The 229,649-nt window shown below is 38.8% G+C and overlaps 3 protein-coding genes across 8 annotated transcripts in view; 1 reads left to right on the top strand and 2 right to left on the bottom strand.

Annotated features, from left to right (window-relative positions):
• Positions 1–7,002, bottom strand: part of mbf1 (multiprotein bridging factor 1) — a 25,981-nt gene extending 18,979 nt beyond the window's left edge. Inside the window, exons 1-3 of one of the 2 annotated variants that reach the window (XM_083144461.1) lie at positions 6,773–7,002; positions 1,498–1,549; positions 104–264 (exon numbers count right to left, since the gene is read on the bottom strand). In XM_083144461.1, coding sequence (XP_083000587.1) covers positions 104–264; positions 1,498–1,549; positions 6,773–6,850 — 291 coding nt within the window. In that variant the 5' untranslated portion in view covers positions 6,851–7,002. The remainder of the gene's footprint in view (positions 1–103; positions 265–1,497; positions 1,550–6,772) is intronic. The other variant, XM_083144463.1, reaches the window with a different exon arrangement.
• A 27,903-nt stretch (positions 7,003–34,905) lies between these two features.
• Positions 34,906–189,396, bottom strand: Ctl2 (Choline transporter-like 2). Of its 4 annotated transcripts, none has more exons than XM_083110122.1 (12): positions 189,247–189,396; positions 96,287–96,409; positions 92,027–92,190; positions 83,454–83,634; positions 68,746–68,870; positions 63,274–63,439; positions 60,024–60,255; positions 48,248–48,437; positions 44,168–44,445; positions 42,746–43,037; positions 39,822–40,047; positions 34,906–37,087 (listed from the first exon to the last, which is right to left on the bottom strand). In XM_083110122.1, exons 1-12 carry the CDS (start codon positions 189,329–189,331, stop codon positions 36,990–36,992), a joined length of 2,160 nt encoding a protein of 719 aa, XP_082966248.1. In that variant the 5' UTR covers positions 189,332–189,396; the 3' UTR covers positions 34,906–36,989. The 4 variants fall into 4 exon arrangements, with proteins under 4 accessions (XP_082966248.1, XP_082966249.1, XP_082966251.1 ...); XM_083110123.1 differs by lacking the exon at positions 68,746–68,870 and adding an exon at positions 77,148–77,239; XM_083110125.1 differs by lacking the exon at positions 189,247–189,396 and adding an exon at positions 169,903–170,274.
• A 25,422-nt stretch (positions 189,397–214,818) lies between these two features.
• LOC146005331 (uncharacterized) lies at positions 214,819–228,078 on the top strand. 2 transcript variants are annotated; one of them, XM_083144501.1, is made up of 5 exons: positions 214,819–214,935; positions 218,200–218,355; positions 224,296–224,383; positions 225,350–225,433; positions 227,507–228,078. In XM_083144501.1, the coding sequence occupies exons 2-5, from the start codon at positions 218,202–218,204 to the stop codon at positions 227,751–227,753; spliced, it is 573 nt and encodes a 190-aa protein (XP_083000627.1). In that variant the 5' UTR covers positions 214,819–214,935; positions 218,200–218,201; the 3' UTR covers positions 227,754–228,078. The 2 variants fall into 2 exon arrangements, with proteins under 2 accessions (XP_083000627.1, XP_083000626.1); XM_083144500.1 differs by lacking the exon at positions 214,819–214,935 and having other exon boundaries at positions 218,145–218,355.
• The last annotated feature ends 1,571 nt before the right edge of the window (positions 228,079–229,649 follow it).

Raw genomic sequence — 229,649 nt, forward strand, 5'->3', positions numbered from 1 at the left:
TCATATCGGTCCGTCCCTTTCAAAGTAACTTTTTTAATAAGAACAAAAGAAACTAACAGAAGAATCAAAGCCATGTCCGAGTGTAATCAAAGCATACACATACTGTGGCCAGATCCTTCTGACTCCATCCCTTCGACTGCCGTCCCTGCTGAATGAGCTTCCCTACGTCAAGGGGAACCTTGTCGTGCCTCAGCTCCTCCGTCTCACGATCCAACTTAGCCGTGTTCTTTGTGGTCTGATGTTGTTTGTTTTGCCCTGCACCCCCTGCAAAAGACAAAAGACCTCCAGGTCAACAGGAGAAAAACACTGTGTTACTTGCTATTTAACCATACAAATCTAAGTTGAAACACATAAAATTATTTTACTATTATTACCATTATGTTAACATGCATTTCATTTACAATTAGTCTTCTTTTTATAATGTGTCACAACCGACACATACAATAATATGAAATATTGCCTTCCTGAAGTTTTAACCTTTAGATGGTCCAGGCTTCTCGGCGGGAATTTTAAATTCGAACACTCTTTGGAGGAACATTGTTATAACTTAGGCACTATGGGAACAATCTACTTCGAATAACTTTTGTTTTGCAGCTAAAAGATCAGCGCATGCTACCGTGTACAATTCAGAATGCTGGACCGAGGAAGGGGGTGGAGGGGCACAATCCCCGAATTTCAATTGAAAAAAAAAAAACCTGGAGTTTGCCACTCTTCTCCCGCTATTTTGGGGAGAGGGTGCAAACTTAGTATTCTTTTCAAAGAATGGACATCTCCAAAGAGAATGAAACATGTTTCATGTTCCTGTGTGCCATACAAGTTGAATAATGAGCCAAAATGTGAAACTCTGTTCGGAAATGTGACATGGATATGTTGCGGAGAGAAAGGGGGATCATCAATGTGAATTTCCCAGGCTTGCTCCAGACATGTGTCAAGAGTTTCAACCCAAACATAAGAGTATGAAGGTCCAAAAAGCACATCCATTTCATAATCAGCACCATGATACCATATGGTATCATCAGGCCAGTACAACCTTACTTTTGATGATACCATATGGTATCATCGGGCCACTAAAGGTTAAAGACTTCACACAGGATAGTACATTTCTTAAAAAATAATTCATTACCTTACTTTCAAATGAAAACTGCAGCAAATATGTTAAAAATTAGTACTGAGAGAAGCATTTGTTCGTCCTATTTTGCAATTCAATAAGGATGTCATAAAACTTTACTTATTAACACTTCTCACACACATCCATATTGTGTTCATGCAATTCATCATCTCGGTCAGAAGGACAAAATACTTACGAAATAAGAAACTAAACATGCAAACAGATGCATATACATAAATACAACTGTTATAATTTCATATATGTACCTTCTATCCCTCATTTACATGCATTTACTGCTTTTTTACACACACCCTAAATGGACTTTTTAATGACTGCTATCTGCAAACCTCCTTCCAAAAAAAAAAAAAGTATCATCGAAACACACTTACACTTTTGCTGTGTTTCTACAGCAATTCCTTGGCGACGAGCTGCATTAACTGCCTGCAAGTAAAACAAATAATGGCCTTATTAAAATGAATATACAAAAAGAAAGAAAATAGCACTGCTGAATACATTAAGTATTGGTCTTACAACATTACATTCGACAGTAAAGAAAGCACTACGGTATCTGTAGAGCCTTCAGATATACACTCTGAAAGCTCGAGACAAAATGTCTAAGTAGTAACAGGGTTAAATTTGTCACAGAGAATAATGCAACCTTCCAGACTTCTAAAATAGGAGTTAACAAAAAAATTTAATTACTAGGGATGGAACAGAGTAATCAATATCATATTGGTATTTGTATTTTTACCATTGGTGATTCTATTCTGACACTTTTGGCTTACAATAATGAGGCTGAGATGAAATTTATAAGAGCACACTCACAAAGAACATAAATGCCCAATTTGGCATTGATGCAGGCAGTGGAGATGAAATATTTAAGGAGAATATTGGGGAAGACTAGAAGGGATAGAATAAGGAATGAGGAGATCCGACAGACAGTGGGTGTGGTGAAGCTTCAGGACAGGATAGACGAGGCACAGATGAGGTGGTTCGGACACATGAAGGGGATGGATGCAGAAAGACTACCAGTAAGAGCTTACCATGCACAAGGAGTGGGAATAAGGCCAAGGGGGAGACCAACATGTCAGTGGAAACAGCAGATAGTGGAGTGTTAGAAGAGGACAAGATTGGAACACGGTGGAAAGAGAGGAGTGGTGGAAGAACATGAAAAAATGGAGAGGCTTGACTTCTATGCTGACCCAGCCGGAGGCAGGAAACGGCGAAGGATGATGATGATAACGTATGACCTAATGAAAGAGCTTACTACATGAAGAAAAATCTAGAAAATAACGGCTCAAGTGAGTGATTTTTTAAAGTTTAGGTTAGTATGCCAATTCAAAGTTTTGTGGCTGATTCCATAGTAATATGTAGTTTGCGGCAAACAAGAGATGTGTGGCACTTATTGAATTTAAGAATGAAAATTTTGGGGGAAAAACATAATATCAGTTAGCAACACTGATAGATTAGAATTTTGTATGCTGTTGCAGGCAACATGTGCCAATGTACTGACTATACAATTGCAAAAAAAATAAAGACTGATGTAAACCTATATGCACAAATGCAAGTTCATTAATTTCTGAAAGGTGGGGGGAAATCCATATTTTCTGACCACCTTCAATTCTTAGTTTGTTGCCATAGCATTTCTGCCCAAAAATGCCTCAGACAATGGTGCATTAAGAGTGATAATTCTGGAACCTACAGTTTATGACGTAATTTATAATAAATTATCCTTCTGCTTCCTTAAAAATGTGTTCACACATTTGTACACAACTCAGTTTTGTAAACATACTATTTCTAAGTACCCTAAAATGCTTAGATTATTTTCCTCCACAATCTGTTAAAATCATTAAACAAATGGGAGTTAAATGGGGGGAAAATATTCTTGCAAGTGAAAAACAAAATAAACAAACAAACAATACAAATATATACAATTCACTTGGCTAATATATTAGTTACCTTATATTTTTATAGGAAAAGCAAAATGATGGTTTCATCAGTTTGTCCATTCCAATTAAGCTGTTTAAAGGTGTGATGAGTCACTACTAGGAGTTGCAGCATAGCTTGTCTATTGTCAAATAGGATAGTTTTAATCTCGATAACAGTTTATGCTACCAAACATATTAAAAGTCTCCAAAAAAAATTACAATTCTACTTTGACGACAGCAAATTCTACATTTGGCACAATTTCTGACAAACTACGTAATTTTACAAGAATGTGAGTTCTCTTCCAAAGCAGTCCACCCATAAACAATTAGGAAAATGATTTTTGAGCTGTATTTATTCATCAACCCTTCCCAAATGTTCCAACTCATGTTAATTGCTATTTTAAAGTAAATGCTAAAATAGTGTACAGGGTGCCCATATATTAACAGGGTACCTATTCGATCTCCACTGAACACCTCTCACTTGTTTATTTAGTCATTTCTAACATTCATACTTACCTATTCTGCATTGCGAAAGATTCTTTAAGGTGGCATTTTGGTTTTTTCATGAAAATAATTTCAATTTCTCACATTAACAGTAATTATTGTTCTTCCTTTTTTCGCTTCGGTAACACGCCATACGGCAGGCACAGCTTGAGTTGCGTCGTGGATCATCAGAGGGTATGCAGTGTTTCCAACCTTCTTAACCGAAAAATGCCCCACAAACCATACACGCATAGCCCCACAAACCATTCACGCATAGCCCCACAAACCATTCAAGGTAAGGTTAGGTTAGGCAAAGATAGTTAAAATTTGTGGTCGTAGTAATATCTGGAATGTATATTTCGTTATTTCATCTTCTTGCAAAAAAATTGTGTGGTTGGAATCACTGACAGGTGGTTACGTCATCAAACATACGCAACATCCGGTTCACTTAGAGAAAGCAAATAAAAGCAACGGAAATTGTGCGTCGGAGATATATTTTTCTTCAAGAATACATCAATTCCCGGTAAAATATATTCCACGATGGAAGAAAATACCTCCACAAACTTTGAAAATGATACAGACACTCATTTCCGTAAGTAGTTTCTTCTGTCAAAATGAAGAAATCCGTTTGGCGGAGATCGAATTGTTACCATTAACAGTACGTAAGAATTATTTATTACTAAACTGTCTTTGGTGCAAGATTATGATGCACAGAGTGCTCATGAATATGCGTTAAAATTGAATATGGTAGTCCAAATTGACGCCTTAACAAATTTGTTGTTATTATTTCTTATAGTTGAAAAAATACACCTGAGAAAATTTACTAGTGTTGTGAATTACAGACCTACAAAATTTAATCATCTGTGATCAAAGGTTCTGCAACACTATCATTGGTTTCCAGCGGCGTGCCCAAGGGGGGTTATAACCCCCCCCCCCTTTTGGATCAGCATTTCTAACAAAAAGAATGTCAAAGGCAGGAAAATATGACTGACTACATAAAAAAACTACACATGTGCTGAAAGGTTATAAACCAATTTATGGACTGGAAAAACAGTAACGGTTCCAATTTTTTTTTATCATTTTCAAATTCTCCTAGCAGGAAGACTAATAATCATAGAACTTTAGAAATCATTGTCACACGAAATTTGAACCTTCTTTAAAGTAATGAGCATGGTTTGGATTTTGAAAAAAGTATACGTTGATTTGGTGTTTTAAGTCCACTTTATGCACAGTAAGGCTAATCGAAACTGGACCTACAGTATAAAGTGGGATCCGAACGACTATGTGCCTCCACCAGGTATTGAACCCAGGACCCTTACAATGCAAGGATGCTACCAAAGCCATCGGTAAAGGTAAAGTCTTCCCCTGTGCATAGCACCACGCCATGAAGGTGTATAGGGGGTGTGGGGGACGCCCCACACTTTCTTGATCCGGTCGTGAGTGGGGGTGATGTGATCAGCATCACGCCCCTGACCACCTTTACCCCCCAGGGTTTCCCCCAGGTACCCATGTTATTCGACGCTGGGTGGGCGCCGGGGAGGCCTGATTTATATTGAAAAAACAACTTAAAAATTACTTTACGCAAGCATGCGCATTTCCCATGGACAATGTGTTTTCCATTAACAAGTGACTGTATCATAGACTAGTGGGAATTAATGTAGAAGAAAATCGGAACCTTAGTAGAATGCATTTAGGGACTTTATTTAAATGATAAGAGAACCAAACCTGGTCTGCTTAACCTAACTATGAACTCATATATTGAACACGTCCAGGCCAGGCCAAGATTGGAATCCGGTAGCCCTGGCATCATTGAAACAGAAAACAGCACCAACCCTACCTTAGTGTAAGACTACATCGGTAAATTTCTCGTATCGGACAAACGGATTTCTTCATATTTACAGGAGAAATTACTTACCGAATGCAGTTTCTTTAGACTTGTGGAAGTTCGGGGAAGTGTTTTCTCGCATCGTTCATTGAATTTTGCCGGTAAATCATCTATTTTTCGATATAAATGTGTGACCGATGTACGAAAGCTCTTGCATCCATTTACTTCCAGGTGGATGTAGCCTGTGTCTGATGACGTAATCCCGGTCAGTGTTTCCAAACACGTGTTTTTGTAAATGAAGAAGGTACATTTCCGCAAATGGTTTGTGGGGCTATGTGTCAATGGTTCGTGGGGCTATGCGAGAATGGTGTGTGGGGCTATGCATATTTTTTTCGAAACCAATTTTTAACTATTGTAAACTATAGTGACCCTACCTAACCTAACCTTACCGGAAATGGTTCGTGGGGCTATGTATGAATGGTTTATGGGGCTATGCATCAATGGTTTGTGGGGCTACGTAGGTATTTTTGGGTGCAGTGGGGTGGAAACACTGCATGCTGAGTACGGTAGTGGAACTGTGACCGCCATTTTGCATGTTACCGAAGGCAAAAAGAATCGAAGAAAACTTACTCGATATGTCGCAAATAGAGCTTATTTCCGTGAAATAAGCGAAATGCCACTTTCAGCAATGTTTCTCAATGCAGAATACGTAAGTACGAATATTCAAATTAAATGAACTAGCAAATTTCAGCCGTTTGTCCGATACGAGAAATTTACTGACTACATCTACTGGATTACAACAGCACCAATGAATGAATAGGGTTACATTATACCATGACTATAGCCACGGCGTTAAAGGTAAGTTATATGATACGTTCTTCAGTTCGATGTTACAAAAAATTGCAATATACAATAATGCAAAATTTCCTTTAACGAAACTTTCAGGACTTTCGAACTAATTATACAACGGTTGCAATTCTTTTATATACGAAAAAATTAAGAACATACATTCCCTATATTTACCAATGGCATGTTTGTAAACAAAGAAAATGACAGTTTCATTTAGTATTCTGCTTCTTTACTTCTAGTTATATTTCCTCAAGAAAATCATTTACACATCCATTTAAGACAGTGATAATTGTACATTAGTGAATTTTAAAATATATTAGTCCAACTCTAGGAAACAAATGACGACGTATAGTTCAACTTCAATGAAATGATGATGGAATAATGCAAAGTGTAACTTACATCATCCTTTGTATGTTTCCATCAAAATTACATATAGTAGCATCGGATACTTACACAACATACCCGCTTTAAGCCTTTTCATGAAATATACGTACCTCTTCGTCTCAACAATTTATACGACATACAATCATGGCAGAAACGCAGTAAGTTCTCGTCCTTACCTTAGCTAAAAATTCTCACCTGCTCAGTCTTCATCGCAGAAGCCTTTGGTGGCTTTTTGCGCAGAATTGTAACAGTTTCCCAGTCTGTTTGAGACATAATTTCGTACGTATGTATGAAATGTGACACAAAATTTCCTTCCGTCTAAGCAAAACAATTTTTTTTTACGCGATTTCGGGAATGGACATGTATTTACAGCTGATCAACTACGATCGTACACAAGCACCAATAAGGCTCCACCAATAACCAGGCATAACTAATCGATGTTTCGACATGTGCGATGGTGGTGGTGGCGCTGATGCTGCATAAACAGTTTTGTTTACTTGGTTAAAAATAAAATTAAAACATAAACTTTTATAATTCACATTGAGATTTTTGTCAACAAATATTTATAGTTGGGTCGGGATAAGAAGATTTGCCGATCAACGTAAAACAATGGCATCACCAGGCAATGGACATTTTTCTACTACGACATAAAAAACGTTTTAAATTCATACATGGGGTGTGCGATTGCGAGACAGAAATTTTTGGGACGGGATCGGGACGGGAAAAATTCTCAATTTCCCGAAGCTCTTGAATCTCGAATTCTACACGTCATTTTCACCTTATGTGATTATTTTTGCGTTTCTGGTACAAAAACTAACAATTTACGATAAGTCCCAGACATTTACAATGCAGAAAACGTCGAAAATTAAAGACCTTTTAAAATGACCGTTCGGTATTTCCCTACTGCTCGGGATCCCGAAAAGTCTGGAAGTTATTTCCCGAAGTCGGGATCGGGACGGGAAATTTTTTTCCCGATCCCGGTCCCCGACTTTTCGGGATCCCGCACACCCCTACATTTTACGGATTATGACCAGTGATGTGCAGTAGACTATAAGTTTACGTCTACATGCGTTGTCTACACGTAATCTACACGTCGATTACATTGGGTTGTAGTTTACATAGACTACGTAGACAATCTAAAGTGCATTAAAATTAATTTTCAAGGGTTTCATGAAGGGAAAGTGACATTTTCAACTATATTGGTTCCTAACGAAATAAAGAGAATCCTATTTACAATAAAATTTCTCTTCTCTTCTATTATCAACTATGGAAGAAGATAAATAGTATGCAAAAAACAACAACAAATGGCAGTCGTGAGGGAAGAGTGGTCTTTTCCCCATAAAACACTAGCATATTTCCTATATTAGGTTTCTTCCTAAATGAGAAATTGTTCGAATTTGGAGGAAAGAGTATGAAAAGTTCTCTTCACACATCAGCAACTGATACGCAGTATAATTTTCTTTTAATTCCACGGCGCCCTTCGCTAAGTTATCACCTTTCGCCATGTTGTTTACATAGATTACGTAATTTACGTGTATAAAATAGTCTACGTGTAGGATGTAGACTATCGTTGTTTACGCGTAGACGCACATCACTGATTATGACACAAAAATGAGATGTGCAAAATATCTCAGCGATATTTGTTTTGATTTCTTGAGAAACACACTCTCAAATATTGTTGAAATTCACGTCTTACGTCATATTGAATAAAGTGAAAACGTCCTCTGTCTGACGTCATGTATGTGGAAGGCTTGCGGTCTCTGATAGCGACATAAACTTGGCGTGTGTCATAAAAGAAACTGCATTCGTGCCATTTCCCGATAATGGCGCTGGTATGAAATATATTAAAATTTTGCTTTTAACATGGGGGTATCCAATCTTTTCCTATAGAACGTAAATAATCTATAGACGGTCTTAAAGGCGGAGCTACTGCGGAGCATGCGCACTAGTCTGGTCCCCCTCGAACATCCGGTTACGCTTACGATGCTATGGACGTTAATATGAGAGGGCAAAGTGGAGATTCTTTTACAAAGAAGTAGGGTGTCCGCTGTGTAGCATATGGTTGCACAGTTCGATCGGGAACAAATTTATTAAGTCAAGTATCACTCCGTAGGTTTCCGAAGGACGTAGAGAGACGAAACCTGTTGATACAAGCAGAATGAGAAAGGATTGGTGCCCGGAAAGGACTTTTACGATTTGCATTTTGTTACAAGCATGTTGATCGTTTATCTGTGTATTGTGTTGTGGTGAAAAGCACGCCTCTTAGTGAGGTTTCAAACCGAAGCGACACGCGACAGCAGTGGTTCGTACCGAAGTGACAAGCGACATAGGCCCTTTTAGTCTATAAATAAGCATTTACCGCTCATGGGAAATCAAGTCTCGGGCGGCACAATACACGCCACTGGGAATCTGAGTGACACGTGCAGCTTGTCGTGTCGCTCCGGTTCGAAATATTTCATCGATCACTGAGGATTCACTTTATTTTAAGTGGCACAGAGATTACACACCGAAGCGACAAGCAACAGCCCCTTTACTCTAAAGGAAACAATTCATCTTGCATACGAGTACAACAGACCGAGGCGACACGATGCATGGTACTGAGAAAACGGGCTTCTGCTCGTCCCGTAAACTAGCATGGGCCGTGCAAGCGACAATCATTTCTTACTGCGTAAAACAAGTATCTTGTTATAACTTCCAGTGCAAAAATAATGTGTGCTCCATTTGTTGGATATGAATTATACCCTAACAGTATAGCAGTATTTACTAGGTATAATTCAGCCACTCGGTAGAGGGTTTTCATTAGGCTGACAAAGCAATACTGGTAAGGTAACAATCAATGACTGAACACGTGAACAGCCTTGTTCATTGTCAATACATAGGTTCTGACTGGCAAGAAATTATTGTTACAAAAATGTCTTTTCTGGAATTACATTTATTTTCGTCATATTTTCTTCCCATTTTTTAAAATAACAATACGTTTAGACAGGATGCGAAATCACTGCGGATTGGTGGGGGGAAGCAGCAGACAGAACCACACACTATATATATATATATCTAGGTATATATATACATATACACACACTATATATTTAGGTATATATATATATATATACACACACGTATATATAATGTCATTAAAGAAGTGTCAATTATTAAATAATTAAATTAAATTATACAATACATTATATCGACAGTCCTTCATTCAAAATGTAATTGCAACAGAGGCGTGGCGTGCATGTAGCCGCTGTTACCGCAGGTAACACCAAAATATAAAGAATTGAAGAACCCGTCTTAAAATATTATTACGTACATAAACTGGTAATATTGTCGTAAAGTAAACATTGCAGACTGACATTTTTTCTGACACCGGCAAAAGCGAAGAGGAGGACTGATCCGGTACCCTCCACAGGCAACATGAGGAAAAGGCCCTGAGCCACCTCAAGGAAGACTTTCCGTCGCGGCAAAGACTTTTACGGCGGGAGGAGGAGGCGGGTTATTGCCTGCCTGTTTAGCCGGCGCAGTTGCCGGTGAGCCTTACAGGAAACATACCAGTGTTGCCATATTCAATTGACAGAAAAGAGCTAAGTCGCCTAATCGGGTCTATCTTACTCTGAAGGTGTCCAGTCACACTGGGGAACGATGGCGCAGTGTTAGTAGCGTCGCCGCCTTATAATCAAGGGATTCCGGGTTCGATACCCGGTGGAGGCACAAGTGGTTCGGATCCAACTTTAAACTGTCCCGATTAGCATTACTGTTCATGAAGTGGACTTAAATCGCCAAATCAAAATTTTAAAAAATCAAATCACACTGGGGCAAAAGCAAACTACCAAGTGATATTTTGTATTTACACTAAATATCAGCGATTATGAAAGTCCTCTTTGTCCTTCTTCGACATCATGGGCGAGAAGGAGAGGAGAGGGATGGGTATGGTCAAGGGGTCCGCTGTCCTTCTAAAAATGTCAACCTAAAATTCTATATTTCACACATATAATATTATTTCGGTTACAGGAATTTGTGATAATTGTTGATAATACTGATTGAGATTGACATACGTTGTCGCAGGAATGCAATAATTTCGGATTGAAGCAATGTTTTTGAGGTGGTAGAACTGTTTTTGGGTGAAAACAATACTTACAAGCATAATTTCCCGATTGTTATCTTAGCACGCTCTGAAGTGTCAGGTGTCGCAGGTTCGAATCCTCAGCAAGAAATGGTTATTTCAATGTTCGCTTTTATTATTTTACTTACATAATTATAAAAATTAATTACATGCACAAAGAAATAATAATTTTATTTCAATAATTCACCACGCATCGTCATCGTCACGATTATCCTATAAATCGAAAGCCTTAAAGGTAGCAAAGGACGTAAAATATACGAAATAGTAGTGGTGTCAGAAATGAGATATCAGTGGATTTAGCAAAACATGGGAGTGGGAGTAGTTAGGAAACAGATGAAGACTACATCTACTCTACATACGTCTTATTTGAAACGAAAATGTTTCGCGATTTGGGCAAATCTGGTTTCAAAAGAACTAAGATGGCAACATTAGTAGAACTGGACTTCTTGCAGGTACCGAAGGAAATATTGGGTAAGGGCCGATGCTGAGAGGGGAGGGGGCAAGGAGGGTGCTTCACGTGTTACAAAAGTAAACAACGGTTTGTAGGAGGGACTGTGCAGTGGGAGTTTTGTGACTGGTGTCTTTCGTCTTTATGTTGTTTTCGGGCATTGTCAATTAATTTATGAAGCTTGCTCCGAGTTCCGAGGTAGCGGGTTCATCCTATCTGGACAGTGTGTGTAATCGTGCGATAGAAAATATTTTGAAGCAATCTTTCGGTTCGTTATTTTGCAGAAAAAATCGAAATTGTGGCGAAACGGAGGCCAAAGCCTATTGTGAACGATTTAAAAACCAAGTCGTCTGCTGGATATGACCGACATTTCAATGTTTCGTGGTATAACGATTATCCGTGGTTATGTGGATGTGTGCAGTTGTCTAAACTCTTTTGTTGGCCATGTACTCTATTTTCGGGTGAAAAAAAAAAAACGTGTCGAATTCAGATGTGGATAACATGGACCATGACCATGACGCACCCAAAAATTCAAATTCAAATGAAAAACTTCTCTTTATGACAGCATCATACAAGTTTTTTGATTTGATTTGATTGATTTTGCTTTGCTTGTGCCACTTTTGGCTAATTTGCGAAGATGGGGATGAGTGATGATATGATTAAATTGATGAATAGACATCACAAACGCCCATGCCCAAGCTAGGTTTCGAACCCTAGATCCCAGCATCATATAACTATTTTCAAAGTCTGATTGATCTGCTCTATAAGTAGCCTTCGATGTTTCTGTAAGTATCAAATTACGTATTATTGTGTCAACAACCAATGTTTGCGATTTCACTTTAGTCCTTATGTCAACATTTTTTTTTCTGATTAATAACTTTACCAAAATCTAGTATTGAATTGCATACGTACCAGATTAATATTATATGAACTACTTGGAAGACATTGGGTGGGGGGGCATGAGGTGGGGAGGCGCCCAAGTCTCCCTTAAATGTCCTACTGATAACCGGTAACACTTTTAAAAATCCACGCCACGCCACTGAATTGCAAATTGAAGATTTTAATGTAGCTACTACTGATGCTATGAACAATGATTTGCCTAAGGAGGGATGGACAAAAATTAACAGACATTAAGAGAAGATAATAGTTTCCTGTATAAAATCCACATATAAATGCTAATACGTGTTTTATTAATATACGCGTATTTATATACTTCACGGTTGCTTATGAAAGCCAATGAGAAATGGAGAAGAAATAACAAGTCGGTCTTATTTCTGTGTTCTGGGGATAGCTGTGTTCAGTGTCCTTAGAGATGAGGCTCTTTGACGTCCGTTCCTTTTGTACGTTTTCGATATTATTCCAGTCAAATATATTCGAATCCCAAATTAATTGTTTATGTTTCTTGTTAAAACAAAAACTCTCCTCTTCGGAAGAGATTGCTGGGGGGAAATTTCAGGACAAGATCATTGGTTGGGGGAAATCCTCCCCCGGATTTCGCACCCTGCGTTTAGAACAATCGGGTTTACACGCCAATTTCTTCAATATAAGAGGTGATATGGTAAAAAAAAAAAAAATTAGGTACACGCAGTTTTTAAATTTACTGCAGTAAACGACAGTTTTCTTCAGTTATTTATGTATTTATGTATTTATCCTATTTTTACTTCGCTTTTCCGTCATATTGTTTAATGGTTAGTATGTATCTTCTCTAATGTCACATTTATTTATTTATTTATTTACTCACAGTTTCAGATACAGTCTTTTTGGCCATTTTACACTGAAACAACATAAAGTAGAAATAAAAAATAACATAAGATAAAAACAATAACAAGATGGGATAGACTTACAAGTTCTTCGTCAGTAATATACAAATATTACCTTCTGGAAGGAAAATATCTACATTCAGGGGAAGTTTGTTGTAGATTTCTGGGAGCCTGTAAAACAAGGAGCGTTGTAGAAGTTTTTTTTGATTGATTGATTGATATGTTGTTTTAACTCCACTTTATGCACAGTAAGGCTAATCGGGACTGGACCTACAGTTTAAAGTGGGATCCGAACCACTTGTGCCTCCACCGGGTATCGAACCCGGGACCTCTTGATTACAAGGTGACGACGCTACCACTGCGCCATCGCGTTGTAGAAGGGATAGCCTAGTGTTTGGGTTGTGGAAGAGTTGCAGGTTGCGCGTTAGCTTTTGGGGTGCCCTAAGTGTGAATTCACTGATTAGGAGATCTGTTCTGATTTTGCCATTTATTATCTTGTATAAAAATTTCATGTCAGCTAGATCACGACGAAAGGATGGAGTGTGAGTATTCAGAGCAGCCATGGTGTCTGATTTGGATACATGTCGAAAGGAAGGTATTCTATGGCGAACAATTGCAAGAAAGAAACTGACAACAGAATCTAATTTGGTGAGATTGGTTTTTGAGGCCATTGCCCAAATTGGGGAATAGTATTCAATGATGGTCGAGATGAAAGATTTAAATAATAAAGCAAGAGACGATGGGTTTTGAATTTCGCTAAATCTGTATAGAAGACCGAGAAGGCGCATGGCTTTTTTAGTGGTAGCTATAATATGATAATTAAAAGTGAGTTTTTCATCCATGATAATACCTAGGTCCTTTTGGGTGGAAACGTTTTGGATTGGATTGTTTTCAATAGTATAAGTAGACACCACTTTGTTCTTTTTTAGGGAATAAGTAAGGAAAGAGCATTTCTGAGGGTTTAGTTCTAAATTCCACTGACGACACCACTTAACAAGTTCTGTGAGAGCATTTTGAAGAATCATCATGTCATGATGCGATGAGATCTCCTTAAAGAGTTTACAGTCATCCGCAAACAAAAGTATATTGATAGGGTGGGAGGACAGTTTTTCAGGGAAGTCATCCATGTACAGAAGGAATAGGAGCGGCACTAAGACACTCCCCTGGGGAACTCCAGACAAAACGGGAAGAAAGTTAGAAGAGGTACCTGAAAGAACAACACGTTGTTCACGCTCATGGAGGTAGTCCTGGAGTAAAGAAAGAAATTTGCCATGGATGTTAAATCTGGATGATAATTTATGAAGAAGAAATTAATGATTAATTTTGTCAAAGGCTTTCGAAATGTCCAAATATATAGTGTCAAGTTGGGAGTTATTATCAATAGCTCTGGCAGTATGCGAAAGTAAGACGGAAAGATTTGTTAGGCAAGAGCTGCCTGGAAGAAAACCATGTTGTGCTGTGTTGATATATGGTGACGCAAACTGAAGTACCCTGTTTTTGATGATTTTTTCACAAATAATTGATAGTGGCGATAGAAGTAAGATTGGTCTATAGGATTTTACACATTTTTATCTCCAGTTTTGTGAATGGGCACAATGTTGGCCCGTTTGAAGTTTTTCGGAAACACACCCTTAGAGAAACATTTGTTGAGTAAGGCAGACAGAGGAAGAGCCAAGGAGTCAGCAGTTTTACGAAGGAATATTGTGGGGATTTCATCTGGACCTAGGGACCGTTGGAGGGGCAATGAAGCGAGAAGGTATTTTACTTCCTCGGGGGTTGTTTTGATTGAAGATAGTGTGTGAGGACAGGCAGCATTTTAGTGGGGGAGAGGGTCGGTAACTGAGGGAGGTGAGAAGTTCTGATGAAAAAAACATTGAAAAGTTCGGCTCTTTCTTCTCCACTAGCAATATCAGTATTATGAACAATTTCTTTAGGTATACGTGGGCTTTGTTTTCTTGAATTTAGTAATGTGAAGAATCTCTTAGGGTTTGTAGTACATTCGTTGTTATGTTATTTATATGTTCACTATATTTTTTCTGAGTAGGTATTTTGAATGACGTCTGATGTCACAATAGGTACCGTGAGTGTGAATATTAGGGTGCTGCTTCCATAGGTACCAAGCCTGTTTTTTTTTATTTTTTAACACAAAAAGAACTTCTCTGTCGAACCAGACGGGGTATTTCGTAGATCTCGGTCTCGCAGTTGGCACGAAGTCCTTTATCGTGGCATGCAGTATTTGGACAAAGTTCTCAACGGCTTCATTCACTTCCTCTTCCATCAACAAAAACCAAGGGTAGACATTGAGCGCCCGCTGGATGATATTCCATGGAGCTTTTCGCCATAGGTGGTGGTGGTGGGGGGGGGGGGTTCTGCTTGACGGATTCCTTGTCTTTCTTCGTGGTAGGCAGGTGCATTGTGACGTCGAGTGAGTCATGGTCGGAGGTTAGAAGATTTTTTCCTGTAGTTACCTGCATATTAGGCAGGGTTGCCAGTACATAGTCAAGGTTGCTGTCACCACGTGTTTTATGCAAGTTGAACTGGTTTAACCCTATTCCGTGAATGAACGTATCAATAAACCACTGATCATTTTGGCAGTTTATAGTTCCCGTATTTGGGCTTTCCCAATTGATGGGCAGGTTGAAATCACCAAATAACATAATATCACCACTTGTCATTGCTGCTAATACCGAATCCCTGCAGGCTTCGAGGATGGAAATAGGAGAGTTCTTATGTGGGCGATAATACGATCCAATTAGAAGCTTTTTGTTTTTTTTAAAATTTGAGTTCTTTCCAAATAATTTCACAGTCCTTGATTAGGTCTCTTCGTATTTTACAATTCCATTTAACATTAACGCAGATCATCACTCCTCCACCACGACGACTTGCACGGTCATTTCTAAATACATTGAAATGCTTTAAAAATGGAAATTCACTATCCATCACCGTGTCGTTTAGCCAAGTTTCAGTTAAAACTAAGCAGTCATATTGCAGTAGCTCGTTTAAGTGAATGTCGCAGTCAGAAAGTTTGTTTTTTATACTTTGCAAGTTCTGGTAATACACGGAAAAAAAAAGTATAATTTCCTTGGGAGGGTCCTGGGTTGACATGGATGTCACCGCACAAGAGCACGAGGCACAAGAGCTGAAAGTAACCGAGAGTGGATCGCTTACCTCACGGTCGTTGGTCCTCGGATGTCTGTTGTCCCATCATGGCTACGGTCAGGCCAGAAGAAGTTCCAGCGGCCGGAAAAAGAAAGTTCCTATTTCCTATTTTCCAATCCTCCAATAATGATCCACTGTTGACCATAGTTACTTCAGAGTTCTGACTCACACGTACGTGGTATTGAAAAACACAAATGCAGCACAACACCAAGAAAATAAAACCACAATTTGCAGAGCGAAGAAACATGCTCCCAGTACTATCCACAATGACTACGAGCAGTATTCGAAGTCGGTGTGCAGGAGAAACTCCCCCACCCCCACTACCACCAACACCAACCAGCACAATCTAAGTATCACCCAACCTGTCCACAAGACGAGACGAAACTTTGGTCTGTCCCGTCTCATTTCGAAACATTATCTTTTCCCGTTTCCTTTTATGAGATGAGACGGGAAATGTCTCGTCTCGTGAGCAACAGTAACGTTAACAATAGAAGTATCCCCTTAGGCCTACTGTCCCCAAAGGCTCGAGCAACCCCCCCTCCTCCACCAAACAACTTCCACTTCAATGAAAGGACATTCAGAAAGGAACAGTCATGCCCAGCTCGAGAGTCAAATCTGGAACATGTGAGATCCTCAGTTAAATTATGAATATTGTATAATTGTATAATAATTACAACGCCAGTTCATTCGTGGTAATTCTGAATCGGCAGTTTGGTTTGCATATACACGTATAAGCAGGATAATATCCAGTTTTAGAAGGCTCGTAGCGTTGAAACGAGGAGTCAAACAAACAAAAAAAAAATATAATGTTGGGCTGTTCATGCTCACAATGAAAATCCCTGCCGAGGAACTCTCAAAGTGTGTGACAAGGAACTTCTTGAGAGTTAAGCCTTCCTTGGCAGGGGTTTTCATTGTGAGCAAGAACAGCCCAACATCATACAATACTGACGTTACACATTCATTGCCATAAAAAGCCTTCATTCTCTGATGAATGTCAATTGGAGACACATTTTCTGCAGTTAGAAACTTGGTCACCACACGCAGTTTCAGGTGCACAGACATAGTATGGTTACATGCTGCCATTTTCCTCGCTCTAGTTCAGCAACCCCTGGTGATAGAAGTTTGAAACTTGGAATGCAGAAGGGGGAAAGTCTGAAGAGTACAATGCATGGTTGCTCAAAATCCAAAATGTCTTTAAACCGTCACAAAAAATAGGAGGCATTACTTTTCAGCCCTCCCTCGTACCTTGGTAAATATGCATTTCCGGACATATGTTGAAATGAACTTTTTTATTCCTTTACTTATCAGGAATCACCTCCTGAAGTTTGTCACTATAGTTTCTTTTCACCCTGTATAGTTGCAAACTTTAGCGAGGATTCGCTAAACCTGAAGGATTTTAAGCTATTGAAAGCGCGTGTCTAGTGTGTATTCCTGAGTCACTTATTCGGGCGGATCAGCAAGTGTGGGCAATATGTGTAGGAAAATAGATTGTAGATTGTAAAAATTGGTTGGTGGATTTAAGAACTTGCCTCCCACTCCGAAATAAGTTCCGACGTCCCTGTCCTACTTTCAGGATCCAAAAGTAGTTTTTGCTTATTCTCAGGTGTGCCCATCCCCCCCCCCCAAGTCCCATGACGCGCTCCCCCACAAAAAGGTAGAACATTTGCCCTCCCCCCCGTTTATGCTGAATTAATTACTCAAATTATTTTTGTTAGACAGACAAAATTTGCGGAAAAATATAATACCAGAAGTGCAACCACGAATTTTTGTCTGGGTGGGGGGCAAGTACCAGGATAAACGTACCAATAATAATAATTACATTATTACTACTAGTGGTAGTAGTATTAGTAGTAGTATTATCCTCATGAATTACACAAAAAGGGGGTAGAAGTCTGTGCTAAAGCATTTGTTTGGAACAAATGATTTGAAGAATTTTTTCAACACCGTCAATTTCACATTAGATATAATGGAAATCAAGCACACAAACTGTATTATTGAATGACAGAAAATGAATGATAAATGCATTCTGCCAGGATTATTCATCTAGGGGTGCTGTGGGTGCGGAAATAAATTTAGGGGGTGTGATGCTGAAAATAAGGAAAACATGAAACACGCATGCAACCTTTCAAAACTGGGGGAGGAAGGTGCCAAAACTGGGGGGGGGGGCAAGAACAGTTTACTTTCCCTCGGTATATAAGGTTTAGCATAGTGCGGGGCAAAAATAGCAAAAAGTGGAGGGAGGCAACTGCAACCCTAATCGCCGCCACAATTTAACATAAATTACTGACTGAAATTAAAATATATCTGTGAATTATATAACTTTAGATTGACATTCCTTTTCCAGGGATGCTGCCCCCTGCCCTCCCCTTGACGTCCATGATGACATGTATTAAGTCTTCCACTCCAAGAAAGTGGTCATACAGTGTAAACATGCACTCTTATTGAACTATGGAGTGAAATACAAATTAAAATCACCCTGCCCTTAAAAACACAATTTTAAACATTTTCAATGTAACCATTGGAGGTACATAATACATAGTACATTATACCTTCCATCTGCCACAAGACAAAACGCGAAAAGCACACCAACTGTGTCATCATTAAAATCCCTTCTGCCGCACTATCCCCAACAACGAACTGTAAAATTTATTCGTGATCATTGGGCCACTTCATAACAGTTTTTGAAAAAGCTTGAAATAGCAGTGGCGTCTCGTCCCTTGGGGCTTCCGGAGCTTAGCCCCTAAAGAAAAACGGACGTATTGACGTAATTTTCAATCACCGTAATACATAACTATTACACAATCTTTTAAAAGGCGATTTTTATCCACGTAAGTTCATCGTCTGCTGCAATGGATACGACAGCGCTCCTAGCGGCATTGATGTCAGTTATCGGTCTCGGGGTTCGTCGCAGAGGAAGGCGTGGTCTACGCTACACACTACACTGAAGGTCACGTGCTAGGAGAGAGAGCGAAGGGGGGAGTGCAATGGGTTTGGTGGGTTTGGATGTTGATTCGGGGCTAGTTCCGTCGCGTCGCGGTCGTTCGATCCCGCGTGTTGTAGTGTAGCGTTGTGGTGGCTTTTATTCGCTATAAACAAATTGGATTTCTTGTTGGCAACACCATTTTAGACATTGAGTGACCAAGAAAAACTTGTTGTTAAACAATTAGGTCCTGACCATTCGAGTGTTACATTAATACAAAAACACAAATCGCAATCACACTCTTTCAATCCAGACTTGTACAACAGAAAACCGTGGTTGACAGCTAGCGAGATCAAGAAAACTCTCTTTTGTTTTAATTGCCTTTTGTTTGGTTGTGATGCTTCATGGACAGTTCATGGTATAAGTGATCTCAAACATCTTTCTGAAAGAATTAAGTCACATGAAACTAGTTCTTCGCACATTGGAAACTCGTTAAAATTGAGTTTGTTTTTGGAAAGGTTGATGTTCGAACACAAATCGATTAAGGATATAGACTGTCAGCTGAATCTGAACTATGTTTCAGCACATTGAAGCGTATTAAAACCTGCTTAAGAAATGCAATGGGACAAGACAGACTCAATGCCTTGGCAGTGCTTACAATAGAGAAAGAATACATTGCAAACATAGAGGGCTTCAATGAAAAAATAATTACAAAATTAGCTGAGCAGAAGAACAGGAGAGCACAGTTCTTGTTTAAATGAGAACCAACGTTCGTAGAAAGGTACGTTTCACAGCAATACCTGTTTCTTTTGTAATTCATGTGAATGGTCATTATATCTTAAATTCTTTAAAAAAATAAGTCCAATTTTGTAGTTTAGAGGAAGATAAATACCTGTTTTTTTGTAATTCATATGAATTGTTATTATCTTTTAAATACTTTCTTTTAAAAAAAATAAGTCCAGTTTTGTAGTCTAGAAGAAGAAAAATACCTATTTTTTGTAATTCATGTGAATTGTCATTATATTTTAAATTCTTTAAAAAATAAGCCCCGGCCAAATTTGAGGCCACGAGACGCCACTGTGAAATAGTACGTTTATTAGACATGTTACGTGAAACAAATACATCGAACGTATTAAGAAGAAAACTACCCTTCATTTTACAAACTCGCATTAAATAATTTCCCGAGCACGACCTGGTGATACCTTAAAAACAGCTGAAATTTTTGATCCAGTGTAAGGATGAGCAAGTAGGCGGAAAATAAACCGTTTATCAACAATGCAAAAAAGAAAAATCATAACTCACATTAAGCTATAGGCAATTATCAAAAACCACGAACAGACCACTTGAAGAAAGAAAAGAAGAAAAAATTAATAACAACAATGCTGACGAAAGAAAAAAAACGGCCGCTGATCTTTACAGAGGCTGCCGCCAGTACAGAAAAGTATCGGCAACTCTTTCAGTGTTGCCTGTTGCATACAATAATAACGGTCTTACTTCAGTACCTAAATATTCGTTGCTCAATATGACGACATGACATAATATTACATATTAATGTTAGTGTTTTGAGTTGAACGTAGGATGTGCTGAAGGGGGTGCGAAAGAAAATTAAAGGGCGCGCAAGCACCCTCTCGCGCCCCCCTGGCGCAGCCCCTGTTCCGAAGATACATGTGTAACTTTCATGTACAACATATGTTTTACACATATGCAACATGGAGTGACAAAACATAAAAAATACATATGCAACAAGCTAACACTAAATTGTGCACGTATTCAAAGCTTATTCAATACAAATATACAACACATATTATTAAAATACATTACATTACAGAAGGAAGGAGAATGCTAGCGAAGCGAGCGAGAAAATTTTTAGATCCAATTTTTGCAATTTAAAACAATATTGATTTAATAGAGTGCAAGTAATTTCACTGGACGCCATGGCACTCTCTCTTTTACAACTTTTTTTTTTTTTTTTTTTTTAGATCCATGGTCGACTCCCACCGACTCTAGCTACAGTTCTGAACTTGACGAAAACGGAAAAGCAGATAGTGCGAGCGTAGCAAGCAAGAAAATTTTACAAAATATATTATTTGCGTAAAATTTAAAATCGAAGGGGGTAATTGCTCCTCTGGGTCCCCCTGCTGGTGCCCTTGGAGGTAAATCTTTATCCCCCTTGCCCCATTTCAAAGGTGGGGGGAAATGACCCCTGCCACCATCTGGTTGCGTTACTGTATGAAACAGATATATTTAAGCAATATACGTATGTTTACTTTAGATACTTTAGGCTCACTGCCATTGTTAGTCAACCACATTATGCACAGTTTGTCTGCTCGACTAACCTTGTATTAATGCGAATACCACGCCCCCTCCAACCAAACAGATTCTAAAGGCATAAGAGGTGGTGTTTCATTTTAACCCTATCGCCGCCATCACCCACAGGTACGTAGAAAAACTATATATAATAACCAAAATTAAAAATCAATGAAAACTCAATGAAACGATTCGATCCGCACCATTTTTGTGTGAAGAGATATAGAATTGGTATAAAATTTTGTCACCCCAAAAAATTCCCATGACGCAGGCGCGTTATAAACCACCCTCCACCTGTGGGCACCCCTACATGTTCTTGCCCCTTTTCATAAAAAGTCGTAAAATGTAATTGGATACGTGAGATCTTCATTCTTCGTATGTTGGGTTGGGATGGACATATGGGCAATTTGAATGTAAGCAGAGGGCCAAGGAAGAGGGATTTCAAGACAGACATTTTCTTCACATCCCTTGTGTAGCTTCAGATACACTATGAATGTAAGAAAATAGGAAAAGTTGCTATTTGACAAAATCTTTGACCTACAACGACAAGATCTTGCTGGCCGATCAGGCGTCAATTTAAAAAAGGAAACTACAGCTCTCACAGAAAAGTGTTATATGTGCTTACTTAACCCAGACCTACACTACACATTAATTGGCATGTGTGTGACAGGACTCCCAAAAATATGACGGTATAATAGATTTTAGCAGGAACGAAAATCTGGACTCATTCCGGATTAACCTCTGTAGGTTACGTTACACTTCGCGGAACTGCATGGAAATCAAAGCATGGCAAGTGAGTTGGAAGGTAAATAAACAGCTGATGAAGAAAAATAATTCAGACAAGCCGAGATGAAGATGGAATGGACATTTCCACTCAGTTTTTTTACAAAAATTTTAAAAACTACACCCTGAAAAAATGACCCCTGCAAGTTCTCGCGTTTCTCTGTGTCCAGTTTAAGACAGAAACGAGACTTCCAAAGTTGCGAGGCTAGCGTAGCGTTGCGCTGAAAACACGCCGCCGCCATGTTAATACGTCACGCCTTAGAGAGAGCTCGTTTGTCGTCTGCTTCGAGCGTCCAGTTTACTGCGGGTAGCCCACGGTGAGCGAGCATGTGCAGCAGTTTTACAAATCAGTACAGATTTAAATAATGGAAGAAGGAGCGATAGTGGAAAGGAAAACTATGCTTTGTAATGATCATTCTTCCATGAAATATCCCTGCTGCTCATGTGCAATATAAATGAAAGGGTTCTGTGCGTGCGTGTTCTCAGGTCATGCGAAAAATATTGCTTGTAAAATTGGTTGCTGACCAAACTTTCAAAAATATATATTTATATATATATATATATATATATATATATATATTAAACTTATATTTATCGAAATTTACCGTAATCTATGTAGTGCAAAATAAGAATTTTCACATTCTTCACTTTATTTATAAAGCCTATTTTACTTTATTTTTCATAAAGCAATTCCAGTTTGTGTTTAATTTCTGTTGCGCAAGTTATGATCAAATGTTTTTGGGCAATTAAGAGAAAATACACTGAGAAGATTACATCAGTTGCACAGTACATATTAATACTTAGTTTATGTATAATTATTACAAGGAAATAATGTGTATAACCAAGGGCGTATTTAAGAGGGGGTTCAACGGGTCCACTCCCTTTTTGGTTCAGTAAAATTACCAGAGTTACCTGTTCATCCGCTTGTTCATAAAAATTTCTTCGGACTTATTTTATTCTCTTAAATTAGAGACGTAATACGGGATACGGATGGGAAGGAAATTACGTAATTCCACACACCAGATGGGGAACTGCAGACCAAATGTCTGCAATTTCCTGATAGTTTCGGAATTTCTGCGATAAGAAACTGCATTGAGACTGTGAAATCAGTTATTTTTTCCCCCTCGGGTCATCTTAAAGATATTTTGTTTTTAAAAACGCAGCGACACAAGATGGACAGAAAAGTATCAATACTAGCGTGACTTCGCGACTACATACACACAACTTTGTCTGGTTCAGCACCCCCTGCTCCCCAACAAGTTTCCGGCCAGCAGTGTCCTGGATTTTCACTTACGAAATAAAGCAACCCTAATCATACCAAAAGTTGATCCATCCCCCCCCCCCACGTGAACTATATATACGCCCATGTGCATAACAATATCCCATACTGAAATGGTACGATATATTTTGAATTTTGTACTGCGAAAAAAGCCGTCTCATCTCGTTACCCCGAACGCATTAATTGGTTGGTTCACAACTTCACCACTAAGGATCCTATCGAGACGAGACATGGCAGCCTTGGTCTAGTTCTCGTTGAGAGTTGTAAATGTCTGTCTCGTGTTTATTTGTAAATGTCTCATTGACAGTCTCGTCTCGATTTATAAACATACGTCTCGGTTTGGGAGGGCAATTCTCGTTCTCGTCTCAAGTTTCGAAAAATATAGAATTAACAACGTATGCAAAGGCTTATCATTAGGGTTCGTAAGTTGTAGACCTATAAATTGCCAAAAAAGGACCTATAATACTGGAGCTGCGTTCGGACATGGACAGCTTTCACAACAGAATGCTGTCTCAGGAGGAAGCAATAGACACCGCTGAGCAGTACAGTAGAAGAAACTGCCTCCTCCTCCACGGCATCTCGGAAACGCCAGCCGAAGATACGATGAAGGTTGTGATGGACACTTTGTCCACGAAACTTGGCATCAGTCTCGGTGCCTCCGATGTGGATCGCCTGCACAGGTTGGGCCCCAAACGTACTCGTACGTCGGCCGAAGTTGTACAGCAGGGGCACCGTCCGATCATCGTGAAGTTCCTGAGATACCAAACTCGGGAGCACGTGTGGAGAGCCAAGAGGAAACTCAAAGGAAGCGGCCTCCTGATAACAGAATCCCTGACGGCAACGAGGCAGCAACTTCTCCGCCGTGCCAAGGAGACGTTCGGGGTGAGGAGCTGATGGACGTCCGATGGCCGGATCATCATCCAGGGCAGCAACGGCAGGACGAGCATCAACACAGCTCGCGAGTTCGAATCTCTCCTACAGCGCTAAGGTGAAGCAGCGAACCGCAACGACGGAAGCGAAACGAAAGAGAACGAAGGACATCTCATAAATCGCCACCAAATGTACTGGATCACTGAGTTTATGTACTGTGTTTGCATCCGTGACCGTGTGTTCTTCTGTGTTTTCGTACTTAAGTGTGTGTGTGTGTATTTTTATCATATTTCAAGTGTTTATGTCGAGTGTGTGTGCGTTCATGTCAAATCTGTGCAAGTGTTAAAAGTAACATGCGGGTGTTCTCCAGTTTATTTTGGTCATGCACTTCAATACATGCAGGAAGAGAATCCTGGTTTCAGTACTGGTAAGTCCAATAACATATCTTATTTTCACTCCCGGACCAGCCTAGTTGTTTTTGTAACTATTTTAAAGAAATGGCAACACTAAGCCCAACCACGGTCTATTTTAAGAAGCTATGCCAAATGGAAGTCGAGTCCAGCGCCCAACCCTCTGCCGACCCTCCCTCGCTTTCTCTTCCCCTTCCCACCCTGCTGTAACGGTACTGAAGGAGGAGCTAGCCAAACACCCAAGGGCATTCCAACTGTCAACTGTCAGAGTCTTTTGTCCCATTACGACGAATTCCTAACTATTTTTGCCCCTCTTTCTTGTGATCTGATGCAATTCTAGTGTCCGAGAGCTAGCTTGTTTCATCGATCCCAGATCACCTGGTCAGCATGCAGGGATACAGGCATTATCGTTGCGACAGGATAAACAAAAGAGGCGGAGGCTGTGCAATATATGTAAAAGAAAACATTCCCGTTAAAATCCTCTCTCGTTGGCAAGGAGAATACTCGAGTAGTTCGGAATATTTGATCCTTGAGCTAAATGTAAACAACCAAAAAATCCTCCTCAGCGGAGTGTATCGATCCCCGAAAACTGATTTTGAAAATTTCGAAAAAGAAATATCTAATTTTTTACCGATATACGAACATTGTATTATCCTTGGTGACGTAAATTTCGACCTCTTGACCTCCAAACCGGAAGTACAAAATTACAAAGACAGCATATCGTCTCTCAACCTATCAGCCTGTTCGTTAAAAGCCACACATCGTTCTCATCAAAGCGAAACGCTTATTGACCATATATTAACAACCAACCCACTAAAAATTCTAAATTTCGGACAATTTCCAGTCCCAGGCATATCGAAGCACGATCTTATTTTTCTGTCCTATTCTCTGAAACCATATAAATATAAACCAAAAGTAATCTCCTTCAGAGATTTTAAACGGCTTGATATTCGAGCCCTGAATATTGAAGCAGGAAACATGCCATGGCACCTCGTGTCCTCTTTTCAAACAGTTGACGAGAAAGTGAATCTCTTAAACTCCCTCATCCTTCATATTTACAACAAGCACGCGCCCGTGAAAAGAAAGAGAGTTTCGAGACCTCCCAGCCCGTGGATCACCCCCGAGATTCTGCAGCTGATGTCCCGTAGGGATGCAGCTTACAGGCGGTATAAGTCCACACTCAAAGCAAAGCTGCAATCAGTACACGATTATTTCGAAGAATACCGCATTCTTCGGAATCGGTGCACGCAGGAAATACGAAAGAGAAAGTTTTGCTTTGCGGGACAACTATTAAACTACAGATCGCAGCCGAAATCGCTGTGGAATAAACTTAAAATGTTCGGCGTTGGGAAAAAATATGATAGTAATGAAATTGTTGGCATCTCCACAGAAGAACTAAATGGCCACTTCCAAAACGTATCAGGTATAAATCCTGAAATTAAGAAACGTACAATCGACTCCATAAGTGTTCATAAAAGCAACAACAACAATAGTTTCGATTTCTCTTTTATAACTCATGAAAAGGTCCAAACTACAATTAATAAAATCAAATCCAATGCAAACGGAGCAGACGAAATTTCTATTAACATGTTAAAGTATATCGCTACCCACATCTCACCCGCAATTGCAGATATTTTCAACACATCCCTGTACGCTGGCACATTCCCAAGCATTTGGAAACTCGCTCACATACGCCCCCTGGCTAAAATCACCAACCCAGTAAGCGCTGAAGATTTTCAACCGATCAGTATTCTCCTAACTTTGTCAAAAGTATTTGAAAACATCGTTCACGAGCAAATTTTTAACTATGTTCAATCGAAAAAATTGTTAAACTCCTTCCAGTCCGGTTTCCGCTCACATCACAGCACCAGCACAGCGCTCATTAAAGTGGTGCATGATGTAAGGTCGGCGATGGATAAGAGATATTTGACAATGCTAGTTCTCCTCGATTACAGCAAAGCCTTCCAAACCGTAGACCACGATATCCTACTGGCGAAATTGTCATCTTATTTCAACTTTTCCCAACCCGCTGTTGACTGGGCTCGCTCATATTTAGCAGCCAGACAGCAACGCACATTCCTTTCTGACAATAAGTCGTCGTGGCTGCCGACGAATTGCGGTGTACCCCAAGGTAGCGTCCTGTCTCCGCTGCTGTTCTCCATGTACGTAAATGATATATCTGGAAACTTTCAATCGACAAATTACCATCTGTACGCTGATGACGTCCAATGTTATTTGTCGTTCCCTAAAACAAGCATCAATATGGCCATCAAAGCCCTAAACGATGACATTATGAACGTCTGCAAGTGGTCTCAGGCAAACGGTCTGCGAGTAAATGCTGAGAAAACGAAATGTATTTTAATTGGCTCACGTCAGCTCATTTCCACAACAGAGAAGTCCTCCATCCCTGACATTCTTGTCGAAGAAAACTCCATTTCTTTGTCGCTTTCGGTCAAAGACCTGGGAGTCGTTGTGGACGAAAACCTCACCTGGAGTGACCATGTGAAGGCCATATGCAAAAAATCCTACGCAGCATTACACTCGCTGTACCGCCTTAAAAATATTTTACCACAGGAAGTAAAAAAAAAAAAAAAAACACTCGTGGAGTCGTTAGTTCTGTCTCAAATAGACTACTGTGACTTGACATATATTGACCTCAACGGTGAACTAGCAAGACGTCTACAGCGAATACAAAATGCATGTGTGCGCTACATTTATAATATCAAATATTTTGACCACCTGACCCCGGCTTTCAAGGACCTAGACTGGTTCGACCTTTCCACTCGCCGCCGCTTCCACGCTCTTACAGCGCTCTACAAAATAGTAAACTCACGAGAGCCCTCCTACCTACTTTCTCGATTTCAACCCCTAAGTACAGCACACATCTTTGCCACCCGTTCGAGAGACAACTCTCTGCTGGCCATCCCCTCCCACAAGACAACGTTTTATGGAAATTCCTTAACGGTCACTGCTACCAGAGCGTGGAACGACCTCCCCAACGACATAAGAAACTCTTCTTCTCTTCTCCAATTCAAATCAAAATTAGCAAATCATCTTCTGGAGTCAACTTACCAGAACTGAAAACAGGGAAATAAAATTAAACCTTCGTGTAAACTTGTAGGACCATGGGCGTCTGGAAGGGGGGGCCGTGGCCCCCCCCCTGGAAAATGAAAGTCAACCAAAAATTATGTCACACATATAATTTCATTTTAGCCACAATACTATGTATTAATTATTGCATTAACACCATAAATTCAAATTTAAGAAATGTTTTTTTAGGGAACTACACTCTTTTGGGGGAAATGTAACTTGTTTGCCCCCCTGGAAAAAATCCTGCGGACGTCCATGTGTAGGACCAACACCCACCGACTTTTTCTGTAATTTGACTATGTTTGTTGCGTGTGTGTTTATGTTTTACGTGTATTCTTTACTTAGTGTGTATGTATTTTTGTATTTATTTTTTATGTTTTTTGCGTCTTTCTTTTTTGGTATCTTAATGTTCTTAGTTTTTATAGATTTCATTTCTTGGTATCTTAATGTTTTTAGTTTTTATATATTTAACATACAGTTAGCTATAAAAATCAATTTATAAAATGTAAAGTAGAGATGGTTAAGTGGAAGAAAAGGCTTGTGCCTTAACTTCGCCATCCAAAACAAGGAATAAATAAATAAATAAATAAAAATACCAAAAGGACTTAAAAACGGAGAAATTACATATAAATGTGATCCAAATTAATTAATAACTTCAGTTTTAATTACATATTTAATGAATAAAAAATTCAAAATTCTGGTGGTATGGAACACACAGTGCGAAAAAACTATATGAATGAAATGCATCTTCTTCCAGACATTTCATATTTTTTAGATTAACATAATTTGAAAAATCATGTTTGAAGAATCATATTTGGCCTAACCACACTAGGGTTACAGAAATAGGACTTCGGATCCTATTTCAGTCGTTAAAAAATGTTTTTCTCTCGTTTCAGGAAGAGGTGATGAACTAATGATGATTCGAATTGAGAATGGGCAGTAAAAACGTATTCGAAAGAAGGTGAAGTTGCAAAAAAAAAAGGCCGTTAAGGCCTAAAAAGAAGCTAAAAAAGTACCAATAAGCCAAAAAACGCCGAAAAAGGCAAAAAAAGGACAAATAAAGCCCACCCTTTTTCAGGCCTACAATCATAGTTGATTCCAGCGCCATCATCAGGAAATGGCTGAACTACAGATTATTTACGTGCCATAGAATTAGATGAGATAGTTTTATGTTTAAAATATAATTTTAATATAGTTGATGCCAGCGCCATCATCGGGAAATGGCTGAACTACAGATTATTTACGTGCCATAGAATAAGTGTTATCTATGATGGTATTCCTTTTATGTTTAAAGGGTAATTTTAATGTAGTTGATTTCAGCGCCGTCATCAGGAAGTAGCAGAACTACAAAGGGAGATAGATAAATGTGTAGTTCAATAATTTCCCGATGATGGCGCAGGAATCACATATATTACAATTACGCTTTTAAAAATCCATTCTTCCTATCTAATTCTATGGAACGTAAACAAGCTGTAGTTCTGCCATTTCCTGATGATGGAGCTGGAATCAACTATTTCAAAATTACCCTCTATACAAGAAAAGACCGATACGTATTCTATGGCACGAAAATAATCTGTAGTTCAGCCATTTCTCGATGATGGCGCTGGAATCAACTATATTAAAATTATCTTTTAAACATAAAACTATCTCATCTAATTCTATGACACGTAAATAATCTGTAGTTCAGCCATTTCCTGATGATGGCACTGGAATCAACTATATTAAAAATACGCTTTGAACATGTAGGCAGGCATCGAATCTTATTCTATGGGACGTAATAATCTGTAGTTCAGCCATTTCCTGGATGATGGTGCTGGAATCAACTATATTAAAATCAACCTTTAAATATGTGAGCTTCCAATCTTATTCTATGGGACATAAATAATCTGTAGTTCAGCCATTTCCCCCGATGATGGTGCTGGAATCAAATATATTAAAATTACCCTTTAAACATGAAATGAACCATACTTGTTCTATGTCACGTAAATAGGAGCGTATTGACAATATAGAGAAAGTCTCCAATTTTGTTAATTTTCGGTATACTAACTAATTTTGGCCTCCTAACACAAATCTGTTGTAAAAAACCGGGGGTCCCGTCTGGAAATTTTAAAAAAAGCAGATTGAATTTTTTTTTATAAGAAGATAAGATAAGATTTATTTCCATCCACTTGATCATATGAGTACAAATAGCACTATGATATGAGATAGGTCAATTATATGTATAATTTTGAGTACAAAGGAATTAACACATACTTAAGCATATTAAAAGTATAAAGAGTATATAGGTGCATATGTATAGTTTTACGAACGAAAATGTAATCTCCTGTCATTGTTTCCAACCATGCCGTTGTTTTACAAGAAAATTATTTATGATGTTCAATTCTACTACGAACCCTATTTTTTCGATGAATTTAGGGGTGAAATGGGTGCTAATGGAACATAACCTTGTGTGAATGGTTCGTGGGGCTACCCGTGGATGGTTTTTGGGGCTAACGTCAATGGTTTGTGGGGCTACCCATGGATGGTTTTGGGGGCTAACAAACAATGTTTCATCAAAATGTACAATTTCCAGACGTGACCCCCGATTTTTTACAACAGATTCGTGATTAGGAGGCCAAAATTAGATGGTATACCGAAAATTAACAAAATTGGAGACTCTCTATATTGTCAATTCTTACCCGTAAATAATCTGTAGTTAAGCCATTTCCCGATGATTGCGCTGAAATCACATATATTAAAGTCACGGTTTTAACATGGAGGTCTCCCAATGTTTTACCAAGGGAGGTTAAGTTAGTAATGTGTAATTCAACAATTTTCTGATGTTGTCGCCGGAATCAACGATATTAAAATCACTGCTCTAACCGCGCTTTCCAGATTTCACCATCGTGCAACAGACTGGTGCACCAAAAATGATGTAAATTTCGGTGAAATACTGAAAGCTTCATGCTGCAGCAAGGGAAAGCTAGGCTCTGTCCGAAAGGTACAAAGTACAGACTTGCAGTATGGTCTTGGCGGAAGTGACTGTCACTTAGTACAGTTCAAAAGTGCCAAGGACAGACGTACGCAAGTACACAGCTCACAGTACAGATGGTTGGTGACTAGGTCACGAGGTTTCCACACTCGTTGTTCATTTGTTTAAAATCACGGAGGTAGAAAGCAAGCACCACAGGTAGATATACGTCATGGGCCAGCAAGTTGTTGGTTATAGTTCTTCTAATGCGTGGAAATGTATGTGCACGAGCATTTGAAAATGTTATGTAGTTTCTATGGTGAAAAACAAGTGTTTAAATTGCGAGGAAAATAACGAGTAATCAGTTTTATCTACTGATCGTATTTGGCACTGCAATTCGAAAGACTTTCACTTCTAGACCACGACTTGAAGACCACACTCCAAGACCATACTCTGAGGACGCTCGCTTCAAGTACGGTCTTGCACCTTTCGGACACGGCCCTAGATTCGGAATACACGCGCATATTCACGTTTATTAGGGGAAAAAATCACTGATTGTGACTAAATCACAGAAGATATTTCATAAGTATTATATATTTTCACTTAAAGGCATCTTATTTTGCATGTGCAGTACAAATTTAAGTGGTATTATTTTGTAATGATACCGAATTTTGCAAATGGATTCTTTCCTGCATGTTGCAACAGAAGATGGATGCATGTTTTGATGAATCTGCATACTTTATTTCACTTTGCGTGGAAGTGAAGGAGTAGTAGTATTTAAAATGTCGACAGTTTATGTCTGTATCCAGTTTATTCGCTCTCCGTGCAACAAAATCGGCGTGATATTCCGTACTATTGCCTACAGAACGCATATCAGAAGCAGCTTCAGTGCAGACGACGCCATTTTGATTCACCAACCGCACCAGCTCTTGAGGCTGGTGTTCCAATAGTGTGACGTCACAGCAGATGACGTGCTGGGACCGAGTCTTTGGAACGAGAGAACTTGTTTTCTTCTTATCCACTTCAATGCTATTTTCCTTCGGAAGGGTTAGCTTTAATTATTGTGACAGCAGTTAAGAAACAAAATTGTGATGTGCATCATATATCAATGTAAAGATGAGATTTCGGAGAATATGCCTATATATAACATATACCTTACAGATGAGAATGTAAAGAATAAATGGAGTAGGAAATCAAGTAAAGTGAATGGCAGACTTAATATCGGGTGAGCTTCGGCTCGACTTCGGCTGTGCTCTGAACTGGAATGTTTTGAAAATGCATGATTTTCTTACTCCAGTTATTCTTTACCTTATCCTCTGTTAGATATTTGTGATATATAGTCGTATTCTCCGAAATCTCATCTTTTCATTGATGTACGATATGCACCACAATTTTGTTTCATAACTGCTGTCGCAATAATTAAACTACCTCTTCCGAAGGAAAATATCATTGACATGGATAGGAAGAAAAGTTCTCTCGTTGCGAAGACTCGGTCCCAGTTCGTAGTCTGCTGTGACATCACCACTAATGGACTCCATTGATGACGTCATGGTTTAACCTGGAAAGCGCGGTAATAGGGAGGTAAATTATCTGTAGTACAATTTTCCGATGATGGTGCTGCAATGAAATATATTAAAATCAAGGTTCTAACATGGAGGTACCCAATATTTTCCAAAGGGAGGTAAATTCTTTGTAGTTCAACAATTCCCCGATGATGGCACTGGAAAAAATATATTAAAATTACGCTTTTAAAATGGAGTATCTAAAAATTTTCCCATGGCAAGTAAATCTATAGTTCAGATCGCTGCACCTCCCGATGACCGGATGCCTCGCCTCTGACTAGGGGTGTGCGGAGTCCCGAAAAGTCTAGACCGGGATCGGGAAGAAAATTTCCCGTCCCAATCCCTACCAGTCGCGAAATACCAAATAGTAATTTTAAAAAGCAGTTAATTCTCGAGGTTTTCTGCATTGAGTGTCTGGATCTTATCGGAAATTGTTAGTTTTTATTCCAGAAATGCAAAAACAAACACTTACGGTGAAAACGTGTAGAATTCAAGATTTCCAGAGCTTCAAGAAATTTTGAACATTTCCCATCCCGACCCAAAACATTCTGTTCTGCACACCCCTACCTCTGACAGTGAACTACCTGATGAATTGAATTGCATGTTTTTTAGCCAATATGGAACAATACACACAATGATAGGTGAGAAGCAGTGCCGGATCTACAAGCCGCAAAACCCCGCAGTGCAGGGGAGGGGGGGCCTGGAGACAAGTAAACTGTTAGGGGTCCTCAGCTATTGGCATAGTAGAGGGTTCACGTATGTAAATAGTAAACGTAGTTAATCAGGGGTACAGAAACTAATACAATATACACAGGTAAATGTAAAGTTAAAGTTGTGTGTGCATACAGCCATGAAAGCACATTTCGAGTATGTGGGGGATGGCCCCACATATTTTCGATGCGGGGAAAAGACCTGAAAAAAATCAGACAGACCACCCACCCCGGGTCCCCCGTTGGCAGTCGACTAGAATCAAATCAGGCTACAATTTCACGAGAAATGCAGTGGTGAAGGTTTATTCAACCTATCTTTAATCAGGAAAAAGTTATGACTGCATGATTGGAACAAATGTATCATTTTCCAGGTGTGAGAAAACAGTGTCATATATATATATCACATCACCCCCCTTCCCATTTAAATTTCTTGATTGAGTTTGTTTTTTAAGTCCACTTTGTGCACATTAAAGCTAATGGGGACTGGACCTACAGCTTAAATTGGGAACCACTATGTGCCTCCACCAGGCATGGAACTCGGGACCCCTTGATTACAAGTCGGCGATGCTACCACTAAGCCATCGGGGAGACCCTTAAACTAAATTTTTTGAATGGAGTTCAATATGGTGGCCACCAATATGGTGGACGTCTGCTTGGAACACATCAATGTGGTTCCCCTAGCCTAACCTGTTTCTATCATGACCAATTTTACCCAGCCTAATTCCTCAGGGTTTACAGCCTGAGAAGCACATTATACCTTTCATGCTACGGAAGTGGTGATGGCACTGGGAGACAACCTCAAACATCATCCTTGTTGGCATATTTAACATTGTGTTACAACAACAAGATCAATACCGAGGCTTCAACTCTTCAGGCTTCATGTCCAAGGCCTCAAGACTGAACTGTGAGATCATTCTCAAGGACATTCACTTCAAGTACAATCTTGCACCTTTTGGACATGGCCTAAAGTAAAATTCAGTTGTTTTCTTCCTCCTCTTCTAAGTACATTTGGTGTGAGGGAGGATGGAAATATTTCACTTCACATCCCACCTCCTGAAACAAAAGCAACTTCAACTCTCTATGGTACGTAGTTTCCCTTCTAAGATTCATTTTGTTTACTGCCGATTTGATTTTTCGTTTTCAAGTTTCGTACTTATATCCCTTCACCAGACAAGTGAGATATCTTTCACATTTCATACTAAAAAAAGGTGATCGATTTTGGCTGCATAGGTAAAATTTCTTGTATATTTTAAACATATTATTTATGTTTATATAATATTGAATATTTTGATTGTAAATTTCCAAAATAAGAATGACTGCCCCTTTGCATACATGGGCGTCCGGAAGGGGGGGCCACCCCCCCCCCCCCCTGGGAAATGAATTTGTACTTAAACCTTATATATTTCACAGATAATTTCATTTCAATCACAGTAATTTATGTTAATTATTATAAATTTGTTAAAGAAACATGATAATTTCAGACTGAAATAGTGTTTTTTGAGGGGGCATCACTATTTTGGAGGAAAATATATGTCCTTTGCCCCCCCTGGAAAAAATACCTTTCTTGCCCCTCCCTGGATAAAATCCTGCAGACGTCCATGTTTGTATATATTTTTTGGATGGATAAAATTAGGAAAATTATTTGATTCAGGCTTTTCGGTCACTTTTGGCTAATATTGAAGATGAGGATGAGTGATGAAATTGAAGGGACATTCAAAAAGAACACTCATGCCCATTCTAGAATTGAACTCAGGAACCCTGGAGTCACAGCACACTGTCCTAAAATTAGGAAAATTTATTGGTTTTAATATGGTAAATACAAAGGGCAAAGGTTTCTGGAAATCTTGAGGGATTACAAAGGATCAAGGCAGTTACAGAAATTTGATAGATGATCCGATTTTAAAAAAGAAAACTGAAATAGTTATTTTCTTAAAAAATCATGAGAATTTTGTATTTGTATAGCACCTTTCACAGAAAAAAAAATATGGTTACAATGAAAGATTGTTCATTTCTATAGATTTTAATTCTTGTTCAATTGTTCACTCCACAAATTGAATTTTACAATTTGGAAGCTGCTTTTTCTAATATTATATTTCAATTGCTTTATTCATACATTTATATTCTGAATCAACTGTTTTAATTACAGGGTGGCCACAAGAAAAGTAACCTGAAGTATTAAGTAGTCAATATATTGGTTACTTTTTTGAGCCACAATTTATTATCTACATAACTGAATGTTTCATATACATAAATTCACACTCAGAACAATAATTGAAGGACAGGACATGCATTATATCCACAACACAGAAAATATGATCTTAAAATTTTGCATATAAACATACATATATAATAAGTGACAATCATTCTGCACAGCAAGTAAAAAATATACTTCTTACAGACAGGTTTTCGAAAATTGTTGTAAGCATGAAAAATAGTTTTACTAAATATTTATAGTAGTTAAAATACCTAAAAGTAATAACGCAATGTATACAAATATTCCATATATATAGTAACATGAATATTTACACATACAATTGTATAATCACAACCACAACAAGTATCCAAAATACAATGTAATAAAAACATTGCAAATACTGTAGAAATCTAGGCCCAACAGTCTTTGGCACAGAATACATAGTAATCAACACTAGCAAATGATTGTACATGAAAAAGTATTATCAACAGTAAAATAAGTCTCAAATACATTTTTTTGAATATGTATAAGGGTTGCCCAAATGAAAGTGAGACTCTTGGTTCTTTTTTGTAATGTTTTATTGGTTGGAATACATGAACATACAGGAAGTAAAAGTTATCCATGGGTGACATATTCTCTACACATAGTCACCTTGTCTGTTCAAGCAAGTGTCCCAGCACATCACAAGGGTATGGATACCCTGAGCGAAGAACGTCCATGGTTGACTGCGGAACCCATCTTCAATGGCATCACGGACCTCAGCATCTTTGGCGAACCGATGGCCCTTAAGATGTTTTTTTTTTAGTGACCCGAAGATGTGGTAGCCGCAGGGCAAGAGATCGGGACTGTAGGGAAACGCTGCAGCAGATCACGGCACACCTGTGCAACATGAGTGCGTGCATTGTCGTGCATCAGAAGAACCCCATTTGACAACATGCCAGGTCGCTAACTCTTGAGAGCCGATTTCAGTTTGTTTAGGGTAGTGCAGTATCTAGTTGAGTTGAAAGTCTCACCTGTGTCCAGCCAAGCCAAAAGCACAGTGTTCAGATGGCGTGGTGAATTTCAGCTCCACTAACACCTTCTGCCTTCAAAAATTGAATAACTACTCGCTGGGCCTGTTTTGGATGAATCCATGTTGTGAACGTTCTTCTGCACATGTAAACAACACACTGCACCGTCAGACCATACCAGGTATGCATTAGATGTATGCTTTATACAATGCCACCTACCAGAGCAAAAACAAAGCTCTGCATAGTTAAGCTACGACAAAAGTCTTAGTTTCATTTGGGCAACCCACATGCATCAAGGAAACATAGTTACTTATAAATTAAAATCAGTTACTAGTATATAAAAGTGCACATCAAAATGCTTATGCAAAACTTTTTTTTTTTTGCCTTGGCATTGATCAACAGTCGAAATGAACAGAGAAGAACTCTCAATAAGAAATATACAGTTATAAACATTTATATTCAAAAATGTGTAAGAAATAAGTAACTAATCCATATATAAATATATGTTTGACCATTTTAAAAATATTTTGGAAGCAATAATTTACAACATATATACATATATATTTTTACAAGTTCTTATAGCATGTTTCATCAATTTTGTGAACCTCTTGTGATGCAAATCATCTGATAAATGAACAGACTGAACATGGAATGTTATGCTTTACATAGAGATATCAAAGTTCTCTTTCTTTCGACATGTTTGCAAGCTTAAGGGCCATGGACAAGTTAAAGTTCCCTTGCTTGACTAGTTTAACATTACATTTTCTATTCTTTAATATAAAAGCATAGAAAATGCTCCTTGTGCTTCATCATTAAGAGAATGAAAACAGTGGCCATGTTTCACTGAAATTTGTTCTTCTTCCCAAGGATCTTCATAAGTCTCTTCGGCATGTAGTATGGTTTGTCAGCAGAGCCGTCATTTCTTTCGCAATCTTCCACTGAATTGGAAAAAAAAGAAATGTACAAATTATGTCAATAATAACATTAACATTTATTAATACACTAAATGGATGTTCTCACTTATTCGCAAACCTGTAGGCACAAACTGAAAGAAACCCATAGCATTGTGCACTTCCCACATCGCAGCAGACATTCATACCATATCTCGATCCCTCTACTTGAACAGTTTTATTTATTCATTTTTGCTTCAAAGGCAACATTGTAATAATTAATTTAAAAATCATTGTAAAACCAGTGTGGACGAGATATTAAAATGCACTTCTCCTTTAAACTTGCTTTATCTAACTTATCCATTTATAACTACAATTTTACAAGAATTAAAATCACATTTTGGTTCTATCATGGAGGGTTCCCACAGACTTCAAAAACCTGAAAAACTCAAAGAAATTGACCTATGGATTAAAAAGTCAGGAAATTAATCAGATTATTTTAAACAGCTGGAAACGTAAGGCAATATAAAATATGGTGGTTGTCCTTGCTGTAGATATGCTCATTTCGAATATTTGTCAACTCATTTTGATGCAGGAAGTGATCCTAAGTAAAAGGAAGTACTTAAAATTATGTTTCCCACAATCACTGCTTACATTTTTGCATTGGAAATAAATAAGAACATAGTACTGTAAACAGAGTTCAAGTAAGTTAGAACATTAAAGAAAGGTCTGGAAATTTACTTGAAAATACCTGGCATTTTTTACCTCCAGCAAAAAGAGTGAAAATCCTGATTTCAGGAGAACATGTGGTTTTTTTTTTCTCAGACTGTTTCAAAAGTTTCCTCAGAAGTTTCAAAATCTGAAAGACAGACACTGTTGCAGAGTGGTTAAGCATGAAACCAAATGTCCTAGGTTCAAATCATGAGTAGGGCATGGGCATGTTTCATAGTTTGATGCAAGATACTGTATTACCTAATGTGCAGGAAAATATTTTTATTCATTATTTAATATTATTAACAGTACATTTTTCACAACTTCTTGTTTACATCATCAAACCAAATGTGGTTGAAAAAAAGAAATTTAGTGTAATGGATTTTATATGCTGTTGAAGAACCTAATGCAATCCATAGCAGGAAAGCTTCAATCCCTACTAATGAATATGCTGCTTATATAATATTAAATAGTGAATAAAAATATTCTTCACAGTATTTGTTCTCTCGTCCATTTTGTCAATTTATTCTCACTGTCATGATTGTTCAGGCACTCAAGTGTCAACCTCTCTTCCACGAAGTACACCCTGGGCTGAGTTTCCGCAGGCTCACAAGGCTCTGGCACCTGAGGCCACAGCCTAATCCTCGGTGGCGCTTGTGATTGTCCATTCATCCATTTCATCTCATCTCCATTGTCGCAATTAGCCAAAAGGGGTAGAAAAGTGATGCAAAATAAATAAATCATTGTCGTGATTAAGCTGGAGAGCCAGGAAGTGAAGTCAAGAATGTGTTATACTACCTGCAGACTCATTGAGGAGTTTTAATAAATCAAATTTAAAGGGGGTGCATATATATCACACTTCGTATAGGCTTGTTAAGGTGATTTTATATTTTCCCTCATCCATTTCATGCAAATACTTTGAAAACATTTCCTATTCTTCTGTAACTCATTTTTTTCACTTTGTGAAATGTGTACTCTATTACTAGAACCATATATTTATGGTAAATAAGATATCAAGATTTTGGTACAAAAAGTGGGCACATTTTGGGACCAAAAGCAATACATAAAATGACATTTCGGTGTTAAAATGGTGAAACTAACCTTGAATTTGACTAAAAAACTTTACTTATTACACAAAATAAACATTCTCCTTCTACAATAGCATATTTATGTAGTTGTCACGATATTAATTTTGTTCCAGTATAAAGTAGTCCATTTTTGCTTCTCAAATATTCACAGCAAAATTAATCAATTTTCTGTGATTTGCATAACTCGCAGAATAATTCGTACTTTGGAAAGTGTTGCATTGGTAAATAAACTAAATTTCGCGTTTAAGAGTACATTTTGCATTTTGAAGTTCTTTTCACATGATTTTTGTGATAAAACATTAAAAATGAACATCACAGTCTATTATTTCATACTCTGTGTTCCCGTTAAAATTAAATATGCATGGCTCTATTTCACTGGGAAAATTATGATTTTTGCTTTTGGGGGGGGGGGGGTATTTGAATCTCAGTGGAGTATTGGTGATTTCATTTTGAGAAGTTTTTTTTGTATGCAAATTTGTAAATATCTTACCAGTCAATAAACTAAGCTATTGCCTTATGGTTCTAACTATCTTAGAACATTGGTTCTAACCTAAGTCATTAAATCATATTATAACATTTACATGTAATTTAGAAACAGTAGGCCTATATATACATTCTAAGAAAACCCAAAGTCGTACACAAAAAGAGCTATCGAACTAGTAACACCAAAAACTTGAATAAATTTCTATTGGCAGGTTCAAACTTAATTTCAATTCAACCTACCAGCTCCGTCACGCCTGAGAACCACTCCTCCATAAGCACACGACACCAGCCAATAGGAAGATAGCGTCCAAGCTCCATTCCATCATAGTCGTGTATATAACCCTACACTGGTCTCCATTTTTCACATTCCCTGACGATGAGAGCAATGGATGCGCTCGAAACGTTGACTTAACCTGGCTGGTAACCCAAGAACACTTGTTCAAATGGAACACCGTACGTAACTTATATATGGCAACCATATTCTATATACATGTACTTACAAAAGCATAGGAAGAGAGTATCCACAGCCATGCTGTACACTCCGAAGAATATTGTGGCAATGAAGTAGGTCCCAATTCCAATGATGATGATAGGAACAAAGTAGTAATGCAAGTCAGGAACGTGACCTTCCAAGAAGTCAATTTTTCCACTGAACACATAAAAGGAAGCTGCACACATTGCGGCCACAATCATTATCTTCCCAAGGAAAAACAAGAAGTCAGTCACCTGGAAAAAAAAAATGGATTAAAAAGGGAAGATGTGTACTAAATTACAGACTAGACTATTTCTTTGACATTAAGAACTCAAATTACTGATTTTTAGAGCTGTAGCATAAACGGAAATTAAAGTTTTTAGAAAACCAGTTTCCAAATTCAAATACTTAGGAGTAATATTAACAAGTGAAAATGATATTAAAGAGGAAATAAAAAGTAGGCTTAATTCAGGAAATGCATGTTACTTCTCTCTACATAATTTGCATTCATGTCCAGATATTATTAGAATAATTAAATCAAGAAGACTTAGGTGGGCAGGCCATGTGGCACGAATGGGAGAGGAAAGAGGAATATACAGAATTCTTGTTGGGAAACCTGATGGTAAGAGACCTGTAGGAAGGCCAAGACGAAGATGGAGGGACAACGTTGAGATGGACCTAAAGGAAATTGGTAGAGATGGAAAAGAGTATATAGATCTTGCTCAATATAGGGACAGATGGAAGACCTGTGTTGCTGCAGCCAAGAACCTTCGGGTTTAAGAAGGCTAGAGAGTTAGAGTTCCAGCATAGATAAATGGTTAGCATCTTGTATTTGATGCAAGCATTCCCCAGCTCAATTCCTGGTGGCAATCCCAAACTTCTGGTGTTGACTGCATCAGGAGTACAATAGGGGAACTACGTAAAAAGTGGAAGTAGCAGACTCCTGTCTAAAAAGGTACGCATATAAGGGTCAGTCAGTGGAAAACAGGCCACCTCGTATATCTCAACGTGTCCATGCCCCAACTCCACGAAAGTTCTGCTGGTGGAAGAGGGTTCCGTTGTTGCCTGGTAGATGGCAGTCACGTCACAGGTTTGTGAGAGCCGTGTGAAGTGCAAATGTGCAGGGACTTGCCGTCCGGCATATCATGGACGCCAGTAAGGAAGAGCAGCAAGCAGTTGTGCGCTCCACTGTACACCGTCGATCCTGTTCGATGATGTCATTCACAGGTTGGATTTGGATGAGGTCATCATTTGCGATAGCGACAGATGGTCCAGGTCATGGATCATCCTGTAGTTAAGTTCTTCCTTCACGAAACTTCCAACTCCACTCATACACTGCCATCATTTGATGGCGAATGTCTCCCTACTAGCACCTTCCGCCACCAGGAAACTCACCACTGCACGCTGCTTATACAAGCCTGCGACGTGACTGCCATCTACTGGCCGACAACAGAACCCCCTTCCTGTGGTAGGAGTTTCGTGGAGCCAGAGCATCTACACGTTGAGATATACGAGGTCGCCTGTTTTCTACTGATTGACCCTAATGATGGGACCGTATGTGCTGACCATCTAGAGATGAGCAGTTTGGCGGGCCTTGACCCTCAAGGTTTGTTACACTAAGCTTAGTTTTACATGTGTACCTTTACAATTTTCTCTCTCTCTATGCTGCAACACCCCTTTCAGACCTAAGGCTTGCTAAGTGAATTATTTCACTGGCCGAAGCATGGTCATTGCATCATGTCCAATCCAGTCTGGAGATGCTGGGTTAAAAGTGAAAAATTGAGGCTCTCGTTGGGAATCGAACCTGGGCTAACAGGCAAAAGCACTCATCATTTGGCTATGTGGAAGCTCTAACCTGCATTACACCTGTACAATATTTTTAATACCCTAATTACTCAAGAACACTGTGCACTATTTTGACCAACAATGTGGTAGAAAATGATGGTGTACGACTTACATTGATAAAGAGTCAATTGAAGGCACTATGTGAAATTTGTGGAAGAGACATTCTTATCTTCGATTGCAAATCAGAGATACAGATTGAAATCACTTCATTTTGAAATGACATAGAACACTAGTTAAAAGAGGGAAAGGAATGTTATGTACAAATTGAATTGATGCTTTTGAAAGGCAATGATAAAACTACTGATTCAAAAGTGCAAAATTAGTAGAGAGACCAATTTTCTTTTTTAAAAATTGCCTATTTTCTTTCTTCCAAATCTAGAACAGCAATGGGGTACTCAATATTGTTCAATTATCAAAGGTAAAACACATAAATGTAAGGTACATCCAAAAAGTTAGTTGCATTTGCCTAGAACCTTTTGTCTAAAAAGAGATATTTCAATGAAAGTTCTTGGCAACAATGGTTATGCTTCCCTTTCAGTATAGCAGTAACAATTTCAGCATGACAGGAACAGTCATCTATTACCAGTCATGCTGTTTCAGGTAGTATCAAAATTGAAAGTATGCACAGCGTTTCTTTTTTTCTTGGGGGGGAATTGTGACACCACCAAAATTCATCACAAATTGTGTAAACTGTATGGTAACAAGGCAATATCGCAGCATGCAATCAAAAGGGTGCACATTGTTTGAGAATGGGCACACATATTAGCACATCATGAAGACACTCTTGGAAACTTTCAAATGGGAGATATGGGAACACCCTTCCTTCAGTCCTGACTTTCAACCTATGATTTCCATGCATTCACTACCATTACTATTACCATTCACTATCATCAAAGGTGGCCCTTGGGAAACGTCCATTTTATTCTGATGAGAAGTCAGAATTATGACACGAGAATGGTTTGCACACACACTACAGGAAAACTTGTGCCATGCTACAATAAGCTGTTGCTTTGTACTTTCAAATAAATACAATTGTTCCATGCTGCTGCAAGTAACTTTATGTCTATGCCTCAACAACTGATAATACATATGATAATATCCAAATACCTTATCCAAAACCACCACTCGAATAACATTCCGCATCAACAGAAAGAAAGCTCCCCTGGCAGATGCACAAAAATTCTTCCCATGAACAGCGCACATGATGTAGGCATTTCTGTTGATGAATTTCAGGAACTTTTCAAGGCACCAGAAGCAGCATTTCAAGCAGCACAGTATGCACTTCACCAGCTTGTTGTCATATTTCTTCAGTTTGTGGTCAATGTACTCCAGCATGACCCTGATCATGCGGCAAATGGCTATTATGAGTGATCCGAATGCAAGTGTACCCAAATGGTATCTGGAAAGAAAAGATCGTTTCATGAACATCTTGAAACTTATGAGTAAACATAAGCTTGTATGTTCTTTTGTGCATTTACAAAAGAAAAGAAAATGAAAATGTAAGGCTAAATTGGTATAAGCTAATACCAGTGGTATTGTTATCGGTTCAACTTTGTTTACTAATACCATCAAATAGCAGGGTGTCTGGGCTAGAGGTGTACAAAAATACACATATATATATTTTATCATCTGTAAAGTTTATTAACTTGCTTGTCCCAGTTTTGTACAAAGTAACTGAGAAAGTTTTTATGTACGCTTGTACAGCTCAATGTGCACCATTTGTAGCTCTCCGGATATACAAACGATACAGAAGCTCGTGCCAAGTGTTGACCAGCATTTGAGGCGTTAATAGCGCTGTCTCACATCACCCAAATCGTGAACTTTCCTCTTGCACTCAACAGCACAAGTGGACTACTGAAATCTGGGATCGATGGTCTATCGACTGAGCTTCACTATGAGACAATATAAGGAGTAGTTTTCGCATTATAAGTAGTTATTTTTGTATACCTCTATCCCGGACACCCTGTACTTTTCTGACATTATAAGTAGTTATTTTTGTATACCTCTATCCCGGACACCCTGTACTTTTCTGAAGTACAGCTAACTCTCAACATATATATGACATTTATAAATATAAGAATGCTTAAGAGGATTGTTTCCAATATCTGGACATCATGCTCTGTAGTACTGCAGTTGATGTCATAGATATCACTATGCCTAGAATATTTCATATTGGCAACATTACACAAAAAAATTAATAAAGAGTACAGAAATATTATAAATATTTTTTATTTTTTTAAACAATTGCTAACACATGACCAATGCATGTATGCAAGAGATGTTCCAATGTAGGTTAATGACAGCGGCACTTCTTTAGTTGTACTGTGATAAATGCTTCAAATGCTCTTTATTTCTTGCACAACTGACAATGATGAAATTAAATTACTCAGAAAATCATTTTTTCTAGGGAGAATGGGGAGCAAGCAAGCCCCCTGCCCCCTCGCCACCCCAAAAAACACTGTTTCAATTTGAAGTTACAGAGTTTCTGCAATGATCTGTATAAAATCGTAAAGGAAGAAATAGGCTCACCTGACAGTTCTGCATAAACTCCGTACCAGAGTAAAAGACGGAACATCAGATTTCTTGTACGTCCAGTACCAGGTCGCAAACGTTCCTGCCAGCACCATTTCACCAAATGCAGACACAAAGAATATCCCCCAGAAAAATGCAAATATGTTGTAAAAATGTAACCATCCAATGTAATCAGCAGTTTGGTACTTGTAGAAACTGCACACAAGGTCCATACAGTCATTTCCTGCAGCTTTACATTCCTTCTTAAAGGTACCGGGGTCACACTCACCTCCTACCTGAAAGAGAAAGTAATAGGTTACTGATTGGGTCTTAAATTCCAACCAATGGCAGCTTCTGCCTATTCACAAAGTCAGTGGCACCAACTTATATGGGCCTGTGGGGCTTCAGCCCACCCAATAATTTGCCTGTTATTATATTCTATTTTACAAAGAAAGTCCCCATGCTTAGTAAAGCACCTGCTTGGCTGGGGAAGTTACTGGGTAGCCTTGTTTAGGCCTGGGAGTGTGGTTGCATTGATGGCTTCCATCTTTTTAGTATCAAGGTGTTTGTGGTTTGGAGTAAGAGGTAGCGATCATCCACCAATCCCTCTCCCCGCCACATAACACACCCTACCACTCACACTTTTCGACGAGCCTGGTGAGAGAACCAATACTTCTTTGATCTAGACTTGGCAAAGAGCCGACCTCTGTGGTGGAGTGGTTAGCACAGCATGCTACAACACCAGAGGTCCAAGGTTCAAATCCTGGCCTAGACATGAATGTTCCTTGTAAATGTCCCTTCATCACTTTCATAACATCACTCATCCTCATCTTCGCAATTAGCCAAAAGTGGCAGAAAAGCAAAGTAAAATAAACCCAATCAATCAATCGACCTGGCAAAAATTTTGAACCTTTCCAGTGTCTGGAGAATTTTTCCATTTTCTCTGTTTTGCTTGTAATGAAATAATATATTTTATACATATTTATTATCTTGTTAAACACAGGGGCATGTCCAGCAATTTCGAAAGGGGGAGGTTACGTATACTTTTTTTTAGTAATCGTCCCTCATTTTGCTCTATTTTCCTGCCTTTGACGTTATTTTCTTTTAAGATGCTGGACCAATGGGAAAGACTTTGACCTTCACCAACCATCTCCATGGGCACGCCACTGTTGTTACATATAAAAAGTAAACAACTTGTTACTTTTATACATATAAGATATTCAAAAAGTAGCAAACTAATCCTTTGCCAACTGGTTAAAAATGTCAAATTACAAAAATAATATGAATGTTTCTCATTATGTATAAGTTTTTCTTTAGTTTCTGCTTTCTATTAATATAAATTAATTATATTTCACACTTATATTTGTCTAGCATCGCACGCACGCACACCCACGCACCCACACCCATGCACCCGCACACACCCATGCACCCGCACGCACCCCCGCACCCACACCCACGCACGCACCCACGCACCCCCAAAGCAGACATTATCCTTTTATCTCATCTTTAGTTATTTGAAGTCAAACAAATTGCACACACCTATCCACCCAACGTGTTCTTACATTTGGCCAACCACTTTTAGTACAGTTTTCCTAACATTGTCAACCAATTTTGGTTAATTTGGCCAATTGGGGAAAAAACCTTTTAGAATGGCTCTTTTGGTCAAAATCGTTGTTACATCACAAAGTTTAGTTTAGACTCATTTTCTAGTAGCATCTTCAGAAGAAGTTACTTCAGCAACATATCTTGGTATGACCAGTTTGAACGTATGACAATGAATTAATACTAATTAATGCTAAACTGGAATAAAAAGAACAATGCAAAGTGAAATGTCTACATTAGGCATACCTTCTTGTATTGCTATATTACACAACATTCACATCACATTTTCAGGATAACACAGTATTTACTCATGTACAAAGGCTGTCGCAGAGAAGGCGAGACAGATTTTTTCCTGGCTTGGCAACACTGCCTATGGTTTCGGCACTAGTCGCGTCATGTAGGATGACTCATTCTGTTTCCGTAGCAAGTTGTCACATGTTACGAAACCACATTAGTGAGCAGCTGTGTTGATTTACATGGAACGTGTTTCGTTTACCCCTCCAGGTTTTTGTGTATAACATTGCTTTTCACGATGAATAGTCAAGATCAACAGCGACATGCCATAAAATTTTGTTGGCATTTAGGGAAAAGTGCTGCGGAAAGATATGCACACGTGCCGCACAAGACAGACTGAGTAGAGCCACTGTATTACCAAGGAGTCATTAGACTCTGTGCCAGAACGTAGCAAAAAAGAGGCTGCATTCAAAGAACTCCTTCATATTGCACCACGATAATGCACGCCCACATACCTGGCGGGCTTTTCAGGATTACGCAACGAAGAGAAAAATAGAAATATTCCTGCATCCAACACACAGCCCGGACCTTGCACCCTGCGACTTTTGGCTATTTTCACTTAAAGGCTGCTTTACGTGGTCGTCATTTCATGACGAACAAAGAAGTGATCACCTCAGCGCAAGTTTTCTTCAGTTCGCTACCTGACGACGAATTTTCAGACATTCACAATGTGGCAGGAGTGTATGGAAGCTTGCTTAGCTCTCAATGGTACCTATTTTGAAAAAGATGTACGTCTACTTGATATGGCTGATTCCGAATAAAAAAGTTGTGGTTTGTAATTTTTTTGTTTCATGATTCTTGGAGGGGTCCATGTACATGCTTGTCTTTTAACTTGCTACGCAGTCACAACTTTTTGACCTATTGCGCTCATTTTGGTCTCAATCGGCAGATAATGAACCAAATTTGCACCCTAGTACATTTGCTAGCCAATGGAGGTCGCTGTTTTTTTATACAGGAATTAGTCTCACCTTCTCTGCGACAGCCTTTGTATAATGCACATTTTTTCCCCAAAAGCTGCGGTTCATATTATGCAAGGAAAAATTCGGACAGGCAACTTTTAAACTACACATCTTTTCACTACATCTCTGAATATAACACGTAATTTTATCAGCAGGTGCACAAATTACCAGATTGGATTTCTTTATTAGTAGTAGTAGTAAAAAAAGAAAGCAGCAGCACCGTGCTGTTCTTACAGAACTTGAGCATGCACCTCCCGTCACACGGGACAAAAAAGTGAAAAAGCAAAAGTGTTCCCCTGTGCATCGCACCACGCCATGAAGGCGTATAGGGGGTGTGGGGGTAACGCCCCACACTTTCTTGATCCGGTCGTGAGTGGGGGTGATGTGATCAGCATCACGCCCCTGACCGCCTTTACCCCCCAGGGTTTCCCCCCCAGGTACCCATGTTATTCGACGCTGGGTGGGCGCGACACGGGACATATATCAGTGATATTTGTAAGGCAAGAAATAATAGGAAATTACTTCCTGGGCGCAGCATATCCATAACATAATTTTGATCTCACTTTCTTCTACTAAATAATAAACAAGGTTGTTACTGAAGTGAAAGTATTTAGAACCCTCATCAATTTAGCCTCTGCTCTCTCGTACCCAAGAGATGTCACAGAACTGCTTCAGAGACCTCAGGAGATTTCAGATGAATAGTTCAGCCAAATATTTCAAACTGCTTCTGAAAATTGTCAACACACATCCAATTCTGAAATTACGATTCCAAGAATAATAATAAACGGGAGATAATTATCCTTGTACTATTATAGAAGAGGGATGCACCATTCGCCTTGGGACATGGGCACCCCTGGCTGGACCCCCCTTCCCCAAATTTACTTTCTGTATATGTCCCTGGTAACAGCTGAATTGTTCTGCACATTATATATGAGTTATAATTGTTTGTTGCTTTTCTCCATCAAAAACGAGGGTTCGCATTATACCACAAGCACACGCATTATGCATGCATAAATACGGTAAGTGCATTTGGAAGGGTTAAAACAAGTGGAAGTATGACAGATGTTGGATCAGTCTGATTGTGTGTGTGTGTGTGTGTGTGTGTGTGTGTGTGTGTGTGTGTGTGTGTGTGTGTGTGTGTGTGTGTGTGTGTATGTGTAAAGAAAATACATACACCAACTGAAAGAGTGTTTCCTATAATGAATCATATTTACAGTCAACAAGTCTGAGTAAAAATACTTACTGTATAATTTCCTATACACAAACAGTTCTCAGTTTCAGTTGAAGTCCCATTTAGTTTCATAACGCTGTATATTTTTTCTCCAGAAGAGGCCAAATAAAGTCCAATTGTTACTGCAAAGAGCAAAACTGCGCACTCCAAGATCCAAGGAAAAATAGGAAAGAAAAGCGAACTTATTGAATTCCCAACAGCCCTGAAAAAATATTTTTTTAAAAATTATTAATTTTATGAACACACTTGCGATTTTTTAAAATGAAATGCTTTTGCTTGTTGAATTTCACTTGCTTTAAATTAAACTATCAATTTGAGACAATAAAGATATGCATCAGATTTTGGTATAAGTCAGGATTTCAGGAGACAGATTTTTTTCATTTCAAATGAAGAGTTTAGTTATAAATCAATGTTCGTTTTTGGAGTACATGCTTACGAGTACCTACCTATTATTATTATTATGACTCTATGAATATACTTGATCTTATGTTCTTAATAAAGACAGTGTGTTTCAAAACTTCTTCGACCGTCATTTTGACAGCATGCAACATGAAAACTGGGATATATTTACACCAGGCTACTACATTTCTCCTCAATTGACATATTTTAAACTATTTTCATCACCAGTTGAATACAAGGAGGTATTTCTAGTAATGAATGTGTGAGTCAAGCCAGCAAGGAAGAAAAAAGGATAATAAACTTTTGCATGGTTTTAATTTGCCATGAGGCCGAAACACGCCTGCTTAAATAAAGACCATTCTATTCTATTCTATTCTATGCTAATCTGACTTCCGACCAGTGAAGTACCATAGACTATAAGAATATATTTACATTCATTGTTTGCACATTACACAATAGTTTACATTGGTCTGTGTGTTACACAGTTTATGTAGACAATGTAATTTACACTAAAAGTGATTGACAACACTGCTTTGAAGAAATAGTGCTATCTTTTAATCTTGTTGGTTTCCTTAAAGATAAACATTCTTGGTTATAAAAAAAACAAAACAATCTATTCGTTTTCAAATAGCAACTGCTGGGAAAAGGGAAAAAAAGTAGACAAGCATGTGGCAATTGTAAAATGCAAATTAGCATATTATATATATATATATATATATATATATATATATATATATATATATATAGGATAATAGGATAAAAGGAAGGAGGGCCACAAGGGCTAAATAAAAAGTGAAAGAGGAGAGAGGAAACACTCACTGGACAAAAAAAATTCAAATTTTTCGTGATGGTATATCACATCTTCAGGAGTAGAGAGACATTGTATAACTAAGTGACTTAGTTATACAACGTCTCTCTACTCCTGAAGATGTGATATACCATCACGAAAATTTGAATTTTTTCTTTGTCCAGTGAGTGTTTCCTCTCTCCTCTTTCACTTTTTAGATATATATATATTGTATCAACCATGAGAATATACTGTTTTTTCTTCTTATCAGAAAATGGTTTTAGTAGTAAAGGAAAGTCTAAGGTACTCGTCACTCTTTTTAAATGGCTGAATCACAGAGGATATTTCTGGTTCATTGCTACAATACAAGGGAAGAGGCTGGAACAGCAGTTTAAAGAGTGTGTTTCAGGAAGAAGACCATTTATCAGTGATCAGCAGGCCCGTAGCTAGAGGGGGGGGCAGGGGGGGCAACTGCCCCCCTTTTAAATATACAGAACACCTGATATTCTCACTAATCTTTACAATTATATCCTGTATTACTCTAGCAACAGTATGGTATTTCAAACAACATACTAAAAGTCCCCGACAATCCGAGTTGTGCTCTGTCCGCCATATTGGAAAATGGCGGATGAACGGTGATGTTTGATCATAATTGCTTTATTAACTAAAAATGGTGAAGGCTGAGCCGAAAATGTGTTCAGACCAGGCGCGGAGCGTCCATGTAAGCCGTGTAAGCCGGGCTTACACTTTATTAGTTCTAGTAAAATGTATGTAATTATATGGCAAAATTCGTAAAAACTTCAAAGTTCATCTCGGCCCGATACCAGTCTTCGAGATCCTGTTTGTTAGATTGCAACACTTCAGCACAAGGGGCACATGGGAACTCCCGCCTTTTGCTTGCGGAAAGTTGTAAGCCGTCTGAATGTTGCCTTACAAATTTCTGACCGCGAAGGAAGCAGTGCCTACCGTATCTGGATGGAGAAGAGCAAGGAATATAGGGAGAAGAGCGGGCCAAACCCTAGGTTTGTAAACCTACGGCCACAGGCTTACAGCAACGTTGCAAACCTTATGTTTAGAAAAAGTGTTGTTCATGGACGTCCGCAGTATTTCTTTCCACCAGGGAGGATTAAGCAAAGTATTTTTTTTTTCAGGGGTTGGGGTAAACTAGGTATATTTCCCTTCTCAAAATATCTGCAACGCCCTTACAATAATTAACAATTTGATGTGACTGAAATGAAATTGTATGTGTGAAAATGGTTGACATTCATTTTTCAGGAAGTGTATTCTTGCCTTGCTCCTTCTGGACATCAATGGTGTCGTTTAAACTCCGAAATTATGCTACATACTACTAAATTGTTCTGTGATTTTCATATTATTAATATTAATTTATAACAAAAAAACATAAATATAAATTCGAATGGTTCAACCAACGGCATGGGTTCGACGTTATACGTGATAAGTTTGAGAAAATTTAACCACAACGAAAAGTGGCCCTCTTGTTTTATTTATATCCTCAACTTACAAACAATTAGAGTCGCTAGCAGTTTAATATACCACTATATGACTTGCTATATTTTTATTAAGAATATGACACGTCCTTTCCCATTGCACTATTTATTGTTATTAATTACCCTTTCTCTTGTACAAATGTTTATTGTGTTTGTGTTTATCTTGTGTAGTAGTTATGCTGTCTAATGTGTTTCTGTTTGTCTTGTGTAGTATCGGTGGTATGTAACGATGTATCTTGTGTTGTAGTTGTGGTGTCTAGTATGTTTGTGTAGTAGTTTGCTGTCTAGTATGTTTATTTTGTCTTGCGTAGTAGTTGTGCTGTCTAAATGTGTTTGTCTTGGGTAGTAGTTGTGGTGTGTAGCTTGTTTATGTTTATATTGTGTAGTAGTTGTGGTGTGTTTGTGGTTATATTGTGTTATAGTTGTGATGTGTTTGTGTGTGTCTTGTGTAGTAGTTGTGCTGTCTAATGTGTTTGTGTAGTAATTGTGCTGTCTAATGTGTTTATGTTTGTCTTGTGTAGTAGTTCCTCCATTCATATTGGGGGTTAGGCGTAGAGCTGACAACTCTGCACTGTAAAAAGAAATGTCAAGAAACAGCAATATAAGGCCATGGATGTTCCCAAGGTAAAATATTCCGGAGGTAAAATAGTCCCCCGTTCGGATCTCCGGGTGGGGACTACTTTGGGAGGTCCCTGGACTAAGGATAAGATCTACGTTAGGAATAAGGATATTAAATTAGGCACCTGGAATGTTCTGAGCCTTTACCGGCCTGGTGCATTTCAGTGTACAGTTAATGAGATAGTTAAGTATAAATTAGATGTAGTAGCTGTCCAGGAAGTTAGGTGGCCAGGAGAAGGGAATTGTAAATCTAAAAATTATACTTTTTTCTATGGTGGTACTCAAAATCATAATTTTGGAACAGGCTTTTTCATAAATAATAGAATTATCTCGGCTCTTAAAACAGTAGAATTTATTAATGATAGGATATCATATGCAGTTTTACAGGGTAGGTGGTGTAAAATTATTTTAATAAACATACATGCACCAACGGAAGATAAAGATGATAATACTAAAGATGATTTTTATACAGAGTTAGAACAGGTGTTTGATAACTTTTCTCAGTATGATATGAAAATTCTGTTAGGTGACTGTAATGCACAGATTGGCAAAGAAGATACATTTAAACCCACGATTGGTAAAGAAAGTCTTCATGAATTAAGTAATGATAATGGTATAAGATTGATTACTTTTGCAACCTCAAAGAATTTAATTGTGAAAAGTACCACTTTAAACATAAAGATATTCATAAATATACATGGTCTTCTCCAGATGGTAAAACTCATAATCAGATAGATCATATTCTCATTGATAAGAGAAGGCATACTAGTATAATTGACGTTCGTACACATAGAGGTGCTGACTGTGCCAGTGACCATTATTTAGTAATTGCTAAATTAAGAGAAAGACTCTCAGTGATAAATCATAAGCAACAAAATCTAAAAGTTCTAAAATTTGATACAGGAAAGTTTACTGATGAAAGAATTAAGAAAGATTACCAAATTAAACTGTCAAATAGATTTGATGTTTTGCAGGATTTAAATGATGATGAAAATATAAATGAAACAGACGTAAATAAGAATTGGGAGCACATACGTAATGCAATAGAATCAGCAGCTAAAGAAAGTATAGGATACCATAAACCGAGAAAAAGTAAGCCATGGTTTGATAATGAATGTCATAATCTAATAGAAATAAGAAATCAGGCTAGACTTAGGTGGTTAAATAACTCTGATGATACAAATCTAAACAATTATAATAGAATAAAGCGAGAAGTTAACCGCATGTTTAGAAGTAAAAAAAGAGATTACTTGAAAAACAAAATTAACGAAATTGAAACAAACAGCAAAAATAAAAATATCAGAGATTTATATAAAGGTGTAAATGAGTTTAGAAAGGGGTGGCAACCTAAAGTAAACTTGATAAAAGATAAAGACGGTGAATTTCTAGCTGACCCAAGTGATATTCTAAATAGATGGAAGAACTACTTTAATGACCTTTTAAATGTCCATGTAGGAGATAAATCAGAAGTAAATGAAGTTCACACAGCAGAACCTTTAGTTCCAGAACCTAACTTGACTGAAGTTAAAGATGCTATTAAAAGGCTAAAAAATAACAAAGCACCTGGCATTGATTTAATACCAGCTGAGTTAATTAAATATGGTGGAAATTCATTAATATGTCAAATTCATAAATTAATTTGTTTAATATGGAATAAAGAAGAAATCCCTCAACAGAATCCATAATTGTTCCTGTGTTTAAAAAAGGTGATAAGATGAACTGCAATAATTACCGTGGAATTTCTCTACTCTCAACAACATATAAAATATTATCTAACATTCTTTTAACAAGACTAACCCCATATGCTAATGAAATTATAGGTGATTATCAATGTGGATTTAAACGTAACAGATCAACTACAGATCAAATTTTTCACATCAGACAGACACTTGAAAAAAAGTGGGAATATAATCAAAATGTCCATCAACTATTCATTGATTTCAAAAAAGTATATGATTCGGTCAAAAGAGATAAAAAAAAAAAAAAAAGGTAAAGTGTTCCCCTGTGCATAGCACCACGCCATGAAGGCGTATAGGGGGTGTGGGGGTAACGCCCCACATTTTCTTGATCCGGTCGTGAGTGGGGGTGATGTGATCAGCATCACGCCCCTGACCGCCTTTACCCCCCAGGGGAGATAAATTATATAATATATTAGTAGAGTTTGGAATACCTAAGAAGCTTGTTAGTATGATAAAAATATGCACCAGTGAAACAGAAAGTAAAATTCGTGTGGGTATTAATATATCTGACAAATTTGGAATTCATGATGGATTAAAACAAGGAGATGCATTATCTCCATTGCTCTTTAATTTTGCCTTAGAATATGCTGTTAGGAAGGTAAAAGAATCTAAAGAAGGACTAAAATTAAATGGTGTGACTCAGTTGTTAGCATATGCAGATGATGTAGACTTACTGGGGGATGATGTGAATACAATTAAGAATAATGCTAAAATATTTTTCAAAACTGCTAAAGAGATAGGTTTGGAAGTTAAAAAAGAGAAAACTAAATATATGATTACAGGCCGAAACCAAGTGTTAGGTAATAATCAAAATCTAATTATTGATAACAACTCGTTTGAACCAGTTTCCAAATTCAAATACTTAGGAGTAATATTAACAAATGAAAATTATATTAAAGAGGAAATAAAAAGTAGGCTTAATTCAGGAAATGCATGTTACTTCTCTCTTCATAAACTTTTGTCTTCTCGTTTAATATCTAAGGAACTAAAAGTTAAAATATACAAAACAGTAATTTTGCCTGTAGTATTATATGGATGTGAAACTTGGTCCCTTACATTGAAAGAGGAACATAAATTGAGAGTATTTGAAAATAAGATCCTTAGGAAAATATTTGGACCTAAAAGGGATGAGGAGACAGTTGAGTGGAGAAGGTTACATAATTTAGAACTACATAATTTGTACTCATGTCCAGATATTGTTAGAATGATTAAATCAAGAAGACTTAGGTGGGCAGGCCATGTGGCACGAATGGGAGAGGAAAGAGGAGTTTACAGGATTCTTGTTGGGAAACCTGATGGTAAGAGACCTGTAGGAAGGCCAAGAAGATGGAGGGACAACGTTGAGATGGACCTAAGGGAAATCGGTAGGGATGGAAAAGAGTATATAGAACTTGCTCAAGATAGGGAAAGATGGAAGGCCTGTGTTGCTGCAGCCATGAACCTTCGGATTTAAGAAGGCTAGAGAGTTAGTTAGTTAGTTAGTATTACTCTAGCAACATAACAAAGACATTTATTGATCTTGTGTTTTAATGAGGTGGGTGGGATTCCAAATAATGTCGTACTAGGATTCAGACTTTGGGAAATTACTTCGTAATTTTCAGTATCTAGAACGTTATGACATTTTGAGAAGTCTTGTATTAAAGGTGCCTAATGTGTTTGGATGTTTTTCTTGGATGTGTTGCTATGAAGTTTGAACTACTTAATTTTTTGTTTACCAAGTCTACCATTTGGTAATAGTGATTCATGCAGTAGAGAGGGGGAATGGATATTTAATTTTTGTTACTTAGCTTTGCTTTTCTGCCACTTCTAGCTAATCGCGAACATGAGGAATGAAGTGAAATTGATGAAGAGGAACTCACAAACAGTGCCGCAACCACACGGGAGCAGGGAGCATTGTCCTCTCAACCTTGAACGGAAGTCCATTCTAGGGGGGCAAACACTTAAGTAAAAAACAAGACTAGCAGAATCTAAGAATAGTAGGACAAATGGATACTCAAGATAGAATTAGCTTTTTCTTCCAGACGGCCAAGGGAACTTGCAGGGGGGTGGACACAGGAAATTGCCCCCATTGGTTTCAAATTTTCCTAAAATTTTCTTGCTCGCTTCGCTCACAATGTCTGCTTTTATTATAGTCCAAGTCGAGAGCCATAGCTATGGGGCAGAACGGTCTAAATGAAATAAAAAATGTGTTAAAGAAAATTCTTATTAAGTTTTCAGTTTAAAAAATTTGGATCTAAAAATGTTCTTGCTTGCATCGATCCCAATATGATTGTTTTCTGTAATCCATTCTAAATTACCCGAGAGAGAAGTAAGACCAAATATGTAGCTACTTCAGACTGTTGCTGCTAAAAAGGTTTCTCTCAAATGCACGAATAATTCTTTTGAGGAAAAGGAGACAAAATTTGTATTATTTTTACTGTTGATTTTTTATGAGGCGGATGAATTGATTATGTAATGTATTTAATGTATTCTCATTAATATATATATATATATATATATATATATATATATATATATATATATATATATATATTAAAGAAGCTTTGAATGCATACACAATTTAGTGTTAACATGTTGCAAACTTATGTATTTTCTTATTTTACGTTGTTCCATGTTGCATAAATAAAATATATGTTGTACATGAAAGTAATACATGTCATATGTACAAATAGAATTATGTTCATCATGCATTTTGTGTCTTTCAAAAATACAGTTGTGTGCTTGTTTTCCAGTATTAGCTAATAGCTAATGTGAAATTGAACGTGTTGGAAAAATATTTTCAACTCATTTGTTCCATCACAAATGTTTTAGCACAGACTTCTAACCCCTTCTTGCGTGATTTTTAATAACGTCTTTGATGCTACTATTATTACTACCACCACTATATTACAATTATTATTATTTGCACGTTTGTCCTGGTACTGGCCCCCCTCCAGACACAAATTCGTGGTTCCGCCCACTGGCGAACGCAGGATCTTTTGTTCTGGAGGGGCTGTAATTGTATAGGTGGATGCTTTCAGTGGCGCAAGCTTATAGGGATCCGTGGGAATATAGAGCACCTAATAATTTGTCGTGTTATATATATTTTCGTATTAAAATCAATAAATAATATTTTTAAAATAGCGAGTATGTTGCATATTAATATCATAATACATGGAAGGCAGAATTTGAGATTTTCGAAACTTATAAGAACACAATGTTTTTTTCACAATTTGGCATCCCTGACTGGTTTCTAGTGGGCTGCATACACAATAAGATATATCGTATATTTACAACTTTCCACTCTCAAAAATGTCAACTGGGGATAATTTTGTAGGGCTTGAATTTACCACTCTGGTTTTTCCAGAGTTTATGGTGCTTTTACTTGAAAATGTCGATTTTTCAAAATTTCGGAGGGAGCTGTAGCGTACGCCAGTGGTTTCGCCTCTGCTCACAAAGAACACTCATGACCTTGGACCCTTGGCTTTGTAGTGTGTTGTGTAACCATCCCACCATAGAGGTCGGCTGGTGAAAGATGTAGGACAGCTTAGTTGGTCAAATAATTATCAAACATGATGAAAATGTGATAGTGTTTTACATTTATTATTATGGTTAAAAAACGACAAAATATGTAGTTGGATTCTCATTAGATTCCTTTGTGCGTAAAATTCTTGCATACTGGAAACTAGAGGGAAACATTATGAAGCACGATTTATAAAGGGCTCCCTTGATCAGCTCTGCAGAGAGGCTCAAAGCTGTTGATACATGTTAATAGTCTATTAACATTATTGACCTGTAAATATCAAGTAGCTACAGTCCCGACTAGATTTTATATTTGTATTCTTTGGCAGCCCGGAAAGGTCATTATCGAAATACTATTATTTGACGTTGCTCGAACTTCATTTGTTCGTCGGAGTTTCAAGATATCATCCCTTTCCTGTTACTTATAGATTTTGTTATATCTGCCAATGCGACACAATATATTAAAAAATTTGCCCCCTCTGGGATTGACTTTGCCCCCCCTACTAAGAATTCCTGGCTACGGGCCTGGTGATCAGAACGCTACATTTTATAAGTAGCTTCGCTACAACTACAGCTACTCTTCCAAAATGTAGCTTCGCTACAGCTACAACTACATTTACCAAAAAGTAGCTCGCTACGCTACTCCTGTTCGCTACTCGCTACTTCGCTACTTTTGCGCTACTTCTGTATTAAAAACTTGATACAATCATATGGCTATTCAAAAGAAGCCCTAGTATGATAGTTGTACGTACTGAAAAATAGATTCTGTTATTTATTACCATGATTCCCTTCATTCTATAATTTTTATAGCAGTGTTACTTCAGTTATATATTTTGAATAAAGTGTTTGAGAATAAAGTACCTTTGTAAGTGGCATATCAATTCAAAAAACTAGGTCTTACATGTATCCGTGATGTTCTTATTGTCATTTGAAAATTATGTGACACACTTTTTTTAAAAATTAATTGGAAGAATATCACATGTATCGAAATTAACTAGAACGTGTTGCACAAAATGGGGATAAGATAAAAATGTGATATTTAACAATTTAATCTTCTTAACTTAAACAGAATGTTATTTGGGGGATGGCGGATATTTGCTCGATCCTTGAGGATAGCTGGGTGATGCTTCTAGTGGTATAAATGAGAAACAGATGGAGCAATGCTTTACGTAAGTTTTTCTGTTGGAAATGCTTCCCCGAAGACACAGTAATTGTCACCTTGTATTCAAAGCGCCCCAGGTTCGATACCCGGTGGAGGACACATGGTGGTTCGTTTTAGTCTCGATCAGCTGATTTGTGCATAAAGTGGACTCAAAACAAACACTAGGAATGACTCCTAGTTGGAAAGATGGGATCCTCCTGCTCCTCCATTCCCCACACTGCTCATCATTCATCATTCTTTCTCATTCTCACAATTAACCAAAAGTGGCAGAAAACGGCCTTAGATAAGAAAATAACTAAATAAACAATGCATCATCATTGCCATGATTAGAAAAAGTTAGAGAAAAGGGACGCAAAAGTAGGAAAAATACATAAATTTGAAAACTGTGTAATTTAACAAAAAAATGTCATTTCTGCAGGAAAGTCAATAACTTGTACGTTCTTTTTACAATATGATAAAATATATTGAGGAAACTGATGTGTAAACCCGAGTGTTCTAAACATATTGTAATTTTAAAATTTGCGAACGAACATTATGACCAAAATAATTGTAATTCCAGAAACACTATCGTTCTTGTAACAATAATTTCTTGCCGGTGTGATCCTATACACTTGCAATGATCAATGCTGTTAACGTACTGAACCATTGATTGCTGGCACTATTGCTTTGTCAGATTAGTAGAAAATGGATCGCCCGTTTTTGCACTGTATGTTGTGTTTTACACAGTAATTATCGATATTTTGCTGTCTTTACACCATCGATATCCATAGGATTTGTTCCAGGGGTGGCACAAACGGGCCATTTTTTCCTGGCGGTGTAGCAAATGCGGCATGATTCTCCCCAAAATAGCGATGCAGCTAAAATAAATGGCTATTAGCCGGAATATATTCATATATGCCAGTTAGTTATCTGGATATTAGAATTATTCAGATGCTAATGAAATAAATTACGCAGATATTTATAATCTGCGATATAAAGATATTTATAATCTAGATTATCTGTATTTGCATGTAATGGACTTTGTCTTTTTGAGTCTCTTGCAAAAGTAAGCAATATTGTCATTTATTTTTGACACCGTTGCCACATTCAAAAATTACCTCAAAATGCTGAGAAAAATGTAGCTGTAGCGAAATTTTCGCTACAACTACAGGAATTTTGTAGCTTCGCTACCACTACAACTACAATTTAAAAATGTAGTGCCGCTACAGCTACCGCTACAAATTTTGTAGCTAGCTACAGTAGCGACGCTACAAATAGCGCGCTACTTCCGACCACTGCCATTTATGTATGTGGTGGAACTTCAAAGGTCCTCTACACTGGGAACTTGTGCTACATGGTCAAACCATTAGTGTGAACCTGTATGCAGGCCAGCTGCAGTGAGTATATAATGTTCTGCTCCAACGTCACACAGCAAATCGAAAGAAGCTCCTCATGAAAAGTCACAATGTCCATCACAAATTTCAGGACATGGATGACCTGGAAATCCTACTGAACTCAGTCTATAGCCCAGACCTTGCACAATCTGATTGCCACCTGCTTTCTTCCTTGATCGACACACAGTTCAATTCCTTGAAACATGTGATGAACGGTATTGCCACATGTTTTGCATCAAAGACTGGAAATTGGAAAAAGATAATTGATTCCAAGAGTAAAGTAAAGTGCTCCCCTTTGCTTTGCACTACACCATGAAAGCATATAGGGGGTGTGGAGTTAGGGCCCCACACTTTCTTGATCACGGCCAAAGAAGGGGGTGATGTGAACAACACCGTGCCCCTGGCCACCTTTAACCCCCCTCTCCCCAAGAGTTTCCTCCAGGTACCCACTTTATACGACACTGGGTGGGTGCCTGAGACACTTGAATAGGTGGAAAAAATCCTCTGGTGGGGATTGCACCTGAGCCTCTTGCATGGTAGTCAGATGCCCTAATGACTGAGCTAACCCTGCTTCATTCATTCCAATGGCAATGGATTTTGTTTTGCAGAAGAGGTGACTGTTTTTCACATGTGCAGGAATGAATATGCTACATAGAAATACTACAAATTTATACACCCACCATGGTGAGTTATAAACGTACCTGCTCGCCTCCTTGATGAGTGCTATAGCTATAATAATACGTGATCGAAGGAATATAACCATGAGCAATATAATAACCAAAACGATTGCAGAAGCTATCAGGAAAGTTAGCCATGTTCCCTTCATTTCCAAAATTGGGCTAAAATTAAGCCGGAAGATATTTTCTGTCACTTGAGCTGGATTATCCTCCTGGTCTTTGAGGGAAGCATATTTTTCGTATGAAGCGTAAACACCTGCAAACAGACAACATATTTATATGTACATAATGAACAACGAAACAGAAGCCAGAAGGCTAACATGAAGCATGAGAAGGATATCAATCATGCACATGCATTTGTTGTGTGTATATGCAATTACTGTGTTTGGGGAGGAGGAAACAACCCAAGATGAATAATTATATCACATGTTACAGTTCTGTTCACTACGTATATTGTTTTTACAGATATTAAAACTAATACACCTATAATTTTGTGATGTGACCATGAATGATTAACTAACTCTCTAGCCTTCTTAAACCCGAAGGTTTATGGCTGCAGCAACACAAGCCTTCCATCTGTCCCTATCCTGGGCAAGATCAATCCAATCTTTTCCATCCTTACCGATTCCCTTTAGGTCCATCTCAACGCTATTCCCCCATGTTCATCTTGGCCTTCCTACAGGTCTCTTACAATCAGGTCTCCCAACAAGAATCCTACAAACTCCTCTTTCCTCTCCCATTCATGCCACATGGCCTACCCACCTAAGTCTTCTTGATTTAATCATTCTAATAATATCTGGACATTAATACAAATTATGTAGTTCTAAATTATGTAACCTTCTCCACTCACCTGTCTCCTCATCCCTTTTAGGTCCTCGTATTTTCCTAAGGATTTTATTTTCAAATACTCTAAATTTATGTTCCTCTTTTAATGTAAGGGACCAAGTTTCACATATATACAATACTACAAGCAAATTACCATTTTGTATATTTTGACTTGAAGAGAGAGTAAAAAATGAGGGAGTGTATCCAAGACACTTCCTGTTTCATTCACAAGTTGCATCCTTTCTTTCATGTATTTGTAACAATAGAAACTTGATTTAAAAAGTGTTACAAATGCGAAATGTCTATATTTATTGCATTCACAAAATACATATTTAATTAAATTTCCCTGCCAGATGCACATCTTTAAATTTCTTTAACAAAATAACATATTGTGATGTGCGTATTACTCACAGCTAAATAATGAAGAACTTTAAAAAGATCTAAGATCAATTACTTACTTGTGTGAGTACGAAATGTCGATCAAAACAACATTTCAGAGGTGAAGACTGCCTCCTTCTTCAGGTTAATGCGTATTCTTAGGCACCAAACATGGTGTCACGTTAAGAAAGTGTTAGTTGAGGATACAGGTTAACCTCTTAACTGGGTATGACGTAATACTCCGTTCTGGCTCTACTGATTTATAATGGGCATGACGGGATACTACGTTCTCATGTTCTTACTGCTGATATCTGTTGTGTATGACGAGATACTTCGTCAAATTACTTTCTTCTTTGTTTCACCAGATGTCTCTGACTTCCAGACTGTTGTAACCGTTAGAGTTAGCGGGAAGCAACGAACACAGCCCGACGTTCAGTTCTATCGCGTATGCAATAATGGCTCAGGCAAATCGGAAGCGACGGCGTGTTTTTCCTGCCGAGGAAATCCGAGATATATTGTAGTTGTAAATCTCGCATATTGTAAAAAGTACAACAAGGACCAATAAAAGAATAAACAATACCTAAATGGTATGCCATGGAGCACAGAAATATTAACTAAAATTTTGGTTTACGAAATTCATCACTTTATCAACAAAAATTCCCAGGGCAGATTGGGCTTTCGACGAGGAAATTTCCCAGTTAAGAGGTTAAAGGTTATGGTATCGCTTCTCCCAAGCACTGGCTGGGTGGTTCCTAACAGCTTCTTCGGACGTTTCTTTTATGAGGTTTTAGGTTTGTGTGTGGACAGACTGACGGTTTTTATAGCTAATATGCAGGTTCTTCAGTAAGTGTTTTTTACCTTAACCTGTATCCTCATTAACACTTTCTTAACGTGACACCATGTTTGGTGCCTAAGAATATGCATTAACCTGAAGGAGGGAGTCTTCACCTCTGAAACATTGTTTTGATCGACAAATCGTATTCACACACGTAAGTAATTGATCTTAGATCTTTTTAAAGTTCTTCATTCTTTAACAAAAATCAATAGGTTGATATTTAGGAGGCAACTTTAATCAAATTTCTTCTTATCTTGTCCATGTTTCTCACGATCAAAAGAGGACGTTTTTGACATTCAACAAGTTCTTAGATTCTTTCCAAATATTTTTTACTGTGGTTGATGTTTGTTAAAGGAGAATTACGATTAGAATTCTATCTGAAAATACACAAATATACACAAAATGAAAGAAGATAAATGCAAAAACAGACAGAAAAAAAGGATGAACTCTGATAGTACATTAAGCTTGCTTCAAAGTTTGAATGCAACGAACTAGTTACCATGTGTCCAGTTTGGCGGCAAGCTTGTCAAGTGAGGCTTGCCTGTGAAAGCTAAAATCTCATTTTGTGAAGAATAAGATGCAAGAAGAGACTTGCACAAAGCATGCCAGATTAAACCAACTTTGACAACCTAACACAAGCTTGTGTGTTATCTGGGAAAAGTCTGTGCTACTCTGATTTCCATAAAACTTAAAACTGATTGGCTATTAAAAGCATTTTTCTATTTATTTTTATCAATATCCAAAAATATTTCTCTTTCGAAATTTGATTCTTTTACCTCTCCCATATTATTATTATTAATCTGGAATTTTGACTTTAACATAAACTTTATTTGACTTGCAAAAAATCCTTGGGATTTCAATACTGCCAAAAAACTAAACTTAGTGTTTGTGCACATTCATAATTCAGTTGTACAGTCACGGACACTTTGGGCTTGTAACAATCCTATTGACTCTCAATGGGATCATTACAACCAAGAAATGTCCATAACAGTACAGCCACATGGTCTCAACAACTCCATTGACTTTCAGTGGAAATATTACACCCAGAAATGTTTGAGAGTTTACAACTTGACAAGTTAGATCCAACAAAATATTTATATGTGTAGATTTTGTCGACTGCTCCTCATTTCAAGAACTTCATTAAAAAATATCCTCGTGCTAAAACAAGTGAACTCATATTAATGAAGTGAACTATTTAAAAAGAAAATTATCATATTTTCACCAACCAATACTTACAAAAGGCTAACAGCACAATAACTGCAATAAGTGAGAACCACACCATTATTCCAGCTAACCATCTCATAATTATGATGTAAATCAGACACACAACCATGGCCAAAACAAGTGCTCCAACTATCATTGGCCATGAAAGAACCACATCTTGAAATATCATTTCACCGACCTGAAAAATAATAATTATATATATTTAGATAATTATCATACAATGTTATATTGTACAGTGTAAATACAAGTGCCTTCACCAGTTTCCATGAGAGTGGTTATCAGTGCATGCTAAAAAGCCATCTTAGGTTTGAATCCTGATAAGCTGTAAATGTTTCACTATGTTTGATTTCATTTCATCAAATCATGATCATATCCTCATCAGAACGAATAACCTAAACAAGTTAAAAAGCAATGTTAAGTATGTAAAATACAAGCAAATACAAGTACTCTACTCTTAATTACAAGTATTATTTAATTTACAGATTAACCTATTTTTTATAAATCGTTTATAAATTATAGAATGTACTTTAAAAATAATAAAATACTAGACTGCGTTTATGATCAACACAAGCAAAGTTATCAAAAGTGGTTGGCCCAACCGTACTGAAAATGCAGTTGGGCCAACGGTTGTGATTCCTTGAGAAATAACATAAAATAACATTTGCAGATACGAATAAATAAAAAATAACATTATTGAAATGTAATATAATGGTATAAAAATTCAGAAAAATAGATTTAATTTGTCTATTTTTTAATAACATTTATTGCCTGTGCACATTTTTCACTGATCTGTTATTTTAATAATTTAGGTGTATTTATGATTGATTCATTGATCACCATATGATGAAACTGATGAAGCGACACTCATAAATAACACCATGCCCAAAATCCTTTGCACTGTAGCATGCTGCGCTAACCACTCTAACATGGAGGTTGGCTGATCCTAAGTAGTGTAAATATTTCTATCACTAGGTTAATAGTAATCATGAAAAGGGATTAGTCTACTATTATGCGGCAGCTACAAGCACAAGATCCCAAGGCAGCCACTTAAGTTGAACAGCAGGTTATAATAAAAGCACTATTCTGAAAATGCTATATTTTGAAAATTGAGCCTTTGTCCCTGGACCCTAACTGACACAGCTGCTAAAGGTTAGGTAAAAAAAAACCAACAACTGGTTATTACATGTAAAAGTGAAATACATAAGAAAAAAGCAGTGGTTGAGGAGTTAGTCAATTTTTTAAGATCTATCCCATAATGCTCAGAGGGAACAAAGGACATTTTCAACCTCCGCTTGATAATAATAGTAACAATGGATGTATTGTTTTGTAATTCAAGTATGACATCCTTCTTATTTATACTAATGAACAAAATGAGACAGAACTGAAATACCATGTGCAGTTTTCAAGAAATGGCATGTTAATTCCTGCCACATGGAGGTGGCAGCATATGCTACCAGTTAGCCATACTATGGAGTCTAAATTTCACCAATGCACGTTTTGATTGTGGAAGATGATCTGTGATTTGACTATTACATTTCTGATCATCTTATCTGGGAATTTAGATTTTCACCAATACTATTCTTGCATTTTCTTTTAATTTTTCATCAGAATAAACATGGAAATATAAAACAAAACAATTATTAATTAATTTGGAGCAATAAAATTTTGTATGCTTAAATATTATTACATTACGCTATTTCTTAGTCCCATAATTTTTTACAATTTGAAAAATTCAATCCTCCCTAACATATAGTGGGCAGTGATACATTCACTGTTTGTGCAGAGATATTTTGTGGAATTAACACTTTTGTTACAAGGAGAATTACATTCACTAAACTCTGCGAATATAATGAGGAGGTATCTACGAGACACAACACAAACATACAACAGCATCCATCATGGGGGATCGTTCTGAAAAAAATATGTTCAAAATTTTGAAACTTTTGATTTTTGACCCTGGTATCACATGTCTGAGTCCAACAAGAGAGTTTGTGAGATATGTACCTCATGACATATAATTTACTGCCAATGATTGTACCCTATTTTGACTTAAAGCTTTATACCAGTAGGTCCTACATTTTGCTTATGATGATGTGGTAACTATATTCTTAGCCAACTTTGTGGGTGTGTACATTGAGTGATTGACTCATGATCTCGTCACCGTGAGTTCCAGCCTGAGCATGGGTGTTGTTCCTTTGTGAGTGTCCCTTTATTAACTCTCCTAATTATTGGCTATTGTCACCCTTGCAATTAGCCAAGAGAGATAGGAAAACCCATAAGAAAAAATACAAATATATACAAGGGTTCGATAAAAAGTAATGGCAACACTGCTGTCCCGTGAAAGGGGTGAGTCACAGCACTACAAGCGTTTCGTGGCTGATAAAGGAATGTCAGACGAGGAAGTATAGTGAGTGGGAGCGATTGTATGTTATTCAGTCAAAAACAGCAGAGCTCTGAAGCAGAGGACGAGAGTGCAAGCACCCTAACAATATGTTTAGGCAAGAAGAACAACGTCTCTAAGGCAGACGGTCAACGCAGCCTACTTCTGCACCTTCTTGCAACACCACCTTCGTCTCGCATTAAGAAGGAAGCGACGGCACGGTGTCCCATCATCCTGCTTGACAATGCAAGGTGTCACACTGCGAACAATGTGACGGCGCTCCTGCATAAATGGTAGTGGGAGGTACTGGAACATCCGCCGTATTCACCGGTATAAGACTGTGTGATAACGACCGTTTTGTCAAAATGAAGGAACCACTGGGCGGGAAGCACTACGACACGTGCGAAGCCATCATACGTGCTATAGGGTGGTCACTGCGGGACATCGGCAGAGATGGACGCGCTGACGGTGTACGACGCCTTCCATACGTGTGACAGAAGGTCGTAGAGATGAGGGGCGATTACTTTGAAGGAATGTAACACATGCTCCTCTGCCAATACAGTCAAGTACCAATTATACCAGTGTTGCCATTACTTTTTATCCAACCCTTGTACATGACGTTTAATGTTTCAGAAAACCCCAGATTCTTTGTTACAGTCTTGGTTCAAAGTCCACTTTTATGTACATAAAGGTTAATTGGGACTGGATCTACAGTCTAAAGTTGGATCCAAACCATTATGTGCCTCCACCAGGTATCAAAGCCAGGACCGCCTGATTACAAGGCAACGACGCTACCACTATGCCATTTGGAGGCATCCAAACAAAGTCTTTTAGTGCCTACCAGCTCATAAATAGTTTCAGTAGTATTACAAGTGTTTCTCTGAATGTAATTGATATGGTTCTCCACATTTCTTAGGGCATCATTTCTCAATCACAAAGAAACAGTAAGACTTCTGAGGATATTGGAAGAATATCTGCATATCAATATAAGTCCGAAATATTAAGTGTTTTCTGCAAGAAGTAGCAAGACAAGAAAATTCATAACATTTATTTAATTGATTTCTCAATGTTGATAATTACAGAAAATTTCCATTGGTGTAAAAATTTATCTTTGTCACCATAAACTTCATTAATAGCCTGAATTATCAAAGTCCCCCACCTTTTAAACCATTAATAATAAAAGACTACATTGAGCAAAGTTAAGAAGGGAAGTGAAAGAACTATAATTTCAGCAATGAAAAGTTCACCTTATTTAAGATTATTAATTAAACAGTTAAGAATGAAAGTAAAATGAAATCAAATTTCTCAACAATTTTTCAATTTTGTACTGGCCACCTAAATTTAACATTTACAAAGTTGAGCAAAATATTATGAATACTAGAAACAAACAAACAAAAAAAGCAAAATAATATAGATTAGCACCATCTGATTTCCAAAGTAGTTATAATTTAACATTAAAATACAAATTTCAATGATGACCTCATATTTTGAATCTTTCTGCACTTTCTTAAATCTTTTTATCAATACTATCTCATGCAACAGCAAACACTGCAAATAATTTTAACATTTGTAAAGTTATTGGCCTCACTTTTGTTTTACTAAACCCTGGCCTTCTGAAGAAGACATCTTAATTGTAAAAAATATGTTATTGAAGTTGTTATATTGTTGATATCTGGTGAGACAACAAAAGGATGTGCTTTAAATAAACAATATTCAGTGGCATAAATATGCATACAAGAAACTTTTACAAAATAGAATTAATGTATCATAAGTAATTCAGTGAGGAATGACACAATATGATGATCATCTATTTGCTGATATGGAGTGTGTTGTTGATTTTTTATAAAATTTGCAAAGGCTCACTGCCCTTTTGAAGTTTGCTCAAGAAGACAAACTCCCTTAATAGCGTTTTCAAGCAAACTTGTTAGCCTTAAAAGCTTTCTTGGAACATTGGAAAATTTTTGCAGTTGAATTGTTCGTCCCAAGCACACTTTTTCGGAGCTTTCCCAAGCCGACCTGACACTCTCAAGAGCTTTTTCAAGATGATTTAATAGTGTTTTGGAAATCTGCATAGACCTGCTATTGAGTAATTTGTCTTCAAGTGGCACATAGCACATGCTACTTCTCCCTTTGGTTTGAAACCACTCTTACAAACGTTTTGAAGGAGAAACTTTTCTAGCAACGTTACAACTTAAGATTTTTTTTTTCAATCAAAATTAAAGATTTTTGTTGGGCATTTCAAGTATCTAAACGGAAGTGGAAATAAATAAAAAAAAAACAAGAATAGGAAACCTAAATAACTTCTGGTGTCACATGTTTACATCCTAAGGCTCCCAAACTACCATCAGCAGATTACCTTCAATGGCAATCGTACCAAACCACCACAATAAGAATCATTTTTACCTAATTTTGCTATGTAATGAAGCCTCTAAAAGCAATGAAACATTGAAAATATCAAGAGAACCATTACCAATCAGGTGCGATAAATGCAGTGCTCATCACTACAAGCCATTCTACAGTTGGGAAAAATTAAGATTGTTATCATTCTTATCATTTACACCCCATTTTGGCAGACGAGCCAGATTATAGTAAAAATCAAGAGGAAATGCATGAAGTAAGGTTGTTTCTCACAATAAGGGTGAAACTTGCAGGAATTTTGCAATGACAGTTTTACTCCCGAGTGTACATATTTGTCACATACCTTCTCCCTTCCCCAACACAGCACATAATTTAGAGCCTCAAACATGCAGAGTTAATAGGGATATATACCTGGATATATTCAAAATCTCTCCATTTCATTTACATTCTAATAACCAAACTAAGATAAAACAGAAGTGTAAGCCATGTTGATACTAAAGGTCTAAAAAAAAAACTGATTTAATACACTGATATAGGGTTACTTGTAATCTCAATTGACAATAATTCATAAATTTTGAAGTAACAAGAATTTGAAACAAAAAAAAAAAAAGACAACTAAATTGAAATCAATGATTGTAGAAGTTATGCCATCCTCAAACTTTAAGATCTGTAAAATAAATATTTCACATGGCTATTTTTGAATTTTTAAGTTACATGGAAGAAAAGGGAATGGAAACATTTATTACCTCCTTAGCTTTGGAAAATTCAGCAAGTCCTTTTAACCCTTCCTCAAGATTATCAGCAATATTTTCAATATTTTCAGCAATTTCAGGAGGCAATTTCAAATCAGAAGGTATACAGCGACCAGCCACTACAAAAGCAGACCAAGAGAAAAATGATTAAAGAGAGGAAGCTGTTGCACTTGCAAATGAGCTAAATACAATATATTTTTTTTTACCAAGATCAAATGGTTAGCCGTACAATCACTAGCACCACAACTCTCAAAACTGAAATTTACATAGTGTGTTATTGTCAATACTGGAAACTCTGTATCCTCTGTCCCAGAGAATGAAAGAAAAGAAAGCACTCATTACAAAATCAGGAGGGTGGAAAGAAGGTTGATGAGAGCAAAGGCTTGTTCTAAATTATGTTCCCAACTTTAAACATATTCTATGTGATCAAAAGTATCCGGACACACTGCGAAACGTGTGTTTATCATAGAGGGTGACACAGTACTGCCATCTACCATGTGGAACACATGGTCAGCGATCTCAGTAGTCTGCAGACAGCACGAGACAGCAGAATGGGATGTTCTGAGGAACTCACGAACTTTCAACATGGTCAGGTGGTTGGGTGCCACTTGTGTAAGAAGTCTGTGCATGAGATTTCCACCCTCTTAAACATCCCTACGTCCACTGTTTCCGATGTTATAGTGAAGTGGAAATGTGAAGGGACATGTACAACCCAAAAGCATGCAGGCTGACCTTCCATGTTGACCTCCAGAGACCATCGAGTGTTGAAGAGGGTCGTACAGCATAATCGTCAATCATCCATCGCCAACATCACACAGGAATTCCGAACTGCATCAGGATCTACTCCAAGCACCATGACTGTTCGGCGATAGGTGCGGCAACTTAGTTGCCATGGCCGAGCAGCTGACCATAAGCCAAACATCAGACAGGCAAATGCCAAACGCTGCCTCGCATGGTGCAAGGAGCATCGAAACTGGACCATAGAACAGTGGAAAACCATTGTGTGGAGTGATGAATCATCACGGTACACAATGTGACAATCCGATGGTAGGGTGTGGGTGTGGCAAATGCCTGGTGAACGACATCTACCAGCCTGTATAGTGGCCGACAATGAAATTCGAGGTTACATTTGATCATGTTTCTCCTGGAAGGGGCTTGGCCCCCTTGTTGCTCTATGTGGCAATGTCACGGCACAAACTTACGTTGACATTTTAACCGCTTTCATGCTACCTACCATCCAAGACCAGTTTGGGGATGACCATTGTGTCTTTCAACACGACCGAGCACCCGTCCATACTGAAAGGCTTGTGGGGGAGTGGTTTGATAACAACGTCCCACTAATGGACTGGCCTGCGCAGAGTCCTGATTTGAATCCCATAGAACATCTCTGGGATGCTTTGTAACACAGACTTCGTGCTAGACCACACAGACCCAAATCAATACTTCTTCTCATTTTGGTGCTCCACGAGGAATGGGCTGCCATTCCCCAGGAAACCTTCCGCCACCTGATTGAAAGTATGCCTACGAGTGTGAAAGCTGTCATCAAGGCTAAGGGTGGGCCATCACTGTATTGACTGCCAGTGTTCCTGACAGAGAGCAGCCCAAACTTGTACTTCATTTTCAGGTGGGTGTCTGGATGCTTCTGATCACATAGCGTATATTACTCACTTTTAGTGGATTCCTGATTCACCAAATTGGTACAGATGGAAGGAACTCAAAAAGTTTACAATTGTCTACCTCACCATAGTTACACAGCATGGACTATTTGCTGGTAGGCGAGACAGAGAAAATTGCTGTCATCAAAGATGGGTGTGTGGGGTCCTAACAATACAGGTACATCCAGCTTGTATGGGGTCTCCCTGATGGCATAATGGTAATGTCATCACCTTGTGATCAGGGGCTTTTAGGTTAGATTTTTATTTGACTTTTGTTATTTAGTGCCACTTTTCTGCAACTTTTGGCTAGACATAGCGATGAGGATGAGTGATGATATGATGAAATTGATGAAGGGACACTCACCAAGAACACCCATGCTGAGATTCAAACCAGGGATCCTGGTGCAATAATCATTCGAGGTACATCGTGGTTTAGATACAACTTTAAACTGTAGGTCCAGTCCAGATTAGCCTTTATGTACATAAAGTGGATTTAAAAACTAAATCAGATTGACAACATTTAGTCTTTAGTTGAATTACTGCAAAACATTGAATTTTGCAGCATATTGCTACGTGTATTGCTGTGGTGGTTGCTATGATACACATTCACAGATCATGATTGATCTGTGGTAATTTTCTAAACTGGTGGGTGGTATCTACTGGTGGGCAGCCTGGTGACTCCTTCTTGCAGATGCAGTTCCTTTCCTCTAACTTGTGAGCCTGGAAGAAACTTTCCTGTCTTCGATGGCATTCTCACTTATCTCACACCTGGTGGTTAAGCAGTACATACTAATGGATTGATTAATTGATTTGCTTTATTTTACTTTGCTTTTTGTGCCACTTTTGGCAAATTTGCAAAGATGGGGATAAGTAATGATATGACGAAATTGATTAATGGACACTCGCAAATATCCATGCCCAGGCCAGGATTCGAACCTGGGACCCCTGGCGTTGTAGTGCGATGTGATAACCACTCTGCCACGGAGGCCGGCACATACTACGGAGACTGCCTAGTAGACCAAAATGAACTTTTTGAGTGTACCTTTCCATCTGTATCAAATTTGTGTACATTAAGTTCAATAACAGAATAGTATAACATCACCCAGCTGACAAAGTGCAGTATTTCAGTTTTTCCAACTTTTCAGAAGAAGCAAAAGAAGTTTTTAAACATACTTTGATGAAGTGCTCGAAATGGTTTTAATCTTATAATGCCTATGCTACATCATTTTGCCAGGGGATAGAAAATACTTTTAGAAAACCTGCATAACCAGTAACTGAAAAAAAATGTTACATCAACTGACTGACGATATGTTTCAAATCTGAAACATTATTTAGACTACCCCTGTAGTTATCAAATGTTTATGTGCCAACTACGTAGATGCACCTTATGTTCATCAACATCCTTTAACACAAAATGAACATTTCATCTCGTATTGTGTATCAAACAATGGGCAAACATACTTGCTGCGGTTAAATGATAAAAGACATCAAAATTTCAAAACCCCTTCCTCACCCTTGTTGAAATATCAACATCTATCATTTTACTACAGCAGTATTATAATCATTTCTTTTACAGTGGAATGTCGATTATACATTCTTCTATTTCACATTTTCCTGGATTACATAGGATTACTTTTCCAATCCCAAAGAAGCAAAATGTTATATATTTTTCTAAATTCTACAGATAAGTTGCACATTATAAGTACTTGGACCACAGTCACCTGAAAAACATATAATCAAGGCTCCACTGTTTTCTTTTTGTTCCAATGGGACAGTTAAGGCTGCGTGGAACCTTTTCTTCCACTTAACCATGAATTATGCATAAATATTTCATGCAATTATTGTTTTTATTGCTGTGAAGAAATTGTTAAGAGTTTTTGCATTTATTTCCCAATACGAGGCTCACTATTTATATTTTGAGCCTTGGCAACACTGATTGAAGTTAGGCGCGATTTGACGTTTGCACGGAATCGTCTGGCATTATTGACCATAACGTACTTCAAATGTTTTGTCAATAGCTTCATTTGTGTTGTTTATGTTGCCTTGGAGATTGCGCGACAACAATAAAATGGAATTAACTCGTGAACATTTTCGTGCGATGATTTTTTACGATTTTCGACGTGGATTATCAAGACAAGAGTGCATTGATCAAGTTACTTCCACATTTGGCGATGAAGCCCCATTCTTTGCCACTGTGAAACGCTGGTATAACGAATTTAATCGTGGCCGCCATTCGCTCACCGACGAGATTCGCAAAGGTCGTCCAAAATCAGTTGTTGTTCAAGAAAACATTGATGCTGTGCAAAACCTAATACTGCAAGATCGTCATCTGACATACTGTGAGATTGAGGCAACCATAGGCATTAGTTCCACCAGCATATATAAAATATTACATGATCATTTAGCTGTGAGAAAGGTATGTTCTCGTTGGATCCCACACAATTTGACAAAAACTCAAAAAGACGCTCGCGTCAATTGGTGCAAACAAATGCTCAATAAATACAATCGTGGTGCTTCAAAAGACGCATATAAGATTGTAACAGGTGACGAATCATGGATATATGCATATGAGCCGGAACGTAAACAGCAGTCGACTGTATGGGTGTTTCAAGATGAACCCAATCCAACAAACGTTGTTCGCGCTCGAAGCACATCGAAACAAATGGTCGCCTGTTTTTTCGGGAAAACTGGTCATGTGGCAACTGTGCCTTTAGAGGAACGTAGAACGATCAACTCTGAATGGTACACAACAATTTGTTTGCCAGCGGTCTTCGGTCAAATACGGAAAACAAACAAACGCCGTCGGATCATTCTTCTTCAAGACGATGCCAGCTGTCACACATCTCGTCTAACAACCGACTTTATGAACAGTCAAAAAATCGAATTGATGGGTCATCCACCATACAGTCCTGATTTGGCACCCAATGACTTCTTCTTGTTCCCGAATGTCAAGAATAAATTGCATGGACAACGATTTTCGTCGGCGGAAGATGCCGTTGATGCGTTCAAAAACCATATTATGGAGGTGTCTCAAGAAGATTGGAAGAACTGCTTTGACAAATGGTTCGAACGAATGCAAAAGTGTATTGAACATAAAGGAGAATACTTCGAAAAACAATAAAGCAGTTTTCAATGCCAAATTCCTGTTTTTTCATTGTTAGGCTCAAAATATAAATAGTGACCCTCGTATTTACAGTATAATTTTTCATGGTAATCATGCACATCTATTTACATACACTTGCAGTACAAGCACTAATTAAACCTCTTTCAGCTATGTAATACCTTTGCAGCCTTTTGCATTAATAGTATGGAAATTATATACACCTTTCTTCATAGAAAGCCTTCATACAATCGCAATCTCTGTGGTGGACATGGGTGTCAGGAGGAGGGGGGTTGAATGGGTCCATCGACCCTTGTTGGAAATTGACATGGTACATTTCAAGTTACAATAAGCAGAAAGTGTGTTATTTTTATTGATAATAACAGAAATAGAGTCAAATTAGTTAGTATTTGAACAGAATAATCAAAATAAAGAATGTTGTTGTTTGGACTCGACATTGATGTAAGAAATCCACGTTTCATGACCAGTCACAATGTGGGGAAAAAATCCATCATCCTATCTCTCTCGTAGCAATTCAAAAATTTACACACTGAAGTTCTTTGTTTCTTCTTGTGAGCATCTGTCAACATTTTCAGGACCCATCTTGCATATTTGTGTCGGTAACAATTCTGAATAATCGTGACGGTAAAACCTCTGGAAATTCAATGCTGAGAGTGCTAATTGTCAATCGACGATTTTCATTCTCTTTTGCATTCACATGCTGCACAAAATCGTCAGTCTGAACACTAGATCTCCCACTCCTCTCATCATCATGAAGATTTATATGGCCTTCCGTGAATGTACAACACAATCGCCTTAAGTTTCCTTCAATCATTGCCCTCCGAGCATACACTTCAAACAATTTTCGATGAATTTCAGCAGCATTATGACGTTTGGCGTTAAGAAATTGAATCACAGGTCGCACTTCGCAACTTGCACAGCCATTTTAACAACTCAGATGGTAACCAACAGCTGACTAGCAAAAATATCATTGCTGGGTTGCCAATGAACCAGTTGACATTAAAAGCACAATCCGACCACAATTACCAGTCACTTTTTACAAATTATCGGCCCTTTTTTGTGAATGGTACAGTAAGTCACTGAAATTGATAGGCGAGGAAAGTATTATTATTTTTTTCAAAAGATACACAGAAGTGTTGCGTGGCTTTCTTGCTGATAACAAGTATACTGGGGAGGCCAGTCTCAGTATAAAATTTTCTTTGCTAGCACAAACAAAAGAGAAGAAATGGTAGTACTTCAGGGCATTTATGAATGTTTACTTAAAGCAATTCTGTCTTACATCTTATCAACATTTCAGAAATTTTCGTGAATTTGCCCTGAATTTGTGTGGTCAGAAAACTGTGTTAATGCCTAGATTTCAGGATTCATTACCGAGAAGTAAAAAGGATGAAAGGTGGGTAAAATTAGATTTGTGTTGATGTGCAATGCAGACCTTTCCACTAACTTTTAATTCTCTTTTTAACAGTGAGGAGTGAGGAACATGGAACAATATGTTTATTAACTCTATATTCCTTTTATGGTTATTTTGTTTGTGCTATTAGATGAGAAATGTTGTGATCAGCATTTGGAGCAAAATTGTTTCAATACATATTGATCTTTACGCAAATAACTTATAACACCATGTTGATTGATTGATTTAAAATTGTTGGGGGGCAGCACACATGGCCCTTTTGCATCCTTCAATGTATACAAGAAAATATCCCCTTACTTAAAATTCTTAATGAAAAATGTAGAACAAGGAGTGTAAAAAGCTCCTTGGGAAAATTTAGAGTGCAAGGTTTAAAGGGACCTGCACAAGACAAACACAACACATTAAAAAGTCAGTCACAGACGGTGGAAGAGACCAGTTCTTTGTCAAAAGCTAAAAACATTTGTTAAAACACTGTCGTCATCTCCCGACAAAGATGATAAACAGTTGGGAAGATAAAAAGTCTGCCCGAGGAAAGCAAAATTGGCACATTCAAGAAGAATGTGCTGAATGCTTAAAACATCACAGACATGACACATTGGCAGCTCCAGCCCTTGCAGCAAGTGACCATTAGTGAGACGATTGTGTCCAATACTCAGCCAAGTTAGAACTACTTCTCGATGGGAGGGATAGGACGAGGTGGAATTAATATCATGAAGCTTATTCCCTGTTACAGCATCCCACGCTTCCTGCCAAGTGTCAAGAAGGGGACAGGTAAAAACATTCTGCAGGTCCCTAGCAGGATGAACATCCAGGAGAATGTCGCTGTCTACACCATGTGCTGAGTAAAACATGCTTGCTGTCAGAGAATGAACAAAAAAAAAAATGCAACACACAAAAGTGTGATGTTTCTCCTTTTGTGTTCCTGTTCTGACAGGTAATATGAGCATAGTGAGCTTTGTCTTCAAAAGTTTAATAACTTCAAGAATAGTACAAGAATTTAATACTGACATTGGAAACAGAATCATTTATATCATCTCAGCCTGTGTACCTCTGTTTTCGCCTTCTCACTCTACTAGCTTCCCAGTGATATAAAATTAATGTATTACATATTTTACATATTATTATTATTATAAACACTATGTGGCCCACCTCCACCTCAAATTCAAAGGTTACCAATACATGCATATGCAATCATAAATAATATATTGTAGTTATTCTTTCTGAAATTTATTTCATTAGTACTGCTTCTTTTCAGGATCTAGCCGGCTCAGTAGCCAAGCATGCTAAGTGATCAACTTTCAATATTGTCATCCGAGTTTTCAGGTTCAAGTCCTAGCCAGTGTGTGTGTTCTTTGTGAGTGTCCCTTCATCAATTTCATTTAATCATCACTGACCCTCATTGATGCTCTTGGCCAAAACAATGCTACATAAAAATATAAATACTTTCAATGATTTTTTCTTTTCTTTAGGATCAATTGTTAATAAAAAATACATTTAATTAATACAGTTTTAGGTATTTAATGAGTCACACACTCGCATAGTGGTGTGCTCAAATATTTTACTTACGTGAAATTTAGAAGATTTCGTACTTCCGCGTTGCACAATTTAATGGTTCAATCCTATTAATTACGAAGATCCACTGTCTTCATTCACAAAGGGTACGGCGTTTGAAGCGGAGATGGTACCGCGTCACTACATTGTTTGTTCCCGGGCGGCGGTGGTTGCGATTTTTCCCGTTCGGCAGCACTGGCGCGCGCATCTTGGTTTGTGTCGTCTGCTTCCTGTTGTCCGGTGGCGTTGTCAGTTGGGGGTTGGGGGGCTGGGCAGTGTTGCTTGGTAATGTGCCGTTCCTGTTTCCCGCGTGGCTGGAGGGGGGTCGAGTATGCGCATAGCATCTTTTCTTTTTCAGGTCGGGGATCTTTCTGAGGACAGGGTGCCAAGTTGGGTGTGCTTGCCCATTGTCCAGGTCTTCTAAATTTCACGTAAGTAATTTTAAACCGCGTTTACCGCAATCACCATGAATTCAAATATTTTAGTTGAAAGTTTGAATTTAATTAAATTGAAGGTTTTACCATTTGTAATTGAAGGATTAAAAAGCTTGTTTAAGATACATCACCAGATCAAGATTACAAAGCATAGAAAAACCCTTGCTACACTACGGCTCCAAGTCACCAAGTGGCAATAAAAATGTTTTCAGAAACTGTAATACCTCATGATGCGCTTCATCACGAGTGAAGATGTTCAGACCATAATGGTATAGAGAAGATGCTCCATCACGTAGTGAGATACATCTACCTAGCACTGAAAAATTATGTAGTGGATTACTAATTTGCTGAAACATTAAAGCAAGTTTTTAAACAAACTTGTAATTATGTCTACTTTCAACTACTTAGCATATAACTTATACTTAAAAATCTCAATTACACAACTTATATGGTCTGGTTTTCTTTACGGGAATAATTTTTTAAGAGAGTTCATATCGAGCAAAAAGTAACCACCTCCAGTGCTTTATTTTGGTAGTTCTTTCTTTAATGATCATTGAGCACTAATGAAAAATTTCTACGTCAATTTGTTCTTAATATACATGTGGTGCATTAGTGTGTTTTATAGCTAAGAATCTGTCATTCCAAGTTTTCAAAACCATAACTTTCACTTCAATAACTTATTATAAATCCAGGGGAGGAGGAAAGAAGATTTTACACCTGGACAAATTCTCATTTGACCTCCTCCTTTCTTCAACCATTGAAATTTGAAATTTTCAAAAACTTTAAAAATTCATTATTAACTTCTATCCTTTGGAGGGAAGGGGAGGTGTTATCCAAAAGTAACATATTAATTTTGAGGGGATGACATGCTTTGTATACCAATGTACTCAGGATACAAATTGGGTGCGTTTAGTTTTATAAGGACACCTTTTAAAAGTATCTTGTAGAAAATAAGAAATTGCAGCTCTGGGTATAGGTATACTGAACACATTTATAAATCTGGTTGTGCTGTTCTTATTTAAAATCATGTAAACAAAAGATAAATACCAAATCACAAAGAAACAGCATTCTTAAAAGGGAACACAAATTCAGATTAGAGATCTAAAAATTACTGTATGCTCAGGGAAACTAGCAGTATTTTATCATAGCATATCAGTCAGTGTACATGATATTGTTGATAATAGCGAATGTAATATGTTAGATGTCCAATTATAGGCCTCTGCTAATTACAATATATGTAAATACAATAACATTACAGACATATATAAATATATTTCAGTGTACAAGTGAGGTTCATGGTAATGTATACGAAACATGGAAAACAAGGCAATGCAAATTTTGAGAACAAATAAGAAGGAAAAGTTTTTGGGCATTATACAGTGCTTGAAGTGGAAATGCCTAGCTGCGAGGATGCTTGTCAAGTTTGGGGATAGGTGGGGGATGCCTGTGCAAATTATCTTAGCTGGGAGATGCTTTATGAAAATTTTCTTATATTGGGATAATAGCAACCCCCTGTGTTCCCCCACTTCGAGCACTACTTATATAAATTTAACACTTTTTTCAGCCATGATTTCTTGGAATCAATATTCTCCGATAAAAAAAAGACAGATATTGAAAATTTTCAATGCAGAACAATATTTTCTGATTTGGTAGTCTGTGAGATTATATTTCAGGGCACATATGCAATTATGATTTTCACTTTCTAGAAATTATCAAACTAAAAGTACTATGAAGTTATCTACATGTCAAAACGGTTGCTCATCATTTTTGCATTGCTACACGTGTTTTGAATTTAGGGAGTTTGTGTCTGAATTTGTCTGTCTGCTCATGTAATAAATTTATTTATCCTGTGATATGATTTACTGGCATGCAATAACCTCTACTGTTGAAACTGGATGAAGTACTGAGTAGCAGCTTCTAGGATTATAATTGAGTAGTTGCAAGCAGAAATTGCAGAAAAATTCTGGTGAGAATATTTTACCATTTATACATTCGCTTAGGAACAATGAATCAGCCTGTTTTCTTCTATGTCGTAAACTGTTCAAGAACTATTTTGACAGGTCATATGATAAACATCCAAAGGCAGTTGTTCCATAATAGGTCCAATTTCTTTCCCTATTTAAATTGATATCTCTGCTTGTAACATGATGTTTCTATGAAGGCAAAGTGTAAATATTAATAATAACAATAATGAGGCACCGAAGGCATTCAACAGAACTTCAAGTGTCTCAAACATGCTTTACCATGCTGAGTATGCATGCATAATGTATTCTACACATTGATACTGACACTCATAAAAACAAACAAAACACTAGTAATGTGAGATTTGCTTCCAGATTTGAATGCAGTATAACAACATACGTATATAAAGATACCTTCCATCATCAAATCTATCTCATGCTTTTAGTATATACAATACTAAAACTGAAAATTAAAACTACAAAAAATAATAATAATTAAAAAATATCAGGCATTTGAGCTGGGCACCAGTTGAAAACCCCAAAAATAAATATAAATGCAAGTTTATATACTGTACATACACTTTGAACTTAAACTCAATCTTCAACAATCCATTAACCACATTTTATTGAAGTCACACACATTCAGTCCACAGAGTTGAAGTTCCATTGATCTCAAATAATGATGCACACTACGTACAATGCTCAGCCATGAGTACTACGAATGACCCCCACCTACATAGAACTTTTCAGAAACAAATTTTAATATTATATGCAAACGACCATGCTATTTCTCCAAATCCATTTCATTCAATGCATATTCTTTTTGTGGACACATGACAGGGCTATAGGAAGAGATTTCTACAGATGGGACAAGAGTAGAATTTTCCTTTATTTTAGTGTCTACAAGAATCGAAAGTAGGTTTGTATGCCATGAGAAGGTCACCAAGTAACCATTCTATCACGTTTCCTTGAATGTGTGCGTTTATTCACCTGTTTTAACGTGATTATACACAGCCCAACCAACCTCTCAACTTGCCCATATTTCTGACTTTAACGCACGGCCATGAACTTATATGGGTGGCAGAAGTTTGCACTGTCTCCAAGACTGAGCACAGCCTCCTGTGTTCGGAGGTTTAAGAGAAAGAAAGATCTTGTTGTAGAGTTGGTCTTTGCAATCCATGTGATACAAACTGACAGTATTTGCTAGAGAGGTCAGGGATGGCACAACAGTGCCCCGGAGAGAGGTCGGTCTCATGCTCGAAATAGGCAATGCAGCCTGGTTGACATTGCCACACTGTGCGCGAGAACCAGCTACTTTTGTCCTGCTCTCGCTTTGCTTCTCCCACATGTGACACCAACGCAATTTTGCCGAACTGTTTATTTTCATGGCCACGCGTTTAGTGAACTGCTGTAAAGAAAAAGATAATGTACCTGAAGAATTTTCACAAATACAGTTCAAGTGCTTGAGAAAATGGTTTAGGGATGTCAATGCAAGAAAAATGAAAAAAAAAAAAAAAAAAAAAAATGAAAGTTCACCAAGCCAAAGGTAAGTATTACAGTTGTAATAATGATAATGAAAGGGACTCAAGGGAGTATGATGTGCAACATATGACCTTTTCAAGGAAGGTCAACTAGCCTCTCTGCTCCAACTCTACTCTCACGTACACACCGTGAGCTCTGCTAAGTCGAGAAACCCATTCAGAGGTTGTGGTAACCAATCCCTTCGGAGGAATCGGTCGAGAAACAGACGAGAGAAGGGGGTCTTGGCAGAGCTACTCGAGGGTAACTTGAGGTTAGGTCTGTCGAGATGATAGAAGCTGGCAGCAGGACTTTCACCAAGGAATAGTGACAGACGTACACATCACTTGCGCTCAACGGCAGCATCTACGCACGTAGTTACACCGCACACTGCGAAACTCTTTAGCCGAGGTGAAGGCAATTCTTCAACGGGCAGGACACCTGACAGAAAAAGACCCCGTCCTTTGGTCAGAGGTTCTGCTATGACCCAGAAGTGTCTGTGACTGTACAATAACTTCGTATAGGACCAAAACAAAATCCAAATAGAGCTCACATTTTTAAGAAATTAACCCTTTTTGCAATATAAATATCACTAACACATAAAGTTACATGAATTTCATGCAGAGCAACACTCGTAGCAAACTAATCATTTACACAAAATGTACTTACTTAACACACAAAAGTGAAACAAAACTGGATAACGTACAACCCATGCAGTAATAAAACAACTTATTTCAGTAAACCTTACTTACACGGGTTTCTTACTGCTCGACGCTTACTGCTAAATTGTATAGTAGATGCTATGTAAGAGGGGGGAAAATTTCAAGAATTGTAGCATTTACAGTATAATTGATCATTTGTTTAAAACATTTTCTACTCAAATTTTTATTACCCAGACAGAGAGAAAAAGTCACGTTTCAAGAAGTGACTAAAGAGTCCAATAGTAGAATATGTTATGAAAATATAAAAATGTACATTTCTAAAAGACTTAATGCTACTAATAGATAGAGAAAAACATTATTCTTTTAAACTCAAACTTCCACATAAAAAATAGAGTAGTTCCCACGCCACTATTATGTAATGTTAATAAAGTAATCTTGATTTTTAAATAAAACTACTTGACTTAGAGATACAGGGTGTCTATAAAGGTTCCTTACAACCTCACAATTTAATAACATGACTGCTAATAGGCATATAGGAACCTACTGTGGTTCAAGTGATATTCCACTTCAAAAAGTTAATGATAATGAAAGGGACTCAAGGGAGTATGATGTGCAACATATGACCTTTTCAAGCAAGGTCAACTAGCCTCTCTGCTCCAAATCTACTCTCACGTACACACCGTGGGCCCTGTTAAATCGAGAAACCCATTCTGAGGTTGTGGTAACCAATCCCTTCAGAGGAATCGGTCGACAAACAGATGAGAGAAGGGGGTCTTGGCAGAGCTACTCGAGGGTAACTTGAGGTTAGGTCTGTCAAGGTGATAGAAGCTGGCAGCAGGACTTTCACAAAGGAATAGTGACAGAGGTGCACATCACTTGTGCTCAATGGCAGCATCTATGTACATAGTTACACCACACAATGCAAAACCTACTGTAGTTCAAGTGATATTCCACTTCAAAATGGCTGGTCTTGGCAGCTAACATCAAAGCCCCAAAATTATGTGTGGAGATGCTTTACGATTGTTCACATTATCAGGCCTTATATTTTGCTGAAGGAACAGTAAATGCTATAAATTACGTTGATGTGGCTCCTGTTGGCAGAGATGACCAAGTGCCTGGCCTAAGTTCACTGACATTACGCCTTTGGGACACATCGAAGACCAAGTTTACCAAATGGGTGTGAATGATATTAATGATTTAAAGACCAGAATGACAAATGTCACTGCTACTGTTGACGGGGACATGCAACATTGATTCATTGCTGTACGTGCTACCAAAGGTGCACATGTCAAAGTGGCCTGAGCCCCACCCACACATGTACAAAAAGAAGTGTGCATGAGTTTGTGTGTCATATGAACCACGGTGTATGTTTGCGAACGAATTGGAAGCCATATTGTTTTCTTATTTTGCATTGCTTTTCTAAAAGCCATTTTTATTAAATTGTGAAGTTGTAAACATGTCTAATAGGAACACATAGGTTTTGTACTGAAAGTACAAAAGTAAAATTGAAAATTGTTTTTGTACTGAAAGCATTGAATTCCCAATTAACTTCATTGTGTATTGCTTACCCTGCATGGGCATGAATTCTCTTTGAGAATATCACCTCCTCTATTTCATCTAATCGTATTCATCCTTATAGCCACAATTAGCCAAAAGTGGCTGAAAAGCTATGTAAAATGGCAAAAAGAGAAATACAAGAAAAATCCTTACACTATAATTTTCTATTGACAATTAAGATTTATTTTCTATTAACCATTTTCTGTACGAAACTTACAGCAAATTGGTTATTTTGAGATAGCTTGCAATGAAATAATACAACTTATCTTGGTACGGTCTTTACTTCCATTAATACCAAGAGTAGAATTAAGCAGAAATTTGAGTTATCATGTCAAACCTAACAAGACAATAGATGGTGTAACTTCAAGGATGTTTTACTGTATTAAAACTATGACAAAGTATCATCTAAAATAGTTCGTTTTTGTTCTTCACTTCTTAAAGAGATTTCTTTTACCAGATATTGTTATTTGAAATGGAGGAAAGTAAGTTAAATTTGTATCATTATCCATTCCCATCCACAAGATTGCCACCTGCTCTCTTAACTATTTCAGTATGTCATGTTTTTTGACTAGACTACCACCTTTCATATATATTTGATTCATTGATTGAATTAAAATTTTGGGGTGCATTAGGTCATTTTACACCCTTCAATGTATACGGGGAAATATCCTCTTACATAAAAAATTTCTTAAAAATTTATAACAAGGGATGTTAAAAGATCCTTGGAAAAAATTAAAAGTGCAAGTTTGTAATTTTTGTTTACTGTATTGAAAACAAGTAGAAATAAAGTATTTATTTGACTAAAAAATTGTTGTAATTCAATAATACTTACGTGATGTACTATTCACATACCACGCGGCACATTCATTCCTCTCAACAAGCGTCGGAAGTGTTTCACTTGTAATAGTTTTGATGTCTACATCATACAGACATATAGGTTGTGGAGCAGAGGTATCGCCAGGAATCCAGTCTGTATAGTAAAAAATTCTATCTGGACAAGATTTCACACAAACCTATTAAAGGAAGATATTGAAATTAATACATATTTCCATTCACCAAACATGTGCACTATTTATTAAACTATTAAATTAGCAAAAACAAAGTTTACTTTAAGTCAACTTTCTGGTCAGATTTGGACTGAGCCTACAGTTTAAAGTGGAATCTAGACCATGGTGATAGAACCGGGGAATCCAGTGCAAACAATTTTAACTCTTTTTCTGCATGAAAAATGAAATTAGGTGTTCTTTACTAACTCCTATGTGCGGATTTCAGAAATAGCCTCCGAAATTGCATACCACGTCACAGTTTTTAGATAATAATAATAATAATAATAATAATAATAATAATAATCTTTATTCATCCGTTGACCCATTTATTCATGGGTATGGATTTCGTCCAGATACAGTACATCAAAATATAAGATAAAGTACATGAAAATATAAGATACAGTACATGAAAATATAAGGTATGGTATACAGGAATTACAGTATAAGAACAAAAGATTTTTACATGCTGCACATATGTGATAAAAAATTAAATAATAAATTGTACATTACATTCAAAATATTAAAAACAATGATAAGCATATATACCTGTATAATATATACAGGGTGGCTCAATAAGTCACTTAACACCCCCAGTACAAGGCCACTGCGGCATGGAACGTGAAAATGGCGATGACCAATCGTTGCCTGGCCAAGGGGGAACCACATTGACGTCACCCGCATGGTCGGCAGCCATCTTGATGTCCGCCATCTTGAATTCAACTTCAGAAATTCAGCTTTCCCTTCTTCCCTCCGAGCTCGGGCCATAAGGAAGCATGGTCCACTGTCCCCCTCCCCTACTCGTGGGGGTACAGTGCACAGGAGTCACGGGTCTGCGCAGGTTGTTTTGCTCGTGGTTCCACTATAGTAACACATAATCTATCAAAACTTCTACAGATAATGTAAACCCAACCTCAGAGTAACACACAATCCATCACAGGTTGCACTTAGCCTTATTCCATATGACCACTCTGCACGTCCACACAAAACTCCCAGCGACGCACCGCTGAACGAAACCCCCTTTTCTAACATTGTATAATGTTATATTTTTCGTGATTCTTCAGGATGTCAACAATATGTCTGCTCAGCTAAGTATCAGAAATATCTCGTCTTGACTTGTGGAGGAGGATACCTTGGAACACTCAAATCCATGACGCAAAACAATTAATAAGAATTAACAAATAAAAGAGTAAGAAAACGAGAACTACAAGCAGTGATGAGTTCCAAGGGTGGCCCTGGAAAATTTCAGTCACCTGGCAGATAATTCAGATAATAGCTAAGAAATTTGTCAACCATGTTCACATTGACTTTCTTTCATTCACTTTAATTTAACGTTGAACGTACTTTTTCTGTTTTTTCAAAGTAATAAGCACTGATTCAGTCCTCTTTATAATAAAAATTCAAAATAATGAGCCAATTTAAATTATCGTCCATTTTGATAATTGCTAAATTAAGAAATAGCATGGATACGCTTCAAGCAAAGGTGTCAAGTGAAGGGGATGAAGATCCCACAGAAAGTTTCATTAATGACTTCATCCACAGATATGTTGAAGAAAGCATAGGCACCTAGTTTGCTGTAACTGTCAGTGGCGCAGGAACAGGGGGGTACAGGGGTATATTGTACCCCCTCAAATTTTTGAAGGTGGGTACTGTACCCCCCTAAATCCGAAAATCCCGTTGTACCCCCTGTACCCCCTTAGATAATTTGACAGATGCAAGATGCAACTGTTAAAGGAACATATTTTCAATTCGCTCAATAAAAAAGGTTTAGGTATATTGTTTATAACTTACAAGCATTATCTAATTTATCTTACTTAGCTACCACAGAAATTCAAACCATTGTAAACTTATTCTACTACATTGTGCTTGCTACTATGTAGTGAGTTCATTGACCTTTGTTCTTGGAAACCTCTCTAAGGAGATGAAAATTGTGTAAAATTTCTGTGAAACGATGGAATCAGATAAAGTTTACTCTCAGAAAATCACGCTCCAGATGAATGCTCCTTTGAGTAAAAGGGGGGGGGGGGGTACACTTTTCTAAAGAAGTTGTCGTGTCGATTCAAAGATAATATATAAATCTTCATCAGTAGAGTATATGACTGACCTTTTATTTTGAATTTTTCAAATGGAATTTTCCGAAACGAAATACTTACACAAATGAGACGAGACATTGGGGGGTACAATGTACTCCTGTACTTCATAACTTTGTAAGAGGGAAAATTATACTTAAACCTATATATTAAGAGATTTTTGAACATAGAGATGATACTGAGACAAGCAAAGTCTGTGTTTTGTCTCAAATTTCGAAACGAGACTGAAGTAAATCTCTGCAAAATCAAAGCGAGGCATTAGTACTTGATGTCAGACATGATCTCGTTCGAAACTTTGGTATCAAATTTGAAGAAATTGGTAAAAATAAATTTAAATTACTGTGTGTCTTATCAGACATACCAAGCGTTTAAATTTATTGACTTCTTTTTTTCAAAATGTCGTGTATTTTGTTTACTGTAATTGCAAAGTTAATGCATTAGTAACAATTGCGAGCCTGTGCTGCCCGGTTTAATCTATTTATAATATAATTCCGTATTTCGACGGTTCACAGCATCGAAACAAGATATAGAGCAGAAAAACGTTATTAACACATTGGGGTCTCACGACAGGCATAGCCCGCAGTGCACTTAAAGTCAATGTGGACGAACGACGGGCATAGCCCGTCCTGCGGTATGCAATCGCTTTGCCGATTGAACGACGGGCTATGCTCGTACTTCGTCTCAGGCGCGTGTTCATTCAAGCCCCTCTGTTGAAATTCCGACCGCTAGGTGACTCATGTGCTATTTTTATCTGGCACCTGTGACTGTTTGTTGTCGGGTTGATCTAATGTGCATTGTTTAGAATGGCGTCGTTAGATCCAGACTGCATAGAGCATTCTGCCTCAGAGTTTGAAGTTAGCGACGATTTTGATGATGCAGATGAATTTGAAGATTTGGAAGGTAGGTTATATTCGTAATAATTATTATCGACAATATAAACAGTGTTGCAAACTCTAGTATTTTATGAATGAAGTGAGAAGAAGTAATTTTTTTGGGTCTATTCATCTTGCCTCTTGCTTGTTTCTCCTACATGCACTGATGTATTTTTAGTTTTTCCATTAATTATTTTGTATAGTGTATGTAAAATGAAAATTTATTTTATTTATTTAGTTTATTTATTTATTTGTTTAATTTTTACAGATGACGCAGAACCAACTGATGCATCGTCTGGTCCTGTCCTGCAGCCACTTTTTCATACAAAAGATAATTACTTGTAATTTGTAATTACAGTAGAGCGTCGATTATCCGAAGTAATTGGGGGACATGGGTGTTCGGAAAACTGGTTTGTTCGGATAATCGAACTGTACATGTTTATTTGCCAAAAAGAAGTACTGTATAGTAAATTTATTCATAAAAACAGGCATCTCTTTAAGTATTACAAAGTAACGTACAAAGGCAACTTTAGTAGGAATATATAGTATGTGGTACAGTTTATTAAACAAAAATATGTACATATTACATACGCATTTTGCATGAACAATACACACAGTACACAAAATTAACGTTTAAAATAATCCTTTATTTTGGTCAGCAGCGCCTTATGAAGGCCCCATTAGAAGCAATGTTCTGCCAGCGGTGGCTCAGTGCGGCGACTACTGTGGGAAACTTGGTTTGGGAGTGAGGGGGATGATGGATGGTAGGGTGGGGTGGGAGAGTAACAGGTGCGAGCGAGTACACAGTTCGGTTAAGCGGTCGTTCGGTTGACCGACGTTCGGATAATCGACGCTCTACTGTATTTTTTGTTATGTGCACATAAGAAGTATTCTTATGCGAGATTCAAAAGATGTATTGATAGTTTATGTAGTTAATTATTGAAATTTCCAGATTACGAACATAAAATATCTCTATATTCACATTTGTTACAATGTTGTACTTTTTCCTTCTTCACAAAACATTGCTGAAAAAAATATTAAAAAACGTCTGAAAATGAAAATAAAATTTAACAAAATTTTTGTTCATTGAAAAGAGGAAGTTTTGTAGATTTAAGAAAAACGTTATAAATAAAAACAAATTAAAAATATTTTTTCTATGATTTTTTGAAAAACAACGAAAAACTGCAGACCAGAGGTAACAATGCTGTATTATGAGGCCAGACCCGAATGTGTTAAGAAAAGTTTTGCTTTAATGACATATACGTTGTGAAACTTTGAGTGGTGACACAATGTACGTGTTGCTTGTACTAAACATTTCGTGGGTCAGGACGAGATATCTCGCCTTGTAATTGAAGGGTCCAACATGCACTGAGCTTTGGATTCCACTTTAAACTGCAGATTCAGTCCCGATTAGCCCATGAAGTGGATATAAAATAATTACATAGAATAAGTTTTAACAACTCCTGAGTGGACACTGAAACAAAAGAAAAGCACAAACAAGAACGAGAAGAACCTCAGCACACTGGAGGACCTCTCCGATGGCGCAGTGGTAGCGTCGTCGCCTTGTAATCAAGGGGTCCCGGGTTTGATACCCGGTGGAGGCACATGGCACAGTGGTTCGGATCCCGATTAGCCTAACTGTGCATAAAGTGGACTTAATAAACCAACTCAAACAAACTCAAACTCACCACACAGGAGACTAGATGAGGCTGTGGCAATTCTCGACTCGTCTCATCTCGATGTCATTCCTAGGTCAAATGTAGTGTTGTCCATGGGACGAGACGGGACAGGCTTTTAAAAATTCGAGATGAGACGAGATTGACCATGTGTCATGAAACAAACGAATATTTTCGAGACGAGACAGCATTTCCACGAGACGAGACAGGCCAAAGTCTCGTCTCGTGGGCAACACTAGTCAAATGAAAGGTTCCCTTTTCATAGACATTAGAACAGGGTGCAATTTGTGATTTTATCAGAGGACGAGAGCTTACTTTTACCTAAGTATTAGATATAGTACTTAGAATTGGACATTAATCTCTTAAAATCTAATTTTGATATTTAATGCAACACAAACACAACGCCATTTGAAGTTAAACCCTAAAGTCAAACTGGAAGAAAATTACATTAGTCAAACGAATGCAGGAGATAAATGAGACTCACTGCAGGTCCTATGGTTTGCCAGTTGGCTTTTCAAGGCCACTGACTGTGTTATCTAGACTAGACTTCATTCAATTTCTTGCAAATTTTTCTGCATGAAAGCAATGCACTGGGGGTATAAGGAAAGTAAAAGTATGTTTAAAACTTCTAAATTATTTTTCTAATCAGTTAAGGTTAGATTTATGACATTTCACATTCGGTTGGTAGATATTGGTAGATTTTTTATTGAAATCACAAGGTCTTTGAGCGAGATGGGAATGTTTGATTGAGTGATTTGGTTTGTTTTACTTCAAATTCAGCCACTTCTGGCTAATCGCGAAGATGAGGATGAGTGATGGTATGATGAAATTGATGAAGGGACACTCACAAATAACGCCCATGCCCAGGCCGGGATTCGAACCGGGGACCTCTGGCTTCGTAGAACGCTATGTTAATCACTCCGCCACGGGAGCTGGCGAGGTGGAAATGCATTTTGGATTTTCTTTGTTGATGCGAAAATATTTAACTGTGACGCGCACATGCTTTTGCTTACATTAAAGTTCACCTTTTCACGTAAACAAGGAATTGACAAGTCACCTTAAAACATGCATGTATATGCATTTAATACTACTAAATACGAAAAGAAACCTTGGCCGGCTCTTCATATTATCCACCGAAGATTAGAGAAATAAAACAACTTTTGAGTGTTTGGCTTTTCCTTGCTTGCTCTGAGATCTGAAGGATTTCGGTTTTGTATATATAATAATAGTATTTTCAGTGCTTGAAGAACGTCGTTAGGTACAAATAATTATGTTACAAATAAATTCTTTGTCAAATGTTTTACAAACATTCCAAACTTAGACGTCTTATGAGTTGATCGGGAACCATCTCAACTCAATATTTTTTTAAAAAAATACAACACCCTATAGATGTCTGAGGAAATACCGAATACATGGCTTCTAAAAGGCATTGGATGTGGTACACATCTGCCATAATTTGTTTAAAGATATTTTTATGCTTAGCTATGGGACTTTAAAATCAAATGAACTGAACTGATGTGGACTCTATAAGTATGATATATTCAATAATATGGTTTCTATATCCAGTTGGTGAGAGACAATTATTCCTGGTTGGGACAGCTGAAGATAGAGGAGAAGGGGCAATCCTCCTCACCCCCTTTAATCTCACCCTGGATTAAAAATAATAGCTGTATCTTTGTTCGCAATTTTCACATTTCGAACTCCTGATATTCCGTTTCGTTAAATTCAAAATGAGCCCATGAACAAGGTCCAGAGCTTTATATTTTTCGGAATTGTTATCTGGTTAAAATCTGTTTTCAAAATGACCATAAATACTAAGGAAAACAAACAAATAAAAATTATTTATGCCAATTTTTAATTAAAAAAACAGGAAATTCGTGTGCTGTTCTAAAATAGAATATTTCCGATGCCTTCACATTATACCTATAGGTACTACCTTTGAAGTAGTATATGCGTAGTATACATATGCACGCGCACGCGTGTATGTATGTATATATATACTAGGTGATTTTTTTAACCTGAATCATTTGAATATCTTGAAAAAAAATCATCCTACAAAAAAATGTTCCAAATAAAAAGTTGATAATTTGGAGGGGGAAGTTTAGTGGTGCAACAGAAGAACACCCCCTCCCCCTCTTGTAGGTGGGGCGGGGGGCAACTTTGAAATTTCAAATAGAAACCCTTATTTTTTATTACAGATTCGGATTTTACGGGAAAAAATACATAAGTTTTGTCTGAAACATTTTTTTCGATTTGTGATAGATGGCGCTAGAATCGACAAATTTTCATTTCTTGAATGTTTACACTTTAAAACCAATGTATTTCATTTCGCAATTCATTTAAATTCAAAAAATAAAACATTTTTGTTTCTGGACTTGAAATTATTGTAAAACAAATTCCTTTGTTTAGGTTTAACACTTCCTTCAGTAGTAAATTGATTGACTGTACGTTGAAATGAAGCGAAAGAACGCACCCTGCCTGGAAAACGCTCAGCATAAACAATGATAGCTTGATGGAGATTCCTGCCAGATGCTCCATACACGAGAACCATTTCAATTTTCTATTCTACAGTTAATACATCCATTGATATTAAAAAGTATCAACAGCTTAGTCAAATTAATCGCTCGGAGCATTCTTGTGATCTAAAAAACAATGAAAAACAAACAATGATTTAACAAGAAAAGTCTAAAAAGGAACTGTTTCTTGAAATTGTTTTATTTTTTTTATTTTATTTTTCTGTTGTAGCTTTGTTAAGCATCTTTGACACAACAATAAAAAAAATTAAACAAATATTGAATCTAACTTTTAAATGTTGTAAATAGGCGAATTACCAGCTTAATGAAATCTCAAAAGATTTGTCAAGAATTAGTACAAAGTTCATGCACGAGAATGTTTTATTTTTTGAATTTAAATAAATTGCGAAATGAAATACATTGGTTTTAAAGTGTAAACATTCAAGAAATGAAAATTTGTCGATTATAGCGCCATCTATCACAAATCGAAAAAAATGTTTCAGACAAAACTTATGTATTTTTTTCCGTAAAATCCGAATCTGTAATAAAAAATAAGGGTTTATATTTGAAATTTCGAAGTTGCCCCCCGCCCCACCTACAAGAGGGGGAGGGGGTGTTCTTCTGTTGCACCACTAAACTTCCCCCTCCAAACTATCAACTTTTTATTTGGAACATTTTTTTGTAGGATGATTTTTTTTCAAGATATTCAAATGATTCAGGTTAAAAAAATCACCCAGTATATATATATATATATATATATATATATATATGGGAGGCTGAATTTTGTACCCCCCCAAATGAAAAACGTTCCTGCACCACTGGTAACTGTAAATTATTGCATGCTATAATAGTATTTTATGGCACTGGTTTGGAACTTACTTTAAACTGTAGGCTCAATCCCGATTACCCTATCTGAGCATCATGTGAACTTTTAAAAAATAGCTGCATGATAATTATCTTATTACCATTTGTACACGTTGAATAAGACTGCATTAATTTCTGCATTTAATCTATACTTTTTCGATATTTTTTTCCAGTCCAGTTTTCCATGTTTCCTACTGCTCACAAGTTCAATTTTTTAGGGTGCATGTGACATTATGACCAAATCATATGTCAAAACAAGTACGTAACATGTACAATACTGAAATTTTAGGAAATCTGCACAATACATTGAAATAATAATAAAAACTGAAAGAATATAATAAAGTTACCTGAGGTGTCTGGCAGCCTTTTAAAATATTTGTTTTGACAGCACATTTTGTGATGTCAAAAAAGAAAAGATATTTCTTATCTTCCACACCAGGATCAACTCCACATTTCAAGCCTTTGGAATCAGTCGGTACAATCAACTTCTCTGGGTCACCGGTTCTAAATGCTGGGGAGAAAAGAAAGCAACATAAACGCATTTCAGATAAATGAATTTAAACTTAGCATTGGGGAATTAGAAAATCATAAGAGATAGGGTGCAATATACTGGGGTGGATTTTTCCCCAATCAACAATGAAGTCCTAAAAAATTCTCCCCACCAAAAATTACAGGGGAGAGTCTTTTTGTTACAATACAAAGACAAGCAATTAGTTTTCTCTTGAAATTACTAACAATAATATTGAAAAAAACAAACAAAAGAACAAAGGCTAATGTCTGCTTCTGTGCATGTGCGAGTGAGTGTTGCATGATTTCTCTATCTCTCCTCTACCACTCGATCTCTTTCAGCAGTGGCGTATTCTGAAAATTTGAGACCTGGTTTACTTCAACAATTCTTATTTATTGCATATATTTATTATACAGGGCGAGTCAAAAGTCAGGAACAAAAGTGTTTTTCACTTCAGATTATATTGTCTATATCAGTGGTTCCCCGAGTGTGCGCTGTGGCATCCTGGTGTGCTGTGGCAGGCTTACAGGGGCACCACGAAATGTTCTAACATTTTCACTAAAATGATTGTTCCAAATATGTGCTTATTTAGTACTTGTTACACATAAAATATTTCTGAATTTGAAATATGTGTATTTTTAACTTAATGCAAGCAACCTAACCACACTAACTGAGCATTAGTAGTGTTAGATAGGCCTACATTCTGACTTGGGCACCATGGAAAAATCTTGGAAACACTAAGGGTGCCGTGAAACGAAAAAGGTTTGGGAACCCCAGGTCTATATGATATGCTCAATATGTTGACCCTCTTCAGCAAGGCACATTTTCAGACGATGCTCCCTGTTCTTCAGGACACTGAGGATTGTGGCAGGCCGTATTTGCATGGCACATTCAGTTATCATCCCTTGCAGATGGTGTAGGTCGCGAATCTGGGTGGAATAAAAATTGCCATCAGGTGACCCCATAGGTAGTAATCCATTGGTGTGAGGTCAGGGGACCTTGCGGGACACTCAACGGAGCCTTCCCAACCTATCCAACTCCGCGGAAACTGGTAATCCAGCCACTGACGTACATTAGTCTTATGATTCCTGACCTTTGACTCAACCTGTATATTAATTAGATATAATATAAATAAAACACCAATGCAGGCATGCAAGTAAAACAAAAACAGAAGTCTGATAACTTCAAATTTTGCAGCAATTTCTATGAGAAAAGTTGGTATACCCGTGTAACACCAGACACCACTGTTATCAAGAGAGCATTAACAGATCTACACCAATAATAATATATGCACAATAAAGTGGGTGATCTGTAGTACTTTGAAGTTTTCAAGAGCTAATCTCATCTGGGTCATTCTATATAATATATTATATATATATATATATATATATATATATATATACATACAGGGTGTCATTTTAATGGCGCCCACGGACCACAGATTCGTATAGAGGACATCAAAAGAAACAACTTTTCTCAGTAACATTTTTCTCGTTGGTGCATCATTTCGGTGCTACAGTCGTTTAAAAAAGCCCGTTTTGCCGCCTGAATGCTGGCAACCACACACATCATTTGATTGCATTTGTGACGTCATATCCCGTAGTGAAGCGATGCGTTCCAGGGTTGCCAGGCACACACATATTCTGTGAAAAATGACATAGCTACAATCAGCCACATTATGTACCATAAAACAAAACGAGCAAACACATTCTGTAAACAGTACGTAAACAAACGATACGAAAAATGGTAGAAATAAAATAGAATTCAAGTGGAAGTGGTCATATCGAATTTAGTCTCAGCTTACATGTCAAATATTTGCAAATCTAGTTACCAAGTTGGCATCTACAATTTAGTCTATCCACTTCGTCCTTCTGATCTACTAGTTGTCTGTGACACACTGAACAGATGACAAAATAGAAATGAAAGAACTCAAAATTCCAAAGGTAAGCAACACATAATATAATGTATATTCAGGGCATTATGAGGCAGTGACAAAAATGGTTGAAAATACAGGGATATAAGTAGCAGTAAAACAAGCTCTCCGACGACTGTGTTTATCTACGCACCAGATACACATGTAATAGTTTGCAACTGTGAACAGGGCAGTGTATTCGATACTGATTCATAATTACATTGTTACTGTGGTTGTACGTGTTTTAGCCGTAATGTAACAACGTGAAATTCGGATACTTTCGTTATAAGCACAAAAATACCAAAATGCATATGGGCACAAACCTGTAGATATCAACCTTGCAACGAGATTTGTAAATATAATTGACATGTAGCTGGGCGTAAACAGCCACATGTAAGCTGTTGGTCCAATAACATTTATTGTTGATGCTTTCTGACATGTACGCGGAGACAAAATCCGATATTGACACTTCATTTTGAATACGTTTTTTACCATTTCCCATATCGTTGGTTCACTTCCCCCTTTCCTTAGATGACTGCTGATCTTCTGGCTGGTAGGCTATGATGTTCAGTCTACTGGACACGTTTCTCACTTCGTTTTAAAACTAATAATGTGGTTGGTAGTTTGTAATTTTTCACAAAATTTATGTGTTCGTAGCAACACTGCCGTGCACTGTTTCGCCGCAGGATATGACGTCACAGATACGATCAAATGTTGTGTTGGGTTGCCAGCATCCAGGCGGCAAAACGGCCTTTTTTTGAACGGCTGTAGCGTCGAATCGACACACCAACGAGAAAAATGTTACTGAGAAAAGTTGTTTGTTTTGATGTCCTCTATACGGTTCCGTGGTCCGTGGGCGCCATTAAAATGACACCCTGTGTATATATATATACAAAAAGGTGGGAAGCTTGTTCAGCAGTCATAAAATATGTTTTAAGAATATTTATGATTTTTTTTTCCACGTGGGAGTTAATTTAGTTACAAGATTCATCAGCTTTATTTCTTCCAGAAATAATTTTTCCTCTCTTGGGAATTTTACACAGAATATGTCGATTTTCCCCTCCATGGACTCCTCATATCCTTTGTGCAAGTTAAATTTTCATGTATTGTGAATAATTTCATAATCACCTTAGAACCCCCTAAGAACATCAAAAAATAATTTTAAAAAGATCTTAGGTTAGTAAAATGCAAAAATATAATGTCCCAGCAATAATTTTCCAATACGTGGACACTGGTAAAAAGTTCCTTTAAAAATCCAGAGATTGCAACACTGTTCACTCCACATCCGAAAATTGGAGGGAATAGATGCGATGCCATTGTGAGTTCAAGAGACAGTTGGAGGTGCATGTATTCCCTTTTGTGCGAGATTTTTGGGATTAAAGTTCAAACTTTCCAACTTTGTTGAGATCACATTTCCACTCTGTGAACAAGTCCTTCAAGCCGAGGAATTTTGCAAACCATTGATTAATACGATTTGAAATATAAACATTATGTACAGAGCTCATCTGAACATTTCTGTATGCCTAACTTCCATGAAGTAATACAACAAAATAAAAGATTTTGTCCCCTCTGTGGACATCTCTGCCCACGGAGAGGAAAATTTCATGTTTTTATCATTTGTTGAATCCAAATTAATAAAACTATTTGTAATTTTAGACTCAGCTGTCCTTTTAAAGTGAGTTTTTGTAGATTCGGATTTTTTTTTGTTTCCTTGTATCTCTTGTTTACCAAATGAATAATAGTCTATAACTAATTGATAAATAAACTTATTATGGTTATTTCCATTAAAAAAAGTGGCCCCTAATAACTATACTGCAATTTTATGGATTACGTGTAAACAATTTCTGAAAATCATGTTTGATGTAATTTATTTCTGCTCCTCTACTCCGTGGACAAGCCAATTCAACAAATTTTAATTTTGTGACTAACTAGGGGCAAATGATCTTGGCCAAGATTAGTATTTGATTAGGTTCCTTAAGAATAGAATATTTCATTAGTTTCACAAATTTTAAATAATTTAAACAAATTATGAAATCATCTTGTATATACCCCCCTTTTTTTTTGCAATGACCTATTTACAGTGCCTGAGGTAAGGAACTGTATTAACACAAACTGAATCAAGACAATTGCAATGTACTGTGCTTTACATAGAGTTTATAAAACAGTTAATTATAAGCTTACACATACCATATACTGCCACAATTGCCCAGCAGAAAAGGAAAACAATGAAGAGCAGAAGGCAAAGAAGATCTGTGCATGATCTGTTCTTGAGAGGGCCAGCGAAGTCTGGATCATGTTGCAGTCGGTCTCCTGTTGAAAGAGAACAGAAACATAAAATGTGGTATCCTGAAACTTCACATGCGTGCACATACACACAGTTGTATATTTTTTTAGTATCAGCACATTCCAGACATTACTACAAGGAAAGTTAAACTTTGAATTTGAATGAACCACTCAACTCTTTCAGTCAAGCAACCCAGACATACACAAACTTGCACTTTTACGATTACTGATATAAAATTTATATAGTACTAGCAAGGACGTATTTAGGAGGGGTCCAGGGGGGTCCGTACCACCCCCCTTGAAAGACTTGCCAAGTACTGAAATTAAATAATGAAAATATACTTGTTTAGCGTTTATTGTCTAATATATGGTTATATGTAATTTCCTCAGAACTTATTGGAATTTGGTTGATTGATTGAGTTGGTGCTTTAAGTCCACTTTATGCACAGTATGGCTAATCGGGACTGGACCTACAGTTTAAGGTGGGATCCGAACCACTATGTGCCTCCTCCAGGAATTGAACCCAGGACCTTTGATTGCAAGGCGACGACGTTACCACTATGCCATCGGGTAGGCCTTACTATCAAAGATTTATGCTTTCACACTACTATTTATGATAATATGCATAAAATATTAATCAGGATCTTTACTTTCTGCCAACTGGATCTAACTTCCTTTCTTATTCAATCAATTCTTCATTTACTTGACATTAATTTCTTTGCCAGTGCACTTTTTTTATACAAATTATGCCGGTAAGCTAGATAATGAATATGTGTTGTCTTATATCTATTCCTATTCGGTCACTTTACCTATTCATGTAATAATAATATAATATTAATTAATTTATATACTTTATATAATAATAATAACTCGAGGCTCGACAGCCCTGTAAGGGCCTTGGCCTATCTCCCGACTGCCAGTCTCCCCCCCACAATCCTACCAAGAGGTGTGGAGATCTTCAGTCGGTAATTAGGTGACGTGGGGTTAGAACGTCGAACCCTCAGCTGTTGTAGGAGAGTTCCGAGACTGGGTTACGCTACTCACTCGGAGCTCCCCAATTTCCTCACGATGGTGGGCTGCCACCGGCCCTATAAACCCCGAGACTGAACCCATACCATCCCGCAGTCTGATAATTTATATACTTTAATTAGTGTTAATTGAATTTGATATAATTATCAAATATCTATTTAATTTAAACATTATTATTATTATTGAGACATTTAGTTCGGACCTCCCAAAATACCGGGTGGCCAGAATAAAAGTTGCCCAACTCAGAGCCCTCTGTAGCCTGTTTGAGGCATCGTAGAACTCTGAAATTTGGTGAATCCAGTATGCAGACCATGGGGAAGAGGACGGCGATAAAAAAAAAAGTTCCGCCACCAGGTTGAAATGTGACGCTGTAATAATGAATATATTGAAAAACATAAGTCAGGTGTATAATAACCTCGCAGTGCAGCTGCACTATTACTACCGTTCTGATAAAACAACTTCACCAGCAATGTATGTTCTTTCTTATTTAATGGCATGGTGATCACTTCTGAACTTTTGTTCAGCAGTCACGATGTAGCTGAGTTACAGTATGTAACATTCTTATTCGTACACACGGATTTTCAAAGAAAATGCTTTAATATCTGAAAGGAAATACACTCTTTTGAAATTGTTTCTTTACAATTCAATAACTAATATCATTAGGAACATAAAATCTTATCCAAATTCCATATATAACCAATGACAATAATAAATTAAATGAAACAGAGAGAAACATGCCATTTTTTGTACAACTTTTCTATTCGTACACTTAATAATATAAAGGAAAAAAGTATATTCAGAGCAAATTGACTGACAGTTCTAATACTTTGATGCGTATCCTCTGGCTTTAATTACTGCTTCACACCTGTTCTTCATAGAATTAACCAGTTTCCGACATGTTTCAGAGCTTATTTTATTCCACTCGGCTTGCACAACAGTTTTCAACTCTTGTTTGGACTTGACGCCTGCTTTATGGACTCGCTTCTTCAAAATTGATCATAAATGCTCAATGGGATTTAAGTCTGGACTTGGAGCTGGTGTTTGTAGTAGTTTGGACACATTCCATATTAGCCAATTCATGTTAACTCGCGCCTTATGCTTACTGTCATTGTCTTGTTGGAATCTGTAGATAGGCGGCATGTCCATTTTTTGGGCACTCTGCTTTACATTGTTCTTCAATATGTCCAAATAGACATATGCATCCATGATACCATCAATGAACTGGATGGTACCAACACCTTTGGACGACATACAGCCCCAAATAAGTAATGACCCACCACCGTGTTTAACTGTTGGAACTGTGTTAATGTGATCATTGTCTTTATTTGATTTTCTCCAGACCCTATTTATCCCATCTGACCTGTATATATTAATCTTGGACTCGTCTGACCATATGACACTATCCCAAAATTCCTGGCCTTGTGGATGTGCTCTTTCCCGAATGAAAGTCTATTCCTGTGATTCACCTTATTTACATACGGCCTCTTTCGTGATATTCTGCCATGATATCCATGCTTCCACAAGGCACGTCGGACAGTTTGATCGGACATCATCTTGCCTGCAACATTTTCTACTAACAGTCGTAACTGAGGAACACTTAGTCACACTTAGTCGCGGGTTTTCTCGCACTCTTTTTAAAATAAAGCGTTCATCACGTTTATTCAACCGTCTCTCTTTTGGTTTTCTGGGCACATTCTGTGTTGAACCTTCCTTTGTTTACTATGTATGGAACTGTAAAAAGGTAAAGTGCTCCCCTGTGCATAGCACCACGCCATGAAGACGTATAGGGGGTGTGGGGGTAATGCCCCACACTTTCTTGATCCGGTCGTCAGTGGGGGTGATGTGATCAGCACCACGCCCCTGACCGCCTTTACCCCCCAGGGTTTCCCCCAGGTACCCATGTTATTCGACGCTGGGTGGGCGCCGGGGCCGCTTCCATCGTTAGAAAAGTTCCCGGATTTGAACCGGCCGGGGATCGAACCCGGGACCTTTAGCATGGTAGTCAGACGCGTTACCGACTGAGCCACCGCGGTCACTGTATGGAACTGTTGAGTGTGATTTATTGACTGTTTGTCCATTTTCTCTTAACGAATAAACTCTAAGGGTCAAATTTATAATATCATCCTTCAGATCGGAACTCAGTTCCTTCACCTTGCCCCTTTTCAGTGTTGCCAACAGCACGAGAGAAAAACGGGCTAAATCGCACCCAAAATGGAGCTAAAATTCACATCCAAGGGGCTAGATTTACAAAGGTGCGGCTGCGTACTGAAAAAAAATCTGGTTCTTAATTCTTGGGTGTTTTTTGGTGCAAAATTTCTGAAACCGAAGCACGCACGAACTAGTCTCTGGTCGAGCCTCACTGTTACGAACGATTCGTCGATTCCGCACCGCATTTCTGTGAACTTTCAACGACCAGATGCAATGCAACTGAACAAAGATTGGCATTTCCTGGAATCGACGCTATCCGTAATTCGCCTCGGGCTGCACAGCATGCCAAAACAAGGGGATGTGAGAATGTGCACTTGCTACCTGCTCCCCAGGAGGGGTCGCAGGACGAGCTTGCAGGTGCAGAGGAGGGTCGGTTATGTGAATTCTTCCTTGCGTGTTGCAATGGTTCTTATTAAGCTGAAAATATGAGTTTACTTTACTGAAAATACCAAAAAACATTTCATTACTGAAAGGGCTAGATTTGTAGCAAGATTTTTCTCTGTAGGGCTAAAAAGCCCCTTGGGGCTTTTGCTGAATTTTGGGGCTGAGTACATACTCAAAAGGGCCAGTTCTGGCCCCAAAAGAGCCAAGTTGGCAACACTGCCCCTTTTGAACACGCTGATAGATAGACGATAGGCCTACAACAATACCTACGCCAGCATTCCGCTTGACGGGGAGCGCGCCTGCATGTCCAAACTTGTTACGAAGTTGCAAACTGCATGAAATCGCCCGAATAGCGGTGGAGCTGTATGAGAGGAAGATTGAAACTCTTGCCTGTACGAATAACAATGTTGCATGAAACAGCGTGTTTTTCTCTTTTCACACAAATTATATGCTCTGTTTATACACTTTGAACATACATTTTTATTGACATTTGTTGGTGAAACCTTCATTAACATTAATTTCCAGGTACATATGAAAATGATTATATTTACTAGTAGATATGACATTTTTTCCTCGGAAATTCTATGTGTACGAATATCAATGTTACATACTGTATTAATTAGAAAGACATTTGTCAGTGGCTGGAAGTTGTGAGAAAATAATCTGTCGTTTATTGCAAGATTGCAAGGTAAAGGCAAATCCATAACCAATTGGAGCAGTTTACGTCATTATTACAACCCATCATGGAAGTACAGCGCCACATTTCAACCTGGTGGCGGAAAATTGAACTTTTTTATTTTTTATCGCCATCCTCTTCCCCATGGTCTGCATAGTGGATTCACCAAATTTCAGAGTTCTACGATGCCTCAAACAGGTTACAGGGGGCTCCGAGTTGGGTAACTTTAATTCTGGCCACCCGGTACATTTCTAGATACGTGCGTAGTAGCATTAGTAACAATAATAGTACCAGTAGTTACAAACTAACAAACTTATTACAATTGTTATTTCTAGCATAAAAAGTAAAAAAGGCTAAGCTACTTCCTATGGGGAAAAGAAAAAAATCTCAAAATACGTATGTGCTGGGTGTGGCTTGCACAGTCAACGGGATGCGCACACGGAACTGTAAACAAGCCTCTAGAGATATACAAAGAATTTATTACGTTTTTAATGCAACAAGAGAGGCATTCGCTGTGACGTCATATGTAAACACGCAATAAACGAACATTGGTAAACAAAAGCCCATGAGAGAACGCAGTCTGCTGTTTTTACACGGAAAACTTGAATATGAATGTTGTGTTTCCTTCTCAATACAGTCCACCTCCGGGGTGTAACAATGTCTGAAGCTAGATAGGGTTGAACATGGTAGCGTTACTTCAATCAAGGACGTATTTAGGGGGGGGGGTCCAAATCCCCCCCCCGAAAGACTTACCACGCACTAAAATTAAATAATCAAAATATAATTGTTTAGCAATTGTTATTGTTATGTAATCGGTGGTTATTTCTTATTTATTTCCGCTGAACTTCTTGGAAGGCAAGGAATTTGACTCATACGGCTTTGAAAGACAGTTCCAAAGATTTATGCACACTGTTACTTTTGTAATAGGCAATTAAAAGTGATCACCTTACAATTATTGTTGTCTATTACAATTGGATCTAACTCCTTTTTTTGTTATTTAATAAATATTCAATTCTTTATCTATTTGACGTTAATTTCCTTGCCAGGGCAGTTCTTTTTTTAAAAAATGGTCATCTTAACTACACGAAGCTAGATAATGAATACATGCTATTATATATCTATTATTTTACAATCTTACAATACAATATTAATTAATTTACATATTTAATTAATATTTTAAAATTTAATTTAATTTATTCTATTATTATTATTATTATTATTATTAAGACACTTAGTCGAACCCCCTCCCCGAAATGTATTTCTAGATACGTGCCTGACTTCAATGTATTTCTAAATTAATTTGGTAGAGGAGAAAACTGATGATCAGTAGCGTGATTGACAGTCCCTGTGGCGTCTCAGGGGACTCCCAATAGCTATCAGAAAAATAAAATACACTGCTGTTTGTGAAAATTGCAACACCAAGAAGGATACATGTGATTGAAATGAATTTTATACCACAGATTAGGTACATGCCAATACACAAATGATTAGGATTACAGAACTGTACATGATCTCTGACCTTGAGAATTCAGTATGGTGTGAAGCCCCCACGTGCTGCAAACAGAGCCTCTACACGAAGTGGCATGGAATCAAAGAGGGCCTGGATATGTTCCTGGGGAATCTCCCTCCACGCGGATTGTATGCGAGTCCACAAACCATCAACAGTGGTTGCTGGAGGATTGTGACGAACAAGTTGCCGACTAACCATATCCCAGACATGTTCGATGGGCAACATGTCAGGCGAACGTGCAGGCCAGGGAAGCAGTGGTACCCGTCGTTCTTCGGAGAGAGCTTGCACATTCCTCGCCACATGTGGCCGGGCATTGTCCTGCTGAAATATGGCATGTGGAGTTGCCTGAAGGGGAGGCAGTACCTCGGGCTCTAAAACCTCCCTGATGTAGCGGTTGCTGTTCAGATTGCCTTCAATACGTAAGAGGCGAGATCGCATGTTGTATCCAATTGTGCCCCAAACCATCACACTTGGCGTTTGTCCGCTATGCCGCTCAACAATGCAGGCTGCCAGATTGCGTTCACCGCGGTAGCGTCTAACACGTATGCGGCCATCACTGTAGGACAAGTTGAAGTGGGACTCGTCCGAAAACACCACATTTTGTCACTCACCACGCCAGCGACGGAGTTCACATGTCCATTGCAGTCTGAGGCGTTTGGGGTTTCTGGACAATGTAAGCCGACGCAATGCCATGCGTGCCACCAGTCCAACCCGCAGCAGATGGCGTCGAACCATCGACGCAGACAGGTCCACAGCCGTTTCAGTGCTCCAGCATCGAGCCAGCACTGTGGACGAAGATGTACGGTCCATTACAGCCATGCGGACAAGATGGCGGCCATCCCGTCCTGTGGTCACATTGCGTGTTCCAGCACCTGCCCGTCACTGCGTACAACCCTCTTCTATCCACTGGTTCCACACACGCATCACTGTCGTAGCAGCATGCGCTGTACGTACGAGCCGAAATGTCACGGTATGACAAACACGCTTCCCGGAGACCAATCATTCTGCCCTGTTCGAACTCACTCACATTCTGATAATGCGCCCTTTGATGTCGACGAGGCATACCGGTACTTGCTTTCACGTTTCCACTTCATTTGACTGCTCTTCACTGACTGGGCTTGGCGTAACACTGACCTTTCCGGTCACAAAAGAGAGGGTGCTGCTGGGCCTACGTGAACGCCATCTCTCTGCAACCCTAATCACTTATTGCTGGTACACTGTTCTACACATCCTCCGAGTTTGGATTCATTCGGGTCATTCTATCTTGGTGTTGCAATTTACACAAACAGCAGTGTAGATGAAAGTAAGATTTCATTCATCGAAATTTTCGAGCATATTTTATTTCCTTGACACGAATTTTGAGTAGCTCCTTTTATCTGCTTGAGTTACGTTTATGAAACTGTATTTTGTAAAAAGTAGTCTTGCACATAAATATTAGAGAAATCTTTGAAGTCATGTTTTAAGTGGCAAAATTTTGATCAAATGTAAGAAGCTGCATTGGACACCACAAACGAAACCCTCCAATTATGTTTGAAAAAAAGAAAAATTAAGATTTTAGGACTGTTGTTAACTGTAAAATAAGTAAATATGCAGCTATAGCGAAACGGAGTTGAGCATCAACATTGTGAGTTGTCTTCTAAGTTTATCTTGCACAGGCGCATTTCTAAAAGAATCCTGAACCAGTGGCGGCGGTTGGGTTCCAAAAATTGGGGGCAAGGACAGTTTACTTTTCCTTGGTAGATAAGGTTTAGCATAGTGTGCGAGCAAAAGTGGCAAAAAGTGGGGGGGGGGGGCAACTGCCCACCTCGCCTCCACTGTCAGGAACTGACGAAATGAAGGACAAATTGATCAAAATTTAATGGAAATTTGAGGCTCCGCTGGGCATTTGGCGGACGTCAGCCAAGCAGTTTTCGAAAATTCCTCTCTTTTCGAAAAACAACTATTGTTGTAGCTCTTGTCGTCTTACGGCGGACGTCCTACATGCTGGCAAGGGAAGTGGGGATCGGGGAAGCGACCAATCCAGCGCAATAAGAAACAGAACAGCTTGTAGAACGAGGTGCGCGCAGCACATCTTCCCGCGACGTCGTAACTCGGCGCCACCGCTGTTAGTCTTGTTGGTCTGCGGCGTATTCCACGCTCCACACTTCCCTTGCCAGCTTGTAGGGAACCTGCCGTAAGACTAGACAAGATGTCTACATATCTGCGACGGAAAGCAACAAAACTATTGAGACTATCTAGGCAACAGCGAAAGCAACACGGACAGTGGCGCAACCACAGGGGGGCATACCCCAACCTTGGAAATCGATTCTAAAAAAAATCAAGTGTGGCAAACATTGACGGCCAAGGGCACAGAGGAGCAATTGCCCCCTCTTGATTTCAAATTTTATGCAAATAAAAATGCATTTCGTAAAACTTTCTTGCTCGCTTCGCTCGCAATCCCTGCTATCCTTAGTCTAATCAAGTTCAGAGCCGTAGCTAGGGGGCGGAAGGAGTCTGCCCTGGGCGCCAAATGATCTAAATGAAAAAAGTCGTAAAAGAGAGAATGCCATGGCGCAAAAAAAAAATTGACCTAAAATTTTCATTTTTCAGGAAGGTTTTTAAAATCATCATGTGGAAGGCTGTGGTACTGGACATTTCTTGAAGTACGAACAATCATTAATCGACCCTCAACCGGAAGTGCGCGTGCACCGAGCAAGGAGGTTTCCTTTTCTTTGTCGTCCTCCTCTCTGCTCAGAACGCATGGCCATTACGTTTAATTTATTTCAATGCTGTGCCATTTGGCTTCTCCGAGCTAGTAAGATGTGAACGACCTTAGGCAATGTATGTGTCAGTACGATAGCCGCAATCGGAGAAAAAAGAAATGTGTGTGTGATTCAGTCTTCCGCTGACGGCCGTAAAACAGTTGGTTGCTCTTGTGCAAAAGGCTTCAGTAAAGTCCGTCTGCAAAATGACATTCTGCGTACCTAGATGAGACTTGATATACAGGAAGATTCATAATTCCCTCCCAAGAACTATAAAAATGTGCATATCAGTACATAAAGAATCTCTACAAGTTTGGTACGTACCTTACAGGTGCTCGATATGTGCACCCCTGGTGAAAGCCATGAATCCAACTATGATAAGCTATGAAATATGACCTTAAAACATTTAATTTATTAATTAATGCAATATTGGATTAAAAGTAATTAACTCTTGCGCCGGAGTGGCCTTCCTAAAGAAGGCTCGACCGGTAACATCATGAATAACTATGCAATACATTGCAATATATGGTCGACTCTACCACATAGCTGCAGATCTTATTATTCCAATTTAATGATGTGCGTGATAGAGAAAACACACAAGCATTAAGAAGTACATACTGTACTCGTTATTAAAGAAAAGGTAATGGATATTTCCGTAAGTGAACTAGAAATATTAAAAATATATATCTATTTTTTTTTAGAACTGAATTTAAAAATTCAGGTGCGAGGTGCGAATTTTCAGGCTCCATGGTGCCTTGTATTTTTCTACCTCTGCCCCACCCTCTCCTCTGGGCAACCCTGGTTTTAGTTAGAAAGAATAATAGCTTGCAGTTCATAGAGCAACAGTTCTAAACAACTGTAGAAGTAACAGTAACTGTAACCGAGTTACTGTTTGAGCAACCAGGGTTGTTAAAGGTTCATGAACCCATAAATTCTAATGGGTTCTATTAGGTTCCGCTGCAGTACCGGAACCTCTTTCTCGCGCAATTTAAATTCGGTACAAGTTGCATATTGTCTTATTGATGAAAGGTTACTGGACCGTATTTAAATTGATCTTGAAAATGGTTCCTGGACCGTAATTAAATTAAGCCAAAAAAGGTTCCTGGACCGTAATTAAATAGACGGAAAAAGGTACCTGGACCGAATTTAATTTGAGGCGAAAAAAGGTCCCCGGACCATGTTTAAATTGAGCCAAAAAGATCCATGGAACGTATTTAAATTGAGGCGGAAAAGGGTTCCTGGACCGTGTTTAAATTGAGGCGGAAAAAGGTCCCTGGACCGTGTTTAAATTGAGGCGGAAAAAGGTCCCTGGACAGTGTTTAAATTGAGCCGGAAAAAGGTCCCTGGACAGTGTTTAAATTGAGCCGGAAAAAGGTCCCTGGACAGTGTTTAAATTGAGCCGGAAAAAGGTCCCTGGACAGTGTTTAAATTGAGCCGGAAAAAGGTCCCTGGACAGTGTTTAAATTGAGCCGGAAAAAATGTTAGTGGACCGTATTTAAATTGATACGGAAAAATGGTTCCTGGACAGTGGACCGAATTGAAAGACTTTACAGATAAAATGGTTCTTTACGGTCCAGAACCCATTTACGCTTGCTTATTTTCTCTCCTGGACCGGAATTGAATTTATTTAAAATTTCTGTACCTTTAACAACCCTGACTGCAACTCTGCTACTTTTAAAAGGTAACTTTTCGAGGACAATAATTTTAATTCTACAAAAAAAATGTGCGCATTTTCCTCATGACATTCGTAGAGCGCGTGTTGTAGCCGTGAATCACTGAGGTATGACGATCGCGTCAAAAGATAAATAAATTCCGACTACAACACACTAAGACACAAAACAATGAAACGGAATTTATATTACGATCAAATTAAGAGATACCTTTTGCCATATATTCATGACTCATATTCATATTTTTATTTCTTGGTACAACAGATCGAGAAGAGATTTCACGAAATCATTATTTCAGCGAATTATATCCACAGATATCAAACACATAAACAGAAGGTGTTACAATAAATGATAAGTCCACTATCTATAAGATTAGCCTTTGTTATCTCTCACTGATGTCACAGCTATCGCGTCAGATAGCGAAAGGATGAACAGCTGGCTTCCTCCAAGCTTTTAAAACATTACAGTTAACATAAATGCAACTTTACCATTAAAGTTACATTCTTGTTTTTAAGATAAGGTTCCCGTGCATATCAGTGTTGCCAACTTGGCTCTTTTGGGGCCAGAACTGGCCCTTTTGAGTATGTACTCAGCCCCAAAATTCAGCAAAAGCCCCAAGGGGCTTTTTAGCCCTACAGAGAAAAATCTTGCTACAAATCTAGCCCTTTCAGTAATGAAATGTTTTTTGGTATTTTCAGTAAAGTAAACTCATATTTTCAGCTTAATAAGAACCATTGCAACACGCAAGGAAGAATTCACATAACCGACCCTCCTCTGCACCTGCAAGCTCGTCCTGCGACCCCTCCTGGGGAGCAGGTAGCAAGTGCACATTCTCACATCCCCTTGTTTTGGCATGCTGTGCAGCCCGAGGCGAATTACGGATAGCGTCGATTCCAGGAAATGCCAATCTTTGTTCAGTTGCATTGCATCTGGTCGTTGAAAGTTCACAGAAATGCGGTGCGGAATCGACGAATCGTTCGTAACAGTGAGGCTCGACCAGAGACTAGTTCGTGCGTGCTTCGGTTTCAGAAATTTTGCACCAAAAAACACCCAAGAATTAAGAACCAGATTTTTTTTCAGTACGCAGCCGCACCTTTGTAAATCTAGCCCCTTGGATGTGAATTTTAGCTCCATTTTGGGTGCGATTTAGCCCGTTTTTCTCTCGTGCTGTTGGCAACACTGGTGCATATAGCAACCGTGCCATGCAGGCACAAGTCTCGATCTTGGACATTTTGGAGGTGACGTGATCAGCATCACTCTCCGGCCGCCTTTACCTCCCAGGGTTGCCCCCAGTTACCTACTGATTTGAGGTTAGGTGAGCACCAGAGCCGCGGGGACAAGGCCGTAAACATTCCGATCTCAGATCACCCACTCCGGGAATCAAACCCGGGTCTGCTGCGTGGCAGTCAGACGCCCTACCGACTAGCCCAGCGCGGCTCTACTTCATAATTAGTAATCGAAAACCCAGATACTATCGAAATATGACATTCCAACGAGAGATTGGCCTCTTTAAAATCTAGGGGAGACTAGACAAGAATCTCTGTTCTGTTGGAGATTTTGGAAAACGAGAATACGTACGATATTTGACATTTTGACTCAAATTAAAATTAATTTACTGTGCCACACAGTACCTAAAATGTACGGTCTCCAGCAACACATTAAAGCGCATTTTGCTCATTGACTTCCTCCCCAGAGGTGAAACGGTGAACGCTGACCATTACTGTGAAACACTAAGGAAATTGCGACGTGCCATTCAAAACAAGAGGCGTGGCATGCTTACTGCAGGTGTTGTGCTCCTCCATGACAATGCTCGTCCACATACGGCTCGGCGCACAGCAGCTGTTTTGACGGAATTTGGCTGGGAGTTGTTTGATCATCCACCTTACAGTCCTGATCTGGCTCCCAGCGATTTTCACGTTTTCTTGCACCTCAGGAAATTCCTGTCCTCCGGTGAGCGTTTTGGCAACGACGAAGAGCTGAAGACGTCTGTCGCACGCTGGTTCCATTCACAGGCGGCAGAGTTCTACGACAGTGGGATCCAAAAGTTGATACCACGATACGACAAGTGTCTCAATTCTGGTGGTTGCTATGTTGAAGAATAGCTGAACCTTTGCTGTACCTGTTGCCAATAAATGGTTTCCTGAAACTGTGTTGTTCTTTTTTTTAAAAAAATAGGGAAACTTACTTTCTGGATGCGCCTCGTACTTCGAACTCTTGTGCACACTCATTCCAATATACAAGGCAGATGTCTAAGCCCCGGGACAGGTTAAGTTTGCAGCAACTTTTCGCATATATAAACCCAAACGTGCGCGCAGAATATAGTTCCGCTGAAATGCTGCCGATTTTCTCACTGTCTGTGATATGAACAGTTCGGCGGTTGAGGCATGACACAGGGAACATGATGAGCGCCTTCTCGCGTGGATTAATACATAAAACCTGATGCAAACTTAACCTGTCATATGTGGTTGCATAATTCGGATAATTCTTATATCCGATTATCAGAATATCCGATATCTGGATAAAATTTTATCCGTATTTGGCCATCCCTACTCTATACGCTGTGAAAGTTTATTCGACGACACGTTGTGTACATACTGATTACACCATACACCAAGACGAGATCGAAACGAGACAAGAACGAGAGACAAACTACTCATACACGAGACGAGACGCCTTTGTGCAAGGGTGCCCGCAAGGGGGGGGGGACACTTGCCCCCCAGAGATTTCTGGAAAGGGTTAATGTAATTCGAATGGTTAAATTGTAGAGATACTTGATAACAAAAAATATTGTTTAGTGCGACTTACAATTTACAGCAATTATTATCATTATTGTTGTTATTATTTTACAGTACCCTTCGGCACGTAAAAACGTGGATCAGAGGTACCATGAAGGACAGTAGATGAAGTGGTCTCTGACTCTGATTGATATCTCTGCATTGTGAAAAAGTACAAAAAGGCAAAGAACTGTTCATCAACATGATGAATGGTAGCGTCATGATGGCTGTGTAAAGTTGCACCATTCATTTTGAATTACCCTGTATATCAAATCAGTCATGTTTATAAGTATGTTCTAGATTGAAATGTCATATTTCTCACTTGATTTAATATTGTTTATGTAGTACTTTCTTGTTTGCATAATGCTGTTAACGCTGTAATTCGGCATGTGCCTTTGTGTTTGAAATAAATAAAGTGATAGGCTAGATGTTTATTGAAAGGAAGAAAGGCGAATCCTGTTTCTATCTAAATCAGTGGCGTATGCTGGTTCTAACGAGTGGGTAATCTCCGACCATTGATTCTCAAACTCCAAAAGTTTCCGTGCAATTTATGCCAGGATCCATATTGGATTTAGGAATATTGTGTCGGGATTTTTGTCTTATTGCTACGACCACAATCAATTAATTCTCGTTATTGCAGTTTAATATACGTGTAGAATTTCAAATAATAAAACAAGACAGTATTATAAAGCTATAAAAAACAACCTGTGAAATATAAAATGCAAGACGTGCACTAGTGAAATAAAAACCCGCAATATTAATTTAAGTAAAAAATTCAACTTAATCCAGGACCCGATTAATGTGCCGTACCACATCCAAAGCACGCTGTTTGTCCAGTTGCACAATACGTGTCTGTGCGAAAGATTGCAGATTAACAAAGGAAGTTATGTGACTTTCGGATTTTTCATGTTTGTCACAAGCGTTGCAAAGATAGTTTAGATTACAGTATCCGCCACGCATCCATACATTCTTTTCAGCCCCGAAAAGTAAGCCAACAAAAAAGCAAAGCTTATTAACACTTATACTTCCTGTCAACCATGGTGTTTTGTCATAATTGGCTTGCGAAAATGCCTCACATATTCCCGATGTTTGTCTTTGTGTGTAGAAATAAGTTCAAGCGATAGCACTGGCCTACCTGTATTAACAATTTGCAACTTCTCCTGAAAAGATCTTTTTCCAAAAGGTTTCACCAGCAAATCTTGTATCACATCCATTACCCTTTAACACAGCACTATCACGACAAACACTAACACCTAAATAAATAATAAACATGAAGCACAGCATGAAGCCAACGACTACACGCATTCAGTTTCATGCGCCAAACTTCTGTTGTGTTGTTCCTGGCTCAGAATGAAATTCCCTATGAATGATAAAAAAATCCCTTTCCGAGCTCGAAATGACAGGTTTTAAAAGTTCGAATTATTGCAGGCCAGAGCCAGAATTATATTTCGGGATGGGGATCATCCCTTATTAGCAGCCGACGCATAAAGTTGAAACAGTGGGGTTAGAAGTCCTGAAGATGAATCTCAGATTATTACAACGTATTATGCAAGGTGTTTAATCGTGCTAATGAAGTAAAATTAATTTCCACTATACACATTTTAAATTAGATATTTGTAGGATTTCAGGGAGGGGGGTTTCAGCCCCCCAAGTCCTCCACCTGCCTGATGTGTTTTTTCGTTTTATGTTTAATTCGTTCATCTTTATCACTATTAATCTATAGAGGCGGAATATAGCAACTTAAATGAACTAATAGTATATATATAATTAATTTTTGATCTTTCCCTTTAAAAATATTCAGTTCCGTGAAAGAAGTATTCTCGCTGCTTTTGAAGATTAGAGAGGAGAAACAATCACTATTTTTGTAATACAAGGAGGGGGGAGTCAGCATGTAGGTGCTTTAATTGCTTAAGCTTTGAAATTTAATTTAGTTTGCTTCATCTTCAATATTTAAGCTTTTTCCTTTTGATAAATGTATGTTCAAGTAACAGAAGTCAGCAAGACAGAAGCTAATGTAAAGGGAAAATTAGCGTAGAATTGGTTTGCCCATGTTATTCAATTTTCCTGTTCTTCGCACTCTACCGGGTATGTTTTCCCTAGTTCAGCGGAGGGAACGGTAAAGGCTCTGAAGGTTGAGAGTGCGACCGGTGGACTCTCACAAGAAGGAGCTTACCCTGGCCACGGAATCACTGCGCCTGAGAAGCAGTGTTTCCTCTCCCTCTTTCCTCTCTCCTCCTTCCTCGCCAAGGGTTGTAAGGGAAGCGGGTGGAATGACGTCAGGGTGAGATTGTCTGACGTCATTCCACCGGCTGGAGGAAGGTTCCCGGACATTCAGCGGCAAACGGTTGGAAGCATTCGCGCGCTGGAAGCAAAGAAATGTATGCATCGAAATTGGTTTGGAAGAATATTGCGAAGAAATGTATATATATATATTTTTAAAAAATAAATAAATACAGCCGGGTCATCTGCGATTACCTAGATGACCCAGAGTATACGCCGCTGATCTAAATAGTAGGCTCGAGTCTGAACTTGTGTACAATGCCAAAGTAATTTGAATTCAATTTCAATTTTACGATTTGTAAAGTATGGAACAGTTCTTTTCCACCACTGTTCATATCTATACTTCCATTCTAATTATTTTCTAATATCATTCAAGAATTCTATCATTTCTTCATATTCCTACGTTTTCATGCATTTCTCTGATTTCGCAGCAACTTCTTGCCAGTATTGCTGTAAGATTCTCTCTCGCAGACCCTAAATCGCCACACATGGCCCATGACGGATTCGCCCCGAGTCTAGCCTCGCATCACAGCCATCTTTACTTCTTAAATCCCTATGTCTTTACACTAAACGTTCTTGCGAATATCTTAAATCTGGCAACTATCGGCTAACCCTATCTCTCTCTTCTATTCATCTTTCTACTAATGGCCCAGAGGCAGCCACTGCTATTGTCAACTGTGTGTCTCTCTCCAGTCATTCTGGCGACACAAGTCATAAAACTCATTGTCTCACAATAACCCCTTTTATACGTCCCGATCATCTGGTCTGCATCCTCCTGTACTGGTTGCAAACTCCAAAGATGTGTCACTAGAATTATAGTAATATAATAATATGGTTGGATACTTTGCTTTGGTGTAGCGGGGATATATTGCCTGAAGGCATAGGAGGTTTGACATCACTGCAAACTGTCCTTTGCTGCTTGTAACTTTTCCCTCCAAATTTCCACCAATAGAATTCAAAAAGTCAACTCAATTTCGGCATAACCATAACATTCTAAATTTTGTGGAAACAGTTTTGGCTCGAGTACGGTGAAGGACGGAGGTGTCGAATACCATCGAGATCCGTCGGTGACCACTAAGCAGTAGCGATTGTAAGAGATATTATTGTGGACAGTGTTAAGATACCTAGGTGTGTGAGGTGACAAAAACAAGTTGACGTCCAAGTTGCTATGCTTATTTTCAGTACAAGTTTATTGTGCGGACAGTGTTATAAAATACATAAGTGTGAGCAAGGAACTAAATGCACCAATGGATCGGTTTGACCAATGCAGAACCGGTGTTTTGATAAAGGACCACAGGACGCAAGAATAGGAGCTTCACCACGGTAGTGTCGTCCAGGAACCCATGAAAGGGGTAAGAAAACGAAATTAAACAACAGTGCGCCAGCCCAGGTGATTCAGTAATCATCCCCTCTCAAAAATGTCAATCACAAACAACTAGAACTTGTGTATCTAAAAACTTTCTTCTTTACTTATCTTAATCAGCATTAAACTCAAGTAAAATTGTTTCCAATCTTTTTTTTTTGTTTTAAGTAATTATCTTTATTTGCAATGAAAACCTTCAGTGGTGTCCCACCCCTACCGACTAGCTAGCTGGAGGCGGACTGTGGTGATTGTTCCATTGGTATTTGGTTGTATCTACCGAAGGATTAGTTCTTAATCCTGACGGTAGCGGCACCCTAATATCCGTGCCTCTTTGGCAGTGGCCACTGTCCGCCGATGCAATGGAAGAGACCATTGCATCCAAGGATGTTGAATTGTACCATCGCAAGTAGTAGTAGTAATAAAATAATTATTGTTATAAGAATAGCGATAATAATAATAAACGTTTCTGACTACACCCGTGAGAAAAATTCCTGCGGGTGTCCTTGCCTTTGTGCCTTACCAAACAACATTTCCATGCAACGCCAATGACTGCTCTTTACTCAGTTCGACCTCAAATGAGTAATCTCAAGTATGAAGCAACGTGGAGTTTCCCCGACTACTTATTCATGCACGTCAGAACAGCGACAACAAGTTGTGCTGTTCATTTCAACTCTCATACCGTTCATTGCATCATCAGTATGCATTCAGTCCTCATGCACTGGAGGTCGAAACATTGAATGACTCATTTGTGTTTTGAATTCGTGTGTGTTTTGTTTTCCAATGATTGTGGAAAACCCCGGCGTAGTCCTTTTCAGACATTTTGTCAAATTATCTAGAGATATTGATCCAATTCATGTAGATATAGATATATTTATTTCCATCCACTTGATCATAAGTACAAATAGCACTATGATATGGGATAGGTCAATTACATGTATAATTTTGAGTACAAAGGAATTAACAGGTACTTATGCATATTAAAAAGTATAAAAGAGTATAAAATAACATAAAAAATAGAAGAAAAATCAAAGGTTATGTCTATTAATGAAAAATATGATCTAAGTACTCATCTGTGCTATAAAACACATACTTCATTAGCAAGCTCTTTACTGTCATTTTAAATTTAGTTGGATTATGATTCTTGAATTCTTCTGGCAGTCTGTTATAAAGTTTTACACCTTGAAATCCAAGACCATTATGTGTTTTGGATGTGCGGACAGTAGAAAGGTGGAGGGAGTTATGCATACGAGTGCTGTATTTGTGTATGTCCAGACTTTTTGAGAAGATTTCAGAATTTGTATGAAATGTTTCTAATATGTACAAACATGGAAGAGGCAATATTTGAAATCCAATGAAAATTTGTTTCGTTGCGCTTGAGAGGAACACATTTTTCATAATTTTCAATATCCGTTTTTACAAAATAAAAATTTTCTTCATTTTGGGTGTACTTCCCCGGAAATAGATACCATATGTAAGTAAGTACAGGTTGAATCTGTCCAAATTATACTAACCTTAAATCATTTAAAGATAAAACATTTCTCAGAATTCTCATAATGTAGCAGAGCCTGCTTAACTTTTGAGTTAAAATAGTAATTTTCATGTCTCAAGAAAGGTTTGTGTCTATCCATACTCCTAAGGATTTTATTGCATTGCTTTCTTTGACGACTTCATTGTTAAAAATAATATTTAAGTTTTTTGTTTGTTTTACTGATTAAAATTTATTGGAACTGTTTAATTAACATTCAGGGTTTGATAAAATACACACAGATCAAATAATGTCAACTGACACCAATGTGTTAACTCCAGTAGCACATTAGAATTAGAATTAGAAATTCTTTATTTATGGGCGAAGTTCAGTTTGTGGCTGCTCTACCACTTCACCCGCAAAATCTAGTACAAAAAAACAAACAAAAATACAATACTACTAACATAAAAATTCCATTACATTTGTTTCTTCTAAATATTTCACTAATTAACACTATAAAAAAGATAAAGGACAGTTTTACTCATTCACACACATCAAAATGTTCGTCTCGGGTTCAAATATGCTCATTTATTTGGTTTTGAGTTCAACGTAAGCATTCTGAATCTAGTCATATGTACTGAGGCTCTGTCTCTGCTTATCTAGAAGTACTTTTGTTACTGCTAGTGGCGTGGCGTGGATTTTTAAAAGTGTTACCGGTTATCAGTAGGACACTTAAGGGAGACTTGGGCGCCTCCCCACCTCATGCCCCACCCCCATGTCTTCCAAGTAGTTCATATAATATTAATCTGGTACGTATGCAATTCAATACTAGATTTTGGTGAAGTTATTAATCAGGAAAAAAAATGTTGACATAAGGACTAAAGTGAAATCGCAAACATTGGTTGTTGACACAATAATACGTAATTTGATACTTACAGAAACATCGAAGGATACTTATAGAGCAGATCAATCAGACTTTCAAAATAGTTATATGATGCTGGGATCCCGGGTTCGAAACCTAGCTTGGGCATGGGCGTTTGTGATGTCTATTCATCAATTTAATCATATCATCACTCATCCCCATCTTCACAAATTAGCCAAAAGTGGCACAAGCGAAGCAAAATCAATCAAATCAAATCAAAAAACTTCTATGATGCTGTCATAAAGAGAAGTTTTTCATTTGAATTTGAATTTTTGGGTGCGTCATGGTCATGGTCCACGTTATCCACATCTGAATTCGACACTTTTTTTTTCACCCGAAAATAGAGTACATGGCCAACAAAAGAGTTTCGACAACTGCGCACATCCACATAACCACGGAGAGGCGTTATACCACGAAACATTGAAATGTCGGTCATATCCAGCAGACGACATGGTTCTTAAATCGTTCAAAATAGGCTTTGGCCTCCCTTTCGCCACAATTTCGATTTTTTCTGCAAAATAACGAACCGAAAGATTGCTTCAAAATATCTTCTATCGCACGATTACACACACTGTCCAGATAGGATGAACCCGCCACCTCGGAACTCGGAGCAAGCTTCATTAATTAATTGACAATGCCCGAAAACAACATAAAGACGAAAGACACCACTCACAAAACTCCCACTGCACAGTCCCTCCCACAAACCGTTGTTTACTTTTGTAACACGTGAAGCACCCTCCTTGCCCCCTCCCCTCTCAGCATCGGCCCTTCCCCAATATTTCCTTCGGAACCTGCAAGAAGTCCAGTTCTACTAATGTTGCCATCTTAGTTCTTTTGAAACTAGATTTGCCCAAATCGCGAAACTTTTCGTTTCAAATAAGACGTAGCTATGTAGAGTAGATGTAGTCTTCATCTGTTTCCTAACTACTCCCACTTCCATGTTTCGCTAAATCCACTGAAATCTCATTTCTGATACCACTACTATTTCGTATATTTTACGTCCTTTGCTACCTTTAAGGCTCTCGCTTTATAGGATAATCGTGACGATGAGGATGCATGGTGAATTATTGAAATAAAATTATTTCTTCTTTGTGTATGTAATTATTAATTTTTATAATTATGTAAGTAAAATAATAACAACGAAAATTGAAATAACCATTTCTTGCTGAGGATTCGAACCTGCGACACCTGACACTTCAGAGCGTGCTAAGATAACAATCGGGAAATTATGCTTGTAAGTATTGTTTTTACCCAAAAACAGTTCTACCACCTCAAAAACATTGCTTCAATCCGAAATTATTGCATTCCTGCGACAACGTATGTCAATCTCAATCAGTATTATCAATAATTATCACAAATTCTTGTAACCGAAATAATATTATATGTGTGAAATATATTAGGTTGACATTTTTAGAAGGACAGCGGACACCTTGACCATACCCATCCCTCTCCTCTCCTTCTCGCCCATGATGTCGAAGAAGGACAAAGAGGACTTTCATAATCGCTGATATTTAGTGTAAATACAAAATATCACTTGGTAGTTTGCTTTTGCCCCAGTGTGATTTGATTTTTTAAATTTTGATTTGGCGATTTAAGTCCACTTCATGAACAGTACTGCTAATCGGGACAGTTTAAAGTTGGATCCGAACCACTTGTGCCTCCACCGGGTATCGAACCCGGAATCCCTTGATTATAAGGCGGCGACGCTACCACTGCGCCATCGTTCCCCAGTGTGACTGGACACCTTCAGAGTAAGATAGACCTGATTAGGCGACTTAGCTCTTTTCTGTCAATTGAATATGGCAACACTGGTATGTTTCCGGTAAGGATCGCCGGCTAAACAGGCATGCCAAAAACCCGCCTCCTCCTCCCGCGGTCAGTCTTTGCCGCAACTCGAAGTATTCCTTGCGTGGGCTCAGGGCCCTTTCCTCATGTTGCCTGTGGAGGGTACCGGATCAGTCCTCCTCTTCGCTTTTGCCGGTGTCAGAAAAAATGTCAGTCTGCAATGTTTACTTTACGACAATATTACCAGTTTATGTACGTAATAATATTTTAAGACGGGTTCTTCAATTCTTTATATTTTGGTGTTACCTGCGGTAACAGCGGCTACATGCACGCCACGCCTCTGGTTACTGCCCTTTTAAAGCTGTTGTGTCACACACGAGGTAGCATCTGGTGACAGCGCATTCCAACGATATGCAGAAGCAGCTTTGAAGGATGACAGGAATATGGATTTTGAGAATCTGTCCAGATGAAGTTTCATAGACTGTCGAGTCGTGTAGTTGTGTATGTCGTGTCTAAATTGGAGTCTGTCGTATAAGTATGTCGGTGTTTTTGTTTCCAGAATTTTGAATATTGTGCAGGCCAGATGTGGTTTCTGCTTCGTGTCATATTCAGCCAATTAACGTCACTTAAGTAAGGCAGTATGTTATCCCTATGTTTCAAGCTAAATGCAAAACGTAGGCAGGAATTCTGTACTTTTGTAAAATTTTAGCATTATTTTTTACCCAGGTGTAACAAAATGCATCCAAGGGTCCTTTTATCAGCTGCCGTTCCCTGTGATGCATTACAAATGCATGCAGAGATGATACGAAAACCAGACACGTCGAGACTTGTCAAGACAAGACAAAGCTCAGCTCTGTAAAACAGCGAGGAGGCCGAAAAACTTCAATGAGTCCGAAACTCTCGCTCTCGTTCGAAACTTTGATATTATATAAGCTGATATCTACCATATTATTTACAGATAAGTCATATATTGTAGTTCTAAAATCAATGCATTAGTTGCAATTATGAACCTATATTGCGCGGTTGCATATATATTCAGGATAAAATCCAGTTGTTTTTTTCCAGCGTTCATAGATAGCGTCGTGACGAGGCGTCCAACTGAAAAAAAAAACATATTGGGAAAAGTTGTTTACCTTAACGAGCTCCATACGTTGTGCATATTAGTGCGGTGATAAATTACATATGTCGTTTAAACTCTATAATTCGAGACCTGAGAATAGACCAAGAAACTTCCAAGTCTCATCTAGTCTTGATAAAATCTCTATTCGTGACACAAAGTCCTGGCCTTAAAATCATGATCTCATTATTTATTTTTAAATTTCTGTTTGGAAGCTGTATTTCGAAAGTTACTTCTCAAAAGTAACTCAGCGAGTTACTTTTTCCTAGAAAAGGTATAACTAATGGGCCATTACACATCCTGATAAGAGTTCTATAAACCAATTCCACCACAAAAAGAGTCCTGGTGAAACATAAAACCTTAAATAATAGTCAAGAATAATACCTAAACGAACGGCCATGAAAATAGGCGTTTGGGCTGTCTGCAAAATGTGGTTGTGAAGGGGTTGGTCGGATACAGTCCATATTTAGAGACCCGTAACAGTGCACATTTCATCAATTCATTTCCCAAGTCTTCACCAGGTTTTCGGGCATGGCGGATTCATGCAATTGTGTTCGTACTGTTCTTTTGTCATTCTAGCGATGGTCGTGATTTTTTTTTTTTTTTGTAGTGTTAACAGTTTTCTGCGATGCCAAAAGTGAAGTTAAGTGAAAAATCTAAGCTGCAACAGTATCAGGATGAGTTCAAGGGAGTGATGGCAAAATTCTTTATTGCTAAGCGTGTGAAAAACCGATGGTAGCAGCGGCGGCTCAAGGGGTAGAGCCGCCGTGCCATGGCTCTACCCCTCAGAAGAAACGCATACCTAGCCCAATATTGTTAAATGAATACATTGATAGTTTACAGACAAGGAGATTCGAATCTTGCAACCGGCCAAGCTGACGTGACGACCGCCCCAACCTCCTCACTGGATCGCCAGCTGTTTCGTTCGTACCTTCGCGAGGCAACAGTCCGTGCCACCCAAGAGCTGTCCTAACCAAGTTGACACACGTGCAGAGGATTGAAGCGAGGAACATTTCCACCATGAGCCGAGAACAAAGTGGCAGGGGGTTGCCTTGGGTTTGCCCATAAATAAGACACCAACCGTGCCCGTTTTCGCCTGGCACGGAGAGGGAACTTTCGCAGTGTTGACACAGTTGCCACCTTCAGAGATAAGTTGCTAAATACGACTGATTTGAAGGACCCGTTGGGGAAGTAATTTCTGCCTATTTTTGGAGAAACGAACCTAGTATTTTCCAAAGTTAAATGAACATTTTGATAAAAGATAGATGCGCCTACAGGGCCATACAGACTTTTTTAAAAATATAAAAGTAAAAAAATCCTATGATGAAGCGAGTTTCCAGTTGGAATACGTGTGCGATGCGAGTTTCCAGTCGGAATACGTGTGCATGGGGGAGGAGAAGGTGAGAGGATTTGTTTTTCCCTTCCTCTTCTAATTGTTGTGTTTTTAGGGAAGTGTCCTGTAGTGTTTAAAGATAGGTTAGTGAGTGAAGATGAACCGGAATAGTGCGTTATTACTTAAACACACATTGTTTTCCACGTTATTAAACGAGGATAAACATCTTGGCCAGTGGCGCAACCTCAAGAAGGGGGTGGGCATTGTGGAGTTTTTTTTCGATTTCTTGATCACGTTGGCACTACCCATGATAGTTGCCGCCACTGGATGGTAGTAACAAACTATATCAAATCCTTCAGCACCTGAACACTAATAAACACAAAGAACATATTAAATTGAAGTCTTTGAGACGTGCTCCAGTTCAAAAACTGATAGGTGAGTGCTCTAATAATAGTTTTTCTCACAGTTCTCGTTTGAATTGTGTGAAGCTTTTCTAGCTGCAGATATTCCGCTATGGAAGCTAACCAATACTACTGTAAAAAAAATTCTGCAGAAGTATACACACTGCCAAGTGTCAGACGAATCTATTTTGCGAAAGAACTATGTGAAACAGTGGTACGATCACCTAACTTTGTGTGGGTATCAATTGACGAAACACAGGATTGTGAAGGACGCTATATTGCAAATATTGTAGTTGGGTCTCTTAATAAAAATGAGCAATCAATTCCTTATCTTCTTGCTATAGAACAATTTCAAACCACAAATAGTTCCGCATTTTCTTCATTTTCCATTGATTCTATGAATTTACTTTGGCCGAATGGCATTTTTTTTGGAGTCTTTTCATTAAAATTACATGTACGTAATGTAATTTGAACGTTTTATTTGTTAGTTAAAAAGTTGTGTGGAATCAGTTTTCACACCCTCAATGAAAATTTTGTGTGCATATTGTAATGCATAGGCCTACTTTGCAAGTTTTTTCTGCATAGATGCACGCACATTTTCAAGTTTTTTAGTGCATAAAAATCCGGTCCCTGCTTATAACTCACGCCAAAAATAAAGCATCTCTTGTTCCACAATATTGCTTACAAACATAGGTATCCAGGAACTTTAGTGGACTGTTGCAATTAATGCAGGCTGACTGTAATCAAATATTTCATCATATTTTGTTATGGTAATCAGTCGCCATAGAAGGGGTAAAACGCTATGTGCAGGGAAAACAACTCAAAAATTTCATGAAGAAAGACTGATCTTTTCTTCCTCAGCAGTCACCATTTTTCCCACAGTAGCTTCTGCAATTAGACATGCAATTACAGCAGCGCCGCATGAAATTCCCATCTACCTGTTCTTTTCACACGTCCAAGAGGAAATTATTCCGTGAACACATGGGAAGAAAAGCACCATTTAAACGGGTAAGGCTTGAGCTGCGTTAAGAATTGATACAGTGTAAGAGTTGTGACGGTCCTGTGGATCCGCACAATATAATTATATGTTTATTGAAATTATTAATTTCATATTATACAAGTCACTTTCAAATAACAGTTAAAAAATGTATAATAACTACTTTGTACAACGTTAATTATGTTTTATGTTACTTATTGTGCTATACGCTGTATAAATAGGGTAATATTTGGAATTCTAACGTTGCTATAGCAACGAGAATCAATAGTCATTATGTAGCAATGGATATAATGGAATTGAAAATAGATAATAGTGAACTGCATATTAGTCAGTTATTTTAATAATACTTAGACCCATAGAAGTTGTACCTTCACCTTCGCGTTATAATTCGGAATATTTATGAACGAAATGTAATCGTGCAAATGATTGACTAGTGAATGTCACAAGCGTTTATCGTGTTTTCCCACGTTAACATCAATTCACCCACGAATCAAACTGATCTCTGTGATCGTTGCTTTTCAATCAGAAGATATGCCTATCCGGTGGGATACCAAGGAACAAAGGCCTCCCCGATGGCGCAGTGGTAACGGTGTCGCTTTGTAATCAAGAGGCCCCGGGTTCGATACCCGGTGGAGGCACAGTGCCTGGGGTTCGGATCCCACCTTTTAACTGTATGTTCAGTCCCGATTAGCTATATGTGCATAAAGTTAACTTAAACCCCAACTAAAACAAACCAATGAACAAATTAATTGTTTAGCCTCTTATCTGTATATAAATTGATTGATTTGGTGTTTTAAGTCCACTTTATGCACAGTAAGGCTAATCGGGACTGGAGCTACAGTTTAAAGTAGGATCCGAACCACTATGTGCCTCCACCGGGTATCGAACCCGGGACCCCTTGATTGCAAGGCGACGACGCTACCACTGCGCCATCGGGGAGGCCCTTTTATCTGTATATAAAATACGATTAAATAAATTAGCAACTGGTCATTTTTGGAAATGTTCTACATCAAATAAGCTTAATTAATAAATGAAATGAGTCCGTAGCATACAGGTATTAACATGCAAACAGAGCCAACAAATCATACTTTGCGAAAACTTCACTACAGGGTATTTAATAAACCTATTATCCAAGTATGATGACCTTCGGCGATTATGCTCTTTCTAATCTCACAAAGAAATTGAAAGCTCTAAGATATTAATGGATGTTAAACTCTTGATATTCTCTGTCTGCTTACTGTAAACAATACACTTAATTAAAAGTTCACTCCCAAACAGCTGACTGGTTAATATATGTAAAAAAAAACCTTTAACGTTTACACATTTAGAAATAAATTTTGAATTGGTACAGTATTTTAGGGGTACCCTGTAGTTTTCATTGTCATGGAAAGCAATTTCAAATCGTGGCAATGCAAGAAAGCACGGGATCGAAGAAGCAGAGAAGATTGGTTCCGGTCAAACAAGATCATTATTCCCCCTTCCTCCTACTAGAGTCTTGTCCATCTCCCCCAGAGAAGTCACGCAGAGGTTCTGAACGAAGGTCATGCAGAAATGGCAGAGCGCAAGACTCATTCCCCCACATCCTCCTCCTTTCCCTTCCACTGCTTGCTTTACCAGTCCAGGATAAAAAACAAAAACTAGCTTTTATTCCCTTCTTCTGTAACTGCTGTCTTTGCGTGACTGGTCAAGAGTGGAGCCCCAATTCTCGACATTGTACGATTTATATCTTGGTACTGTAAAGTTTAATTGGGCCATTCTCCACCCTCATTGTACTATTGTCTTGGAAGCAGGGATATACGTAATATCTTTACGAAGAGTTTTCTTCAGAGGATTTATTCTGAAGCTTTTACTACTCGCTAAATTAAAACTTCCGTCAAATTTCAGCCCGAGAGAGCAAGCAGTCCTTGTGGCGCATGAGAACTGACAATGCCAGTAAATGTTCAAGAATGACTAAAAAGCACCATATTCAAAAGATAAGAAACAAATGAAGCATTGTACTGTAGTTTTAGAGCTGGTTCTTAGTGTCCGATCGCGGAAAGCGAGACTTGCGCGAGAGGACGAATCTACTCCAAGGTTGTTAAAAGTCCAGTAATTGTAAACAAATTCAATTCCCGTCTGGGAGAGGAATTCAGCAAGTGTAATGGGTTCGAGACCGTAAAGAATCTTTTTATGTTTATAGGATTTCAATTCGGTCCAGGGACCATTGTTCCGGATGAATTATATTACGGTCCAGGAGCCTTTTTTCAGGATCAGTTTATATACCGTCCAGGAACTTTTTCCCCGGATCATTTTAAATTCTGTCCAGGAACCTTTATTCCGGATCAATTTAAACCAGGCCAAGTTCCGTATTGAAATGAAACAATACGCAATTGGATCGAATTTAAATTGTGATAGAAAAAAGGGTTCCGGTCCTGTTGCGGAACCCGATAGAACCCATTATAATTTATGGGTTCCTGGACCAAGAACAACCCTGATCTACACACGATAGGGAAGTAGGCAAAAATATGTACGAGGATTGTTGTCGCTAACTGCGGTGGCTTTTCCAGCTCTTAACTCCCCTCGTAATGTATTTTGCCGGCGTTACTAGGGGCGAAATTTCAATATTGGTTCAGCACCACGGGACTTGTATTCCCTATCAAATTTGATTCATTTGTAGTAAATGCGAATCTGTGCAGCATGATTGCGTATGATCAGGATAAAAATGCAGTTTCGAGGGTTCGTAGCATCGAAACGAGGCGTCACTCAGAAAAACTTTACTAAGAGTTGTTAGGCACACGTTGTAAGTGTGGTTTATATTATAAATTTCCAGACTCGAAACCGAATTAAGATTTGCCCTTCGAGAGAGACGGCTGATTGTACAGGATGGCACATAAGTCAGTTCATAAAAATGTATTAACAACTGTTAGTGTCAACTGATTTATGGACCACCCTATAAACAGACACACAATTGTGAATGAGAAACAATTTCGACTAGAGGCGAGGCCGATTGCGAGACACGACATGTAAGTAATCCCTAAAAAGATCAACTTACGCTCTCGTTACAGACAGTTCTGTGGCTGGGTTCCGCCATGCCCCTGCATCAGTTTCATATACCGGATGTTTCAGAAATAATTGAGGCTGATCGTTACGACTGTATATACCGGGTGTTTCAGAAATAATTGAGGAGTTACAAAAAATTATTGCAAGTAAACTATTGAACTTACCTTAATGAAACCAGTCCAAAACGACCGAGGAAACAGTTTGTGCGTGTGTGTTTTGTTAGTTAAGCTGAGAGTTCACATACCTGCCGTAGGCGACACTCAAATCACCCACGTCACTTACAGTGTTTTGTGCAATGTTTTGGTCCCCAGGATTACAGGACCTTACACCGTGCGACTTCTTCTTGTGGGGTTTCATCAAAGACAGGGTATTCGTCTAACCGATGCCGCGTGATATCGCAGCCCTAAGACACTATCGAAAGGGCCATGTTGATGCGAGAGAGTCAGGAAGTAGACCATCGTGTCGATGTGTGCCGTGTCGCCCTTAGTGCACACATTGATCATTTGTAGGTGTAAAAAGAAACTGTTTGCGTTCCTCCTTCGTTCCGGATTGGTTTCATTAACGTAAGTTCAATACTTCACTTGCAATAATTTTTTGTAGCTCCTCAATTATTTCTGAAACACCCGGTATATACAGTCGTCACGATCAGCCTAAAAATGCAGACAGTGGTGTAAATGAGAAAAGATATAAATGCAAATGCCATTACTGAAAATCAAAGCACTGATTAGTACCTACACTAGCAATAAATAATTGCACACTTAAGTACCTAATGAGTGGTTTTAAAAAGTTGCACGCAGTTTTGAGAAGCTACTGCATTTTACGTAATGAATACACAGACCCAAAAAGATAAGCTCTCGCGCGGCACTTCAAACGATTTGGCGTCACAAAAATTGTGATAGAGGAGTGCAGATGTCAGTGTGCTGAAACAAAGAAGTCTCGTGGGGAAAAGAGTTGAACATAGCCACGCCCACTCTGCCACACAATACTGCAAAATAGGGCACACATGGTCTGGGACAATAAGTGGTGACACGAACCTCTCTGCAAAAGAGAAAAACTAGATACACGTCTCTGAAACTGTCTCTTTAAGCCATACTAACGTATAGGCAAAGATTCGCAGACACAACGCTATCACGAAATATTGTTAAGATTAAGGACATTTAAGTAATTCATGGAAAATGTCTAATCGTGTTCAAACTGATGCGTGCAGATGACACTGAAGGGCAACGTTTATGCTCTTCGGGTTAATAAATAAGATTTTGTTGAGAAACAGCTTATTCAAAATGTTGCCTCAAGTATCTTTAATAAGCCAAAAGAGAAACACAATCCGTGCTTTCATAAACTAGTCCAGAAGTTAATAATTTATAAAGTGACATTTACATCCTACGATCTCGCTGGAGATTTTGCATCTTGAAAAACTTGCCCAAATGAGACTTCCTCAGACATGCCAAGCAGATTTCTACCTGATTGTGTACTGCAATCGAGGGTCCCGGGTTCAATTCCCGGTGGAGGCACATAGTGGTTCGGATCCCACTTTAAACTGTAGGTCCAGTCCATATTAGCCTTCCGGTGCATAAAGTGAACTTAAAACTCCAAATCAATCAACCTGGTTGTCTACAGGTAACTAGGATATTTTGGTTATAATAAATAATGAGAATGTCAATCAGTAGCAACGATTAGAAGAGTGACGTGTGGGGGGCAGTCCCCCCCACCCCCACACTTCTTGCCACTTTTGTCCCCGCATGATGCCTCTTAATGTTAAGCCTTGTCTACCAAGAGAAAGTAAACTGTTCTTGCCTCTAAAATTTTGGCATCCAATCGCCGCTGCTGATGTCACCTGCGTGGTCAAATCACAGATAAGTTAATAATTAACTTATCTGTGGTCAAATATATTCAGGTTAAAATTTTCCGCTTTCGAGGAGTCAAGCAGAAAAATCTTATTAAGAAAGGTTGTTTGCCTTAATGGCCTATATACGACGTGAAGTTCGTGAAATATCCTACTGCATTATTCACGTTGTTTATACTACATATTTAGATACTCGAGACCCAAACTTCTCATTCAAGACGAGACCGAGACACATCCGAGTCTCGTCTCATGCCCATATGATCCCTACTTACTATGATCCTACCATTTTCACCTTTCTATTTACGAACGTATTTGAAAACACACCAACACGAAGACATGGAAAAATACGAGTTTCAAAACCAGTGCAGTTCATCAGCTGTACAGTGATAAGGTTGCTTTTGAAAGGAATAAATACACCCTGCCCTTCTGAGAAGCTTCTTCGCTTGACCCTATTGCTGGATATGTAATTCGCGAGGTTGCACTTTTTAGCAGCTCAACATGCCATAACTCAACTTTTACAGCTCGCAGCCAGGCCTCGCATACACAAAGACAATTGAAATCTTCTTCGTCTTCTTTTTCACATCGCCCATAAGCATCGCACAATTAAATTCCCACTAAACTGGTTCACTGTCAGGACATAAGGCGAAACGAAGATCCTGACGTGTGAACGAACGAGAGCTCCTTGGCCTGCAATATTCAAGCCAGAAACGAGATAAAACTATCCCGGATTATAAAAGGGTTACACTAGTTTTACTTGGCAACGCTGCAATCGCCGCATTGAAGTGTGGGAGATTATGACGTCAAAAATGGTGGATGTTCAGTACGAAGCAATGTGCATACCTGGGGTGGGATTACAAATAAGACCGGAAGTGCAGTTTGCAGAAGTGGAAATTTTGTAACTTTGCGCTTCATATAAGAAACAAAATAATATATCAGAAGATTCCATTAGGTATTAGATGTTCTAGCTGGACCAGACTACCCAGCAGATTCCCCATTGTTGGTTCAGGCTTTCGATCTGTGAGCAATTGATACAGTGATAACTCCGGTGTGTGTTGCGTATTGTTTGTGACCAAAATAATGTTATTCTACTCATCGGCCTTTGTCATATGTTTGGTTTTCATTGAGAAGTCATTACGTATCTACAAGAATGCAGTAACGTAAAAAAATCACAAATTGTAATCATAATGCGCGTATTTTACTGACAACCCTGTAATACCTGATGATTCTAATATGCATTGCAAGTTCAGATGTAAAAAAATGCTGTTTTTTTGGAAACTTATACATCAGGGTTTTATCGACAGCTTGTATTATTTTTAACAATTAATGATCTTTAGAAGATTTGATTGCTATTTATATTTAAACACCACATACACAGCACAGTACAGTACCGGCGACTGGGTGCAAAAACTGAGGACACAAAGGCAGTACTTTCTCCTGGTAGGTAACAATTAGCATTAAGAGGCCATAGTGTGGGGGCAAAAATGGCAAAAAGTACGGTGCAGCTGGCCCCTCCCCCAATCGCCGCAACTGAATATACAAATAACAAATAATCGCACATAATATATGTAGCTCACATGGCAAATTATTTAGCGACACTTGTTATATAAGACCATCATAACATACAGAGATAAAAATTTGTTCATTTTTAATACAGAGCATTCCCTGACAATCGCTACGAGACTTGGCGGCAAGCGGCCCGGGATCAGCGCTTGTCTTTCCCAGTGAACGGGTCCGCGACAGTGGCACGCTACAGTCTGTTTTTTTCGCTCTCCCTGCCTTCGCTCTCTTTCCCTTTCTGTTGACGTTGCAGACTGACACCAGTATAATCCTCCCTCGGAAGTTGTGTTGTGTCCATAGGCGTAGCTAGAACATTATATTTGGGTGTGCACAAAGAAAAAAAATGAGGTCTTGCACCTTTTTAATACCATATTTTGCAACACAATCACTTGGCTCTTTAACTGCACTGATGTTTGTAAATGAATATAAATTCACTAAATGGCAGTGTTGGAAATTTCTGAATATATGTAGTAGGAAAAAATCAAATTGCATAGAAATTACACACACAAAATGTTCATAAATGTTACAAACAAATACATCAAAATACACGTCTTCTATAACAAGAGACGTCTGTCAAAGGGTACAATGTTCTTAAACTCATCACTAACTTCATTTACATCAATATACTAAGCTTTTTCCTGTTCCACAAATAGCAGGAGCAGGGCTTCCAATCTATCCTGCTTCTGAGTTGCTCTAAATTTAGTTTTAACTTGGGTAAACTTGGAGAAAGCTCTCTCTCACACGTGCAGCTTGTGACAGGTATAGAAGAAAAGCGCTGCAGTACAGAGTAGAATGCAGTAAATATCTTCTTTCTCCAATGACATCAAAAAATCGAAAAACTATAGACACCAGTTTCATCAGCGATAATGCATACGTTTGTACCAAGTAATGACATTTTCAACTTCTTACAAAATGCCTCTTATTTTATCTTTTATTGAAATACCTGTCTTTAATTCTCTTTGATAAAGCAGCCCATTAGGGTGTGCCTAGGCACACCCCGTAGCTACGCCTATGGTTGTGTCGTGTCCGTGTGTTGAAGATTGTGGCTTAATATGGCACCACAAAAGTTTACATTACAACAAAGGATTTATCTTGTCGAGTGTTACTTCGGAAAGAGGAACTGTGGAGAAGTGCGACGACGTTTTGCAACGAAATTTCCTCGTGTCCCCGTTCCATATAGGACCACTATATTAAACTTCGTAAAAAGTTTCGAATAACAGGGTCAGTTTTGAAAAGTGGAAAGAAAAACCCACGTGTACTTAATGAGGAAAAACTCGATGAGATAGGACAAAGGTTAGAACAGTCTCCTCGGAAATATAACCGCCGCCTCTCACAAGAAACGGTTGTTTCAAAAACCACAGCATTAAGAGCCGCTAAAATTCTTAAATTTAAGCCCTACAGAGTGACAATAGTGCATGAATTACAGCCTAGAGATAATGCGAGTCGTGTGAATTTTTGTAACTGGGTTTAAAGATAGAATTACAGTAGACGAACTTGCACGCGTAAATGCCAATTTCTTTCGGAGATGCCAGGAATGTGTTGCAGCAGAGGGACATCATTTTCAACACCTTCTGTAGTCAAGGTTATTACACAATATGAAAACTGTAATTTTAATAGCCGACTCTAGCGACTGTCGCGGACCCCGTTCACCGGGAAAGATAAGCGCCGGTGCCGGGCAGCTTGCGCCGAATCTCGTAGCGAATGTCAGGGAATGCTCTGTAGTAGCTAATTTGCAAAGTCCTTTTTTATAGAATTAAGCAAGAGCAATATCGCAATGAATAAATATTCAGATTGAGTTTAACATAATCATTTTTTTAACTAGGTTACAAAATTTTTCGAGTTCTATAATAATGTGCTAAAGGCAAACGAAATCAAGGAAATGCTTCCCATCTTACTTGTTGAGTGAGCAAATAAGAGTGTCTGATAAGATATCAAATAAGCTTGCAACAGAATCTGAAGTACTTTGGAAAATATGGCGGTGTTTACAATTCTTAATCCTATTAACACATCGACCTTACTCCTTAGAAAGACGGCCTAAAACTCAAGTGCTCTGTGCCTCGTCTTTCCATTGTTAGACTGAATCGAAATTTTACACGGTTTATTTGCATGATGGATGGCATCAGTTGAGGAGGTGTCCTGGAAAAATAATAAGTTGTAAAACAAGGACCACCTTAGCCCATGCTGCACTTAACAATGTTCCGATCACACAGCAGTCTCTTGGCGGAAATACACCAAGGGGTGTAGCATACTAAACGCACAGCCATGAAATTAAGTGGGTGGGTGGTTGTTGCCACGTCGGAGCACCACACCCTGTGTTCGGAGGTTTAAGAGAATGAAAAATCTCGTTGTAAAGTTGGTCTTTGTAATCCATGCAGAGCCGTAGCTAGGGGGGTCGCTGATAAAAGGGGGCGCCGAACGGCAAGAAGAAAAACATTGTAAATTACTTGTAATTTGTAATACGGTAAAGGATGCATGCGGTCCCCTCGAAAGTTTTGGCGCCCTATTAAAACAATATCATTGCCAGTTTGCAAAGATATTGATTTGATTGATATCTCTTCAAAAAAGCTTTCATTTAAAAGAATACGTCGTGATGGTTTTTGGCTCTTTCAATGATCTTTCCAAGCAGCTTTCAAATAGCTAAAAGGTGTACAGGACGAGAGTACACGTTACTTAGAACAACAATAATAAATAAATCGAGACACAATACTCGGACGTCTTTGATCTTTGTCAGTAGTGCCTGCGTTCTCATATGCGACAATGACCCATTCAGAGCATTACGATAAACAAAATTTGCGGGGAAAAGAAAAAAAGGCGCGACCGGGCAAAAGGGAATCCGAATTGACGCTCTAATAACTTCACAAAAGCACTCATGCACTATTGTCACACTGTAGGGCTTACATTTAAGAATTTTAGCGGCTCTAAATGCTGTGGTTTTTGAAACACCCGTTTCTTGTGAGAGGCGGAGGATAGATTTCCGAGGAGACTGTTCTAACCTTTGTCCTATCTCATCGAGTTTTTCCTCAGTAAGTACACGTGGGTTTTTCTTTCCACTTTTATTCAGAACTGACCCTGTTACTCTAAACTTTTTTACGAGGTTTAATATAGTGGTCCTATGTGGAACGGGAACACAAGGAAATTTCGTTGCAAAACGTCGTCGCACTTTACCACAATTCCTCTTTCCGAAGTAACACTCGACAAGATAAATTCTGTTGTTGTAATGTAAACTTTTGTGGTGCCATATTAAGCCACAATCTTCAACACACGGACACGACACAACACAACACAACTTCCGAGGGAGGATTATACTGGTGTCAGTCTGCAACGTCAACAGAAAGGGAAAGAGAGCGAAGGCAGGGAGAGCGAAAAAAAACAGACTGTAGCGTGCGACTGTCGCGGAACCGTTCACCGGGAAAGACAAGCGCTGACGCTGGGCCGCTTGTTGCCGAGTCTCTTAGCGAATGTCAAGGGAATGCTCTGTATTCTTTTCCATGTACAAGTACATTGCATGGATGCAAGGACTCCGAACAGGGGGCAGATGAAGCTTGAGCCATCTAGCTTAAAAGTTCAAGGTGCAAAAAAAATAATTCGAGACGAATGCGAGAGGACGAGGAGGTCTAGTCGGTAGGGCGTCTGACTGTTACGCGGAGACCTGGGTTCAATTCTCGGGGTGGGCGATCTAACGTCGGCATTTTTTCGGCGTTTTCCCAGCATAAAGTGGCTCCGGGGCTCACCCAGCCTCAAATGAATAGGTACCTGGGAGCAAATTGGGAAGAAAAAGCCAGCTGGAGCGCAGTGCTGATCAAATCACCTCCAAAATGACCGAGATCGAGAATGTGTGGGCCTTACCCCCAACTTTTCGTAAATGTCTTCATGGCACTGTGCTATATGCATGGGTAAAAAGCTCACACGTGAACATAAGAATAAATGGTGTTTCACATGCTATTTCTTTCAGATTTCCATTAGTTTAGTCTGCCATTAGCGGTCACAATGCCATCGATTCAGAATCTCCATCTGCCATTGAGCAGCTCAGGCGAAGTAACTCATACTCTTCGTAAAATCTGGTTCGACCGTTTTCTAAAACTGCCTCCTTTATAGGCAGGGGCGGCGCCCGAAATTGTCGACTGGGTGGGCAGAAGCTCCTTATTGATAAATTAGGGTGGGCAGTATAAATGTAAGACCATATATACAGAGCATTCCTTGACATTCGCTGCGAGACTCGGCGGCAAGCGGCCCGGTATCAGCGCTTGTCTTTCCCGGTGAACGGGGTCCACGACAGTCGCTAGAGTCGGCTATTAAAATTTCAGTTTTCATATTGTGTACTAACCTTGACTACAGAAGGTGTTGAAAATGATGTCTCTCTGCTGAAATACATTCCTGGCATCTCCGAAGGAAATTGGCATTTACACGTGCAAGTTCGTCTACTGTAATTCTACCGATTTCTCGTACAATACTCTCTTTTAACTCACGGATGGTGTGCGGATTGTCTTTGTATACTTTATTTTTTAGATTTCCCCATTTCTTTGCACTTTTATTCAGAACTGACCCTGTTACTCTAAACTTTTTTTACGAGGTTTAATATAGTGACCCTATGTGGAACGGGAGCACCAGGAAATTTCGTTGCAAAACGTCGTCGCACTTCTCCACAATTCCTCTTTCCGAAGTAACACTCGACAAGATAAATCCTTTGTTGTAATGTAAACTTTTGTGGTGCCATATTAAGCCACAATCTTCAGCACACTGTCACGACACAACACAACTTCCGAGGGAGGATTATACTGGCGTCAGTCTGCAACGTCAACAGAAAGGGAAAGAGCGAAGGCAGGGAGAGCGAAAAAAAAACAGACTGTAGCGTGCGACTGTTGCGGACCCGTTCACCGGGAAAGACGAGCGCTGACGTCGGGTCGCTTGCCGCCGAGTCTCGTAGCGAATGTCAGGGAATGCTCTAGTATATATGTGTATGTAAGACGTATGTATCCCCTCTCTCTTACATTCCCGATTTTCCTCTTACTTATTTTCCCTTTCCTTTTGTTGTTTTCCTCTTTATTCTTTTCTAATCTATTGTCGCATCTTGTTCCATTTCCTTTCGCTTTGTCTCTGATGGACACAATTATTTGAAGGAAGTGTTTACCCATGCACAGCCATACATTCTAATCACATTCTATCATGCATGTTAATACAATGAAATAAATGTGAATTAGGTTTAAGCTTGTGTTGCAAATACAAGGCACATACTTGATTTTATGTATTCGGCGACAATGATAGAAAGTGCGATGGTAGACAATCGTGAACTTTCTCATAATTTAAATTCATGTTCCTGAGCATAGTATTTTCATCGTATGAGTTTTTTACTGAAAAAGTTCTCTTACTCCTTGGGGGTCACTTTTCTTAGCTTACAAGGTTTCTACAACTGAGAAATCTATCTGAATGTAGTAGCGGCGATTGGGTGCCAACATTTGAGGGGCAAGGACAATATACGTTTTCTTGGTAGAAAAGGCTTAGCATAAAGAGGCCATAGTGGGGGGCAAAAAGTGGCAAAATGTGGCTGGGGAACTGCATCCTCCCCTTCTCGCTCCTCCTAATCGCCGCCACTGAATGTTTGGAACGTCTTATTAGGAATGATTTAAAGCACACACGGAAAACAAATTATTTGTTCATTGTCCATGAAGTATTCCTAGGCTAATGAAAGGCTATTTTGACAAAATATCACTCATAAGTAATAAACAAGTAAGATTGAAAAATCTGTTCAGAATTGAAGAGATTATTAGCTAAGTTGCTATTTGTTTTCTCATCTGTCATGTTACTAATGCGGGAGAAGCAATACACGTATGGTTACATGAACATATTTTTTGAGGTAACAAAATGATTTAGGACACAAGGAATTTATCGAAGTTGATCACCGTGCCAGTAATAATTCATCTATTTTTCATAAATTACTTGGGTTGTATGGTGTGATCATTTTGAACATGTCAACCTCTACCCTGTGTAGCATACCCTGGAAACTTTATTCTTTCAGGGCAACGAGTCCCTGGCGCTTGGAACCACTGTCAGAGTAATAATTTACGAGGGTTTGTATTTTGAGTGTCAGCATGTGTTTATTTTCGCCACTTCGTTACTTTCATCTAATCGCCATTGAACCTTATCGTCGTCATCATCAAAATTAGTAGGAAAATGACTTTAAATAAAACAAATCAACCACAACTTACTCTTCCAAAAATGGAGTTTCATTAGTCCATAGCTCTTAGAAAGTTGAGGTGGTAGTTTCAATTGCACAGCGTTTCATTAGTGGCTCAAGGCAGCTAATTCCGCGAACAATGACGTTGTTTTCCGAAAGTCTCAAATATTTGTCGCAGCAATCACCTTTTTAAAATGGACGCATCTTCTGTGGTGATAAAATGCCACGTTTGGTGCGAGTTCTTTCTGTATATCTTTCCCCAATGGCATAAAGCTGTCGCATTATAATGAAGAGGTCCCGTGTTCGACTCCCCCCTCCTCTGGTGGAAGCACAATCCACACGGGTTCGGACTACACGTTAAACTGTAGGTTTAGTCCTGATTAACCTATCTGAGCATAAAAGTGGTCTTAATAACAAACTAACAAAATAGTCTTCTGGATACTTCGTGACAACTTTTTTTTCTTTACTTCAACTGCATCTACAGATTCTGTTGACATTTTCGGCTGATTCATGTGGCAAAATTTGTGTGAGACGAGAATTTCTAAATAGGATAAGCCACTCATTAGTAATTGAATAATTCTGAAGCTGTTTCCATACATAACTGGTTTACTAAAATTTATTCACTTCAGTATTGTAGGGATTATTGTGATTCCTTCTTATTAGAAGAATGAATATAAAGTTGATATTTCGCATACCATATTGATATTTCAAGATAACAGGTATATAAAAATTGTAATGTAATAAAAAAGGGGACACTTCTGGAATGTCAATGCAGAGCTAATTAAAACTATATTATACTCTCTAGCATACTTAAACCCGAAGGTTTATGGCTGCAGCAACAAAAGCCTTCCATCTGTCCCTATTCGGGGCAAGATCAATCCAAACTTTCCCATCCTTGCCGATTTCTTTATGTCCATCTCAACGTTATCCCTCCATCCTCATCTTGGCCTTCCTACTGGTCTCTTACCATCAGGTTTCCCAACAAAAATCCTGTAAACTATTCTTTCTTCTGCCATTCGTGTCACATGGCCTTCCCATGTAAGTCTTCTTGACTAAATTATTCTAATAATAATAATTAAAAAGTTGAAATAACGTATTGTGTTGCCGGAGGAAGTAACGCTAAGTTGATGTTTTTATTTGTTTATTTGGAGATTATTTTAACCATACACAGGCCGGTATTTATATACGTATGTGGAGGCCCGGAGCTGCAGTCCTCAAGTTCACCGTCAATTCTGACCTAATCTTGATCATACCCTGCATAATTTTGAGCCTCCTAAGCCTACTAACTGCTTTTAATCACAGTTTTTGTTTCAATAGCTCTAGTAATTACTTTCACTTTCTAATGACAAAATTGTTTTTTATGGGATGATAATATGTGAACATTTCATGAACACCAGAATACACTTATTTATCGAATCATTCATATATCTCCAAGTATATGTACTTATTGAATTTGATTGGGTGGGCAATCGGGTGGGCACAGGAATTTTTGGGTGGACGCTCGCCCACCCGTGCCCACCCCTGTCGCCGTCCTAGGATTCCCCTTGTTATCAAAATTCCCCAGGCAGGCTTGGAAATTTTATATTGCAATTACTCTTTTCGAACATGATACCCCAACTGAGCTGCTGTAGCTTTAGTATAGGAAAATCTAATGCAATGTAAAGAACGATCAAATAAGCACATACACACACATTATTAGCAGTGAGAGAGAGAGAGAGAGAGAGAGAGAGAGAGAGAGAGAGAGAGAGAGTGTGTATATATAAAACATTAATTAACCCCTATGCCTAATAACTGATTGCCGGCTGGCTGTCGATCAAATACAATAAAAACAGTAAATATGAATCGAGATCCTTACAATATTTAGATATTGTAGTGTGTACCTCAATGTTTTCCATCAGGCTAGAGAATAACAATGAAAAAACTGAAAACATTGACGTACACGCGGTGGGTAGGTGAGTGACGCAAGAGAAGTCAAGGCCGGAAGTTTTTGTGTTCAGGAACAGGTCCTTGCATGACACTGACTCAGCCTGTTATGCCGCCAGTCACTCCCGCGAACACAAACACAGCTGTGAAACTGCTATCAGCTTCTTTCGCCCTTTCATCTCGCTAACAAAAACAAGTGCACAATCGGATGTAGCGTTACCGAGGGCAAGAGCATTTTTTTTCCTGTTCGGAGGCGTATACACAGAAAGGCTAATCGAGACTGGACCTACAGTTTAAAATGGGATCCGAACCACTGTACATGTGCCTCCGCCTGGTATCGAATTCCTTGATTACAAGGCGACGACGCTACCACTGCGCCATCTGGAAGGCCACCCAGAACTTCTTGTCTTCGCATTTTTATTTTGCGTGGCTTTTCTTTCTACCTCTAGGGTAATCGCGGCGACGAGGATGAAAGATTGATTCATGGAATGGATCAAGGAACGAACACACATGTTTCTGGTCATTTTTGTCAGGCTTGTGTTGCTGCAGCCATAAACCTTCGGGTTTAAGAAAGCTACAGAGTTGGTTAGCTCTGTACCATATCAAATAGGAGCTGTCCTAAGGAATTTGTAACCTGAGCGAACTCTACAGTAAATTTTTGTTTCAGATTCTATAAAATGAACTAAATGAAAAATACAATACCAGAACGTCAGTGTAGGTGTCGTGGTAGGCACAAACCCTCCTCCCCCAATCCACAAAGATTCGCATTTACATATCTACAGACGCCTTCTCTACCAAATCGTGACCATAGTAACATCTCCCTTGGGGCATGTTTTACCTTTCTCAAGGCCATCGCCGAAGATTACAATGTTCTCGAAATGCGAACCCCTATTACGAACAAAGCCTCTTCCTTTCCCAAGGATAGCGAGGTAAAAATACTAGGTGTGCGTAATTGCAATGACTTCATATGTCATGAAATAGACCTTGGGTCAAAATTTAAAGCACGCCTCGTCTTTGTTCTTCGAGCAAGAATAACAGTTCGTGGTCAGGGATTACTAATGTGAGGAATGTGACATTTAAAGAACGCAACTCAGTCATCCCATACATCTAACCGGATATATTAGACATCTTAGCCCAAGGCACACACATTCCTAGCGAGAGAGAAAAGTTTGAAATTGTTGTGCAGAATAAAAGTGCAATTCCATTGTGACGGGTGAGATATCATGCACTTGTACGATTATGGAACAATATAAAGGTTACGAAAATTATCATGAATATATTCTTTCAAACTAAAGTTTGTTTCAGAAATGAAGTAGGATACTTCGTAGCTTAAGATATAGAAAAAATAAATGAGACAATTAGAACCAAATTAGAATTAATTTAGTTTTCTTATGGTATAATACTGTATCATAATGAAACTAAATTAAGTGGAAACACCATGCATAAAACCCCACTTCTATTATAAGTAATAGGTTTCAAACAATATGTCAGTTAAAAGCCATGAAACTAATGTTTCTATTAATAGGGGAGATTGTAAACCAAACCCTGTTGGTAGAGGTGGTGGTCCTTTTCACGGTTCTCTCTTTTCCATAGTTATAAATTGCTTGTTGGTTCCAGTGATGCAGACAAGAGCGTCTTTCATTTGGGGCTAAAAAGTTCGATACACCCACAAATGAGGGATCCTTCAAAACAAAACAGAGTAATCCAGCGTTTCTCAGCCGGTGAAGTGAGGTATTCTGAAATGTGTCATTAGTTTGGGTAATCATTTTAAATTAATAATCCTAAATTAACCTTGTTTGTCCACTTTCGCATGAAATGGCTCAAAATTAACTTAACGAATCATAAACTCAAGTCACAGTTACACAAACAATGAAAAGTTTTCACGTCCGGGAAGAAGCTTAACAAAATAAGGTGATCTTAAAAACATGCTATTTATATTGTAATAATATTCTTTCAATAGCGTACTTCGTAATCTGCTGTTCTCTGGCTGGATATATTTAAGGATGACATGTGGAGTTTGGACCACGCCCAAATTTCAAAAATAATGTTGGCGGAACAAACAAGTGCCCCTTCCGTAGCATGCTAACTTGTAGACAAATGCAAGCATAATTGCGGAAAAAATGTTTCAAGATTTCCAGGCTGAAAATGTAATAGGGTTTTCCTCTGCTCTTTTCTCTTACGGCAATTGGCCAGGTTAAAAAAAATTCTGAGCTCTATAGGGCAGTAAAATTAAGTCATTATTTACTAAAGTAAAGTAAAAAAAAGGTCAAGCAAGAACTTCGGCAAAAATGTTGTTACTTGACTTCCTATAAAATAAATTAAACAGAATATATTAAAATAAATAACACCCTCACCCTTCCAGCTGCTTAAGAGTGCAACTTGATAGGTAAAACAAGTTTTTTACATTTTTCGTACTCCGCAAGGGTTGAAATAAGTTGCAGTAAGACTCACAAGCTATTATCTACCAACTTGGAGGCGAAATAAAAATATCTTGCATCACAAAAACTGTTATGATTAGGTAAAATGATCAAAAATCACTATTTTAGCTAGTATTTATCGATCGATTTGGAGTTTCAAGTCCACTTTATGCACAGTAAGGCTAATCGGGACTGGACCTACGGTTTAAAGTGGGGTCCGATTCCGAACCACTATGTGCCTCCACCGGGTATTGCAGCTAGTAAAACCACAGATGAACTCATTATAAGTTTATGTGTGGTAAAACATTTGTTCGTCCAAAACATTTATCAGTGTTTGCAACAGTTAAAAAAAAAATCGGTAATTGCACAGCTTTGATTTTATGGGTTTTTAATGTGTTCATTTCGAAAGCAAGTACATTTCTTCCAAATTACAAACTTTCCTGTTTTTATTGTTCAAAAACCTATATTTGTTGTTATTGTTTATGTTAAAATGTAGCTTTTGAAAATTAATTTCTGGTAAGGGCAGGTTAGTTTCAAATATATGAAATTCAGAAGTTGTAGATTTTTTTCAATTCGAATACCGGTACGCAACAAGCATTTCTAAATGTTCTCAGCGCCGCTGTTTCACACACAATCAATCTTCAAACAGTCAATAATGAGTTACAAGTGCAGAACGAAGCTTGCAAGTATCAATCAATGTTCAAAAACAATGTCCATTTAACGTCATCATTCAGACTACTAATAAGCTCTCACATCCTGCACGTTCTCTGATAAAGAGAGGAAACAAAGAAATGACGCTTGTTGGATAATTCCCAGATAACGTACACTGAAGAAAAATGCGCACATTACGATTTTTACGATAAGCCAGGATAATGTGTCCGTGACGTTTCCTGCTAAATGTAGATGGTCATGAATGAAAGTGTGTAGTTTTCCTGCTTTGGAGGGAAAAGCAATAATGTTGAGAAATGTGGTCACGGAGCTATAAAAAAGACATTAAAAGACTATTACGGGTTTACTATAGTACGTCACTTTCATCCAAGAACAACTAAGTTCCCACTTTCGAAGAAACAACGATTCACCTCATAGACGTAGTTCTTCAAACATGGTAAAGCAAAACTTCAACGAGCTAATCTCGATATAATTAATGAACAGAGAGCATTACGAAACACTTTCAAATATTTTACAAACTTTTTAAATAATGTAGCAGATACGAATTTGGTTTCATGGAAGGAATTTTACTCTCCAATTTACTTATATAGTTTCGCATGAATGTGTTAGCATCTAATAATTAGGGACGTGAAGTTTTTGTTTTAACGATAACACCGAAAAGTTGAGGAAATTAAAATAAAGTGTTTAAAATGTATTTGGGTAGGTAAAGGAGACAAGTTTTCGATGTTCCGAAATCGCGAAATAACGCGAATTATGCCACTTTTCAGAATAACACCTAATTTTGCACTTTAACGCGAAAAACGCCGCTAAATATGCAATATAAACTGGAGATAACACTTCTCCTGTTCAAAAAGAACTACCTGAAGCGATATTAGATCTGGCGTTTGTAGTGTAGCTGGTGTTAGTTCGATTCAAAAGAGATTATCACACCTCATTTATTGCAGACTGGCGCAGACATGACTGACAGTGTTTAACGTCGCCCTGAAATAGAATTCGTTTGGGGGGGATCTTCCCAAAAGTGAAGTTTCGTAGGAACGGAAAAATTTTCAGAGAAAAGTACCTGTTTTGTTTCGGGGGGGTGTGTATGTGTGTGTACACAAAACTGTATTTTGAGGTCGCAGAGGGATTTTTTCGCATTGTTAGGGAAATATGATGTGTCTGTGTTCAAAGATTTGGGTGTTATCATTCAATAAGCATTTCATATGTAGTGGCTGATGTGATGAAATAGTTTTCCAAATTAAATAAATTTGGTCATTTAACACAAAGGTAAACCATGTTTTTTTTGCAATAAAACTAAAATATGTATCAATTTTCCAGAATTAAAACAGCGTGAAAATCTAGAAGTAGAAGGAACAGTAAAAATGCATGTAAAAATAACATTAAATTAATAACACCGAATTTTGCCATAAACCGCGAAAAATAACACCGAATTGGGAAAAAACTAAAACTTCACGTCCCTACTAATAATAATGTAATATATGAAGATAATATTCAGTCTGTATAAACACACAAGCGACTTGAAATGTCTAGGAGTGTAGGGATGAACTTCTGGTAAAGTATCCAAATGTCAACCTTATTTCCACGTAGTACTCGTAAATCCCGGTAACTGCTTCTTGCAGACCAACAAGGTTCTGGCGCCTCGATGACCAGGATTATCCTTTGATTATCGTGTGGTCCTGTGTTTGTCCTTTTTCTAAACGGTCAAAATTAATCACACCACAGCTCGACACAATTACTGAAGACACAGCGAAAGTCTCCTTCCATCAGAGTGGTCGATTTTTTTCAGCGTACAGTTCGGATGTATAGATATTACTAGGCATGCGCGTCGCCAGAAATTTTTGCAAGGGGGATCGGGCAAATGAAAGTTGAATAGCAGAAAAAATAACAATGAGTATTATTACCACGGTTATAAATGTCATTATACAACAATAAATATTATAAACTAATAAAAACAAATGTTATTCGAAATAATAATAATTATTATTATTACATAATATGTGGAGACTCGATCCACCAAACGAGTGACTGCCTTGTAATCCAGGGGTCCCGGGTTCGATACCCGGTGGAGGCACATAGTGGTTCGGATCCCACTTTAAACTGTAGGTCCAGTCCCGATTAGCCTTACTGTGCTTAAAGTGGACTTAAAACACAAACTCAATCAATCAATCAAAACCAAACGAGTGAATACGAGCACAACTCTTTTCCATGATTTATTTTGCATTTTATGCAGTCAGTATCTGAAATGCATTTTGATATTGACTTTTGCATGTCTCGTTCAAGAAAGGCTTTAAATGTCAGGTTGTTTTTTTTTCCATAAATTTTGTTCTGTGAACTCTCACCTACAACTGTAATTATTAGAATTTTCAAAACTATAGAACCATTTGTTCTTTGGATGAAATGGTAGAATACAACCTTGTTCCTGTATTTTTCACTCAATGTTTTCGATCCAATGCATTTTTACTTTGATTATTCTGTTCGAATACTAACTAAATGTACTATTTTTCTGTTCTTAACAATAAGAGTAACAAACTTTCGGCTTTCTTGTATCTTTAAATCAAGGATGTCAATTTCCAGGGGAGTCCATCGACCCGTTCGACCACCCCTTCCGACGTCCATGTTACCAGGCAATATGTTCATTCAGGGTGTCTACCAAAATAACAAATCCAAAATTCTTGACTTTTTACTGATCTCTTTTTTTAATCACCCCTTGCTTAGTTAGTTGGAAATTAAGAAAAGATATATTTTTATTCAAGGAAAAACCCCTACCATACAGCCGGTTAAGAGCCCGTATCAGCGTCACTCGAAAAACGCACCGGACAGATGTCAAATTTTCTTCCTAGTCTTGCCAATATTGATTCCATTTCCCCCTTCGAACGCAAATCCATTGCATGGTAGACCGTTTGAGACTTTACTGGTGGGAGGGTTGCTGTGTCGAAAGAAACAGAAGACAAGGTTCCCTGTCCGCTACTCCCCCCCCCCCCCCCGCGGGGAAGGTCAGGCTCTGACCATAATAGACCTTTCTTTTGAGCCCGAACGTTTATAACTCCGAGCCGAGAGGGTTTCTGTGACAGGACAACACATGTTCCGAGTGTCTGAAAGAAGAAAAACACACATTGACGAACATCGCAATACAACTTACATGTAATAGAGCCAAGGACTATTTAGGGGAGGCGGGGTGTCCAGGGAGTCCGAATCTTCCACGAGAGACTTACTAAAATTAAATTATGTAAATATGCTTGTTTTGTTTAGCATCTGTCGTATAATCGAGATAGGTGTATTTCCGTCAAACTTATTGTAAGGGAAGGATTACATTGGGGTCATACAACTTTGGATGACTGTATCAAAGAAGATTTATACACACCACTACCTAAGTAATATGCTTAAATATTAAATTAAGAGCTTTACTTTTCGTCAAATGGATCTAACATCCTTTTTCGTTATTCAATAAATATTCAATTCCTTATCTGTTTCACAATCACCTTGCCAGGTCAGTTGTTTTTATACAAATTGAAGCGATCTTAACTATTCATGAGCTAGATAATGAATACGTGCTGTTATATTCCTATTCTTATGCCATCTTTTCCCATTCATGTGATAACAATATTAATTAATATTTTAATATTATTAATTTAATATTACTGTTATTTTAACTTGTTTTTATTATTAGAAGAAGGTACCAACATCATAGGCGTGCGCAGACCCTCTGATAAGGGGGGGAGCAAAAACCTTGAAAATTAAGTCAGATCGGCAAAGAAAAACCTCATTTTATCTCACTGTTTTAGTTTTTTGCATTGATGTGATATATATATGTGTGTGTGTTTGCGCGCGCGAGTGTGTATATTATATATATATATATATATATACCTAGGTATTAACATATTATTTAAATACATTACGTAATCTATTCATCCGCCCCTTAACAAACCAACAGCAAAATTTATATAGATTGTCTCTGAAATGTGAGCGCTCGTTTTCCTCCAAACCAAACTGTTATAGAAACAACTGTATGAATTACTTATTCGTTCTTACTTTCTTTCTGGTAATTTACAATGTATTGGAGAAAAGAAACTGCGAGCGAAGCGAGCAAGAAAATTTTTCGATCCAAATTTTTGAAAGTTGAAAACAGTATTGATTTAATAGGGCGCAAAAAAATTCATGGGACGGCATGGCATTCTTTTTTACAATTTTTCTCAATCAGATTGTTCGGCGCCCAGTGCCAACTCCCGCTACTTCCTAGCTACGGCTCGGAAGTTGACAAGACTGCAAGAAAAGCAGGTACCCCGAGCGAAGCGAGAAAGAAAATTTTAAGAAATGTATTTTTATTTGTATAAAATTTAAAGTACAGGGGACAATTGTCCCTCTGTAACCCTCTGCAAGTGATCCTGACCGTCTGGAAGAAATAATGAAGATGGACGTGAAAACTAATTCCGTCTTGAGTATCCTTTTGTCCTGCTACTAGTAGATTCTGCTAGTCTTGCTTTCTTTTAATTCAATGATTTCCGTCCAAGGTTGGAAAAAGGCATAAGCAATGCCCCCTGTCCCATTGTGGTTGCGCCATTTCCTTTTAGAGTATAATATTGTTTAATAACATCGACAATATTGATCTCCACTAAATTTCTAGGTGAAAGTATAATAATATAGGGGCATGGAACGTCTGGAAGGGGGGGCAAGGATGACCACACCTTGAAAACGAAGGTCAACCTAAAAGTATATATTTCACAAGTATAATTAGATTTCAGTCATAGTAATTTACATTAATTATTATGTAATGGGGACGCAGGAATGCGATAATTTCAAATTCAAGTGGTGTTTTTTGAGAGGACAGTACTAGTATCGGGGTAATATGCCCAATGAAAAAATACCTTTCTTGTCCCTTTGTGGAAAAATCTGCGAACGTCCGTGATTAGGGGGCAATCAACCCCCCCCCCCCCCCCCGCCCGTGCGCACGCCTCTGACCAACATATATGGAATAGTTTATAACATCGAGTAGCAGGATATCTCTCCTGTATGGTGCTGTAAACTAGGGAAATAATGACGATGTTTTGTAGTAGTGCATAGCTATTCACCCTGTTGCGACACATGTGCAGAACAGGCGGAAGACATTCTATTGTGTTTTCTGCAGTTGGTGAATTATCCTAAGTGAGATGATTTTGATGTTCTTTCTTTTCTTAACGTAATAAAAACGTGTCTTACAACCTAAGGCGTCATGCTTTGTGCTCCGCCTGAGGATGAATTGTATGATGAAACTGATGAACGGACACTCACAAAGAGCATCCATGCCGTGATTCGAACTCCCGGATGTGCTAACCACTTCACCACGGAGGCCAGTGCTAATGCACATGAATACCAATCCAAGTTAGCCATTTGGGATCATTGGGAAAGTCGTGTAGTTAGTAAAATGTGTGCTTTTAGCATTTTTGATACAATTAAAACTATTTACAGCCAATGCATATTACTCATATTGAACCGGAACGACGAATTTGTGAATTTACTACAGGACTTTTCAAACATCCGCAGATAAGGCTAATACAGTTTCTTGTTCATATCTATCATAGTTATCCTGAAATACACGTATGTCAGTTTTCACGCAGCTTACTAGTTTCCAGATATGCTTGATTCTGTTAACTGTACACTCCTCTTATTCATAGTTGCGAACTATCTCTCCGGATCCGAGCATGCATGTGAAAAAGAACTGAATCACTCCGCCACGGGGGGCAGCTTTTCTGATTGTAGTTTGTCATTCGAGTATTTGCAATGAACATAATTGTCAGCGATGTTTTCTCAATCCTTTCATCGTTACATCGTTATTGAAAACATCCGAGAGGCAAAAATACGACATTAAGGAATTAAAAGACTAAAGAAACTAACTAACTCTTAAATGTTAATAATTAGAAAGATTATAAGTGAACCTTCCCGCCTCGGTTAGCGGTAATAATGATGCTTTGTAATCGACGGGTCACGAGTTCGATCCACGGTTAGGGACATTTAATTAAGTGACTCGGATTCCACTATAGGCTGTAGGTTTTGTCCCGATTAGCCTCTGTGCAACTAAACATTGCAATTTAGTGCAAAAATCAGCAAGCTTGGGCAGTTTTATTCCTTGTAAGCCTAGGTCTTCATGTTAATAAATTATTATTTATGACGTTGGAAAATAATTTATGCCGAGTGGCCAATTTCTATTCCATGGAGAAGAATCAGATGTGAAACATATATAAAACTATTGGTAGTTATTTTCAGTACTAATCACATCTGCCCAGTGCGAGAGCTGCAACTGTATCCATTGATTTATGTCAATGATATTGATAGTCAATGCTTTTGTCTCCTAGTGTAGGTGAATTTGCACTGAAAATATGTTTGTTCTCTCAGTGTTACCTTCACAATACAATTGGTAACATCCTCCAACTTATAAAAATTAATTTTTAACACTCGCTCCAAAAATAGTGACATGATATACATAGGATAATAATTGTTATCATTTAACTTCGTAGGCATCGTATTATCATCGTTTGACCCTCCAACAACCAAACAGCAATCCCACAGCCTCTGAACACATCCACCTACCAGATAGGCAGCAGAGTATCTGTAAATTTTTTTGGCAAGTTTGGAGACTTGTGATTTAACAATTACTTAGTACGTATTAAATAATCAATGTCCGTTGTTGATCCATGCAGATCTGCAGCTGCCACCTCGAACCACGATTTTACGTACAACACGTTGCAATAATCTTGCGATCTTATAAAAGCAGGAAATGTACTTGAACATAGCAATGGCCTTGCCCTAAGGGAAGTTTTATAATGGAAAATATTACGTAAGATAGCTTATACTTCTTTAATTTTCGATCGAAAGGCGTCTACCGTACTATAAAAATCTGGGGGCTACAGGGAGCTTAGATATGTTGTTGGGGTTTCATCCCTCCTGACCTCCTTGTAGCTCCGTCCCTGGCTGTATGTATTTCGTCCAATGAGTACAAGCTAGCAAAACTGTGAATTTCAACAAGTTTGTAGGTAATTCTGCAGCTGTTCATAAAAACAGACGTATATTATTAGTTTCTTGCTGTGGTTCACTTTCCCATTTCAGCAAAAAAGTATTCACACTCTTTGCATACGGTGAGTAAATGGGGGGAAGGGAGAAGTTGCCCCTTAATAGCCTCACTTAGAAATTTAGTGCAGAAGAATCTAATAACAGTTCTTAAACAACATTATGCTTTTATAGAAATAAAAGTAAATACTATTTTCAAACCTACGAAAGTTCCAAGTAACTACGTAAGGAAAGGGTAGTGTATTACTTCCTATGTAATTGGACTCTCCCACTAGCAAATTTCTTATTAACACCTCCACATATTTTATTCTTTAGTTGTATTATCTGTATGTGTCTGCAGAATAAATTGCCCATATATTGCACATGAATAAATTATGTGTAGTTCTTTTGAATTTGCGGTACTAAACCACGTTTATACGTACAATAGTCTTTGAACGGCAGAGATGGAAAATAAAGCGCCAGCAGAGAACAATGGTGCCACTGAAGTTGAAATTCATCTAATAAAGTGATTTTAGATGCGTCGGGACACACACGACCCTGTTTTGTTCCCATCAATGTAATAAAAACAGTGAGATGGAATGAAGGCTTTATTTCGTCAGCTGAACTCTTATCAAGGCCCTTGCTCCCCATAATCGGAGGATCTGAGCACCTCTAAAATTCCTTATACAGAAATAGTGTTATTTGTCGTATATCCAGAAAGTTGATTGATTTGCTTTATTTTACTTTGCTTTTTGTGCCACTTTCAGCCAATTTGCGAAGAAGGGAATAAGTGATGATATGATGAAATTGATGAATGGACACTCACAAACATCCGCGGCCAAGCCGGAATTCGAACCCGGGACCCCTGGCGTCGTAGCGCGATGTGCTAACCACTCCCCCACGGTGGCCGGCCCCAGAAAGTTGAAAGTGAATGAAATTTCTATGGTGTGTTTTGTATGGTCATTATCAATAGTAAGTCTGTCATATTATTCAACTAAATAATGTCTTTGGAAAAGAAAAAACAACATATAATTAATGTATTTTATTTTACATAAGACCTATGCCTAAAAGTATTTTTGTATTATGATGACACAGAACTATCTTATGTTGTGACTTCTTTGGGTCTGACTGTAATATATATATATATATATATATATATATATATATATATATATATATAATTGGTGATAAAATAACGCAGTAAAGTATTAAGTAAATATATTTTATCCCCCTACTTACAAATCATGAAAGGAGCCAAATTCGAAATTAAGTTGAACGGACGTTCAAAATGTTTAAAAATAGCACTATTTCCATCAAGTATTTTTTACCATTGACCCTCAGAAATATCTCAAACTGACAATGAACGTTCATTGAACTTATTTATGATCGACAGCTAAAAAGTCATTCATTTGCGTGACTGGTTGATAATCCACCACCAGATAGAATTTACACAATATTTACCTAAAAACTTTGAGTAAATTCACCTTCCCCCTAAAAAAATCCCTTGGTAATGGACTTTCGTGTTCTCACAAAAAAAAAGTTATAATTTGGAACATTTTTTCTTTTGCAGGCAAACCTTTTGTAAAGGTGTACTTGAGTCTGTGCAACCAGCCCTTCCCATTTGTGAACAATATACTGGAGAAATCCCCCGTTCTTCACTGTTGTCATTGCACTACAACCCCATCGTGATTTAGTATTAGGATATAGCGTAGTGAAGAACTGTTTACAAGCATCGCCCAAACCATTGATTCTCCCCCAAAACCTTTCCCTGAATTCTTTTTTTCTTTTCCTAGCTCTCAGCATGCGGTTTTCTTGGAAGACCGGCCGATTGTGAAAGAAAAAAGGGCCGTGGAGAGGGGGGGGGGGGGTTGAGCGCGAGCGGTACAGAGGGGGAAACGGCTAGCGCGACCAGCTTAGAAACGTCAAAGTTAAAATTTACATACATTGCTCTGTACGTCGACGAACTACAGACATTCTAAAGAAAATTATGTAAGATCAGTTTCATTTCTTTGCTGTAGAAGAACAGTTGAAGCTTTCTTGCGCTTTAAAATGTTGATTTAAGTTATTACATACAATTGGCGAGCAAGTGAATTTTACGAAATTGAGATAAGGAAAACTACGTAATAAATAATATATTTAAAAAAAGGCTGCGCGACATAACTAACTTCATATTTGATCTTTAACTCAGTAAAATTTAAATGCCACACACTTGACTGTTCGAGCACAGAACGTCGACGCAAGAACCTATTTTTTAGGTATCGTCACCAGCGGTGATACGGGCTCTTAAGATGTAAACTAAAGCTGTACTTTAACAAGATTAAAAATTAATGCTTCAGACTTCATCTTGGATGGGAAATGGTCACATTACTTTAATATTTTTTGCAATATTTTACGCATACAAGAATGTAATTCTTAAAGAACAAAAATGAACAAATCTTAACCACAACTCAATGCAATTTTTGGATTTCCAAATATTCAATTTTATCAAATCCCAGTACAGGTATATAACAATGTAAATTTACTATATTGTAAAAAATAGCAATAATTCTTGACCACAAGCATAATTTCTTGACGTTTTCTTGGCTTAACTGTTTATTTCTTACCTTTTCTTTCTTGACATTCTTGACTCCTAGACACCCTGTCATTGCCATTTCCATCCACTTTCTCTTGTATTCTAAATATTTTAAACAATGGGACTGCACTGAGGTAGTCAATTCAATTCTCGCTCTCATTGCGTAAAACAAAGAGAATTGCCACTGCGCTGGACAATTTGCTAACGCTAACCACTACGTCACGGAGACTCGCTCATCTCGAAGGAAACAAACGTGGGTGGGAAGTCTACTCAACACGTTGGTCTACAATGAACAGTGGGGGGGGGGGAGGAAGTTATCCTTCCTGGACAGAACAAGGCGACTAACCTCGTTTGGAGCAGGCACACATGTCATCGCTCTGACGTGCCGCTGGGTTCTTTCCAAATTACACAACGAGGAAGGATGTTACACCTAGTCCACTTCGTGCCAAGTGAATAAACAAAGGCTTACATAAATGATCATCACTCCGTGAACAGCCTTGAAATACGGGACATCGATATTTAACGGCACAATTCGGAAATTTCACTCAATATGGCAACATACACGCTCGCAACTATACTGCTTTTCCGGATTCTCTGGAGTACCGACGCGCAGAGGGGTAAGCTTGTGGGCGGGGCCAGACTGGGTGGGGAAGGGTGCGGGATGAAAGCAACGAAGTGCTGCGCGGTATAACGGCCGTAAAGCTAAACGCTTTCTGCTGCCAATTTCTTCTCTTATTCTCAACAATGGCCAGTCAGGCCCGTAGCCAAAAATTCTTTGTAGGGGGGGGGGGGCGAAGTCAATCCTAGAGGGGGCAAATTTTTAATATATTGTGTCGCATTGGCAGATATAGCAGGGTACACAGAGGCACTTGCCCCCTCCCCAAAAGAGATAAGTAACAGAAACTGCAAGAAACAAACAAAACAAAAAAAAAAAAAAAAACAATTTTGGGGGGGCAATTGCCATTCTTTGCCCCTTGCAAGTGCCCTAGGCCGTCTGGAAGAAAAATGCAAGAAACACATTAGAAACTAATTCCATCATGACTACCCAATTGTCCTGCTATTCTTAGATTCTCCTAGTCTAGTTTTTTACTTCAATGTTTGCTTCCCCTAGAATGGACTTCGGTTCAAGGTTGGGGGGGGGGGCAATGTCCTCTGCCCCTGTGGTTGCGGCACTGTTTATGAGTGTCTCTTCATCAATTTCACGTCATCACTCATTGTTGCGATTAGCTAGAAGTGGCAGAAAAGCAACGCTAAGTAACAAAAATCGAATATCCACTCCCTCTTTCTACCACATGAATCACTATTATCAAAAGGTAGTCTTGAGAAACAAAAATTTAAGCAGTTCAAAGTTCATAGCAACAGATCCAAGAAAAACATCCAAACACATTAGGCACCTTTAATACAAGACTACTCAAACTGTCGCAAGTGTTAAAGATACTGAATATTGCAAAATCATTTCCCGAAGTCTAAATCTGGACAGGAATTTTTCCTCCCAATCCTGATACAACATTATACGGAATCCCAGACACCCTAATAAATCACAAAATCAATAAGTGTCTTTGTTATAATGCTAGAGTAACACATGATATAATTGTAAAGATTAGTGAGAATTCCAGGTAGGAATGTGTTCTGTATTTTTCACAGGGGGGGCGCAAGGCAGGCTCTCAGGGGGGCATGCCCCCCCCTCTAGCTACGGGCCTGTGGCCAGTGTATTGTTTTACACAAGTTACAAATAATATTGCACGTTTATTGTCTTTTAAGAAAACAATGCAATGCGAGAACGCCAGTAGTTGGCTTGTAAAGGGTCCATAACTTATGTGTTTACACATGTATGTTTTTTGCACAACTGCCACCCTAAAAAACGGTGGCAGCTGCTTGGCGAAAAATTCCCTGTGAATGAGCCTTCGTAATGCCTCTAGCGCAAACTCATCGAAGTCTGCAAATCGTTGAGCTCGTTTCGGATGCTTCTTGCCCGGCGTTTCCAAAAGGGATGTTCCATCCTTTCCTCGCGATTGTTTCGCTTCCTTCCGGATATTATAGACGGTGGATTTCCCAATTCCCGTTAGGGCAGCAGTCTCCAAAACACATTCATGTACTGTTTTACCACCTCGTTCAAATAGGTTCTCGAACACATTCAGCACTATGTGGCGCTCTCCTGAATGCAGAGTTCCCCTAGATTTCCGAGCTGACATGTTTACTACGGAACTACGGGACCAAGAATGAGCAGTCGAGTCGCACCCTCCCGTGGATGCCCCTCCCCTCCGCGCGGTCATTGGACGAGGCGCACACCCTTCAACATGCGCCGAGAACGCGAACGCGTTCTCTTACTCCAGAGAATCCGGGAAAGGAATATAGGGATGGACGATATCGGAAATTTGATATCACGATACGGAAAAAAATATCGTATCGTATCTGTGACGATATTTTCTTGACGATAGATCGTGATATCAAATCTCCACGATATATATCGACAAAATATCGTCACGATATATATCACCAAAATATCGTAACGATGTATCGTCAAGTTGATATCGCCTGGACGATCTTTTTTTCAATATCGCGATATATCATCTGGACGATATATCGCCCCAACACTACTCACAACCACCTGAATCAAATTAACCTTTTCAGTGCCTGTAGCAACGTGCGTCGGTAGGTGATAAATGCGAGTGAAGGGGTGGCCTGACGGAGGGGCGTCCACGGAAATTAAAGTACCCCTAAAAAAATTCAGTAACCTGGCACAGCATTCTGAAAATAGCTAAGAAATTTGGCTTCATTCACCTTAATTTAACGTAAAGCGTACTTTTTCGTAGTAATATAAACACTGATTCAGCATTAACAAAAATTCTTGCCTTACTACTCTACCAAGAGAAAAACTCCCGTGGAGCTGCCGTCGAATTTTCGAACCAAAAGCGTGCGGAGGGGGTGTGGGTGATGCAACCAGCTGCTTGCATATCCTGCCCCTGCGTTGCTAAAATGTGTGACGTTCTTCAACATATCGTCGTCACCTTTATTCAGTACAAAATGTGTGCATCATAAAGGTGAAACTTCCTCAATATGTCTGCCAAATTTTCACAGCAATCGGATCAGAATTGCTAGACAAAAGAAATATATGCGGGCACGCCACTGTGTAGTATAGTCTGGTAATGTCTAAAGAAAGTTTACATAGTTCTTACGCAAATCGAATTGTTTTAAAAGTGACGTTGCGTGAACTACAAACATCCTTTATCGCTGCAGAAAAAACATTTATTGTTTAGGGGGGAAAAAACTATAGAATAACACCTTCAGGCACTGCAAGAATCTGCATAACACAATGGTGGCAACTTGTTGACTTTCACAACGTTTGGTGTGTATAACGAAAAAGAGGCAGGTTCCCGAGACGTGAAAAACTGCATGTCACAAATTCACGTGTAGTCGAGGTTGTGAAGCGATAGGGATGAAGTGTTGTATTTTTAAGCTTTTGGAAGTTTTCAGGTTAGGTTCTGTACGTACACTTTCCTATCTTTATAGGTTAATCGCAACGATGAGGATAGATAAATATTAGGGAACGGATTTTAAAGTGCAGCAACTTTCCAAAAATATAGCTGTTTTCATACCGATCGTTTGAGATAAGTATTTTAAGACATGAAATCAAGTAAAATGAACACACTTCGTTGCATCTTTTCGTGAGATTAGCACATTTATCCCTTTTTACCCCCTCTTTGATGCTTCAGCACCTTTTCCTTCCTCCTTTTTCATGTTTTGTTAAAAAATTGGACAGAAAAATAAAATATTTCACTCTTCTTGAGCAGCTACATAAAATCCTAGTCTCATTTTGAAGAACAGAACGTGAGATATAAAATGGTATAGTATAAATTACTAATTATTTGCTACAGTGTTGAATGAAGAATGTTAATGTAACTGGTTTAGACCTGAATAAAGTCATTTTAGCATCACCTTTTTTTTGCACCTTTTTGGAAACATTTTCAGAACCTTTTTCCTTTCTCGACCATAATTTTGCACCTTAAAATCCGTTCCCGAATAATTACTCAATAAATAAATGGTAACCAAATGGGAGTGGCATGAGTTTTGAATTTTTTAAGTCCATTTTATGCACAGATAGGCTAATCTGGACTAAACCTAGAGTTTACTAGTTTACTGGCGGTGCTACCACTGCGCCCCGTGAAAGCAAATGAAAAGCTGATAGTGAACCTGGCGATATACATTCGCCTTAATAATTATGGTGCTTAATGTGTTATTTATCAAAATGTTCACACGTTCAGCCTCGGTTAACTGCCAGCCAGTTTGAAACACCGCAGGAAAAGCGAATCCGTCAAGGATAGGGTAACGTTTTAATGTACTCATAAATGCTGATAGGTTATCTTTATGCTTCGGAGATAATGTTATATAGAACAAGTGCATTACATATTTCTTATTTGCGTCACGTATTTTCCCCAGGCTCAATAATTGCAGCTACGAGAAAATAAGTTGGGAGGAAAACACATTCCCTGTCTTCATTGTTACAACGATAGTTTATAATTAGAAATTTCGACAAAAATGTTTTTACATTTAACAAATTTTATTGTTCTGACTAATGAATCAAGGTTGAATTTCTTTATAGCTCTTCTGGTTTATCTTTCAAACCTTGTCCTGATAATGACGATAAAATACTAAAGCGATGAGTGGTGCCCAATTACGTAGATGATTACTACTAACCAGTATACGGATTTCTTGTTGTTCCAGAGAAAATGTGTTGGGACAATCTTTCATAAGTGCATAATAATAGCAAGTCTCCAAAGACTTTAAGATTGTGATTTTATCAAAAGCCCGTCATGGAATTTATGGATGGGTTGAGCGCTGCAATTGGGAACCGCTGCACCAAAGGATAAGTGGTGATGAAAAAGCGAGTAGTGAAATCTCGAACTTGATAAGTAAAACTGAAACTAGATTCTTGAACTGTGCTCTGCAACTTAATATTACCAGTGACGTGGTCAAGAAGTGAATATGAGAAATGTGTGAACCCACCGATAAGCAATAAGGGGAAATCAGTCGTTGCCTTCGCCTCTCCCCCCGAAGTTGTGAAATAACCACGAAACTGACCAAGAGTGAAGCGGAACAAGCGCAAAAGTAGTTTACAGGGAAAAGGATTAATGCCGAAACCAAAATTGAACACAAGAATAAGTGCGAAATGAACAACCGCGAAAATTTTACTTTCGCGCTTAATGCCTTTCGAGGTTGTTCGGGCGACCCTTCAACCACGCCTCCTTAAATTTCTTAGTTCGCTCTTGGTTACTTTTCTTTATGCGAACGAATACAGCAGTGTTGCCACATGAAGGGGAATTTCCCTTTTGTAGGGAAATTCGGACTGAAGTTTTAGCCAAAAGGGAAAAAGGGAATTTCGATGAAAAATATCACAATTTCAGGGAAATTTTAAGACTTCTGACTCTATGTGTTATTACAGATTGTCAAATTCCAGTTTCATATTCACATTTTTATTTTTTTCTGATCCTTCTTATTTCTGCTCCCTTGACTATAAACCTGTATCTATTTATATTTATCTTAAGTTTATTATACGTCGCTTTTCTGTATTTTCGGATAATTGTAACGATTAAAATTAACGATTTATTGCATTCCTGGGACATCTGACCAGAAAGCGATGAAGCTTACATGTATGTGAAACATTTGTGCAACTTTTTTTATTCATACGATCAGGAACCAACGGAAATTTTACTACTACTACCACTGCTAATAATAATAATAATAATTATTATTATTATTATTATATTTGTTTAGGTGAAGGGAAAAATGGTCCAAAAAGGAAAATTTTGCCCCTTGGAAAGGGAATTTGTGCCCTCAGATTGTGGCAACACTGGAATACAGCCCCTCAACTAATGTATTTTTGTTCGCCCGCGTACTCGACTTTTGTGTTTGTGCTCACAGCAAAGCACCCTACTGCGCCCGATACTTCCTTTTCCGTTGGAGATCCCCAACTGGTCTGACACGGAAGATAAAATACAGTTAGCTACGCAAACAAAACATGCCGTACCGTTGCACAAGCAATTGCGATGCGGGTGGTAAGCTCATGACTAGGGCTCGGAACTTGAAGACTTATAAATTGCCAAAAAAAAACACAAAAATATAAAAAAAGGACCTAAAAACGTAAAGGACGTATAAATGTGACCCAAATTAATTAATAACTTCAGTTTTAATTACATATTTAATGAATAAACAAAAATCAAAATCGGTGGTATGAAAAAAACAGTGCGAAAAAACTGAAATCTTCAAAACAAGATAAAGTTGCCACTTACAGCGCGACCTTCCAGGCAAGTTACGGTTAAAGGACCTTGTACTGTACCTTCTTTAGTCGTCCAAAAATGTTTGTCTCTCGTTTCAGGGATGGTTCAAATATACATTTATTTATTTACTACAGAAAGGATGTTTAAGAAATGATGAACTGATGATGATTCGAATTGAGAATTGGCAGTAAAAACATAGTCGAAAGAAAGTGAAGTTGCAAAAAAAAGCCGTTAAGACCTAAAAAAGGCTAAAAAAAGGGACCAATAAGTCAAAAAACGTCGAAAAAGGCAAAAAAGGACAAATAAAACCCACCATTCTCTTGCCTACAATGAACGGAAATGAACTTATATTGTGTTGTGCCTCGTCTTCGGACACTAGGGGAAAAAAAAGTATTGTTCCTCAACTTCCGACCCCTACTCGTGACAATTCCTCTTCGTTCTACTAAAAAAAAAAAAAAAAACTCATGAGAATTTAGGGATGTGCAGCCAATGGCAAAGATAATAGTATTTTCATTCCTGTTTGTTCTACATCACGTGTTGCAAGGACATGATCATCACAATGCGGAAAACAGACTGAATGAATGTGTGCTATTAGGCCTTGGCTACTTTAAAAATAAAAATAAAAGGAGAATGCAAGACAGATAAAAGTATGAAATCTAATTGACTTATATTAATAGAAAGCAAAAACTTTACAAAAACATATATGTAATAAAACCATTTCAATTATTTTGTAATTTATTGACATTTTTATTAGTTGGTAAAGGAATTATTTTGGTTCTTTATAAATATCTGATACATATGCAAGTAACAAATGGATTATTTTATGTATGCATTTAACCATAGGCGTGCGCACGGGGGGAAGGGGGGCAATTGCCCCCCTAATCATGGACGCCCGCAGATTTTTCTCACGGAGGGACAAGCAAGGTATTTTTCCATGGTGCATATTAACCCGATAATAATGTTGCCCCCCCAAAAGAAACACCACTTGAATTTGAAACTATAGCATTAATAATCAACAAGCTTCATTTACGAGTCCCCCACACGGCAAACCCGCAACGTAAAGCTCTTTCACAATCCCACTACAAGGCTCTCTCTTCTACAGCAGACTCTCTTCTACAGGCTTCCTCGCTCATGTAATAACCTATCTACAAATGTGGACATATTCTTGCCAGAGCGGAGTTACAGAAAATTGTTAACAATGTATATTTAGTTTTAAATTTTCTCAGCACCATTAGGGTCAAGAATGTCAAGGAAGTCAAGAAAAAGTCTAGGAATCAACAACTAGGTCAGGTATTCAAATATTGTGTAAATAGATCGTCATTTTCATTGTTTTTTTCTTCTATGCATAGTATATTATGATCAACATAATTGGGAGATTTATCCTGTGATGAACTGATAAATAATAATAAGAAGAAAAAAGCAGAAATTTTGCTATTTTTCACAGTATGGTGAATTTACATTGTTATACACCTGTACCGGGATTTGATAAAATTGAATATTTGGAAATCTAAAATTGTATTAAGTTGTGGTTAAGATTTGTTAACTTTGTTTCTTTAGAAGCACATTCTTGAATGTTTCAAGTTTTGTGAAAATATTAAATAAAGTAATGTGGTCATTCCCAACCCAGGATGAAGTCTGAAGCATTAATATCTAGATGCATTTAATTAAAGCAAGTCTAAATCTCTTGTTAAAGAACAGCTTCAGTTTTAATCTTACCGGCCATGTGGTAAGATTAAAACTGTGGTATTCTTTCACTGAATAATAATATCAATTTTCTTAATTTTGCAACTATTCCTAAGCATGGGGCGATTAAATAATTGTTAAGAAAAGGGGAGGGGGAGGTCAAGAAAAGGGAGAGATATGTAAAAAAAAATTAAAAAAGTGTTTTGTTGTTGTTTTCCTGCTGTTACTGTTTCAGTATGAAATGGTCTAACTGTCTCTGAAACTTTAGGTAAAATGAATAAATACGCCTTGCCTATGTTTTCCACCTGACACAGGCTGAAAGAATTCTGAGAAATAACAGAAGAAAACCTAAACTTACTACGAGATCCACGAATATCCGACGGAGTTGTCTTCACCATTCTCAATTACTCTGCGTCAGTCACAAGCACATGAGCAAAGCAGCACACACGCTCACACACGCACTCTCGTCACAACACAACAGCTGATTGAAACCAGCCGACCTGACTCGCTTCCTCTTAGTCAATGCCGCCAGAAGATCCCTGGAGGGTCTTTCGACAGAACACTGCTTTGGTCTGCGACGTTGTCGCTACTCAACCAGCCTCTTTTAAATGCCCCTGCACCTATTCCATCACGCTATCTGTGGACTAAATGTAGCAACGTTGCAGATAAGCCTAGCAGACGTCGACCAAAAATACCGGCGACTTGCGAACCCTTCAGGAAACTTTATTAAAGGCTTTGGGAAATCGTTTCTCGTGCAATATAAAAGACACGCGGTACTCGATCAATTATTTATAGGTCAAGAACGAGAAGTTCCACCGCGACCTTCCGGGCTGCCAACAGGTGATCAAAACAAAGCCAGGGGAACTTTTCGCCCAGTGTTCCTCACTAAAGCGTCGCGCAACCACACCGAACGGCATCTATCATCTAATTTCGCAAATAATAAACGCGCACGCATCAGCGAACAAAACGCGGAACAGGTGGCAGCACATTCGTGTTCACCAAGGTTATGGGCGAAAATCTGTTTCCACGGGCTAGTGAATGGAATAAAGCAGTGTTGACAACCCACCGTATTTTACACTATATTTTGCTACGGCGCTTGAAACAAATCTTATTTAAAAAATCAATATTTTTAACTAAGAGGAAACGCATATTATTGTTGCCCCAAAGATCTCTTTACCGCCTCTGGAAGATCGTAGTATTTTTGTTCATTGTTCCGAAATTAAACAAGTTGCAGTTTTTCTAGTTTATTAACTTTTACGTTTTTCAAGAAAAAGTTAAAGGAACTTTTAGTTGTAAATGTTAAGTTGTTTTTTTTTAACCTCTCTTCCATAAAACTACAATTTTTGGATTTTAAAAACTCTCTAAATAAAATGGGGAAAATGAAAACCTAACCTTCATTTTTCGATCTAACGCTATTTGATTATTCTGTTGAAATACTAACTAACCGACCTTAATGTTATTAACAGTATAAATTAGTTTTCTGTGGTGGTCGACAGTTAGTGGACTGAAATGCATATTTATTGTACAGTCACGGACACTGCTGGGTTCAGTGGCGTGCCCAGGATTTTCAAAAGGGAAGGGTTATGTATATTTTTTCTTGGTAGTCAGCCCTCATTTTGTCATATTTTCCTACCTTTGACGTTCTGGGTTTTTTTAGAAATACTGGGCGAAAGGGGGGTTATAAACCCCATCAACCCCCCCTTGGGCACGCCACTCGCTGGGTTGTAACGATTCCATTGAAAGTCAATGCATTCATTACAACCCAGAACTGTCCGTGACTGTACTATACACTCATCTGGTGTATAGAGTACAAACGACTCCCCATATGTATAACAGGGTGTCTACCAAAATAACATCCAAAATTCTTCACTTTCTCATGACTTTTTCTTGGCCTTTCTTTCCTTTTTCCTAACATGTATTTAATCGCCCCCTACTTAGGTATAGTTGGAAATTAAGAAAATAGATATTTTTATTCGATCCCTGCCACAACTGAAGCTGTACTTTAGGAAGAGATTTAGACTTGCTTTAATTATTAATGCATGTAAAAGTCAATGCTTCAGACTTCATTCTGGATGGGGAATGGCCACATCACTTTATTTAATATTTTTACGAAACTTCACGCATTTAAGAATGTATTTTTTTTTAAAGAAACACAATAAACAAATCTTAACCACAACTCAATCCAATTTTAGATTTCCATTTTTTTAAAATTTTATCAAATCCCGGTACAGGTATACGTAAACAATGTAAATTCATTATACTGTAAAAAAATAGCAATAATTCTTGACCACAAGCATAATTTCTTGACCTACCTGCTGATTTCCTGACGTTTTCATGACTGGTGGACACCCTGTACAGTGTCTCTCAAAACTTTTAGGACAACGACATTTTAAACTAGGCAACCCAATTTACGCAAGGCGTTGGTGGGTTACGTGTAGAGTTAGGCTCAATTTCAGGGTTGCCACATGCAGAATATATATTTATGAAATACGCGAAAGAAATAAAAAACAGTATTATTGTATAAAAATATAAAAATATCAATATTATATCGCAAATGAAAAAATAAAAGGTTTTCTAGAATTTCATCGCTGATGAGTCTACAGAAAGAAAAAGAGGTGAGAGGAAACTAAAGGTGACAAAGGAGAGCAGAAAGTGAAAGCGATAGGAAAAGAGGAAAAGTAGAGGACAGAAGAAAGAGAGGATAGACGAAGAGAGGAGAAGTAGTGAGAAAAAAGGAAAAAGATTCGAGAAGAGATGAGGAAAATGGAGCAAAGAAGAGAGGAGAGGAGGAAAACGAGAGGAGAGGAGGGGAGGAAACGAGAAGAGGGGAGTGGAGAATAGAGTAAAAGAGAGAAAAAGAGAAGAACGAAAAGAAGATGAGAAGAGTGCAATGGAGTCAGAAATCAAAGGGAGGAGAGGAGATAAGAGGAGTGGAGAAGAGTGGGATGGAGACAAGATGCGAGAAAAGTAGGGAAGGCGATATGAGATAAAAGCAGAGAAGAAGGAGGTGAAAGGAGAAGGAGAAGATAAGAACAGAAGGCACTGGAGACGAGAGAAGAGAAGAGGTAGTTGCAGAAAATATCGTCTCGACGTCAAGAATAGATGCATTGATCAAATTATCGACATGAAACATTCAATAACATTTTGAAATGTATTACAGAATGTATTAGATCGGTGCGAAATGCCTTTTGGCTGAGTACAGAGCAAGAAAGAATCTTCCACGTACGATCTTTGATTTTACCTGCAATTATATCACTAAAAACACGAATGTGATTTTAATATATATCTTTAATTCTCGGCTCGTTGAAATGGAGATTTTGTAATATAATATTTCTCCTCCCCCCATCTTTAATTCCAAACTTAATAATTCCGTTTCACACGGCGTGGACAATGAACACAATGGGATATGTCTAAAACTTAAGAAAATTTTCTGCCATCGGAGGGGTTTGAACCTACGACCATCAGGTTGACGATCTTAAGGATCGTTAACCACTATCCTACAAGCTTTCGGTCCTGAAAGCAGACAGAAGAAGCTGCCCAATATGAAATTTAGATGCAACTCTCCTCCTACATGTAATATGCAAACAATACTTGTTTGTAACAAATCAAACGAAGGAACGCGTAGTACGAATCGGCGAAAACATTTAATGGAGAATTGCACATGATGAAAACTTTTCGTTCGATATTTGTGGAGGTAGTTTTGCGTTGAACTCGAGTGAGAAAATTGGTAAAATGAGTATGTCCTGAATTGCCACAAATATAAATAGTTATTTCATTAATATTTGTCAATGTCTTTGAAGCAGTACACAATTATCGTTAGAGTATCATAATTGACGATCTTATGCATGAAAATATCCCTTTGAACTTGTGTTAATTCATTTTTCTTATATATATATAAATTACAGATGCAAAACAATGTAACGACTTTACTCTGCTATTACAAATAATGCCACCATGCTCTTCATTAATAAATAAATAAAAAAATAAACACCTCGTAAGGAGAATCGAACCTGGGACCACTAGCAGTCCAATCGAGAACTCTAACCACTACACCACGTCCTTTCCTTCCGTTGTAACAACTATTTTTAAGTATTCTGTCCCTCCAATATTGCAACTGTCGTTGGGTATACATGTAGTTGAACTGTTCTGCAATCTCGTGTCCAGAACATGAAATGTATTTGCTGTTGCGTAAGGTAACACGAAATAATTACACCGCTTGCGAACTGCCAAATGTACGAAACGTTATACGTAAACAGGCGGAAAATTGTATTCATAAACTCACGTCACATTTGACAGTGTTCGTCAAGAGGTAGAAAAAGCTGACCAATGTGAAATGTAGATGCAGACCGTTCTGGACACGAGACTGCGTCAGTAAACAAGCATTTCGTCTGTTGCAGTATCACGGAAAGAGAACATCTTCCTGCAATTTTCAAGCCTCTATAGATAGTTTCCATTTATGATGTCTAATCACAATAATAAGTTGGAAGAAATAACTCGCATTTTCACAACTACTAATGTTCTCGTTATTTTTCATCACTTCGAAAATTATTTATCGAAGATAGCTGCTATACTACAAGAAAGCAATTTAAAACTAAATTAACAGTTCAACTACATGTATACGCAACGACAGTTACATTATTGGAGGTACAGAATACTTAAAAATAGTTGTTACAACGGAAGGAAAGGACGTGGTGTAGTGGTTAGAGTTCTCGATTGGACTGCTAGTGGTCCCAGGTTCGATTCTCCTTACGAGGTGTTTATTTTTTTATTTATTTATTAATGAAGAGCATGGTGGCATTATTTGTAATAGCAGAGTAAAGTCGTTACATTGTTTTGCATCTGTAATTTATATATATATAAGAAAAATGAATTAACACAAGTTCAAAGGGATATTTTCATGCATAAGATCGTCAATTATGATACTCTAACGATAATTGTGTACTGCTTCAAAGACATTGACAAATATTAATGAAATAACTATTTATATTTGTGGCAATTCAGGACATACTCATTTTACCAATTTTCTCACTCGAGTTCAACGCAAAACTACCTCCACAAATATCGAACGAAAAGTTTTCATCATGTGCAATTCTCCATTAAATGTTTTCGCCGATTCGTACTACGCGTTCCTTCGTTTGATTTGTTACAAACAAGTATTGTTTGCATATTACATGTAGCAAGGGCGCCGACTTTCCAAAATTTCTGTGGGTGCATATCAATGGCGGTTAGATCTGCAATTATCAAGTATTTTATACTTTAAACAACTTACATGCACAATGATTGCAAGATGCAAGGATATTATCAACACGTTACTAAAAGAAAATACCACATTCATACAGATTAAAATGAAAAACTTGATAAATGCAAATAATTTTAATTGTATTGCAGAAAGAACTATGCAAGGATTTTGTTGTGAACAGAAACTACAAAATGACTAATTTTATGTACCAAATAATAATAATAATAATAATAATAATGACATGTTAACTTTCAATATAAAACACATTTCTTCTTACGTCATTTGCACTTATGAATTTGTTTGCAATTTTGGTAATGAATTTGTTTGCAATTTTTGTATGTCAATATTTTTAGTCATTTCTTTATGAACATGCAAAATTGCCAAATCATTCAATCTTTTTTGGGTCATTGTTGACCGCAAAAACGTTTTCAATCGTCTAAGTGCTGAAAATGACCGATTAGAAGTACAAGAAGTAACAGGTATAGTTAAAATCACCCGTACAAACTTCACAAATTCTGTGAGCATTTCACGCATACGACCACTGTTTTCTCTACTTAAAATATTTGTAATGTCTGACAAGTTGGCCACTTTTTCTTTGTTCGTTCTGCACACATCTATAAACATGTCCCTGTGCAATGTTAGCTTGTCTTTATCAGAGTCTGTCCCATAGAACTGCAGAATTCGATCAGCACCAATTTGACCGATAGCAAAAGCTTCAAGTTGTGAAATAAGTTCCAAAACCTTTGTTTGAAATCTACGATTTAGCAAATCCACAGCCAATTATTTAAAAAAATATTTGTCTGTACATTTCCTCCGGCATTTGTTACGTATAAGGATCACTACCATCGTCGTAGCGTTCTAGCATCTTGCTTTTTCTAGGCAAAACTGGTTTATCAATGTTCAATTCCTTCCCTTTCCTCATGGTTTCATTCCACAACTCAAAAAATATATCCCTTTGTGAAGCTAAACTTGCAGACAAAGTTTCCACCAAAATTTTGATTTCTCGGTATGACAATGATTTCTTCTGAAAAGAAGAATGAAGTTGTTCAATCCTGCTGAAAACTGAAATTAACATTTTCAGGAAAATAAGAAATCTGAATTGATGTAGGTTTGAAAAGTATCCACTAGCCTTCCCACCGACTTCACTTTTTTCTTCTGACAGATCTTCCAAAAATTTCAAGAGAACGTCATAATTACTTTCCAACGATTGTAGTGATTTTACCCTCACACACCACCTTGTGGGAGCGAATGGTCGCAAAGTCAGTCTGGGAATGTTTTTTGCAACACCATCTTCGTTGGCTTCTTGTAGCGATTGAAACACTGCTAGCCTCTTTGGCGAATGTCTTACAAATTATATTAATTCACGAAGAATCACCATTCGGTTTATTCTTTATTAGTGCTCAATATCGGTAAGGAGTTATTTTAAAACAATTGTTGACGAATTGAGTGGGTGTATTGTAGTGTGTCACTTGTAAGGAAACATCAAAGCAAGCCGAGAAGACGGGATTCTATTCACAATACAATACACTTCCATTGTTATTGTGGGGACTGCCTTTGACTTGGCCAGAGACAGGCAAGGAAGGGGGGAATCTGTTGCTTGGTTGTCTTTGCACAAACACATTTGAAACAATAATGTTTTAGAGGTTAGAAATTTTAACTTCCATCTCAATGTTTAATTGCTTATTATTTTTTGATAATGGCAAGTGAGAAATATTTATTTTATTTTCTTCATATCAAACTAAAAATCTTGTGGGTGCGGCGCACCCACAATATTATTTATGTGGGTGCTCGAGCCCCGGAGCACCCACGTAGTCGGCGCGCATGACATGTAGGAGGGGAGTTGCATCTAAATTTCATATTGGGCAGCTTCTTCTGTCTGCTTTCAGGACCGAAAGCTTGTAGGATAGTGGTTAACGATCCTTAAGATCGTCAACCTGATGGTCGTAGGTTCAAACCCCTCCGATGGCAGAAAATTTTCTTAAGTTTTAGACATATTCCATTGTGTTCATTGTCCACGCCGTGTGAAACGGAATTATTAAGTTTGGAATTAAAGATGGGGGGAGGAGAAATATTATATTACAAAATCTCCATTTCAACGAGCCGAGAATTAAAGATATATATTAAAATCACATTCGTGTTTTTAGTGATATAATTGCAGGTAAAATCAAAGATCGTACGTGGAAGATTCTTTCTTGCTCTGTACTCAGCCAAAAGGCATTTCGCACCGATCTAATACATTCTGTAATACATTTCAAAATGTTATTGAATGTTTCATGTCGATAATTTGATCAATGCATCTATTCTTGACGTCGAGACGATATTTTCTGCAACTACCTCTTCTCTTCTCTCGTCTCCAGTGCCTTCTGTTCATCTCTCCAATCCTTCTCTGCTTTTATCTCATATCGCTTTCCCTACTTTTCTCGCATCTTGTCTCCACTCCATCACACTCTTCTCCACTCTTCTTATCTTCTCTTCTGTCTTCGATTTACGACTCCACTGCACTCTTCTCCTCTCCTTTTCGTTCATCTATTTTTCTCTCTTTTACCCTATTCTCCACTCCCCTCTTCTCGTCTCCTCTCCTCTCCAAGCTCCTTTTCTCTCATCTCGCTTTCCTCCTCGTATATCTTCTTGCTCCATTTTCCTCATCTCTCCTCGAATTTTTCCTTTCTCCTCATTACTTCTCCTATCCACTTCTATCCTCTATTTTCTTCCCTCCTTTACTTTTCCTCTTCTCCTTTCTCTTTTCTCCTTTCTTTTGTCCCCTTCCGTTTTATCTCTCCTCTTTCTTTGTGTAGACTCATCAGCAATGAAGTACTAGAAAATCGATTTTCTATCTTTCAGAAAGTCTTTTTTATTTACAACAAATGTAATAATGATATTTTTTTCTAGTTTTATACAATAATACTCGTACTTAGATTTATTTATTTCGCGTATTTCATAAATAGATATTGTGCACGTGGCAACCCTGAAATTGAGCTTAACTCTACACGCAACCCAGCAACGCCTTGTGTAAATTTGGTTGCCTAGTTTAAAATGTCGTTGTCCTAAAACTTTTGAGAGACACTGTTCAATAATAATTTTGTGGGGGTGGGGTGATATCAGTTCCACGTTTCGCCCATGGCGATATATACCATCTTTTGTGGGTGAAGGCACACAGTGTCCGGAAGGGGAGGGGAGAATAGTAGAAATAATAATTATTAGAGATCTAGTCAAATAACATATTTTATACCTGTGGAGCAATCACACTACCCCCTTCTTACTAATAATGAACGACTAATATTATTCTCCATTAAAAATTGAAGTTCGTATCTGTGAATACGAAAGCTTGGAGGTAAATCCTCATATTTGCAACATTGTCAAGACAACATGAAGATCCTATTTTATTTACTTTAGCAAAACGAAAGTTTATTCCTTGATGTTGAACCCGGAAGCTGTATATACAGAGAGCGGTGGGGTGGGGAGAGTGGATGATGAACTGAATCTTGATGCAGTAGAACTACTGTTATATTGACCATTCATATACAAATTATTTTTAAGCTAAATCTTACCTACCAAGGGAAAGTGAACAGCCTTTGTCCCCCAGTTTTGGCACCTTGTCCCCCCCCCCCCCCGTTTTGGAACTCAATCACTGCCACCCCCCACTAATCGCCGCCTCTTCTTTTCTTTCTTTCTTTCCATTTCGGTTATATTAAGTGGTTTTTCTGCTTCTAGATTTACCCGCATGATTGGTTCGAACCTGCTTCTATGGCTTTGTGTAGAGTGTTGCATTGACCACCCCTCCACTGATGCCAGCAGAAGGATATTTTGCTTTCGTCTTAGGGGCAATACTAAAAAGCGGTTGGAAACACTGACAGAAGGCTCTGTGTGGCTTGTTGCGAATGTGAGTTTCCGTATTGTTATTGGCTTTCATTGTTTACTGATCGGAAGACCGTAACTGCCGCCACGAACTAATACTAGAAAGTAATTCACGATTGCTCAAATAATGTCCATGTTCTAAACGGAAGCTATACCGAGCGCTTTCATCCAGCAGGTTTATTTCCTCCCATCGGCTTTAGTGATGGAACGATACGATAGCGTTATGTAACATTGTATTCTACGGGACGGGAAATCATCCCATGGTCATGCACAAGAAGTAAATGCACTGCACGGAATGTGGAGAGTTCAGCTACGAAGCTAAAGCAGTTACGGAAATGACGCAATTGGAAATCTGAGAGAACAGATAATAATAATAATAATAAATTCTTTATTTCCGTAGACCCATAACCATGGGTGTGGAAAACGTCATACAATACTAAATATTACAAATGGAGTAGGATTACAAAGAACAAAATGCAAACACAAAATTACAAATAAATCATATGGGTTAAACATAAACAGTTATAAGTGTCACATACTAAACTTGTAAAAGAGAAAATCCAAATATAGGAGACATACAATATCAAAATAATTTAAATGCTTCAATTTACTAATCCAGTTTAACTATTGAAATTCATTGAGATTATATAGAGGTATATCTGTTAAATACTGTTTAATTGCTTTCAGTTTCTTGTGAGTTTCTGTAATTTCTTTGATGTGTGTGGGAAGTTTGTTATGGTATTTTATTCCTGCAACATGAGGTGATTTGTCTGAGAGAACAAGTCTGTGTGCTTGCATGTGGAAGTTCTCTTTTTGACGTGTGTTGTGCTGATGGACGGTCGAATTGTTATCTAATTTACGGTGTTTTAGTACATATTCAATTACTTTGTAAATATATAGGGTCATAATTTTATTTTCTCTAAATACGTAATTCTCTACACGAGTTTCTAATTGGTATTTTGAACATATACCGTATTGCTCTTTTCTGTAGAGTAAGCAATCTTTGAGTGTATTCCTGCGCAGCTCCTCCCCATGCTTTTATGCAATATTCTAGGTATGGATATACAAGTCCATAGTATAGATTTGTGTTTATTTCAGACATGATATTGTGTTAGGAGTTTTAGGAGATATAAGTTTTTCCATACTTTTTTGCATACATGGTCACAATATGATATGTCCATCTTAATTTGTCATCAATAACTAAACCTTAAAATTTAACTGGATCTTCATAATTGATTTGATTATCATCTATTTCTAAGTTTATATTATCAAAATATTACCAGGATTACAAGCCATATACATTGTTTTTTGATAGTTTACTTTCAAGTTTTATGAATTTAAGTTACGAGTTGTTATATTTACTGATATGTAGGTTTGTCTTTCTAATCGTTCTTGTGTATTTGCACTGCATGTTATGGATATGTCATCTGCGTATGTTAAAATATTTGTATTGTCTGGGGCGGGTAAGTCGTTGGAGTAGTATGAACAGTAGCGGGCCTAGTATGGAGCCTTGATGGACTCCTGTTTTTGAATATTCAGTGTCAGATATAATTTTGTGAACCACGGAGTTTTCAATATGTAGTATCTGAGTGTACTGTGGTCTATCCGTGAGAAAAAATTTATCAGTTTGTATGTATTTCCTCTAATGCAAAGATTGTATATTTTTTGCTTGAACATACATTGGTCTAAGCAGTCAAAGGCTTTGGACAGATCCAGAAAAATAGCACAGGGTATCTCATTATCTTCTAATGAATCTATAATTATCTCGGTAAATTGAGAAGTAGCTGTACTTGTCGATTTACCCTTTTGGAAACCATGTTGTAGTGGACTAATTATGTTATATTTGGCACAGAATTAGTATATTTTATTACAAATTATTTTCTCTAACAGTTTTGAGAAAGATGATGTGATCGTTATTGGTTATTGGTCTATAGTTTTTTTTTATTTCTGTCTCCATTCCTTTCTTGAGTATTGGTTTGATTATACTTTTCTTCAGCACTTTTGGGAAAATTCCACTATTGATAGAGGCATTTATAGCATACTGTAGTGGTAATGTAATGTATTGTGAACATTTTTTAATTATATGATTTGAACAACCATCTGGACCTGCTGATTTCTTATTATTTACATTTTTTATCGTAGTTTCTAGTTTATTTGAGGTTATTTCATCTAAATAAATGGAGTTCAGTACAGTATTTGATTCAATTTTAGTTGTTTAGGCACTTTTGGGGTCAATGAGACAGTTTACATAGGAGTTTGAGAAATACTTATTGAATGTATCCGCAATGTCTTTAGGGTAAGTTGTTTCTACTTCATTTTCAAATAATGTGGTATTTTCATTACGCTTATTGGGTTTTTTGCCTCTTTGCTCATTTATGATATTCCAAATTGCCTTTGATGTATTACTATTATTTCTGATATTATCTTTGAGGTGTTTGGATTTTTCATATCTTATTAGATTTTTATATTCATTTTTGTTTATTCTATATGACTCACAAGTTTGTTTTCCTTAGTTATGCGCATTTTGTCATAAATATCTTTGAGGTCATTCTTTTTGTGTATTATCTCATTCATGCAGGAATTAATTTCAATTATAGTCCCGCCGTCCTTATATCCGGCGCGGAGACCGCCTTCATGGCAGTGACCCTATGTTGCCGCGTTTGCCTACGAAAGCACTCGCAGTCAAACAACCAATTAGGCCAAATGCGTGGGCAAGAAGCGGCGATGTTGAAAATCCCCCTCCCCAAAGCAGTCAGCAGGGAAACAGGATGTGAATGGACACCGGTTGCCTCGACGGCCGGAAAAAGAATTCCAACAGAGCTACGGAGACTGAGTGACTGAAAAGTAGAATGTAAAACCAGGTGAGAATTAAAACTTAAGCCAAATTACGTGTAAAGATCTTTGAGAGCGTTTTCCATAAAAGCCAGTTCTATTATTGCGTGGACAACTGCCAAGTTTATGCATATGAAAGATATATCAATATCATTTACTTATTAAATAAGAAATATTGGAAACTGTTACCAGACTTTATGTACACGCTGTATTCTCAGAGGAAATGTAGAACCCGATTGGGGGGAGGGGGTCTCTGCCTTCCATCTTACAAGTGTTCGAATTGTATGCCATCTTATCCAACGATGAAAATCGGTAGGCTTCTGACATTTAAGGCCGATCAGAGATCAATTATTCAAGCACTAGGCACGTGAAGTGATCAATAAATATCAAGACTTGATTTTCCTGCTCGTCGGGGAGAATAGTGTGCTCAGAAATTTCGCAAATAAGTATTTTTACTTGTTCGGCAGTTAGATCTGTATGCCATATTGTGTAATAACTAGCTAGCGAGGCTAAAATCATTATTATTATTATTATTATTATTATTATTATTTAAAAAAAAGTCTGGCGGAGTGGCTATCGAATCCTGGGTAAAGGAATCGACGTTTCCTTCAGTATGCTCCTCTATGTATTTCATGAATTCATTACCAATTAACTTGCGGTGGTACGTACAAAAATGGAATTAAAACAATAATTAAAAAAAAAACTCATGTCAAGATGTTGCCATAATTATGTAGCATTTAGCATACGCAGTGGAATCGATTAGGAGGGGACAGCTGCCCCCCCCCCTGACCTTTTGCCACTTTAGCCCCAGCAACGTGCTAAACCTTATCTATAGTGGAACCACAAGCAAAAAACCCTGCGCAGACCCGCGACTCCTGTGCACCGTACTCCCGCGTGGAGGGGAGGCGGAAAGTGGACCATGCTTCCTTATGGACCGAGCGGAACGGAAGAAGGGAAAGCTGGGCGGGGACTTTTTGTCCAGGTTTTTTTTTTCCTTGTGGTCGCTCTATAGCAAGGGATAGTAAACTGTTCTCCCCCCCCCCCAACTTCACAGTTTTGGAACCCAATCGCCGCCACTGAGCACCGATTTTAAATGTTCAAAGCGCCCTGAATAAAGTTACGAAATAACATACACGACATAGATATCGATTGATTGATTGATTTTACTTTGCCTTTTGTGCCAATTTTGGCTAATTTGCGAAGACTGGGATGAATGACATGATAAAATTTATGAACGGACACTCACAAACATCCATGTCCAGGCCAGGATTCGAACCCGGGACCCCTGGCGTCGCAGCGCGATGTGCTAACCACTCCGCCACTGGGAGCCGGCGACATAGATATCGAAAGCAGGGTTGTTAAAGGTCCAGGAAGGAACCCATAAATTTTGCTGGGTTCTATTGAGTTTAGTAACAGGACCGGAATCTTTTTTTCTCGCACAATTTAAATTCGATCCATCTGCGTATTGTTTCATTTCAATACAGACCCTACTTAAACTGATCAAGAAAAAAGGTTCCTGGACCGTATTTAAATTCATCCTAAAATAGTTCCTGAACCGCATTGAAAGACTTTACAGATAAAAAGGTTCTTTTCGGTCCAGAACCAATTTACGCTTGCTGATTTTCTCTCCTGGACCGGAATTGAATTTAAAATTCCTGAACCTTTAAAAACCCTGACGGAAAGAGTAGGTATACCTTGATCGTAAAAAACTATCGCAAAGCACTTATGCACGGCAATTCTCTATTGAATAGAAAAGACAAGGGAACACTTACCAGATTTACGTTGCAGAAAGGGAACTCCGTCCATCACAACATAGAATCTGCTGACACATAAAAACGAAACGGGAATTCTACAGAAACCTTAAGACACAACCTGCACTTGCCAACACGAGACCGCTTACGTAAGGTTTCAACTTAACCTCCAAAGGTGAAAATAGTTGGAAACTGCCCGACTGTTTGCACTGTTATCCCTCACTTGCTGCGTAACATTACATCACAGCACGTGGGATGAGTGCCATCGTGTCCGACAATGCCATGGCTGTCCCTAACATTTCCAGCACTGTCAACAGTTCCGCACACAGACAGTAACAATATTTCCAGTATTTTCAGGAGTTCGTAATGTCTGCGTTCTTATAGGTTTGGCTTCGACAGTGGCAAATACCACAGCGTCTTATTTACACAAGCATTTCCAAATGTTGACCAAACATTACTGTTATTTCCCGTGTTATCTTTTTGTTATCTTGCTTCCTTCAAGATAACGCTTATAGTCGGTTGATAGACCTCAGCATACTGTTAGGTACATTGAGAATCCATGATGATGCAGTATGAAACAGACTACAAATCTCGGTTCTCGATAATGCAGGGTGATTCTAAAGTTCGACAACCCCGTTATTAGTGCAGGAAATAAAAATGGAAAGAAAGGAAGTGCTTGAATTTTCGACGTTGAGGCTGTACATTGGTACCGTCACCGGCAATAAAAATACTGAAATACTCGCTTCCCAGCAAGACGTTGTGTGTGTTGCCTAACTATACGGAGATAAGTGGATTTTAATAACAAATTTTCAATGGCAACATTCAACCATGGCCATAAAGTTAGGCAACACACACAACGCCTTGCAGGAAAGCGAGTATTTCAAGATCTAGGTGTCCCATTTGTATTGCCGGTGACTGTTCGAACCTCAATGAAAACGGGAAATGCCTTGTTGCCACATGTTTCGTCCTTAAATGGAGCATTTACGTTATCGCTTATGGAACGGATTTTAAGGTGCAGCATCTTTCCAAAAATATAGCTGATTTCATACCGATTGTTTGAGATATGTATTTTAGGACATGAAATCAAGTCAAATGAACACACTTTGTTTAAACTTTTTGTGAGATTTGCACATCTATCCCCGTTTTACCCCCCCCCTGACGCTTCAGCACCTTTCCCTTCCATGTTTTGTTAAAAAATTGGACAGAAAATAAATTATTTTCACTCTTCTTGATCAGCTACATATAATCCTATGGTCTCATTTTGTAGAGCAGAACTAGAGCTGTAAAATGGTATAATATAATCATTGCAGTCCCAATAGTTCCAAAGATAATGTAGCAAAACCAGCGAGAGAAAACACAAACTTCAACAAAACGTATTCGGCAGAACGACTGTTCTCTCTGCGGTCCGCGCGCAAGCGGCGCCAGCCAATAAGAGAGCAGGGAGAGAAGAAGAGGCGCGCGCGAGCGGAAAAACAGCCAATAAAGTGCCAAGAGACTGCTTAACAAGATTTTTCCACGGTTTTTCCGATCATTCATCACGTTTTCGGCACTTTTTCCCTATTTAGAGCTGAAACTGAGACTTGGTTTGGTTTGGTGTGTTAAGTCCACTTTATGCACAGTAAGGCTAATCGGGACTGGACCTACAGTTTAAAGTGGGATCCGAACCACTTGAGCCTCCACCGGGTATCGAACCCGGAACCCCTCGATTACAAGGCAATGACGCTACCACGGCGCCATCGGGGAGGCCCTATGAAACTGAGACAACCGAGACACTAGCGACTACTGCGACGCCGTCTACGTCACGCAAAAATCGACAACCCCCCCCCCCGAAAGGAAAAAAGGGGGGAATAACTTGGGACTCTGAAAATAAGTAAAAATCGACATATGAATAGCAAAGTAGCCGGAAAAAAGCCGAAAGAAGAAGATAGGGCCACGGAAGCTGATAAAAAGCAACTCAAAGTAAGGGGATATAGCTTTTATCCCTATCCATCACAGACAGAAGTGGCAAGTGCAGACCAACCCCCCCCCCCCCCCCCCCAGTCGGGTGGAAGAGGACCGGGTACAAGTTTTTTCGCCGCAGACTGAACAACTTGTGACCGCGTCAGAGCCAAATAGCACGGCACGCAGAATATCCTACTGCAGTAAAACAACAATAGTAAACAGCAAAGGATTGGAAAAGGAAGACCGTCTTTTTCGCCTGGCTCCAGAACCCATAGCACACGGAAATCGGCAAAACGCGAGCGCAGTAGGGAAGGACGCCGGAACTACGTGCCCAGCTTTTGTAAAACCGTGCTCCAGAGACATCCAAGAGAAACCGTGCTCCAGAGACTTCCGAAAGGGAAACATGCCGCAACAACAGCAGAGGAGAGTGGAAGCTAAACCAGTAGAGGCAGGACAAAACAGTATAAAGAAGCCGGTCCAGCTACCAGCCATGGAGGAGACGATGCGGGAACAGATGACACCCCTGCAGTCAACTTACCAGCAGCAGTCCTCAGCTTCATATCAGAGAACAACAGAACAAGGGGAGGAAGGAGCGCAAACTGAGGAGGGGGGCTTCATCTTCCCGAGGAAGACAGCTCCATCTAGAGAAGCCATAGAGACTGAGCTACCACGCACGCCACTCCACAACAGCTTTGAGTCGCTGCGGGAGGAAGATAATATGGACGCCGAACCAAGCACCAGCAAAAGGGGGGCAGATCCCCCCCCAACCGGGAGAAAACAACCACCTGTCACCAGACCACCCGTGCTCAACATCTACGGGGTCACCAACAAGTACACCTTTGTTGGCACTGTTGCCAGGGCGGTTAAGGAGCAACCACTGGTAAGGCAGACATCGGAGGGGATGCGACTTCAATTCAAAACGAATGGAGCATATGAAAAAGCCGCTACCTTCTGCATGCAGCAGAACATCCAGCACTCCAAGGGCATACCAAGGACGCCGAAGCCGATCCGAGCGGTCATCAGAGGGCTTCCGGACGACACTCCACCACAGTACATATACGAGGCCGTTCAGGGACTGGGGTATCCTGTCATCGCCGTTCGCCAGCTAACCAGGCGTGGGAAGCCAGGACAGCCAAGGATACCGACGCCGCTCTTCCTAGTCACCATAAGCCGGGGACAGGGATCTGGAGACATCTATCACGAGGAGTGGTTACTGGATCATCACATAGTGGTTGAGTCTTATAGGGGAGGCGGCGTACTGCAGTGCTTCAGGTGCCAGCGCCTGGGGCACGTAGCTGCAGCATGCCAAGCAATACCGAGATGTGTTAGATGTGCCGGAAGTCACATGGCCACCGACTGTCCAAAGCCAAATAGGACAGACCCCTGCAAGTGCGCTAACTGTGGGGAGGCGCATCCAGCAAACTACAGGGGATGCAGACTCTTCGAAAGGGTTGTCAGGGGAAGATCCTTTGCTGATGCGACAAGAAACAACTCAGACCAGCGTCAAAACTACAACTGGCAGCAGACAGCGGACTGGAGGGATACACCAGAAAACAGGCCACCGGCACCAGAGAAGGCAACAGTAAACCAGCAGCAGGCACCAGCCAACCAGCAGCCGATGCCAATCAACCGGCAGCCGACAACAAACAAACAGCAGCAGCAGCAGCAGCAGCAGCAGCAGCAGATACCAGAAAATATGCAGATGGAACCAGGAAATCGGCAGAGGACGTTGGACCCAAGACAACCTGCACCGCCACCACCAAGAGGAGAAGCCCAACCAGCAACCAGGAGACAGTTGGAGCGTGAGCAGCAACTAAAAACACACAGATACCAGGGCAGAGACCAGGGCAACTACAACCAGGAGGACTTCAACTTCAACACAACAAAGAAGAAGCAGATGACCTACTGACAGCATTCATGAACAACGTGTGCGGAGCGAACTGGAGGAGAGCCTTGCCACACATCCTCAGGGCAGCACCACAACTTAAGAGCGCGAGAGATAGTCTGGAAAAGATGACCGTCCTTACTATCATGATTGCTGACCTCCACAACGATGGCTGTCTCAACTAAAAACACCACAACCATCCACAGACAACTGCGCATCGCATCCTTCAACGCGCAGGGCATACGAAACCAGAGACTTGAACTTCAACACTACCTACAACTCCACCAGATAGATGTGCTGTGTCTACAGGAAAGCTTCCTGAAGCCACGTCACACTTTCCAGCTGAGAAACTACACCATGTACAGGCGGGACAGGATACATGCAGGAGGAGGTGTTTCCATCCTGGTGAAAAGATGTTTTCCCACAGAAGAAGTGCAGATCCCGGCGCTACAGGAAATGGAGGCAGTGGCGATACGGGTCCTCACGCCGAGGTCCCCACTCGTCATTGTCTCTTGCTACAAACAACCGGAACACCCAATGATGGAACAGGACATCAGGACACTGGAGGCACTGGGAAGTCATGTCTTAATCGCCGGAGATCTAAATGCAAAGCATCACAGCTGGAACTCAAGAGCCAACAATCCAGCGGGGATTGAGTTAGATAGAATACTGCCACAGACTGACCTAAGTATTGCGGCGCCAGTGGACCCAACACATTATCCACACAATGGAGGAAGGCCGGACGTGCTGGACGTTGTGTTGTACGCTGGATGTGGCATACAGACACCGCCATACGCTGATGTGGCACTCAAGTCGGACCATGCCTTTGTCCACCTTGTCGTGTCACATCAGGCAATAACGCACGCAGCACCAAAGCGGACCCCACCAGATACAAATTGGGACAATTACACGCAGTACTTAAATCAGCTGGTCACTCCAACAGTTCCTCTACAAACCCCGCGGAACATAAATGATGCAGTTACCAACCTCACTACCAGCATGAAGGATGCGATGCGCTATGCCAGAAGACCAACACAGGAGGCAGAAGACAACCCACACAACAAAGACAGTACCAACGACGCTCTGCTAAAGATCCTCCTCGCAGCAAAACGGAGGCTACGGAAACGCTGGCAGGAGACAAGGGACCCAGCTATCAAGGCCAGTTACAATGACATGGCGAGAAGAGTGACAAGAAGACTACAAGATATAGCAACACAACACTGGGAGCAAATCTTCGCAGACATGGACCAAAAGACAGGTGAATACTGGAGGACAGTGAGACGAGCCACCACACCGAAACCAGACTCCTACACCACGGTACTACAGGGACCGAATGGACTCGTCGTGCAACCAGAGGAGCAAGCCACCATCTTCGCCACGCACCTGAGAGAAGTCTTCCAACCTAACCCATTGCCCCAACCACCAAGACCTACATACAGAAGAATCATCGCCACGGTCCAACGCCTAAGGAATGCCCAGGCCGAAGAACAACCAAGGCTGGCAAACCCCAGGGAAATCTACGGGTACGTACGACGACTTGGAAACAAGAAGGCACCAGGGCTGGATGGACTGCCACCCCTGGCACTAAAGAGAGCACCCCGGAAAGCGATAGTTCTACTCACAAGAATCGTCAACGCCATCATGATGACTGCCCACTACCCACCCCAGTGGAAAACATCATCCATAGTCATGATTCCCAAACCAGGGAAGAATCAGAGAGACCCAGCAAACTACCGCCCAATCAGTCTCCTCACCCACATGAGCAAGGTGTGTGAAAGGGCCATCCATAAACGGGTACAGGAAGCAGCAATGGAGAGGAACCTCCTGCCCCCTTTCCAGTTTGGCTTCCGCCCGCAGAACTCCACCACGACGCAACTGGCCAGAGTCGTTGAGCACGTGTCAGCCATGAACAACCGACGGCATTACATCTTGGGAGTCTTCCTAGACGTCAAGAGTGCCTTTGACAAGGTGTGGCAAGAGGGCCTCGTATACAGACTACAGGACTATCGTTTTCCGGACTGCTACGTGAAGCTCATAGACAACTATCTGCTACACCGAAGCTTCATGGTGAAACATAAAGGAGCAATCTCAGAGCCCAGAGTGATCAGAGCAGGAGTACCACAGGGCTCAGTGCTAGGACCCCTCCTATACGCCATATACACTGCAGACATCCCTACAAGACAAGATATTTTCCCAGCAGTGTATGCAGATGATACGGCATACTTCGCCACACATAAAAATCTCGACGAGTGCTACAGACGGATGCGGAGACAACTTCATGACTATCAGGACTGAACCATGCAGTGGAGAATCCTGCCCAACCCTGCAAAAAGTGAAGCGGTCATCTTTGGAGCGCGCTTCAACAAGGAGGAACAGCAGTTACAGCTCTGTGGAGAGAACATCCCTCACAAGAACGAGGCCCGTTACCTGGGGGTCACTCTAGACCGGCGACTCACCTTTGCCAGACACGTGACGGAAGTGCAGCAGAGAGCCATAGCCAGACTCTCTGGACTCTATGCCGTACTTCGGACATACACATTAAGTCTGGAAACGCGACTCCTCATATACAGAGCCTGCATTCGACCAGTACTCCTGTACGCGGTACCAGCCTGGCATCAAGTTGCTGAGACACACTTCCAGAAGCTGCAAAGAGTGCAGAACAGGGCAGCACGCACCATCTGTGGTTACAGGATGATAGATGCCATCCGAGTCATCCAGCTGCACGAGGATCTGGACCTACCAATGCTCAGGCAAGTAGCCAAAAGACTGACTGACATTTTCTGGACTAACCTCCCTCTTCACACAAGTCCTGCTGTACGCAGCATAGGACAAACACCTATCCTAAGGTGGAAACACCGAACCCCACGACCTGATGACCCGAGAAATAGACTACCTGACTGAAAACATGACTGAAAACCTGAAAACCAGACTGAAAACTCTCCTGGACAAAAAACCTCACCAGACTGAAATACTGCCAGACGGACAACACAGCCTGACAACCATTTTACTTCTCCCTACCCTTTAAAACCTTGATATGTAACATTGTACCCTATAATTGCACCTTCAAAATTACATCCTCCATTTGAATACTATACCCAATCCCTATGAAACATTGTACCCTATAGTTTGCACCTCTAAAATTACATCCTCCATTTGACTACTATACCAAATCCCATAAACTGTACCTCACATATCCTGCAAACACCTATACCACTATACTAACATCATAACCCTGTACAACATTGTACCCCCTAAAAGCAAATTTTGTACCCTTCCTCCACACCTCTACCCTCTATCAACAAAACCCACTTACCACACGCCAAGGGGCCTCTTCGATGCCGATCTGCCATGATGTAAGAACGCTAAACAAAGTCCTCTACGGAGGAAAACACTCAAACACAGTCCTCTAAGGAGGAAAGCGCAAAATCCTAAAAACCTTAAACCTGGCTAAACAAAAAACAGCCATCCTGGTGAAGGAAAACTTCACCAAACTCCCCCACACCAGGCCCCAGCCATGAAGAGGGGCCACATAACCTAAAAACAAATCCTTTCCCCCCTTCTGTAGCAGTTGCTGAAGGGTGAACAAAAACAAGCAAACCTTTTCAGTCCAGCACTCACTCTTCCCTCCACATCTGTGAAAGGCATGTCCCAAGGGACGAAACTTACACCTACCCTAACCCAGTAAATGAATGAATGAATGAATGAGAGCATTGAATAAAGGCATTTTATCAGCACCTTTTTTCGCACCATTTTGAAAAAAAAATCAGAACCTTTTTTCACTTTCCCGACCATAATTTTGCACCTTAAAATCCTTTCCCTAGTTATCGCAATACCATACTGTAGATTAAGAATGGACGACGATAGTTATGTACAAAGTAAAGAGCGTGAACACGAGGCACGTGTAGGCCCCTCCATCTCACCTCTTGATTCCCTAGAAAAGGCAAAACAGTCGCAAATGAAAATCTGGCTACATTACGCGGCGTACACTGTACACGCCAGTCGTGGTCAGCCATTAGTACAGTTCGGTATTGAGATAACGAGGTATGAGGTCCTTTAAGGACGAAGCACGTGGCAACAAGGAGTTTTCTGCTCTCATCAAGGCTCGTGTCAGTACATAGCCTCAACTGTGCATCCCACGTTGAAAATTCAAGCATATTAGCAATATATTTCCAAAAACCTTTCCCTCTTTCCATTTTTCACGACTGTACTTATAACAGAGTTGTTCTATGATGCCAGATTTTTGAATCACCATATATGAAATTTAAAAGGAAAAGGTTTGCTTGGAATTTGAAGAAAAACTGCCTCCTCTGGAAAGTACGACTGAAGCACGTGCAGGAAGAAGTGAATTGGGAATAAAAAATAATAATATTGACTACAAGTTTGGGAATTTTGTATTTCGGAAATCATCTTATAAATGCTATAAAAGCTGAAAATGTGTCAATTTTACATTATTTGCTATCGCCCTTTTCCAGTCTTACGGCGGGCGCTCTACATGCTGGCAAGGGAAGTGGGGAGCGGGGAAGCGACCAATCCAGCGCGATAAGAAACGCAGCAGCCTGTATAACGAGGTGCACATAGTAGTTCCTCCCCGCGACGCCGTAACACTCGGCGCCATTGCTGTTGTCTGGCTGGTCTGCTGCGTATTCCCTGCTCTCCACTTCCCTTGCCAGCATGTAGAGCGCCCGCCGTAAGAGGAGAAAATACCTATAGCATGTTTTAGTATTTACTGTGAATGATTTGTGTCCTACAAAGTCCTACATTTTGGGGCAGCATGTCCTACTTTTCTCTGTACACACTGTCCTCACCTTCAGTCAATGTTAAGTGTTTGTATTATCATGAAGGAAAAACCGTACATAGAAAAAGTATTTGACGTTGTTGAATGTTTTGGCAAAAGCAAGAGAGGGAAGCGTAAGACAGGGACACTGTAGGACATCAGCGAAGGGGAACATTTTCATCTGCGCTGATTGTGAGAAGGCTAAACAAATGACTGTCAACTTTAGTTCGCGCGTTGGCCGTTTGAAACCCTGACAAGGGAGCGGTGTCGCTAGTGTCGCAAGGCTAAGTTACGGGGAAGTCTGTAGTTCGGATATTTTCCGAGGTTTTAGAAAGCTTGGCGCTACTATAGTGGAACCACAAGCAAAGAAACCTGCGCACACCCGCGACTCCTGTGCACCATACTCCGGCGTGGAGGGGAGGAGAAGAGTGAACCATGCTTCCTTATGGCCCGAGCGGAACGGAGGAAGGGAAAGCTGCGCGGGGACTTTTCGTCCAAGGTTTTTTTTTCCTTGTGGTCGCTCTATATACAACTCTACCATTTATTGAAGGTCGAAGAAAATTAATTCTAATTTCAATTGGACGTAATTAGTTTTAGTAACAAATGTAACCATATTAGAAATGAAACTGCTGAAATGGTGGCGCGCCATAACAAGCAGTTTAAGATATTGAATATGGATGACAAATATGATTGATTTTAACAGCGAAACTGTGCATGAACTTATCCACTGCATCTCACGCAAGGACCGACTTAATTCAAGAACAATACAAATCTAATCTTAGCTCGGAATATTTGCATTACGCAAAACTGGACCAACCGTTTTCAAGGCTGAAAATTACGGCAGAATTGCAGCTGAAATAATTCGGTCACCTTGACCAATCAATAGCGAGATCACCTTTGCATGTTAAATCCCATTAACAGTGTAACTTTCACAAAACTTCTCTGTAACTCATTCTAGGTCTGCGGTCAGCATAGTCGCCATTGGGAATTTTGCCAAGAAGAAAATCTATATTGGATTTCCACAGTCAGTATTACACCTGACTCTGCGAGAATTTTGCTTGCTCTGCAAGGAGGGAGACAGAAGCGTGGCGAATTTGTAAAATTTGGGCAATTTTCACATTAAGCAGCAGCAAGCTTTATCGCAAGAGTTTTTAACAGCTGATTATTGGTTTTACAAAATCAAAATCACTTCCACATCCATGGACGTCCGCAGGATTTTTTCCAGGGAGGGGCAAGGAAGGTATTATCTTTTCCAGGGGGGGCAAACAAGTCACATTTTCCCACAAAAGTGTGTTGTTTCCTAAAAAACATTTAAATTTGATTATAGGTGTTCATGCAATAATTAACACATATTATTGTGGCTAAAATGAATATATATATATATGCGTGAAATACATAATTTTTGGTTAACTTTCATTTTCCGGGGGGGGGGGCACGGCCCCCCTTGCCCCCTTCCAGACGCTCATGTCCACATCCGGTAAACTGCATTTCTGCAGGCCAACGAGGCTCTGGTGTCTGAGCCTACAGCCAGTATAATCTTGGCTCTGTTTTGTCCTTATGTATGCTGAGTGCCCCTTTACAGACACCTTTAACCTGGGTAAAGAGAGTTTAGCTATGGTAAGGGACTTGAGCCCGCATAATTTACAATTTCATTTCAATCAATCAATCGTATTTTTGCGTCGTGTTTTGCCTCTTTACGCTAATCGCAACTGTAAGGGTGGATGATTTGATGAAAACCATGTTGTGACACACACACACACACACACACAAGAAACCCAGTCACCAAAACGGGTCTCGAAACCAGAACTTCCGGTGGCCACACAGTGCGTGGGAACCAACTATTTTTGTCCCGCTCTCGCTTTCCTTTTCCCATATGTGACACCAGTGCAATTGTGCCCAGCCGCCGATTTTCATGACCGTGCGTTTAGTGGCGTTGTTCTAGTGCAAGGTACCACAAGACAATAATATCCTAATAAGTAGGGCTCGGAAGTTGAAGACCTATAAATTTCCAAAAAAAAAAAAAAAGACCTATAAAAAGACCTAAAAATATCAAAAAAGGACCTAAAAACGGAAAAAAGGACGCATAAATGTGATCCAAATTTATTAATAACTTCATTTTAATTACATATTTAATGAATAAAAAAATAAAAAATTCTGGTGGTATGGAACACAGTGCGAAAAAACTGAAAGGTTCAAAACAAGATAAAGTTGCCACTTATTATAGCGCGACGTTCCAGACAAGTTACGGTTAAAGGACATTGTACCGTACCTGCTTCAGACGTCCAAAAATGTTTTTCTCTAGCTTCAGGGATGGTTCAAATATATCTCTTTCTTTCTTTTTATTTCTTTACTACAGAAAGGATGTTTAAGAGGTGATGAACTGATGATGATTCAAATTGAGAATGGGCAGTAAAAACGTAGTCGAAAGAAGGTGAAGTTGCATAAAAAAAAAGCCGTCAAGACCTTAAAAAAAGACTAAAAAAGGACCAATAAGCCAAGAAAAAGACAAAAAAGGACAAACAAAACCCACCTTTTTCTGGCCTACAATGACACAAAATGAACATATATTATGTTGGACCTCGTCTTCGGACACTAGGGAAAAAAAAGGATTTTTCCTCAGCTTCCGAGACCTACTAATAAGATACAAACAGCAAGGGTAAAAGTTAAACAGCCCGCACGTTTCGACTGTCACTTTGTTCTAAGGACGCTGAACGACCTTCGGACAACGGCAATGATTTTATCGTGCCTGTTACAAACGCTCGAACTAAGGATTAACCGATCAATGACTCGAAGTGAAAATACAGCGTGATTAGAAAAGTCTTGTCGCTTCGTTCGCTAAATACGGCCTCAGCGATTCGCCTTGAAAGTTAGAAAATAGGAGCCTTGAGAAGAAACGCAGTAACGGGTGCTAGAAAACAGCCACTTAGCCAGCCGATTAGCAAAATGTTAATAACAAGAGAAGGGCCTCGTTTGCATAAGTCAGTGCGCTCACACCTTTGTTGCAGTCTCATGCAAACTGCCTATGTTTGGGAAGCAACTTCAATGAAGTATGAAGTAGTGTCGAGCTAGTAAAAGGAGACAATGAAAATACCATGTTGATGGATTGACTGATTTGCTTTATTTTACATCGCTTTTGTGCCACTTTTGGCTAATTGCGAAGATGGAGGCCGGCTGGAAATACTGTATTTTCTCGAATTCAAGGCGCCATGGAATTAAAGGAGCAACGTAAATATTGATTCAGCTTTTCATAAAAAGAAAAAAATCCAATTTAAGGCGCACAGACGTACCGGTAATACCTGTACTTTATCAGAACAATACCGTATAGTATTACGTTTACATTGTTGTTACGTTATTGTTACATTTATCGTTAACAATAGGTACTAAGAGAAGAAAATGTAGTTAAGATTTACTTTTAACAGTACCGGTATTTCGGTAAAACCTCGAGGGAAAACTTGATTATTGAAATTTTCAAACACTATTTATAATACACCAATGCCGTCGTATATTTACACACATATGCTCGAATTGAAGCGTCCATGGAATGCAAGGCGAACCTAAGTTTTCAACATCCAAAACCAGAACAAAAAATGCACCCTAGATTCGAAGAAATACGGTAATGTATCTGTGTATTGTACACGATGCTTCTGAGGTAGTTTGAGACGGAGAAGACAAGAAATTATCCAGACAAGAAAGTAGCGGGAAAATTTTTCCTCGAATTTTCTAACTTTCGATAAAAAAGGAAACACATTTGGCAAATTGTTACGAAAAATATAGCACTGTAATAATGACTTGCAGTTTAACTGTCACATAGGATCATTAAGTATGTGGGGCATCCCGATGGCATAGTGGTAACAGGCCCGTAGCCAGGCAGGGGCCAGGGGCTCTCAGCCCCCCTGGCACTGCCGTCAGTGCCCTTGATATTAGGTAAATCTATTTTGTGTAATTTGTTTGCAGTGAAGAGTTAAAATGTAGACAGCAGATATTATTTTGCTCACAAGTTTGGTGAAGGTTAAATTCACAGAACGTGAACAACAGCTAATACATTTGTTCATCTTATTTATAAGGATAAGTCTAAATAGCAACAAGTATTTAGAAGATTCTCTTCTCAAGACTCTAGAAAGTTCTTTCACAGGGAACCTTCTTTATCTGTACCTTCGCTGTCCCTGTTCCAATATGTGGCTTTAAAGTCCTCATGCAAATTCCCTCCACATCAGCGTCAAAGGTCAACAGCTCCCAAGTTTTCGGAACGAAGGGGAGTTTCATTGCTTCGGCCGGGGGTGGAATGTACTGTAGGCACTATGATTGAATATTGTACATTTTTTTCTTATGTGATATAAATATCTGTTTCATCAAAAGTAGTATAGTGTGTGCAGTAAGGGATTATTTCAGTAGCAGTCAACATTTCAAAAATCGATGTTTTAAAAGATATAGAAAAATGTAGTATTTGTAAGAGATTTCTAATTTTTTTATAACTCCCCTCCTCCCCCCACACATAATTTCTTTGTAATCTTGAATTTTATTTTATTTTAATCTGTACTTTTTGAGATTAGGTGGTCGAACAGCAACAGCTGAAACTCGCCCATCAATAAAGTCAATTCAATTTACCTTCATTTAATAATCTTAAACTTTTGAAAATTGGACTTGGTTTACAAAGCCCCCCTGATAACTTGTGAGCCCCCCCGGAGATCAGTTCTAGCTATGAGCCTGAGCGGTAACGTCGTCGCCTTGTAATCACAGGGTCCTGGGCTCGATACACCAGTCCGGAGAGACATAGTGATTCGGGTTCCACTTTAAACTGTAGGCCCAGACCCTATTAGTCTTCCTGACCCAAAATAATCAGTTCGAATTCAATTTTCCAACGCTTCTATGTACACAACGTTCACTTATACTCAAACACATTAAGTATGGCTAATGTCTTCATAAAATATTACTGCTCCTGAACTAAGTATTAACATTACATTACTTTCCATTGCAACTGTTGGTCCTTCAAAATCAGTAGTGGCGCCACGTTTGTGGTGATGATACGACTATCCAGTCTGCTACTCTGTTTTCAGATAAATATGCCAAAACGATCTATACTATTGAATCTCTAATGTAAGCCTTTGTGAAAGTAATTTCAAAACATCTAGTTATGGTAGTTGAAGTTTCTGAGCTTAAAAATGATTACTGGGGATGCTTAGTTTCGAGAACTTCACACCACGTCACTGCCATGCATATAAAATCATTGCTTATCACTTTCTAGCACGGAGCAACTCCTCGCGATCATGCTCCTTGGATGAAAACAGTCATATGTTAATGTTAGCAAATCATTCAAACCATATGCGTGCAAAAACTAATGTATTTGGGTGTACCTTAAGAGGAGTTTCATTTGCCTACCTGGACAATGTTAGCTTAATAACTTCATGTTCCTTTCCTTACAAACTATTAGGTATATAAAGATGAAATATTTTAACGTCTTTGAGTATATTAATTTCATTTTTTGATGGTAGTTTTTTTTTTAGTACACGCGGGGGGAGATACCCCTGGTACTTCCCTCATGCGCACGCCTATGATTTAACCGCAGAACGTTAACAAATTATTTAACCTTTGTGCTTGAAGGTTCTATATTATCATTCATTCCAATAATACGGCCAAACTGCAGACACTGTTGCAAACTTTGTAGGTACTTTTAGAGCCACTTACAATCTATATCGGTCATATCTGGAGCAAGGCCGCGCATAACGGTACAGAAGGGGAGAAAGCGAGTGGGCAAAGCACAGTTGTACATGCTCCTGTAAACGGCAGGTAGCTGTAGTCACTATTTTTCCTCCACGCAATCCCGTTCCCTCACTTTTTCATTGGTTGAGACCTCTCAAGTCAATACTTGTGTAGAGACTTGCTTTCGTTCGCTCGCTCCATAGATATACGGGACAGAGTATAGACGCTGAACTCTCATTGGGTGCTGCGCGAAGCGGAGTGCCAAACGCCTGGGAGAAACATAGTGGGACCACACGCAAGAGAACCTGCGCAGAACCGTGTTTCCTGAGCATCGTAATCGCTCGTGAAAGGGAGGAGTAGAGTGGAGCAGGCGTCCCTATAGGCTGAGTTGAACAGATGGAGGGGAAGATGCGCGAAGTCTTCTGCCCGAAGCTTCATTTATTTGTGGTCCCTCTATAATCAAGTGCAAATTCACCCACTGGGGCCGGAGCGGAACGAGGCAACATAGTGCTTTGCGCAGTCATTGAAAAATAAACATTTTCCAAATTATTAATATGTTATGCATTAGAATTTATCTTTTTATCATAAATAATAAAAAAACACTATTACCATGTCAAACGATATCTGCGCATTATAATATACAGGGTAAGTCAAAATGATGGACCCGATTACAGAAATTTATTCTGTGAAATCTAATAAACATATGTTATTGTGAGACATGCGCTTCGAAAGGTTCTTTCAAAGTTTAGTTTCCACGCAGTGTTTCGACTTTCTACCGCTAGGAGTCAGCAGCAAGCAGGAAAATGGCGTTGACTGAAAAACAGAGATCTTTCTGTGGGCTTGATTATCATGTGAACGAGTCTGTGATTAGTGTGCAACGGCATTTCTGTACCAAATATCGGAGAGAACCACATACTGGAAGGCCATTCGTAAGTGGTATGAACATTTCAGAGTTTCGGGCTGCATCTGTAAATGAAAATCGACTGGCCGTCCGTCGACTGGGGAAAAAACAGTGGAACGAGTGCGCACATGTTTCGTGCGGAGTCCACAGAAGTCCACCTACCGGGCAGCGAGAGAACTTCAACTTCCACAGAAAACTGTCTGGCGGGTTCTGCGGAAACGTTTACAAATGAAACCCTACCGCTTGCAACTAGTTTAAGCCTTAAAAGACACTGATTATGTTTTGCGCGCATCCTTCTGTGCTGATTTCCTCGCATTAATGGAAGCGGATGGGTGAGAGGTTAATTTACAGTGATGAAGCAACTTTTCACCTTTCAGGGAAAGTGAAGAGACACAACGTAAGGATATGGGGAACTGCTAACCCCCATGAATTTGTGGAACAAGAACGCGATTCTTCCAAAGTGAATGCCTTTTGTGCCATTTCCCATGAAAAGATTTATGGGCCCTTTTTCTTCCATGAACGTACTGTGACAGGACATGTTTTCCATAATATGCTGCAACTATGGCTCCTTCCACAGCTTGCAGAGGATAGCGCAGATTTTATTCTCCAATTGGATGGTGCCCCTGCGCATTACCATGGCAGCGTTCGGGACCATCTCAATGGGGCATTGGAACAACGTTGGATAGGCCGTGTATCTCAGGAGGATCGATCGACCTCTCCCTCATTGGCCACCTCGTTTCCCCGACTTGACCTCATGTGATTTCTTCATGCGGGGCTTTGTCAAGGATCATGTTTACGTACCACCAATTCCAACAACATTGGATGACCTGCGTGCCCGCATCACAGCAGCCATTGCTGATATTGACCGCAACATGCTACACAAGGTTTGGCAGGAGATAGACTATCGGCTTGATGAATGATGTGTTACGCGAGGTGCTCACATAGAACACTTGTGATTTGTTTGAAAAACACTGACAATTTACCTTTCTTAACACATGTCTCACAATAACATTTCTTTATTATATTTCACAGAATAAATGTCTGAAATCGGGTCCATCATTTTGACTTACCCTGTAGTACTATTCTTAGAGAGTCACTTCCCCTGGGAACACTGGCGTACCCGGGAAGGGAGAGGGGTTGCTCTATTACCCAAAACAATTTTGTCTTTAAAATCTTCAATTGTGTTATAAACATAAAACTCGTTCTCCTCTCGGACTTAAAGGGTAAGTATCGATCTTGTCTTAGAAACATAATTAATAGAAGTACAGGGTGTTCGAAAAGTCACGCAACCGAAACTTAAGCATCCGTAACTTTTGTACAAAAAGCGATAGAGACGTGAACCTTGCACTGGCTATTAACTTTGTCTATGTGGATATTTATGAAGCATTAAACAAGACTCTCTTAACTAAGGTGTAAAAAAGTTTTTGTACGAAGTAAAAAGAAACATGGATAAAAGACAGCTATGCGTCGCTTGCAGTAATTTTCGATGTATATCGATAGTCTCTGCCATCGAATTGAAAAAAAGAACAAAAAATGGCAGGCATTTTATGATTACAGACGATTTATGGGATTATTTATTGCATATTTTCGAAATTACGAAGTGTACTGGCATCACTGGTCATGTCAGAGGGCAGTGCCAGGTGTGCTCGACATTTTGCTATGTTATGTTATTCAATCAATGCCAAGATGAAAGAAAAGAGATTAAATTTATCGTATGGAGCCAGAGCTCTGTTATAGGAAAGAAAAAAATAAAGACATACACCGACTTGGGAAAATTCCGAAACTTAGTGCATATTAAGTCCACATTTTATCATTCTAACAAATGATCATTGTCATTCAAGTGCTAAGTATTATACTATTTGTCAAGGGCATTTTAGAAAGTGCTCAATCCAAATACCCATTTCAAATGTGCCACTATTTTAAACTATCTAGTATCTTTTCTAACTACGCGTCCACCTATTGTTGAATTGATTATTGAACGAGCCATTCGTAATGCTATCCAAACACAAAAGAAGGAAGTTATCACCTAATTAATTCACACATTATTGCTGCTGTTGTTGGTAAATAATCATTATCTTTATTATTCTCTTAAATTTTTCATTGTCTTCCTAGGAAGTGATCGTGTTACCTCATATTTCACGATACACATTGAGAAGCGGTGATTTAGACTTCTTATCAACAGAAACGCCATCTGGTAAAACCACTGGCGTACGCAGGGGGAGAGGGGGGGACCGTTCACTAAATTTCGAGCAAATCAAAATTTTAAAATGAAAGCAGTAAATAATGTAATTCCCCCCTAAAATGACCCCCGAATTACCATTTTGTCTTTAACAATTTCTTTAACGAAGCTTAAAAATGGTATTTACGAAATATGTTGTGTATACCGCTCCTTAGAATGCAGTTATGCACTTTTGCAATTTGTCTCTCCCGAAAAATATCCTGTGTACGCTAGTGGTGGCAAGATAGGTTGAATAATAAGAGTTTCTTTAAAAAGAAATAGTACTTATCAATGAAACGTGGATTCGTTATTGTGTTATCTAAAGGTAAAATTATTTTTTATTGTTACCAAGTTACAGATGAAATCAAAACTTTTTTTTACTTTCGTTTGCATTTGATGTCGGAAGAACCTGGCTCGTGAAAGTATTTTGTTTTGAACTTTTTTGTTGCTTTTTACGGTCCTTATACGATCTTGTTCCAACTCGTATGGACTGGATATCTCGATTCGAAGCGCCGTGGAAGATCGAACTTCGATACTCCCAAGTGATTTAATGCTACTAGTTACATTTCATTCCGCCCCGTTGGGATCTATCAGTCTTTCAACAGCATTGCAGTCAGATGAAGCTACAGAAACTACTGAATCTATTGAAACTATAGGTTCTAAGATATTCGAACAAAATCTAAACAAAAGAAAGAGAATATTCCTATCGTGTTTGTATCGGTTTAACATGTTCAATGGCATGAATAATTAACAAGTCCGCTCAAATATACTTTCTGCACAATTTAATCAACTTGCAGTAGTATTGTCCTATATAAAGGTTTCCGATAGAAAATCCCAAAGAATGTAAAGAAAATAACTTTTAAAAGGGGAAAAAATCTGGTACGTTTGGATATTGATATCAAACTTTACACCTTCAAAGATATTTGTTGGCCTTTAATAATACGTAAATTTCTGTTCTTTCCACAAATTTAGAATCTAAAATTGACTTTGCACTAAATTTAGTATTAATGGTGTGCATATTATTCGTAACTCGGAATATCGACCATAATGTTTTAAGTATGACAAATCCTAATTTTTAAATGCATATTCTCTTAATAATCCCTGTTAAAGTCTGAGTTTTACAGGAGAGCTTACTACAATTAAAACCAATATATGTACTGTGCGAACACACACACACATGCATTCATATCTACACACACGTTGGTAACGACATACAAATACCAATAAACCTATATGTGTTGTGTATGACAATTATTGATATTTATACTGAAGCGATTTTTTTTTAAAAAAAATGTAAAATTATTAAAACTGTACAACTATATAGACCTGTAACTCCCATTGTGGTAAGGTTACAAAAGCAACAGCTTCCCCGGACAACCCTTACTTGAAATAGAATTTGAAATTTAATTTCCGGAGCAATTCGACTGTTCATCATATTCACAAACTAAACATGAAGTCACACTCGCGGCTTTTTTTTTTTTTGTCCTACAGAACTACGTAAAAATATTCGCGAGGTAGATCACACATTGTACCGTACAAGGGCAATTATTTTGTAACACGATACTTTTTCTGAAGATGGATTACGGAACGGTGTGGCATTAAACAACGATTTCATTACCATCGTGTTCACAACAGGTCTAATCTTTGTCTTTCAGAGGCCCGCTTTTTACCTAATGACAACGTTTGACTGAACATAACGACTTAGCTGATGTCCAACATGACATAAAATTCTGTTCCCGGCTTCGTTAAAAGTGTAGGTAGCAGTACAACGAGCATGAGTCCTGCGTTAAGTAGCACTGCACTAAACTGTGTATATTTCCCTAATAAGTGACATGATCAGTTTATCATAAAAACCAGTGTAAATCGTTATTCAAATTCGTCAAGCTAGTTAAAGAGGAAAGAGTAATTCGGCCACTGTTCCCTCTTGAGTTAAAACAATAAGTACTTACCGTATCTGGGATCTACGTAGTCTTCCTTTTTTGATAGTTCTTCATTCGTGTTAACTTCTGATTCATGACCAGAATCCCCCTGCATCGTTAGCGGGAATTCACGTGCACAGCCTTCCCTTGCACCAACCGGCCACTTCCACTACAGCTCGAAAACAGAACAGCGTGTGAAGGCTGGCGAATAGACAAACGAAAATCGTTACGCGCAAATCGTAGGCTTATTCATTGTGATAAAACGACCGTTGGAATTGTTATTTGTGCTGTGCAATGATATTTCATCTACAGAAGAAAGGCTTATTAGATGTTAAAAATAATAAATAATACATGTTTATTTGAATTCTTAAAGAAGAAAAAGATTTGTGACGAATACAATTTGAACCAGCCGGCCTCGCCCTTATCTCATTTGCATGCACATACGCAAATATGAAAAGAAAAATATTTTTTTGGCACTGAACCGTTTGTTACCCTGCAAATAATAACAAAAAAGTGGCAAAAATACATTATAAATAATTTCTTTTTAAAAAAAGAACGTTCACTACGTAAAAACATTAGAAATATCGGCAGCTGGTCCATAATGTTTCCCTGCAAAAATTGCCGTGAGAGGTAGACTATAGTTCTATAATATTATAGTACTATAGAATCATTATATTTTGGCTAGTGTTGACCTGTCTTAATGCCGACTAGGTGGCTGAGCACGTTGAGTGGTTGACTATCTCGTCATCGAAGCTCCCGGGTTCGAGTACCGGCCTCGGCAGGGGTGTTCCTTCTGAACATCCTTTCATCGATCACAATCTAACCATCAAACATGCTAATCATCGCAATTATCCAAAAGTGGAAGAAAAGCGACGTAAAACAACAAGAATGCTAAATATTAATACAAATACTTGCGTCTCCCTGTGCATCGTCACACAATTATTTCCTTTTTTACACCATCAATACATGGTATATAGGCCAGGCACTACAAGGCCTCCACGATTGGGTAGTTATAATGCAGCTGCCTTGTAATCAAGGGGTACCACCTGGTTTCGTTTCACGGTGTGGTACAGTGGTTGCTTTTCTTTGTTATTCTTGGATAATCGCGACGATGAGGATGAGTGATGATTGATTGATTTTGTTTATTTTACTTCAGATTTCTGTCACTTTTGGCTAAGCTCGAAGATGAGGATGAGTGATGATATGATTAAATTGATGAAGGGAGGCTAGTAAAGAACACCCATGACCAGACCGGGACTTTAACCCCTGGTCATAGAGCTGGTGTGGTGGCAGTGGCGGTGATTAGGGGGGCGAGGATGGCATTTGCCCCCGCAAAGACAGTATATTTCCCTTTGTATATAAGATTTAGCATAGTGCAAGGGCAAACGTGGCGAAAAGTGCGGGGGGCAACTGCCCCCCTCGCCGCCACTGAGTAATGATGATGAAGAGGGGTAGTAAGCAAAAAGAAGAAAGTACCAAAAATGAGAAAAATACGAAGAAGAGCTACAAAAAAGATACACGTAAAAAAAGTTGAAAGGGGGGAGGGAGATACAAATGCAAATAAGAATGGAAGAAAAAGTAGGGCATTTTCCCTTATTCAATGAGTCGAATACCTTCTCGCTTTCCCCCTCATTGGTGACATCCATGTGTACACACACACACATAAACTTTCTGCCTAACCAACCAGAAACTGACAGCATAAGCTCAAAAATCTAGCACAAGGCACCGATCTTGTGACATCAATATAAAATAATCGTAATTTCTCCCCTATCACATAAATAGGAACAGTTCAACGACCTACACGTGGGTTGAAATAGAGATCCACCAAAACCCCTAGTAGCTACAGCACAGATAAAAGAGGGGGGAAGACACAAAGAATTCATTGCGGGATTTATGCTGTTTACACTGCAATCGTTTTGGGCAACCTCACACTTCCGGAAACTTCCCAACTCGTGTTTTCTGGCCTCTTTTCCAAGAATCCAGTAACGTACTCTAGTGTTCTCATAAGAGAGCTATCTATCAAATAGCGGCGCTCTCTTACGCTGTGATGTCACAGAATCTGGAATTGGTCCAGCGGATGGAGATGGAGATGGAGAGAGGGAGAGAGAGATCTCGCCACGAGTGGCGCCACCTAGACTCTACAACAGACGGATCAATGATCACAGCGCCGTCGCCTTCGCAATTCAAATGCTCAGTTTGTCATGCATTGAAAGATTGAGAGTCTATGACCTCATCATTTTCTTTTGAATTGGGCGTATTCCTTAACATTGCAAATAGTATAATGCAGGGTTGTTAAGGGTCCATGTATATTAAATTAATTCAATTCCGGTCCAGGAGAGAAAATCATCAAGCGTAAAAGGGTTCTGGACTGTAAAGAAGCTTTTTATTAGGGATGTGCCGAAGCCGATTACTGATGTATGAAAATCGGCCGAAATTGACACATCGGCATCGGTATCGGCATCGGCAAAAATCCGATATTTAGACCGGTACAGATTATACTAGAGTTTTACCTTCTAATAAATTTTATATTCTAGCTTTGTAAGATTTATTGAAAATTAGGTTATGATTCGTCATTATTGTAGAGTTTTTGTAATAAAATTACTGCAAACTCTCATTCAGAGGATCAACGTAACTATAAATCGGAAATAAAACAGTACATTGCTGAACCAGGATCTGCTGTTGTATTGAAAATTCAAAAATGAATATTCAAACCTGAAGCAAGTCCTGAGAAAATACTTGGGCATACCTGCTGCATCAGTATTCAGTGATCGAGTGTTCAGTGTTGCTGAACAGATTTGAGATAAGAAAAGAAGTAGGTTACTTCCTGAAGTGCTTCGTGTTTCTGAAGTTGAATCTGGCAGAACAGGAATTCATTTTGCTTTTCAAAGAACTGCTTGTGTACTAATGTTTAATCTCTTGAGAATCCATGTTCTTCTTAAAGGTTCACATAACATTTTGTAGATGCAAATGTACATTTGCATCTCTTGAGAATATATATGTATATACATATGATATGCAATAGAAATGTACATACCAAATTTATTTTTGTCATGCACAAAATAACACCCCATTTCTGTTTAATAATCTTATGTATCGGAATCGGTTAAATATCGGCATCGGTATCGGTTCCAAAAAATATCGGTGAGTACATCGGCATCGGTAAATTTTCAGCTTCGTCACATCCCTACTTTTTATGTTTAAAATATTTCAATTCTGTCCAGGAACCTTTATTCTGGATCAATTTTAATACGGCCCAGGAACCTTTTTTTCCGGATCAATTTAAATACGGTCCAGGAACCTTTTTTCTATTAAACAAAACTCAACTTGTACCGAATTTAAATTGTGCTAGAATAAGGTTCTGATCCTGTTACAGAACCCAATAGAACCCGTTCCTGAACCTTTAAGAATCCTGGGATAAAGTACATATTCAAAAACTTGAAAAGAAAATAAGGCAAGATTTCCCTAAAATTACAATTCCACTGTGAATGAATGCTGCTTTTATTCATATCAATAAAATCGAATACAGTATTTTTCTCATTTTACGTTGCATTTATGCAACTTTTGGCTAATCGCGATGATATGGGTGATTCAATGAAATTGATGAAGAGACATCACACAAAGAAACCCCCGTCAAAAGAGAGAGAGACCTTAGATACACGTAGGGGAAACTGGCCTAAAATGACATACTTCTTTTAGAATCCCTAAAAATAGGACAAGACTACATTTTAGAAAGCTGATTTTATTGTAACCCATTCTTACATTCTTTAGCTACAATATAAAAATAATTAGAATGATATATGCTCAAAGAACAGCTAGTAATAATCGTTTGAAGTGCAAGACGCAATTTTCCACTGAAAAAGTACGCCTAAGTGATGGTAAAATGACATATTGTGTAATTTTGATTGAATTGTTGTTTTAAGTGCACTTTATGCACAGAAAGGCTAATCGGGAGTGGACCTACAGTTTAAAGTAGGATCCGAACCACTATATGCCTCCACCGGGTATCGAACCCGGGACGACGCTAAGTATAAGATAAATGTTTCTTCATTTTCTCTATTAGGGTAAAATGACATACTGTAATTTCAGACTGATCAGTAATGTGTCGTTTTACCCGACAACATGAACAAAAGTTATGAAGTGTTTTTCTCAGACGCCAATAGAACATTCCACGCGACAGTACATTATAATTTAAGCTATTGAACAATATACACAGAAATTCCTATTGTTAATCCGATAGTGTACAGTTTGAGATGTGCAAATACATTTCCCGTTACTTGCAAGAGAAAACTTCACCACCTACTATTTCACAAAATCACTTGCCAACAACAGCACATTCATCCTACACATTAGCCATTTCACATGTTCCAGTTTTTTTTACACTGTGCATCAGAAGGACTGAATTGCCCTCGCCTGTAAACCTCCACATTCGAGAAACACGCACTGTGTCATTCTACCTGAGTATGTCATTTTAGGCCAGCTTCCCCTACTAATTGTTATCACGTAAAATGGAAAAGTCGAATGTAGACTTACTCAGGGGTGCCCACAGGGGGGATTATGGCGCAGGTTGCGCCTGCGAGATTTTTTGGGGGGGATTTTTTCCCTTCAAATAATATAAAATTCATTTATATCTTTTTTCAAAATACATGTAAAGATTTTACACCTTAAATGCACCATATTTATATCCATTAGATGAAGAAAACAAAGTGTTGAAGGGTATTATCGAAGGGGACAGGGGGAGAAATATCCAACTCTTACATATTAGGCTTAATTGACACGTGGGTTCTGGGGGGAACTTTGGGGGGGGGGACAGTATCCAACTCTAGGTCTTAGATTATGGCGGGTATTTTAGTTAGAGAGGGATTGAGCATTAAATTGAGGGGGTATCCAATTCTTGTGTATCGCTATTGTCTTATTCACTCTTCAATATCAACAGTAAGTCTAAAATTGATTGGGTATTAATTTTAAAGAGGGAGATAGAAAGCTCTTGATAAAGTGCAGGCACGTAGCTAGGTTGATCAGTTTGGGGGGGGGGGGCAAACGTAAGATTTTTTTTCTATCCAGGTATTATAAATTAACAAACTACGAGGGAGGATCAAATGAAAACCTTAAAAGTTTATTATAAATTTCAAATGTTGTGGTATTGCTATGAAAGTTGGCAATATTGTTTCTAACAGTATTCTTTTTCTTCAGTAGGTGGCAGAAGAGTCTAGTCAAACAAGCGCCAGCACAGGAGCAGTTTCAAGATGGCCGCCCCACTGTCCACATGCACCGCATTAGAACCGCGTTATGAAAGGGGATGAGTAGTTGAGTTCCCCCTCGCGATCTGGTGTCAAGGCTGTGTGATTCGGAAAGCATTGAGAATCTGCTCGAGAGATAAGCCGGTTCCTTTGAACTGATCGCCCTATAGAGAAGGGTGAGGTTGTGTACCTTTCACCGATCAATTAATTTGAGCCAATTTAGCTTTGTAAAGAAAACTGATAAATGGTCCCTATATTTCAGATCGAAAATAAAGCTGACGCAGGTGTTTTGTACTCGTTGAAGACGTTGAGCGAGATCATGTGGTAGGTCGGAATAGACCGAATCGCAGTAATCGAAATGTGGAAAAACAACGGGTAGAAAATGTTTAAGCCGAACAAGAGCGTGTAATGCAGCGAAGGCAATTTTACTAGTTAAATTTACGTGATTTGACCATGAGAGATGTTGATTAAATATTACGCCCAGATTTTTGGCTGTTTTACTTAATTTAACAGCTTTCCCTAAGCCTGCAAAGAAATCGATGTAAAATATTTCTTGCTCGCTTCGCTAGCAATGAATGATCTGTTGTTTGGCGCTTTAATGAAGTGAATGTGAAGCTTTTATACTATAGCTGCATTACAAGACAGGCGATATTCTCGATTATGATGAACGATTTTAGGCGTGGTCATGAATGATGGGCACCCCCGTTTAGGGAAGAGGGGCAGATCAAGTATAGTGTTCAGTAAAGCTAAGAAATAGAGTGACTTTCGATATGGTTTGAGGGTGCGAATGACACGACATGATTTTGGGGGGACACATTACATGATTTTGGGGTGGATGCGCCATTGGCCTTGGGGGGGATGGGTACCCCTGCTAGAGTTCAAAGTGTGAGGCTTCTCTCTCTGCATTGTATCAGCCTACTTACCAGAGCCGATGTTAGGAAACCATAGGTCCTAAGGCTATCTTTTGAAAAATGAACATATATTCATCCATTTCTCGTCAAATTCTGTACTAAATTAATAGGAAGACCTTTGGCTGCAACATCGAAATTTGCAAATATTCCCGTTTTCTTAGAGTAGCTAAAGCAAGTCACCCCCAGATGGGTGTCAATTGGCGTAAAAACCAGTGGTCGGAAGTAGCGATGCTACTGTAGCGATGCTACTGTAGCTAGCTACAAAATTTGTAACTGTAGCAGTAGCGGCGCTACATTTTTAAAATTGTAGCTGTAGCTGTAGCGAAGCTACAAAATTCCTGTAGTTGTAGCGAAAATTTCGCTGTAGCTAAATTTATTCTCGTTGGTTTGAGGTAAATTTTATATGCAGCAACAGTGTCAAAAAAATCGATAATAATGCTTACTTGTGTAGGGGTTTTAAAAAGACCACGTCTATTACAAGATAATGGCAATACGGATAATCTACATTGTAACGGTAAGTCTGGAGGGGCTCCAGAACTACCGTTAGGGGGGTATGTAGATCAGACGTCTGGGCTTTGAGCTGAAAGAGAATGCATTATTATTTGGGCAGAGTCTTAGAACTAAGTAGGAGAACCTGTAGGGTGTAGACACAATCAAGCGCAGAAGTATGGTTAACAATAACAAGGTTTATTATAAAGATATATAGTTTGATAGTGGCGGCGATTGGGTTCCAAAACCGGGGTGGCAAGGTGCCAAAACTGGGGGGGGGGGGGAGGCAAAGACAGTATATTTCATGGACAGAGTTTAGCATAGTGCGGGGGCAAAAGTGGTGAAAACTGGGGGAGAACTGCCCTCCCCTCGCCCCTCCTAATATTGATCAGCCTTTATGCATAATATATTCTTAAATAAAATTATAATCTTCAGCAGTTATTTTCACTAATCATGTCAAAATGCCAGATGCGAGAATTTCAACTGTATGCTTTGTTTTTATGTCAAGGTATTTATTTAGGGAAGGTGAATTTGTAGTGAAAATATCTTTGTTCCTTGAGTGTGGCACGTCTATACTTCATAAATATTACTGCAAGTGAATGCTATTTCTCTCATCATCCCCATTTCTAGCCCTCTTGTGCGAGAGCTGAAAGTAGTTTCTGATTATCTGCAGAAAACTGCTTTTCTCGTGGAAAAAGCAAATGAATTTCGAATAGATAATACTGCTTATAAGTGCCTTATTAAGGAAGTGAAGACATTTGCAGATGAAAATATTTCAAGCGCCGTAGTAAATTAATGAAACTGAAAGCTTCCAAAATGGTTTCAGCATCACGCGACTGAAAACAAAAGAGCAACTCGTGAAGAACATATTCAAGTTAAGATCTATTTTCCAGTCCTTGATCGCAGGCCCGTAACCAGGAATTCTTAGTGGGGGGGGGGGGGGGCGAAGTCAATCCTAGAGGGGGCAAAGTTTTAATATATTGTGTTGCATTGACAGATATACCAGGGTACAGAGGGGCACTTGTCCCCCTCCTCCAAAAGTGATAAGTAACTGGAGAAGGGTGATATCTTGAAACTCTAACGAACAAAAAAGTTCAAGCAACATCAAATAACAATATTTCGATAATAACCTTTCGGACTACCAACGAATACAAATATAAAGTTTAACATAAATAGGCTAATCGGGACTTCAAATTTCATTCTAAGATTTATTTTCAGGTTAATATAGCAAAAGAAAACTGTTCAGCTTTCGGAAAATTCTCGTCTGTTTTCATCTGGGCCTATTTGATGAAATATTGAAATTTGCGGCGTCCCCAAAGCGGCAGGCATGACATCATCGCGCAAAGTTCTGGCGTATCCGTTGGAAGAACCCCAGGGTCGTTCGAACAATGTCACAGGCAGCGAGAATTCTGGCCAGGAGATCCTCTTCAGTCTCGACAGGTGTCTCGTACACAAGACTTTTCACATGACACCACAAGAAGAAATCAAGTGGGGTCAGACCAGGTGACCGAGCTGGCCACAGAACAGCTTGTGAAACTTGTGCAGGTAATAATAGTATTACATCTTCATACACCGATTTTCGTTTATAACTTTCGACTAAGTCGTTTCCGGACCAGGGTTCCTTATCTCAAATTGATACATCCCTGAAAGTTTGTATCATCATCCCGGAAACACCCTGTATAACATGAAGTCAGAAACTATATTACTAATAGAGAACAAAACGGAAAACTTCAGTGTGACGAATAATTTTAGAGAATAGACAAGTGAATTGAGTAGGGTGACCAGATATTTGTTGACCAAAAAGAGTATAGTCTATAGGTTGAAGGTGCGCATGCATTTTGCTCTTTCACGGGATCCGCAAAAATTACGCGCGACTTCTTGACAGTCTAATTATCCTGGAAATTATGCAAAATTAAAACTTCCTATATTTTGTGACTACATAATATCTATTGTGATATTCTGATGCAATTCTTGAATATTCTAAAGCAAATTCCTTGGTATGTTGATGCATATAATTGTAGGAGAGTATTTACACACCAATATTGATCAATATTTTGAACAAATTTTAATTATTGAAATTTTCAAGTATCGGTATTGGTATCGGTGGGAATCGGTAAGAGTATCGGCATCGGTATCGGCTCAGCCCTAATCATTATCATTAAATTCCAATGAATTTGAAATATGTTTTGCTTGTTGATGGAATATGAAAATGACACTTGAAATTGTAAAGTAAAGGCAAAGTGTTCCCCTGTGCTTAGCACCACGCCATGAAGGTGTATAGGGGGGTGTGGGGGTAACGCCCCACACTTTCTTGATCCGGTCGTGAGTGGGGGAAACCCCCATAGGGTTTCCCCCAGGTACCCATGTTATTCGACGGTGGGTGGGCGCCAGGGCCGCTTCCATCGTTAGAAAAGTTCCCGGATTTGAACCGGCCGGGGATCGAACCCGGGACCTTTAGCATGGTAGTCAGACGCGTTACCGACTTTTTTTTTTTTTTTTTTTTTTTTTTAAATTTTCTTTATTGAAATTAGCTACTACTTACACAGATTTTACATTTGGACGTCAATTTCAAAGTATCACATGTAGGAAATTTGCATACAAGGCTTTACAGGTTATCTGATCATTGTGATAATATTGTTCACTGGCATAGAATTTGAATGACAGTTTTTGTACATGAGGTTGGTTGCCAAGCACATAATAGACGTAATGTCCTATGAGAAATTGCACTGCACGTGTTCTTGTGAGAGGAAAATACTGAAACTCTGGAGTTAATAAATGGTTCACCGTGAAGTCATTCGGAGAGCGGCGGCATATGATTCCAAGTAACTTCTTAAGGTGTTTCCAATGTTCCACGACTGTCATACATGTCGTCAGTCGATGCACTAAGGTGTCGTCCTGTGCACATTTGGTACAATGGTAGTTGTCTGCCATAAGGTATCTCTGCAATCGTACTCTAGTGACGATAGCATCGTGTACAGTTAAGTACCATATGGAGCGCACTCGATTGGGGAGGTGGGTCGCTGCTATGTTTCTCCACACGATGTTCCAGCGCACACTGGGGAATAATAGAACAATACGCGGAATATGTTTCATCCGGGTTTGCAGCATTTTTGATAGAGATTTGACTGTTATATCAGAAGGATCCACACTTGGAAGGAGCATCAACATGTAACAAATTTCCACTATGGTTGTTCGTAAATAGAGAAATTTAGTGGGTATAACACCTGGGTAAATTGGAGCACATAGTTCCACTTCATCCAGCATGGAGCGTAGCACACGAGCCGTAATGCTATCTTGATGCTGGACTATCATGGTGAAATGGCGGTGCAAAAATAAGGCTTGCGCTTGTCGGTCGATATTCAGCAGGTTTAGTCCTCCAAGGCGAGTTGGTAGGCATAGTGTGTTATGAGCTACATGGAACAGGTGACCATGCCAGAGAAAGCGTGTGATCATTCTCCGGATTCTCGCAGCCGTTTGGGTAGGCACGGGTAGTATTTGCGCCACATACCATAGTTTCGAGAGTGCATAAGTGTTGACATATTTGATTCTAGCGCTTAGTGACAGTTGGCGGAGTCGGTTGAAATGTAATACTGCTTGTATTTTGGGCACTATGGTTTGAAATGTGTGGTTGGTAGTCTCGACCAGGTTTCTCGAGAAGTAGATCCCGAGTACTTTCAATACGTCCGTCACGGTCATTGGGACAGATTCTGTCCAGTTCCTTGCCATTCTCCCCAAGGGTAGTATTTTTGATTTTCTCAGATTGAGACTCAATCCTGTATTTACTCGTAATTGTTCCAAGATTTCCATTAGGTTAACATAATCCTGATGATCACGCACCGCCACTGTGACATCGTCGGCGTATGCAAAAACTCGGTAGGTCATGCCATACGCTTGTATTCCTTGTAGTCGTTGATTTATTTGGTGTAGGAAGGGACTAAGAGCTGTACAGAAGGCGAGGAGTGAAAAGGGGTAACCTTGCCTAACAGAGCGCTGAAGAACAAACGGCGAGGATAATGTTCCATTTACACACAAATGTACCCGAGCCTGGGTGTATAGGCTCTTTATCGCTTCTACGAGGGATTCTCCGCATCCAACCTGAGTTAAATGCCGAAATAGATAATGATGATACAATGAGTCAAATGCTCCTTTGAAGTCCAGGGCTACTAGAGCTGATTCCGAGTCAGGGGCTTCATTCATTACAGTAACGATGTCTCGTACGCTAGTGAGAACAGTAGTTATATTGCCATTAGTTCCGTGCACAAATTGATGAGGGCCTAGTAGGGTAGCTGCGTAATGTTGTAGTCGGCGCGTTAATATTCGTGCTAATATTTTATAATCGGCACATAACAAAGTGATGGGGCGATAATGTTCAGGTGTTAAGGGATGTATCACTTTCGGGATTAAGACCATGACCCCTGTCGAGCTTGTACGACCTAACTTCTTCTGCGCAAAACAGGCATTGAGCCACCGCATAAGCAGGTCTGCCATGGTAGGCCAAAATGTTTGAAACAATTCAATCGGTAGTCCGTCTATGCCCGGGGTTTTTCCTTTTTGAGCTTGTTGGATGGCCGCTTCCACTTCTTCCTTAGTGAACGGTTGGTTTAAGACGGCTTCATCTTCCCCTGATAGCGTGGGGATATCGGGGTATGTTACATGTTCTTCTTCCGCCTGGGGTGCCTTAAATTGTGCTGCAAAGTGTTCATATAGGCATGCACGAATGTCCGAGGGTTGTGTGAGGCATTCGTTCCCTTGTTGCAATCTCGTTATGAGTTTCCTTTTCCCACTTCGTTGTTCTGCGCTTACATGGGCAATACTGGCTTGTTCTTGGGGGTCAATTGTTGGGAGACGACTTCTCACCACGAAACCTGCCATTCGCTCGTGGTGCATCCTCAGTAGGACCGATTGTATGCGTTTCAGTTCATGCAGGACTGGGTCGCCCCGTATGAGTTGTTTCGTCAACTCGTGGAGTACGCGATAATAGAAGTTGTATTTCTTATGGAAATCCGTGTGCATCATACGTGTGTATGCTATACAAAAATGCTTGATTGACGGCTTCAGGAACGTGTCCCACCATGTGATGATATCAGTTTGGCGCCTGCTCATATTTTCCCATCCCTTCCACTTTTGTTTGAAGGCTGTTCGAAATTGTTCATCTTGAAGAACCCGACTATTAAGTTTCCAGTATCCCCGTCCCCGAACTGCAGTTTTGGCGTCCATTGCCATGTCTAGGTGCACACTGAGGTGGTCGGTGAAGCAAGTGGGAAAAATCTTTACAGATGACATTTTGGGTAATAAGTTCGCACTTACATAGAAACCGTCTAATCGACTGGCCGAGTCTGGACGTATGAAGGTGAATCCTTCCAGTTGTGGGTGCTTGGTTTCCCAGACATCTTTTAGGTGAAAGGCCTCGACCAGGGTAGAAAGACTAAGGGATGAGTTAAACCCTGGATATTGATCTTGTCGTCGTAACACACAGTTAAAATCCCCAGCAAGGACAATATGTTGGTGGTTGCCCCCTAAAGCTGTCGCCACTTCTGTTGCATAGAAAGTGTTTCGTGCCTCGCGGGCCACTGATCCTGAAGGCGCATAGATATTACAAAACCAGATTTTACCTATTTCGACGCACGTAATTCGCCCGGAGGGATGCAGGAAAGTTTTGTTAACAGGTATTCCTTGTCGTACCAAAATGGCAGTACCTGTGGCGTTGTATGTGAAATTATTATATATAGTGTAGTCGTGGCCACATGTAAAATCGTCTGTACCGACCTCTTGAAGGAAAAGAAGATCGAGAGCACTTTGCTTTATATAATCAGTCAAGGCATGGTGTTTGACTGTACAGGATAGTTTGTTCAGATTTAGTGTGGCAAAATGATACACGGGAGCCGTCATATAACACACTAATGATATAAACAACCAAAACATTGCATGTACTTACAGGTTTCCTGAAGAATCGGTATTTAGAGTGGTCGTCATCGTGGTGTTGGAGGGTGTTTCTAAAGGGTTGGGCACAATTGGGGTCAGGGTATACTTCACTGGCGATGGTGAACGCTGTTCGTTCGTTTTCTTCGCCGGGTGGGTGTGATTCTGGTCTGTGCTACGTGGCTTCTTCCTCTTCTTCTTTCCCAGTATGGGTGAAGATGGGGTGGGCAATGATGGGGGTTCTAGAGTCAGATCCATGTTTGTCGTCTGCGAAGAATCTGCATCTACTGATGGTGAGTTCTCGATGGTTTCCACAGGAGTCATCTGCGTAGTATGGATACTTAGCGGCATGATTGTAGTCCCGTCATTGGCAGATGCTGGAACTTCCATGGGATCGACACTAGGCAAAGTGCTGTTTTCTTCGGTCGGTGTTAAGGGGACATCCTGTATTGTATCGGAACTGGCATCTACAGTTGATTCAGTTTGCGTCTTGGTTATTGGAGCTGGAAGTACTGTCCGTTCATTGTGCATCACTTCTTCAGCGCTGTTGAGGTTGAATGGGGCGGGTCGCACTCTCCCTGCGTATGAGTTATCACTTGTGCGTGCTGTTGGCCTCTGGCGACTAGGGCATTGGTTAAAGAAATGATCGACCGCGTCACAGTAGGAACACGTACGCTCTTGACCATTGTACGTGACCCAATATCGGCCGCCACTGATCGTAACATATGAAGGTATCGCACGGGACAAGTTCATCTTTACTAATTTTCTTCCGGTTCTCACTGGGTATATGTGGTCTTTCGAATACGTTTCGTCATCAAGGAATATCACCTGTCCGTAGTTAGTTAGTACAGAATATATTGCTTCATCTGACATTTCACTCGGCACGACGTGCAGCCGCACTATCACATGATTTTCATCTGCCCACGTCATTATCACTTCATGTTCGCCGTCATCGTCATTATACATATACACTCCTTTCGACTCGCGTAATAACTGTTCACCCGTTACTTTAGACAATAATTTCACAAAAACACATTTTCGATAATAGTCTACTTCTATACTTACAACCTGTTCTGGTTTCAGTTTCAATTTCGTACTTATCCAGCGATGTAGTTCATTTGACGTGGGCTTATATCTCACTTCTCTAAAGTTCAATTTCAACGTGTTCACTCGCTTGATGGCCATTTTCACGACTTCAGTTTTGTTCGTCTGGACGATTACGTAATACACTCGCGCTGTCTCAACTACACGCTACGGGAGAGAGCACCGATCCAACTTCCTCCTTCCGCGGTTCGCGCGAGACTGACTGAGCCACCGCGGCCACTATCACTTGAAATTGTTCATAGGAAATTCTTGAGTCAAGGAGTAAATACTTCAGTTTGTTGACATCTTGACGTTTTCCGTTCTGTGGATTATAAGGTATTTTTACGCGTAAAATAATGAATGAAATTAAATAGCAAGGAAAGAGTATATTTGGGGATTTTTGAAAATTGAAAAGAGTATAGAGTATATGAACCTCTAAAAGAGTATAATACTCTTAAAAAGAGTATGTCTGGTCACCCTAGAATTGAGTGCAGTCGAATTATGTTCTGGCTTGTACTCGCTGAGCGGTAAGGTAAAGTCGAGTGAATTCGAGTCTCAGGTTCAGTGAGAATGCCACAACAAACGTTATGCATGAAAGAAAGGATCACACTGTATAACAATGATATTACAATTACGTAAAAGCAGACACTCGCCCTCAAGGACAGACATTAACAAAATCACTTCGATTTCATCATCTACAAGAAAAGAAAGAATGGAATTTAATAATCAGTATTGCATTGTCGTCCAACAATGGCATTCTCAACTCAGAGTAAACGTGCTGTTTACAACAAAATGTTTACGAATAAACAAGAAGATCTTGAAACCCAAAGTACAGAATACTGTACATCACTAAATCCACTATGCAATTGAAAAGAAGATTTTTGAAAACAAAACATGTGTCAAACTTAACTTTAACATTCGATAATTAACTGCAAGTAACGAAATCTCTATAACGTTTTTGTACGTATGTTGCAAGTGCCGTCTTGCGTCTTTTGGTGTTTAAAAGAGATTCAATAAATACAGAGGACTACGAAGTTAATAAACTTCACACCAGAGGTCAGAGATTACAAGAAATTCAAACAGAGCACACAACTTACTGCTGCCATCTAGTAGAGACATTTTTAAACACGAAGTACGTACCGTGGGCCTGTTCAGTGGCGCAGGAACGGAAGGTAGAAAAAAGCATTGCTCGCAACCTCCCATTGAATCCAGTCTTCTGTAATTGGTTCCTCGTAGATTTCGTGGCATCCTGGGCAGTTGACAACTTCTTGAAGGTCTTTAGATGTGGAAGGTACAGCAGCACCAAATTTCAAGCGCTTTTTCCAGTTGCAACTGTAACGTTTGATAAATTTGGTAAATTTCTTTGTTATTCAAATTACTTTTCGATAACCCTCGTATAAATTCTTTTGTAGTCTAATCTTTTTGAATGTATATTTTATCCTTGTTAAAATTGTAACGCAGTTTCTGCCAAGCGAAAAAGAACGCAAAGCAAGTTGAAGCTTGCATTCTTTTTCTTTCTTAACAACAATGGGTTCTTTTTCGTTCGGCGCTGCGCTGTTTTGTAAGTTTTGCTGCATTGTGTTTCTCAATATGCTTTTTCAACGGGGTAATTGTTGAAAGCTAAAAATAACTTTACATAGTTCTAAATCTTTTGTTCAGGGAATAGGATTGCGCAATCCCGTGAGTATAAATACCAGCAGTTTCGCTGGCAAAATAATCAGTATATCAGTAGATTCCGGAATCTTTAGGTGATTAAATCGCTTGTCGAGGTCCAGGGCTGGGAGAATACGGGCTTTGTGTGGGGAGTGGCTGGTCAGCTCTCCCTTCCACAATGTCCGAGGTTTTCCGTAAGCCACCTTTCAGGATTTGTGCTGGTCAGCATGATCCTTAAAGGGGATTTTGGCAGGCTTGTAAATAATTAATCTTAATAATTTAAATTTTGAAATTATTCATAAATTTTAAATTCTGTCGAAGTTGGCACTGGTCAGTGTGACTCCGATGTAAATTCAAATTAAATAAATTAGGCTCATCAAAGATATACATCCTTCTCGTCGAGCTAATTTTTTATGCTAAATCATTCTGAATTCTCCTGGTCAGGAGGTTTGATTAAATAAATTTGATTCTTTTTTAGTTTAATCCGAGAGCATACCTCTGGTCAGAGGGTGTCTTTTAAATCTGATAGCTTATATAGTTTTCATGTCCGTTTTAAAGTTTGAGTATCCGGAACGTTAAGGAAAGTTTATTGGTTTCTCTTATTTAGATTGATATTACGTAGATGTAATTTTGAAACAGCTATAATAGGTGACCGGTCGAGTATATGTTTTTCTAGAAATTCATTTAATGTAAAAGTCTATTGTTTTGCTTTTGCAATGTGAGTAGCCAAAAAGGGTAGACATAGAGTCCCCTATTATGTTAAGGAATTCCACGTGGACATTTGTAATTTGTGGCCGAGATATGGCTTTGATATTGGGTAGAGAAAGGCTCCCCTTATATTTTGTTATGAATGTTTTTGGAGGTTTACCCTGAAGTTGGTAGTTTACCTCATGAGTTCTAGAGAACATAATGCAGATGTGAAAATATGACAGAAGCACGAATAGAAATTTACGGAAAGATGTTATGCAAATTTTTCTTTGATTTTGGTTAATAGTATGTCGACCTTTAGTTAATAATTTGTCACCCGTAAATTGAAACCAAGTTAAAGCTGTGTTAGTTCTATGATGGGATATGGACATGTAATTTAAGAGAGAGCTCTTTGGGTTTTATGTTTACTCTAAAGCAAGTTTCAGTCTATGTTACGGAGTCGTTATTGATCTAAATTTTATTTTGGCATTGTAGTTTTCTTTTGATCAGAAGTTTGTATATTTTTCTTTTATCTTAACTATGTTTGGATTTGTAAATAAACTTGTAGTCGTTAATAGATATTTCCTTATAGTAAATTTGGTTCATAAGTACAAATTAACTGGCATCCTTTTGGTTTGTGTACAAAATAGTGTACTTAAAATTCCAACCATGAAGAAGATAAATATAATTGCTCAATAACACCGTTTTATTTCTCCAAAACAAGACTGCTCATAAAACAGTATCAACTTTAACAATAACCATACATGAAATGTCTATACTTGTCAAAAGCGTGCAGCCACGCGTTCATTTCTAGCACGTCCCGCGTGCACCTATTCAACCATTAGCATTTAATTGAGCATCAATCATAAATACGCGTTACGTACACGTGCATGCATTATTGCAACACACTCAATCACACAATTGTAAATTCAACATTTAACCAATACATTAATTAATGCAATTGGGAAATAACCATACCTCACTTATTAATGTTATTATTCTGTTCCTTGGGTATTCTAATGCTACCGCAAAGGAGGGGGCAGACTAACAGGAATAACTAGTTCTGTCCCAACTAGGGAGTCAATAAAGGATCGTAGTTTTTCTCTGCAAGTTCCAAATTAATTAAACTTGGTTTTGAATCACTAGACAAACGTTAAATGGGCAGTGAAAATTGCATTGCTAGTACGAAGATGGAGGCTCGACTGTTCATTAAATTAGCGTGCGCCCGTTCTTAGGTTATTTATGTATGCACTAGGCGCAAATAGCCTGAATAAACGTTTGGGGCACAAAGATCAACAAACATAACTTAATTCTGTTCATATACGTCACGTCCAATTTTCATTGTTTTGTCCATTTTTGACAAAAAAAAAAAAGGTACATGGACAATTGGTCTATCCACGCGCACTCAAGGAGGACAAAGGGGTTGGGGGGTGTTGAACATACAAGTCTTTATGGCCTTAATGTAAAAAAAAAGGGGGAACGTAAAAATTACGACACAGATACGGCAAAAATACGATGTTATGTTCCTATTGCACGGGGAGAGTTTACGTACCTAATACACAAAGTTCTGCCTCTATCGCTACGTGCACCACACTCCGTTTGTAGTCCTATGTTCTAAGTCGTAGGCCCATCACACTCTTGGCTGAAATGGCTGGCCTCTATTCTACCAACAGCATGGTCAGGTACGTCTCTCTCCTCCGGCGAGGAAAAGGATGTCAGTGCAGCAAGGCTGGTTGTTGCCGTTTCGTTCCCAGGCGATCGAGTGCAAGTGCGGCTGTGTGCCGAGGTTACGGCTAGCCCACAAGTGCCAAGTTTTGCCGCTAGAGGCAGCACCGGTAGAGCTATTCAGGGGGCGACGCCCTCTGATGGCCGAAAATTGAACTAAGCATATATACGTCAATTTTCTGATTATGTAAGGTTTACAATATAGGGATATTGAAAATGTTACAAATACCCCCGGGTTGCGAAAAGCAAGAACCCCAGTAAGATATTGACATCCTAACTTAACAAATATATATATACACTCAAAAAAATGACCCAAAACATGTAACAATACCCAATTAGAATTAAGTAACAAATTCCTGAAATGAAGGAAATTGATCCTCGCTTTGCATCACGAAGAAAAAAATCTCACACCTAAAGAGGTAACCAAGTTAAAACATGGTCGCTGATAAAGTTCATAGTAAGACCCGAAGGTATACACAATAATACCAGTCGTTTGTCGATGATTAGGGGATCCTTTATACATCGTGTTCGCCTCCCGGCCAAACACCTAGATGTAAAAACATACTCGACAAGTTGATTGAGGCACGAACCACACACACTGCATTCTTGCTGTAACCATGGTAATTCCGTAGAAGGCATGAGATGGAATTCGAAAGCTCGTAATAATTGGTAGTAGGAAGTTGACGTTTCCATGATTTCTTTCCGGTTAAAAATCACATCCTCGTGGAGTATAAACATATAAAAAAAGAGAAACGAAAATCAAAAACTAGAAAAAGAGAGAAAGAAGGAGTAAGAAATAGGAAAGAGGAGGAGGAAAGTTACCAGAGGAAGGAAGAAGGAGGTAGCATTATTACAATGTAAGCAAGGAATCAGTAACGCCATAGGTTGTACAACAATCATACACAGTTTCAATTACTCAAAGGAGAGCATAATAAGCTCCCAAAAAATATATATATGCAAAAAGAATGAATGAAATGACACTTGAATAATAGAAAAAAAATATCAGAATGAGATACTACACATTATATATAAACACTTGTTAAAAAAAACATGTATATAGAGACATGTAGTAAATATCATAGAACTACAAATGCAAATGATAGAGTGGGAAGACGTTAGTTTAAGTACAAACCATAGCGGAGGAATAACAAAAATTCATTAATGGGGGGCTGAAGTAGACTGAAGTGCAAAAGCTATATCCGAACCAGACAAGTCCACTGACGGGAACTACCTCCAAGTCTCGGATAACGTAAGGCTTGACATGGGAAACATGTGCTTTCCTGACAATATGTTGAGTGTCAGGATCAACCAACATAACAGTAACAGGACCCAGCATTTTATATTCTTGGGCTGGACCAGACCAACGCTCCTGGAGTTTGGATGAAACATGGTGTAAGGCATTGCTGTGAGGGAAGGTGCGATAAAGCACCATATCACCAGGCTTATAAGAAACCTGGGATCTGGATGGGTCGTATTTACGCTAACGAGAATGCCAAGATTTTAATAAATGTTGGTACGCCTCTCCCCAACGATGAGCCCGTTCCGGCGAAGGAGGAGCGGCCAGTTCAGTGTCCATTTGAAGTTCCCCAAAAAAAATCATAGGACCGTCAATATCTCTGCCAAAAATTAACTTGGAGGGGGTGGTATGAGTACTATCATGTTGCGCGGTGTTAAAGGCGAAGGCAATGCTATCCAAATGAACATCCCATTTAGTATTATCTTGAGAATGATAACAAATCAAGGAAGCCTTGAGGTTCCTAATAAATCTCTCAGCCAGGGAGGGATTAGGATAATATGCACTAGTATATATATGTCGGATATTTGATTCAAACAAAAAGTTGTTAAATAAATGTGAACGAAAGTAAGAGGCATTGTCCGAAACCAGTTCACATGGGGCACCAAACGACAGAAATAAGGCGCGGAGCTTGTCGATAATATGATGAGAGGTGGCCGATCGAAGCGGATACAAGGAGACCCACTTGGAAAAGGCATCCACCACAACCAAAATATATACGTTGCCCTTAGTGGAACGAACAAGAGGACCCACTAGATCTATATATAGACGTCTCCACGGGTGGCGAATAACCTCTGAAGAAAGAAAGCCCGGAGGCTTACGTACGGCAAGTTTGGCCCTCTGACAAATGTCACAAGAGCGAACGTACTTACGAATATCCGTAAGACAGTTGGACCACCAAAAAACCGATGCAATTTTCTTTATGGTTTTATTAACACCTAGATGTGCACCACCCACCTGAGTCTCATGATAATAACAACATATGAGGTGTTGCAACACCTGTGGAAGGACTACCAAGGAAGATGTTGAGCGAGGAGGCTGCCAAATCAAAAGGTCCTGGTACAAACGGTAGTGTTTAACTTGTTGGTTGTTCTTCAATTGAGTAATTATAGGAGACAATTCCAGATCCTGAACTTGAAGAGCTGCAATATCAGACTTATTAAAAGGGATGATATTAAATTTAGGAGCAGCACAGGCCAAACTGGTAAAAGAGGGTGACGCAATAGAAAAATCATCTGGGGAATTCATGCGAGAAAGACAATCAGCAACCGGATTTTTAGCAGAAGAAATATGTTCCACATTATAAGAAAAACGGGAAAGATATGATAACCAACGTCCGAACTTGCCAAATTGCTCGGGGTGTTTAAGTAACCAAGATATTGCCTGGTTATCAGTTTGGAGAGTGAATTGTTTTGAAGTCAAGTAAGTTTCAAATTTCGTAAAACCAAATACGATAGCACAACATTCTGCTTCGTATATGGACTGCTTACGCTCAAGAGTAGTGCGTTTCCTTGACGCAAAGGCAATAGGGCGCAATGAGCCATCCGTTTCCCGCTGGTTTAGGGTCGCACCAAGAGCCAAACTGGAAGCATCCGTTTGCAGTACAAACTCCTTTGTGAAATCAGGCAACGCAAGAACTGTATGTTCAATAAAGGCTGCTTTGAGGTTATCAAACCGAATCTGATCGTCAGAAGTCCATACAAAAGGAGCGTCTTTCTTACGTTTATCGGTGAGAAAACACGTCCGATCAGTGAATTGGGGTAAGCAACGGGAGTAATATGAAAGTAAACCCATAACTTGAGATACACCCTTCTGACTCTTGGGAGGGGGGATATCCTGTATAGCGGATACCCAATCTGGGTCCATAAGCCCTTTACGAATGATATAACCAAGATACTTGATCTCTGGAACCATCCAAGTAGATTCGTGAGGGTTAACGGTAAGACCAGCTTTCTGCAGAGCTAGAAGGACCTCTTTAATGTGTTCCAAATGGGAAGAAATATCAGGTGAATAGATTAACAAATCGTCGGCATAGTTCAAGAGAAATTTGTATTTGAATTTGCCCAAAATTTCGTCCAGTGCCCTGGTCAATATTAGGGTGCCCAGATTGATACCGAATGGAACACGAGTATGCCTATACTGGCCAAACGATGTAACAAAGGCTGTTAAATCCTTACTCCTATCGTCCAACCGTATCTGATGGAACGATTGGCATAAATCCAAGCAAGAAAATACTGCTGCTGATTGTAGATGTTGAAACAAAAGATCGATACGAGGTTGTGGAAATTGATCATAAGCGATTAGACGATTAAGATGTTTATAGGAGCATACCAAGCGGTGGGTACCGTTCTTTTTTGGTACAAGGAAGGCCGGGCTAGAATAAGCAGACCGACACGGTTCTATGATGTGTTGCGCCTGTAATTCCTCAATCTGTTTCCTCAAAATTTCAGTCTGAACTGGATTAAGCTGGAACGGTTTTGATCGAAAAGGAAGATCCGACACAACAGGTATCGAAACTGGTTCTAAGGTACAAGAACCAACCTTTTCAGTGACTACATCCTGAAATTGAAACAACAAGGATTGTAAAGGTGAACTATTCGAAGATGTAGGCAAGGGAGTGCAAATATCTAATTGGGGGTTGACCTCGGAGGAGACTTCCAAAGAAGAAAGAGGAACATACTGGGCCTCGATAGGAGGTGATAAGGAAAAGGCCATTGGAATACCCTCTAGATGAAAGGAAAAAGATAAAAGTTTATTTTCAAAGGAAATATTAGCTCCAGCATGAACCAAAAAATCTGTGCCCAAAATTAACGGAAAAGGAAGTGTCTCAGACACCCAAAATCGCCATTTCCAAGATAAGCGATCAAGTCGTAAAGCTAACTGACAATATGCTGATAAGAAAAAGGAATGATTAGTCACATCTCGCAATTCCATAGATTGATCCGTAAAGGTTGGGGAGAACCTTTAAGTGTATCCAAAAAGGAAGAGGAAATTAAGGATACCGATGCAGCGGTGTCGAGTAATGCAAAGACGGGTTGTTGATTTATAAGCACCCGAATCGTGGGCGTCGGATGACCCTCAAACAAAAATGGGTACTCCGCATGGAGCGAAAAAGAGGTTGGTCTACAAGAGATCGGCCTGTATCCTTTGATAAAGGCATCCCTTGCCCAAGCTGTGTTGAGTGCTCTACAGCTGGCATATATGAAAAAGTTGAAGTATTTTTAGGTGGTGAATTGTCGCAAATGGAAACAGGGTTTGCAGAAAACGACTGTACCGGAGTATCCACAGTCCCCGGATATCGCTGAAGATCCCATTTTAATTCAGGTTGAAAGATATTCTGTGCTAAAAGGAGTAAATCCCGAATGGTCTGGGGACGAGAGTGCCCCAAAAGTAATGAACGAGATGGAAAGCCGATACCCTCAATAATTGTATCAATTAACTGGGATTCCGACCATTCAATAGGGAATGTTTGACAAGCATCATAGATGTCCCGGACGAACGAATATAAACTTTCGTCGGGTTGTTGAACCCTATGAAGAACATCATTCTGAAAAGGCAATAACAAAGAATGTGGAACCAAGCGATTCCATACCATCAACTTAAACAAATGCCAGGGTAATTTCTGTAAAAGGCCTTCCAGCCAAATCTCCGTAAGAGGGGGTAAGGTATATTGTAAGGCCAATAACAAAATAGACTCGACGTCCAGCAAATCTAAGTTTACAATCTTATGTAATGTCAGCATAAAGTTAAACAATTGGTGTAAGTCACGTCCCTGCTGCAAGGGCAAATCCTTAAAAAGGAAGTTAATTGCATTAAAGCGTACGGAATCTAGCACAGGGGTTTGATTCTGGGGTAATACCAGACCACGTACAAAATCTAAGGTCGATGGAGATGGTGGAGGTAAATGTGGAGGTGTATACGGAGGAGGAATATCAAAGGTCATAGTTATGCAATATAGAAAGTAAAAAAGGTGCACAGAAACAGTAATAAATATATGTAAAAAATATACAAAATATAACCAATACTTCTATATAAATATTGCAGCAAAAAGGACTCCAAAAGGGAGAAAAAAATTGATTACGACAAAAAAAGGGAAGGCATCTATAAGCACCTAGTTACAAATTTCACAAAAGATATTACCAAAAAGGCAAATATAGGGTGTTGCAAAACAGTAAATATGTTGAAGAAAAAAAATTAACCTGAAAAGGAGAAAAAAATTGATTACATAAAAAAGGGGGGCAAAAAAACAATTGGGAAGGAAAAAAAAATTCAGGTTTTCTATAGTAACAATTGTAATGTTGCTACAACGGATCAAAATGGAACGATGCTCTGATACCAATTTTGTAACGTATTAGTTGGGGTCAAGTTGCGGTTCCTCGCGATATTTAAATTGGAAGCGGCTGCGCGACAAACGCAGCTGCAAAAATGAAATTGAGACCCGTACTATTGGTTACAAATTCTAAATTTGTGTCGCACTTCTCGCAAGATAATGCGGGAGTTTACGAGCAGAACCCGCGAGATGCGCGAGACAAAGGCACTGTAAGAGAAAAACACGTATATATATATATATATATATTATATGTGCCTAAACAAAGGGTCCCGACAATGAATAGCCTTTTAAGCCTTCTCCATTGTATATATAATAGTTTCAGTAATCAAACCAACGTCTTTACCTCTCTCTTTTTACAACAAATGCCCCACAAAAACCACTCGTATTTTTAGTTATTATTCGTCTGGTGACGTACGTTCCTTACATTAGCTAACGAACTAGAATTCAAAGGGTAGTAAACAAAATAGTGTACTTAAAATTCCAACCATGAAGACGATAAATATAATTGCTCAATAACACCGTTTTATTTCTCCAAAACAAGACTGCTCATAAAACAGTATCAACTTTAACAATAACCATACATGAAATGTCTATACTTGTCAAAAGCGTGCAGCCACGCGTTCATTTCTAGCACGTCCCGCGTGCACCTATTCAACCATTAGCATTTAATTGAGCATCAATCATAAATACGCGTTACGTACACGTGCATGCATTATTACAACACACTCAATCACACAATTGTAAATTCAACATTTAACCAATACATTAATTAATGCAATTGGGAAATAACCATACCTCACTTATTAATGTTATTATTCTGATCCTTGGGTATTCTAATGCTACCGCAAAGGAGGGGGCAGACTAACAGGAATAACTAGTTCTGTCCCAACTAGGGAGTCAATAAAGGATCGTAGTTTTTCTCTGCAAGTTCCAAATTAATTAAACTTGGTTTTGAATCACTAGACAAACGTTAAATGGGCAGTGAAAATTGCATTGCTAGTACGAAGATGGAGGCTCGACTGTTCATTAAATTAGCGTGCGCCCGTTCTTAGGTTATTTATGTATGCACTAGGCGCAAATAGCCTGAATAAACGTTTGGGGCACAAAGATCAACAAACATAACTTAATTCTGTTCATATACGTCACGTCCAATTTTCATTGATTTGTCCATTTTTGACAAAAAAAGGTACATGGACAATTGGTCTATCCACGCGCACTCAAGGAGGACAAAGGGGGGGGGGTGTTGAACATACAAGTCTTCATCGCCTTAATGTAAAAAAAGGGGGAACGTAAAAATTACGACACAGATACGGCAAAAATACGATGTTATGTTCCTATTGCACGGGGAGAGTTTACGTACCTAATACACAAAGTTCTGCCTCTATCGCTACGTGCACCACACTCCGTTTGTAGTCCTATGTTCTAAGTCGTAGGCCCATCACACTCTTGGCTGAAATGGCTGGCCTCTATTCTACCAACAGCATGGTCAGGTACGTCTCTCTCCTCCGGCGAGGAAAATGATGTCAGTGCAGCAAGGCTGGTTGTTGCCGTTTCGTTCCCAGGCGATCGAGTGCAAGTGCGGCTGTGTGCCGAGGTTACGGCTAGCCCACAAGTGCCAAGTTTTGCCGCTAGAGGCAGCACCGGTAGAGCTATTCAGGGGGCGACGCCCTCTGATGGCCGAAAATTGAACTAAGCATATATACGTCAATTTTCTGATTATGTAAGGTTTACAATATAGGGATATTGAAAATGTTACAAATACCCCCGGGTTGCGAAAAGCAAGAACCCCAGTAAGATATTGACATCCTAACTTAACAAATATATATATACACTCAAAAAAAATGACCCAAAACATGTAACAATACCCAATTAGAATTAAGTAACAAATTCCTGAAATGAAGGAAATTGATCCTCGCTTTGCATCACGAAGAAAAAAATCTCACACCTAAAGAGGTAACCAAGTTAAAACATGGTCGCTGATAAAGTTCATAGTAAGACCCGAAGGTATACACAATAATACCAGTCGTTTGTCGATGATTAGGGGATCCTTTATACATCGTGTTCGCCTCCCGGCCAAACACCTAGATGTAAAAACATACTCGACAAGTTGATTGAGGCACGAACCACACACACTGCATTCTTGCTGTAACCATGGTAATTCCGTAGAAGGCATGAGATGGAATTCGAAAGCTCGTAATAATTGGTAGTAGGAAGTTGACGTTTCCATGATTTCTTTCCGGTTAAAAATCACATCCTCGTGGAGTATAAACATATAAAAAAAGAGAAACGAAAATCAAAAACTAGAAAAAGAGAGAAAGAAGGAGTAAGAAACAGGAAAGAGGAGGAGGAAAGTTACCAGAGGAAGGAAGAAGGAGGTAGCATTATTACAATGTAAGCAAGGAATCAGTAACGCCATAGGTTGTACAACAATCATACACAGTTTCAATTACTCAAAGGAGAGCATAATAAGCTCCCAAAAAATATATATATGCAAAAAGAATGAATGAAATGACACTTGAATAATAGAAAAAAAATATCAGAATGAGATACTACACATTATATATAAACACTTGTTAAAAAAAACATGTATATAGAGACATGATGTTGAGAATGTTACATTTGGTGAGGTGTCCCACCGTCACTGGTCAGTGAGGCAGAGGCTTTATCAATCCATAAGACGTAAGTTTCGATTATGCTCATTTCGCTCGTGACTCGCATGCGTATCCTCACTGGTCAGTGGGATGCGGGTGCGATCACGATGGAAGTTTAAGCATGAGAATGGTTACCTTATTTTGGAGTTCTTAGATAAGTAAGCATAAATTATTATTTTTATTATTATTATTCAAAAAGCAGACCCTTACCCGAACCTTGAGATGCGGACTCTCATGACCCGCAGAAACTGAGAATTAGTCGTGGCATATATTATAACAGAAAGATAATTGATAGGCAGCGACTCCCGGTCTTGGTCTTTCGAGGGGTCCGAGCCGGTGTGTCGTGTGCCTTGGCAACGGGCTGACGGCTTACATTCTTGCACAACGCTTGCTTCCTTTACTTGGCTCTGTAGTTTGGTTGATTTGATTTGATTTAGTTTATTTTACTTCGCGTTTTGTGCGTCTTGGCTAATTTGCGAAGATGAGGATGAGTGATGAAATGATGAAATTGATGAATAGACATTCACAAACAACAAGCCCGACCGGGATTCGAACCCGGTACACTTGGCGTCGCAGCGCGATGTGCGAACAACTCGGCCACAGGGTGCTCACACAGGTCCACAGGTCCTCACCCTGCATTACAATCAATAGATGTATCTCTTTTCGCAATTGTCACATGTCGAACTCCTGATATTCCGTTTCGTTAAATTTACAATGAGTCCAGAACAAGGTCCAGAGCTTTATATGTTTTGGAATTATCATCTTGTATTAAAATCTGGTTTCAAAATAACGCTCGTACTAAGAAAAACAAAGAAATAAAAATTATTTATGCAAATTTTGCATTAAAAAACAGGAAATTCGTGTGTGCTGTTCAAAAATGGAATATTTCCCATGCCATCACATTATACCTAGGTACCTTTGAAGTATTATATGCGTATATGTATCTATAGACCGTGTTAAAAAATGTAAACATAAACATTGGTGAGGTCTTGCCCGGTCCTCCCGGAACTTGCGGTTTATACCAGTCGCCGTTGTTGCCAGTGCAGATTCGCCGGCATACGAAGTAAGAAATGAGCGCTTGTTTTCATCAGTTGTGCGACGATAGTCAAGAAAGGTATTTGTTAAAATTCTGCTATGAAGGAGTGGACGTCTAGAATTCGTCGGATGATGAACTGCAGAGCAGATTATTAAAATATGACGTGTCTTTGTGCCGCCAGTTGTATAGCAAGCTACGTACATACAAGTATCTCATGTACGACGAACGTTTAGATACAGTATATTAAATTATTTTGTAAATGGACAAGTGAGGGAAAGATAATTCTATAAAACTAGTGATATTATTATATGATATAAAGTATGCTTAAGCTTAAGTGAATCTTTGCCAACAAATCTGCAGATGTAATGACACATAACAAATGCTAGTAAATATATATGCTTTCAACGTCGCCTTTCCACCTGAGGGATTTAGGGAAACCTATGATATGGCATGCCACTTTCACCTGCACGAATTTACTTCAAGCAACAAGGGCGTTTTCAGACTGAAGTGACAAGCGATATCGGAATTTCGCACAGAAGCATTCGATCTAAAGCAAATCATTCACCAGTCACGCTTGCGCAAATAACAGGCCGGGGCAACACAATGCAAGGTATTGATAAAACGGCCCAGTCCGAGCGACAAGCGACACCTGCAATTTGTCGTTCGGAAGGTGTTGTTTATTTTTTAATGTTGGTTTCCAAGAAAGACGTATCGCTGCAGTCTGAAAGCTTCCTTTCGAACCAATTCACCACGAGAAAATGCTTGGACTGGACTGTTGTTTTCTCAGTACAATACATCGTGTCGCATCGCTCTGTTGTACTCGTATGCAAGGTGAATTGTTTCGCTTAGAGTAAAGGGGCTGTTGCTTGTCGCATCGGTGTGTAATCGCAGCACGACAAGCTGCACGTGTCGCTCAGATTCCCAATGGCGTGTATTGTGCCGCCTGAGACTTGATTTCCCATGAGTGGTAAATGCTTATTTATAGACTAAATGGGCCTGTGTCGCTTGTCCCTTTGGTACGAACCACTGCTGTCGCGTGTCACTTCGTTTTGAAACCTCACTAAGAGGCGTGCTTTTCACCACAACACAATACGCAGATAAACGATCAACATGGTTGTAACAAAATGCAAGTCGCTAATATCCTTTCCGGGTACCAATCCTTTCTCGTTTTTCTTGTATCGACAGGTTTCGTCTCTCTACGTGATTCGGAAACCTACGAAGTGATACTTGACTCAATAAATTTGTTCCCGATCGAACTGTACAACCATATGCTACACAGCTGACACCCTATTTCCTTGTAAAAGAATCTCCACTTTGCCCTTTCATATTAACGTCCATAGCATCGTAAGCGTAACCGGATGTTCGAGGGGGACCAGACGAGTGCGCATGCTCCGCAGTAGCTCCGCCTTTAACACAGTCTATTTATGGGAGGCTGAATTTTGTACCCCCCCAAATGAAAATAGTTCCTGCGCCGTTGGGCCTGTTATTCAAAATATTCAAACTGAAAGAAAGTCAGTTGCACACTTTTCTGCGGCATATTTTTGTCTTATCAACCAATCGACGACTTCTTTAGAAAAGTGTACTCACCACCTCCTCCCAACACCGGGCACTTGGTTATCTTGCATGTCTTTCGTGCTGTATATATTATATTATCTAATGTTCTTTGCAGGCTTGGCATCGCAATCGCAAATGCTAACCTGAAGGATGCAGTAAATGCTTCCGTGTGAAGTATTGTCTACTATAATAAAATTCTATAAGATTTTTGGAAGCATTTATGCTAGTATAAATGCTAAGGGAAATGCTTTCGTCTAAAATGAGCCCAATAGGGAAATCCCTGATCTTGTAAAAATAATATGGATGAGATCTTGGCAACACTGAATGAAAGTTTGTTGATCTTCATTTGAAAACAAAGATAAGTTGTAATCATAAACATCGTCCATATCTGTGCTGAATGAAAACTTTTTTCAGACATGACAGAAGATATACAGACAGCAGGAAATGAAAATGCAAATTCATCTTTGAATTCCAATTCAAACGATGGTAGTGACAAAGGAAGAAATGTAAAGTCGCTCAGAAAATCCGTGAAGAGAAGATCATCTCTCTATCTCCAAGAGCTTGTTGCAAGTAAGTATAATAATTCCTTCATTTGGCGCGCGAGGTTCAGCCGTAGGCTGCTCTACCACCTAACCTATGAAAACAATACTGAAAGATTAAATAAATTTGAAAGTTAAAATGGCCCAAGTTCCTTTTGCTTTATTGCGATTCCATCATGCTACGAATGAAATTTGGTAACAGTTTGATATAGGCAAAACACATTTCAGTCGTCAATTTCGTCATTTTTTACATTCGTACTTACCTATTATGCATTGCGAAACATTATTTAAGGTAAAAATGTGATATCAGATTAGTACTTTAGTTGGTACTACTATACTATACCGGAGACACCTATCAATGATTTATTTCGCAATTTTTTACATTGCTAACGTACTCTTCTGCATTGCGGAACATTTCTTTAGGTGAAATAATGAATTTATAACGAAAATAATGTCTATTTCTTACATTAACGAGTACTTACTGTTGTTCCTTATTTCCCACAAACCATCCACGAGTAGCCCCAAAAACCATTGACGTTAGCCCAAAAATTCACGATAGCCCCACGAACCATCACGGGGATGAGGTATGCCTACTAGGTTAGGTTAGGTTCCATTAGCACTCCTTTCGTTCAATTTAGCATATACGGACAACATCATGGCGGCAGCAGCAATAGCGCATCGGAAATAGATTTTCGTAGAAAACCACATGCATTCGAATTAAAATGGATCAAAACTACATTCCCGAACATCAACACTACAGAAAATGATTTGCGTAAGTACTTTCTCCTGTAAATTTGAAGAAATTCGTCTCCGGTATAGTAAAGTGTTACCCTTTATTTAAGGTGAGATTTTGCTTTTTTCACTGAAATAATTGTAATTTTTCACATTACGAGTATTTATTGTTCGTTGCTTTTCACTTCCGTTACACGTAATATGGCGGGCAAATCTTGACTAGCGTTGTCTATCATCTGTGGGTATGCAGTGTTTCAAACCATCTTAACCGAAAAAAATCCTACTTTCATGTTACAGATTTTATATTTTTTTCCGGGTTCCAAAACCCCACGAACCATGCATGGATAGCCCCATGAACCATGCACGTATAGCCCCACAAACCATTCATAAATAGCCCCACAAACCATTCACGGCAAGGTTAGGTTAGGCAAACATAGTTAAAATTGTCATGTTCTGGGAAAACAATGGTGTCGGAAACACTGACCGGATTACGTCATCGAACACACAGAACATTTGGTTCACGTAGTTGAACGGTTGAACGTAATGGACGCAAGATCTTTTGTGCATCGCAGACACATTAATGTTGAAAAATACATGTTTTACCGGCCGAATAAATTGAACGAGGGGAGAAAACATTTCCACGACCTTTCAAAAGTCTACAGAAACTCAGTTCCGTAAGTACTTTCTCCTGTAAAATTGAAGAAATGTGTTTTGCTTATGTCGAACTGTTAGCATGAAATTTAACATGGTTCAATTTGGATTTACGCGTGTTAACACATACTGCGGAGTTTTAGCGACTACTTAAGATTTTGTACAATATATGCTTTCGTAGGTTATGCAGGCCACTTTGGTTCTCTTAGCATTAAAATAAAGTTCCTAAATGCATTCTACTAAGGTTCCGATTTACAATTAATTCCCACCACTAGTCTACGATCCAAGCAGTGCTCATTACTTTAAGGAAGGTTCAAATTTCGTGTGACAATGATTGCCAAAATTCTCCGATAATTAGTCTTCCTGCTAGGAGAATTTGAAAAAAATCATAAAACAATCGGAACCGTTACCATTAGTATCCTTGACCCTCTGTACACTTGCTAGAAAGTGAAAAAAATTGCATGGTTTATGAACGTTTTCTGTTGCTTTTAGCTCGCGGAGGTGTTATGGTGAAACGTACCTTTGTTACCTTAGCATGAATGCTTCACACAAGTGAATATAGCACCTGACACGACAAGTCAAAACAGCACCAGATGAGACATTGTCTATCGCTTCATACGTTGTGGTAGGAATGTTAGGTTTCATGCTGATAGCAATTTTCGTTGTTAGGTTTTATTAGGGATGTGATGAAGCTGAAAATTTACCGATGCCGATGTACTCACCGATAATTTTTGGAACCGATACCGATGCCGATATTTAACCGATTCCGATACATAAGATTATTAAACAGAAATGGGATGTTATTTTCAGCATGACAAAAATAAATTTTCTATGTACATTTCTATTGCATATCATATGTATATAATATATATTCCCAAGACATGCGAATGTACATTTGCATCTACAAAATGTTATGTGAACCTTTAAGAAGAACATAGATTCTCAAGAGATTAATCATTAGTACACAAGCAGTTCTTTGAAATGCAAAATAAATTCCTGTTCTGCCAGATTCAACTTCAGAAATACGAGATTTGGAAGCACTTCAGGAAGTAACCTACTTCTTCTCTTATCTCAAATCTGTTCAGCAACACTGAACACTCAATCACTGAATACTGATGCAGCAGGTATGCCCAAGTATTTTCTCAGGACTTGCTTCAGGTTTGAATATTCATTTTTGAATTACCAATACAACAGCAGATTCTGGTTCAGCAATGTACTGTTTTATTTCCGATTTATAGTTATAGGTTGATCCTCTGAATGAGTTTGCAATAATTTTATTACAAAAACTCTACAATAATGACGAATCATAACCAAATTTTCAATACATCTTACAAAACTAGAATATAAAACTTATTAGAAGGTAAAAACTCTAGTATAATCTGTACCGGTTTAAATATCGGATTTTTGCCGATTCCGATACCGATGTGTCAATTTCGGCCGATTTTCATACATCTGTAATCGTCTTCGGCACATCCCTAGGTTTTATTAGTTAAAGCTAAGTTTAATGGCATCATTTACACTTCCTCTGCAGTAAAGAGGTGGTCATTGAGTCAGTCTTAGTATAGTACACATAAAAAAACCATTAAAAATGTACACATAGAAGCATCGCTCATATGATGCAACATGTGAACGTAAAGTTATTTTGCGGACTGTGGAATTTAGAAACTGTGGAGCTGGTTGCCTTCTTCCCTACATGGTAAAAGTACCAGTAGTGTGACATTGAAGAAGAGACTGATTAAAAATGCATTTATTGTTATTGTTCAAATGGTAAATGTAACGTAAATACAACATTATGGTATTCTAATAAAGTAACAGTATTATGTACATCTGTGCACCTTAAATTATAAGTGATTTTTTTTTTCAAAAGCCATCTTAGGTTCGAAAAGATATACCTTAAGAATTAGTCACATTTACAAGCTGTATTTAGCAAGTAAGCACTGGTAAGTATTTATATAATAAGAGAAAATATATTTTCTGAATATTTTATTTCCAATGTACAGGGTAAGTCAAAATGATGGAACCGATTTCAGACATTTATTCTGTGAAATATAATAAACAAATGTTATTGTGAGACATGTGCTAAGAAAGGAAAACTGTCAAAGATTTTTTCAAACAAATCACAAGTGTTCTATGTGAGCACCTCGCGTAACACGGCACACATCAAGCCGATAGTCTATCTCCTGCCAAACCTTGTGTAGCATGTTGCGGTCAATATCAGCAATGGCTGCTGTGATACGGGCACGCAGGTCATCCAATGTTGTTGGAAGTGGTGGTAAGTAAACATGTTCCTTGACAAAACCTCACATGACAAAATCACATGGGGTGAAGTTGGGGGAACGAGGTGGCCAATGAAGGAGAGGTCGATCCTCCGGAGATGCACGGCCTATCCAACGTTGTTCCAATGCCCCATTGAGATGGTCCCAAACGCTGCCATGGTAATGCGCAGCGGCACCATCCAATTAGAGAATGGAATCTGCACTATCCTCTGTAAGCTGTGGAAGGAGCCATAGTTGCAGCATATCAAGGAAAACAAGTCCTGTCACAGTACGTTCATGGAAGAAAAAGGGCCCATAAATCTTTTCATGGGAAATGGCACAAAAGGCATTTACTTTGGGAGAATCGCGTTCGTGTTCCACAAATTCATGGGGGTTAGCAGTTACCCAAATCCTTACGTTTTGTCTATTCACTTTCCCTGAAAGGTGAAAAGTTTCTTCATCACTGTAAATTAACCTCTCAGAGTACCCATCCGTTTCCATTAATGCGAGGAAATCAGCACAGAAGGATGCGCACGAAGCATAATCAGTGTCTTTTAAGGCTTGAACTAGTTGTAAGAGGTAGGGTTTCGTTTGTAAATGTTTCCGCAGAACCCGCCAGGCAGTTCTCTGTGGAAGTTGAAGTTCTCTCGCTGCCCGGTAGGTGGACTTCTGTGGACTCCGCACGAAACATGTGCGCACTCGTTCCACTGTCTCTTCCCCAGTCGATTTTCGTTTACAGATGCAGCCCGAATATCTGAAATGTTCATACCACTTACAAATGGCCTTTCCCGTAGGTGGTCCTCTCCGATATTTGGTACGGAAATGCTGTTGCACACTAATCACAGACTTGTTCACATGATAATCAAGCACACAGAAAGGTCTCTGTTCTCCAGTCAATGCCATTTTCCTGCTCGCTGCTGACTCCTAGCGGTAGAAAGTGGAAACACTGCGTGGAAACTAAACTTTGAAAGTTAACCTTTCGAAGTGCATGTCTCACATTAACATATGTTTATTAGATTTCACAGAATACATTTCTGTAATCGGGTCCATCATTTTGACTTACCCTGTATTCTCCATATTTTAAAATACTTTGTTTATAGTTTCCACCATTATTGAGGCACTTGGCATAATGCCGCAAAAGTTTTTGTACTGCCTGTGAAATTTGTGAGAAAGATGCAAGGAAGGCAATGAAATTGTGAACCGTTTGCTCACATGAACTTTTTCTTTGACTGAACCTTTCTTTTTTTAATCTACAGATGATCTGCAAGCATAGTACCCCTATCATAGTGTTGCCCCTCAAAAAAAACAAAAAAACACTTCTTCCGTTTGAAGTTATCATGTTCATGCAAAGAATGCCCTTGTAATAATTGAGATAAATTACTGTGACTAAAATGAAATTATCTGTGACATTCATTTTCCAGGAGAGTGTCTTCCTTCTAGACAACATTCTGACTGTAATGTTGCTCTTGCTGTTGAATGTTTTCTCTTGCTATTTAGAGACATATTTTGAAGCTGAGATTTCAGAATGGCTGAGGAAGACATAAATTACAGGTCAAAATGTTTCCCAGTTACATTAAAGCCCGCATCACACGGAACTGGATTTCCAGTATATATGCCCTAGTTGGCGCTGGACTGGCTACCAATTTGCTAGTTTTCGCCTCACACGATACTTATCAGCGTACTTGTGGATAGACTTTTGTTCCCATACGAGGGAAGTTGTAATGGCGGCCACGTGAGATGTAAACAATGTATCACTTCACATTTTAAAAGCTGATAACTATTCAACTGAGAGGAATAACGTTTCGTATTAAAACGTTATTAGGTACAAAACAATGGCGCTGCTTAAATACATACTTTACAACGTTTTCTGTACACGTATGGAAGAATATTTTAGTTGTTTCAAATGTAAACACCGTGCACTCAGCATAGATGGTATAACTCAACGTGCCTTTCATACTGTACATGTTATACATTGCTGGAGTACACTCGGAAACCACAGACAAAAGCGCTCCTTTGCACACTCACAGATTATCTTCACATGGCGAAACTTTGCTCTGATTGGCTGTTCCACAGAATCCAGTCGAGGAAAGAAATTAGAACATGTCCTATTCCTCCAAACCAGTCAAGCAGGCGGCCAAGATTGCTACCTAGAAAGTTAGTTCAACGCCAACATGTCATCCTATCATAGAGAGTGAGAATGGTGGTGGAAATGAAGAAATAAAAAAGTGCTCATGTTCTCATAAGTTATAAAATCATCAACCAATCAAAATGTTCGATGGTAAGTACACAATCTCTAGCAGGTTATAAAATATATATATATTTCTGCTTTTCAGATGTTCCTGAGGAGAAGTCATGTACAGATGAAGCAATTCATCCAGAACCTAAGAAGAATGACATTTCTCCAGAAGATATACTCAACTGGTAAGACGAGTAATTACACCTAAGCCTGTTCCACTTTGTCCCAATACAGATGCCAATAACAAAGACGTATTTAGGGAGGGTGATCTGGACCCCCCCCCCCCCCGAAAGGCTCACTTAATACTACAATTAAATAATGAAGTAATAAAATAACTAAAATAATGATAATATACTTGTTGTCTAATCAAGAGTTATTTGTTTTCGCTGAACTTATTGGAAGGCAAGAATTATGTTGTGATCATATGACTTTGAATGACAGTACCAAAGAAGATTTATGCAAGATTTATTATTACTTATAAAATATTATCAGGAACTTTACTTTTCATCAACTTGACATATAGTCCTTTTTATTATTCAATAAATGTTCAATTCTTTATCTATTTGACATTAGTTTCCTTGCCAGGGCAGTTGTTTTTTTAATTCTTACAAATTTTGTCGACCTTAACTATATGTAAGCTAGATAATGAATACGTGCTGTTATATCAATATTCTTATACTGTCTTTTAACCTATTCGTGTAATAAAAATATATTGTTTAATTTAAATATTTTAATTAATTATATATAATTTATTATTATTATTATTTTGAGACAGTTGGTTTCGACCCTCCCCCAAAATATATTTCTAGATACCCTTACTGGTTTCCACTGATAGCAATAGCCATACTTGGAAATTAAAACAATTCAAAGTAGTTCGAAATATTTAAAATATAGTTTCTAATTGGAAGCATACCACACCGATCTACTAGAATTTTGCTTTAAAATATTCATAATTTCATATTAAATAATTATTTAGAAATAATACATTAGTATCGGCTCAGTTCTACTCACAGTACATTACTTTCACTAGAATTAACGTTTCTTGAAAAGTTTTATTTCTGCTCACGACTAAATCTTGCTTTTATATTTAACAATGCTCTCATATTTTTGTGTTAAAAGTAACAATAATGAGGTGTCATGTTTTTTTGCAGGCACATCGAAGTTTTGAAAAAGGAGCGTCAGGATTGGACATCTACTTTGAACAAGAGGAAAGCACAGTGCAAGAATGCCAAAAAGTAAGTGTCTGAATAACTCGATAATATGTACAAGTACGCCATGACAGTGATTCCAGCATCTTCTTTTATTGCTGACTTTATTTGGGTTTGCCAAGAACTGATCAATATCTTTTACTCCCCAAAGCTTAGTTCTTTTGGATAGTAGAGATTGTAAACTGCTGAAATGAAATTACTTCCAACCAGTGTTGCAACTAGAAGGATAATTTTCCTTAGTGCAGTGAAATTCCAGTATGATATTTAAGTGTAAAGGAAAAATTAGAAGTTTATAAAAAGTACTAAAATTTGAGGATATTTGACTCGTATATATTACATTCAACCTCCTTTGAAGTGTGAAAAGCAATTTATCTTTCTTTCGTCCCTTAATTTAGTCCCAAAAATGAATTATAATAAAAAAAATCAAATCTAATTTGGCTTATAATGGTCAATAACTTTACAGTATCAGACTGAAAATTATTGTAAAAGCACTGCTAGTGTAACCAAATGTTGTAGAGTTTTTTTGTTTTTTTTACATATTATATCTAACCTTTAGTGGACTGAAGCCTCTCTGGATGGGAACTTTTCACGTGCATGCTTAGTTGAGGCTAGGTGAACCCCAGATCCACTTTATGTAGGAACAAGGCTGGAAAAATTCCAACCTTAGATCACGCACCCCAGGAATCGAAGCCATGTCTCGACGTGACAATCAGACACCCTACCTACTAGCGAGCACGACTCCTTATATGAACTTAAACAGGATTAATCTAATTGATTTTTGTAAGAGATTATTGCATGCCTAAGGCTTGTATTTGTTGTATCCTTCAAAAAGTGTGTCAAGATTTTCTCACTTGTAAGCAAGTGACTACAAAGAGTTTTACCTTTGAAAAAGAACTAAATATTTAGGCAATGGTTTTGCAATATTGTGCCGTATGAATTATATGTTTTTATTAGAGATGGCACAAATTAATCGGTACTGTATTGGCCGATATAGGTATATCAGTAAAATTAGCAATAATTTTACCAATCTGAGAGGTCTATAAATATCTTATAATTTATTGCAATATTCTGCCGTTATAATTTTTATGGATAAACTAGTTGCTTTTCCTACTTGTCTAAATATGCAGCTTCTTTTGCATAGCAAAAGTTTGGTCTATCTGGCAACGTACTTTTAGTAAGGAATCAATGAATCATTCAGGTTCTTGAAGGAACGTTTGGAATTTTATATTGGTACTTTGTCAGTATCAGCCAGAATTTCATATCCCTAGTTTACATTTATGAAAATAACAAGGATTTTGCACTAAATTTTAAGCTGATTATACAGCGTAAGTTAATATGATGTTCCCGATTTCCGTGTCTATTTATTTCATTGTAATGATACGTAAATCACTGAGATTACACACACAGATTGAAAAACTGAAGAAGTTTTTCCTGGCATATTATAAATGTTCTATGTGCGATCCACGTGTTACATGACACACATCTAGTCTATAATCAAGTTCCTGCCACAATCTTCCTAGTATGTCAGGGACCACGTTGGCTATGGCTGCAGTGATGCGCTCGTGCAATTCCATCAATGTTGTAGCAAGTGGTGGCACAAAAACTCGATCCTTGATGAAACCCCATAGGAAAAAATCACATGGGGTGAGATCTGGGGATCGTGGTGGCCATTTCATTAAGTCTTGACGTGGACCCTGACATACTACAAAGTGTGTGGAAGGAACTTGATTATAGACTAGATGTGTGTCGTGTAACACGTGGATCGCACATATAACATTTATAATATGCCAGGAAAAACTTTTTGAGTTTTTCAATCTGTGTGTGTAATCTCAGTCATTACAATGAAATAAATAGACACTGAAATCAGGAACATCATTTTGACTTAAGCTGTATATATCAGATTGGTAAAATTAAGTGGAATTTAGCCTTAACTTTACCAAGTATATAAAGCCGAAATAAAATAAAATGAATAAAAAAAAATTGTTGTTAATTTAACTGGTCAGCCAACACTGACAGTGTGCTGAATAATCGATCTCATCTGTAGAAAAAAATTGCCATTGTCCGATACACTAAAGAACTATATTTTAAAATGTTTTTCAGGCAGGCTGAAAAGGAGGCTGTACTTGATTGGGATTCGTGTGCCAGCGTGTTAACTGATCCTGACAAGGAGTTCTTGCAGAAGCACCCGGATTGTGAAGCACACAGGGCCAGAGCTTTCAAAGCTGTGAAAACAATGTTGCTCTTCAGAGAAACAACAGGGGAATGCAACAAAAGAACCAAGGCACTGATCCAAAACATTCTTGATTCCAACGACAACCTAAAGAAAGACATTTGCAATTACGATTAGTTTCTAGGTGCATACCACAATTGTAATCAAGTGTGTGTGTTGAAGTGTGAATAAAGATCATGTGGTACCCATGTATATTTTCACTATTTTCGGACATGGGAAACTTATTAGGATGCGACATTTACATTAAATTTGACAAGTATATGCAGATCTGAGAATGAAATTATGCACATGTATATATTTATCAACCTATCACAGATTGCTATTATAATTTGTATTTCTTCTCTATCCAATGTATATAGTTTTCCACATGTTACATTTTCATTTTGTGTAGCAATAGAAATGAATGGACATGTAGGAGTACTTACTTTTTTAATAAAATGTATGTAAGCATATTTTTTGGAAGTCTTAATTACAATGTAAAGCTGTTTGATATCAATGCATTATTAGGGTGTCTACAACTGTATCAGGAAGATGGGGGAAAATAATTTCTCAAAAATATATATCGTATTTACGTGTATATAATGCACACACTGGTTTTTGATGGGGAAAAGTGAAAAATTATATCTTGTATTTAATGTGCAGTACAATCCAGGTTCAAGAAATGGCTTAGTTGTAGATCATGAAGTTGTTGCTATGCCGAACAAGAGTGCATGACATCATACCTATTCAATGAGTCACCTGTTGCTATGTGGACCAAGAGGAGAATATATCATCCTGAAACAATAAGTCACCAACCCATGCCACCTATTCCATGTGTTTAGCATCCCAAATCTTGCACGCTTTAACGACCTTGGTTATTGTGTAATCGTGAAAAGCAAGATCAAAATTACCTTATGAATTTACAGTGCTCAGGAAGTTATTTTCTATTATTTCTCGCCCAACAAATACCACTGATACGCATCCCATGTGCATGCTCTAATTCTACCAGAATGGTACTAATTTTTCTAAAAAAAAAAAATCTTCAAAATATATACTTTTTCCGTGAGTAACATAACATTTATACAAGGCCCTTTCAGGACCCTCAAAGTAGCAGTTAGCAGCACAAGATTTCTTCCATTAAAGCATTTACACACTCCATATATATCATATTATTTGGTCAGTAATACATTTTAATTATTTTATTTTTCCTTGTTTTTTCTTTTATTCGAAGTACCATAAAAATCAGAACATTCCTGAATTTTGTGATGAGCTTATTTAAACTGCATTGGGCAGTAGTATCACAATCTTGAATGGAATATTGTTGCCATATTCAGAAACTGCTGAATTTAAGCTTTACAATGTATAACATGATAGGGTTTCGTAAACATGAAAAAACAATAGAAGTGTCACAAAATCATGGAATGACCCTGTACGGTTTCATGTTGGCTGTCCGAATTATTCCATGCATAATATGCACCACAGGGGCAAAAAATTTGAAAAAGTGTGCATTGCACATGAGTAAATACTGTATATAAATATGTGTATGTGGGTTGGGGCATAAATCATGGCACAGGGGGTTTAGTAGTGATGTGCAAGAAAAATAAAACATTTAAGAAAGTTTAGTTCTATATGCGTGTATTAGTCAGTACAAGAACAATTTAGAGGCACAAACAAAGCACCCTATGAACTCGTAAAATATTTTCCCAGATCATCAACAGGCTGTCAACGATGTGGAAGACGGTTTCCCACACGTGGGACGTGTCAAATACCATCTGCCTCATCAGGTGATGGCAATTTCCTCTCAGTCCGAAACCATCTCCCACATCATTGGCAGCTTGTTGTGCACACTCTGGGGGACTACTTAAGAGGGTTATAGGGTGCTTTGTTTGTGCCCCTTTTTTGTACTGTAGCCTTGTGACTAATACGTGCATGTAGAACGAAATTTAATTATTTTTTTTTTTTGGCACTTCCCTATTAACCCCTGGCACACGTGACCTGCTTTGTTCATTGTTCAATTCTATAAAGTGTCCTCTT

This window comes from Lepisma saccharinum, chromosome 23 (assembly GCF_977018435.1).
Source record: "Lepisma saccharinum chromosome 23, izLepSacc3.1, whole genome shotgun sequence".
Taxonomy (NCBI): Eukaryota; Metazoa; Arthropoda; class Insecta; order Zygentoma; family Lepismatidae; genus Lepisma; species Lepisma saccharinum.

Coding starts and splice junctions, on each gene's coding strand:
- Ctl2 (XM_083110122.1), bottom strand. CDS start 189,331: ATGCAGGGGGATTCTGGTCATGAATCAGAAGTTAACACGAATGAAGAA. Junction 83,635..92,026: donor AAGGCTGCCAGACACCTCAG/GTAACTTTATTA, acceptor TTCCTTTAATAG/GTTTGTGTGAAATCTTGTCC. Junction 43,038..44,167: donor AGTTTATGCAGAACTGTCAG/GTGAGCCTATTT, acceptor TTTTCTTTCCAG/ATACCATTTGGGTACACTTG.
- LOC146005331 (XM_083144501.1), top strand. CDS start 218,202: ATGACAGAAGATATACAGACAGCAGGAAATGAAAATGCAAATTCATCT. Junction 218,356..224,295: donor TCTCCAAGAGCTTGTTGCAA/GTAAGTATAATA, acceptor TCTGCTTTTCAG/ATGTTCCTGAGGAGAAGTCA. Junction 225,434..227,506: donor CAGTGCAAGAATGCCAAAAA/GTAAGTGTCTGA, acceptor AATGTTTTTCAG/GCAGGCTGAAAAGGAGGCTG.